The sequence below is a fragment of the Cnephaeus nilssonii genome, assembly GCF_951640355.1.
Source record: "Cnephaeus nilssonii genome assembly, chromosome: 20".
Classification (NCBI taxonomy): Eukaryota; Metazoa; Chordata; class Mammalia; order Chiroptera; family Vespertilionidae; genus Cnephaeus; species Cnephaeus nilssonii.
The window spans coordinates 48096605-48358630 of record NC_137091.1 but is presented as its reverse complement, the minus strand read 5'-3'; the positions used below and the strand labels follow the sequence as shown (position 1 = coordinate 48358630).

Here is a 262026-nt window from a genome sequence, read left to right as displayed (position 1 = left end):
CCCCCAAACCCAACACAACACCATTACCTCCCCTGAAAAAGCCTGCCCTGGGGCCCATGTCCTGGCATCTTTAACCAGTTCCCTCCTGGGGCCTGTGAGGCTCCCCCAGAGCTGCTCTCAGCAGCACTGGGTACAGACACCAGACCCAGCTCACCTGAGACCTGTGGGTAGTGGGATGATTTGAAGCAGGAACTTGTACACGTGCAGGTTTCCCAGGCGGATTTCCTTCCTCTTGTCCCAGGAAATTACGGAGAATAGACCTTCATGGTAAAGCCTTTGGGGAAAGTTAGCTACTGAAATATGCTCATCAAATGACCTCACCATGAATAGAGGGGCTCTGTGGGAACCACGTTCCAGGTCAATCCCGTCCATCCTTCAATATGTTCAGAGAATGGACCAGAGGGACTTAGGAAAACGGCTCCTTTGTGTGGCTCACAGACACTAAATCAACAAATCACATGAAGGGAAGGAAAGAGGAGCTGAACACTGGACCAACTCACACAACTGGCTCCCGACTGTGAAGATCATTGCCATCCTTACCAAGTGCACGCTGAGATCACCTCATATTATTGCTAAGAGCCAGTGAAAGTCTCGATGTCTGATAGACAGTAGAAAGGATGCAGGGCTCAGAATCTGAACTACACACAATACGTTTAAACCCAAAAACAATCAGGGTTGTGTCGTTTTAATGTAATGATTTCTAGGTATAAAGCTTTAAAAAGGTGGAGACTATGTTATATTAAGAAAAGAATTATAAGAGGTGAGTGTCAGACATCACCACTGCTGATTTCAGAAGTTAATGGTCATTTACATGAATTAAATGTCAGAGATTCAAAAAGAAAATCCATGGAGAGAAAAAAAAAGATCCAGTGCTTCTAATAATCCCTGATAAAGCATCACTCAATCATCTCTTGTCCCAGGTCACCTCCTTCTTGCCATCCCAGGAAATGACATGGGGCCCAGGATCACCATACCAGTCTCTCCCTCTGTGAATAAGGTTGCAAATGGAAGCAAATCATTACACAATTTGCAAGCCTTATGAACTGGAGATCTGTAATTCTCATTCAAATCTGTTTAAACCAGTGGATCTCAACCTTCCTAATGCCGTGACCCTTTAATACAGTTCCTCATGTAGTGGTGACCCCCAAACATAAAATTATTTTCGTTGCTACTTCATAACTGTAATTTTGCTACTATTATGAGTCGTAATGTAAATATCTGATATGCAGGATGTCTTAGGCGACCCCTGTGAAAGGGTCGTTCGACCCCCAAAGGGGTCGCGACCCACAGGTTGAGAACCGCTGGAAACAATTTCATTGTTAAATTAAACATATATAGTCGAAACCGGTTTGGCTCAGTGGATAGAGCGTTGGCCTGCGGACTGAAAGGTCCCAGGTTCGATTCCGGTCAAGGGCATGTACCTTGCTTGCTGGCACTTTCCCAGTAGGGGGTGTGCAAGAGGCAGCTGATCCATGTTTCTCCCTCTCTATCCTTCTCTCTTCCTCTTTGTAAAAATCAATAAAACATGTTTTTAAAAAAATTAAACATATATAGCCACAAGCCAATATATCAAACGTAACCATCCACACCCCATCAGCTCACCCCTCACACAGATCAGGGTCCCCTCCTCCCACTACCATGTATTTCTGTCCATGGGTCTGTCTCTGTCTCCCTGTTCCCTTTCTCTCCTCTGTGGTCCTTTCCTGTGTCCCCCCCTCCCCTGCTCTTTCCCCCCTTTTCTCTCTGTCTGTCCCTACACCTGGACCATGAACCTCCTGAAACCTATTTCCCTTCCGGTGCTCTTTCTCCTGGTCTCTGATCGCTCCATCCCCACACACGTCCGCGTCTGTCCCTCCCCACGCCCGTGTCCCCGCTGCTGCCCGGTACAGTCTGTCCTGCTCCCCACAGCTGGGGACTCCGCGCTGCTCCCCTCTGCTCCCTCCTCCCTAAGCCCCCCTTTCCGTCCCTGCACTCGCTCCCCAACTCTTCTCCTCTGAACCAGTGTCTCCGTCTGAGGTGCCTCCTCCTGTGCGGCCCCCACTTCTGCTCACCAGGACCCTCTCCCTCTCAGCTCCCCTCCTCTCTCTGGGCTCCCCTCCCCCTATTTCCCCACTTCCCTCCTCCTCAGGCTGCTTTCCCGAGTTCCCCCCTCACTCCCACCATCGCCGTCCAGTCCTCCCACACCCCTATGGGCCCCCCTCTGTGGACCCCTCACCGCCCTTCCTCCTCCCACGTGTCTGTCTCTCTCTCTCCCCCTCCTGACCCCCCAGCCCGGGTCCCCGCCCCCCGCAGTCACCGCCCCCACAAAGCCCTCCCTGCGGGCAGGTCACCTCTTCTGGGGACACCGCGTTCTTCCCCTGAGCCCCTCCCCATGGACACTGTGCTCCCCGGGCACTCAGACCCCTTATTAATGGGGGGGCCTAGGAAGGCGGGGTGCAGACCCCCAGGCCGGGAGCCATCCGGGCTCTGTGGGCGGAAAGCGCCGGGCGGGGGAGGGGCGCAAAGGGCGGGAACCCCCTGACCCAGACTTCCAGCCCCGCGGGGGGACCGGCGGCCCCGGGGATGGTTTTCAGCAGGAAAACCACGCGGCAGGCGGGGCCCACAGCCACAGGCGGAGAGACCGCGGGCCGGGCCTCAGTTTCCCCCAAAGGAACGCGGCGCCTCCACTGCGCAGCCGCCCGGGACCGGACTCACCGCTGTGAGGGGGTCCGGGGCGGGGACCTCACCACGGACTTCAGCGCCCGCAGCGCCCTCAGCCTTCCCTGCGGGGAGGGGGCGGGGAGGGGGCGGGGAGGGGACGGAGAGCAGCGGCTTTAAAGCACAGACACCTCCTCAGGGAACCGCCACATTCCCCTCCACAGCCGCTTTGTGTCTGCCAGGAACTGCGCATGCGCCTCCCTGCGGGATGGGCGGGGCCAGCGCCTGAGCTAAGCGACTCCGCGGTGGGGGCGGGGCCTGTGCGGGGACAGAGGGAGGGAGGGCGGGGCAGGAGCGAGGGGGCAGCCCCGGTTCCCTCACCTCCTCCCACGGGCGACAGTTTCCCACGTCATTGTTAGGGGTTTGGGGAGGACCCATCTGGAATTCACAGAAGTTTCCAGATCCCAGAGGCGGTGCTGAGAGCTACTGGCTGGCCTGCCCTTCAGCTGCACATGTCCCAGGAGGTGTCTTTCCAGGATCTTCACAGCCGGTAACACATTCTCACAGGGAAGTTACAGAGAATTCAAAAGGCGGGCAGACTGGGTTTGAAACCAGAAACTTTCTGCCCCTGATTTGCCTGGATCCTTAAACCCTCAGTGAGGAGGGGGGAGGGGAAGGGCAGCCTGCTCTCTCAGCCCCTCCCTGTCCCCCCATCTGAATGGAGAGGCAGCTTGAGTTAGGGAAGCAGGTGGATGGGGTGTCAGAGACAGAACCAGATATCCATTCATGGTTAGGCACCTGATGAGATAAGGTTCCATCCAACACAGTGGGAAACATTTTATTTGATTTCAAGTGATAAAAAAAAATCTAATTGTTAGTTGTGGTCTTTGAAGTCTTTGTGTTCTGGGAAGGCATTTTTATTTTTATTTATTTATTTATTTGCACAACAGAAATTTATTTTCTCACGGTTCTGGAAGCTGGGAAGTCCAATATTAAGGTGTCAACAGCGTGGGTTTCTCCCTCGGCCTCTCTCCTCACCTCGTAAACGGCTGTCTCTGGGGAGGCATTTTTAAATGAATATTTTAAATTTAGTAGTCCCTATAACCTAGTTAATGGGACATTGATATTAATGTAGAATGTCTCCTGTTAGTTTTCCTTATATTTTGGAAACAAAACAATTTTAAAATCAACAATATTTAAAAGAGTTATAAGAATAACTATTGTCAGTTTACTCACTTCCATCACCCTTTATTTTCCAGTATTTTCATGAATATAAGTATTCATTGGAGTTTTATGAATCTTTATTTACTTTAAAGATATGACCTGTTTAGAAATCTGTAATTTAAGTAAGTCAGACCAGAGGATTATGTTTAACTTATACTATTTAATAAAAGCCTGATATTCAAATTGACCAAACAGCAGAACAAGCAGTCACTATGACCAGCAATGACCACCAGGAGGCAGACACTCAATGCAGGAGCTTCCCCCTGGTGGTCAGTGTGCTCCCACAGGAGTTCTGCTCAGCCAGAAGCCAGGCTCAGGGCTGACAAGCGCAGTGGCCAGAGCCACTCCCATCTCCACAGCAGCAGTAAGGAACAGGGAGCTAAGCAGTAAGGAGCAGTGAGCCGGCAGGCAGAAAGGAGTGAGGAGTCCCAGCCTGTGAGAGGGCACAGGCTGCGCTGAGGGACCCCCCTCCCCCGAGTGCACACATTTCAAGCACTGGGGACTCTAGTCCTATCTAATAAAAGCAATATGCAAATTGTCCATGCCTCCATTGCATCCAGAAGCCACGCCCACCAGCCAATCAGGAGCGAGTATGCAAATTAATCCAACCAAGATGGCTGCGGCCACAGAGCGAGCAGGAGGCTTGGATTTCACCAGCAATGGAGGAAGCCAAACTTCCTGGCCTGCCCTGGCTTCCTCTCAAGGATACAAAGTTTCAATTATAAGAAATAAATAAATCCCAGATACCAGGGCCTCCGCTTGGGTCACTGGGGGGCGTGGCAGGCCTGCAATCCACCACAGGCCCTTCGCCCAGGCTGCCCCACAACCCAAGGGAACCCCCACCCTGATCCAGGACACCCTTCAGGGCAAACCAGCTGGCCCCCACCCGTGCACCAGGCTTCTATCTAATAAAAGAGTAATATACAAATTGACCATCACTCCAACACACAAGATGGCTGCCCCATGTGGTCAAAGATCCTGCCCCCATGTGGACACAAGATGGCCAGCAAGGTAGGGCAGTTGGGAGGGACCAGGCCTGCAAGGGAGGGCAGTTGTGGGCGATCAGGCCTGCAGGGGAGAGCAGTTGGGGGAGACCAGGCCTGCAGGGGAAGGCAGTTAGGGGTGACCAGGCCTGCAGGGGAGGGCAGTTAGGAGCAATCAAGCTGGCAGGGGAGCAGTTAGGCATCAATCAGGCTGGCAGGGGAGTGGTTAGGGGGTGATCAGGCTGGCAGGCAGAAGTAGTCAGGGGCAATCAGGAAGGCAAGCAGGTGAGCAGTTGGGAGCCAGCATTCCTGAATTGTGAGAGTGACGTCCCAGATTGGAGAGGCTGCAGGTTGGGCTGAGGGAAACACACAACCCCCCGTGCACGAATTTCGTGCACTGGGCCTCTAGTATACATATAATCAACCTACTGCAGCCCTTCCCTACTTCCCCCTTCAGCCCAGCCAGCCAGCCAACTTCCCACAGTCCTTCCTTTGACCAGCCCGACCTTGGATAGGACGGCCAGTCCAAGGGACCCCCCCATGCACGAATTCGTGCACTGGGCTTCTAGTTATTAATAACGAACTACAATGTTAGCTAATGACTGATTACTATGATTGTGTTGCATTCATTTCCCTTACACGTTTTACGCACAAGCGCACACTTTTTCCCCTGCAAGTGAACAACTTTTCCTTTATAGGATTTCCAAATTTTAGAAACAGAATGTAAAGTCATCAATTAAGTGGTTCACGCAAAAGAGAGGCATCTTTACCTGAGATTTCCAGCAGCCCTGCTCCAGCACCACAGGTTTTTGGATATTGAAAAACTGTTTACATGCTGACTTAGGGGTCAGCGCTTCCACATGGGTCAGCTAACTCTGAGTACAGTTATTCTCAGACCTATTAAATGTTCACAGTCCACGATTAGAGCTCTCACTATAGCAAAATTCTCTGTAGAAAAGGATATTTCAGACCCAAAGGCAGAGATTTTCCCAACCCTTTACTTTCATGCTGTGTCTTTTGATCTGAAGTGGGTCTCATTTAGACAGCTATATGTATGGGTTTTATTTTCCTATCCATTCAGCTACCCTGTGTCTTCTTGTTGAAGCATTATTCCATTAATATTTTGATTATTGAGAGGTATATAGATTTTGACATTTTTAAATTAATACATTCATAGTAAGGAACTTTAGTTTCCCATTGACATCAATGGATAGCTCTTCCAAAAGGAAAAAGTGGTCTTAAATAACACATTAGATAAGATGGATTGGATATGATTACACCAGAGATTTTCAACTGTAGTGTCACACAGGCAAACTGGTGTGCTGCAAGAAATTTTAGAACAAGCAACATCTAAGTATTTAGTAAGTAGCACAGACTACATTATCCATAGAATGTCTAATAATATACAGAGTGGCCAGATTATTATGATCTCTGAACACATATTATGATCTCTGGCCACTCAGTGTATTTGTATCTCAAATGGGTACCAAAAGTATTCTAGACTTTTGTGGAGATCAACCACCTATTTGCTCTGAGTTTTATATTAGCCAGTGCGCAAAGAGGAAAAATGATCAGGTGCACAATGTATAGTATCTTTGATATCAAATAAATGACGTACTCAAGAGAAGTAAACTGAGTGGCCAGATTATTATGCGTTCAGAAATCATAATAATCTGGCCACTCAGTGTATATGACAAACGGCAACACAGTAATAGCTGTGTTGTGTGCATGAATCAAAATCATGTTTGTTTTTTTTAAAAATATATTTTATTGATTTTTTACAGAGAGGGAGAGGGATAGAGAGTTAGAAACATCGATGAGAGAGAATCACCGACCAGCTGCCTCCTGCACACCCCCTACTGGGGATGTGCCTGCAACCAAGGTACATGCCCCCGACCGGAATCAAACCTGGGACCTTTCAGTCCGCAGGCCGAGGCTCTATCCACTGAGCCAAACCGGTTTTGGCTCAAAATCATGTTTTTTTTTTTTTTTTTTTTTTTGCAAACTGGCAAAATATGTATCTTGGTGGACCACTGAATTTCAGTAGTTAGATCATATGTGCCATGAGATAAACAATGCTGAAATCTCTAACTTAGAGCTTTTAACCTCACAGCAGAAGAATATGCATTCTGGACAAAATGAAGACAGCATACCCTCTAACCCAAGGGACAATGTCTGCTTCATCTATTTTCCTAATGACCGTGTGAAAAAAAAATTTATGTATATTTTACATCAATGCACGTCCTCCATATTACTCACTACAGTACCAAAAAATGGAACTAATATCTAGCTGATATTGAATTCCTATGAATGATCCAGATCCAATAGTTTGTCCGTAACAGAACTATAAAACCCCTGGTCCAGATAATGAGACCTAGAGACAAAATATCAGGAGATTCTTAAATGTATGAATGCTCCATGGGAATGTCAGGAAGTAGAGTAGGAGAGTATCCAATATCTAGTTTCATTAATCATTGTGATTCTTTGGGTTGGCCCATACAAAGGAACTGGTATTTACCAGCTTGTACACATTTACAACAGTCCACTGGAGAAGGAATGAATGTGGGGCTTTCATTTCAATCTCTGCTTACCTGCTGTCCCTGGAACTTATAGTGATGGCTCAGAGTTTCCTCCGATTGAACGCGGACCCTCCATCTGGGCGGGAAGCAGGCTGGGTGTGGGGCGTCCCCCATGGATGTGGACTCATGGCTGTCGCTGTCGGAAGCACAGCAGCAAGTATTTCAAGGCCAACAGTGACCCTCATGCTTCCCACATGCAAATGAACTGCTTTACACCAGAACCAGGACACCCATGTGACCACTACTCCTCGCTAGATGCTTCCTGGTCTCCAAGAATCTGTGCTGCCTTGTGTCTTTGCTATTTTTCTCCTAAATGCTAAGGGACAGGAGTTTTGCAACCAGGTAAGCAGCGGGCAGCTGCAGCTTGACCCAGGCTAATCCCCTGAAATGGGCTCTAAGGCCCCCATTTTCTTGACTCTGTCCTCTTGCTTCTCCTACCTTAGGCCCTCTGTTTCACAGCTTTAGTAAACATACTCTCAAAAGCCACCTGGACTGGTGTTGTGAAATCTTTCCAACACAATCAAGAACCCACACGCTAAGGGGAGGGGCGCTAAGGAAGACCTGTCCTGGGCCCAGACCCCATCTGGTAACATTCTGAATCCAATCAGAAGGAAGGAGTCCACTGTCTCTAAAAATAAATAATGGCATTTTATAAAATTAAAAAGAACATCAGGACTACGTCCTGCGTTTAGACTTTGCCTGACTTGTGACTATTAACTTCAAATGGATCCTCACATAATTTCCTAATGGTAAGTTGTAGGAGTCAGGGATGAATCACATGTAAACGCTATGAGTAATGCCTGCAAATCAATTCACTCATTTTTGAAGTCTGGACCATTGTATTCTGGTTATCCTAAGTAGCTGCCAAAATTAAGATCACTTATGAACAAAACAGACATTTAGAAAACTCTGGAGACTTCCCGACGCCTGGGCTCGGACTCTCCTCCCCTGGCGGCTCTAAACTGCAGAACCAAGGCCACTTAGTGCTCAAGGCGGTGCCTGGGTACCCTCCCCCAGCGACCCTCCCTTTGGGCTCCCCAGAGCAGTACCTGCCGCCAACCCCTGCATGAGCTTCTCTGGTGCCCGACTGCGGGCACAGAGGACCTGAGGTGGTGCATGCAACTGTGGAAGAGGGGGCGTCACTTTAAGGCTCCTTGCTGAAGAACATAAAGGCCATGGCAGCAACATCAGAACGTAGTTTAGCTCAACTCTCAAAAACATTTGTCATATTTATTGTGACTATCATAATGTCCCCGTAGATACAAGAACAAGAAAAATATATCAACAAGGGAGGAATCTCTTCACATTATTTAAAGTTCCAGGCCACTGAGAAAAGGGTTTGCTACTGACATAACTACACTGCATTGCCAACTCCAATACTATTACCTACAACCTTGAAGATTAAACACATGAACACATCCACACTCACTCAGCTTTATTAATGAAAACAGCCCGGTCAGCATGGCTCAGTGGTTAAGCATCGACCTCGCAATTCCATTCCCCCACAGGGCAACCAGCCCGGGTTGTGGGCACAATCCCAAATGTGGGGCATGCAGGAGGCAGCCAATCAATAAATCTCTCTCCTTATTGATTTTTTTTTGTATTTTATTGATTTTTTTACAGAGAGGAAGGGAGAGGGATAGAGAGTTAGAAACATTGATGAGAGTTAGAAACATCGATCAGCTGTCTCTTGCACACCCCCTACTGGGGATGTGCCCACAACCAAGGTACATGCCCTTGACCAGAATTGAACCTGGGACCTTTCAGTCTGCAGGCTGACGCTCTATCCACTGACCCAAACTGGTTTCGGCTCCTTATTGATGTTTTGATCTCTTGGTCCCTCTCCCTTTCTCTCTGAAATCAATAAAAATATACTTTTAAAAAAGAAAATAGGAAGTTCACCCATACTCCAAATAAAGTATGAAAACCAACACTGTGAGTGCAACCATTTGTCAAAGTGCACATTACAAACATTTAAGATGCATTACTAATCTTCTGAAGCTGGAGGCTAAAGCAAACAGCACTTAGCATAATAGTACAAAAGAGACATTGGAAGGCCAATGGACTTTGATATTCAGCAGAGCTGAATATCAGCACAAGTTTGACCTGCTGTGATTGCAATCGCCCCAGGCTATTTCCTGACCTGATAATCTTTTTAAAAATATATATTTTATTGATTTTTTTACAGATAGGAAGGGAGAGGAATAGTTAGACACATCGATGAGAGAGAAACATCGATCAGCTGCCTCCTGCACTCTTCCTACTGGGGATGTGCCCACAACCAAGGTACATGCCCTTGACCAGAATCAAACCTGGGATCTTTCAGTCCATAGGCCGATGCTCTATCCACTTAGTCAAACAGATTAGGGCTGACCAGATAATCATTACATTGTATAACAAACTTTACCTTTGATCTACCTGTATGCATTACTATACAGAAAATGTGTATTCAAACTGAATTAAAAGCCTGCAGGACTCTGTCTCAGTGTTCTTCACAAAAGAGGTTCCACCTGGCCCCCCAAATGCCTTTTAAATTCATATATATATATTTTTATAAGTTGAATAATGCCATACAAACTGTCACTTTTATTACAGAATAGACATTAAATTACAGACTTTACAGAGGTGTTTATAATTACATGGGCAGCCAGTATCATAATTTCCTTCTTCATATTGAAGGCCAATATCTCTTTTAAGACAAGGAGCAAGTACTAATTTTTTCAAATAAAACAAGAAATCAGTATTTTTATGAAGGAATCTGATTCAGAGACAGATTTTCATTTTCCCCTCCTTCCTTTAATAACGGAACACCTGATTTTTGGCTGGACGCATTACCTCTTAGCAGAAGACTACATTTCCCAAACTCCTTTGCAGCCAGGTATGCCAAAGTTCTAGCAAATGGGATGTCAGTGAAAATGTTATGTGCCTCTTCTGGGTCATGCCTATAAAAAGAATGGGTGTGTTGCCCTGTTGTATCACATTCCCACTGGCTGAGGGTTGTGGATAAATTCATGTATTTGTATAGTGTATGTATTGTGTCATCAGCCCTCCTTCAAGTCATACTAAACTCGCTGGGAAGGTCATGCATGGCATTGTGATATAATAATGTAATAACTGTGCTTCATTTGGTCTTTTGAATGGAGGCTAATCAATTAGAAAACATGAATATATAATAATTTTATGCACTTAGGGATGAGTTGTCTATATGCGTTCTCAGATAAGCCTCATATCTTCTTTATTTCACAACATCAACTAATGTTCATCACTTCTATCTATGCCTACTTTGAAGATACATCAGGATTTTAATGAATTGCCACCATATTTCCCTGAAAGTGTAATTGGCAAATTTAGTCAAAATTTATAATGCCCTTTGTGATGACATAAAACAACATTCTAAGTCAACCACAATCTCCATTTAGATGGTCTTCAAGCAGTGTGCCTTACAATATGCAAAATATTCCACGGATAAGTATACGTCAGTGAAACCCACGCAATATACAAGAGCTCACAGGTCTTTAAGGCAGTAACAACCCCATGATTTCACACAAACACCAGGAATAAAACAGGGTAGCATCAGTGATATGGGAACAGAATCACATTAATATTTCCTTTTCAATATACTCAAATAATGTCAATAAAAAATAGACAATACTGTAAATAATTATACTTATGGAAACATTGCTTCTTTTAATATATTCAAGCATATTAAAAATTACTTATGTTCATTTAAACATTGGATTCTTCTCTATAAATACTCTGATTTAGAGTAATACCTGAAAAGTATTGACTATTCATCTAGTGTGAATTCTGTGAAACTTAAAAATTTAATTTCAAATACATACCTTGGAAATGTTTATAGGCTTTTGAGAAGTGTTTTTTTGTTTGTTTGTTTTTTTAAACAAAAGTCTTTCCTCCTATATCATGAACACAGAATTAAGTCCAAATTGTAATCCCTGATATTGACCAAGACTGCAGGTCCAGCTACAGGATTTCCCACATTCTTTGGTTTTATGGTTTCTCTCTGCTATGAATTTCAATGTGAGGAATAAATTATGAATGTGGAATAAAGACTTTTGAACATTGTTTACATTTATTGTTTCTCCTGAGTATGAATTCTGATCTCAAATATGGTTCTCGTATGGAGTGAAACTTTGCCACATTCTTTATATTTGCTGGGCTTCACTCCAGCAATAATTATCAAAGTTGAATAATATATAAATGAGAATATACACTTTGGCACGTGTATATTAAGCTTTACAATTTATAAAGCTTAATTTGATCATACTCAATGAAATTAGAACATTCGTTAAATCTTTGGGCAAATTCTTTATATTTTAACTGTTTCTATTTAGAATGATTCCCTCCAATTACTAGTAAGTTTGAGTACAGGTTAAAAGCTTTCCCACATTCTCCTTTGGTAATGTTTCACTCCATTATTTTGTGTTGAGTGAGACACCAGTCCTAATTAAAGGCTTTGACAAACTCACTATATTTATAGGTCTTCTCTCCTGTATGAATTGTTTTGTGTTGAGAAAGACACCAATGGTCATTTAAAAATGTCCCTAATTCTTCACATTTGTAAGGCTTCTCTTCACAATGAATTATCTGATGTTCAATAAGATCACACTGACGAATAAGAAACCAAGATGGCAGCATAGGTAAGCACCTAAACTGCTACCTCGCACAACAATTTCAAAACTACAACTAAAAGACAAAACGAACATCATCCAGAACCACAGGAAAGCTGGTTGAGTGGAAATTCTACAATTAGAAGTAAAGAGGAAAGCACACGGAGAATCAGAGGAGCTGCAAAAGGCTGAGGTACGGAGACACGCATGCAGGTGGCTAAGTACCTGGCTGGCTTTCTCTAGCGGGAAGGACACAAAAGCTCCCGACTGCGCTGAACCACAGTTCCGACTGCACTGAACCCCAGTTCCGGGCGAGATACTGGGGACTCAGGCTTATACGGGGGGAATCTGGACTGTCATGCGGAAACTCAGGAGAGCCGCGAAAGGCAGAGGTCTGGAGGCGCGTGTGAGAGTGCACGAAGAGAGGACTGCCTGCTGAGTGCGCTGCTGGGTTACTCTAGCGGTTGGGAAACGGAAGCTCCCCACTGTGCTGAACTCCAGTTCTGGGCGAGAATCTGGGAATCCAGATTCATTGGGGGAGAAACTGGACTGTCTGGCAGTGGGCAAAACTTGAGCACGGCTTACTCTTGAGGTGCTTGCAGTGATTACCGAGGGACACTAAGACCCAGGGGCCTCACAGGGCAGGGCTGATGGGAAGCCAAGTCTGTCTGTTCAGCCCTGAGACTCCGCCCCATCCAAGCTGAGCACAGAGGCTTTTGCAATTTTGCAAGTCTTGTCTCATAAGGCTGTCTCCAGCACAGTTCCCCCGGCGTAGACACAGCTGATCCTCACAGCCAATTGGCCCGGAGGTCAATTCCTCCCAGTGATACCAACAACAATCAAGACTTAACTACAACAAGGCTGTAAATGCAGTCCACAAAGGGGTGGTGCACCAAGACTGTCCACCTCAGGTAACTGGGGAGGTCGAGCCACCAGGCCATATCGGAAACCTAGCACACAAAGCTATCCTACCAACTCAGGGAAGCAGTGAAAATGCGGAGACAAAGAAACAGATCACAAATGAAAGAAATGGAGGAAAACAAATGACTGGATATAGAGTTCAAAACCATGGTTGAAAGGTTTTTGAAGAATTTTCTAGAAAAGGCTGATAAATTTAGCGAGACCCTCAAGGATATGAAAAAGTACCAACTAGAAATTAAATATATACTGACTGAAATAAAAATATTATATAGCCGAAACCGGTTTGGCTCAGTAGATAGAGCATTGGCCTACGGACTGAAGGGTCCCAGGTTCGATTCCGGTCTGGGGCATGTACCTTGGTTGTGGGAACATCCCCTGTGGGGGGTGTGCAAGAGGCGGCTGATCGATGTTTCTCTCTCATCAATGTTTCTAGCTCTCTATCCCTCTCCCTTCCTCTCTGTAAAATATCAATAGAAATATATTTATTTTAAAATATTATACAGAGACCCAAGAGCAGACTAGAGGAACGCAAGAATCAAGTCAAAGATTTGAAATACAAAGAAGCAAAAAACACTCAACCAGAAAAGCAAAAAGAAAAAATAATCCAAAAATTTGAAGATAGTGTAAGGGGCCTCTGGGACAACTTCAAGCATACCAACATCAGAATAATGGCGGTGCTAGAAGAAGAGAGCAAGATACTGAAAACCTATTTTAAGAAATAATGACTGAAAACTTCTCCCACCTGGCGAAAGAAATAGAATGACAAGTCCAGGAAACACACAGAACCCCAAACAAAAGGAATCCAAAGAGGACCACACCAAGACACATCATAATTAAAATGCCAAGAGCATAAAACAAAGAGAGAATATTAAAAGCAGCAAGAGAAAAACAGTCAATTACCTACAAGGGAGCACCCATAAGATTGTCAGCTGATTTCTCAACAGAAACTATGCAGGCAAGACGGGAGTGGCAAGAAATATTCAAAGTGATGAACAGCAATAACCTACAGCCAAGATTAGCCTACCCAGCAAAGCTATCATTCAGAACTGAAGGTCAGATAAAGAGCTTCACAGATAAGAAAAAGTTAAACAAGTTCATCCACACCAAACCAGTATATTATATGAAATGCTGAAAGGTGTTCTTTAAGAAGAAAAGAAGAAAAGCTGTAAAGATAAAAATTATGAACAACAAATACATATCTATCAACAAGTGAATCTAAAGATCAAGTGAATAAAAAATCTGATCAACAGAATAAACTGGTGAATATAATAGAATCAGGGGCATAGAAAGGGAGTGGACTAAAAATTCTCAGGGGGAAAAGGGTGTGAGGGGTGCGGGAAGAGACTGGACAAGAATCGTACACCTGCCCTGACCAGTGTGGCTCAGTGGATAGAGCGTCAGCCTGCGGACTCAAGGGTCCCGGGTTCGATTCCGGTCAAGGGCATGTACCTTGGTTGCGGGCACATCCCCAGTGGGGGGTGTGCAGGAGGCAGCTGATCGATGTTTCTAACTCTCTATCCCTCTTCCTTCCTCTCTGTAAAAAAACAATAAAATATATTAAAAAAAAAAAAAAGAATCGTACACCTATGGATGAGGATAGTGGGGGGGAGGTAAGGGCAGTGGGTGGGGTGGGAACCGGTTGGAGGGGAGGTATGGCAGGAAAAAAGAGGAATAATTATAATAATATGAACAATAAAGATTAAATTTAAAAAAAGATCACACTGACAAGAAAAGGATTTCCACACTCCTTACATCTGTAAGATTTCTCTCCACTATGAAGTCTCTCATGTACAATAAATCACGAAAATCTTTAAAGGCCTTTCCACTTTTCTCAAATTCATAAGGCTTCATCCCAATATGAATTCTATGGCGCTGAGTAAGTCCTCACTGCTGGTAAAGTACTAATGGCATTCCTTGTAACTCTAAGGCTTATCTCATGTATGTACACTTTGCTGTACAATAGGACAAGTACACTGGTTAAAGGCTTTGCCACATTCTCTACATTTATAAGGCTTCTCTCCAGTATGAACTCTCTGATGATAACTGAGACTCGAGGACCTACTAAAAGCTTTGCCACATTCACTACATTTATAGGGTTTCTCTCCAGTATGAACTCTCTGATGATAAGTAAGATTAGTTGTCCCACTGAAGGCTTTGCCACATTCTCTACATTTATAAGGCTTCTCTCCAGTATGAACTCTCTGATGCTTAGTAAGGTTTGAGCACTTACTAAAGGCTTTGCCACACTGTCTACATTCATAGGGCTTCTCTCCAGTATGAACTCTCTGATGTACAGTAAGGGTTGAGGACCTGTTGAAGGCTTTGCCACATTCTCTACATTTATAGGGCTTTTCTCCAGTATGAACTCTCTGATGATAAGTAAGGTTTGTTGCCACAACAAAGGCTTTGCCACATTCTCTACATTTATAAGGCTTCTCTCCAGTATGAAGTTTCTGATGTCGATTAAGGTTTGAGGAATTACTGAAGGCTTTGCCACATTCACTACATTTATAAGGATTCTCTCCACTGTGACTACTCTGATGAAGACTACACCTTGAGAACCTCCTGAAGGCTTTGCCACATTCTCCACATTTATAAGGCTTCTCTCCAGTATGAACTCTCTGATGATAAGTAAGGGATGAGGATCTGGTAAAGGCTTTGCTACATTCTCTACATTTATAAGGCTTCTCTCCAGTATGAACTCTCTGATGAAAAGTAAGTGTTGATGCCGCACTGAAGTCTTTGCCACATTCTCCACATTTATAGGGCTTCTCTCCAGTATGCACTCTCTGATGATAAGCTAAGTATGATGCCCCACTGAAGGCTTTGCCACATTCTCCACATTTATAGGGCTTCTCTCCAGTATGCACTCTCTTATGATAAGCAAGGCTTGAGGCCGCAGTGAAGGCTTTGCCACATTCTTTACATTTATAAGGCCTCTCTCCAGTATGAACTCTCTGATGTTGATTAAGGATTGAGGACTCAGTGAAGGCTTTACCACATTCTCTACATTTATAAGGCTTCTCTCCGGTATGAACACTCTGATGACGACGACACTTCGAGGACCTCCTGAAGGCTTTGCCACACTCTCCACATTTATATGGTTTCTGTCCAGTATGAGTTATCTGATGGCCAGAAAGGGTTGTGGAGCTCCTGAAGGCTTTGCCACATTCTCTACATTTATATGGCTTCTCTCCGGTATGAATTCTCTTATGATAAATAAAGGCTGAGGACCGGCTGAAGGATTTGCCACATTCTCTACATTTATAAGGCTTCTCTCCAGTATGAATTCTCTCATGTTCACGAATATTTGAAAGGAAATTAAATGTTTTACCACATTCTTTACATTTATAATGTTTTTCTCCAGTATGCATTTTCTTAAGTTTATTTAGATTGAGTATTTGACTGAAAAGTCTTGCACACAAATTAAATTTGTAAGCTTTCTCTCTGGTATGAATATTATCTCGTTCAGTATGATTTGAAGATAGTTTCAAAGGTTTGTCACATTTACTTTGTTTGTTTGTTTCTGCAACAGTATGAATAAACTGAAGTATACTTTGATTTGACATTTGGTCAAAGACTTTTCCACCTTTATAATGGTTCTCTGGAAGCTGAATTTTCTGATGTATATCACAATTTGACCCTTGGTTAAAATTTTTCAAATGTTCCTTGCATTGATAAATTCTGTCTTCATTGCATGTATTCTGGTAATCATTGAAGATGGAAAGGCCTTTAGTGACAGCTATAATTTCATTAAACATGTACTCTTTTTTTCAAATAACTATTCTGTGATAACTAGTAATCCATGATGGTGTATTAAAAAAACACAACACTCCTTCCAGGCTGGTGTGACTCAGGGGTTGAGTAACAAACCGTGAACCATGAGGTCACAGTTTGACTCTTGGTCAGGGCACATGCCTGAGCTGTGGCCTTGTTCCCCAGTGAGGGATGTGCAACAGGCAACCAGCCAGTCAATGATTCTCTCTCATCACTGATATTTCTCTCTCTCTCCTTCTCCTTCCTCTCTCTTAAGTTGATAAAGACATATTTAAAAAAAGATTCCTAAGTGTCTAAAAATTATAGACATTTGTAACAAAAACATTATTTCTCAATAGAAGTATATGATACCTTAATACAGAAGTCAACAAATTAATTGCAGTTAAATTTTGTATGCGCATTATAAATCACTATATTCTAGGAAAGACTGAAAATTTTATCCCACACTACACTGTATTAATTCTTATATTTAAAGCATACATTATGTAAATTCATAGATTTTCAGTATTTTCATTCCAAGAATGTATAATATTAAAAACATTATATTTGGTCTTCACATTTAGAAACACATTAATTTAAAAATATAACTAATTTAAATTGGGAGTATTACCAAATGTGTAATACCTTTGACCTCATTAAGTGACAATGATTTATTATGAATAACTGTACCACGTTACTTCTGTCCATGTTAAAATACTTTTTCTCATTTACACTCCTCAAATTCTAAGGTTTTCACTAAATGTACATTATCAAAGCCATACATTCCATATCTTACCAGTATTATTTTAGGGAATAAATCTCTTATTTTTGGCTTTTGCAGAATGGCCTGGTTGTCTTCAGGTAAGATAGCTGAAAGATATGAAATAAAGTTTCACAGTTATGACACCCAGGGGAATGCACACTGAACTTACCAGCAATTACTGACCAAATAACATTTTAAAAAATATATATATTTCAGCCAAAACAGGTTTGGCTCAGGGGAGAGAGCGTCGGCCTGTGGACTGAAAGGTCCCAGGTTTGATTCCGGTCAAGGGCATGTACCTTGGTTGCAGGCACATCCCCAGTAGGGGGTGTGCAGGAGGCAGCTGATCGATGTTTCTAACTAACTCTTTATCCCTCTCCCTTTCTCTCTGTAAAAAAATCAATAAAATAAATATATATATATATATATATATATATATATATATATATATATATATATATATATTTCTTTATTGATTTCAGAGAGGAAGGGAGAAGGAGAGAGAGATAGAAACATCAATTATGAGAGAGAATCATGGATTGGCTGCCTCCCGCACAGCCCCTACTGGGGATTGAGCCCACAACCCAGGCATGTGCCCCTGGCCGGAAGTGAACCCGGGACCCTTCAGTCCGCAGACGACGCTCTATCCACTGAGCCAAGCCAGCCAGGGCCAAATGACATATTTAAGTACTCCAAAATTAAGTTAAATGTTGACAGCAAAACCAAGAAAGGTACATTAAAGAAAAGTCACATCAAAGAGGGTTTAAAAGTTGCTTCCATTTGCCACCAATACTTCAAAACACCCTAGCGAACAGTGGCAGAATTATAAGAAAACTCCCACTTCTTAGTTTCTTCTCTGAGGAGATAGAGATGAAGGTACTGTGTGTGTTCAATGATCATGTGGTTTTGTAGCATCTTGAAGAACATGTTTCTGTTTTATATGATACAGATTGCTAAACTAATGGCATTACTGGTACATGGTGAATACATTGTAATGGCTGCTAAAGAGAAAAAGTGGGTGCCTGGAACACATGGTTCAGTGGCTGTGCATCAACTTATGAACCAGGCCGTCACAGTTCGATTCCTGGTCAGGGCACATGCGTGGGTTGTGGGCTCAAATCCCAGGGTTGGGGGGCAGGAGGCAGCCGATCAATAATTCTCTCTCTGGGGGACATATGTCATAACTTTAACAATAAAGAATTATTTAAAATAAATAATTCTCACTCATCATTAATGTTTCTCTCTCTCTCTCTCCCTTCCTCCCTGAAATCAATTAAAAAGTATTTAAGAAAGAAAAAACAACAGGTGGGTAATTGTTCAAACACTACAGAGACTGCAATACTGAAGACACTTATAGAGAACAAAAAGATATTTCGGGTTCTGGGGAAGAAATAGAAAATTATTTAAACTTGGAACTTACACTCTGCTCCCAAACAATTTTGACAGAAATTAGAATTTCTACCACAGGTGATTGTTATTTATTTTCTCTTACAAAAAAGCAAGTTCATAAGGCCTGGTTGTTTAAATTCCTGAACCCCAACAAGAGATATTAAGATATTGAGAAAAACTAAAAAACATGGTCCAAACATAAAAGTATCTATGAAATAAACCAGACATAAAAGGGAAGCTAAAAAAAATGGACCACTATAAAAATATAACAGAATTATCAATGAGAGATATGACCAAGCTGAAAAATCAAAACACTTGCATAGTACATTGAAGATTTTGATAGAGGGAAGCCCACATGGGACACTAACATATCGACCACTTTGCATAGCAAGTCGAGTGACATAAATACCGAATAGTGAAAAGGGGTGATAACAGATAAGAAATTAAGAGTTGGCCCTGGTCGGTTTGGCTCAGTGGATAGAGTGTCGGCCTTTGGACTCAAGGGTCCCAGGTTCGATTCCGGTCAAGGGCATGTACCTTGGTTGCGGGCACATCCCCAGTGGGGGTGTGCAGGAGGCAACTCATTGATGTTTCTCTCTCATCAATGTTTCTCTCTATTCCTCTCCCTTCCTCTCTGTAAAAAATCAATAAAATATATTTTTTTTAAAAAAGAAATTAAGAGTTGAAGACATGGGGAGCAATGTCAGAAAAATGGAGGTTAGAGAGATCACTCAGACTTGTCCTCCTGCAACTAGAATAAGTTGATCAACTATATCTCAACAAGGAATTCCCTGCTCAATATAGAATCTGACTGAGAGACCACCACATTGAAACATGTAGAGGTGGGCAACCAGGAATAGAAGGGGAAGAAGGGAGGAGAGGCCAGATGGCCATGGACACAGCCCTGCAGCAGGAGCTGACCACAGCTCCATCCAGAGAGGGGAGGAAGCTGGTGGTATTAGTTATATCCATGGGGTAGAACAGAGAGTCCCAGTGGGCTCTCCAGCAGGGTTTGCAGTGAGAATAGCAGCTGAGCCAAGAGAGATGCCTGGGCAAGGACATAACATAGGGGTTCTGCCATGACTGTCTGCTGTCGGGGAATGGTGTTTCAGACAAAGCAATGTAGCCACAGAGCGCTACCTTCCCTTAGATTCCCAAAACTCACTTCCAGTTGCCCTGGGTCAAAGACCACAGTATCAGCACACAGAGACCTAGTGCAATAGAATCGCTGTTGACTTCTGTGATGGATAACCAGGTGAGGCCTGTGGGGGGACCCTCAGAGGTCAGGGGTCACCATTACAATAAGGGCAACATAAACACCCACCGAAGCAGCATGACTGTAGTCAGCTCTACGAATTCACAGTTAATAATCTTGTTATTTAGCGTCACCTGCTGTAAAATAATAGAAAGTCCTCTTCAGAGAAAGCTGCTACAGAAAGGTCAACAATAAATGCCTAGACAGAGGAGACTAACAAATTGCATTAGTAACCACGGTGATGAGAAAGCTCAAAAAGAAAATAAAAAAATCTGCAGAGAGCAAGCTGCAGCACATGGAAATATGTGATAGAAATAACACAGAATTCAAGATTACAGTTCTGAAAATACTCAATAAAATGCAATAAAATACCAGTTATTCAATGCACTCAGAAAACAAATTAATGAGGAAAACTAGTACTTTACCAAATAGATTAAAACTTTCAAAAAGAACTAATCAGAACCCTTGGAAACAAAGTATGCAATTTAGGAGATTAGCGGTGAATTACTGAGACTAGGAAACAGAGCTGAACAGATGGAGCAAAGAAAGAAGAGACCTGAGCATGAAAAGGAAGAAAGGAACTGACTCCATCAGAAAAGCCTCATATATAAGAACTAGAGGCCCGGTACACAAAATTCGTGCACGGAGGGGGTGTCTCCTCAGCCCAGCCTGCACCCTCTCCAATCTGGGACCCCTCAGGGGATGTCCAACTCCTGGTTTAGGCCCGATCCTGGTTGTTTAAATTCTTGAACCCCAACAAGAGGTATTAAGATATTGATTTAGGTCCAATGCTGGGGATCAGGCCTAAACCGGCAGTCAGACATCCGTCTCACAATCTGGGACCACCGGCTCCTAACTGCTCACCTGCCTGCCAGCCTGATTGCCCCTAACTGCCTCCCCTGCTGGCCTGGTCACCCCAAGTGCTCCCCCTGCCAGCCTTATCACCCCCAACAGCCCCCACTGCCGGCTTGGTCGCCCTTAACTGCCCCCCATGCCGACCTGGTCGCCCCCAACTGCTCCCTGCTGGCCGGGTCACCCCACACTAACCCCCTCTGCCAGGCTGAACGCCCCTCACTGCCCCCCCCCCGCCCTCCGCCCATGCTGGCCTGGTCACCCCAAACAGTCCGCTGCTTGGTCATTTGGTTACCCCTCCCTGAGCCCCCTGCCGGCCTGGTAACCTCACACAACCTGCTGCTTAGTCGTTTGGTCGCGCCTCAATGGCCTCCCTGCTGGCCTGCTCACCCATGCAGCCTGCTGCTCGGTCCTTTGGTCGCCTCTCATTGACCCCCCTGCCGGCATGGTCGCTCCACGCAGTCTGTTCGGTCGTCCGTTCAGTTGCGATGGTCGCTTATGCTTTTATATATATAGATTACAGGCATACTAAGAGGAAGAAGGGAACTAAAAGCCTATTCAAACAAATAGTGGATGAAAACTTCGCAAACCTATGTAAAGAACTAGATCTTCAAACTCAAGAAGGACATAGAACACCTACTCAACTCAATCCATTGAGGCCCTCTCCAAGGTACATTGTATTAAAACTATCAAAAAAGAATGACAGCCAAAACCGGTTTGGCTCAGTGGATAGAGCGTCGGTCTGCGGACTGAAAGGTCCCAGGTTCGATTCCGGTCAAGGGCATGTACCTTGGTTGCGGGCACATCCCCAGTAGGGGGTGTGCAGGAGGCAGCTGGTCGATGTTTCTCTCTCATCGATGTTTCTAGCTCTCTATCCCTCTCCCTTCCTCTCTGTAAAAAATCAATAAAATATATTTTAGAAAAAAAAAAAAAAAAGAATGACATAAAAAAGAATTCTCAAAGCAGTCAGGGAAAAGAAGTAAGTAACCTACAAAGGAAAACCCATCAGAATATCATCCAACTTCTCAGCAGAAACTCTACAAGCCAGAAGAGAGTGGAACCAAGTATTCAAATGACTAAAAAAAAATAAATTACCGGGCAAGAATAAAATACCCAGCAATAATTTCTTTTAAATATGACTGAGAAAGACTTTCCCATACATACACAAGCTAAGGGATTTAATTGCCAGAAAACCTCCATTGCAAAAAATACTCAAGGGAGTTGATCTAACCAAGACAAACAGTATAATGTCACAACAATACGATCTAATGGTGCTGTACAATTTAAACCAAAATAATAAACTTCCTTTTGGTTATGAAATTTTGTAACATATAACATTACAAAATTTATATCTCATCACATCCAAGACATGACTCATTAAGAGTTTATTGCAGGGATGACACATAGCTATAAACATAACATCTATATTATTAAATACAAAAGGAACTTAATGTTATACTAGTATACTTCAAATTTTTAAAAGCCAAATTCTTAAGTTTGTTTTTTAATTAATTCTACTATAATTGAAACTCCCAATCTACCAACTGAAACATTAAGGAGAAAAAAAGTTATGTTCAACATGAGAAAAAAAAAAGAAGCCATAGGTGGAGAAAAAATTTTTGTAAAAGAGAACGTATACAAATCTATTATGCAAAACATATAAAGAAGTCTTCCAACTCTCCCTGGCCAAGTATGGCTCACTTGGTTCAGCATCTGTCATTCACCAAACATTACTGATTTGATTCCCAACCAGGGCATGGGCCCGGGTTGTGATCTTGATCTCCTTAGGGGTTGTACTGCAGGTAGCCAGTTGATGGCTCTCTCTCGTGAATGTTTCTATCTCTCTCTCCCTCTAGCTTCCTGTCTCTGAAATCAATAAAAAACATATTAAAATGATCCTTCACATCTTATGTCACTAAGTAGATGCACATTAACACAATGAGAAGTAACAAACAGCACAGTCAAGCAACACTAAACCACCACCGAACAGGTCAGAATCCAGAAGACTGACCCCACCAAAGGCCTTTGTGGATGTGGAGCAACCAGAATGTTCATTTACTGCTGGTGAAAATGCCAAATGCTATAGTCACTTGGGAAGATAGTTTGGAGTTTTTTACAAAACTAAACATACACATAGCATATGAAGCATTAATTGTGCTCCTTGGTATTTATCCACACAGGTAAACATATTATCTACACAAAAGCCTACAAGGTGCTCTTTATAGCATCTTTGTTCATAATTTCAAAAAAAAAAATGGAAGCAACAAAGGTGTGTGTCAACAAGTGAATGGATAATTAAACAGAGGTATATACAATAAAAAATTATTCAGCACTATAAAGAAATAATATATCAAAACATGAAGAGAGAAGATAGAAACTTAGATACATAGAATTAAGTGAAAGAATCCAATATGGCTGGCCAGGTAGCTGAATTGGTTACAGCACCGCCCAGATATGCCATGGATGGGGATTCGATCCTGGATCAGAGTACATACAAGAATCAATCATAAATAAATGCAAACATTAGTGGGACAACAAATTGATGTTTCTCTCTCAAAAAATCAATACAAAAAAATAAAAAGAATCCAGTTTGAAAAGGCAACATATTACATAATAACTATGTGACACTTCAGAAAAGGAAATGACGAACTCAGTAGACAAATCAATGATTGCTAGAGTGTAGGGGAAACAGGGAAGAATAGGCAGAGGAGAAAGAACCAGATCTAATCTGTACACTATCATTTTGGAAATGTGCCATCATAAATTTTTCCTAATCCTTGTGTACAAACGTGTACAAACCAGCAGTGAGCCCTAAGGTAAACTACAACTTTGAGTGATAATCATGTGCCAATGTAGCTTCCTATATATAATCAATGTACCACTGATAGAAAACATAGAGAAGGGGCAGGTTATGCAGGGAGCATGTGAAAACTGTCATTAACTCTACACCATTTTGCTGTGCATCTAAAAGTGGTCATTATTTTGTTTTGAAAATGTATTTTTAATGATTCCAGAGATGAAAGGACAGAAACATCAATGATGAGAGAAAATCGTCTATTGGCTGCCTCCTGTATGCCCCACACTGAGGATCTAGCCCACAACACTGCATGTGCCCCGACCAGGAATGGAACTGTAACCTCCTGATCCATAAGGTCGACACTCAACCACAGGGGCCTGGCTAAAAGTGCTCTTGGAAAAACTCCATCACAGACTCTTTCTTTGAAGAATCTGATCTCAGGTCCAGGAAGCTTTCTTATTGTTGTTTGCTGTTGTTGTTGTTATCCTTACCCAGGGATGTTTTTTCATTGACTTTCTTTTATTTTTTTGGTTAATACTCGCCAAGGATATTTTTTCCATTAATTTTTATTTTTACATATCTTTAATTATAGTTTTATTGATTTGAAAGAGGAAGTAGGAGAAAGAGAGGGATAGAAACATCAATGATTACAGTAGTCATTGATTGGCTGTCTCCTACAAGCCCCACTCTGGGGATCGAGCCCACAACCTAGGCCTGTGCCCCAACCGGGAATCGAACCATGACCTCCTGGTTCATGGGTTGACACTCAACCACTGAGCCATGCCAGCCAGGCTCCACTGATTTTTAAAGAAAGTAGAAGAGAGGGGGAGAGACAGAGAGAGAGAAGCATCGATCTGAGAGAGATACATTGATTGTTTGTCTCTGGCTTGCACCCTGACCAAGCCAGAGATCAAGCCTGCAACCCAGGTATGTGCCCTTAACCAGAATCGAACCGGGATCCTTCAGTCTGCTGGATGATTTTCTATCCATGGAGCCAACCGGGCTCCATTACTTTTTAAAGAGAGTGGGATGCAGGGAGGGAGAGGGGAGAGTGAGAGAGAAAGAAACATTGATTACTAGCCCACCACACATGCCCCGATGGGCCAGGGAACAAACCCATAGCCCTGCAGGGCATGTACCTTGGGCGGATGTCCCAGACACTGAACCACGCCAGCCAGCATTTTCCTATCGTTTTTTCACGCACATATGATAAATAAACATTCGTAACCTACATAAAAAGCAACAAAACAAGTTGTCACTTCAGAAGAATAAGTACAACCAGGATCAAAGAAATAAAGTATAGAGGGATGGGGGTGGCTGGGGAGAGGTCAATGGGGGGGAAAGGAGACATATGGAATACTATATGTAATACTTTAAACAATAAAAAAATTTAAAAAAAAGAAAAAGTGTATCAAGTGGTTTATAAACTGTTGAGAAAATGGACCCTATACATGGCTGAATGAAACATTAATTGGTGTCAACAGTATGAAAAACACAGGAGTATTTGTCAAAAAATTACAAACAGAATAATCCCCAGATGCAGACATCCCGATTCTAGGTATTTATAAAAAAAAATTTGCAGGAGCCGAAACCGGTTTGGCTCAGTGGATAGAGCGTCGGCCTGCGGACTGAAAGGCCCCAGGTTCGATTCCGGTCAAGGGCATGTACCTTGGTTGCGGGCACATCCCCAGTAGGGGTTGTGCAAGAGGCACCTGATCGATGTTTCTCTATCATCGATGTTTCTAACTCTCTATCCTTCTCTCTTCCTCTCTGTGAAAAATCAATAAAATATATTAAAAAAAATTTGCATGAGAAACTACAAGAGACATTTGCACATCTGTGTCCATTACGATGTTATTAAAAAAGCCTGAGGTAGGTGGAAATAACCCAAAGGTCCATGCATAGTTGAATGAAGAGAGTGTACTATATACGTACAATGGGAGACTATTCTGCATGAAACAGAAGAAGAGATCATCAACTGATAAACAGAGAGAAACCTTGAGGACATTTTTTTAAGTGAAGTACACAAGTGACAAAGAGACTGAAACTGTAGGGTTTCCCTCAGGTGAGTAATCTAATGTCATTCACCTCAGGAAAAAAATGGGAGTTATGGGCCTTGCTTTTAAAACAAATGAGGAAGTAGTTTTCTAATGCATATTGAGACACTTCTGCAAGATGGACATTTTGAGAGATCAAATACACAACAAGGTGAGTACACTGAAATACCACTGGACTGTACAGTTACAGATGGTAAAGATGGTAGATTTTTAATCACGTTGTTGTGTTTTTAAAAATCTTTATTGGTTTTTATAGAGAGGAAGGGAGAGAGAGCATGAAACATCAATGTGAAAGAGAAGCAATGATCCTCTGCCTGGTACAAGCACAGCAACCCCAGACTGAGCCTGCAACTTAGGTACGTGCCCTGAACGGGAATTGAACCGGTGACCTTCCAGTGTATGAGACGATGATATAACCAACTGAACCACACAGGCCAGCTCTAGTCACATGTTGTTGTTTTTTACCAAAATTGAAAATAAAAAAAATAAGATCTAAAGAGACAGAATTATAAAACTTTTTTTCAAAAACTACCTTCGATGGTAACAAATTTTTTATAATATATTTTATTGATTTTTTATAGAGAGGAAGGAAGAGGGATAGAGAGCTAGAATATCGATGAGAGAGAAACATCGATCAGCTGCCTCCAGCACACCCCCGACTGGGAATGTGCCCACAACCAAGGCACATACCCTTGCCCAGAATTGAACCTGGGACCCTTCAGTCCGCAGGCCGATGCTCTACTGGTCAGGGCGATGGTAACAAATTTTTATCTCACATAATGAGAATATAAATTCATCCATAAAAACAAATATTACGTGTATGTCCGTAACTACACAGGACAAAGCAACCATTCTCCAAAGCCTGAGCAGAGGTAGAAACAAGGTGAGTCATGAACAAGGCCGGTGTAAGGGATACAGTCCAACATGCACATGACTTTAATGGAGACAGACATATGGCTGACTCATACTTGAATGTCCTATCATGCACTTCCCTCAGATATAAACAAAAACTACAAAGGCCATGAACTAAATGTGGGGAACTATCACAACAAAGGAAACACTCAAAAACCTGTGTGCACTGGGGCTACGTGAGACTGCGGGATGCTGGAGTCACAGGATTTCCTCCTTTTTTTAATGTTTATTTTATTACTAGAGGCCCGGTGCACGAAATTCATGCACTCGAAGTGGGGGTCCCTCAGCCCGGACTGCACCCTCTCGCAGTCTGGGAGCCCTCAGGGGATGTCCATCTGTTGGCCATCAGTCAGACATCCTTCGTGCTGCTGCGTGGAGGCAGGAGAGGTTCCCACCACCGCTGCTGCGCTAGCCAGCCATGAGCCCAGCTTCTGGCTGAGTGGTGCTCCCCCTGTGGGAGCACACTGACCACCAGGGGACAGCTCCTGCATTGAGCATCTGCCCCCTGGTGGTCAGTGCATGTCATAGCGACCGGCCATTCTGTTGTTCGGCTGATTTGCATATTAGCCTTTTATTATATAGGATTTTTTATTATATTTTTATTGATTTCAGAGAGGAAGGGAGAGGGGGAGAGAGAGATAGAAACATCAATGATGAGAGAGAATCATGGATCGGCTCCTTTCTGCATGCCCTTCACTGGGGAATCGAGCCTGCAACCTGGGCATGTGCCCTTGACCGGAATAGAACTGGGGAACTTTCAGTCCACAGACTGACACTCTATCCACTGAACCAAACCTGCTAGGCCAGGATTTCCTCTTAAAGAGCCTGCACATGGACTTCTCTTGGACTCAGTGACACTGAGCTCTAGCACCAGGGCATCAGCTGCACAGACAGGGAGAAACTGAGCTGTCCGTCTGTCATCAGAGCCAGAGCTGGAAGGGCAGCTTTCTGTCAGAGAAAAGTGCCGAGAGCACATTGTTCATTTCTGAGACCTTCCCACAAAGCCAGCAAGCGCCCACCATGTGCGTCTCCATCAGCCTGGTTAACACTGTAGCTTTGACCTACTGACTCCTGGAGAACTTGTCCCACCTGACTTGGGGGTCCGCTACAGCTGTTTTGCTATGTTTAGTGGCTTTTCCATAAAAATGGCCTATCCATTTGCACGGACACGGGTCCTGTTGGAGACGGTCTGTCCTCTACGACAGCAACCGACAAACCTAAGCTTCTCAAAATCCTTCCCACGGAAACACAGCTTCCCAACGAAACTGGAAGGTCTGGCTTCCTCCGTGACCTTTGGGTCTCTCACCTATGTCATCTGCTTCCTCATTCCCACCCACCTGGGAACAGATATTATCACTTTTCTGTTCGTCTTCAGTGCTTTCTTATTCTTTTTTAATATTGTTTTTCTATGTTTTATTTATTGTTGAAGGGGAGAGAAAGAGTGATAGAGAAACATTGTTACACATTCCACTCATCTATGCAATCATTGGTTATTTCTTTTGTTTGTTGTTGTAAATACTCACTGGGATTTTTCCATGGATTTTTTTTTAGAGAGAGTGGAACGAAAGAAGGGAGGAGATGAGGAGGAAGGAAAAGAGAAAGAGAGAGAGAGAGAGAGAGAGAGAGACAGAGACAGAGACAGAGAGTGCACACGCGCAATGTGAAAGAGACAGTTCAATTGATTGCCTTCCCCAAATCCCAACCCGGGCTGGGGATCGAACCTGCAACCTAGTTACATGTCCTGACTAGGAAAAGAACCCTCCACCCTTGGGTGGGCAGACTGAAGCTCTAACCTGAAGCACAGGGCAACATTGTTTGCTTCTTGAATTCATCCTGACTGCATCAAATCCACAACCTTGCAGACAGGGATAAAGCTCTAACCAACTTACTACCCCAGCCACAGCCCACGTGCTCTTTTATTTGCTCAGAAAACATGACAAGGACTTGCTTACAGACTGCAAAAACTATTTATTATTATATTAGAGGCCCTCACAGCCCACGTGCCGCCACAGCATGGTTCAGCACCAATCAGGGTCTGTCGACTGGGGGAAGGAGAGGATGAGGGACCCAGGAGGTTGGCCCTGAGGAGGGAGCCGGGCCGCAGCCTCCCTGGGAAAGCGGCTGCATCCAACAACACCTATCCCTGGTCCCCATCCCAGCCCAGGGGCCCGGCTCCAATCAAGAGATCTGGGTCTGCTGGCCGGGGGAGGGACGGGGAGGTTGGCCAGCAGGCCCCATCTGCGATCTGGACCTGTAGGCTGAAGGCAGCTTCTGTGTTGAGTGCCTGCCCCCTGGTGGTCAGTGCATGTCATAGCGACTGGTTGTTCTGATAGTTCTGCAATAAAGGTCGCGTAGGCTCTTATATGTATAAATGGAACATGAGTTTTGATAGAGATTCTCCTATTTCCAATCCAGTTTGTCCACTGGCAAGAAGACATGGTAGAATATTTGAATACTGTAGAAAATTATTTTCCAAAATACTGTTTTCTGACAGAACCTTAATTAGTCTAGACCAGTGGTCGGCAAACTGCACCCTGCGAGCAACATGCGGCTCTTTGGCCCCTTGAGTGTGGCTCTTCCACAAAATACCACGGCCTGGATGAGTCTATGTTGAAGAAGTGGCGTTAGAAGAAGTTTAAGTTTAAAAAATGTGGCTCTCAAAAGAAATTTCAATCGTTGTACTGTTGATATTTGGCTCTTTTGACTAATGAGTTTGCTGACCACTGGTCAAGACAACAAGTAATGGGGGGGGGGGGGCAATGGTAAGATATGTACACATATAATACCTTAATAAAAAAAATTGAAAAAAATAAAATAAAATAAAAAAAAATCGCATGGTCAAAAAAAAAAAAAACAAGTAAAATTTTCAAACACTGAGTTCCTGATTCACATATATAACAAAGCCTTTCTTTTCTAAATCAGAAAACCCCCATTTGTTCCCTAAGAGCAAGAATCACAAAGTCTACCCTAGAAAGCAGAAGCCCATAGAGATGTTCAAATAATAAAGGAAACAAAACCCATGGGTGGAGGAGGAACTCGCGAAGGAAGTCATCCTCACCCAGGGAGGCCAGGTTGCTGTAGTTCTCCAACATCACATCCAGGTACAACTTCCGCTGAGCTGGGTCCAGGCACTCCCACTCCTCCTGAGAGAAATCTATGGCCACATCCCTGAAGGTCAACGGTCCCTGAAAGAAAAGACACATTTACGAAGAGGTCACCAGAAGAGGTCATAATGTCACCCAACATGAAAACAGTGTTAGGGGATAAGAGAGAAAAAAATGAATGGGGTAAAAAAAAAAAAAAAAGAAACAACACACACACAAAAGAGAAACAAACAGAAAAGAAAACCATGTTAGGAGGAGAAGTTTTGATCAAGGGGAATATCCTGAATCACCCAATAAGATCACTTTGCCCAGTAACATTCTCTGATGTGTTTTCTAACACTGACAAATGAGGATGACACATGTCCCAAAATCCACAGTACAGGCTTTACTTTTCAGGAAAATAAACTTTAACATTAGGGCATCCACACGGGCATATGGGTTTCCGCGGGCTGTGTTTGCATCGTTCAGGGTCCGTGGTGTGTATGTCTCAGCTGGAGACGTCCTGCTGAGTTGGAAGCATAGTTACTGCCTGAAGCTAACACAGTCAACCACGACTGCACATTCCTAAAAATACAGACTCTGGTCCAGGTTCTGAGATAGGGCCTGTGTTTCCACATGTGTAACAAGCTCACTTTTCACTTGTGATGCCAACGTTTCTGGTCCATTTGTCATACTTCTGAATACACAGCAAAGAAAACACAGGAAAAAATTCATATATAGCATTTAAGTGAAAGTATTTTTCAATGGAATTTATAGTTCTCATGGAACAGGACACATAGGAACCACAATCCTATTTGAAATTTTACTATGAGTATTCTTAGAAAAGAGATTATTCTGCCTTGGATAGGAGAATATTTTGTGAAACATATAATAAATGTTAAACCGTCAATTTTATTCCAAACTCGATCTACAATTAAAAAACAAACAAACACAGGTCAATAACCAATGAAGAAAACTCATGAATATTCACAGCAGTTTCTATAACTGAGAAGAAGAATAAAGACAGGTTAAGCCAGTAAGAAAATGTAGCTCAAACAATGTTAACATTTTATGTAGAGACAAGACACACTGATGAGAACTTACCTATAATATAAAATGGATAGAAAAAAGAATTGTCATGTCAATGAAATCAAGGTTATTTTGTGATTCCATACATTGTATGAACCGCCTTCTGAATAATACCCTTTGTGTATTATAAACACAATAAGGAGATGAACTCACATAATGATAGAAAATATTTTGGACCTATTGTTTCTTAGTTGCTAATTTATTTGGAAATTTTTGAGTGTCATTAGTGGAGAGCTACAATCAGAAATTTACCTGAATTAAACATACATTAATAATATGATTCTTGCCCTGACCGGTTTGGCTCAGTGAATAGAGCATCGGCCTGTGGACTCAAGGGTCCCAGGTTCAATTCTGGTCAAGGTCATGTACCTTGGTTGTGGGCACATACCCAGTGGGGAGTGTGCAGGAGGCAGCTGATCAATGTTTCTCTCTCATCAATGTTTCTAACTCTCTATCCATCTTCCTTCCGTTTTGTAAAAAAAAATCAATAAAATATATTTTAAAAAATGATTCTTGTAAACGTTCTAGAAAATATAAAAAGTGATTATGTCAAGTATGTCCATGACATAAGTGTAGAATATAATCAGAATTCAAAGCAAGAAGGCCTGATTGGTTGAACTCCCATATCAAAACACTGTGATCTATAAATAAGAATCACAAAAAAACACACACCAAAAACAACACTGTGATCTGTAGGAAATAAAAGAGCTTTTATTTTTCAAAGCAAATGGAAGCTAAGACGAAGAGGGGGCTTCTGGATGGTCTGTGCCATCTCTCAATAAATTCTACGATTAGGGGAGCATCTCAGCCAAGGGAGTATCACGTGAACTGGAACAATGGATACCAAGGGACTGAGGCACAGGAAAGGACACGTCATGGCAAAAATTCATAAATAAGCAAGTCATTTTGTGAAAATGGTCACAAATAAACATTACTTTTTGCAAGTGTCAATCCATGTGTACCTCTCATCTTCTGTAAGCTAAAGGTACGTTTAAATAGCAAGTCTTTCTTACTAATCTAGTGAGCAATCTCTTCTATTTACTCTTCTTTTCAGAACTCGCTGAGCTATTCTGAGCAGTAAGACGTGGATTTTCTTACCCCTATTCTAGAGCTGATGCTGCAGCCACCTGAACCTAAAACTGCATTTCCCTTCTTCACCGATACCCAGGCCTCTGGCCCCATCCCAGTAGGGATGTTAGACATGGCTGCCTTCCAAGGTTGATCTGTCAGAGAGGGATGTTTTCAGTAGTTGAAAGTCATTAATTAAAGGTGGGAAATCTTCTTGACCTGGTGGAGCCTGCATAACATGAATGCAGAGAAGGCTCTGGGCCAAAGGACAAAAGTATATAAACTGCTGACCTTGACTTTCACAAGAAAAACAGTAATTAAATAAGAAAAGGAAAGAACATGAATAGCACCAACATGAGAAGTGGCAGGTTCTAAATCCACAGATGCCAGAGGGAAAGGAAGCACAGCCTCTGACCCAGGACACATCTTTTACCTGAGAAGCAGCCATGTGGTCCTGGTCCTGATGGGGTCTGGGTTGTTTTCTCAGGTGACAATATGCTGAGGAGTCACAGAATGTGCCTTCAAAGTCATCAGCACAGCGTCTCATCAGCTCACCTCACACCCACCGTCAGAAGGACCTGAAAATGCAGAAAAGGCCACCCTCTCCTGACCTTGGTCACAGGAGAGAGTCAGGAACAATGAGCTCCCACATGGAGACCACACTGGGAGTTGTTGAGTGTATGTCTTCATGTGTCTCTCCTCCCAAAGACATCCACAAACTCCTACAGAAATGAGAATGTGAGCTGCTGTCCTGACCCCCCAAACCAAACAGAGCACCCCCTTACCTCCCCTGAACAAAGCCTACTCCCCACTCTCACAAAGGCGTCCTGCAACCCTCCTGCTAATCCTGTCTTCACCGTCCAATCACCTGGAGCCCCTCAGTAACCAATGATGCCCCACCCAGAGCAATTGTCCGCCTCCCTGGGGGGAAAGTGCACCTGAGGGCATTTCTTAAAGCTCCGCAGGGGATCTGAGAAGACCCAGAGGATTTATCTCAGGATGTTTTTAAATGATAAATTAAGTGTCAGACATAGAAAAAGTAAATCAATTGAAGTAACACACACACTCACAAAACACCGCAGCAACAAAGCTTAGGCTTCTAATATTCCTTGAAAAAGCATCAGGTGGTGACAGACACAGGTCACCTCCTCGTTGCCATCCCAGGAAATGACAAGGGACCCATGACCAACAGACAAGTCTCCCCCCTCTGAGTGAATAAGGGTTACAATTGGAAGCAAATTATTGTAAAATTCCCAAGCCTTCTAAACTCTAGATTTATAATTGTCACTCAATCTGTATAACTAAGACAATTCAGCTGTTAAATTAACTATATGAAGCCATGCTTAGGTGGCATGCTCGCTAGTTGACATTGGACCTAAGACCCAGGAGGTCACAGTTAGATTCCCAGTCAGGGCATATGGCCAGGTTACAGGTTTGATGCCCAGTGAGGGGCGAGCAGGAGGCAGCTGATCAATGACTGTTTCTCCTCATTGATGTTTCTCTCTCTCCCTCTCCTTGCCTGAGGGAGATCAATAGAAATGTATTTAATACACACACACACACACACACACACACACACACACACACACATAAAGCCACAAGCCAATAAATCACAACTTAACCATCCACACCCCATCAGCTCACCCCTCACCCAGATCAGGGGTCCCCTCCTCCCACTACCATGTATTTCTGTCCATGGATCTGTCTCTGTCTCCCTGTTCCCTTTCTCTCCTCTGTGGTCCTTTCCTGTGTCCCCCTCCCCTGCTCTTTCCCCCCTTTTCTCTGTCTGTCCCTACACCTGGACCATGAACCTCCTGAAACCTATTTCCCTTCCGGTGCTCTTTCTCCTGGTCTCTGATCGCTCCATCTCCACACACGTCCGCGTCTGTCCCTCCCCACGCCCGTGTCCCCGCTGCTGCCCGGTACAGTCTGTCCTGCTCCCCACAGCTGGGGACTCCGCGCTGCTCCCCCTCTGCTCCCTCCTCCCTAAGCCCCCCTTTCCGTCCCTGCACTCGCTCCCCAACTCTTCTCCTCTGAACCAGTGTCTCCGTCTGAGGTGCCTCCTCCTGTGCGGCCCCCACTTCTGCTCCCCAGGACCCTCTCCCTCTCAGCTCCCTCCTCTCTCTGGGCTCCCCTCCCCCTATTTCCCCACTTCCCTCCTCCTCAGGCTGCTTTCCCGAGTTCCCCCCTCACTCCCACCATCGCCGTCCAGTCCCTCCCACACCCCCTGAAGCACCCATCTTATATAAAAACTGCTGTGGGACATTTTAACCCTGCTATTTTGGCTTATGTAAATCCTTGCTTGCTTAAAATAAGGCTACTACCCTTTCAGAGAGGCCGCGGTCTGTGCCCCAGACAGAGCTGTCAGTGCGGCCTCCAGGCCCCTCCCAGCCCGCAGGTGAGTCCCGTCCCGGGCGGGGGAGGGGCGCAAAGAGCGGGAACCCCTGACCCAGACTCCCAGCCCCGCGGGGGGACCGGCGGCCCCGGGGATGGTTTTCAGCAGGAAAACCACGCGGCAGGCGGGGGCCACAGCCACAGGCGGAGAGACCGCGGGCCGGGCCTCAGTTTCCCCCAAAGGAACGCGGCGCCTCCACTGCGCAGCCGCCCGGGACCGGACTCACCGCTGTGAGGGGCTCCGGGGCGGGGACCTCACCACGGACTTCAGCGCCCGCAGCGCCCTCAGCCTTCCCTGCGGGGAGGGGACGGAGAGCAGCGGCTTTAAAGCACAGACACCTCCTCAGGGAACCGCCACCTTCCCCTCCACAGCCGCTTCCGCGTCTGCCAGGAACTGCGCATGCGCCTCCCTGCGGGATGGGCGGGGCCAGCGCCTGAGCTGAGCGGCTCCGCGGTGGGGGCGGGGCCTGTGCGGGGACAGAGGGAGGGAGGGCGGGGCAGGAGCGAGGGGGCAGCCCTGGGTCCCTCACCTCCTCCCACAGGGACAGCCCCTCCTGGGGGAGTTCCCCCGTCATTGTTGGGGTTTGGCTGGTGACGCGGCTGTGACAGGATTCACCAGGGAGAGAAGAGACAGGAGCAGAGAGAGGGCGGGTATTTTGCTTCTTTAAAGGGAGGAAAGGGCCAGGTGCCCTCTGATGGCACAAGGCTCCCCAGGTAGAGGGGCTGGTCTTTTATTGGGGTGCTAGCGAGTAAATGGCAGCTGTGGCAAAGCATAAAGAGGGGAGAAGGAATCTGGAATTCACACAGAAGTTTCCAGATCCCAGAGGCGGTGCTGAGAGCTACTGGCGGGCCTGCCCTTCAGCTGCACGTGTCCCAGGAGGTGTCTTTCCAGGATCTTCACAGCCGGTAACACATTCTCACAGGGAAGTTACAGAGAATTCAAAAGGCGGGCAGACTGGGTTTGAAACCAGAAACTTTCTGCCTGTGATTTGCCTGGATCCTTAAACCCTCAGTGAGGAGGGGGGAGGGGAAGGGCAGCCTGCTCTCTCAGCCCCTCCCTGTCCCCCCATCTGAATGGAGAGGCAGCTGAGTTAGGGAAGCAGGTGGATGGGGTGTCAGAGACAGACCCAGATATCCATTCATGGTTAGGCACCTGATGAGATAAGGTCCCATCCATCACAGTGGGGAAAAGATTTTAATTTACGTATTTTTCAAGGAATAAAAATTTTCTGGTTGTAATTTGTGGTCTTTGAAGTCTTTGTGATCTGGGAATGCATTTTTAAATGAATATTTTGACTTTAGTAGTCCCTATAACCCAGTTAATGGGACATTTACACTGAGTCGCAAGATTATTATGATCTCTGAATGCATAATAATCTGGCCACTCAGGGTATATCCTATATAATAAAAGGATAATATGCAAATTGTCCCCTGGACCAGGAGTTCTACCGGCAGGCAGACCAGCCAACCGTCCAGGTCCCCGCCCCCTGGCCAGGATGGCCAGACCCCACCCATGCACGAATAATATAAAAAAATTATATATATTTACTGAGTGGCCAGATTACTATGCGTTCAGAGATCATAATAATCTGGCCACTCAGTGTATATTAATGGAGAATGTCTCCTGTTAGTTTTCCTTATATTTGGGAAACAATACAATTTTTTAAAGTTTTTTTAATTGATTTTTTTACAGAGAGGAAGAGAGAGGGATAGAGAGCTAGACACATCAATGAGTGAGAAACATCAATCAGCTGCCTCCTGCACACCTCCTACCGGGGATGTGCCTGAAACCAAGGTATATGCCCTTGACCGGAATTGAACCTGGGACCTTTCACTCTGAAAGAGGACACTCTAGCCACTGAGCAAAACCGATTAGGGCAAAATAATGCAATTTTAAAATCAACAATATTTAAAAGAGTTATAAGAATAACTATTGCCAAAACCGGTTTGGCTCAGTGGATAGAGCGTCAGCCTGCGGACTGAAGGGTCCCGGGTTCAATTCCGGTCAAGGGCATGTACCTTGGTTGCAGGCACATCCCCAGTGGGGGTTGTGCAGGAGGCAGCTGATTGATGTTTCTAACTCTCCATCCCTCTCCCTTCCTCTCTGTAAAAAATCAATAAAATATGTTTTTTTTTTTTTAAAAGAATAGCCGAAACCTGTTTGGCTCAGTCGATAGAGTGTCGGCTTGCGGACTGAAAGGTCCCAGGTTCGATTCCGGTCAAGGGCATGTACCTTGGTTGCGGGCACATTCCCAGTAGGGGATGTGCAGGAGGCAGCTGATCGATGTTTTTCTCTCATCTATGTTTCTTTTCTTTTTTTTTTTCTCATCTATGTTTCTGACTCTCTATCCCTCTTCCTTCCTCTCTGTAAAAAAAAAAAAAAGAATAACTATTGTCAATTTACTTATTCCCATTACCATTTTTTGTTTATTTTGATTATTTTCCAGTATTTTCATGAATATAGGAATTCATTCGAGTTTTATACATTTTTATTTACTTTAAAGATATTACTTGTTTAGAAACCTCTAAGGTAGAGTACATCAGACCAGAGGATTATGTTTAACCTATATAAGTATTTAATTGCTTTAGTCCAAAAAATATATATCACCTCTTAGTATTGCCCGCCAAAGCCAGAAAACACACCACATATAATAAACAGATAAACACATAAAGACAATCCATTCTACAAAGATGTGAAAGACTTACACACTGAAAACGACACAACAATGATAAAGAAGGCAGATACAGATAAACTGAAAGACATTCCTTAATATGTCCAAGTGTCTACATAATAAATAGATTAGCTATAGAAATTCCAAGACAGTTTTGGCTGTAATTTAAGCAAGAGAGATTCGGGAGAGGCAAAATACTTCAAATATAGGAAAAGTGGCATATTCACTTTTTACACTGAAAAACATTTTACAAAACAAGAATAAGCAAGTGGGTGTGATCCTGGATTAACAGAGATCCATACACCAATGGAACGGAGGAGAATGCCCTGACAGAGACCCTGATGAAGCCTCACCTGCATCAAACAGGAGCCTTCTCTGTGGGAGAGGATACAACCCACAGGGGCAAATGCAACCTCCAGAAATGATGTGGTAAAAGTGATCACCAACTTTCAGACATTCCTGTGGATTTCCTCCTTAAAATTGATAATGGAATGAAACGCCCTCCGATAGTGATGTCTGCCTGTCTACATTCCTCTCTATTCCCATGGTAACCTTTGGAAGTCAGTGACTCTCACAGTTAGCTTCAAATATATTAGGAAAGCACTCAGAAAGATTCCCACGTGTGATGGAAACGAACAGTTGAAAAGGGTTATGCCAGCAGCTAATTTGCCCCCCACCGAGCCATGCAGGCAGATGTTGGTAGTAAAGCTGACGCAACTCTGTGGGAACTGGGATCTCAGTGAGGGGCTGGAGGTGGGGAGGGGCTTGAGCCCAGGAACATGACTGCAATTGGAATTCATGTAAGCACTTTCATTAAACAAAAAAAAATTGCAATGGTCTGTGTGAGGATGAAGAACTAGAGGGTCAAAACATCCCTGGGTAGATGGGCAATTTCATCCTCACACCAGCAGCCTTATTGGGGACCAGGAAGCTAATCTGTCCTCCTGGTTCATAGGTCAATGCTCATCCACTAAGCAACACAGGCCGGGCCAGAATGTTTAGTTCTTATATTATCACTAGAGTCCTGGTACACTGGTGGGGTCCCTCTGCCTGGCCTGGGGGCATCTGGCCCAAACTGGACCTCCTACATCCCCCGAGGGGTCCTGAATTGTGAGAGGGTGCAGGCCAGACCAAGGGACCCCACCGGTGCACAATCGGGGCCTGGGAGAGACAGTGGGAGGGCTAAAGGGCATGTCCGGCCAGTCTTGCCCATTCCCTTACCAGCCAGACCACAGCACCAAGCTCTCCTACTGGTCAGAGCCGTCAGCGCGTCTGCCCAATGGTGGTCAGTGCAGGTCATACCGACCGGTGGAATGAAAGGTCAGACTCTTAGCGTATAAAGGATTATAACCTATTTGACCACACCCTGAATCCCGAATCCATTTCATGTTTTGTTTTCTATTTTCGAGTGTTCTGTCATGTATGGATAACAAACCTGTCAAACATAGACACTGAAGGAGACAACGGGACATATTTTTAGCTCAAGAATCGTTAATTCTGGCCCTAGTCGGTGTCACTCAGTGGCTACAGCATTGGTTCTTGCACTGAGAGTCCTGGCTTTGATTTCCGTAAAGGGGCCATATCTACCTTGCAGGGTGCATCTCTGACCCTTGCAGGAGGTTCCAATCTACGTGTCTCTGCCACAGAGACATTTCTGTCTCTCGGTCCCCCTTCCTTGCACTCTCTCTAAAAATCAATTGAAAAATAGCCTCAGGTGAAGATTCACAACAACAAAAAGATTCATTAGTATTGTCCTGGCCAAGGAGTAACTCTGTGGGTTGGAGCATCATCCCAATGAGCCAGGATTGCGGGTTCAAGCCCAGTTTGGGGCACATCCAGGAGTCAAAAATGAACAATAAGGAATCATTAATTGTGCAACATTTTGTATGGCAGCACATTCTCTGTAATGTAAGCCTAAAAAGAAGTAAAACCATTGATCAATATCTAATAATATCTCCCTTTGTACCCACAACAATTTTTATCACAATATGTTAGTGAGCATCTAATACAAAGTATGTTTCATTGAAAAAGGTTCCATCTATAGACAAACAGCAGGACCTTCTCTGCATAGTGAGTAGACACGAGCATAAGCTGAGTCCTGGGAGCTTTTCTTTTTTCCCCCAAAAGCAATGTACCTTCCAAACTTTCAATCTGTCTCACCTCAAGCATTAAATTATTAAAAATAATAAAACATGCCCAGATGGTGTGCCTCAGTGGTTGGGCATAGGACTGTGAAACAGAAGTCGGGGTTACATTCATGGTGAGGGCACATGCTCTGGTTGAGGGCTCCATCCCAGGGTGGGGTGTGCAGGAGGCAGGGGATCCATGATTCCCTCTCACCATTGATGTTTCCCTCTAGCTCACCCTTTCCCTTCCTCGCTGCAATGAAAAAAAAAAATTTTTTTTAATTAAAAAAAAATCTTATTAAATTGTTAGGATAAAAATACTTTAAAATTGCCAAAACCGGTTTGGCTCAGTGGATAGAGCGTCGGCCTGCGGACTGAAAGGTCCCAGGTTCGATTCCGGTCAAGGGCATGTACCTTGGTTGCGGGCACATCCCCAGTAGGGGGTGTGCAGGAGGCAGCTGATCGATGATTCTCTCTCATCGATGTTTCTAACTCTCTATCCCTCTCTCTTCCTCTCTGTGAAAAATCAATAAAATATATTTAAAGAACTTACTCTAAAAAAAAAATACTTTAAAATTTTCAAAATTCATATTATTTCTGAGAAAACCAGGAAGCCCGGTCTTAGAAATAAGACTTTAGAAATGTCTGTGGAACACAGAGATGTGGTCAGGTTGATGCAAACTCCACCAGCACAATCTCCAGAATTTCCATAGAAAAAAAGAACTAAGAATATTAGGTTATTTCAGGTTTAAAATGATTCTGGGTTTAAATGATGTCACTAAAAACCTGAAAGCTAGGTTTCCTGTTTCCTTTTATGTTCACATAAGGAAATGAACATCCTTCCTATGTGTCTCTACAAGAGGCAGTAACAAGGAACCCAGCCACAGGCTTTGGTGAGGTGATCACGTTGAGAAGGGCCGTCTATTCACACATGGACTAGAGCCTGCAAGTAGCTCTGGACTATGAGCCAGGTTGGTCAGTAAGGATTGCTTAGGGGCCCCATCTGGATGGATGCCCTGGCAGCTTTACACAAACCAGGAAATAAGAGACTACATATGAAGTGATGTATTAATTTACACAAATGCGCAGGAACCTATGGAAAAAAACCCAACACTGATAGAAGAAACACTTTTGCCTGATTTTATGAATGCATCTGAGGTTACAGAATAGAATTAGGGTGTTTCTGACTCAGAAGTATTAATAACTGATAAGAAAATGGAAAATTCAAAGATAGAACTAAGGTTAAAAGAGGGGTTTTAAATGACATAATTAGTGTTGGAATGTAACATGAATGTAATTTCTGAACAGTAACCATTTGTTATACTCTGCACATCCTTCTCACAAAAATCCTTGGTGTTGAGCTGGGGACTCTCATTGAGCAGGTGACTGCAATAAAAAAAGGTTACAATTTATCCAAGACATAGAAACCATATGTGAGCTAAATGTAAGAAGTCTGAGATAAAAACATAGGGTTAATTCTTCCTGACCTCGGATTTTACAATAGTTTGAGATATGACATTAACACAAAAACAGAGAAAGGTTAAGTAAATTAGTCATCAAAATGTATGCTGTGTACATTCAAAGACTCTAGCACATCAGGGAAAATACAGTCTATGAGATGGGAAAGTGATTTTAAGTCATAATCTTGAAGCATCTAGTATCCCTGTTTCCCCAAGTGCTACAAATCACCAACCAAAATACAAAGATCCCAGGGGGAAAGATCAATCTCCGCCTTCACGTCCACCAATATTTGCTTTATAGACTCAGGTCCCCCTACTTTGCATCCATAAGTGTTTACAAGGGTTTTATATTCGTGATAAGTTGATCCCTATATCATTAGAAAATATCCCTCCATTATTATGGCCTCTCTTTCAACGTGTATATTTTTTTCTGACATTAGTATTGCAACCACAGCATTTTAAAAATTTCTTTTTTTTAAATATATATTTTTATTGATTTCAGAGAGGAAGGGAGAGGGAGAGATAGAAACATCAATGATGCAAGAGAATCATTGACCGGCTGCCTCCTGCTTGCCCCCTACTGGGGATTGAGCCCGCAACTCCGGGCATGTGCCCTTTACTGGAATGGAACCTGAGACTCTTCAGTCCACAGGCCTAAGCTCTATCCATTGAGCCAAACCAGCTAGGGCAGCATTATAAAAATTTCATTTCCATGAAATGACTTGTTTTACCCACAAGAGCAGTTTTCCCCTTTATTGGATTTCCAAATTTTAGAAAGAGAATGTAAAGCCATCAATTAAGTGGTTCACATAAAAGAGAGGCATCTTTACCTGAGGTTCCCAGCAGGCCTGCTCTGACCTGCTCCAGCTCCTTCCACAACTTTCTGGGCATTGAAACACTGTATGTGCTGCCTTCACTCAAAGTCAGCGCTCCCACAGGGGTCAGCTAACTCTGAGCACGGTTATCCTCATGCCTATTACATGTCCACCGTCCAGGATTAGAGCTCTCACTAGAGCAACATTCTCTGCAGAGTAGTTTCTTTGGGGCCCAAAGGTAGAGATGAAATAACTTTTTCCAACCCTTTACTTTCATGCTGTGTCTTTTGATCTGAAGTGGGTGTCATGTAGACAGCATATGTAAAGGTCTTCTTTCTCTATCCATTCAGCTACCCTGTGTCTTCTGGTTGAAGCAGTGAAACCATTTATATTGTGAGTGAATACTGATAGGTATATAGTTATTGGCATTTTCAAGTTATTTAATACAATCATAGGAGGGAACTTTAACTTCCCATTGACATCAATGAATAGATCTCCCAGAGAAATAAATCAATAAGGAAAAAGTGGTCTTAAATGACACATTAGACAAGATGGATTTTGTATGCTTACAGCTGTGATTTTCAACCGGGGTGTCACACAAGCTAACTGGTGTGCTGCAAGAGTTATTAAAACAAGCAACAGTGACTGTTTAGTCAATAGCAAAGACTACATTACCCATAGATTGTCGATAAAATAAGTGACAACAGCCAATTCAGTAAAAAGCTGTGTGGTGTGCATGGATAAAACCAGACATTTACTTTAGCAGATTGTCAAGTTATATACCTTGGTAGACCACTGAATTTCAGTAATTAGTTCACGTGTGCCATGAAAAAAAATGTTGAAATCTGATTTAAAATTTTCCACACCAGCCGAAACCGGTTTGGCTCAGTGGATAGAGCGTCGGCCTGCGGACTGAAGGGTCCCAGGTTTGATTTCGGTCAGGGGCATGTATGTTGGTTGTGGCCACATCCCCGGTGTGGGGTGTGCAGGAGGCATCTGATCGATGTTTCTAACTCTCTATCCCTCTCCCTTCCTCTCTGTAAAAAATCAATAAAATATATTAAAAAAAATTTTTTTTCACACCAAAGCAGAAGAATATGCATTCTGGACAAAATGAAGAAAGAACCCCCTCCAACCCAAGAGACAGTGTCTGGTTCATCTACTTTCTTAATGGCCACGTTAAAAAAAAAAAATCTTAGGTGAATTTTGTATCAATACACTTCCTCAACATTCCTCACTTCAGTACCAGAAAATGGAACTATTGTCTAGATGGCACGGAATTCTTTGAATGATCTGAATCCCATAGGATGTCCTGTAACAGAACAAATTCATAAAGCCCCTGGTCCGGATGAGTCCTGGTCACAAAATATCAGGAGATACATATACAAATGAATGCCCCATGGGGATGTCAGAAAGCAGAGAAGAATTTTGAACATCTTGTCTCTGCAATGATTTTGTCAGTCCTTTGGGTGGCACGTGCATAGGAACTGATGTTTACCACCTTGTACAAACTCAGCACTGGACACTGGAAAAGTAAAAAATGTGGGGCTTTCATTTCAGTCTCTGCTATCCTGCTGTCCCTGGAACTTACAGTGATGGCTTGGAAAACACTGCAGGGACAGCTAATGCCAAAGAACATACCTCTGGTCAGGCCGTAAATATACAAAATAACTTTGCATCCAAAATAATAGAAGGTTTTAACTGCAAAGCTGCCATGGTCTCTGGGGTTCCTCTACAAAGAATGACCAACATGTATGCATGCATATAAGCATAAACAATGGACGCAAAACTCTGGGGGGTGAGTGCCCCGACCCGCGGGGCAACAACACGGACACCAGAGACGAACCTAAGAGAAATGAGACAAGGGACGCGGAGAATGGAGGCAAGACAAATGGGTTTCTGATCAAGCCTCAAATTTTTATTCTTACAGCGATGCCTTATATCCAAGTCAGGGAGTGGGAGGTGGGGCGCGGGGAGTGAACTGTGGACCTATCAGTGCTTGCCAGCAGGGGCTGCAGGCAGGGGAGGGGGTATGAGGAAGTTCTAGAAGGGGAGATGTCTAGGAGGGATAGGGGCTGAGAGGATCATGTGGACTTAGATAATTTGGCTAAGGTCGTAAAGGGTGTTGACTAAAGATAAAGGATGGGGCGGTTGAAGGGCAGCTATGCGAAGAATGCTTTGTCCTCAGGCATGAGGAAGTAAGCCAATGGTGAGGACCAAGTTTCCATGAGGTTCTGTTTCATTAGCTTACTAAAATAATGTTAGAATTAATTTGTCATTGACTCTTGGCTCCTGACATCTCCTCCCTTTCTGTTTAAGAGAAGGGAGTGGGCCTTAACCAACCGGGGAGACATTGACCTGGTTCCTCCCGTGGGCTTTGTATGCCCACCATGTGTGGCTCTTGACATCTTTTGGGGAGGAGAGGCAGAGCCATTATTTTTATTGATGTCAACCTCTATGCAAACCAGGTGTACTCTCAGGGAAATCCAGAGGAGGTTGAAAATGTTTGAACCTTCCCTTGCAATGCTTTGCTCTGCACCCGGTTTGATACCCATACCTCTGGCTCTGGCCAGAGCGTAGGTAAGCATCCCTCTGGTTAAGATGCTGTCCCCGTAGGGAAGGAGCGAGTCTGGGTCTGGAGGTTTTCGCGCTCTTGGTAAACCGAGTCCCACCTATCGGCCATTTCCAGGCGTTGATAGTGAACCTGGATGGGTTTTACTAAAGCTGAATCTATTTGCTATTTTACAAGGTCGGTTATTTTTCTAAATGCCCAAGGGCCAAATGTCTTCATGGCTGGAGCATTCCTGTTAATTCTTCTCTGTTGCAGGAATCCACATGGTCTAGGAGTTGTTTTCTGAAAATATACAAACACATTCTCGACCAAGGTTAATAGAGAACTCTTTTCTATAAATTTTACTTGGGATCCTTTATTTTTTGCCCAAACAATTTTCCTTTGGCTTATTTTGACACCATATATGTTTTTCATGGGTGTCCTGCTGTATGAAAATTAATTTTCAAAGTAAAAATTTTTTTCTAGATGTAATTTACTTACAGGATATTTTTTCTTACATGGTATTTTTCCACTATCCCCCTTTTTTATTTAATTTTTAGGAGGCTTTGGAAGATTTTTATAATGCAGTCTTGATAACTTTAAATTTTAATTTTTGCACAAAATATGACTGCTTTAGGTTCATTGCATGTTAAGTAATTTTACCATGAAATGAACTATCAATAGAAATTTTGGTTAATACTTTAGGAACAGCTTTTGTACAATTACATTTTCTTGAATATTTACTTATTTTTAATTAGCCAATTTAAATTAATCTGAAAACTTGACTATTTTACTGTCAAATTTAATACTCATTAAATAACAACAATCTTAGTTTACTCAGTAAATATTAATGGAAAGGATTATTTTGCATCCTTAAGAAAGCCCTGAGCATTTCTGGATTTAGGTATAGGGCAGCTGCCATCAGCCAACTCTGTGTTGCCTGGATCCCAATTTGAGCTGGCATGGGAAGCGCGAAGCAGCCATGGGGCAGGAGAACTCCCTCAGAAGGGGCGAGTGTTCAAGCCCCTGCAATGTTGGGGGGGTGAGGTTCTGTGCCCCACCTCTGTTGACCCCCAAGTTCTCTCCTGATGGCCCCTCTGCGACTGTGCCTGTCTTAGGTTGTTCCTCCCTTGAGGAATCTTACCCGTCTCTGGCTAACCAGCCATCCTCCGGGGCCAAGCAGGGTGATGTGAGGTTCAGTTCTGTCTCCTTGGTAGCCTACGCCCCTATGGCCTCCATGCCCAGCACCTGCCTTGGGATCCCCTCGCCTGCTGGTGGGGCCCTGGCATTGATCACAGATCTTGGGGTACCCAGGTTTCTTCTCCAGGGAGGGCCCATCTCACGCCATTGGGCGAGAGACAGATCCATGGTGCCAGTCATTATGAGGCTTTAACCTCAGCATGAACAGAAAACTCAGGCAACAGCTGTGGGCAATTGGATTGTGAGAAGAGGGTCCCTCTTGGCAAAAAGAGCAAGAAGGGTCAATATAGAATGCTCAAATGCTTTCCCAAGGGGCCTTCCACACAGTGGAAGGGATTAAATTCTTTCATGTCCTTTTTAAATTGCTGCCAAACATTCAAAGAATTAATTTGTAAGTTTGGGATAATTGTACAATGTGCTGTTGTAAAATATCAAAAATTATAATGAAATTTTAAAGTATCATGTAAGAATATTCTTTGTTCTAGGCCATGGCAATTCAATCTCAAACTGGCTATCAATTTCTTTTGTACACAAAAGGTTTTAACCAGTTAAAGTCTCCTAATAATTTCTAAAAGTCATTTAATCTTTTCTTATCTACACCTTCTGAGGTCTGATGCGTTGATTATCAATTACAATCTCTGATGTTTGAAGGAAAACTCTATTTTCTCTCAAAATAATCTGCAGGCTATAGAGAGTTTCATTTAAGGATCTTTGTCTTTCTTTTTACAACAAGCAACCTGTATGGTTACAGCTTGAAAGGCAAGCCTCAGGCGACTAGCTAGCTATATTACAAGTATTCTTACAGTAAGGCTGACTACTAATTTACTTTCAGATTTAACATTTTAATAACAATTTTCAGTTTATACTGTAAATGTTAGTGAAATAGAATTTAAAATCTTAAAATTTCTTTTTTATAAATTTATAATTATATTTTTAAAGTATCCTCTTAGGCTTATTTGAATATACAGAGGAATCATGGGAAGCCTTCAGTAACCCTTTTTAGAAAACTTATTTAAATTGCTTACAAAGACATTGGCTTATTTAAAGGAAGGGGACTGGCCTTTGTTATTACAAGATGGTGGGCAGTAACCACGTGGCCAGAGAGGCAGGCAAGATGGCGGCTGCCTCACAAGCGGCAAATGTTGCCCCGCCTCTAGCTTAATTAAGAATGCTGGCGGCTACGAGCCAGGATTCAATTACTTATAAAAACATTGGCTTCTCATGTAACTTAATTTATATGAGACATTGATTATATTTTAAAAATCCAATTTATAAAGTAACTTAAGTAGATATCTTTAATTTAAAAAGCAAAGAAACCTATTCAGTAAAACTTATAGGTTTGATATTTTATTGGTCTGATCCAAAAGTATGAACACTGTCCCACCTCCAGCCGATCCAAAAATGCAGGCTGCTTGAGGCTTTTGTCTTTTTAGAAATTCTACTGCTGTTGAAAATGTTGGCTATATTTAAATATATTGTTTTTGCCCTTCTTACAGGCAAAAACTTTCATTATTTTATAAAGCTTTCCATGAAGAGAGAATAGACTTTTGAAATACATTTAAGGGCCTGTGAAATGTCTTAAAAGCTATTCTCAAAACCTTGAAATACCTTGGAAAGGCCAAACATATAATATATATATATATATGTATATATATGATTTAAAGATTATATACTTAAATTATCTTAAAGAATATCAATTAAATTTAAACTGTATCGCAGAATTAATTCTCTTTTTTAAATCAGACCAAGAAGTAACATGTTTTGAATTCCTAATTATTTAAGAGAAAACACATTTTATTTTCTCAAAAATTAAGTTGCTATACTCTAGGCATTTAGTTACCACAATTCTATAATTTCTCACAATTCAATCTGAACCTTAAAATTCCAGAGTTTGTAAGTCAAATATTTAGCAGTTCTTTATTAATAACCCTTTATATTTTTAAGAATAAATTTTAAAATCTAATAGTTAACTTTAAATCATGTTTTTTCTGGCTGGGGTTGGCCTAGCCACTTGACCTTTTCTGGGAAGGTCAGCTAGCAAAAGGTGTAGCCATTGAAATGCAAATGAACATTCTTTAAAAATGGCCGCTGGCGGGAACCAGCCCACCTACACGCTAGGGGAAGGGCGCGTCCATCCCTCCCTCCATAAAAAAGGGTGTAGCTTTAAAACCTTTTAATGGAGAGTAAAGAGACCTTAAACTTTCAGAGCTTTAAATCTTAGATAGCAAAATTAAATACTTAGCATTTCTCAAATCAATAATACTTTTACATTTTTAAGGATACATTTCAAACAAAATATAAGGCATAGTCAATTAATAGATTAATTAATTATAACATCTAGACTTCATACTAGGCATACTCAGATCAACATTTCAGTATTATCTACTTCCTGGGGGTTACTTGCCTCGGGGTGGGTAATTTCAAAAGAGTCACCCCAAATCACCTTGGGAAACCAGCCTCTATCTCTCTCCCCGGTTCATCTCCACCATCTTTAAGGCCAAAATAGTCTCAGGTTTTTATTCTGTACACAGAAAAAGGTCAAGTCCAGCTCAAAACTATGCGCACTCGTTTTTAAACTGGCCTTTTCCCTTGCATGTGCACAGAAATCCCGGATGCATTTATAAATTTGTAAAAGCTTTAAGTCATTAGCTGGAAAATAAATAAAGATGGTGAAGATGAGGCCTTTCAAATTGGCTGTCTTGGGGAGTGGCGTCCATATTGGATCACCTCGTGTCTCCCTTCCCCCACCTCCTTCTTTCTTAGGGGGAAGATTCAGTAATGGTCTGGCATCTACTGTTTTTATTTTATTTACTTTTTTCAATTTTTATTTATTTTTATTTTTAAGGAAAGAAAAGATTTTTAAGATAAAGAATTATTGGCCGTTGCTGAGAAGTTCCTTTTATAAGAGGTGCAGATGGTATTATTAGAGACTTGCACCCTTCCATTGCAGGCTGTAAGGCCGTGGCTGCACCCCACTTAGACATTCTTAAACTCTCCTGTGCTGAATCAAGGCCATCACCAATTAAAATAGGAATTTTCTCTGGACCAAAAGTCTCATAATAATCCTGAAGGGCGTGTGGAAGGGGGATGGGAGTTTTCTTTAAGAATTTCCTCCCCCGTTTTAATAACTTCTTGAACGTCAGGGTCATGTGAGTGGATTTTTAGCATGTACAGGAATTTTTTCAGGGCCAAAGGCTTGATAAAAATCCTGTAAAGCATCTCCTACTCTAACCCATCGTCTATGATTGATGGTTCCTCCTAGGGGGAACCAGGGAATGCCCCATATCTGGTCGGCTGGATGGCTTTTTAGGTAATTATCCTCTCCCACGTAAGCCTCCGGGCTGTATAAACCCCACGCCAGGTCAGCCTGACTTTTCTCGCCAACTGTGAAATCAAAGCGGAACTTTCACCTTTCAATATTGCTCTTTACTCCCTTGCTTGCGTGAAACAGTCGGTAGGTATAACCCGCCTACTCGGACCCTCATAGACGAGGAAGATCCCTGATGTCCCCGTCCCGTAGGGATCGGGGAGGTGAACTCCTCGTGGTTGAGTCTATGAGGTGGACGACCTTACGTTCATAGCAAGCTCAAGGTTTGGAGGGCAATTTTACTCAGTGAGAAGCTTCCGACAGAGAAATCAAGCAGGGATACTAGGTCAAGTGATTCAGAGTCGTCACTACCGAGACTGGGTACCCTTAACTCTTCCCCAGTACGGTGAGGTGACTGCTTATTAGTGGGCTAGAGGAATTGACCCGAAAAGCCAATAATAACAGCCGAGCAGAGAGGGGTGAAAATGCTCCACTTACCTTACTCCGATCTGACTCGCGGCGGGTGCGCGGTGATCTAGGGCGGAATTTAATCCGAGGGTCGCGGAATTTAATCCGAAGGTCGCGGAATTTAATCCGAAGGTCGCGGAATTTAATCCGAAGGTCGCGGAATTTAATCCGAAGGTCGCGGAATTTAATCCGAAGGTCGCGGAATTTAATCCGAGGGTCGCGGAATTTAATCCGAGGGTCGCGGAATTTAATCCGAAGGTCGCGGAATTTAATCCAAGGGTCGCGGAATTCAATCCGAGGGTCGCCTGGCCAGGCCTTTCCAGTGGATGTTCTCGTCGGAGGGTCTCTAGACCACGTTGGGCGCCATTTTGCCCCGACCCGCGGGGCAACAACACGGACACCAGAGACGAACCTAAGAGAAATGAGACAAGGGACGCGGAGAATGGAGGCAAGACAAATGGGTTTCTGATCAAGCCTCAAATTTTTATTCTTACAGCGATGCCTTATATCCAAGTCAGGGAGTGGGAGGTGGGGCGCGGGGAGTGAACTGTGGACCTATCAGTGCTTGCCAGCAGGGGCTGCAGGCAGGGGAGGGGGTATGAGGAAGTTCTAGAAGGGGAGATGTCTAGGAGGGATAGGGGCTGAGAGGATCATGTGGACTTAGATAATTTGGCTAAGGTCGTAAAGGGTGTTGACTAAAGATAAAGGATGGGGCGGTTGAAGGGCAGCTATGCGAAGAATGCTTTGTCCTCAGGCATGAGGAAGTAAGCCAATGGTGAGGACCAAGTTTCCATGAGGTTCTGTTTCATTAGCTTACTAAAATAATGTTAGAATTAATTTGTCATTGACTCTTGGCTCCTGACAGGTGAGGGCATGTGTGGGTGTGGGGTGGGGGGGTAATGGTAAGATATGTACACATATAATACCTCAATAAAAAAAAAAAAAAAAAAGAATGACCAACATGAGGCTACATTCAGGAAAGTGAGAATAAAACCTGTTTAACATGGGCTAATCCCACCCCAATAAAGCAATTACTGATGTAACATTGAGAAATTGTTAGGTTTTCCAATGATAATCAGGACAAGAAAAATCATTCCAATTAAAAGTACATAGATGCCAATTTGTGGTATTCCAAAAGTTCATTTTCATGTTAAAAACTATAGGTGTCAGCATGAGAACCCGAGTGGTGGGCTTCCTACTCCATGAAAATAAAGCAAAATATTCACAAATTCTAATGTCAGTCATTGTATTAGTGAATTCCAAACAACTGAGCAGAAGCTACACAGGTTTGAGGGGCTGATGTGGGACAGGAAGAGCTTTACATGCTGTGGTCGTAGCACTGCAAAAAGAATGACAGCCTAGAAGATAAAGTGATAAACCAGAGAGAAACAGAAAATAGAAAATGAAAGAAATAGAATAAATTTTTCTGAGTTCAGCCAGCAGTGCAGCCTGGGAAAGGTGTCCTCACTCCACATGCAGAGTTCATGCCGATTCTGCATCCTGGGTACAACAATGTCACTGGTATTGCAATACTCCTCTTCATTACAGAAAACCTGTTACACAGACAGCACTGTCCTGAGTGTACTTCCATTCACCTAAACATCATAACCACAAATGGACATGCCCTCATAAACTTTTCTTCTGACCACATTGGCACAGAAAAGTAACTTTGATGACATCATTAATAAAGAAACACTCAAGAACTATTTTAAGAGATTCTTTCAATAGTGTAATTCTCTAATAGAAAAAATGTGCACCTTACACTGTATCCAATATTCCATGGAAGTCCATATAATATACAACAGATCACAGATCTTTAAGGCAGAAACAATCAACCTCATGACTTCACACATACACCAGGAATAACACATAGCAGCATCAAGTGATATGGGAGAAGAATCACATTAATATTTCCTTCTCAAAATACTTCAAGGGATTTCAATATAAATAACACTCTAAGTAATTGTACATATGGAAACAACAATTCTTTTGATATATTCAAGCATACAAAATATTACCTAACTACATTTAAAGTTTGGGGTACACTGTGTAAGAAACATTGATTAAGAGCAATACCTGAAAGTCATTTTGGCTACCTATCTAGTATGAAATCAATAATACTTGAAAATTCATAATCCATTATATACTTGGGTCAAGTGTTTACATTTTAAAGTCACTTTAAATAATCGATTTCTTAGAATTTTGTAAACTGAGTATTTTGAACAAGTGCTCCCTCCTATATCATGAATGTAGAATTTCTACCCAATTACAATTCCTAATATTGACTGAGGCTGTAGATCCAACTATATGATTTCCCACATTCTTCAGTTTTAAGGTTTCCCTCTAGGATGAATTCCAATGTGAGGAGTAAGGTACGGGTATTGATTAAAGACTTTCGGACAATGTTTACATTTGTATTGTTTCTCTTCAGTATGAATTCTGATTTCAACTAACTTTTGTATACTGAATAAGCTTTCATACATTCTTTGTATCTGCCAGGCTTCTATCCAGTAATAATAATCAGATGTTGTATAAGATATAAATTAGGATATACACTTTGACATATGCCTCATAATTGATAAGGCCTAATTTTATCATTCTCAATGAAGATTAGACCTATGGTTAAATCTTTGGCCAAATACTTTTATTATTTGTTTCTCCTTAGAATGATTCTTAAAATGTGGACTAAGTTTGACCACACATTAAAGGCTTCCTCAAATTTTCTACAACATAGGCTTTCCTCAACTATAAAATCTCTGATGTTCAGTAAACTTTGATCTGAGGGTAAATGCTCTAGCCCAGTGGTCGGCAAACTCATTAGTCAACAGAGCCAAACATCAACAGTACAACGATTGAAATTTCTTTTGAGAGCCAAATTTTTTAAACTTAAACTTCTTCTAATGCCACTTCTTTAAAATAGACTCACCCAGGCTGTGTTATTTTGTGGAAGAGCCACACTCAAGGGGCCAAAGAGCCGCATGTGGCTCATGAGCCGCAGTTTGCCGACCATGGCTCTAGCCCATTCCCTAGTTTTGTAAGGTCTCTCTTTAGTATGAAGACTCTCAGGTACAGCAATACATAATAGCATGGAAAGGCCTTTTTATATTTTGCACATTAATTTGGCTTCTGCCCAGTGTGAATTCTGTGATATTCACTAAGTTTTCCCTGGTAACACTTCCAACACTCCTCACATCTATAAGACTTCTCTCAACTATGAACTCTCTGATGATAAGTAAGAGATGAAGAATGGCTAAAGGCTTTGCCACATTCCCTACATTTATAAGGCTTCTCTCCAGAATGAATTCTCTGATGTTCATTAAGGGAGGAGGAACGGCTAAAGACGTTGCCACATTCTCTACATTTATAAGGCTTCTCTCCAGTGTGAACTCTCCGATGTCGATTAAGCTTTGTGGACTCACTGAACGCTTTGCCACATTCCCTACATTGATAAGGTTTCTCTCCAGTGTGAACACTCTGATGCTTCTTAAGGGATGAGGACTGGCTAAAGGCTTTGCCACATTCTCTACATTTATAAGGCTTCTCTCCAGTATGAACTCTCTGATGCTTAGTAAGGACTGAAGAGCTGCCAAAAGCTTTGCCACATTCTCTACATTTATAAGACTTCTCTCCCGTATGAACTGTCTGATGCTTAGTAAGGTCTGAGGACCTGCTAAAGGCTTTGCCACATTTTCCACATTTATAAGGCTTCTCTCCGGTGTGAATTCGCTGATGACAAGTAAGGTGTGAGGACTCTGTAAAGGCTTTGCCACATTCTCTACATTTATAAGGCTTCTCTCCAGTGTGAACTTTCTGATGTCGATTAAGCTTTGTGGACTCACTGAACGCTTTGCCACATTCTGTACATTGATAAGGCTTCTCTCCAGAATGAACTCTCTGATGCGTAATAAGGTGTGAGGAGCTACCAAAGGCTTTGCCACATTCTCTACATTTATAAGGCTTCTCTCCAGTGTGAACTCTCTGATGATAATTAAGGGATGATGTTTTACTGAATGCTTTGCCACATTCCCTACATTTATAAGGCTTCTCTCCAATGTGAATTTTCTGATGAGAAGTAAGGAATGAGGAATTCCTAAAGGCTTTGCCACACTGTTCACATTTATAAGGCTTCTCTCCAGTATGAACTCCCAGATGATAAATAAGGTGTGAAGACTGGCTAAAGGCTTTGCCACATTCTCTACATTTGTAAGGCTTCTCTCCAGTATGAATTCTCTGATGACAATTAAGGGATGGTGCCGAAATGAATCCTTTGCCACATTCACTACATTTATAAGGCTTCTCTCCGGTGTGAGTTCTCTGATGATAAGTAAGGTTTGCGGACCATCTAAAGGCTTTGCCACATTCTTTACATTTATAAGGCCTATCTCCAGTATGAACTCTCTGATGCTTAGTAAGGACTGAAGAGCTGCCAAAGGCTTTGCCACATTCTGTACATTTATAAGGCTTCTCTCCAGTATAAATTCTATGATTTACAGTGCAACCAGACAGCCAATTACATGTTTTACCAGAATCTTTACATGTATAAGGTTTTTCACCACTATGGATTTTTTTCATTTTATTTAGATTGAATACTTGACTGAAGATTCTACCACAAGGATCCCATTTGCAAGCCTCCTCCCCAGTATGAATATTCTCTTGTTCATTATAATTTGAAGATTGCTGAAAAGACTGGATACATTTACTTCCTTTGTGTGTCTTCTCCACAACAGGAATAACCTGATGTATACTGTGATTGGACATTTGGTCAAAGACTTTGCCACCTTTATAATGGTCCTCTGCAAGCTCACTTGTCCAATGATTAAGATATGACTCTTGCTTAAAATGTTTCCAATGTTTAATCCATTGATAACTGCTATCTTCTTTATGCGTACTCTGGTAATAATGGGAGATAGAAAGACCTGTAGTGAGATTTATAATTTCATTAAATATGTACACTCATTCCATATGTACCATTTTGTGATACTCATTAAACCAAGATGGTTGTATAAAATAGCTTTCCTAATTTATTGAAATTATAGATAAAAAATAAATACAAAACATTTATTGTCAGAGGAAGAAGAATGAATCCTTGTATAAAAGATTGCCAAATTGCCCAGCCAGCATGGTTAAGTGGTTGAGCTTTGACAGATAAACAAGGTCATGGTTCCATTATCAGTAAGGGTTCATGGCCTGACTGCGGAATCAGTCCCCAGTGGGAGGCATGCAGGAGGCAGCCAATGAATGATTCTCTCTCATCATTGATGTTTTCCTCTCCCTCTTTCTCTCTCTTACTCTCTGAAATCAATAAAAATATATATTTTAATTTAAGGAATCATAAAAGATTGCCCAATTGAGCATATTTTAACTTTATAGGTACGTTATAAATCCATACATTTTAGATATCATTGCATGAAAGTTTAATTCCACCCTACATTTTAAATAATTCAAATAAATATTTACACTAGAGAATATGTGAATTCCTAGCTTTTGCAGATTTTCTTTCCAAGAATGCTAAACAATAAAAAGTTGTTGTCAATCTTCACGTACAGAAACACAATGATCTGCCAATGTAACTGACTTTAAATTGGAAGATTTCCCAAATGCATAATACACCTGACTTCTTTAGGTAACAAGCATTTCATTGTAAGTGTTCCAGATTAGTTCTGTTTATATTAATATCCTCCCTTCTCATCACATTCTTCCTCAAATTCCAAGGCTTTCATTAAGTGTACATTATCAAAGTGACACCTTTTACATCTTACCAGTATTATTTCAGGGAATAAATCTTGTATTTCAGGCTTTGGCATAAGGACCTGGTTATCTTTAGATGACATAGCTGAAAAAAAGAACACACAAATTTTTAAGTTTTGACAATCAGGTCAGTGAACTTTGAAGTTAACAGCACGTATTCACCAAATGACATTTTTGAGTACTCCAAGAGCATGAAAAGAATTCAATCAAAGCTCAAGATAGGTACAATGAGGAAAACTCACATCAAAGAGGGACAAAGAGTTCCTTATATTTTCCAATGATACCTGCTCAAAACCCCTGGCACACAATGGCAATATTATAAAAACACTCCCAATGCCCAGTTACTTCGCTGGAGAGAGAGCGATGAGGGAAGTGCATGTTCAATGTCCTCCCTATTTTGAAGCTTCTTGAACAACAAGTGTCTGTTGTGCATGACACAGAGTGCGAACGGAATGGTAGTACACGATGAGTGCTCTGTAGTGGCTGCTACAAAGAAACAATGAGAAATTGTCCGAGAACCACAAAGACTGTGGTTCTAAAGATGTATATCAAGACTGAAAAGATATCATGGGCCTGAGAAAGAAACAGAGACCATCTCAACTGGGAAATTAAACAGAGAACCGAACCAAGAACACAATACTGAAAACAGTATTGACAGAAAGTAGAATTGGTTCCACAGATGGTTATTATTTGTTTCCTAGTATAGAAAGTATGTTCAAAAGCCTGCTTGTTTACAATTCCGAAATCTCTACAAAGTATATTAAGTCATGCATAGAAACAGAAAAAGTGTACCATCAGAAACACAAAATAAAAGTAATCAAATGGGACCACATTAATTAAAATATATTAATTACCTGAAAAAGAATGGAACTAAATATCTTAAAGCCAAAAAGATGGGGGGGAAAAAGACAACTCCATTATATAACCAAAGTAAAAATACGATTAAAAAAGTACTTTATAAAGAACACACCGAAAGGTGAAATTGAAAAACATAATACCCGAATTAAAAAACACAGTAGAATCAATAACAAAAGACATTTTCAACTTAGAACATCAAAGAATTTTCCATAAAGTGGTGGCTCAGTGGTTGAGCTCCGATCTATGAACCAGGTGGTCACACTTTGGTTCCATGGCAGGGCACAGGCCTGAGTTGAAGGCTAGATCCCCAATCATGCAGGAGGGAGCCGATCAATGATTCTCTCTATTCATTGATATTTCTATCTCTCCTCTCTCTCTCTTCATCTCTGAAAATAAAATAATCAAAGAACTTGTACATATTTAATCAAAATTTAAATAAATTTAAAATAAAAAAATCAAAGAACTTATACATATTTCATCAAAATTTTAATTCATTAAAATTTTGATTAAGAAAAGCCAATAAACATGTGGAAATATGAAGAGAATTTAAGGAATTCCTAAGACACTAACAAGTCGACATCCAAGAGGACACCAAAAAGGATTAGATAGCTTATATAAAAAAAATTAATCATTTAAGATCCTGATAATTGGAGAATGCGACATACAAATGCAAGCAGTTCAATGAACTCTAAGTAGAATCAATATAAACGTGAGAACAGATAAAAAAGAATGAAAATATCATGAATCTCACAATACAATCCAAAAAGCATATTAAAACATAACTTTTCATGGAAAAAACAGCTCCTCTATGATCATTAGGGGGTTTCTAAGCAGAATACTATTGGAGGCTAAAAAGGACACGAAATAGAACACTGAAGTGATAAATGAACAAAAACCATCCAACAAGAATACTGACAAAACAGATCAACAATAGAGAGGAAAAAACTTTTCCAGCTCCAAAACTCTTTCATTATTAGACCTTCTCATTACTAGACCTGCCCTATAAATAATCCTTAAGAAATATACTCCTGAAAAAAAATACTCCTGGAGGTAATTTAAAAATTCTACAAAACACTAATAGATGAAAATATAAAAATTACTTGTACAAGGAAAAATATAGAGAAATATAAAAATCTGTGGTGTTCTAATAAAGAATCACTATCACTTTGATTTCTCTTGTGGAACTTTAAAAAATAAAAGGAATAGTTGGAGCGGCATGGCTCAGTGATTAAGAGTCTATCTATGAACCAGGAGGTCACAGTTTAATTCCTGGTCAGGGCACATGCCTGTGTTGCGGGCTTGTTCCCCAGTGAGGGGTGTGCAAGAGGCGGCCAATTAATGATTCTCGCTCATCATGGATGTTTCTATCTCTCTCCCCATCTCCTTCTCTGAGATAAAAAACGTGTCCTTTAAAAAAATAAAAAATGAATAAATTAAATCTTAAATCTCTGCTATGACACAAGGCAAAAGATAATGTGATATCAACTTATGTGGGTGCATGAGTAGAAATGGCAATCAGCAGAGATTTGTATGCAATTGACACTATGAGTTTAAGGTACGTTGTTATAACCTTAAGATATTTTAAGTAGTTCTCATGGTCACAATCAAAATAGAAAATAAATAGCCTGAATTGGTTTGGCTCAGTGGATGGAGCGTCGGCCTGCGGACTCAAGGGTCCCGGGTTCGATTCCGGTCAGGGTCATGTGCCTTGGTTTCGGGCACATCCCCAGTGGGGGGTGTGCAGGAGGCAGCTGATTGATGTTTCTCTCTCAACGATGTTTCTAGCTCTCTCTCCGTCTCTCTTCCTCTCTGTGGAAGGTCAATAAAATATATTTTTTAAAAAAGAAAATAAATAAAATGATCTCTGCTAACAGGTGACAGAATTCTGTATTGTACAACACAGACTCCAAATTTCTATAAATACAGATGTTTAAAATAATTTTTTTAAATGATATATAGAACCACCCAATGAAGTTAGCAGTGTTCCTGTAAGGTAACAGAAATACAAAATAACAAATTAAGTATGTGTTTACATGAATAACAGCATAATTGAACTACACATGCAATAATCTTAAACTGCAATGCTAACAGTATAAGCTGTCACAAGTACCCAAGGTTGTGACATTCAAAGAAGTCACTATCACGTCCCAATGACACTTTTTACAAAATTAGCAAACCTCATCCTAAATGTGATATGAAATGACACAGGAAACCAGGGAACCAAAACAAAGTTGGGAGAGACAATATAAGCTTAAAGGCATCATGCTTCCTGATTTAAAAAAATATTTTAAAACTGATGTTATCAAGAAGTATAATCTAGCCCTAATCAGTCTGGCTCAGTGGACAGTGCGTCAGCCTGCGGACTGGAGGGTCCCGGGTTTGATTCCGGTCAAGGGCATGTGCCTTGGTTGCGGGTGTATCCCCAATGAGGGGTGTGCAGGAGGCAGCTGATCGATGTTTCTCTCTCATTGATGTTTCTAGTTCTCTATCCCTCTCCCTTCCTCTCTGTGAAAAATCAATAAAATATACTTTAAAAAAAGAGTAGAATCCACACATTAAGACACAGGTAAATAAAGGAGCACGGTAGGCCCTGGCCAGTGTGGCTCAGGGTTAGAGCATCATCCTGTGCACTTCAGGGTGGTGAGTTGAAAGCCCGTTAAAGGACACATCCCTCGGTTGCAAATTCCCACCCCACCTGGGTTGAAATGGGAACAGAAGGGGGCCAGTCAATGTGTGTCTCTCACATCGATGCTTCCTTCTCTCTCCCAGTCTTTGCTCCCACCCTTCCACTCTCTCTGAAAAGCAATGAAAAAAATGTTCTCATGTGAGGATTAACAAAACCTACAAAAAAGCACTGTAGAATAAAGGGCCTACTTACAACTTCACACGCATGAGGTAAAATAATATTCTACAATGGTGCTTATATCACAAAAGAAGGGATATACTCACATATACAAATAGTGTTGAGATAGTTAGATGTCTACATGTAAAAAGAATGAGGGGAGTTTGAAACATAAAGCTAATAATAACTCAATCTATTAAAATAAAAGTTATAGAAAAGTTTTTGTTTTTTTAAATACATTTTTATTGATTTCAGAGAAGAAGGGAGAGGGAGAGAGAGATAGAAACATTAAGAGAGAGTCATTGAGCCCTAGCTGGTTTGGCTCAATGGATAGAGCATTGGCCGGCAGACTGAAGGGTCCCGGATTCGATTCCAGCCAAGGGCACATGCCTGGATTGTAGGCTCAGTCCCCAGTGGAGGGAGTGCAAGAGGCAGCCAATCAATGATTCTCTCTCATCACTGATGTTTCTATCTCTCTCTCTCCCTCTCCCTTCCTCTCTAAAATCAATAAAATATATTAAAAAAAGAGAGAGAGAGAGAGAGTCATTGATTGGCTGCCTCCTGCATAGCCCCTATTGAGGATCAAGCCTGCATCCTGGTCATGTGCCCTTGATTGGAATTGAACCCAGGACCCTTCAGTACATAGGCCGACACTCTATCCACTAAGCCAATCTGGCTAAGGCATATAGAAAAGTTTTTATGACATTTTATTTTATACTAGAGGCCCAGTGCACAAAATTCGTGCATTGGGGGGGGTGTCCCTCAGCCCAGCCTGCACCCTCTCCAATCTGGGACCCCTTGAGGGATGTCCGACTGCCCGTTCAGGCCCGATCCTGGTAGGCTTTTGGGCAGGAGCGGAGCCTACCAGGATCGTGCCTGAACAGGCAGTCAGACATCCCTCTCACAATCCAGGACTGCTGGCTCCCAACTGCTCGCCTGCCTGCCTTCCTGAATGTCCCTAACCACTTCTGCCTGCCAGCCTGATCACCCCCTAATCACTCCCGTGTCAGCCTGACTGATGCCTAACTGCTCCCCGGCCTGCCTGTTTGCCCCTAACTGCCTTCCCCTGCAGGCCTGGTCACCCCTAACTGCCCTCCCCTGCAGGCCTGGTCCCCTAAAACTGCTCTTCCCTGCAGGCCTGGTCCCCTGCCCCCCCCCCAACTACTCTCCCCTTGTAGGCCTGGGTACCCCCGCCAACTGCCCTTCCCTGAAGGCCCGGTTGCCTCCAACTTCCCTCCTCTGCCGGCCTGGTCACCCCTAACTGCCCTCCCCTGCAGGCTTGATTGCCCCCAACTGCCCTCCCTTGCAGGCCTGGTCCCTCCCAATTGCCCTCCCCTGCTGGCCTGATCGCCCACAACTGCCCGTCCTTGCAGGCCTGATCCCGCCCAACTGCCCTCCCCTGCTGGCCATCTTGTGGTGGCCATCTTGTGTCCACATGGGGGCAGAAATCTTGTGTGTTGGATGGTCAATTTGCATATTACTCTTTTATTAGATAGGATTGTAGCACTGAATGGAAAGGTAAATAAATAGTCAAAAGGCATTACACACCATATTAAAATAACTTCACATTAAAGCAAATTGTTAGTGCAATAAAAATACAAGCTGTGAAATGTGAAAAAATTTTCTACAAAGCAGATTACCTGATAAGTAGTTAATATTCAGAATATACATGAAAAAGGAAGTAACACAACTTTAAAAATGTCCAAAGCTATATGGTTAACTAATTTACAAGATAGAAGGCAAGAACACACAATAGGTAAAGACAGATTCTTCATCAAGTAGGGAGACAAAAATGGAACAGATACATGCAAAAATAATAAAACTAGATCCCGTTTATAGGCCATGAACCAAAATGAACTCAGCATGGATTAACAACTAAAATATAAAACCTGAAACCATAAAAACACTGTCAGCATTGTCAATGAACTTCACCATCACTCTTAAAAATACTGGTTTGAATGTATATTCCTAGGCATAACAAAGAAGTTAAAAAATAAAGAAATGAGACTACAAAAGAATAAGTTTGCCATACCAAAAGAAACCACAAAATAACAAAAACAACAACAGCCCAGCAATGTTACATCCTCAAAAAAATAAAGATCCAAAATATGTGAGGAACTCACCCAACTTAATACCAACAAGACAAACAACATTATTGAAAAATGGGCAGAGGACCTGAATAGACATTTCCCAAACAGGATATAAAGATGCGCAATAGACATATTAAGTAATGTTCAACTCATTCATCACCAGAGAAATGCAATGGACACCTCCATGAAATACCACCAAACACTTAACAGGATGCCAATCATCCATAAAAAAAAAAGTATTAACAATGAAGTGGAGAAATGACAACATTCATACACTCTCAGCAAGATTATAAACACACTATATGCCCAGTGCACAAAATTCGTGCACTGGGGGCGTGTGTCCCTCAGCCCAGTCTGCACCCTATCTAATCTGGGACCCCTCGGGGGATGTCTGACTGCCGGTTTAGGCCCGATCCCTATAAGACATCCCCCTCTCAATCCAGGCCTGCTGGCTCCCAAACGCTCACCTGCCTGCCAGCCTGATTAACGCCTAACTGCTGCCCTGCAGGCCCGATCGCCCCCAACTTCCCTCCACTGCCTGCCCAGTCGCCCCTAACTACCATCCCCTGCCGGCCTGGTCACCCCCAACTGCCCTTCCCTGCAGGCCTGATAACCCCCAAATGCGCTCCCATCATGGCCCAGTAACCCCCAACTGCCCTCCCCTGCTGACCTAGTGGTCCCTAACTGCCCTCCGCTGCTGGCCTTACAGATGTTAAAATAATATAAGAAACCAAACCCTGCGGGTGGAGTAGGAACTCAGGAAGGAAGTCAACCTCACCCAGGAAGGCCATGTTGCTGTAGTTCTCCAACATCACATCCAGGTACAACTTCTGCTGACCTGGGTCCAGGCATTTCCACTCCTCCTGAGAGAAATCTATGGCTACATCCCTGAAGGTCAACAGTTCCTGAAAGAAAAGACACATTTACCAAGAGGTCACCAGAAGAGTTCATAATGTCACCCAACATGAAAACAGAGTCAAGACAAGAGGTTTGGACCTAGGGGGTATCCTGAATTATTCAATAGATCACTTTGTCCCAGTAACATTCTCTGATGTGTTTTCTGACACTGACACATGAGGATGACACATGCCCACAAATCCACGGTACAGATTATGTTTCAGGAAAATAAACTTTAAAATTAAGGCATGCTAGCCTGGGACCTGAAGGGTCCCAGATTTGATTCCGGTCAAGGGCACATGCCTGGGTTGCGGGCTGCGTCCTTCTGGGGCATGCAGGAGGCAGCTGATCTATGACTCTCATCATTGATGTTTCTCTCTCTCTCTCATCCCCTCTCTCTTCCTCTCTGAAAGCAGTAAAAAAAAAATTTTTTTGATATTTCATTGATTTTTTTACAGAGAGGAAGGGAGAGGGATAGAGAGCTAGAAACATCAATGAGAAACATCGATCAGCTGCCTCCTGCACACTCCCTACTGGGGATGTGCCCGCAACCAAGGTACATGCCCTTGAGCAGAATCGAACCTGGGACCCTTCAGTCCGCAGGCTGACGCTCTATCCACTGAGCCAAACCAGTTAGGGCAATAAAAATATATTTTAAAAAAAATTAAATCATGTACACAGGCACCTGGATTTCTGAGTGCTGTATTTCCATCACTCCGGGTCAGTGGTGTATATTTCTCAGCAGGAAATACCATGCTGGTGGGAAGTATATGGACTTCTTCTCAAGTGTAAAACAGACCACAAGGAAATGAACATCTATCTAATAATAGAGTAGTATGCAAATCATCACTCCGCTACACTCACAAGCCACGCCCACCAGCCACGCCCACCATTCAATCTGAGTGAGTATGCAATTAGACTGAAAACATGGCGGCAGCCCCGCCCCCCAGCCTCTCCAGGTCTCTGGGAGTTGGAGAAGTCAGGCGCCAGCGCCTGAGGCTGGCTGCAGCCACAGAGACCAAGAAGCCGCCTGCCCCATGATACCAAGCTGCAGCCAGCCTCAGAAGCCTCAGGTCCGCCTGCCCAATGTCCTGGGGAGACGGAGAAACTGGGCCCCAGCACCTGAGGCTGGCTGCAGCCACGGAGACCAAGAAGCTGCCTGCCCCGTGATCTCAGGCCTCAGCCAGCTGGAGAAGCGGTTCACCCCACGTCCTGGGGGAGACAAGAAACCAGGTGCCAGTGCCTGAGGCTGGCTGCAGCCCGGGAGATGAAGAAGCCGCCTGCCCTGTGATCCCAGGCTGCAGCCAGCAGCAGAAACCTCAGGTCCGCCTGCCCCACCTCCTGGGGGAGACTGAGAAACCCGGCCTCAGCGCCTGAGGCTGGCTGCGACCTGGGAGATGAAGAAGCCGCCTGCCCCGTGATCCCAAGCCGCAGCCAGCTGGAGAAGCCGCCCTCCCCACGTCCTGGGGGAGACAAGAAACCAGGTGCCAGTACCTGAGGGTGGATGCGATCTGGGAGATGAAGAAGCCACTTGCCCTATGATCCCAGGCTACAGCCAGCTGGAGAAGCTGCCCACCCCATGTCCACCCGCCCCACGTCCTGGGAGAGATGGAGAAACCGGCACCAGTACCTGAGGCTGGCTGCAGCCCGGGAGATGGAGAAGCCGCCCACCCTGCGGTCCTGGGCACCAGTACCTGTGGCTGGCTGTGGCCTGGGAGACAGAGAAGCCACCCACCCTGCGGTCCTGGGCATCAATAACTGCGGCTGGCTGTGGCCTGGGAGACAGAGAAGCCGCCCACCCTGCAGTCCCAGGCACCAGCACCTGCGGCTGGCTGTGGCCTGGGAGACAGAGAAGCCACCCACCCTGCAGTCCTGGGCGCCAGCACCTGTGGCTGGCTGTGGCCTGGGAGAAAGAGAAGCCACCCACCCTGCAGACCTGGGCACCAGTAACTGTGGCTGGCTGTGGCCTGGGAGACAGAGAAGCCGCTCACCCTGTGGTCCAGGTGCCAGCACCTGCAGCTGACTACAGCATGGTAGATGGAGAATCCGCCCACCCTGCAGTCCCGGGCCCAGCACCTGTGGCTGGCTGTGGCCTGGGAGACAAAGAAGCCGCCCACCCTGCAGTCCTGGGCGCCAGCACTTGCAGCTGCAGCACAGGCGAAGCCCCCTGTCCACCATCCCCTAAGGGTGCAGCCAGCCTGGGCGCCTATGGCTGACCAGAGGGAGAGAAGCCCGGATCCTGGGTGCCTGTGGTCAGCTGGAGGAGGGAATCCTGGGTACCAGGTGTGGGCCGAGGCAGAGGTAGTTAGGGGCAATCAAGCCAGCAGGGGAGCAGTTAGGGACAATCAGGCTGGTAGGCAGAAGCAGTTAGGGGCAATCAGGCAGGCAGGTGAGCGGTTAGGAGCCAGCAGTTCTGAATTGTGAGAGGGATGTCCAACTGCTGGTTATCCCATGAGGGGTCCCAGATTGGACAGGGTGCAGGCCAGGCTGAGGGACACACTCCCCGCTGCCCCCCCCCGTGCACGAATTTCGTGCACCGGGCCTCTAGTCTGTATAAATATAGATTGTGATCCAGGTTCTAACATGTGCCTTGTGTTTCCACATGTGTAACAAGCTTACTTTTTACTTGTGATTTCAATGTTTCTGATCCATGTTCTAGATTCTGAATACAGAGAAAGTGTAAACACAGAAAAAAATTCATACAGAACTTTGAACTAAAAGGTTTTATTAATGTAATTCAATTCTCATGGAATAGCACATATAGGAACCATAATCCTAGTGGGAAAGTTACTATGAGTAATCTTAAAATAAGATTATTCTGCCTGGTCCAGCTGGTGTGGCTCAGTGTTGCCTGCTAACCCAGGCACGAAGAGGTCACTGGTTTGACTCCTGATCTGGACATACAACCAGCATGTGGGCTCAATCCCCAGTGTGCGGTGTGTAGGAGGCAGCTTATCAATGATTCCCTCTCATCATTGATGTTTCTCTCTCTCTCTCTCTACCTCTTTTCCTCTCCGAAATTCATAAAAATGTACTTGAGGGGGAAAAAAAGAAAAAATAGCTGAAATAAAGTTAACAGTTTAGGCTCAGAGACACACATTTTACAACTATGAAATCAAGATGGTTTAGTGATTTTGTAAATCTCTTGAATGTATTTGTGTATGATCCACTTTGTGTTTTATGAACATAATGAGAGAAACATAAGGATAGAAAACAAGTTAGATCTTTAGTTTTGTTTTGTGGTTGTAAATCCTCTCCTGGGGAGATTTATTCCCATGGATTTTTAGGGAGGGGAAGGCAGGAAGGTTGAGGCACAAAAGGGAAAGGAGACAAAGGGAGAGAGAGAGAGAGAGAGAGAGAGAGAGAGAGAGAGAGAGAGAGAGAGAGAGAGAGAGAGAGAGATATCAATGTGAAAGAGAGACAGAGACACATGGATTGGTTACCTACCACAGGTACCTATGACCTACTTGCCCTGGACCAGGAATCAAACCCTCCACCACTGATCCACAACAGCTTGGTAAACTAATTTTTCTTACTAGTACATTTCTTTCAAAAATTTTATGCAACATTTATACTATGTTGTAAAAATTCAATGGAACTGAATATACATTAATACCATTCTTGAAAACTTTCTAGAAAATACAAAAAAGTGATGGCATTTGCACAACTTTATTAAATCTCTATTACACCCTTATTCCTGAGAAAGGCAGATACTAACCCTACAGTGAGGGGAGCAGCTCTGCCACGTGAACACCAGGTGGGCTGAACAATGGGCATCAGGTGACTGAGGTACATGGAAGGTCAGGTCACCACTGCTGTGACATTACTGGCAAAAATACATCAATAAAGAAATAATTTTGTGGAAATTATCACAAATAAACTTTAATTTTTGCAAGTGCCAAACCACATGTACCTCTCATGTTCTGTAAGCTAATAATAGTACATTTATCTACCAAGTATTCGTACTTATCCAGTGAGCAAGTCTCTTCTATTTGCCCTTCTATTCAGAATTTTATGAATTATTCTGAGATGTGCATCCTCTTACCCCTGATCTAGAGCTGATGCGGCAGCCACTTGAACCTAAGACCTACATTTGCCTTCTTCAGTGATATGTGAGCCTCTGACCCATCCCAGTAGGGTTGTTAGACATGGCTGCCTTCCAAGCTTTATCTGTCACAAAAGGAATGTTCTGATTAGTTGAAAGTCACTAAATAAATATGGGAATGCTTCCTGCTTTCAAAATGAATACAGACAAGGCTCTGGGACAAAGGAGGAAATTGTAGCCCGGCCCAGTGTGGGTGAGAGGTAGAGGGCTGACTTATGAACCAAGAGGTTAGGGTTGAATTCCTGGTCAGGGCACCTGGTTGGATTCCTGGTCAGGTTTCAGACTTGATACCCAGTGCAGGGTGGGGTGCAAGAGGCAGGTGATCAATGATTCTCCATCCTGATTGATGTTTCTGTCTCTATCTCCCTCTCCTTTCCATTCTGAAATCAATCCTATCTAATAAAAGAGTAATATACAGATTGATCATCACTGCAACACACAATATAGCTGCCCCCATGTGGACACAAGATGGCCACTACAAGATGGCCAGCAGGGGAGGGCAGTTGGGAGGCACCCGGCCTGCAAGGGAGGGCAGTTGAGAGGGACCAGGCTTGCAAGGGAGGGCAGTTGGAGGTGATCAACCCTGCAGGAGAGGGCAGTTAGGGGTGACCAGGCTGGCAGAGGAGGGAAGTTGGAGGCAAACAGGCTGGCAGGGGAGCAGTTAAGCATCAACCAGGCTGGCAACGGAGTGGTTAGGGGGTGATCAGGCTGGCAGGCAGAAGCAGTTAGGAGCAATCAGGAAGGCAGGCAGGCAAGCAGTTGGGAGCCAGCAGTCCTGGATTGTGAGAGGGATGTCTGACTGCCCGTTTAGGCCCGATCCCACTGGGCCTAAACGGGCAGTCGGACATCCATCAAGGGGTCCCATATTGGAGAGGGTACAGGCTGGGCTGAGGGACAACCCCCTGCCGTGCACGAATTTCGTGCACCGGGTTTCTAGTAAAGATATATTTTTAAAAAGAGAGGTAAAAAAAAAAAAAAGAAGAAGAAAAGAGATAAATATAGAAACTGCTGACATTGACTATCCTTCATAATAAAAAGGCAATATGCAAATAACCATCACTCCGCTACGCCCACGATTAGGCGGTGGGAGGCTGGGGGGCGGGACTCGGGGTGGCATATCCGGCCATTGAGAGGTGCGGGACTCCCGCCCCCCCCCCTGCCTCTCAACGGCTGGATTGGCGGCCGCTGAGGGGGGCTGCCTCGGACACCCTGGACACCCAGCTCCGCTGCCATCGGAGGCGGGGAGCCGGTTGTCCGCACCCGGATCCCCTGCGCAGCTCCGCTGCCATCGGAGGCGGGGAGCCGGTTGTCTGCACCCGGATCCCCTGCCGTGCTCCCCTTCATCAGCGCCTCAAGCCCCAGCAGCAGCGGCAGCGGCTGGGGATGAGCTGGTGATCCCAACAGCCTGGCCGCTCAGTGGCGGCGGCGGAGGCAGCATTGGGCCTGGGGACTGGCGAACAGGCAGAAGATGGCCCTGATCGCAGGAGGCTAGGCCTAGGGACCCTACCCGCACGATTGAATCGTGCGCTGGGCCTCTAGTCCTATATAAAACTCTAATAGGCAAATTGATCAACCTGGGGAACAACTAGTTGTTATGACGCGCACTGACAACCAGGGGGCAGTTGCTCAACACAGGAGCATCTGTCTCACGAGTGTTCTGAGTTGAGCATCTGCCCCTTGAGAGAGAGGCGACCGGTTGCTGTGGTGGCGGGGGGGTGCGGCCAGCAGACGGTCCCAGGCCACCAAACAAGGCGGGTGGTAGCAGGGACTCGCCAATTGCCCCATCAGTCACCCACAGATCGGCCCTCATTGCCGGCCAAGCTTAGGGAAATGCCTGGACTCTAGCTTATGGATTTTGTGGTCAATCCTGATTCTCATAACTTATAACTGTGTGACAAAGCCAATTACGTAATTTCTCTCTGCTTCAGTTTTTTGACTCATAAGATGAGGAAAATAGTACTACTGCCTCAGAAGGATCATGATATGTACTACCTTTTATAATCAGGGCAAAAAAATGTAGCTGCCCATATAACGGCAAGATGCCTTTCACCTGTATGAAAAGTATGGTCACTGGGGCATGCAGTGTCCTGGATTGCAAGAGGGTTGTCCAACTGCCAGTTGTTGGACATCCCCCAAGGGGTCCCAGAGTGCAGGTGGGCGCAGGACAGGCTGAGGGACCCTCTACCCCTTGCATGAATTTTGTGCACCAGGCCTCTAGTAATGAATAAAGTAAGGAAATAAGGAAAGAAAAACAACCTGCAAAGGCAAGAACATCCGAAATAGAGATATTAATCACCAGATGTTAGAGAAAAGCAAACATAGCTTCAGACCCAGGACACATCCTTTACCTGAGAAGCAGCCATGTGGTCCTGGTCCTGATGGGGTCTGAGTTGCCTTCTCAGGTGACACTATGTTGAGGAGTCACAGAATGTGCCTTCAAAGACATCAGCACAGCCTCTTAATCAGCTCATCTCACACATACAGTCTGAAGGACCTTCTAACCGTTGTCAAAGGAGAGAGTCAGGAACAATGGAGACGACACTGTGAGGTGTTTTAGTCCATCTTCATGTCTCTCCACTCAAAGGCATCCACAAACTCCTACAGAAATGAAAACATTAGCTGCTATCCTGACCCCCAAACCAAACAGAGCACCCCTTTTACTCCCCTGAACAAACCCTGCTCCTCACTCTCACGAAGGAGTCCTGCAACCCTCCTGCTAATCCCTGTCCTCACCTTCCATCACCTGGTGCACCTGAGTAACCAATGATGCCCCACCCAGAGCAGCTGTCCACCTCTACGGGAAAGTACACCTGAGGGCATTTCCTAAAGCTCCTCAGGGGATCTGAGAAGACCCAGAGAATTTATCTCAGGATGTTTGTAAATAATAAATTAAACGTCAGACATTCAAAAAGTAAATCCATCGATAAAACACACACACACAGAAAACACCACAGCAACAAAGCTAAGGCTTCTAAGATTCCTTGAAAAAGCATCACATGGTGACAGACACAGGTCACCTAGTCGTTGCCATCCCAGGAAATGACAAGGGACCCAAGAGACAAGTCTCTCCCCTCTGAGTGAATAAGGGAAGCAAATTATTATAAAACTAGAGGCCCGGTGCACGAAATTCATGCACTGGAGGGTGGTGTCTCTCAGCCCAGCCTGCACCCTCTCCAATCTGAGATCCCTCAGGGGATGTCCAACTGCCGCTTTAGGCCCGATCCCAGGCAGTCGGACATCCCTCTCACAATCCGGAACTGCTGGTTCCCAACCACTCGCCTGTCTGCCTGCCTGATTGCCACTAACCGCTTTTGCCTGCCAGCCTGATCACCCCCTAACCACTCCCCTGCCAGTCTGATCGATGCCCAATTGCTCTCCTGCCAGCCCGATGGCCCCCAAATGACCTCCTCTGCCAGCCCAGTTGCCCCCAACTGCACTTCCCTTCTGGCCTAGTCGCCCCTAACTGCGTTTCCCTGGAAGCCTGGTCGCCCCTAACTGCTCTCCCCTGCAGACCTGGTCATGCCCAACTGCCCTCCCCTGCTGGCCTGGTCGCCCCCAACTGCCCTCCCCTGCCGGCCATCTTGTGGTGGCCATATTGTGATGACATGGCCATGGCCATCTTGTCACCACATAGGGGTGGGCCTCTTGTGAGGGTGTGACAGTCAATTTGCATATTACCTCTTTATTATATAGGACTCCCAAGTTTTATAAACTGGAGATTTGTCACTGTCATTCAAATCTGCATAACTAAAACAATTCAGTTGTTAAATTAAGTATATAGGCACACCTAGGTGGCATGACTCAGTGCTGGAGGTTGGACCTATGAACCAGGAGGTCATAGTTAGATTCCTAGTCAGGGCATTTAGCCAGGTTGCATGTTAGATCCCCAGTTAGGGGCATGCAAGAGGCAGCTGATCAATGATTATCTCTAGTCATTGATTTTTTCTCTCTTCCTCCTTGCCTCTAGGGCAGTGGTCGGCAAACTCCTTAGTAAACATAGCCAAATATCAACAGTACAACGATTGAAATTTCTTTTGAGAGCCAAATTTTTCAAACTTAAACTATATAGGTAGGTACATTGTTATTAACTTAGTTAGGGTCCTCCTCAGCTCGCCTTTGCTAAACACTCAAGGGGCCAAAGAGTTGCATGTGACTCTCGAGCAGCAGTTTGCTGACCACTGCTCTAGGGAATCAATAAAAATATCTTTCAAAAATATATATTTTAAGCCGAAACCGGTTTGCCTCAGTGGATAGAGCGTCAGCCTGTGGAATGAAAGGTCCCGGGTTCGATTCCGGTCAAGGGCATGGACCTTGGTTGCGGGCACATCCCCAGTGGGCGGTGTGCAGGAGGCAGCTGATCGATGTTTCTCTCTCATCGATGTTTCTAGCTCTCTATCCCTCTCCCTTCCTCTCTGTAAAAAATCAATAAAATATATTTTAAAAAAATATATATATATATGTATATATATATATATACATATATATATATTTTAAAAATACACACACACACACACACACACACACATTTCCACAAACCAATACAAAACTAAATCATCCACACCCCATCAGCTCACCCCTCACCCAGATCAGGGTCCCCTCCTCCCACTACCATGTATTTCTGTCCATGGGTCTGTCTCTGTCTCCCTGTTCCCTTTCTCTCCTCTGTGGTCTTTTCCTGTGTCCCCCCCTCCCCTACTCTTTCGCCCCTTTTCTCTCTGTCCCTACACCCAGACCATGAACCTCCTGAAACCTATTTCCCTTCCGGTGCTCTTTCTCCTGGTCTCTGATCGCTCCATCTCCACACACGTCCGCGTCTGTCCCTCCCCACGCCCGTGTCCCCGCTGCTGCCCGGTACAGTCTGTCCTGCTCCCCACAGCTGGGGACTCCGCGCTGCTCCCCCTCTGCTCCCTCCTCCCTAAGCCCCCCTTTCCGTCCCTGCACTCGCTCCCCAACTCTTCTCCTCTGAACCAGTGTCTCCCTCTGACCTGCCTCCTCCTGTGCGGCCCCCACTTCTCACCAGGACCCTCTCCCTCTCAGCTCCCCTCCTCTCTCTGGGCTCCCCTCCCCCTATTTCCCCACTTCCCTCCTCCTCAGGCTGCTTTCCCGAGTTCCCCCCTCACTCCCACCATCGCCGTCCAGTCCTCCCACACCCCTATGGGCCCCTCTGTGGACCCCTCACCGCCCTTCCTCCTCCCACGTGTCTGTCTCTCTCACTCCCCCTCCTGACCCCCCAGCCCGGGTCCCCGCCCCCCGCAGTCACCGCCCCCACAAAGCCCTCCCTGCGGGCAGGTCACCTCTTCTGGGGACACCGCGTTCTTCCCCTGAGCCCCTCCCCATGGACACTGTGCTCCCCGGGCACTCAGACCCCTTATTAATGGGGGGGCCTAGGAAGGCGGGGTGCAGACCCCCAGGCCGGAGCCATCCGGGCTCTGTGGGCGGAAAGCGCCGGGCGGGGGAGGGGCGCAAAGGGCGGGAACCCCCTGACCCAGACTCCCAGCCCCGCGGGGGGACCGGCGGCCCCGGGGATGGTTTTCAGCAGGAAAACCACGCGGCAGGCGGGGGGCCACAGCCACAGGCGGAGAGACCGCGGGCCGGGCCTCAGTTTCCCCCAAAGGAACGCGGCGCCTCCACTGCGCAGCCGCCCGGGACCGGACTCACCGCTGTGAGGGGCTCCGGGGCGGGGACCTCACCACGGACTTCAGCGCCCGCAGCGCCCTCAGCCTTCCCTGCGGGGAGGGGGCGGAGAGCAGCGGCTTTAAAGCACAGACACCTCCTCAGGGAACCGCCACCTTCCCCTCCACAGCCGCTTCCGCGTCTGCCAGGAACTGCGCATGCGCCTCCCTGCGGGATGGGCGGGGCCAGCGCCTGAGCTGAGCGGCTCCGCGGTGGGGGCGGGGCCTGTGCGGGGACAGAGGGCGGGAGGGCGGGGCAGGAGCGAGGGGGCAGCCCTGGGTCCCTCACCTCCTCCCACAGGGACAGCCCCTCCTGGGGGAGTTCCCCCGTCATTGTTGGGGTTTGGCTGGTGACGCGGCTGTGACAGGATTCACCAGGGAGAGAAGAGACAGGAGCAGAGAGGGCGGGTATTTTACTCCTTTAAAGGGAGGAAAGGGCCAGGTGCCCTCTGATGGCACAAGGCTCCCCAGATAGAGGGGCTGTTCTTTTATTGGGGTGCTAGCGAGTAGATGGCAGCTGTGGCAAACACATAAAAAAAGGAGGAAGAGCTCTAACAGGTTTTGCTCAGTGGACAGAGCATCAGCCTTCGGACTCAAGCATCCCAGGTTCGATTCCAGTCAAGGGCATGTACCTTGGTTGCAGGCACACCCCCAGGAGGGAGTGTGCAGGAGGCAGCTAATCGATGTTTCTAACTCTCTCTCCCTCTCCCTTCCTCTCTGTAAAAAATCAGTGAAATATATATTTTAAAAAAATGGAGGAAGAATCTGGAATTCACACATAAGTTTTCCAGATCCCAGAGGCTGTGCTTAGAGCTACTGGCTGGTTTGCCCTTCAGCTGCACATGTCCCGGGGAGGTGTCTTTCGCAGGTAACACATTCTTACAGTGAAGTTATAGAGAAATGAAAAGGCGGACAGATTGGGTTTGAAACCAGACACTTTCTGCCTCCAATTTCCCTGGATCCTTAAACCCTCAGTGAGCAGAGGGGAGGGGAAGGGCAGCCTGCTCTCAGCCTCTCCCTGTCCCCCCATCTGAATAGAGAGGCAGCTTGAGTTAGGGAAGCAGGTGGATGGGGTGTCAGAGACAGACCCATTGGGAAACAGATTTTAATTTATATACTTTCCAAGGGATAAAAACTGTCCAGTTGGAAGTTGTGGTCTTTGAAGTCTTTGTATTTGGAAAGGCATTTCTACATGAATATTTTGACTTTAGTAGTCCCTATAACATAGTTAATGATACACTGATATTAATGCAGAATGTCTCCTGTTAGTTTTCCTTATATTTGGGAAACAAGACAATTTTAAAATCTACAATATTTAAAACAGAGTAATAAGAATAATAACTATGATCAGTATACATAGTCCCATCACCATTTTTAAATTTTGATTATTTTCCAGTATTTTCATGAATATAGGTATTCATTCAAGCTTTATAAATCTTTATTTACTTTAAAGATATGACCTGGTTAGAAATCTGTAATTTAGAGTAAGTCAGACCAGAGGATTATGTTTAACCTATATAAATATTTTATTGCTTTAGTCCAAAAAAATATCACCTCTTCGTATTGCCATTGGATGCCAAAAAAACACACCACATATAATAAACAGATAAACACATTAAGACAATCTATTCTACAAAGACAGTATAAGACTTGAACACTGAAAATGACACAACAATGCTAAAGAAAGCAGATACAAATAAACTGAAAGACATTCCTTAATATGTCCAAGTGTCTACACATAAATAGATTACCTAGTCAAGGCAATTTTGACTGTAATTTAAGCAAATGATATTCAGAAGAGGCGAATTACTTCAAATATAGGAAAGTTGGAAAATTTACTTCTTGACACTGAAAAACATTTTACACAGCAACAGTAACCAAGTGGGTGTGATCCTGGATTAATACAGACACATACACCAATGGAATGGAGGAGTATGCCCTGACAGAAACCCTGATGAAGCCTCACCTGCATCAAACAGGAGCCTTCTTTGTGGGAGAGGATCATCTAATATGAAGTATGTTTCGTTGAAAAATATTCTATCTATACATAAAAAGCAGGACATTCTCTGCAGAGTGAGTAGACATGATTGAGAATAAGCCGAGTTCTGAGAGCTTCAGTTTTCTTGGGTGTTTCTTTTTTCTTTTTGTCCAATAGCAATGACTCTTTCAAACTTTCCATCTATATCAGCATAAGCATTTATCCTATACTAGAAGCCTGGTGCACGAAATTCGTGCACGGCGGGGGGTTGTCCCTCAGCCCAGCCTGTACCCTCTCCAATCTGGGACTCCTCAAGGGATGTCTGACTGCCCGTTTAGGCCCGATCCCGGTGGGATCGGGCCTAACCGGGCAGTCGGATATCCCTCTCACAATCCAGGACTGCTGGCTCCCAATTGCTTGCCTGCCTGCCTTCCTGATTGCCCCTAACCCCTTCTGCCTGCCAGCCTGATCACCCCCTAACCACTCCGCTGCCAGCCTGGTTGATGCTTAACTGCTCCCCTGCCAGCCTGTTTGCCCCCAACTTCCCTCCTCTGCCAGCCTAACTGCCCTCTCCTGCAGGGTTGATCACCTCCAACTGCCCTCCCTTGCAAGCCTGGTCCCTCTCAACTGCCCTCCCTTGCAGGCCTGGTCCCTCACAACTGCCCTCCCTTGCAGGCCTGGTCCCTCACAACTGCCCTCCCTTGCAGGCAGGGTGCCTCCCAACTGCCCTCTCCTGCTGGCCATCTTGTGGTGGCCATCTTGTGTCCACATGGGGGCAGGATCTTTGACCACATGGGGACAGCTATATTGTGTGTTGCAGTGATGATCAATCTGCATATTACTCTTTAAGTCACACATCTTGAAGCATCTAGTATCCCTATTTTCCCAAGTGCTACAAATTACCAACCAAAATACAAAGATCCCAGGGGGAAAACATCAATCTCTGCCTTCATGTCCAAGGATATTTGCTTTGTATACTGTACTCAGATCCTCCTACTTTGCATCAATAAACGTTTACAAGGGTTTTATCCTTTTGATAATTTGACCCCTTTATCATTAGGAAATATCCCTACATTATTATGGTCTCTCTTTCAAAGTCTGTTTTGCCTGAAATTAGTATTGCACCCGGCATTTTAAAATTTTCATTTCCATGAAATCACTTTTTATCCCCCAAGGTAGACTTTTTTCCTTTATTGGATTTCCAAATTTTAGAAAAAGGCTGTAAAGCCATCAATTAAGTGGTTCACATAAAAGAGAGGCATCTTTACCTGAGGTTCCCAGCAGGCCTGCTCTGACCTGCTCCAGCTCCTTCCACAACTTTCTGGGCATTGAAACACTGTATGTGCTGACTTCACTCAAAGTCAGTGCTCCCACAGGGATCAGGTAACTCTGAGCACGGTTATCCTCATGCCTATTACATGTCCACCGTCCAGGATTAGACCTCTCACTAGAGCAACCTTCTCTGCAGAATAGTTTCTTTGGGGCCCAAAGGTAGACATGAAATAACTTTTTTCCAACACTTTACTTTCATGCTGTGTTTTTTATCTGAAGTGGGTGTCATGTAGACAGCATATGTAAAAGTTTTCTTTTCCTATCCATTCAGACACCCTGTGTCTTCTGGTTGAAGCAGTGAAACCATTTATATTGTGAGTGAATACTGATAGGTATATAGTTATTGGCATTTTTAAAATTAATTAGTACAGACATTGTAGGGAACTTTAACTTCCCACTCACATCAATGGATAGGTATCCCAAACAAATAAATAAGGAAAAAGTGGTCTTAAATGACACAGTGGAAAAGATGAATTTTATATGTTTATAGCTGTGACTATCAATTGCAGTGTCACACAGGCAAACTGGTGTGCTGCAATAATTTTTTTTAAAAAGCAACATCTGACTATTTAGTCAATAGCACAGACTACATAACTCATAGATTTTTTAAGAAAGTAAGTGACAACAGCCAACACAGTAATAACTGTGGGGTGAGCATGAACCAAAACCAAACTTTTTTGGCAGAATGGCAAAATATGTATTTTGATGGACCACTGAATTACAGTAATTAGTTCATGTGTGCCATGAGAAAAAAAAATTAAAATCTCTGATTTGGAGATTTTCACCCCAATGTGGAAAAATAGGCATTCTGGACAAAATGAAAACAGAATGCCCTCTAATCCAAGGGACAGTGTCTGCTTCATCTCTTTTCCTAATGGCCAGGAAGAAAATATCTTATGTGTATTTTTTATCAACACACCTCCTCAACATTCCTCACAACAAGACCAAAAAAAAAAAAATGGAATTATTGTCTAGATGGGATTGAATTCATTGAATGATCTGGATCCCATAGGATGTCCTGTCAGAACAAATTCATAAAGCCCCTGGTCCAGATGAGTCTCAGTCATGAAATATCAGGAGATACATACACATACGAATGCCCCATGGGTAGGTCAGAAAGTAGAGTAAAAGAATATTGAACATCTTGCCTCTGCAATCGTTTTGTCAGTCCTTTTGGTGGCACATGCATAGGAACTGATGTTTACCACCTTGTACAAACTCAGCACTGGACACTGGAGAAGTAATAAACGTGGAGCTTTCATTTCAATATGTGCTATCCTGCTGTCCCTGGAACTTGCAGTGATGGCTTGGCAAACACCCCAGGGACAGCTAATGCCAAAGGACATACCTCTTCTCAGGCCGTAAATATACAAAATAACTTTGCATCCAAAAGAAGAAAAGGTTTCAGCTGCAAAGCTGCCATGGTCTCTGGGGTTCCTCTAGAAACAATGACCATCATCAGGCTACATTCAGGAAAGTGAGAATAAAACTTGTTTAACATGGGCTAAGCCCACCCTAACAAAGATGTTACTGACATAACACTGAGAAATTCTCAAGGTTTCCCATGAAACTCAGGACAAAAAAAGTCATTCCAGTTACAAATTACACAGAGGCCAATTTGTGGTAGTCCAAAACTTCATATTCATATTAAAAACTATAGGTGTCAGCATGAGAACCTGAATGATGGGCTATCTACTTCATGAAAATAAAGCAAAATATTCACCAAATTATTATTTTTTAAATAAATCTTTATTGTTCAGATTATTACAATTGTTCCTCTTTACCTCCCCCCCAATAGCTCCCCTCTACCCAGTTCCCACCCCAACCTCTGCACTCACCCCCCGCTTTCCTCATCCATGGGTGTACAATTTTTGTCCAGTCTCTTCCCACACCCCCACTGCCCCTTCTCCCAGAGAAGTGTCAGTCCACTCCCTTTCTATGCCTCTGATTCTATTATATTCACCAGTTTATTCTGTTCATCAGATTTTTAATTCACTTGATTTTTAGATTCACTTGTTGATAGATATGTATTTGTTGTTCATAATTTTTATCTTTACCTTTTTCTTCTTCTTTTTAAAGAATACCTTTCAGCATTTCATATAATATTCATTTGGTGTTGATGAACTCCTTTGGCTTTTTCTTATCTGTGAAGCTCTTTATCAGACCTTCAATTCTGAATGACAGCTTTGTTGGGTAGAGCAATCTTGGCTGTAGGTTCTTACAATTCATCACTTTGAATATTTCTTGCCACTCCCATCAAGAGTGTCCACCTCTGCCGAAACCGGTTTGGCTCACTGGATAGAGCGTCGGCCTGTGGACTGAAGGGTCCCAGTTTTGATTCCGGTCAAGGGCATGTACCTTGGTTGCGGGCACATCCCCAGTGGGTGTGCAGGAGGCAGCTGAATGATGTTTCTCAGTGATGTTTCTAGCTCTCTATGTCTCTCCCTTCCTCTCTGTAAAAAAAAAAAATCAATATATTTTTTTAAAAAAGACTAATAGCAGAAATTTAATTGTCATTTACAGTCCATAACCTAGGATAAGTAAAGTTAAAAAAGAAATCTTACTTCAGATTGATTTAAATTGGATAATTAAAATAAATGTATATTCATAAAAACTTTGTTGTTCAGGCAAGAAACAGTTCCTGAAGTATTAACTAATTTTTCACGAATATTTCATCTTATAGTAAACTTGCTTGACATGTGATGAATCCAAAGCAGTTATATTTCTGTGCATAAAAATGAAAATTATAAAGTTATCAAGACTGCATTGCAAAATTTCCAAAAGCCTCTTAATATTATTTAAATCAAAAAAAAGAAGGGGGATAGTGGAATAACCCCCTATGAGTAAATCACATCAAGAAAATTTTTTACTTTAAAAATTATTTTTTGCTTGTAATGCTAAAGACAAGACACACCCATGAAAACACACATGGTGTCAAAATAAGCCAAAGGAAAATGATTTGGGCACAATGAAAAGAAAGGATCCCAAGTTTAGTTTATAGAAAAGATTCCTTTGGTCGAGAATATGTTTGCATATTTCCAGAAAACTCTTCCAAACCTCTGTGCGGATTCCTGTAACAACGGATCCCACAGAGAAACTGATGAGATTGCTCCAGCTATGAAGAGGAGAAACAGTCCAGAGATGAAGATGGTGAAGACACCTTGCCATGCTAGCAGTCAGTAGCTGTGCATCGCTGCAGGTTGCCCAGGACCATGCCAGAGAAGGTTGGACCTGCATTGCCACGTTTGCCCACCATCTAGACTAGCATATCATTGCTGGCATGTACACATAAGGAACTGTTGGACATTGAAATTGGGACTCAAAAAACTGTTGGAAAAAAAACAAAAAACAAAAACTGTTGGCCCAGAAACTTACTACAGACTGATTCTTTTGCCTCTCAGCATAACCACTATTGCTTGTCTCATTTTTGTTCTCATATTTTTAAGGAATGAAACGGGGAAGATGCAGAAAGCCGCCCATTGTCTTCACTAGCCGAGTGGTATAGACAAGGAACCCAGAAGGCTGGTGACCCTTGAGCTCTGTCAAATGTCAGAGCTATGCACCCATTGTTTAGTTGAGACAATGGTAGTTGAAGCAACTTCCCTATCAGACATTCATGTACATTGAGAGGCCAGAATATTATGACCAGCTCATCAGTACAATGAATTAGTTATGCAAATAATAATAATAACAACAACAACAACAATAGTAATAAAACCTTGAGAGTATTTGCTTAGGAAGTTTTCAATATTTAGTATTTTTGCAAGTGTCAATTAATTACTGATGGGGTGGTCATAATAATCTTGCCACTCAGTCTAAATACTTACTGATAAGATAGTCTGTCTGTTACTAGAAATTGCCTAAGGACTATAGGTGTATCCCAAAATTGAATACAGGGATGGTAAGGCTGGAGCCCAAGCAGAGTCCTTCTTGTTGAGCTGAGCTCCTCCCTGGTCCCTCAATATTTCCAAATTATTTCTTGTTTCTTTAATTTGTGTGCGGCTCCTCTTCCGGAGTGTGAACCCTGAACCACATGGGACGTGGGGGGATCATTCACAAAATACCTCATAATTTGTAAGACCTTATTTTGTCATTCTGAATGATAAATCATGGTTAAATCTTTGGATGAAAACTCTGTATTATTGCTCTTTTTCTTTAGAAGGATTCCTAAAATGTTGAGTAGGATAGACCTCAGGTTAAAGGCTTTCTCACATTTTTTACAGTGTAAGGCTTCCCTCCACTAAAGAAATCTCTCTTATTCAGTAAATTTTGAGTTGTGTGTACAGGATCTATCACATGCTCTACATTTTTAAGGACTCTCTTTAGTATGACGTCTCTCAGGTACAGTAAGACATGAATGGCTTTTAAAGGCTTTTCTACATTTTTCACATTCATAAGGCTTCTTTCCATTCAGAATTCTGTGATGTTAAGTTCTCACAGCTATTAAAGGACTTACGACACTCCCCACATCTGTAAGTCTTAAGTACGAACTCTGCATGAGAAACTGCCAAAGGATTTGCGACATTTTCTACTATTACCTGGTATAAGGTTTCTTTCCAGTGTGAACTCTCTGATGATATCCAAGGCTTGAGGACTGGCTAAAGGCTTTGCCACATTCTCTGCATTTATAAGGCTTCTCTCCAGTGTGAACTCTCTGATGATTAGTAAGAGATGTGGAATAGTTAAAGGCTTTGCCACATTCTGTACATTTATAAGGCTTCTCTCCAGTATGAACTCTCTGATGATTAGTAAGAGATGAGGAATAGTTAAAGGCTTTGCCACATTCTGTACATTTATAAGGCTTCTGTCTAATATGAACTCTCTGATGATTAGCAAAGGATAAAGAATTGCTGAAAGCTTTGCCACATTCTCTACATTTATAAGGCTTCTCTCCAGTGTGAACTCTCTGATGATTAATAAGGGATGGGGAGTGGCTAAACGCTTTACCACATTCTCTACATTTATAAGGCTTCTCTCCAGTATGAACTCTCTGATGATTAGTAAGAGATGAGGAATAGTTAAAAGCTTTGCCACATTCTGTACATTTATGAGGCTTCTCTGCAATATGAACTTTCTGATGATAAGTAAAGGATGAGGAATGGCTGAAAGCTTTGCCACATTCTCCACATTTGTATGGTTTCTCTCCAGTATGAATACGGTTATGTTTAATAAGACATGTATGGCTGATAAAGGCTTTGCCACATTCTGTACATTTATAAGGCTTCTCTCCTGTGTGAATTCTCTGGTGTATAATTAGTTTTGAGGAGCTACTAAAGCGTTTGCCACATTCTCTACATTTGTACGGTTTCTCTCCAGTGTGAATTCTCTGATGAATCCTAAGGTCTGAAGACTGGATGAAGGCTTTGTCACATTCTATACATTTATAAGGCTTCTCTCCGGTGTGAACTCTCTGATGATATCCAAGGTTTGAGGACCTAATAAAGGCTTTGCCACATTCTCTACATTTGTAAGGTTTCTCTCCAGTGTGAATTCTCTGATGAACAATAAGGTTTGAGGGTTGGCTAAAGGCTTTGCCACATTCTGAACACTTATAAGGCTTTTGTTCTGTATGATTTCTATGAAGTTGAGTATGTTTTGAGGACTGACTAAAGCCTTTTCCATTTTCCCCACGTTTGTCAAGTTTTGCCCTAGTGTGAAGTCTTCCCTCATGTTCAGTAAGAGTTAAATGACATTTAAAGGCTTTGCCACATGCTTTACATTTGTAAGACTTGTCTCCAGTCTGAATTCTTTCAATTAGAGTACAACCTGAAGACCAATTGGATGTTTTACTAGAATTTTTACATTTATAATGTTTTTCTCCACTATGGATTTCTTTCAGTCTATTTAGATTGATTATTTGACTGACGATTCTACCACATGCATTAGCTGTGTAAGCTTGCTCTCCACCATGAATATTCTCTTGTTCAGTGTAATTTGAAGATTCCTGAAAAGATATGACACGTCTACTTCCTTTGTGTGACTTTTCCACAATATGAAATAATTGACCTATATGGTGATTGGACATTTGGTTCAAGACTTTTCCACTTTTATAATGGTCCTCTGCAAGCTCAATTCTCCACTGTTTATTAAGATATGACTCTTGTTCAAAGTTTTTCCAATGTTTGTTCCATTGATAACTTGCGTCTTCGTTATATTTATTCTGCTGGTAATTGGAGATAGAAAGGCCTTTAGTGACAGTAATAAGTTCAAGGAAACATGTACACTTGTTGCATAAGAACCATTTTGTGATACTCATTAAACCATGAAAGTTGTTTAAAAAAGCATTCCCAATTTATTGAAATTATAGACAAAACATAAAACTGTTTGAGGAAGAATAATGAACCCTTGTTTAAAACATTGCCAAATTGCTCAGCCAGCAGGGCTCATTGCTTGAGCATTGATATATGAAACAGGAGATCATGGTTCAATTTCCCGTTAGGGCACATGCCCAGGTTTCAGGCTAGGTTCAAAAAGAGGCATGCAGAAAGCAGCCAATCAATGATTTTCTCTCAGTATTTTTAAAAATATATATTTTTATTGATTTCAGAGAGGAAGGGAGACAGAAACATCAATGAGGAAAGAGAAACATTGATTAGCTGCCTCCTGCACTTCCCCTACTGGGGATTGAGCCCGCAATATGCCCTGGACTTGAATCGATCTTGAGACTCTTCAGTTCACAGGCTGAACCAAACCAGCTAGGGCTGTCTATACATCTCATAATTGATGTTTCTCTCACTCCCTCTCCCTTTCTTTCTGAAATCAATAAAAAATTATATATATATATATATATATATATATATATATATATATATATATATATATATTTAAAAGTAATAACATTGGTAAATTAAGATTTTAATTTATAGGAACATTATAAATATCTAAATTTTAGAAATAAATTAGTGAAAGTTAAATCCCACCCTACATTTTAAACAATTCTAATCATTATACACACCACAGACTGTGTTAGCTCCTAGTTTTCCAGATTTCCTTCCTAAGGATATATAACAGCAAAAAGTTGTTTTCAACTATCACGTGCAGAAACAGACTGATCTGCCAATGTCACTGAGTTTAAAGTGGGAGGTTTCCCAAATGCATAGTACACTTGACTGCTTTAGTTAACAAGAATTGTATTATGAATGACCGTTTCCGGTTAGTTCAGTTTATATTAACATCTCCTCTTCTCATCACATTCTTCATCAAATTCCTGGGCTTTCATTAAGGGTACATTGTCAAAACCACACCTTTTATATCTTACCAGAATAATTTCAGAGAATAAATCTTGAATTCCGGGTTTTAGAAAAAAGGCCTGGTCATCTTCAGATGATATAGCTGGAAGAAAACAAATATTTAGTTTTGACAATCTGATGAGTGCACTTTGAAATTACCAGCAAGTATAGACCAAATGACATTTTTTAGTCCTTCAAATGCAAGTGAAGAATTCAAAGAAAGCTCAAGATAGGTATAATGAGGAAAAGTCCCATCAAAGAGGAACAATGAGTTGCTTACATTTGCCAATGATACTTGCTCAAACAGCCTGCTGCACAATGGCAATATTATCAAAACACTCCCACTTCCCAGTTTCTTCACTGGAGGAAGGGAGTGAGAGAGAAAAAAAGAGAGAGAGAGAGATATGAAGAAAGTGCATGTTCAATGATCTCCTTGTTTTGAAGCATCTTGCATAACAAGTGTCTGTTGTGAATGACATGGAGTGCGAACAGAATGGCAGTTCACAGTGAGTGCCCTGTAGCGGCTGCTACAAATAAGGGATCTCTAGATACAGAAGGGATCTCTAGAAAGCAGCCCATTTTGATCTGACGCAGAAGGACAGCCTAAAAATTTTGGGAGTGTGCGGGCTGCTTGGACACAAGAGGGAAGGAAGGACTGCGCAGACTTGTGCGTGGCCCCTGAGTTTGCACACTTGCGCATTTTCCTCTTTGAACCCTTGATCCTGATCGCTGAGCCCAGTGCATGGGATCGCCCAGTTGGGGATACCCTAGGAGACTGCAGGAGAAGGCTGTTTTTCTGGAGCCTAAGGATCAGAGCGGGGAGCGACCGTCGAAGAACCAGCTCAGGGGGAGCCCGCTCCCACAAATCGGTATTGAGTGCCATGGGGAAAGCTGGATCTAAGCACAGGCTAGAGAGGACTTATATAGACCCAGAAGTTAATCTAGAAACACTGCCACCCAGGGGTGGAATCACAAATTTACTCTTGTGTAATTACAAATTAAGGAATACAAGAAATTAAGACACAATGCCTGTTTAAAAATGAGGACTGGCTTACAACACTGAGGAGCAGTGGAATGCAGGGAACTGCAATACTGTCCTGACTGGGAAACAGGCGAGCCAGACAGAACAATAGAGGAAGTGAATGACCTTCACTACTTGCACATTTTATTTTTATTTTTTATTTTTTTAATCTTTTACATAAGAAACTATTTTTTCTATTTTCCTCACTTGATTTTCTTTTTAATTATTACATTTTTATTTTCAATCAGTATTATTACTACTATTTTACTTTTTTTAAAAAAAGTGTCATTTTACTTTGAGATTAGTGCTCTACAATCTATTTTCATCTTTCCTTTAACATCATTCTACTCTATCTCAACTCTACCTTTATACTATCACTCTCTTCCTAACTTTTCCCCTTTTGTTGTCCTGTTTCTCTTACCCTTTTCCTGCTTTAGATTTTCCCTATTCTTTCTTTTTACCCTGTTAAAACTTCACCCTACATATATATCTAATTTCCAATCCCCTGCCCGAGTCCATACACACCTCTCTCTTCTCTGTCTTCACTATCCAAAAATTGTTTCTCTCTGTCCTTTTGCTGTTGTTTGCTTGAATGTTGATTATATCGATTTTTTTATGCTTGTTTGTGAGATTGTTTTGCTTATTCTTTTTTGTTTTTTTTTGCTTTTTTGTTTGTTTTGTTTTTGTTTCTTGCTTCTGTTTTCCCTCGCCTCGCTTGATATTAGTTGCTGTTTGTAGTTTGTATTCATCTCCAGGTACTTGTTGCTGGCATTTGCTGGGATTAGTGGATGTTCTATTGGAGTTTTCTCCCCTTATATATAGTTTCTTCCCCTTTTCTTTCTTATTCTTGTTCTTTTATATCTTACATTTTTCCTTTTCCCAATTTCATTTTTGCACTCCTTTCTTTTTTCTTCTTTTTTTTTAATCTTCTTTCTCTCCTATCCCCTAATTTGCCTTTCTCTGGTGGTCACCTTCATTGGAGGTTATTAATATCGTGAATACATTTCTGTTCAGTGCCTTGTGTGTGGTACCTGGTTGTGTTGTATTTTGTACCTTTAAATCAACGCAGGAGAGAGAGAACTACATAACCAGACACCCGAAGAAGAGAGACCATGGGGAGACAAAGAAACAGCTCGCATATGAAAGAAAAGCAGGCATCACCAGAAAAGGAAGTAAACAAAATGGAGGCAAGCAACCTGTCAGAGAAATAATTCAGAGAAATGGTCATAAGGTGGCTGAAAAGAATGGAAGACAAATTCGACAACATGAGTAAGAACCAAGAAGAAATGAAAAATGACATTGCTGCTGTAAAGAACTCAATAGAATGCATCAAGAGTAGACTAGAAGAAGCAGAGGACCGCATCAGTGAACTAGAAGACAAGGTAGTAAAAAATACCCAAGTAGAGCAGCTTCTAGAAAAAAAATTAAAAAGCAGGAGGAGAGCCTAAGGGAACTGTGGGACAACACAAAACAAAACAACATCCACAAAATAAGGGTTCCAGAAGGAGAAACATCAATCCTAAATGACTCACTAGACCAGATGGAATTAATGGACATCTTCAGAACAGTTCATCCCAAATCCACAGAATATACATTCTTCTCAAGTGGACATTGGTCATTTTCAAAGATAGACCATATGTTGGGTCACAGGCAAAGTCTCTTCAAATTCAATAAAATAGTAATCAATCAAGCATCTTCTCCGATCACAGTGGCATAAAACTGGAAATCAACTACAATAAAAACAATCCCAAAAAATCAAACATATGAAGACTAAACAGCATGCTATTAAACAATGACTGGGTTACCAGAGAGATCAAGGAAGAAATAAAAAACATCATGGCAACAAATAACAATGAAAACACAACAATCCAAAATCTATGGGACACAGCGAAAACAGTCTTGGGAGGGAAGTTCATAGCTCTACAAGCCTACTGCAAAAAAACAAGAAACAATGGAAATAAATTACCTAACCCTACAACTTAATGAGTTAGAAAGAGAGCAACAAGAAAAGCCCAGTGTAAGCAGCAAGAAGGAAATAATAAAGATCAGAGCGGAGATAAATGACATAGAGACCAAAAAACCACTACAAAAGATCAACAAAACCAAGAGCTGGTTCTTTGAAAGGATAAACAAGATTGATGAACCTCTAGCCAGGCTCACAAAGAAGCAAAGCAATAGGACCCAAATAAACAAAATCAGAAATGAAAGAGGTGAAATAACAACAGACCCCATCAAAATACAAAGGATTGTTAATAATACTATGAACAACTCTACTCCAACAAATTGGACAACCTGGAGGAAATGGACATATTCCTAGAAAAATATAACCTTCCAAAACTCAATCAGGAAGAATCTATTTTTAAAAATATATATTTTATTGATTTTTTACAGAGAGGAAGGGAGAGGGAGAGAGAGCTAGAAACATCGATGAGAGAGAAACATCATTCAGCTGCTTCCTGCACACCCCCTACTGGGGATGTGCCCGCAACCGAGGTACATGCCCTTGACCGGAATCGAACCTGGGACCTTTCAGTCTGCAGGCCAATGCTCTATTCACTGAGCCAAACCGGTTTTGGCTCAGGAAGAATCTATACATCTCAATAGACCAATAATTATGGAAGAAATCGAAGTAGTCATCAAAAAGCTTCCAGAAAACAAAAGCCCAGGGCCAGACGGCTTCACAGGGGAGTTTTACCAAACATTCAAGGAAGAATTAAAACATATCCTCCTCAGATTTTTTCAAAAAATTCAAGAGGAAGGAAAACTTACTTCCAAGCTCCTTTTATGAAGCCAGTATCACCCTAATACCAAAACCAGATAAAGACAACACAATGAAAGAGAATTACAGGCCAATATCCCTCATGAACATAGATGCTAAAATCCTCAACAAAATACTACCAAATGGGATCCAGCACGACATCAGAAAGATCATACACCATGACCAAGTAGGATTTATCCCAGGAATGCAAGGATGGTACAATATCGCAAATAAACATGATAAAAAAAATATGATACATCACATAAACAAATTGAGATAAAAATCACATAGTCATATCAATTGATGCAGAAAAAACATTTGACAAAATCCTACATCCTTTCTTGATAAAAACTCTCAACAAAGTGGGAATAGAAGGATCATACCTCAACATATTATACTTAAAAAAACCCAAAAGTCTCCATCAAAAAACTAACAGACTTAATAAATGAATTTGGCAACGTTAGCATGATACAAAATTAACGCCAAGAAATCTATGGTATTTCTATACACCAATAGTGAACTTACAGAAAGAGACCAAAAAAGCAACCCCATTTACCATCGTAACAAAAAAATTAAGATACCTAGGAATAAACTTAACCAAGGAGGTAAAAGACCAATACGTGGAAAGCTACAGGACACTGAAAAAAGATATAGAGGAAGACGTAAACAGATGGAAGAACATACCATGTTCATGGTTTGGGAGAGTCAACATCATTAAAATGTTCATACTACCCAAAGCAATCTATAGATTCAATGCACTACCCATTAAAATACCAACGGCATATTTCATAGACCTAAAAAGTACTCTCCAAATATTCATCTGGAATAAAAAAAGACCCCGAATAGCCTCAACAATCCTAAGAAGAACAAAGTAGGTGGGATCTCAATACCAGATTTCAAGTTGTATTACAAAGCCACTGTTCTCAAAACTGCATGGTACTGGCACAAGAACAGACATATAGATCAATGGAATAGAATAGAGAACGCAGAAATTGACCCAAATCACTATGCTCAATTAATATTTGACAAAGGAGGCATGAACATACAATGGAATCCAGAAAGTCTCTTCAATAAATGGTGTTGGGATACATGCAAAAAAATGAAACTAGACCACCAACTTATACCATATACAAAAATAAACTCAAAATGGATTAAGGACTTAAACATAAGATGGGAAACTATAAAAATAATAGAGGAATCCACAGTCAGAAAAATCTCAGACATATGCCAAAGCAATTTCTTCACTGATAATGCTCCTAGGGCAATGGAAACTAAAGAGAAAATAAACGAATGGTACTAAATCAAAATAAAAAGCTTTCGTACAGCAAAGGAGACCATCAATAAAACAACAAGAAAGCCTACTGTATGGGAGAACATATTTGCCAATGATATCAACGATAAGGGTTTAATCTCCAACATTTACAGGGAACTCATGCAGCTTAACAAAAAGAAGATAAACAACCCAATCAAAAAATGGGCAACTGATCTAAATAGACACTTTTTGAAAGAAGACAGAAGGAAGGACAAGAGACATATGAAAACATGCTCAAAGTCACTAATCATCAGAGAGATACAAATCAAAACAACAATGCGGTACCATCTCACACCTGTCAGAATGGCTATTATCAACAAATCAACAAATGACAAGTGCTGCTGAGGATGCGGAGAAAAAGGAACCCTTGTGCACTGCTGGTGGGAATGCAGACTGGTGCAGCCACTGTGGAGAACAGTATGGAGTTTCCTCAAAAAACTAAAAATGGAAGTCCCATTTGATCCAATGATCCCACTTCTAGGAATATATCCCAAGAAACTAGAAACACGAATTAGGAAGGACATATGCACTCCTATGTTCATAGCAGCACAATTCACCATAGCTAAGATTTGGAAACAGCCTAAGTGCCTATCAGCAGATGAGTAGATTTAAAAACTGTTGTACATCTACACAATGGAATACTACGCTGTGGTAAAAAAGGAGTTCTTACCATTTGCAACATGGATGGAGTTGGAGAGCATCATGCTAAGTGAAATAAGCCAGGCAGAGAAAGATAAATATCACATGATCTCACTAATTTGTGGAATATAATGAACACCATAAACTGATGAACAAAAATATATCCAGAGACAAAGAAACATCAATCAGAACGTCAAACCTCAGGGAAGGTAGAGGGGTAAGGGGGAGAGATCAACCAAAGTACTTATATGCATGCATATAAGCCTAAGCAATGGACACAGACAACAGGGGGGTGGGGGCATGAATGGGAGGTGGGGGGTAATGGGGGAATAGGGACATATATGTAATACCTTAACCAATAATATAAAAAAAAGAAACAATGAGAAATTGTTTGAGCACCACAAAGACTGCAGTACTGAAGATGTATATGAAGCCTGAAAAGATACCGTGGTCCTGAGACAGAAACAGAGAACATTTCCAACTGGGAAATTAAACAGACAACTGAACCAAGAATACAGATCCTGAAAAGAGTGTTGACCATGTGGAAGTCACCTATTTGTCTTCATTAGCAGAGAGTTGTGGACAAGGAGCCCAAAATGCTGGTGACCCTTGAGCCCTGGAAAAGGTCATAGTTATCCACTGACAGTTTAGGTGAGACAAAGGTAGCTGAAGCAACCTCCTGACCACATAGTCATGTAAATCCTTACTGATTAGATAGTTTGTCTATTACTGGAAATTGCCTGCCTAAGGGCTATAGGTGTATCCCAAACTGAATAAAAGGATGGCAAGGCCTGAGCACAAGTGGAGTACTCCCACTAGAGTTGGGCTCCTGCCTGGCCCCCCAATTTCCAAATTATTATTTCTTATCTCATCTCATTTGCATGCTGCCCTTCTCCAGAGCCCGAATCCTGAACCACGCAGGATGTGGGTCATTCACAGACGGAAAGTACACTTTGTTCCACAGATGGTTGTTTCCTTCTATAGAAAACACATTAAAAGCCTGCTTGTTTACAATTCCTGAATCTCAACAAAAGATATAAAATCATGCAAAGAAACAGAAAAAGTGTCCCATCAGATACACAAAATAAATGTAATCAAACGGGCAATATATCAATGTAAATATATTAATTCCCTGAAGAAAAATTAAAAATAAATATCTTAAAAACAAAACGTAGAAAAAAAGACAATTATATAAAATCACCAAAATATTATATAACCAAAATAAAAATACAATGAGAAAGTATTTTATAAAAACCACATGGAAATGGGAAATTAAAAAACATAATACCCAAATCAAAAACTATGGTAGAACCCTAACCGGTTTGTTTCAGTGGATAGAGGGCCAGTCTGCGGATTGAAAGGTCCCAGGTTTGATTTGGTCTAGGGCATGTACCTTGGATGCGGGCAAATCCTCAGTAGCCGGTGTGCTAACTCTCTATCCCTCTCCCTTCCTCTCTGTAAAAGATTAAAAAAAAAAAAAAAAGTACAGCAGAATCATCAATGAAAGATGTTATCAACTTGAAAAATCAAAGAATCTGCCTGGCAGCAGTGGCTCAGTGATTGAGCTTCCACCTATGAACCAAGAGGTTTGGTTCCAGGTCTGGGCCCAGGGCTGACTGAAGGCTCAATCCCCAATCGCACAGAAGGCAGCCGATCGAGGATTCTCTTTCTTTGTTAATGTTTCTCTCTCTCCCTGTACTTTCCTCTCTAAAATCAATAAAGACTATTTAAAAATAAAGTCAAAGAATTTGTACATAATTCATTAAAAATTGTGATTCAGGGAAGCTAACATGTGGAAATATGAAGAGAACCCAAGGGACTCCTAAGACACTAACAAATCAAACTACAAGGGGACTCCACAAAGACAGAATAGTGAGAAGGATTAGGCAGCTTATGTAAAAAATTAATAGTTGAAGATCATGACAATTGGAGAGAGAGACATTCAAATACAAGCAGCTCACTGAATTTTAAATAGAATACAATTCAAATATGAGAACAGGTAAAAAAACAAGAACAAAAACAATGAAAATATCATGAATCCCAGAATATAATCCTAAAAGCCATATGAAAAAGTAACTTCTAGAAAAATATTTTAAAAATAAATAAATAGAAGGAATAAAATCTTAATCTCTGCTAGAAGACACAGAGTAAAGGATAATGTGATATCAATAACTTTAGTGGGTACAGGGGAAGAGATGGCAAGTAGCTCAGTTTTGTATGCAATTGACATACTGAGTTTAAAGTATACTGTTATAGCCTTAAAATATTTTAAGTAGCTCCCATGTTCACAACAAAAATAGAATACAATGAACGCTGTTAAGAGGTGACAGAATTGTGTATTGCAAATAAAGACTACACATTTCTAAAAATATATACATAAATCCAATGAATTTCTCAAAACATGATATATAAAACCAACCCTCAACATTATCTGTGTTCCTGTACTATACCAGATATTAGTACAAAATAACAAATTAAGTGTGTAATTACATGAATAACAGCATAAAGAGAAATGAAATAATTAATAGTTTGCTTCATGCAGAAGGTGCATTATTTGTATGCTACAAAGTATAAAATGCTGCTGGCCGCCATTCTAGGTATATATATTGAAAAATATTCACGGAGGATCTGCAAGAGTCATTTACACATTTGTGTCCATTACAATGCTATTCAGAAGAGCCTGCACTAGATGGAAGCAACTCAAATGTCCATGGATAGTCAAATGAATGAATAAAAGATACTGTACACATGTAATGCAATATTATCCTGCTAAAAAATAAAAAGAGGTATTATCACCTGATACCACAAAGAGAAACATTGATGACACTTTTTCACTGAAGTACACAAGTCACAACAAGCCAGATACTACAGGATTTCCCTAAGGCGTGTAATCTAATGTAGTCCATGTTATTTAAAAAAAAAAAAAAGGTAGTTACAAGCAAGCCTTCCTTTTAAAGCAAATGAGGAAGTAGTGCTTTAATACATGAGATTTCTGAAAGATGGAAGTTTTGAGAGATCCGATACACAACACAGAGAATAAGAATCTACCCTAGAAAGCAGAAGCCCCCTAAAGATATCCTATATAATAAAAGCCTAACATACTAAGTGTCTGGTCGACCAATCGGCCATTCAACCAATCAAAGCATGCTATGCTAATGACATGCTAAGACAGTTCAACTGCTCGCTATCACATGCACTGACCACCAGGAGCAGACAGTTGGCCAATTGCTATGGTGTGCACTGACCACCAGGAGGCAGACGCTCTGAGCAGTAGGTTACCTTGCTGATAGGATCCAGCCAATCGGGACTGAGCAAGAGTGGCAGACACACCTTAGAGCACCCCTCAGTCCCTCCTGGCTAGTCAACCTCCCGCGTCTTTCCCTGGCCCCATTTGTGCACCGTCTTTCCCTGGCCCCATTTGTGCACCGGTGGAGTCCCTTGGAGGCCTGTGCCCTCTTGCAATCCAGAACCTTTTAGGGGATGTCAGAGAGCCAGTTTCAGCCTGTTCAGGCAGGGCAGGCTAAGGGACCCCACTGGTGCACAAATTTGTGCACTGGGCCTCTGGTTAAAGTAATAAAAGGAACAAAACCCTTGCATAGGAATTCAGGAAGGAAGTCATCCTCACCCACGGAGGCCAAGTTGCTGTAGTTCTCCAACATCACATCCAGGTACAACTTCCGCTGAGCTGGGTTCAGGAATTCCCACTCCTCCTGAGAGAAATCTATGGCCACATCCCTGAAGGTCAGTGGTCCCTGAAAGAAAAGACACATTTACCAAGAGGTCACCAGAAGAGTTCATAATGTCACCCAACATGAAAACAGTTTTAGGAGAAGAGGTTTGGACCTATGGGTGCATCTTGAATCAGCCAATAAGATCACTTTGCCCCAGTAACGTTCTCTGATGGCTTTTTCAACATGGACAAATGAGGATGACACATGTCCAACAATCCATGGTACACATTTTCCTTTTCAGGAAAAGAAGTTTAAAATTAGTGCGTGGACACAGGCATGTGGATCTCTGAGTGCTGTGTTTGCATCATTAAGGGTCAGTGGTGTATATTTCTCAGCGGGAAATGTCAAGATGAGTCCGAAATATAAGCACTTCAAGTGTAACACAGAAAACGACTGCACTTTTCTGAAAAGACAGATGCTGATCCGTGTCCTGAGACGGGGCCTCTGTTTCCACTTGTGTTACAAGCTCCCTTGTTACTTGTGATACCAATGTAACCGGATCACGTGCCATATGTCTGCATACACAGAAAATGAACACACAGGAAAAATTAATATATATACCTTTGATCTCCAAGGGTCTGTTAATGGAATTTACAGTTCTCATGGAATAGGACATATAGGAGCCACAATCCTATTTGAAAACTTACTATGTGTAATCTTAGAACAAGATCATCTGCCTGGTCCAGCGGGTGTGCCTCAGTGTTGGAGCACTGACCCATTAACTAGAGGTCACTGACCCATTAACCAAGAGGTCACTCGTCAGGACACTTGCACAGGTTGCCAGATTGATGCCAGTGTGGGGCGTGCAGAATGCAGCCAGTCAATGATTCTCTCTCATCATTCATGTAACTATCTCTCACTCTCTCTCTCTTCCTTTTTGCAATCAATAAAAATATACTTCAAGAACAAGAGAGGGAAATGATAGCAACTGCTAACATTGACTATCACAAGATAATAGGAAAGGAAAACAAACTAGCAAGGCAAACCATCAACAGTAGAGAAATAAATTCGAAGATATTAGTGTAAAAGCAAATTCAGCCTCTGACCCAGGACACTTATTTTACCTGAGAAGGAGCCATCTGGTCCCGGCTGCTGATTCTGGCCCTGGGATGTTTCCTCAGGTGACAATATGTTGAGGAGTCACAGAATGTATCTTCAAAGGCGTCTGCACAGCCTGTTAATCAGCTCACCTCACACCCAGTCAGAAGAACCTGGAAATGAGGAAAAGGCCACCCCATCCTGTTGTTTATCACAGGAACAATGAGCTCCTACATGTGAGGTGTTTTATTGTCTTCATGTGTCTGTGCGTCCAAAGACTTCCACAAACTCCTACAGCAATGAGAGCATGTGCTCATTTCCTGAAACACCAAACGCAACAGAACACCCCTTACTTCCCCCCAAAAAGCCTGCGCTGGGGCCCAGGCTATGCCATCTTTAACCAGTCCACTCCTGAGGCTGGAGAGGCTCCCCCAGAGCTGATTTCAGTAGCGCTGGGTAACAGACATCAGACCCAGCACACCTGAGAACTCTGGGTAATGTGACGGTGTCACAGCACAGCTGCTCTGAGATCATATATTCTCCTCAATTCTCCACTTACTCCTAAATCCTGCCCATAGTGCTAACTGTGAGAGCAAGTTCCACCTTGAACCCTGCTCACTGCACCAACTGTTGGGAACTTAGTCTAAGTTCCTCCTTTACTCTCAGCTCAACTACACCAACTGTGGGATTCGAGCTTCTCTTCCAGGGGCTGGACCTTCTTAAACGCCAAACAGCAGACGGAGAGGCCATGAGAAGTTGTGGGTATATAAGAGAGTCTTTATTATAGAAGCTAATCTGGGGATGTGCCCGCAACCAAGGCACATGCCCTTCACCAGAATCCAACCTGGGACCCTTCAGTCCGCAGGCCGAGCTCTAGGCACGCATCAAGGCGGTATTGCAGTACCTCTGGAACGGTGCAAAAAGAAGAACAAAGGAACAAAAAAAAAGCCCTACAAAAAACAATTCGGGTGGTTATTTTTTTTAATGTAATGATATCTAGGTTTAAAGATGTGAAAACATGGAGACTACCTTATATTAATAAAAGAATGGTAAGCGTTGCTTGTGAGATGTCACCAATGCTTATTTCAGCAGCTAAAGACTATTTACATCAGTGATGGGCAACCTTTTGAGCTTGGTGTGTCAAACTTCGCCAAAAAACTGAGCATAACTCGGGTAGTGTGTCACTTTGAGGAAAAAACATTATTTCGCAAATGTTTCATCCTCAGGAGCAGCAAATGTTTCATCCTCGGCATGTGGCCGCCTTAGCGGCCGCGTGTCATCAGAAATGGCCACGCGTGCCATAGGTTCGCCATCACTGATTTACATGAAGGAAAAGTCAGAGATATAAAATGCAAATCCATGGGAGAGAAAAAAAGATTGATCCTTCTAATAATCCTTGATAAAGCATCCTGTGGGGGCAGACTCAGTCATTTCTTGTCCCAGGTCACCTCCTTCTTGCCATCCCAGCAGATGACAAGGGGCCCATCAGGAACATACCAGTCTCTCCCTGAGTGAATAAGGTTTGCAAATGGAAGCAAATAAGTATACATTTGGCAAACATTATAAACTGGAGATTTATAATTGTCAGTCAAATCTGGTTCAATAATTTAGTTGTTAAATTAAACATATCAACACACAAGCCAATATATCACAACTTAATCATCCATATCCCATTAGCTCAACTCTAATTCAAATTAGGGTTCCCCTCCTTCCCACTGCCATGTATTTAAGTCTATGGATCTGTTTCTGTCTCACTGTTCCCGTTCTCCACTGTGGTCCTTTCTTATATTTCACTCCCTGAACCTCACTTTTTCTCCCCTTTTCCAATATCTGTCCCTACACCTGGCCCATTAAACTCCTAAACCTATTTCCCTTAAGGTGCTCTTTTAAAGAAAAAAAAATTATTGATTTTATACAGAGAGGAAGGGAGAGGGTGTTAGAAAAATCCATGAGAGAGAAACATGGATCAACTGCCTCCTGCACCCCCTACTGGGGATGTGCCTGCAAAAAAAGGTACATGCTCTTGACCAGAATCCAACCTGGGACCCTTCAGTCCGCAGGCCGAGCTCTAGCCACTGAGCCAAATGGTCAGGGCCCTTCCGGTGCTCTTTCTCCTGGTCTCTGATCGCTCCATCTCCACACACGTCCGCGTCTGTCCCTCCCCACGCCCGGTCCCCGCTGCTGCCCGGTACAGTCTGTCCTGCTCCCCACAGCTGGGGACTCCGCGCTGCTCCCCCTCTGCTCCCTCCTCCCTAAGCCCCCCTTTCCGTCCCTGCACTCGCACCCCAACCCTTCTCCTCTGAACCAGTGTCTCCGTCTGACCTGCCTCCTCCTGTGCGGCCCCCACTTCTGCTCCCCAGGACCCTCTCCCTCTCAGCTCCCCTCCTCTCTCTGGGCTCCCCTCCCCCTATTTCCCCACTTCCCTCCTCCTCAGGCTGCTTTCCCGAGTTCCCCCCTCACTCCCACCATCGCCGTCCAGTCCTCCCACACCCCTATGGGCCCCTCTGTGGACCCCTCACCGCCCTTCCTCCTCCCACGTGTCTGTCTCTCTCCCCCTCCTGACCCCCCAGCCCGGGTCCCCGCCCCCCGCAGTCACCGCCCCCACAAAGCCCTCCCTGCGGGCAGGTCACCTCTTCTGGGGACACCGCGTTCTTCCCCTGAGCCCCACCCCATGGACACTGCGCTCCCCGGGCACTCAGACCCCTTATTAATGGGGGGGCCTAGGAAGGCGGGGTGCAGACCCCCAGGCCGGGAGCCATCCGGGCTCTGTGGGCGGAAAGCGCCGGGCGGGGGAGGAGCGCAAAGGGCGGGAACCCCCTGACCCAGACTTCCAGCCCCGCGGGGGGACCGGCGGCCCCGGGGATGGTTTTCAGCAGGAAAACCACGCGGCAGGCGGGGCCCACAGCCACAGGCGGAGAGACCGCGGGCCGGGCCTCAGTTTCCCCCAAAGGAACGCGGCGCCTCCACTGCGCAGCCGCCCGGGACCGGACTCACCGCTGTGAGGGGCTCCGGGGCGGGGACCTCACCACGGACTCCAGCGCCCGCAGCGCCCTCAGCCTTCCCTGCGGGGAGGGGGGCGGAGAGCAGAACAAACACCCTCCTCAGGAAAAACCGCCACCTTCCCCGCTACAGCCTCTTCCGTTGGCAAAAAACTGCGCATGCGCCTCCCCGCGGGATGGGCGGGGCCAGCGCCTGAGCTGAGCGGCTCCGCGGTGGGGGCGGGGCCTGTGCGGGGACAGAGGGAGGGAGGGCGGGGCAGGAGCGAGGGGGCGGCCCTGGGTCCCTCACCTCCTCCCACAGGGACAGCCCCTCCTGGGGGAGTTCCCCCGTCATTGTTGGGGTTCGGCTGGTGACGCGGCTGTGACAGGATTCACCAGGGAGAGAAGAGACAGGAGCAGAGAGGGCGGGTATTTTGCTTCTTTAAAGGGAGGAAAGGGCCAGGTGCCCTCTGATGGCACAAGGCTCCCCAGATAGAGGGGCTGGTCTTTTATTGGGGTGCTAGCGAGTAAATGGCAGCTGTGGCAAAGCATAAAGAGGGGAGGAGGAATCTGGAATTCACACAGAAGTTTCCAGATCCCAGAGGCGGTGCTGAGAGCTACTGGCGGGCCTGCCCTTCAGCTGCACATGTCCCAGGAGGTGTCTTTCCAGGATCTTCACAGCCGGTGACACATTCTCACAGGGAAGTTACAGAGAATTCAAAAGGCGGGCAGACTGGCTTTGAAACCAGAAACTTTCTGCCCCTGATTTGCCTGGATCCTTAAACCCTCAGTGAGGAGGGGGGAGGGGAAGGGCAGCCTGCTCTCTCAGCCCCTCCCTGTCCCCCCATCTGAATGGAGAGGCAGCTGAGTTAGGGAAGCAGGTGGATGGGGTGTCAGAGACAGACCCAGATGTCCATTCATGGTTAGGCACCTGATGAGATAAGGTCCCAAACAACACAGTGGGAAACAGATTTTAATTTATGTATTTTTCAAGGGATAAAAATGTTCTGGTTGTAAGTTGTGGTCTTTGAAGCCTTTGTGTTCATTTTGAAATGAATGTTATTAATTTAGGAGTCCTTATAACTAGTTAATGGGCCATTGATAATAATGTATAATGTCTTTTTAGTTTTCTTTATATTAGGGAAACAACACAATGTAAAAACCAACAGTGTTTAAAAGTTATAATTATCAGTTTACTCAGTACCGCAAATTTTTTATTTTTACTATTTTACAGTATTTTCTTTCTTTCTTTTTTGAAAATATATTTTAACAGATTTTTTACAGAGAAGAAGGGAGAGGGATAGAGAGCTAGAAAGATCAATGAGAGAGAAACATCGATCAGCTGCCTCCTGCACACCCCCTACCGGGGATGTGCCCGCAACCAAGGTACATGCCCTTTGACCAGAATCGAACCCGGGACCTCTCAGTCCGCAGGCCGATGCTCTATCCACTGAGCCAAACCGGTTTCAGCTATTTTACATTATTTTCATGAATATAATTATTCCCAACAGTTTTATAAATCTTTATTTACTTCAAAGATATGGCCCTAGCTGGTTTGGCTCAGTGGATAGAGCATCAGCCTTTGGACTGAAGGGTTCCAGGTTCGATTCCTGTCAAGGTCATGTACCTTGGTTGCAGGTTCCAGACCCTGGTCCGAGTTCCTGCAGGAGGCAAGCAATCCATGTGTCTCTCCCACATCAATGTTTCTCTCCATCTCTGCCTCCCTTCCATTCTCTCTATAAAATCAATGGAAAATTTCCTCAGGTGAGGATTAACGAAACATAAATAAAGAAATATATGACCTGTTTAGAAACCCGTGATTTAGAGTAAGTCAGACCAGAGGATTATGTTTCACCTGTATAAATAAGTAATTGCTTTAGACCAATAAAATATCTCCCCTCAGTATTGCCATCCGAAAACACCACATATAATAAGCAGACAAACACATAAAGACAATCCATTCTACAAAGACGCTGAAAGACTTACACACTGAAAATGACACAGCAATGCTAAAGAAAGCACATAAAAATGAACTGAAAGACATTCCTTAATATGTCCGAGTGTGTACACAATAGATTCCCTATCAAAATTTCAAGGCAATTTTGGCTGTAATTTATAAAACAACACCTCTACAATTCATATGGAATAAGAAAAAGAGATTCGGGAGAGCCAGAACACTTTAATATAGGAACGTTGGAAGACTCACTTTTTTAGACAAAAACATTTTACAAAGCAAGAGTAATCCAGTCAGTGTGATACTGGATTAACACAGACACAGCATCTTCAGAATTTCCACAGTAAACAGAATAATGAATATTAGCTTGTATATTTCCATTTAAAATTATTTTGGGTATAAATGGTTCTAGTAAATATTTGAAAGCCAAGTTTACTGTTTGCTTGTGTTCACATAAGGAAATTAACCTCCTTACCACACGTCTCTGCATGAGGCAGTAACACGGAACCCGGCCACAGGCTTTGGTGAGGTGATCACGTTGAGGAGTGACTATTCACACATGGACTAGAGCCTGCAAGTAGGCTCTGGACTATCAGCCAGCTTGGTCAGTAAGGATTGCTTAGGAGCCCCATCTGGATGGATGCCCTGGAAGCTCTACACAAACCAGGAAATAAGAGACTACAAGTGCACTGATGTATTAATATGCAAAAATGCACAGGAAGCTATGGTGGAAAAAAATACACTGACAGGAGAAACACCCTTTGCCTCATTTTATAAGTGCATTTGAGATTCCAGAATAGAATTAGGGTGTTTCTGACTCAAAACTATTACTAACTGGTAACAAAATGGGAAGTTCAGAGATAGAACTGAGGTAAAATGAGGGTTTAAAATGATTTAATTAGTGTTGGAATGTATCATGAGTGTGATTTTTGAACAATAAGTATTTGTTGTTCACTGCACGCCCTTCTCACAAAAAACCTTGGTGTTGAGCTGGGGACTCTCATTGGGAGGGTGACTGAAATAAAAATGATTATAATTTAGCGAAAACAAAGACGCCACGTGTGAGCTAAATGTAAGAACACTTAGATAAAAACATAGGGTTAAATCTTCATGACCTCGGGTTTTACAGTAGTTTGAGATATGATACCAAGACAAAAAAAGAGAAAGGTTAAATGCCGGAAGCCAGTTCCAGCATTTCATAATTGCAAGAGTTTCATCAAAAGGTTGATGGAATTTGGGGACTCAAGGCCTGAGTCACATACGTAATCACCTGTTGGAATGGCTGACAGGCATTTCCACCAAACCTGAATAGGATGATTGTTTGCTGCCAGACAGCTCAGGGCATCTTAATGTACATGTTATTGCCTCCTACTGGCCAAACACCTGAACAGCCATAACCTATTTACAATCTGACACAAGATGGATTTATATGTTTACCGCAGAGATTATCACCAAAGTGTCACACAGGAAAACTGGTGTGCTGCAAGAATTTTTAAAACAGCCAACACCTGGGTGTTTAGTCAATAGTACAGTCTACATTACAGATAGATTGTCCAAAAAGTGAGAACAGCCCACTCAGTAATAGGTGTATGATGTGCATCCATCAAAATCAGTTTTTGCAGATTGGCAAAATATGTATTTTGCTGAACCACTGAATTTCAGTCAGTAGTTCATGTGTGCCATGAGGAGAAAAAAATGTTAAAATCTCTGATTTAGAGCTTTTCACCCAAAGTGGAAGAATATGCATTCTGGACAAAAATGAACACAGAATGCCCTCTAACCCAAGGGACAGTGTCTGCTCCATCTATTTTCCTAATGGCCAAATGAAAAAAAAAGATCTTACGTGTATTTTATATCAATACACCTCCTTAATATTCCTCACTACAGGACCAGAAAATGGAACTATTGTCTCCATGGGATTGAATTCTTTGAATGATCTGGAACCCACAGTATGTCCTGTAACAGAACAAGTTCATAAAGCCCCTGGTCCACATGAGTCCCAGTTCAAAATATGAGGAGATACATATACATATGAATGCCCCATGGGTATGTCAGAAAGAATATTGAACATCTTGCTTCTGTAATGATGTTGTCAGTCCTTTGGGTGACCACATGCATAGGAACTGATGTTTACCCCCTCGTACAAATTCAGCACTGGACACTGGAGAATAAATGCGCAGCTTTCATTTTAATCTCTGCTATCCTGCTGTCCCTGGAACTTACAGTGATGGCTTGGCAAACACTGCAGGAACAAATAATGCCAATGGATACATTTCTGCTCATGTCGTGAGTATACAAAATAACTTTGCATCCAAAGTAATAAAAGGTCTCAACTGAAAAACTGCCATGGTTCTGGGGTTCCTCTAGAACAGTGATGGCGAACCTCTGACATGCGTGTCAGTGCCATTTCTGATGACACGTGGCCGCTGAGGCAGCCGCATGCCGAGGATGAAACATTTATGTTATTTAAACTATAAATATCGCGAAATAATGTTTTTTCCTCAAAGGGACACACTACCCGAGTTATGCTCAGTTTTTTGGCGAAGTTTGAAACACCAAGCTCAAAAGGTTGCCCATCACTGCTCTAGAAAGAATGACCAACATGAGGCTACATTCAAGAAAGTGAGAATAGATTCTCTCTCATCATTGATGTTTCCATCTCTCTCCCTCTCCCCTCCCCTCTGAAATCAATGGGAAAAAAATCCTACCTAATAATAGACAAATATGCAAATTGACCGCACCTTCGCTTCGCCCAAGCCACGCCCACCAGCCAAGCCACGCCCACCAGCCAATCAGGATGAGTATGCAAATCACCCCAACAAAGATGACAGCTAATTTGCATATCAAGACAGCATAGAAAGAAGCCAAGAGCTGCAGAAGGGAGCAAAGCTGTGGAGAAGCAAGCAAGCCGGGTGGAGGAGAAGGGAGGAGCGGAGGCGGGGCTGGGGGAGAAGGAAGGAGAGCAGGCAGGGCCAGGGGAGAAGGGAGGAGCGGAGGCGGGGCCGGGGGAGAAGGGAGGAGAGCGGGCGGGCTGGCGGAGAAGGTGGGGCGGGGGAGAAGGGAGGAGAGCAGGCGGGGCGGGGTAGAGTGCAGCAGGAAACCCTATTGCAGGATTTTTCCTGCAATGGGAACACTAGTATATATATAAAAGCCAGTGAGAATAAAACTGGTATAACATGGGTTAATTCCATCCCAATAAAGAAGTTAAAAGGATAACACTGAGAAATTATTAAGGTTTACAATGAAAATCAGGATCATTCCAATTACAAAGTACACAGATGCCAATTTGTGGTATTCCAAAACTTCATATTCATATTAAAAACCATAGGTGTCAGCATGAGAACCCAAACAGTAGGCTACCTACTTCATGAAAATAAAGCAAAATATTCCCCAAATTCTGATGTCAGTCATTGCATTATAAATTCCAAACTACTGAGTGGAAGTTACAGGGGCTTGAAAGGCTGATGTGGGACAGGAAGCTTCACATGCTGTGGTCATAGCACTGCAAAAGGAATGGCAGCTTAGGAGACAAAGTGAAAAACCAGAGAGAAACAGGAAACAGGAAATGAAAGGAACAATTAATTTTTCTGAGTTCAGCCAGCAGTGTAGCCTGGGAAGTGTCCTCTCCCACATGCATAGTTCATGGCAATCCTGCACCTTGGGTACAACAATGTCACTGGTGTGGCAATACTCCTCTTAATTAATGAAAACCTATTACACAGACAACACTGACCTGAGTGTAGTTCCTGTCCCCTAAATGTTGCAAACTCACATGCCATTGAAAAGTTTTCAGCTGAACACACTGGCACAGAAAATGAAGTAACTTTGATGATATCATTTACAAAGGTAGTTAAGTATTTCAAAAGGTTTTCTCAATAGTGTTGTCCTATATAATAAAAGGCAAATATGCAAACTGCTCCCTCGGGGGTTCAATCACTCACTATGTGCGCTGACCACCAGGGGGTGGCATGGAACATGGCAGGCTAACAGGGGAGGTGGTGCGTGGGTGGCCAGGGAAGGAGGTGGGGAGGTAGATCAGGAGCCAGGCCTAAAGACCCTACCTGTGCACGTGCACTGGGCCTCCAGTTCTCTAAGAAGACAGTGTGCCTTACAATGTATCCAATATTCCATGGGAAAGTGTACACAGTGAGGTCCTCTCTGAATTCAATAAAAATATTTGAAAGTGATAATAATAACCCTAACCGGTTTGGTTCGGTGGATAGAGCATCAGCCTGCGGACTGAAGGGTCCCAGGTTCGATTCTGGTCAAGGGCACGTACCTTAGTTATGGGCACACCCCCAGTAGGGAGTGTACAGGAGGCAGCTGAATCAGTGTTTCTCTCTCATCGATGTTTCTAACTCTCTATCCCTCTCCCTTCCTCTCTGTAAAAAATCAATAAAATATATTTTAAAAAAAGAAAAAAGAAAGTGATAATTATAATGATTGCCCCACTCTTTTCCCAGCTGCAGGAAGGTGCTGGGTTCTTCCAAGGCAGCTAAGGCCAGTTGGGGTGAGGCCCTCACTTCATCTGGCATCTAGCACCGCTCCCGGCAGCACTCGCCCAGCACTCACCGTCACCGTGGCCTGAGTCTCGGAGCTCGCCTGCATCTACTCGGCCCTTCTCCTGCAGGACGATGAAGTGACAGTGACGGAGGGTAAGATCAACGCCCTCAGTAAAGCAGCTGGTGTGTATGCTGAACCTTTCTGGCCAGGCTTGTTTGCAAAGGCGCCGGCCAATGTCAACATTGGGAGTCTCGCCTGCAGTGTAGGGACTGGTGGACCTGCCCCTGCAGCGAGTGCTGCCCCAGCAGGAGGTCCTGCCCCTCCACCGCTGCTGCCCCAGCTGAGGAGAAGACAGTGGAGGCAAAGAAAGAAGAATCTGAGGAGTCTGATGATGAGCATGGGCTTTGGTCTTTTTGACTCAACTAGCTCTTTTCTAACAGTTAATAAAAGCTGACCTGTTGCAACTCCTCCCCCCCAAAAAATAAACAAAAAATGATTGCCCAATTTAGCCCATTTAAATTTTATAGGTATATTGCAAATCTCTACACTTTAGAAATTATTGCATGAAACTTTAATGCCACCCTACATTTTACAAAATGCAAATCATTATTTACACTACAGACTATGTGAATTCCTACTATATCCAGATTTCCTTTCCAAGAATGCATAATATTAAAAGTTTTCAACCTTCATGTGCCGAAACACAATGATCTGCCAATGGAACTGACTTTAAAGTAGAAGGTTTCACGAATGCATAATACACTTGACCTCTTTAGGTAACAACAATTGTATGATAACTGCTCCAGATTAGTTCTGTTTACATTAATAACCTTTGTTCTCATCACATTCTTCCTCAAATACCAAGACTTTCATTAAGTGTACATTATCAAAGCAACACGTTTTGTATCTTACCAGTATCATTTCAGAGAATAAATCTGGTATTCTGGTATTTGGCATAAAGACCTGGTCATTTTCAGTTTTGACAATCAGGTGAGTGCATGTTGAAGTTACCATCCACTATAGGCCAAATGACAGTTTTGAGTACTCCAAGAGCCAATGAAGGATTCAAGGAAAGCTCAAAATAGGTACCATGAGGAAAATTCCCATCAAAGAGTGACAAAGAGTTGCTTACATTGGCCAATGATACCTGCTCAAACCCACTGTCACACAATGGCAATATTATAAAAACACTCCCAATTCCCAGTTTCTTCGCTGGAGAGAGAGAGATGAGGGAAGTGCATGTTCAATGATCTCCTTGTATTGAAGCATCTTGAATAACAATGTCTGTTGTGCGTGACACAGAGTGTGAACAGAATGGCAGTACACGATGAATGCCCTGTAGTGGCTGCTAGAAAGACACAATGAGAAACTGTTCGAGCAACACACAGACTGCGGTACTGAAGATGTATATGGAGCCTGAAAAGATACAGCGGGTCTGAGAAAGAAACGGAGAACATTTCACCGCTCTACAGCAGCAGTTCTCAACCTGTGGGCCACAGATTGAGAACTGCTAGCAGGGTCACCCAAGACCATCGGAAAACACAGATATTTACATTACGATTCATAACAGTAGCAAAATTACAGTTATGAAGTAGCAACGAAAATAATTTTATGGTTGGGGGTCACCACAACATGAGGAACTATATTAAAGGGTCGCGGCATTAGAAAGGTTGAGAACCACTGCTCTAGAAAGAATGACCAACATTCAGCTACATTCAAGTAATTGAGAATAAAATCGGTTTTACACCGGTTGATTGTACCCCAAGAAAAAAGTTAATGAGGTAACACTGAGAAATTCTTCAGGATTCCAATGAAAATCAGGACAAGAAAAATCATTCCAGTTATAAAGTACATAGAAGCCAATTTATTATATTTCAAAAATTAATAATTCAAAACTTTAGAATCCAAAATAAAAATTCAATGGTGGGCTACCTACTTCATGAATATAAAGCAATATATTTGTCGAATTCTGATGTCAGTTACAGCATTAGTAAAATTCCAAACTACTGGAGAAGTTATAGGGACCTCAAGGGCTGATGTGGGTGAGGAAGAGGTTTAGATGTCACTTTTATAGCACAGTGATGAGAGGGAGTCACTGATCGGCTGGCTCCTGCAAGACCCACAACTGGAATTGAGCCAACTGAGGCCTGTGCCCTGACCAGGAATTGCACCCTGGCCTCCTGGTTCATACATCCAAGCTAAACCACTGAGGCAAGCCAGCCAGGCTTTCTAGCATTTTCTACAGTGTAAGGCTTTCCTCTACTACAAAAGTCTCTGACATCCAGTAAATTTTGAGCTATAGGTACAGGATCTTGCACATGGCTCTACATTTGAAAGGTTTCCCCTTCAGCATGAAGTCTCTCATGTACAGTAATACATGAATGGCTTTTAAAGGCTTCACTACATTTTTCACATTCATTAGGCTTGTTCCCAGCCAGAATTCTGTGATGTTAAGAAAGTTCTCACTGTAAGTCAAGGACTTATGAGGCTACACATATCTGTAATACTTCTCTCAAGTATGAACTCTGCTGTACAATAAGGCAGGAACACTGATTAAAGGCTTTGTTACATTTTTACATTTATAAGGCTCCTCTCCGGTATGACCTCTCTGATGTACAATAAGGTTTGAGGAGCTGCCAATGGATGTGCCACATTCTCTTCATTCATGTGGCCTCTCTCCAGAATGAAGTTTTTTATGCATATTAAGTTGTGAGGACCATCTATAGGCTTTGCCACATTCTCTACATTTATAAGACTTTTCTCCAGTATGAACTCTCTGATGCTTAGTAAGAGCTGAGGAACTTATAAAAGGTTGGCCACATTCTCTACATTCATGAGGCATCTTTCCAGTATGAATTCTCTGATGAACACTAAGGGATATGGGTCTGTTAAAGACTTTGCCACATTCTGAACACTTATAACACTTTACTTCCCTATGATTTCTATGATGTTGAGTATGTCTTGAGGACTGACTAAAGCCTTGTCCATTTTCCCTGAGTTGGTTAAGTTCTGCAATAGTATGAATTATTCGCTTATGTACAACAAGAGATGAATGACATTTAAAGGCTTTGCCACATTCTTTACATTTGTAAGGCTTCTCTCCAGGATGAATTATCTGATTTAGAGTGCAACCTAAAGGCCAAATAGATGTCTTACCAGAATCTTTACATATATAAGGTTTTTCTCCACTATGGATTTTTTTGTGTCTATTTTGATTGATTATTTGACTGCAGACTCTCCCACACGGATTCCATTTGTAAGCCTCCTCCCCAGTATGAATATTCTCTTGTTCATTGCAATTTGAAGACTGCTGAAAAGACTTGAAACATTGACTTCCTTTGTGTGTCTTCTCCACAATAGGAATAACCTGATGTATACTGTGACTGGACATTGGGTCAAACACTTTTCCACTTTTATAATAGTCCTTTGCAAGTTCACTTGTCCGATGATTAAGATGTGACTCTTGCTTAAAGTTTTTCAAATGTTCAATCCATTGATAACTGCTACCTCCATTATGTGTACTCTGTTGATAATAGGAGACAGAAAGATCTTTAGTGACCGTTATAATTTCATTAAACATGTACATTTGTTCCATAAGAACCATTTTGTGATACTCATTAAACCAAGAGGGTTTTATAGAAAAAGCTTTCCTAATTTATTAAAATTGTAGACAAGATCCCTAACCAGTTTGGCTCAGTGGATAGAGCGTGGGTCTGCGGACTGAAGGGTCCCAGGTTCGATTCCAGTCAAGGGCATGTGCCTTGGTTGCGGGCACATCCCCAGTGGGGAGTGTGCAGGAGGCGGCTGATCGATGTTTCTCTCTCATCGATGTTTCTAACTCTCTATCCCTCTCCCTTCCTCTCTGTAAAAAAATCAATAAAATATATTTTAAAAAATAAAATAAAATTGTAGAAAATAAATAAATACAAAACATTAATTATCAGAGGAAGAATGAATTAAATCTTTTTTAAAAGACTACCAAATTGTCCTAGGTGGTTTGGCTCCGTGCATAGAGTGCCAGGTTGTGGACTGAAGGGTCCCTGGGTTCGATTCCAGTGAAGGACACAAGCCTGGGTTGTGGGCTTGATCCCCAGTAGGGGACATGCAGGAGGCAGCCTATCAATGATTATCTCTCATAATTGATGTGTCTTCCTCTCCCTCTCCCTTCCTCTCTGAAATCAATAAAAACATATTTCATAATAACAATAATAAAAATGAATAAATAAAAGATCACCAAATTGGCCTGCCTACATGGCTCAGTTGTTGAGCTTCAACATATGAAGATGATGATCATGGTTTGATTCCCCATAAGAACACATGGCCCGGCTGCAGGATCAATCCCCAATGGGAGGCATGCAAGAGGCAGCCAATGAATGATTCTCTCTCATCATTGATGTTTTCCTCTCCCTCTTTCTTTCCCTTACTCTCTGAAATCAATAAAAATATATTTTTAATTTAAAAAATCATAAAAATTGCCAAATTGAGCACATTTTAATTTTATAGATACATTATAAATCTATATATTTTAGAAATGATTGACCACAGTTTAATCCCACCCTACATTTTAAACAATTCAAATGATTATTTACACCACAGACTATGTATGCGCATTCCTAGTTTTTCCAGATTTCCTTTCCAAGAATGCATAACAGTATAAACTTGTTTTTAGCCTTCAGGTGCACAATCACACTGATCTGCCAATGTAACTGACTTTAAATTGGGAGGTTTCACAAATGCATAATACACCTGACATCTTTAGGTAAAAAGAAATTTATTATGATAACTGTCCCAGATTAGTTCTGTTTATATTAATATCCTCCCTTCTCATCACACTCTTCCTCAAATCCCACGGCTTTTATTAAGTGTACATTATCAAAGTGACACCTTTTATATCTTACCAGTATTATTTCAGGGAATAAAACTTCTATTCCGGGGTTTGGCATAAAGGCCTGGTTATCAGTAGATGACATAGCTGAAAGAAAATAAATTCTCAGTTTTGACAATGAGGTGAGTGCACTTTGAATTTACCAGCAGGTATTGACCAAATGACATTTTGAAGTACTCCATGAGGAAGTGAAGAATTCAACAAAAGCTCAAGATAGGTACAATGAGGAAAACTCACATCCAAGGGGGAGAAAGAGTTGCTTGCATTTGCCAATGATACCTTCTCAAACCCCCTGGCACAAAACAGCAATATTATAAAAACACTCCCAAACCCCGTTTCTTCTCTGGAGAGAGAGATGACGGAAATGCATTTGTGCATGTTCTATTTGTGGTGTTCCATTAGAGAAACACGTATCACTTTGATTTCTCCTGTGGAACTTTAGAAAATAAAAGGAATAATCTGAGTGGTGTGGCTCAGAGGTTAAGAGCCTATCTATGAACCAGGAGGTCACAGATTGATTACTGGACAGGGCATATGCCTGTGTTGTAGGCTCATTCCCCAGTATGGGGGAGCCAATCAATGATTTTCTCTCATCATGGATGTGCCTGCAGCCAATGTACATGCCCTTGAGCAGAATCGAACCCGGGACCCTTCAGTCCGCAGACCGATGCTCTATCCATTGAGCCAAACCGGTTTCGGCTCATTTCACATTTTTGAAAGGCAAATAAATAACCAGGTTTGTATTTCAATCCATTGTATTAAAATGGAAATTCACAATGTATCAAATCAAACATTAAAGAAAAAACAACAACAAAAACAGCATCCTCGACAGAAAAAACAAACTAGAAGCCACTGACTGAGAAAATATATATGTAAAATTGCACACAGCCCAGCTACCACAGCTCAGCAGCTGAGCGTCGACCTATGAACCAAGATGTTATGGTTCGATACCAAGTCGGGACACATGGAAGCTGATGAATGATACTCTCTGATCATTGATGTTTCTATGTCTCACTCCCTCTCACCTTTTCTCTGAAATCAATAAAAAAATCTTTATATTGTCTCTTCAGGAGTTCAACCTGAAGACGGGGAGATGGATTGCTCGCTATGACGTGCACTAACCATCAGGGGGCAACGAGAAAAGGTGGCGGGACTCTCAGAGAGCAAGGGAAGGAGGAGGCCAGGAGGCCAGGCCTAGAGACCCTATCCAGTAAGCATTTCGTGCCCCAGGCCTCCAGGATAGATATATTAATAAAAAAGTCAAGAGGAAAAAAACAAAAAAACAAAAAAAAAAAATAAAAAATAATAAAAAAAAATAAAAAAGTCAACATGCACAGGACAATTATGCAAAACAGACAAAGAAGTCTTCAAACTCAACATTGACAAAACAACCTGAAAAGGGCCAAACACCTTAACACACAGCACTACAAAATATCTATATATATATAAAAGCCCAGCGACCAGAACGACCAGAATGACCGGTGGCTATGACACGCACTGCGGCAGCCAACCGGCCTGATCTGGGCCCCGATTGCCCCCCGCCCAGGCCAGCCCAGGCTGGCCCAGCCCCGCCCCCAATCGGCCCCCAACACTACTATCAGGGGCAGGGCCGGCTGGCCAACTGCCCACAGCCCCTCCCCCTGGCCGGCCCCGACCCCAATTGCCCCCTTGCGACCCCGATCAGGGTAGGCCAGCCGGATCCCACCCGTGCACAAATTTGTGCACCGGGCCTCTAGTGTACTCATAGAAAATCAGTGTAACAAGATCTTGCATGTCATATGTCATTAAGGAAATGCACATTATAACAATGAGAAGTAACAAACAGCACAGGCAAGAATCACTAAATCGCCATTGAACAGGTCAGAATCCAGAACACTGACCCCACGAAATGCCTTTGTGATGTGGAGCAAATGGAACTCCCAATCACTGCTGTTGAAAAGCCAAATGCTATAGCCCCTTGGGGAGATGCTCTGGTGGTTTTTATAAAACTAAATATACACTCAGTAATTGGGCTCCTTACTCTTAAAGCAGAAAGTTAAGCCTTTTGCCCTAACCAGTTTGGCTCAGTGGATAGAGCATCGGCCTTTGGACTGAAAGGTCCCAGGTTCGATCCTGGTCAAGGGCATGTACCTTGGTTGCGGGCACATCCCCAGTAGGGGGCATGCAGGAGGCAGCTGATCGATGTCTCTCTCTCATCGATGTTTCTAACTCTCTCTCCCTCTCCCTTCCTCTCTGTAAAAAATTAATAAAATATTTTTTTTTTAAAAAAAGAAAGTTAAGCCTTTTATCTACACAAAAGCCTACAAGAGGGCTGTTTATTCATAATTTACAAAAATTGGAAGCAATGAAGAGGTCTGTCAACAAGTGAATGGATACACTGAAGTACAAACAATAAAGTATTACTCACTACTATATAGAAATAATACAGCAAGGAATGAAAAAACATGATAGAAGCCTAGATACATAGAAGTCAGTGAAAGAATCCAATCTGCCTGCCCAGGTAGCCCACTTGCTTAGATGATTGTACAGATATAACAAAGGTGTAGGTTTGATCTCTGGTCAGGGCACATATAAAAATATCAACTAATGCCCAGCTGAAGTTTCTATCTCTCTCTAATTCTCCCTTCCTTTCTGAATTCAATAAAATCTTAAAATATATAAAAATAGCCCTGATTGGTTTGGCTTAGTGGATAGAAAGACGGCCTGCGGACTGAAGGGTCCCAGGTTTGATTCCAATAAAGGGCATGTACTTGGATGTGAGCACATCCCCAGTAGGGGGTGTGCAGGAGGCAGCTGATCCATGTTTCTCTCATTAATGTTTCTAACTCTCTATACCTCTCCCTTCCTCTCTGTAAAAAAATCAATAAAAATGTATTTTAAAAATAAAAATAAAAGTAAATGGAATGTGAATTTTGATAGAGCATTTCCCAATGCCAATCCAGGTTGTCCAGAAGACATGGTAGAATATTAGAATATTCTAGAAAATGGCTTTCTAAAATATTATTTTCTGATAGTACCTTAGTGTAGACAACATGTAAAATGTGCAAACACTGAGTTCCTAATTCACATACATCACAAAGACTTTCTTTTCTACCCCCAATTTGTTCCTCTTTTTAAAAATGTGTCTTTTCATTACTTTCAGACAAGAAGGGAGAGGGAGAGAGAGAAAAATCAATGATGAGAATCATTGATTAGTTGGTTGCCTCCTGCACACACCATACTGGGGAGGGAGTCCGCAACCCGGGCATTGGCCCTTGACCACAATCAAACCTGGGACCTTTCAGTCTGCAGACCGGTGCTCTCTCCACTGAGCCCAACCAGCTAGGGCCCAATTTGCTCCTTGAGAGCAAGAATCTACCATAGAAAGCAGAAGGCCCTGAGAGATGTTAAAATAATAAAGGAAAGAAAACCCTGCGGGTGGAGGAGGAACTCGGGAAGGAAGTCATCCTCACCCACAGAGACCAGGTTGCTGTAGTTCTCCGACATCACATCCAGGTACAATTTCCGCTGAGCTGGGTCCAGGCATTCCCACTCCTCCTGAGAGAAATCAATGGCCACATCCCTGAAGGTCAACGGTCCCTGAAAGAAAAGACACAGTTACCAAGAGGTCACCAGAGGAGTTCATGATGTCACCCAACATGAAAACAGTGTTAGGAGAAGAGATTTAGACCTAGGGGAGTATCCTGAATCACCCAATAAGATCACTTTGCCCTAGTAACATTCTCTGATGTGTTTTCTGACACATGAGGATGACACATGTCCACAGATCCACAGTACAGATTTTACTTTACAGGAAAATAAACTTTAAAACGAAGGAGTGGCCCTAGCTGGTTTGGCTCAGTGGACAGAGTGGCGGACTGCAGACTGAGGAGTCACGGGTTCGATTCTGGTCAAGGATACATGCCTGGTTTGCGGGCTGGAACTCCAGTAGGGGTTGTGAAGGAGGCAGTCGATCAATGATTCTCTCTCATCATTGATGTTTCTCTCTCTCTCTCTCGCTCCCTTTCTCTCTGAAATCAATAAAAATATATTTTAAAAAATAAATACATTAAATAAAATTAAGGCATGGAAACAGGCATATGGACTTCTGAGTGCTGCATTTGCCTTGTTCAGAGTCAGTGGTATATATTTCTCAGCTGGCAATGTCATGCTGCATTGGAAGTATATGGACTTCGTCTCATGTGTAAAGCAGACCATAACAAAATGAATTTCTGTGAACATACAGATTCTGATCCAGGTTCTGAGATGGGGCCTGTGTTTCCACATGTGTCACAAGCTCACGTTTTACTTGTGATGCCAATGTTTCCGCATCAGGTGCCACACTTCTGAACACACAGATAAAGAAAACACCAGGAAAAATTCATACAGAACTTTGAATTAAAAGGGTTTGCTAATGGCCGAAACCGGTTTGGCTCAGTGGATAGAGCGTCGGCCTGCGGACTGAAAGGTCCCAGGTTCGATTCCGGTCAAGGGCATGTACATTGGTTGCGGGCACATCCCCGGTAGGGGGTGTGCAGGAGGCAGCTGGTCGATGTTTCTCTCTCATCGATGTTTCTAGCTCTCTATCCCTCTCCCTTCCTCTCTGTAAAAAATCAATAAAATAAATTATAAAAAAAAAAAAGGGTTTGCTAATGGAATCCAGTTCCCATGGAATAGGACACATAGTAACCACAATCCTAGTTGGAAAGTTACTATGAGTAATCTTAGAACAAGATTCTTTTGCCTGGTCCACCTGGTGTGGCTCAGTGGTTGAGCACTGGCCCACGCATCAAGAGGTCACTGATTCAATTCCTGGTTTGGGCACACGACCAGGTTGTGGGCTCAATCCCCAGTGTGGGGTGTGCAAGAGGCAGCCGATCAATGATTCGCTCTCATTAATGATGTATCTGTCTCTCTCTACCTCTCCCTTCCTCTCTGAAATCCATAAAAATATACTTGGAAAAAATAGCTGAAATAATGTGAACAGTTTAAGCAGAGACACACATTTTACAACTATGAAATCAAGATGGTTTAGTGATTTTCTAAATCTCATGAATCTATTTGTGTATATTCCCCTTTGTGTTTTATAAACACAAGAAGCAGAGAAACATAAGGATAGAAAACAAGTTAAACCTACTGTTTCCTTTTTGTGGTTGTAAATCCTCACCTGGATTGACTTTTTACATAGACTTTTCAAGAGCGGAAGGCAGGGAGGTAGAGGCACAAAGGGAGAAAGGAAGGGAGGGAGGAAGGGAGGGAGAGAGAGAGAAATGGAGAGAGAGGTGTGAAAGAGACACGGAGACACATGGATTGGCTGTCTACCGCAGGTTCCCAGGAGGTACTTACCCTGGACCAGCAATCAAACCCTCCACCACTGATCCACACTGGCCTGGGGAAACTAATTTTTCTTACTAGTACATTTCTTTCTAAATTTTTATGTATCATTAGTAGAGAGCTATGACATAGAAATTTAACGAATTTGAACATACATTAATAACATCATTCTTGGAAATTTTCTAGAAAATACAAAATGTGATCATATAGGTTTTCTCCATGATGGGAGTATAGAATATAATGAAAATTTAAAGATTCAAGGGCTGGCCCTACCCGGTTTAGCTCAGTGGATAGAACATTGGCCTGCGGACTGAAGGGTCTCGGGTTCGATTCCGTTCAAGGGCATATACCTTGGTTGTGGGCACATCCCCAGTAGAGGGTGTGCAGGAGGCAGCTGATTGATGTTTCTCTCTCATCAATGTTTCTAACTCTCTATCCTTCTCCCTTCCTCTCTGTAAAAAATCAATAAAATATATATTTTTTAAAAAAGAATCAAGGGCTGATTATGTAAAGCTCCCATGAAAAAGCCAACCATCTGTAGGAAATAAGTCGTTCTTTTTCATAAGCAAACAGAAACTAACAAGAGGGACATTTCCAGAAGTGAAGTGAAGGTCTTTGCACAACTTTCATTAACTCCCTACTACACCCTTGTTCCTGAGAGAGACTTTAACTCTACAGTGAGGGGAGCGCCTCTGCCACGTGAACATCAGGTGGGCTGAACAATGGGTATCACCTGACTGAGGCACACACTCAGGTCAGGTCACCACTGCTGACATTCCTGGCAAATGAAAACCTCAATAAAGAAATAATTATGTGGAAATGATCACAAGTAAACATTAACTTTGCAATTGTCAATCCACGCGTCCCTCTCATGTTCTGTAAGCTAACAGAATATTTACCTAGCAACTCTTTAGTACTCATCTAGTGAGCGAGTCTCTTTTCTTTCAGAAATTTCTGAGCTACTCTAGCAGTCAAATGTGCATTTTCTCACCCTTGATCAAGAGCTGATGCTGCAGCCACTTGAACCTAAAACCGACATTTCCCTTCTTCAAGACACAAGAGCCCCTGTCCCCATCCCAATAGGGATGTTAGACATGCCTGCCTTCCCAGGTGGATCTGTCACAAAAGGGATGTTCGGAGAAGTTGAAAGTCATTAATTCAAGGTGGTAATGCTTCCTCACATTGGGGAGGCTGCACAAAATGAAGGCAGAGAAGGCTGTGGGACAAAGGAGAGAAATATACAGACCGGCCTGTGTGGCTCAGAGGTAGAGCATTGACCTATCAACCAGGAGGGCAGGTTTCCATTCCTGGTCAGGGCACATGCCAGGTTTTAGACTCCAGCCCCAGTGGCGGTGTGCAGGAGGCAGCTGATCAATTATTCTCTCTGCTCACTGATGTTTCTACCTCTTTCTCCCTGTTCTTTCCATTCTGAAATCAATAAGATATATTTTTAAAAGGAGAGAGAGGGAAATATAAAAACTGGTGATACTGACTATCCTAAGAAAAAAGGAAAGAAAAAAGGAAAGAAAAACAACATGGAAAGGCAAGAACATCAGAAGTAGAGAAATATGGAGAGGAAGGAGCCCAGAGACATGAAGGGGAGCTGAGAGGAAGAGGGTTCCTGGTGAACCCAAGTGAAGGCAACAAAGGGGTAGGCACTTCAGATACACTGGTTCAGAGGAGAATTGGGGCAGGGGGATCGGCTCCTTACGCAGCATGGAATCAGAACCGGAAAGCGGGGCTTCTACTGACACCACCACCCCCACTGAAGACCCTAAGCTTCCATGGTGATGAAGAGATTATCGAGGTGGTAGAACTGGATCCCGGTCCGCCGGACCCGGATGATCTAGCCCAGGAGATGGAAGATGTGGACTTTGAGGAAGAGGAAGAGGGCAACAAGAGGGCTGGGTTTTGGAACCCCAGGAAGGGGTGGTTGGCAGCATGGAGGGCCCAGACGACAGCGAGGTCACCTTTGCACTGCACGCAGCATCTGTGTTTTGTGTGAGCCTGGACCCCAAGGCCAACACATTGGCGGTGACAGGGGGTGAAGATGACAAAGCCTTCGTGTGGAGGCTCAGTGTGCAGGCCATAAGGACTCTGTGACGTGTGCGGGTTTCAGCCATGACTCTACCCTAGTGGCTACAGGGGGCATGAGTGGCCTCTTGAAAGTGTGGCAGGTGGACACCAAGGAGGAGGTCTGGTCCTTTGAAGCAGGAGACCTGGAGTGGATGGAGTGGCACCCTCGGGCACTTATCCTACTGGCGGGCACTGCTGATGGCAACACATGGATGCGGAAGGTCCCCAATGGTGACTGCAAGACCTTCCAGGGTCCCAACTGCCCAGCCACCTGTGGCCGAGTCCTCCCTGAGGGATAGAGAGCTGTGGTCGGCTATGCAGATGGCACCATCAGGATTTGGGACCTGAAGCACGGAAACCCTATCCATGCACTAAAAGGGACTGAAGGTTACCAGGGCCCTCTGACCTGGGTCCCCACCAACCAGGATGGCAGCTTGATCCTAACTGGCTCTGTGGATTGCCAGGCCAAGTTGGTCAGTGCCACCACCGGCAAGATGGTGGGTGTTTTCAGGCCTCAGTCTGTGGCCTCCCAGCCCAACCTGGGAGAAGGGGAGGAGAGCGAGTCCAACTCAGTGGAACCCTTGGGCTCCTGCAGTGCGACGTCCCTGGCAGCTGTTGGCGACCTGGATGGGACCTTGGCCATCTATGACCTGTCTACGCAGACCCTCAGGCACCAGCGTCAGCACCAGTCAGGCATCGTGCGCCTCTGGGACGCTCAGACTGGCTGCCTGCTGACTTGACTACCGGGGCCACACGGCTGAGATCCTGGACTTTGCCCTCAGCAAACATGCCTCCCTGGTGGTGACCGCATCAGGAGATCACAAAGCAAAAGTATTTTGTGTCCAGAGAGCTGACCGCTAGTGGCTGCAGCCTCTGCTTTGTGTCTCGTGTTGAGGGGCAGAAGGGAGACCCCTCACCAGCAGAGGCAGGAGGGTATGAAGGAAGAGGATGCAGTGAGCCTTGGACTACGTTCCAACCCCTGCACACTGACTTGCCCTCTCTGTCCCTTTCTTCTCTAAAGAGACCCACCCTTCACCCCTCAGGCCCCTCCCCCTCCCCCAGACCTCAGGGATCTCTCAGAGGGAGGTTCAGACCTCTTTCTCTTTCATTTGTGGGTGTGAGTCATGGGGTGCCTATTTGTATGTGGGGAGTAGGTGTCTGAGGTGCCTGTTATTTCCCTTCCTCAGTCTCTGGGGGTGGAAAGGAGGAAGAGAGAGATTAGTTACAGATTTTTAAAATGTAAATAAAATATACTTCCCAGAAAAGAAAAAAGGAATTGGGGGAGGGAGTGCAGGGACAGAAAGGGGGATTGAGGGGTGATGGAGCAGAGGGAGAAGCAGCAGTGAGTCAGCCAGCTGTGGCTAACAGGACAGACTGTAACAGGAACAGCAGAGGGGACACAGGCGTGGGAAGGGAAAAGAGAAATATATCAACAGATGTTCAAGGAAAAGCAAATACAGCCCCTGCCATAGGACACATCTTTTACCTGAGAAGCTGCCATGTGGTCCTGGTCCTGATGGGGTCTGGGCTGTTTCCTCAGGTGACAGTATGTTGAGGAGTCACAGAATTTGTCTTCAAAAGCGTCTGCACAGCCTGTTAGCTCACCTCACACTCACCGTCAGAAGGACCTGGAAATGGGGAAAAGCCACACCTTCGTGTCCATGGTCACAGGAGAGTCAGGAACAATGAGCTCCCACATGGAGACCACACTGTGAGGGGTTTTATTCTGTCTTCATGTGTCTGTCCTTCCAAAGACTTCCACAGACTCCTAGAGCAGTGAGAACATGGGCTGCTCGACTGTGTCCCCAAACCCAACACAACACCATTACCTCCCCTGAAAAAGCCTGCCCTGGGGCCCATGTCCTGGCATCTTTAACTAGTTCCCTCCTGGGGCCTGTGAGGCTCCCCCAGAGCTGCTCTCAGTAGCGCTGGGCACAGACATCAGACCCAGCTCACCTGAGACCTCTGGGGAGTGGGAGGGGGTGAAGCAGGAACTTGTACACGTGCAGGTTTCCCAGGCAGATTTGTTTCCTCCTTTCCCAGGAAATTAGAGAGAGAATTTGCTAAAGCCCTTGGGGAAAGTTAGCTACTGAAATATGCTGATCAAACGACTTCAGCATGAATAGATGGGCTCTGGGAACCAAGATCCAGTTCAATCCAGTCCATCCTTCAAGAGTTTCAGAGAATGGACAAGAGGGACTTACCCCCTCCCTCCCACCATCGCCGTCCAGTCCTCCCACACCCCTATGGCCCCTCTGTGGACCCCTCACCACCCTTCCTCCTCCCACGTGTCTGTCTCTCTCCCTCCCCCTCCTGACCCCCCAGCCCGGTTCCCCGCCCCCCGCAGTCACCGCCCCCACAAAGCCCTCCCTGCGGGCAGGTCACCTCTTCTGGGGACACCGCGTTCTTCCCCCTGAGCCCCTCCCCATGGACACTGTGCTCCCCTGGCACTCAGACCCCTTATTAATGGGGGGGCCTAGGAAGGCGGGGTGCAGACCCCCAGGCCGGGAGCCATCCGGGCTCTGTGGGCGGAAAGCGCCGGGCGGGGGAGGGGCGCAAAGGGCGGGAACCCCTGACCCAGACTTCCAGCCCCGCGGGGGGACCGGCGGCCCCGGGGATGGTTTTCGGCAGGAAAACCACGCGGCAGGCGGGGCCCACAGCCACAGGCGGAGAGACCGCGGGCCGGGCCTCAGTTTCCCCCAAAGGAACGCGGCGCCTCCACTGCGCAGCCGCCCGGGACCGGACTCACCGCTGTGAGGGGCTCCGGGGCGGGGACCTCACCACGGACTTCAGCGCCCGCAGCGCCCTCAGCCTTCCCTGCGGGGAGGGGGCGGAGAGCAGCGGCTTTAAAGCACAGACACCTCCTCAGGGAACCGCCACCTTCCCCTCCACAGCCGCTTCCGCGTCTGCCAGGAACTGCGCATGCGCCTCCCTGCGGGATGGGCGGGGCCAGCGCCTGAGCTGAGCGACTCCGCGGTGGGGGCGGGGCCTGTGCGGGGACAGAGGGAGGGAGGGCGGGGCAGGAGCGAGGGGGCAGCCCTGGGTCCCTCACCTCCTCCCACAGGGACAGCCCCTCCTGGGGGAGTTCCCCCGTCATTGTTGGGGTTTGGCTGGTGACGCGGCTGTGACAGGATTCACCAGGGAGAGAAGAGACAGGAGCAGAGAGAGGGCGGGTATTTTACTCCTTTAAAGGGAGGAAAGGGCCAGGTGCCCTCTGATGGCACAAGGCTCCCCAGATAGAGGGGCTGGTCTTTTATTGGGGTGCTAGCGAGTAAATGGCAGCTGTGGCAAAGCATAAAGAGGGGAGGAGGCATCTGGAATTCACACAGAAGTTTCCAGATCCCAGAGGCGGTGCTGAGAGCTACTGGCGGGCCTGCCCTTCAGCTGCACATGTCCCAGGAGGTGTCTTTCCAGGATCTTCACAGCCGGTAACACATTCTCACAGGGAAGTTACAGAGAATTCCAAAGGCGGGCAGACTGGGTTTGAAACCAGAAACTTTCTGCCCCTGACTCTCCTGGATCCTTAAACCCTCAGTGAGGAGGGGATTGTAGGAGGGCAGCCTGCTCTCTCAGCCCCTCCCTGTCCCCCCATCTGAATGGAGAGACAGCTTGAGTTAGGGAAGCAGATGGATGGGGGTGTCAGAGACAGACCCAGATATCCATTCATGGTTAGGCACCTGATGAGATAAGGTCCCATCCAACATAGAGGGAAACATTTTAATTTATGTATTTTTCAATGGATAAAACTTTCTAGTTGTAAGTTGTGGTCTTTGAAGTCTTTGTGTTCTGGGAATGCATTTTTAAATGAATTTTTTTTACTTTAGTAGTCCATATAACCCATTTAATGGGATGTTGATATCAATGAAGAATATCTCCTGTTAAGTTTTCCTCATATTTGGGAAGCAAAACAATTTTAAAATCAACAATATTTAAAACAGTTATAAGATAATAACTATTATCAGTTTACTTAATCCCATCACAACTTTCTCTTTATTTTGATTATTTTCCAGTATTTTTATGAATATAGTAATGCATTACAGTTTTATAAATATTTATTTACTTTAAAGATATGACCTATTTAAAAAACCTCTAATTTAGAGTAAGTCAGACTAAAGTATTAGGTTTAACCTATGTAAATATTTAATTGCTTTTAGCCAATAAAATGTCACCCCTTAGTATTGCCATCAGAAGCCAGAAAAGACACCACATATAATATGCAGATAAACACATAAAGACAATCAATTCTACAAATACAGTGAAAATGACCGTATTTACACACTGAAAATGACACAATGCTAAGGAAAACAGATACAAATAAACTGAGACATTCCTTAATATTCCAAGTGTTTACACAATAAATAGATTACCTATGGAAATTCCAAGACAGTTTTGGCTGTAATTTAAGCAAAAGAGATTCAGGAGACAGAAAACACTTCAAATATAGGAAAGCTGGAAGATTCACTTTTTAAAAATTTATATATATACATACATACATATATATATATTTTTTTTTATTGATTTTTTACAGAGAGGAAGGGAGAGGGATAGAGAGTTAGAAACATCAATGATGAGAAACAACGTTGTCACGGACAACAGGGGGGTGGGGGCATGCGTGGGGAGGGGTTTGGGATGGGAGTGGAGGGATGAGGATAAATATGTGATACCTTAATCAATAAAGAAGTTTTTAAAAAAGAGAGAGAAACATTGATCAGCTGCTTCCTGCACATCCCCTACTGGGGATAGAGCCCACAACCAAGGTACATGCCCTTGCTTGGAATGGAACCTGGGAACCTTCAGTCCACCTGCCAATGCTCTACCAACTGAGTCAAACCGGTTAGGGCAAGATTCACTTTTTTACACTGTGAAACAATTCACAAAGCAACAGGAAGCAAGTGGTATGATTCCGGATTGACACAGATCCACACACCAATGGAACGGAGGGGAATGCCCTGACAGAGACCCTGATGAAACTTCACCTGCATCAAATAGGAGCCTTCTCTGTGCCAGAGGATACAATCCACAGGGGCAAATGCAACCTCCAGAAATGATGTGTTAACAGTGATCTATGACTTTTAGACATTCCTGTTTATTTCCTCCTTAAAATTTAAACTGGAATGAAACACCCTCTGGCAGTGATGTCTGCTGGTCAACAATCGTTTCCCTTCCCAATGGTGAAGTTTGGAAGTCAGTGACTCACACATTTAGAATCAAATGTATTATGAAAGCACTCAGAAAGATTTCCACGTGTGTTGGAAACTACAGTTGAAAAGGGTTATGTCAGTGCCCCTGAGTCCGGGTGAAGCCGTGCCCCTGGGTCCGGCCGAGACCAAACCAGAGGGAGTCGGACCTGCATTACCACCATTTGTCCACCATCCAGAGCTGAGGGGTCAGTGCCGACATGTACACATAAGGAACTGGTGGACATTGATATTGGGTCTCAAGAGAACTGTTGGTCCAGAAAGAAACTCACTACAGACTGATTCATTTGCCTGTCAGCATAACCATTATTGCTCGTCTCACATTCAGTTTTTATAAGTATATCTCTAGTGACACATGATCTCGCTCATCTAGGGGAAAGGATGAACAACACAGACTGATGAACAAGAACAGAACCAGAAACAAGGAGGCATCGATCGGACTATCGGGCCTCAGAGGGAGGATAGGGGAGGGTGGGGGGAGGGGGGAGAGATCAACCAAAGGTCTTGTGTGCATGCCTATGAGCCTAACCAATGGTTAAGTTCAACAGGGGGTTGGGGCATCCGTGGGGAGGGGTGTGGGATGGGAATGGGGGGATGAGGACAAATTTGTGACACCTTAATCAATAAAGGAATTTAAAAAATAAAATAAAATAAAAAAAGAAAAGGGTTATGTCAGGAGCTAATTTGCCCCCCACCACCCCCTGCCCCCGGCCAAGCAGGCAGATGTTGGTAGTGAGGCTGAAGCAAGTCTTCGGGAACTGGGATCTCAGTGAGGGGCAGGAGGTCGGGACGGGTTTGGACCCTGGTACATGACTGCAATTGGAATTCATGTAAGCACTTTTATTAAACAGAGTTGCACTGGTCTGTGTGAGAAGAACCAAAAGGTGAAACCACAACTCTCCCTGGGTAGATGGGCAATTTCATACTCACACCAGCAGCCTTTCCTGCTCCCTTCCTCAATCCCCAGGGAGACCAAGTCTCAACATGGCTGAGTTCCAGAGACTTTCAGAGGGACACCACCTGGGATATGAGCCTTGGGTGACTAAGATATGTGATCATTTAGGACAATAGCATTGCTTAAAAAGAAACCTTTTAAAGAACATTGTGATAAACTGCATTACTAAAACAAATGTTGTGTCCAACACTTGAATTAAATTTCCTTAAATACTGTTTATTCACTACACACTTATTATTTCATGTAATACCTGTTCCAAAATGAAACATATCAAAAATAAACACTTCTGACTTAGCTAAGAAGCAGACATTGAAGTATTCTTTCTTTATATTATCCAAATAAAACTTCAAGAATATGTATAGACAGGTGATTCTATCTTCTTTTTTCCCCCTATCTTCTTTTATAAGGACCCCACTTCTATCAGATTAGAACCCCGCTCTTGTGACCTCATGAAAAGTTAATGACCTCTGTAAACCCCTTATGTCCAAATAGAGACATATTGGGTATTAAGCCTTCAAAATATCCATTTGGAGGGGACACAATTCAGTTCTTAAAAGCATCTCAAGTTCATTATCTGTTATGTAAAACCACCCAAAAGGGATTCTCTTAATGCAGCAATATTCGATATTTCTTATGAGTCTATGGGTTGCTCAGGTGGTTTTTCTGCTTCATGTGCTATTGGCAAAAGATTTGTCAACTTTTCACTAGATCAAAACATGATTTTCAAAAAAACCACCACGATTTCCCCTCCCTTCCAGAGTTCCATTCTAGTTCCTTCGCTTGCAGCGTCCACTAATAGTCTCCTTCCAGCCTCTATCCACTAGCCAGTCCCAAGGCCAAGTCACATGCATTAGGTTTTTATTACTGAGCACCTCAACCTCAGGAACTACTTTTATTTTTAGAATATTTTGTTGATTTCAGAGAGTTAGAGAGAGAGAGAGAGAGAGAGAGAGAGAGAGAGAGAGAAACATCAACGATGAGAGAGAATCAATGTTCCACTAACTCCTGCATGCCCCATATTGAAAATTGAAGAAAAACCCGGGCATGTGCCCTGACCAGGAATCTAACCTGACCTCCTGGTTCATAGGTCAATGCTCATTCACTAAGCAACACAAGCTGCGCCAGAACATTTAGTTCTTATATTACTAGATTCCTGGTGCATGGATTAGTGCACTGGTGGGGGTCCCTCTGCCTAGCCAGCATTTCATAAGTTATTTGAGCATTCAGCCCATGATTTGGGTGGGCTTGCTCCCGACATTTCTCCAAAAATCCTCCTTCCCATAGTAAATAATCTCCTCCATCCAGAGTTGCATGAGTCAAAGAATACCACTCATAAGGAGCTAAGTATGCTTCAGAAATGTTAGTCATAATTTCTCCTTTAATCCATCTCAGATAGCTCTTTGCACAGGTGATTCCATTAGTGGCAAATTAAACATTTCAGGATTAGGACATGGAGGTGGAGGGGGCCATAAAGGCCATTTCTCCAATTTTTCTTTTTGCTCCTCTTTAGGAGCAGAAGGTGCAAGGTGAGGAGGTTCATCCTCCTTAGCCTCTCTAACAGGCTCTCGCAAATGCAATACCTTGTTCCACAAGGAGAAACAATTTGGAGGCAAGTTTTTCCCCTGCTGCTGAGTTTTTTTCAAGTTTTGACCAACTCTTTCCCAACATTCAACATCTAATGCACCTCCTTCAGGAAACCAGGGATTATGTTCCATAATAACATGCAAAAACTGTAAGAGAATACCTTCTAACACTTGAATTCCTTTATCTTTAAGCATGCAAGCCAAAAGTCTACAATAAAGCTTCTTACTTTTTAACCAAATTCTCCTCCATTACCCTAGCTTAAAAAAACACATTCCCACCCTGCTTACAGAATGCGACTTCTGCAGCTGGCCGTGGGCTTTGCATGCAGCGAATTTCCCCACCTTTTGGATGAATTCTTTTTACCCACCTATCTGGTGAATTTCCCCCACCTATCTGGTGAACTTCGTTTTTTGCAATAGGCAATTCTTCTTCTCCAGATGTCCCTAGTCGAGGAGCCAGATGTCTGAGCAACGTCCCGCGTGGTTCAGTGTTCACGATCTGGAAAAGGGCTGCACGCAAATGACAGAGACAACAAATAATAATTTGGAAATACTGGGAGCCAGGCGGAAAGTCCAACACCAGGGGAAGGGCTTCCACTGGTGCCCAGGCCTTGCCAACATTTTATTCAATTTTGGATACACATATAGCCCTTGGTCAGTCAGGCAATTCCGGTAGCAGACAGATTATCTTAAAGGTCAGTAAGTATTAGTAAAGATTTACTCTGAGACTATTTGGTCAGGAAATGGCTTGAGCTACCATTGTCTCCACTAAACAATTGGTGCATAGCTATGGCCCTTGCCAGGGCTCAAGGTTCACCGGCGTTCTCGGCTCCTTGTTTACACTTCTCTGATAGTGAAGAAAATGGGGACATCCAACAGTATAGGATCTTGCACATGCTCTACATTTGAAAGGTTTCCCCTTCAGTATGAAGTCTCTCATGTACAGTAATACATGAATGGCTTTTAAAGCCTTCACTACATTTTTCATATTCATAAGGCTTGTTCACAGTCAGAATTCTGTGATGTTGAGTAACTTGTCACTGCAGGTCAAGGACTTTTGACACTTCTCAGATCTGTAATACTTCTCTCAAGTATGAACTCTGCTGTACAATAAGGCAGGAACATTGATTAAAGGCTTTGCTACATTTTTACATTTATAAGGCTCCTCTCCCGTATGAGCCCTCTGATGTACAGTAAGGTTGGAGGAGCTGCCAATGGATGTGGCCAACATTCTCTTCATTCATGTGACTTCACTCCAGGATGAACTTTCTTATGCTTAGTAAGTTGTGAGGACCATCTAAAGACTTTGCCACATTCTCTACATTTATAAGGCTTTTCTCCAGTATGGACTCTCTGATGTAAATTAAGGGAGGAGGAACATGTAAAGGCTTTGCCACATTCTCTACATTTATAAGGCTTCTCTCCAGTGTGAACTCTCTGATGTATATTAAGTCTTTCGGACTCATTGAAGGCTTTGCCACATTCTCTACATTTATAAGGCTTCTCTCCAGTATGAACTCTTTCATGATAAGTAAGGTGTGAGGACCGGATAAAGGCTTTGCCACATTCTCTACATTTATAAGCCTTATCTCCAGTATGAATTTTATGATGGCGAGTAAGTTTTGAGGAATCACTGAAGGCTTTACCACATTCTCTACATTTATAAGGCTTCTCTCCACTATGAACTCTCTGATGTATATTAAGGGAATACGAACATCTAAAGGCTTTGCCACATTCTCTACATTTATAAGGCTTCTCTCCAGTATGAACTCTCTGATGACGATTAAGGGAGAAGGACTGGCTAAAGACTTTGTGACATTCTCTACATTTATAAGCCTTCTCTCCAGTATGAACTTTCTGATGATAACTAAGGGATTCGGACTGCCTAAAGGATTTGCCACATTCTCTATATTTATAAGGCTTCTCTCCAGTATGAACTCTGTGATGTTTATTAAAGGAGGAGGAATCGCTAAAGGCTTTGCCACATACACTACATTTATAAGGCTTCTCTCCAGTATGAACTCTGTGATGTTTATTAAGGGAGGAGGAATCGCTAAAGGCTTTGCCACATTCTCTACATTTGTATGGTTTCTCTCCAGTATGAACTTTCTGATGTCGAATCATGTTCGAGGCATGGAGGAATGCTTTACCACATTCTCTACATTTATAAGGTTTATCTTCAGTATGAACACCTTGATGTTTAGTAAGTCCTGCATGGCTGGTAAAGGATTTGCCACATTCTCTACATTTGTAAGGTTTCTCTCCAGTGTGAATTCTGTGATGAATAGTAAGGGTTGCGGGCCGGCTAAAGGCTTTGTCACATTCTCTACATTGATATGGCTTCTCTCCAGTATGAACTCTCTGATGTCGATTAAGATTTGCGGACTCACTGAATGCTTTCCCACATTCTGTACATTTATAAGGCTTCTCTCCAGTATGAACTCTCTGATGTCGATTAAGGTTTGTGGACGCACTGAACGCTTTGCCACATTTTGTACATTTATAAGGCTTCTCTCCAGTATGAACTTTCCGATGTCGAAACATGTTTGAGGCGTGGAGGAATGCTTTACCACATTCTCTACATTTATAAGACTTACCTTCAGTATGAACACTGTGATGATTAATAAGAACTGAATGGCTGTTAAAGGATTTGCCACATTCTCTATATTTATAAGGTTTCTCTCCAGTGTGAATTCCCTGATGAAGAATAAGGTTTGAGGGCCGACTAAAGGTTTTGCCACATTCTGAACATTTATAAGAATTTTCATCCATATGATTTGTACGATTTTGAGTATGTCTTGAGAACTGACTAAAGTCTTTTCCATTTTCCCTGAGTTTGTAAAATTTTGCAATAGTGTGAAATCTTCCCTTATGTATAAGAAGAGATGAATGATATTTAAAAGTTTTGCCACATGATTTACATTTGTAAGGCTTGTCTCCAGTACCAATTGTCTGATTTACAGTACAACCTAAAGGCCAAATAGATGTTTTACCAGAATCTTTACATGTATAAGGTTTTTCTCCACTATGTACTTTTTTGCGTTTATTTAGATTGAATATTTGACTGAAGCCTCTCCCACACTGATTCCATTTGTAAGCCTCATCCCCAGCATGAATATTTTCTTGTTCAGGGTAATTTGAAGACTGCTGAAAAGACTGGATACATTTACTTCCATTGTGTGTCTTCTCCACAATAGGAAAAACCTGACGTATATTGTGATTGGACATTTGGTCAAAGACTTTTCCACTTTTATAATGGTCCTCTGCAAGTTCAGTTGTCCGATGATTAAGACATGACTCTTGCTTAGAATTGTTCCAATGTTCATTCCATTGATAACTGCTATCTCCATTATATGTACTCTGGTGATAATGGGAGATAGAAAGGCCTTTACTGACAGTTATAATTTCATGAAAAATGTATACTTGTTCCATAAGAACCATTCTGTGATACTCATTAAACGTAGACAGTTGTATAGGAAAAGCTTTCCCAATTTATTAAAATTATAGACAAAAAATAAATACAAAACATTAATTGTCAGAGGAAGAATAATGAATCCTTGTTTAAAAGAGTGCCTAACTGCCCAGCCAGCATGCCTCACTGGTTGAGCTTCATCATATGAACAAGATCATATTCCAGTCCCAATAAGGGGATACGGCTTGCCTGTGGAATCGGTCCCCAGTGGGAGGTATAGAGAAGGCAGCCACTGAAGGATTCTCTCTCATCATTGATGTTTTCTTCTCCTCTTTCTCTCCCTTACTTTCTGAAGTCAATAAATATATTTTTAATAAAAAATATTATTAAAAAGTTGCAAAATTCAGCACATTTTAATTATATGGATACATTATAAATCTATACATTTTAGAAATGACTGAAAGTTTAATCTGACCCTAGATTTTAAACAATTCAAATATTATTTATTCTAGAGATTATGTGACTTCTTAGTTTTTCCAGATTCTCTGTCCAAGAATGCATAACAGTAAAAAGTTGTTTTTGACCTTCAAGTGCAGAAACACACTGATCTGCCAATGTAACTGACTTTAAATTGGGAGGTTTCCCAAATGCATAATACACCTGACTTCTTTAGGTAACAAGAATTTTATTATGAAAACTGTTCCAGATTTGTTCTGTTTATATTAATTTTTTCTCTTCTCAGCACACTCTTCCTCCAATTCAAAGGCTTTCATTAAGTGAGCATTATCAAAGCAACACCTTTTATATCTTACCAGTATTATTTCAGAGAATAAATCTTGTATTCCGGGTTTTATAAAGGCCTGGAAATCCTCAGATGACATAGCTGAAAGAAAACAAATATTCAGTTTTTACAATCAGGTGAGTGCACTTTGAACTTACCAGCAAGTATTGACCAAATGACATTTTGAATTATTCTAAGAGCAAGTGATGATTTTATTTTATTTATTTTCTTTCTTTCTTTCTTTCTTTCTTTTATATTTCATTGACTTTTTTTACAGAGAGGAAGGGAGATAGAGAGTTATAAACATCGATCAGCTGCCTCCTGCACACCCCCTACTGGGGATGTGCCCACAACCAAGGTACATGCCCTTGACCGGAATCGAACCTGGGACCTTTCAGTCTGCAGGCTGACGCTCTATCCACTGAGCCAAACCGGTTTCGGCAAGTGATGATTTTAAACAAAGCTCAAGATAGGTACAATGAAAAAAACTCACATCAAAGAGTTGCTTATATTTTCCAATGATACCTGCTTAAACCCCCTGGCACCCAATGGCAATATTATAAAAACATTCCCAGTTTATTCACTGGAGAGAGAGAGAGAGAGAGAAATGAGAAATGAAGAAAGTGTATGATCAATGATCTCCCTGTTTTGCGGGCTCTTGAAGAACATGTATCTCTTGTGCATGACTCAAGAGTGTGAACAGAATTGCAGTACAGGTGAGTGCCCTGTAGTGGCTGCTACAAAGAAACAATGACAACTAGTTCGAACACCACAGACTGTGGTAATGAAGATATATGTCAAGCCTGAAAAGATACCGTGGGTCTGAGAAAGAAACAGAGAACATTTCCAACTGGGAAATTAAAAACACAACCGAACCAAGAATACAGATCCTGAAAACAGTGTTGACCGAAAGTAGAATTTGTGCCACATATGGTTATTATTTATTTCCTCCTATAGAAAGCATGTTCAAAATCCTGCTTGTTTACAATTCCAGAATCTCAGCAACAGATATGAAGTCATCCAAAGAAACAGAAAAAGTGTACCATCAGGAAAACAGAAAAAATGTAATCAAACTGACACTATATTAATGGAAGTATATTAATTATCTAAAAAAAAGGCAAATAAGTACCTTAAAGCCAAAAAGGGGGGGAAAATACAACTATATAATATCACCAAAACATTATATATCCAAAATAAAAATACAATGAGAGAGTATTTTATAAACACCACTGAAAGGGGATATTGCAAAACATAATACCAGAATTAACAAATACAGTAGAATCATTAATGAAAGACACTTTCAACTTAAAACATCAAAGAATTTGCCTGGAAGTGGTGGCTCAGTGGTTGAGTGTCAATCTATGAACCATGAGGTCACGGTTTGGTTCCATGTCAGGGCACAGGCCTGGGGTGAAGGCTCAATCACCGATCATGCAGGAGGCAGCCAATCGATGATTCTCTTCACTGATGTTTCTATCTCCCTCTCCCACTCCCTATATCTCTGAAATCAATAAGGACAATTTAAAAAATAATAATTAAATGATGAAATAATTTGTACATAAATCATTAAAATGTTAATTCATTAAAATCTTGATGAAGAAAAGCCAACAAACATGTGGGAATATGAAGAGAATTTAAAGATTTCCTAAGACACTAACAAACCGACCTCCAAGAGGACCCATAAAGACAGGAATGTGAAAAGGAGTAGGTAGCTTATATAAAAAATTAATCATGTAACATCCTGACAATTGGAGAAAGAGACATACAAACACAAGCAGCTAACTGAATTCTAAGTAATATTAATATAAACATGAGAACAGATAAAAAACAATGAAAATATCGTAAGTACTAGAATACTATCCTAAAAGCATATAAAAATATAACTTCTCATGGAAAAGACAGCTATTCTAAGATCATTAGGGGATTTCTAAGTAGAATACTATTGGGGGCAAGAAAAGGGCATGAAATAAAACAGGGAACTGATAAATGAACAAAAACCATCCAACAAAAATACTGACAAAACAGATGATCAACAATGGAGAGTAAAAACTTTTCCAGCTCCAAAACTCTCTCATCATTAGACCTGCACTATAAATAATCCTTCAGAAATACACTTCTGGCGATAAATATGAACATATGAAGATTCCTTGTATGTGAAAAAATATATAGAAATATAAAAATTTGCCGAAACCGGTTTGGCTCAGTGGATAGAGCATCGGTCTGCGGACTGAAGGGTCCCAGGTTCGATTCCGGTCAAGGGCATGTACCTTGGTTGCAGGCACATCCCCAGTAGGGGGTGTGCAGGAGACAGCTGGTCGATGTTTCTCTCTCATCGATGTTTCTAGCTATCTATCCCTCTCCCTTCCTCTCAGTAAAAAATAAGTAAAATATATATTTTTTAAAAATAAAAATAAATAAATAAATAAAAATAGAGTATAAAGTAGTGCTGGGTGTAATTGAAGAAGAACTCAATAAATGAACTATACATGCAATGACCTGTATAAGCTGTCACAGGTACCCAAGGTTGACACAAACATTCAAAGCAGTTATTATCCATGTCCCAATGACACTTTTCACAAAATTAACAAACCTCATCCTGAAACTGATATGAAATGACACAAGACACCAGGGAACCAAAATAAACATAGGAGACACAGTGTAAGTTTAAAGGTATCATGCTTCTTGATTTAAAAAAAATTTTCAAAACTGGTATTATCCAAAAGCATCATCTACATATTAAGACAGAAGTAAATAAAGGAACACGATAGGCCCTGGCCAGTGTGGCTCAGGGTTAGGGCATCATCCTGTGCACTTACTTAAGGGTAACGGGTTCAAATCCCCCTAAAAGGCACAGACCTGGTTGCAAATTCCCACCCCACCTGGGTTGAAGTGCGAGAAAGAGGGAGCCAGTCGATGTGTCTCTCTGACATCGATGTTTCCCTCTCTCTTCCCCCTCATTCTTCCCTTCCTTCCATTCTCTCTGAAAAGCAATGGAAAAAATGTTCTCATGTGAGGATTAACAACTACAAAAAAGAAGCACTGTAGAATAAAGAGCCTACTTACAACTTCTCAGGCATGAGGTAAATAAACTTCTACAAGGGTGCTTCTACCATAAAAGAAGTAAAAGATAGTCTCACATATACAAATCGCGTTGAGATACTCAGATGTCTACGTGTAAATTGCACGGGCTAAGAAAATATATTTGTAAAAGTGCACATACCCTGACTGGCATGACTCAGCAGTTGAGCATTGACCTAAGAATCAGTAGGACACGGTTCAAATCCTTGTCAGGGCACGTGCCCGGGTTGCGGACTCAATCTCAAGTAGGGGGTGTGCAGGAGGCAGCCAATCAATGACTCGCTTTGATCATTGACGTTTCTCTCTCTCCCTCTCCCTTTCTCTCTGAAATAAATATATACATTAATATATTAATAAAAATTAATATATATTAATATATAAAATTAATATATATGTTCATTAAAAAAAGTCAGCATGTATAGGACAATTATGTAACAGAGAAAGATGTCTTCAAACTCAACATTGACAAAATAACCAACATGACTGAAAAGGGCCAAACACCTTAACACACAGCACTACAAAATACATACACATAGAAGATCAGTGTGACAAGATCCAGCACGTCTTATGTCACTAAGGAAATGCACATTATAACAATGAAAAGTAGCAGACAAGCAACACTCAACCAGCATTGAAAGGGTCAGAATCCAGAACACGGACCCCACCATATGTCATGGTGATGTGAAGCAATTGGAACTCCCAATCACTGCTGCTGAAAATGCCAATGCTACAGCCCCTTGGGAAGATGGTCTGGGGGTTTTTATGAAACTAAACATAAACTTGCCATAGGATCCAATAACTGGGCTCCTCACTATTAAACCAAAGAATTAAGACTTTAATCTACACAAAAGCCTACATGGGGCTGTTCATAATTTACAAAAACTAGAAGCAATGAAGAGGTCTGTCAACAAGTGAATGGACAAATACACTGAAGTACATACAATGAAGTCTTATTCACTACTATAAAGAAATAATACATCAAGCCATGAAAAGAGATGATAGAAACCTAAATATATAGAACTACATGGAAGAATCCAATCTGCCTGTACAGGTAGCCCAGTTGCTTAGAGGATTGTACCGATATACGATAGTCGTAGGTTTCCTCTCTAGTTAGGGCACATACAAATAAATCAATTAATGCCCAGCTGAAGTTTCTATCTCTCTCTAACTCTCCCTTCCTCTCTGAAATCAAGAAAATCTTAAAAAAATACAAAAATAAAAGAAAATAAAGTGTGAATTTTCATAGAGGCTTTCTCACTTCCAATCCAGGTTGTTCTCTGGCCAGAAGACAAGATAGAATCTAAAATATTCCAGAAAATTATTTTCTAAAATACTATTTTTTGATAGTACCCTAATTACTGTAGACAACAAGTAAAGTGTACAAACACTGAGTTCCTAATTCACATACATCACAAAGCCTTTCTTGTCTACACCAAAGAACCCCCAATATATTCCTTTTTTAAAATACATATATATGTTTATTGCTTTTCAAGAGGAAGGGAGAAGCAAGGAGGGATAGAAACATTAATGATGCAAGAGAATCATTGATTGGAGAAACCAAGATGGCGGCATAGGTAAACACCTGAACTTCCTGCCTCGCACAGCCACTTCAAAACTATAACTAAAAGACAAAACGGACATCATCCAGAACCACAGGAAGGCTGGCTAAGTGGAAATTCTACAACTAGAAGGAAAGAGAAAAGCACACTGAGACTCAGAGGAGCTGTGGAAGTAACAGCAGAGGTACAGAGGCACGCGCACGAGGAAAGGACTGGCAACTGAATACACGGCAGTCTTTCTCAATCAGGAGGCAGACACAAGCTCCCAACTGCTCTGAACTCCAGATCCGGGCGAGACTCTAGGGACCCAGACTCATATGGAGAGAAACTGGACTGTCTGGCAGCAGGGGCAACTCGAGGGCGGCTTTCTCTCAGAGGTGCTTGCAGGGATTACCGAGGGACACTGAGACCCAGGGGCCTCTTAGGGCAGGGCTGACAGAAAGCCATTGCTGTTTGCTCTGCACTAAGACCCGCCCCACCAAGCTGTGCATAGTGGCTTTTGCATATGAATGGCCTGGTCCTTTGAAATCGAAAATTACCTAACAAACTGTAGCTGAGTCAGAGAGACCCAGAACATCCAAAAGAAGGCCCAAGGCCCCACAGCAGCTTGCATTGCTTCACAGCTGAGCCTCATATGAGCACCTCCAAAACACGAACATAGAAGAGGAATCTGCAGATCTCTCCTTAGCTCCTGCTGGGTGGCCTCAGGCAGAAGCTAAATTATCACCTCCTTGGAGATCCAAGAGCCAGTGTACCCAGGGGTCAGAGTAGGAACATCCAGATTACAACTCCTCAGATCCATAAGGGACACAGTCAGCGGGCAGACTCATTGACCACCAAAGCCCCACTGAAGCAAGTCTTGCCTCATAAGGGTGTCTCCATCACAGAAGTTCTCCCATCATAGACACAGCTGATCCTCACAGCCAATTGGCCTTGAGATCAATTCCTCCCAGTGATACCAACAACAATCAAGGCTTAACTACAACAAGATTGTGCACACAGCCCACAAAGGGGTGCACCAAGAGTGTCCACCTCAGGTAAATGGGGAGGCTGAGCCACTGGACCCTATAGGGCACCTAGCACACAAAGCCACTCTATCAACACAGGGAAGCAGCCAAAATACAGAGACAAAGAAACAGGTCACAAATGGAAGAAATGGAGGATAAAGAGTTCAAAACCACAGTTATAACATTTTTCAAGAATTTTCTAGAAGCCACCGATAAATTTAGTGAGACCCTCGAGGATATGAAAAAGGACCAACTAGAAATTAAGCATACACTGACTGAAATAAAGAATAATATACAGAGATCCAACAGCAGACTCGAGGATTGCAAGAATCAAGTCAAAGATTTGAAATACAAAGAAGCAAAAAAACCCCAGCTGGAAAAAAAAAAAGAAAAAAGAATCCAAAAATATGAAGATAGTGTAAGGAGCCTCTGGGACAACTTCAAGCATACCAACATCCGAATTATGGGGGTGCCAGAAGAAGAGAGAGAGCAAGATATTGAAAACCTATTTGAAGAAATAATGACAGAAAACTTCCCCCACCTGGTGAAAGAAATAGACTTACAAGTCCAGGAAGCACACAGAACCCCAAACAAAAGGAATCCAAACAGGGCCACACCAAGACACATCATAATTGAAATGCCAAAGCAAAACACAAAGAGAAAATATTCAAAGCAGCAAGAGAAAAGCAGTTAGTTACCTACAAGGGAGTACCCATACGACTGTCAGCTGACTTCTCAACAGAAACTATGCAGGCCAGAAGGGAGTGGCAAGAAATATTCAAAGTGATGAATAGCAAGAACCTACAACCAAGATTACTCTATCCAGCAAAGTTATCATTCAGAATTGAAGGGTGGATAAAGAGCTTCACAGATAAGAAAAAGCTAAAGGAGTTCATCAACACCAAACCAGTATTATATGAAATGCTAAAAGGTGAAGAAGGAAGAAGAAGGAAGAAGAAGGGAGAAGAAGGAAGAAGGAAGAAAGAAGAAGAAAGAAGAAGGAAGAAGAAGGAGGAGGAGGAGGAGAAGATAAAAATTATGAACAACAAATACCTATCTATCAACAAGTGAATCTAAAAATCAAGTGAATAAAAAATCTGATGAACAGAATAAATTGGTGAATATAAAGAATCAGGGGCATAGAAAGGGAGTGGACTGACAATCCTCAGGAGAAAAAGGGCGTGGGGGGTGCGGGAAGAGACTGGACAAAAATCATACACCTATGGATGAGAACAGTGGGGGGGGTGCGGTAAGGGCAGAGGGTTGGTGGGAACTGGGTGGAGGGGAGCTATGGGGGGAAAAAAGAGGAACAACTGTAATAATCTGAACAATAAAGATTTATTAAAAGTCAAAAGAAAAAAAAAAGAGAGTCATTGATTAGTTGCCTCCTGTATACCCACAACCCTGGCTTTGGCCCTTGACCAGAAATGAACCCGAGACCTTTCAGTGTGCAGGCCAGTGCTCTATCCACTGAGCCAAACAAGCTAGAGCCCAATTTGTTCCTCGAGAGCAAGAATCTACCATAGAAAGCAGAAAGTCCCTAGACATCTATCTATATATAGAAAGGCTAATAGGCAAATTGTCCGCTCCTGAGTTCAACTGGGAGAGTGGGAACTCAGTCACTCATTAGGACCTGCGCTGACCACCAAGGGGCGTCGCGGAATACGGTAGGTGACCAGCAAAGGCAGCAAGGTGCTGAGGGAGCAAAAGGAGGAGGAGCCCAGGAGGGGGGGAGGCCAGACCTAGGGACCTACCACTGCAAGAATTTCATGCACCAGGCCTATCGTGTTAAAATAATAAGGGAAACAAAATCCCGGAGATGGAGTAGAAACTCAGGAAGGAAGTCATCCTCACACAGAGAAGCCAGATTGCTGTAGTTCTCCAACATCACATCCAGGTACAATTTCCGTTGAGCTGGGTCCAGGCATTCCCACTCCGCCTGAGAGAAATGTATGGCCACATCCCTGAAGGTCAGCGGTCCCTGAAAGAAGACTCATTTACCAACAGGTCACCAGAGGAGTTCACAATGTCACCCAACATGTAAACAGTGTTTAGGGAGAAGAGGTTTGGACCTAAGGGAGTATCCTGAATCACCCAATAAGATCACTTTGCCCCAGTAACATTCTCTGATGTGTTTTCTTTTTTTAAATATATTTCTTTATTGATTTCAGAGAGGAAGGGAGAAGGAGAGAGCGATAGAAACATCAATGATGAGAGAGAATCATTGATGGGCTGCCTCCTGCACACCCGCCACTGGAGATCAAGCCCACAACCCAGGCATGTGCCCTTGACTGGAATCGAACCTGGGTCCCTTCGGTCCACAGGCTGACGCTCTATCCACTGAGCCAAGCCGGCTAGGGCGTCTCTGATGTGTTTTCTAACACTGGCAAATGAGGATGACACATGTCCACAAACCCATGGTACAGATTTTACTTTAGAGGAAAATAAACTTCAAAATGAAGGCATGGCCCTAGCCGGTTGGGCTCAGTGGATAGAGTGTCAGCCTGCTCACTAAGACCTGCACGGAGTGGATAGAGTGACTGAAGAGTTGCAGGTTCGATTCCAGTCAAGGACACATGCCTGGGTTGCAGGCTCCATCCCAAGAAGGGGGTGTGCAGGAGGCAGGCGAGCAATGATTCTCTCTCATCATTGATGTTTCTCTCTCTCCTTCTCCCTTCCTCTCTGGAAAAAAAAAAAAAAGGTGAATCTAAAAATCAAGTGAATAAAAAATCTGATGAACAGAATAAACTGGTGAATATAATAGAATCAGGGGCATAGAAAGGGAGTGAACTGACAATTCTCAGGAGGAAATGAATATGGGGGTGCGGGAAGATACTGGACAAAGATGGTACACCTATGGATGAGGACAGTGGGGGGGGGGATAAGGGCAGAGGGTGGGGTGGGAACCAGATGGAGGGGAGCTATGGGGGGAAAATGAGGAACAATTGTAATAATCTGAACAATAAAGATTTATTGAAATGAAAATTTAAAAAGAAAAAACGATTAAAAAAATAGCCTGGTTCAGAGAAGATCTGGGGGAGCGAATGGAGCGACAGAAAGGGGGATTTAGGGGTGATGGAGCAGAGGGAGAAGCAGCAGTGAGTCAGCCAGCTGTGGGTAACAGGACAGACTGTACCAGGGGCAGCAGAGGGGACACAGGTATGGGAAGAAAAAGAGAAATATATCACCAGCTGTTCAAGGAAAAGCAAATATAGCCTCTTACCCAGGACACATCTTTTACCTGAGAAGCAGCCATGTGGTCCTGGTCCTGATGGGGTCTGGGCTGTTTCCTCAGGTGACACTATGTTGAGGAGTCACAGAATGTGCCTTCCAAGGTGACCACGCAGCCTGTTCATCAGCTCACCTCACACTCACAGTCAGAAGGACCTGGAAATGGGGAAAAGCCACCCCCTCCTGTCCGTGGTCACAGGAGAGTCAGGAACAATGAGCTCCCACATGGAGACCACACTGTGAGGGGGTTTATTCTGTCTTCATGTGTCTGTCCTTCCAAAGACTTCCACAGACTCCTAGAGCAGTGAGAGCATGTACTCTCGGCTGTGTCCCCAAACCCAACACAACACCATTACCTCCCCTGAAAAAGCCTGCCCTGGGGCCCATGTCCTGGCATCTTTAACCAGTTCCCTCCTGGGGCCTGTGAGGCTGCCCCAGAGCGGTTTCAGTAGCCCTGGGCACAGACATCAGACCCAGCTCACCTGAGACCTCTGGGGAGTGGGAGGAGTTGAAGGAGGAACTTGTACACGTGCAGGATTCCCAGGTAGTTTTCCATTCTCTTTTTCCAGGAAATTATAGAAAGTAGATATTCATGCTTAAGCCTTTGGGAGAAGTTACCTATTGAATTATACTGACCAAGTGACTTCACCATGAACAGATGGGCTCTGTGGGGATAAAGTTCCAGGTCAATCCAGTCTACCCTTCAGTATTTTCAGAGAATGGACCAGAGGGACTTGAGGGGAACAGCTCATTTCAGGCTCACAGTAATTGAACAGATCACATGAAGGGAAGGAAGAGGTGCTGAACATTAGACCAACTCCCAGAACTAGCTTCCGACTGTGAGGATCAATGACATCCTTACCAAGTGCCCGCTGAGCTCACCTCCTATTACTGACTAAGTGCCAATGAATGTTTCCACATATGATAAACAGTAGAAAAATGCAGGGCTCAGAATCTGAGCTACAAACAATATATTTAAAACTAAAAACAACTAGGTCTTTTTCTTTTTACTTTTAATGTAGTGGCTTCTCAGTTTAAATAATTCAGATGTTAAATTGAACATATAAAGCCACAAACCAATATATCACAACTTAATCCTGCACATCCCATCAACTTACCACTCACAGATCAGCGTTCCCCTCCTTCCCATTATTATGTACTTCTGTCTATGGATCTGTTTCTGTCTGTCCGTTCCAATTCTCTCCAGTGTTGTCTTTTCCTGTTTTTTGTTTTTGTTTTAATATATACTTTTATTGATTTCAGAGTGGGAGAGGGAGAGATAGACACATCAATGAGAGAGAATCATTGATTGGCTGCCTCCTGCAAGCCTCCCAGTGGGGACTAAGCCGAAAAACAAGACCAGGAATGGAACTGTTACCTCCTGGTTCATAGGTCCACCTTCAACCACTGAACCAAGCTGATTGGAGTTTTCCTGTGTCCCCCCATCTCCCCAACTCTTTCCCCCCTTTTCTCTGTCTGTCCCTACACCTGGACCATGAACCTCCTGGAACCTATTTCCCTTCCGGTGCTCTTTCTCCTGGTCTCTGATCGCTCCATCCCCACACACGTCCGCGTCTGTCCCTCCCCACGCCCGTGTCCCCGCTGCTGCCCGGTACAGTCTGTCCTGCTCCCCACAGCTGGAGACTCCGCGCTGCTCCCCCTCTGCTCCCTCCTCCCTAAGCCCCCCTTTCCATCCCTGCACTCGCTCCCCAACTCTTCTCCTCTGAACCAGTGTCTCCCTCTGACCTGCCTCCTCCTGTGCGGCCCCCACTTCTGCTCCCCAGGACCCTCTCCCTCTCAGCTCCCCTCCTCTCTCTGGGCTCCCCTCCCCCTATTTCCCCACTTCCCTCCTCCTCAGGCTGCTTTCCCGAGTTCCCCCCTCACTCCCCCCATCGCCGTCCAGTCCTCCCACACCCCTATGGCCCCTCTCTGTGGACCCCTCACCGCCCTTCCTCCTCCCACGTGTCTGTCTCTCTCACTCCCCCTCCTGACCCCCCAGCCCGGGTCCCCGCCCCCCGCAGTCACCGCCCCCACAAAGCCCTCCCTGCGGGCAGGTCACCTCTTCTGGGGACACCGCGTTCTTCCCCCTGAGCCCCTCCCCATGGACACTGTGCTCCCCGGGCACTCGGACCCCTTATTAATGGGGGGGGCCTAGGAAGGCGGGGTGCAGACCCCCAGGCTGGGAGCCATCCGGGCTCTGTGGGCGGAAAGCGCCGGGCGGGGGAGGGGCGCAAAGGGCGGGAACCCCCTGACCCAGACTTCCAGCCCCCGCGGGGGGACCGGCGGCCCCGGGGATGGTTTTCAGCAGGAAAACCACGCGGCAGGCGGGGCCCACAGCCACAGGCGGAGAGACCGCGGGCCGGGCCTCAGTTTCCCCCAAAGGAACGCGGCGCCTCCACTGCGCAGCCGCCCGGGACCGGACTCACCGCTGTGAGGGGCTCCGGGGCGGGGACCTCACCACGGACTTCAGCGCCCGCAGCGCCCTCAGCCTTCCCTGCGGGGAGGGGGGCGGAGAGCAGCGGCTTTAAAGCACAGACACCTCCTCAGGGAACCGCCACCTTCCCCTCCACAGCCGCTTCCGCGTCTGCCAGGAACTGCGCATGCGCCTCCCTGCGGGATGGGCGGGGCCAGCGCCTGAGCGGAGCGACTCCGCGGTGGGGGCGGGGCCTGTGCGGGGACAGAGGGAGGGAGGGCGGGGCAGGAGCGAGGGGGCAGCCCTGGGTCCCTCACCTCCTCCCACAGGGACAGCCCCTCCTGGGGGAGTTCCCCCGTCATTGTTGGGGTTTGGCTGGTGACGCGGCTGTGACAGGATTCACCAGGGAGAGAAGAGACAGGAGCAGAGAGGGCGGGTATTTTACTCCTTTAAAGGGAGGAAAGGGCCAGGTGCCCTCTGATGGCACAAGGCTCCCAAGATAGAGGAGCTGGTCTTTTATTGGGGTGCTAGCGAGTAAATGGCAGCTGTGGCAAAGCATAAAGAGGGGAGGAGGAATCTGGAATTCACACAGAAGTTTCCAGATCCCAGAGGCGGTGCTGAGAGCTACTGGTGGGCCTGCCCTTCAGCTGCACATGTCCCAGGAGGTGTCTTTCCAGGATCTTCACAGCCGGTAACACACTCTCACAGGGAAGTTACAGAGAATTCAAAAGGCGGGCAGACTGGGTTTGAAACCAGAAACTTTCTGCCTGTGATTTGCCTGGATCCTTAAACCCTCAGTGAGGAGGGGGAGGGGAAGGGCAGCCTGCTCTCTCAGCCCCTCCCTGTCCCCCCATCTGAATGGAGAGGCAGCTTGAGTTAGGGAAGCAGGTGGATGGGGTGTCAGAGACAGACCCAGATATCCATTCATGGTTAGTCACCTGATGAGATAAGGTCCCATCCAACACAGTGGGAAAGAGATTTTAATTTATGTATTTTTCAATGGATAAAACTTTCTAGTTGTAAGTTGTGGTCTTTGAAGTCTTTGTGTTCTGGGAATGCATTTTTATATTAATTTTTTTTACTTTAGTAGTCCCTATAACCCACTTAATGGGATGTTGATATTAATGTACAATATCTCCTGTTAAGTTTTCTTTATATTTGGGAAGCAAAAAAATTTTTAAATCAATAATATTTAGCCTAACCGGTTTGGCTCGGTGGATAGAGCATCTGCCTGTGGACTGAGGGGTCCCGGGTTCGATTCCGATCAAGGGCATGTGCCTTGGTTGCGGGCACATCCAGTGGGAGGTGTGCAGGAGGCAGCTGATCGATGTTTCTCTCCAATTGATGTTTCTAACTCTCTATCCCTTCCCCTTCCTCTCTGTAAAAAAAAATCAATAAAATATATTTTTTAAAAACAACCAAAAAATAAATAAAAAATAATATTTAAAACAGTTATAACTATTATCAGTTTACTTAATCCCATCACTATTTTCTCTTTATTTTGATTATTTTCCAGTATTTTTATGAATATAGTAATTCATTACAGTTTTATAAATCTTTATTTACTTTAAAGATATGACCTGTTTATAAAACCTCTAACTTAACCCGGGTTCCCCAAGATATGTGATCAGTGTGGGGCCCTGCCAGCAGGCGAGGGGATCCCAAGGCAGGTGCTGGGCGTGGAGGCCACGGGGGCATAGGCTACCAAGGAGACAGAACTGAACCTCACGTCACCCTGCTTGGCCCCGGGGGATGGCTGGTTAGCCAGAGACGGGTAAGATTCCTCAGGGAAGGAACAACCTAAGACAGGCACAGTCGCAGAGGGGCCATCAGAAGAGAACTTGGGGGTCAACAGAGGTGGAGCACAGACCCTCACCCCCCAACTTTTCAGGGGCCTGAACCCTCACCCTTCTGAGGGAAGTCTCCTGCCCCCAAGGCTGCTTCGTACTTCCCATGCCCAGCTCAGATCGGGACCCGGGTAACAGACAGAGACTTGGCCGACAGCAGCTGCCCTCTCACTGCAACAAGACTTGTTTGAGTTGTCTTGTACCCATGGTGTGGGGAAGTGAGTTTTTGATATCTAAATCCAGCCTACCACCAGGAATGCTCAGGGCCTACTCAAGAAGGCAAATAATCCTTTCCACTAATATTTACAGGGTAAAATAAGATTGTTGTTAGAGTAATAAATTTGACAGTAAAATAGTAGTCAAGTTTTCAGGCTAATTTAACTTGGCTAATTTGAAATAAGCGAATATTCTAGAAAAATTAATTGTATTGGACAAAAAGCAGTTCCTAAAGTGTTAACTAAAATTTTTATTGGTAGTTCATCTCATGATAAAACTGCGTAACATGTAATGAACCTAAAGCAGTCATATTATAGTGCAAAAAATTAAAATTTAAAAGCTATCAAGACTACATTATAAAATTTTCAAAAGCCTCCTAATACTTAAATCAAAAAAGGGTGAAAAAAAGAAGAAAGAAAAAATAAAAGGGTGGATAGTAGAAGAATATCATGTAAGGAAAAATAACCTGTAAGTAAATTACATCTAGAAAATTTGTACTTTAGAAAATTAATTGTAATGCTAACAGGATTGTGGGTCGAGCCCAGATTGGGGCACATCCAAAGGTTAAAAATAAACAAGAAAGGAATATAATTAATTCTGCAACAGATTGTAAGGTGGTACATTCTCTGTGATGTAAGCCTAAAAAGAAGTAAAACCACTGATCAATACCCAATAATTACATCTCCCTCTATACCTACAATAATTTATACCATAATATGTGTTAGTGAGCATCTAATGTGAAGTATGTTTCATTGAAAAAGATTCCATGTCTACACAAACAGCAGGATATTCTCTGCGTAGTGAGTAGACATGAGTGGGAGTAAGCCGCGTCCTGGGAGCTTTTGTTTTTTTTATTCTCCAAAAGCAAAGTATCTTCCAAACTTTCCATCTTTCTCAAATAAGAATTAATTATTAAAAATAATAAAACCTACCCAAACGGCGTGGCTCAGTGGCTGAGCATAGGACTATGAACCAGAATTCGGGGTTCCGTTCCAGCTCAGGTCATATGCCCTGGTTGAGGGATCCATCCTCGGTGTTGGGTATGCAGGAGACAGGGGATCCATGATTCTCTCTCTCCCTTTCCCTTTGTCTCTGCAATGAAAAGAAATTTTTAAAAAATTAACAAAAAGATAATAAAATTGTATTAAAATATTAGGATAAAAATACTTTAAAAATTTTTCGAAACTCATATTTGAAAAAACCAGGAGGCCCTGTATTGGAAATAAGCTTTAAGAAATGTCTGTGGAACATACAGATGTGATCAGGTTGATGCAAACTCCACCAGCATAATCTTCAGAATTTCCACAGGAAGCAGAATAATGAGTATTAGGGCATTTATTCCAACATTTAAATTATTTTGGGTTTAACTGATGCCACTAAAAACTTGAAAGCTATGTTTGCTGTTTCCTTTTATGTTCACATAAGGAAATGAACATCCTTCCTATGCGTCTCTACAGGAGGCAGGAACAAGGAACGCAGCCACAGGTTTTGCTGAGGTGATCACTTTGAGAAGGGGTGTCATTCACACATGGACTAGAGCAGTGGTCGGCAAGCTCATTAGTCCACAGGGCCAAATATCAACAGTACAACAATGGAAATTTCTTTTGAGAGCCAAATTTTTTAAACTTAAAACTTCTAAAGCCACTTCTTCAAAATAGACTCGCCCAGGCCGTATTTTGTGGAAGAGCCACACTCAAGGGGCCAAAAGCCGCATGTGACTCGCGAGACACAGTTTGCCGACCACTGGACTAGAGCCTGCAAGTAGGCTCTGGACTATCAGCCAGCTTGGTCAGTAAGGATTGCTCGGGGGCCCCATCTGGATGGATGCCCTGGCAGCTGTGCACAAACCAGGAAATAAGAGGCTACATATGAAGTGATGTAGGAATGTGCACAAATGCGCAGGAATCAATGGGAAAAAACACTGATAGAAGAAAACACCTTTGCCTGATTATATTAATGCATCTGAGGTTATAGAATAAAATTAGGGTTTTTCTGTCTGAAAAGTCTGAATAACTGGTAACATAATAAAATTCAGAGTTAGAACGAAGGTTAAAAGGGGGGGGGGTTAAATGACATAAGTGTTTAAATGTATCATGAATGTGATTTTTGAATAGTAAGCATCTGTTATTTTCTGCACCTCCTTCTCACAAAAAACCTTGGTATTCAGCTGGGGACTCTCATTGAGCAGGTGAATGCAATAAAAATGGTTATAATTTATCCAGGACAGAGAAGCTATATGTGAGCTCAATTGAAGAACTCTGAGATTAAAACATAGGGTTAAATCTTCATGACCTGGGATTTTACAATAGTTTTGAGATATGACAACACAACACAGACAAAGTTTAAATAAATTAGTCATCATCAAAATGTATGCTCTGTGCAAAGACAGTAGCACATCAGGGAAAATACAGTCTATGAGATGGGAAAAAGTGATTTTTTAAAACACATTTTATTGATTTTTTACAGAGAGGAAGGGAGAGGGATAGAATCATCGATGAGAAACATCGACCAGCTGCCTCCCGCACACCCCCACTGGGGATGTGCCGGCAAACAAGGCACATGCCCCCGACCGGAATGGAACCTGGGACCCCTCAGTCCGCAAGCCGACACTCTATCCACTGAGCCAAACCGGTTTCGGCCCATAAATGTTTAAAAGGATTTTATCCTCTTGATAAGTTGATCCCTTTGTTATTAGGAATAACCCCTACATTACTATGGCCTTTCTTATAAAGCCTATATTTTGTCTGACATTAGTATTGCTTCCAGAGCATTTTAAAAATTTCATTTCCATGAAATCACTTGTTTTACCCCAAGGGCAGTTTTTTTCTTTATTTGAATTCCCAATTTTCTAAAGACACTGTAAAGCCATCAATTAAGTTGTTCACATAAAAGAAAGGCATCTTGCCCTAGCCAGTTTCGCTGAGTGGATAGAGCCTCGGCTTGAAGGATCCCAGGTTAGATTCCGGTCAAGGGCATATGCCGGGATTTCAGGCTCTATCCCCAGTTGGGGGGTATGCAGGAGGCAGCTGATCAGTGATTTTCTTTCACCATTGATGTTTCTATCTCCCTCTCCCTCTCTGAAATAAATTAAAAAATATATAAAAATAAATAAAAGGGCCGAAACCAGTTTGGCTCAATGGATAGAGCGTCGGCCTGTGGACTGAAGGGTCCCAGGTTCGATTCCGGTCACGGGCATGTACCTTGGTTGCGGGCACATCCCCGGTAGGGGGTGTGCAGGAGGCGGCTGGTAGATTTTTCTCTCTCATCGATGTTTCTAGCTCTCTATCCCTCTCCCTTCCTCTCTGTAAAAAATCAATAAAAATATATTTAAAATAAATAAATAAACAAACAAACAAACAAACAAAGGGGAGTCATCTTGCCCTAGCCAATTTGGCTCAGTGGATAGAGTGTCGGCCTGTGGACTGAAGGGTCCCAGGTTCGATTTCAGTTAAGGGCATGTACCTGGGTTATGGGCACATCCCCAGTAGGAGGTGTACAGGAGACAGCTGATCGCTGTTTATAATTATCTATCCCTCTCCCTTCCTCTCTGTAAAAAATAAATTAAAAAAAGAAAAGAAAAAAAAGAGGTGCCCTAACCGGTTTGGCTCAGTGGATAGAGCATTGGCCTAAGGACTCAAGGGTCCCAGGTTTAATTCTGGTCAAGGGCATGTACCTTGGTTGCGGGCACATCCCCAGTAGGGGGTGTGCGGGAGGCGGCTGATTGATGTTTTTCTCTCATTGATGTTTCTAACTCTCTCTCCCTCTCCCTTCCTCTCTGTAAAAATTCAATAAAATATATATTTTTTAAAAAAGAGGCATCTTTACCTGAGATTCCCAGCAGGCCTGCTCTGACCTGTTCCAGCTCCTTCCACAACTCTGGGAATTGAAACACTGTGTATGTGCTGACTTCACTGAAAGTCAGCGCTCCCACATGGGTCAGCTAACTCTGAGCACGGTTATCCCATACCTATTACATGTACACCGTCCAGGATTAGAGCTCTCACTAGAGCAACATTCTCTGCAGAGTAGTTTCTTTGGGGCCCAAAGGTAGACATGAAATAACTTTTTTCTAACACTTTACTTTCATGCTGTGTCTTTTGATCTGAAGTGGTTCTCCTGTAGAAAGCATAAGTATGGGTCTTGTTCTCCTATCCATTCAGCTACCCTGTGTCTTCTGGTTGAAGCAGTTAACTCATTTATATTGTGAGTGAATACTGACAGGTAAATAGTTATTGGCATTTTAAAAATTAATTAGTACAGTCAATATAGGGAAATTTAACTTGCCATTCACATCAATGGATAGGTATCCTAGACAAATCAATAAGGAAAAAGTGGTCTTAAATGACACAGTAGAAAAGATGAATTTTGTATGTTTACAGCTGTGATTATCAACTGGAATGTCACACAGGCAAACTGGTGTGCTACAAGAATTTTTTGAAAAAGCAACAACTGACTAGTCAATATCACAGACTACACTACCCATAGATGTGGAGTAAAATTAAGTTACAACAGACAACAGTCATAGCTGTGTGGTTTGCCTGGATCAAAATCAGACTTTTTTGCAAGATTGGTAAAATATATTATTTTGAGGACCACTGAATTTCAATAGTTAGTTCATGTGTGCCAAGAGATTAAAAAAAAATTGAAATCTCTGATTTAAAGTTTTTCACCCCAATGCGGAAGAGTATGCATTCTGAAGAAACTGATGACAGAATGCTCTCTAACCCAAGGGACGGTGTCTGCTTCATCTATTTTCCTAAGGGCCACGTGAAAAAAAAAAAAAAGATCTTACGTGTATTTTGTATCAATACACCTCCTCTACTTTCCTCACTACAGGACCAGAAAATGGAATTATTGTCTAGATGGGATTGAATTCTATGAATGCTCTGGATCCCATAGGATGTCCTGTAACAAAACAAATTCATAAAGCCCCTGGTCCAGATGAGTCCCAGTCACAAAATATCAGGAGATACATATACATATGAATGGCACATGGGTATGTCAGAAAGTAGAGTAGAAGAAAAAATCATTGTCTCTGCAATGATTTTGTCAGTCATTTGGGTGGCACATGCATAGGAACTAATTTTTACCACCTTATACAAATTCAGCACTGGCCACTGTAAAAGTAATAAATATGGAGCTTCATTTCAACACTGCTATGCTGCTGTCCCTGGAACTTGCAGTGATGGCTTGGCAAACACCCCAGGGACAGCTAATGCCAAAGGACATACCTCTTCTCAGGCTGTGAATATACAAAATAACTCTGCATCCAAAATAATAAAAGGTTTCAACTGCAAAGCTGCCATGATCTCTGGGGTTCCTCAAGAATAAATGACCAATATTAGGCTACATTCAAGAAAGTGAGAACAACACCTGTTTAACATGAGCGAATCCCACCCCAATAAAAAGGTTACTGACATAACACTGAGAATCAGTTAGTTTCCAATGAAAATCAGGACACGAAAACTCATTCCAATTAAAAGTACTCAGATGGCCCTGACCGGTTTGGCTCAGTGGATAGAGCATCAGCCTGCAGACTGAAGGGTCCCGGGTTCGATTCCAGTCAAGGGCATGTACCTTGGTTGCGGGCACATCCCCAGTGGGGGGTGTGCAAGAGGCAGCTGATTGATGTTTCTCTCTCATCGATGTTTCTAACTCTATCCCTCTCCCTTCCTCTCTGTAAAAAATTAATAAAATATATTTTTAAAAAGTACTCAGAAGTCAATTTGTGGTATTCCAAAAATTCAAAAATTTGTATTAAAAACTACAGGTGTCTGCATGAGCACATGAGTGGCAGGGCTACCTACCTCATCAAAATAAAGCAAAATATTCACCAAATTCTACTGTCAGTCATTGCATTAGTGAATACCAAAAAACTGAGCAGAGCCGAAACCGGTTTGGCTCAGTGGATAGAGCGTCGGTCTGCGGACTGAAAGGTTCCAGGTTCAATTCCGGCCAAAGGCATGTACATTGGTTGCGGGCACATCCCCGGTAGGGGGTGTGCAGGAGGCAGCTGGTCCATATTTCTTTCATCGATGTTTCTAGCTCTCTGTCCCTCTCCCTTCCTCTCTGTAAAAAATCAATAAAATATATATATTTAAAAAAAAAACTGAGCAGAAGCTACACAGGCTTCAGGGGCTGATGTGGGACAGGAAGAGATTTACATGCTGTGGTCATAGCACTGCAAAAAGAATGGCAGCCTAGAAGACAAAGTGAAAAACCAGAGGGAAACAGGAAACAGGAAATGAAAGAAATAGAATTTTTCTGAGTTCAGCTAGAAGTACAGCCTGGGAAAGGTGTCCTCACTCCACATGCAGAGTTCATGCCAAATCTGCATCCTGGGTACAACAATATCACTGATATTGCAATATTCCTCTTAATTATGGAAAACCTATTACACAGACAGCCCTGTCCTGAGTGTACTTCCTTTCACCTAAACATCAAAACCACAAATGGACATGCCCTCATAAAGTTTTCAACCAAACACATTATCACAGAAAAGGAAATAACTTTGATGACATCATTTATGAAACTCAAGAACTATTTTAAAAGATTCATTCTATAGTGTAATTCTATAATATGGGAGTAAAATCACATTAATATTTCCTTCTCAAAATATTTCAAGTGATTTCAATACGAGATAACACTATAAGAAATTGTACATATGGAAACATCAATTCTTTTGATATATTCAAGCATACAAAATATTACCTAACTACATTTAAAATTTGGAGTACACTGTGTAATAAACTTTCTGATTTAGAGCAATACCTGAAAGGCGTTGTGGCTATCTATCTAGTGTGAATTCAGTGACACTTTTAAATTCATAATCAATTACATACTTGGGTCAAGTTTTTACATTTAATCACTTTAAAGCATAAATTTCTTGGAAGTTTGTGAACTGTTTTGAACAAAAGTCCTCCCTCCTATATCATGAATGTAGAATTTCTACCCAATTACAATCCCTAAAATTGACTGAGGCTGTAAGTCCAACTATATGATTTCCCACAATCTTCAGATTTAAGGTTTCCCTCTAGAATGAATTCCAATGTGAGCAATAAGCTACAGATGCTGATTAAAGACTTTAGGACATTGCTTACATTTGTATTGTTTCTCCCCAGTATGAATTCTGATGTCAGGTAAGGTTTGCATACTGAATAAGCTTTGTCACATTCTTTATATTTGCTGGGCTTTTATCCAGTAATAATTATCAGATGTTGTATGACATATTAATGAAGATATACACTTTGACATATGCCTCATAATTTGTAAGACCTTATTTTATCATTCTCAATGCTAAACTATAGTTAAATCTTTGGATGATAATGTTATATTACTGTACTTTCTCTTTAGAATGATTCCTAAAATGTTGAATAGGTTAGGCCTCAGGTTAAAGGCTTTCTCACATTTTTTAGTGTAAGGCTTTCCTCTACTATAAACGTCTGTTATTCAGTAAATTTTGAGCTGTAGGTACAGGCTCTCCCTTTAGTATGACGTCCCTCAGGTACAGTTAAAAGCTTCTCTACTTTTTCACATTCATAAGGCTTCTTGCCAGTATCAGTTCTGCGATATTCAGTAAGTCCTCAGAGCTGGTAAAGGACTTACGACACTCCTCACATCTGTAAGCCTTCTCTGTAGTATGAACTGTGTTGTACAGTACGGCAACACTGTTGAAAGGCTGTGTTATCTTTTCTACATCTACAAGGCTTATCTCCAGAATAACCTCTGATGCTTAGTAAGGCCTGAGAAGCTGCAAAAGGATTTGACACATCCTCTACATTTACCTGGTATAAGGTTTCTCTCCAGTGTGAACTCTCTGATGATTAATAAGGGATGAGGACTGGCTAAAGGCTTTGCCACATTCTCTACATTTATAAGGCTTCTCTCCAGTGTGAACTCTCTGATGTTTAGTAAGGTCTGAGGAGCTGCAAAAAGTTTTGCCACATTCTCTACATATATAAGGTTTCTCTCCAGTGTGAACTCTCTGATGAGAAGTAAGGGATGAGGACTGGCTAAATGCTTTGCCACATTCTCTACATTGATAAGGCTTCTCTCCGGTATGAACTCTCTGATGATTAGTGAGGGATGAGGACTGGCTGAAAGCTTTGCCACATTCTCCACATTTGTATGGCTTCTCTCCAGTATGAATACGGTTATGTTTAGTAAGATATCCATGGCTGATAAAGGCTTTTCCACATTCTCCACATTTATAAGGCTTCTCTCCAGTGTGAATTCTCTGATGTGCAGTAAGGTTTGAGGACCTGCTAAAGTTCTTGCCACAGTCTCTACATTTGTAAGGTTTCTCTCCAGTGTGAATTCTATGATGTATACTAAGTTTTGAGGGTCGGCTAAAGGCTTTGTCACATTCTCTACATTTATGTGGCTTCTCTCCAGTATGAACTCTCTGATGTTCATTAAGGGTTGCAGACTCCCTAAACGCTTTGCCACATTCTGTACATTTATAAGGCTTCTCTCCAGTATGAATACTCTGATGATGACTAAGGGAGGAGGGCTGGCAAAAAGCTTTGCCACATTCTCTACATTTGTAAGGTTTCTCTCCAGTGTGAATTCTCTGATGAAGAGTAAGGGTTGAGTGTCGACTAAAGGCTTTGCCACATTCTCTACATTTATACGGCTTCTCTCCAGTATGAACTCTCTGATGATGACTAAGGGTTGCTGAGTCACTGAACGCTTTGCCACATTCTGTACATTTATAAGGCTTCTCTCCAGTATGAATAATCTGATGACGATTAAGGTAAGAGGACTGGCTAAAGGCTTTGCCACATTCTCTACATTTGTAAGGTTTCTCTCCAGTGTGAATTCTCTGATGGAGAATAAGGTATGAGGGCCAGCTAAAGGCTTTGCCACATTCTGAACATTTATAAGGCTTTTGTTCTGAATTATTTCTATGATGTTGAGTATCTTTTGAGGACTGACTTAAGCCTTTTCTATTTTCCCTGAGTTTTTCAATTTTTGCCCTAGTGTGAAATCTTCCCTCATGTACAGGAAGAGTTAAATGACATTTAAAGGCTTTGCCACATGCTTTACATTTGTAAGGCTTGTCTCCAGTCTGAATTCTTTCCTTTAGAGTACAACCTGAAGGCCAACTGGATGTTTTACTAGAATTTTTACATTTATAATGGTTTTCTCTACTATGGATTTCTTTCACTTTCTTTAGATTGATTATTTGACTGACGATTCTACCACATGGATTACCTGTGTAAGCTTGTTCCCCAGCATGAATATTCTCTTGTTCACTGTAATTTGAAAATTCCTGAAAAGATTTGACACGTCTACTTCCTTTGTGTATCTTTTCCACAATATGAAATAATTGACCTATATGGTGATTGGACATTTGCTCAAAGACTTTTCCACTTTTATAATGGTCCTCTGCAAGCTCAATTCTCCGTTGATTATTAAGATATGACTCTAGTTTAAAGTTTTTCCAATGTTCGTTCCATTGATAACTTGCATCTTTATTACATTTACCCTGCTGGTAATGGGAGATATAAAGGCGTTTAGTGACAGTTATAAGTTCAAGAAACACATACACTTGTTGCATAAGAACTAGTTTGTGATACACATTAAACCATGATAGTTGTGTAAAAAAGCATTCCCAATTTATTGAAATTATAGACAAAACATAAAAATAAAATTGTATGCCAAAACCGGTTTGGCTCAATGGATGGAGCATCGGCCTGCGGACTGAAAGGTCCCAGGTTCGATTCCGGTCAAGGACATGTACCTTGGTTGCCAGCACATCCCCAGTAGGGGGTGTGCAGGAGGCAGCTGATCGATGATTCTCTCTCATCGATGTTTCTAACTCTCTATCCCTCTCTCTTCCTCTCTGTAAAAAAATAAATAAATAAAATAAAATTGTATGAGGAAGAATAATGAATCCTTGTTTAAAAGATTGCTAAATTGCCCAGCCAGCAGGGCTTAGTGGTTGAGCATTGACTTATGAAAGGAGATCATGGTTCAATTCCCCGTTAGGGCACATGCCTGGGTTTCAGGATAGGTCCCAATAAGGGGCATACAGGAGGCAGCCAATCAATGATTGTCTCTCATTATTGATGTTAATCTCTCTCGCTCTCCCTTCCTCTCTAAAATCAATAAAATATATATATTTTTTAAATTGTAAGATTGCCAAATTGAGCAGATTTTAACTTTATATGAACATTATGAATATCTAAATTTGAGAAATTAATGACTGAAAATTTAATAACACCCTACATTTTAAACAATTATAATCATTAATCATACCATAGATTCCCTTTCTAAGGATAGATAACAGTAAAAAGTGCTGAAACACACTGATCTGCCAATGTAACTGACTTTAAAGTGGGAGGTTACCCAAATGTATAGTACACTTGATCTCTTTAGTTAACAAGAATTGATTATGAATAATGGTTCCAGGTTAGTTCGGTTTATATTAACATCCCCTCTTCTCATCACATTCTTCCTCAAATTCCAGACGTTCATTAAGTTTATATTATCAAAACCACACTTTTTATATCTTACCAGTATAATTTCAGAGAATAAATCTTGAATTCCGGGCTTTAGCAAAAAGGCCTGGTTATCTTCAGATGACATAGCTGAAACAAAACAAATTTTTAATTTGGCAATTAGATGAGTGCACTTTGAAATTACCAGCAAGTATTGACCAAATGGCATTTTTGAGTACTCCAAATGCAAGTGAAGGATTCAAAGAAAGCTCAAGATATGTAGGTACAATGAATAAAAGTCCTACCAAAGAGGAACAAAGAGTTGCTTACATTTGCCAATGATACCTGCTCAACCACCCTGGCACACAATGGCAATATTATCAACACTCCAACCTCCCAGTTTCTTCACTGGAGTGAGAGAGTTGATCGAAGTGCGTGTTCAATGATCTCCCTGTTTTGAAGCATCTTGAATAAGAAGTGTCTGTTGTGCATGACACAGAGTGCAAACAGAATGGCGGTACAATGTGAGTGCCCTGTAGTGGCTGCTACAAAGAAACAATGAGAAATTGTTTGAGCAAAACAAAGACTGTGGTACTGAAGATGTTTAGGAAGCTTGAAAAGATACCATCGGTCTGAGAAAGCCTCAGCGAACATTTCAAGTGGGAAATTAAACAGACAACCAGATCAAGAATACAGATCCTGAAAACAGTGTTGACCAAAGTAGAATTTATGCCACAGATGGTTAAAAGTTGTTTCCTCCAATAGAAAGCATGTTCAAAAGCCTGTTTATAATTCCTGAATCTCAACAAAAGATATCGAATCATGCAAAGAAACAAAAAAAGTGAACAAAAACACAAAATATATGTAATCAAACGGGCAATGCATTAATGGAAATACATTAATTACATGAAGAAAAATGAAAAATATCTTAAAACAAAAGGTAGAAAAAAAAGAGAACTACATAATATCAACTAAATATTATATAACCAAAATAAAAATACAATGAGAAAGAAAATGTTATACTAACACCACACAGAAATGGGAAACTGAAAAACATAATACGACTTAAAAAGTATAGTAGAATCATTGATAGATCCTCCCTTCCCCCAACTGATGGACGGAGTATGACGTAAACTCCACCTGCAGCCGGACATTCCTGAACACCTTATATGGACTGTACATTGAACCACCAATCAGCACCTGCCATATACCCTAAGCCCCCAATTCCTAAATCCCTAGGTCCCTAATCATGTGCCTTACATGAAACCACCAATCAGCGTGTGCTGAGTGCCCTAAGCCCCGTCCCCTCTTTTCCTCCCCTTAAAAGGCACTCTCACCCGGCAAGCTCTCTCTCTCTCTCTCTCTCTCTCTCTCTCTCCCCCCTCTGGAAGGCGGCCGGCAGGGTGATCGCCAATAAAGCCTGTGTCCTGGTATCCCATGGTCTCCGGCCCTCTGTTTCATCTTTCATCATGGTGCTGAACCTGGGTGAGCATGGACTATCCTCGAACCTAGCCCCGAGCTTCTGACTCCTGCTCTGGCTCTGCTCGGCGGCATGGTTCTGAGTCGATTGGCCTGCTCAGAACACTCCTCAAACCCTGACGTACCAGGACACGTGGGAATCTCGTCGCTTCCTTCTAACCGGTAGGCTTCAGGGATTTTCCCAAACCCCCCCCCCCACCACCACCCCTGGTTCCCTTGACCTGGAAGGGCCTCAGAGTTTCCCGACTACTCGGCTACACGTTCTACGTTACACGTTCTACTTTCTACGAAAGCCCAGGTACCTGGCCGGGAAAACTCTGCTCTACTCCACGGGAAAGGTTCAGGGTGACGACCTTGCAACCTTCTCCTGTCCTTTTTTCTACAGGTTGGCAGAGGGAAAAGAAGGACGCTTCTTATTCCTTCCCCAACTTCTCGGTGGCCCTTTCCCTCTGGTCAAGGGAACCCCTCAATCCAAACCCTCTCGTAACCTCAAAGAAGCTCTACCTGGCCACAATATAAACTCGACAATGTCTCTCTGTGGCCTGAAAATTCCAATATCCTCTGAGATCTAGATAATTTTTGCCACCGGATTGGGAAGCATTCGAGATTCCTACGAAACACGCTTTCCCTTCCCTTCCGCACTCCTGCTCTCCCCCCTTGTTTTATTCCTCATGTTCCACCCATCAGATCCTCCTCTGGAAGTCCTCTCTGCCCTCTCAAACCCCTTTCTCTGTCTTCTGACTCTTTCAACCCAGCGGATCGTTTCTCTCCACGTGTCTCAATCTCGCCACCTCCTTACAATCCTAAACCTGTCCCTCTCTGACTAAGCACTCTTTTTCCCAGGTCAATGCCGCCAGAGTGGAGTGCAGGAGTCCTTGGAGGACTCCTGGAGTACGTTTAACTTTTTTTTCCTTTACACACACTGGTCCCGCCCACTGACCAGCGGCCACGGAGGTGGCGGCGGCATTTACAGGCCCTTTCTCTCCCTCAGGGTGTTCGATTCCTGAGTCTCCATGCAAAGCCCCTCCTGGTCCCGCCCTCATTATGGGAGGTAGGATGGGGCATTTCTACCTCTGAGAATTCTAACACCCCCCTCCCACCCCCGCCTTCCCCTGTGCTCTCCACCTTATCTCCGCTCCTGTGGCCTCCAGCAAACAAATTCACAGGTGGCTGGCCATTTCCCTTCTCACTCTCTGACCTTTCTCAAATTTTAAAACGTCTAGACTCTTTCTCTTCAGACCCTCTTAACCAGCAGCCGCCTTCTCCCCAGTCCCTGAGCCCAAATCCTGAGAACCTGAGCTCCAAAACAGCCTTTCCATCTAACACTCATTCTCAGGCCCAAAGACTGCCTTCCTCAACAGCTTCTTCTACTCTCGCGTCCACTCTACCCCTGAGGGAGGCAGCAGGAACTGAGGGCGTAGTCTGAGTCCATGTCCCATTCTATATGTCCAGCCTCACAGATTGAGAGGCATCTCAGGTTTCTTTTCCCACTGACCTGACCACCTTTACTCCCCGACATATGCCGCAACTGCAGGTCCACAAACCCCTCAAAAAGACCTCGTTAACCTGACCTTTAAGGTCTTTAATAATAGAGACAAGGAGACCCAAATCCAAAATCAAAGACGAGATCAGGCCAAGGCTGAGGCCCAGTAGGGGGCCTTCCAGCTCCTAGCCACCACTCTCACGAACCCCAAACGGAGTGCTGGTCCTCCAACTGTGGGTAAGTCAGGGGCTAAGCCTCCTCCGGGCCCATGCTTCAAATGCAGCAAGGAAGGACACTGAGCCAAGTCCTGCTCAAACCCGAGACCCCCGCCTGGGCCCCGCCCAAGGTGCGGAGGGAAGGCCACTGAAACTCAGACTGTAGTCTGGCTCCTCGGGTCTGGCCTCAGCCAGTCCAGCATGGCCGCCCTCTGGATCCAGTTTGGAGCTCCCAGACCTCCTGGGACTGGCCACCAAAGAAGCTGCCCAGGCCCTGACAGGGCCCCACAGACTTACATCACCAGGACAGAGCCTCGGGGAACACTGTGGTGGCAGGTAAGCCAATCTCCTTCTTACTTGACACTGGGGGCACTTATTCTGCCCTCTCTGAACTCGCTGGGACCCTTGTCCCCTCCTCAGTCTCTATTATGGGGGTTGACGGATTAGTCTCACAGCCATTAGCCACCTCACGTCTACACAGCATCTTACTAAATTCCCCCATTCACTCTTTTCTCATTCTACCTTGGTGCCCATCCAGGGCTACCATGCATCCCCTCTTAAAACCCAGTTGTCCCAAACCACAGTCACCTACCTCAGTTTCATTCTCTTACCCCAAAAGGCCAAGCCATTCCTTGGACTGTAAATGCCTTATCTCCTTATCTCCTCTATGATCATTATCTGTAGGAAGAATGTGGCCATTTGGGACTCAAGCGGCTAGAGGCCTGGCTAGCCTGGGAACTGGCTGCGGAGCCAGCTCCCTCCCTCGCCCCCTGCCTTTTAGAAGAGAAAGAAAGATAAAAAGAAAGAAAGAAGTTACTCTCAGCAAGAAAGTGAGGCCTCAGTCTCCAAGCCTGGCAGGACAAGGTTGCTGGATACTTCTTAAGCTAAACCAGAATATTCAGTGTCTAACCTCTTATCCAACCATCCAGGTCCCTGGCTTCCACTACTCCTTTCCTTCCCTTTCCCTCCCACTTTCACTGCAATACAATCTCAACCACTCATCTGTCACCCCTTATTGGTAGCGCCATGGTGACTACCCTCTCAGCTTGGAGTGCGGAACTAGAAACTTCTTACACCTTTCAGCTTGTCTCCATGATCAGGGATTTTTCTTCCTCTGTGGGAAAAACACATACATCTGTCTCCCCATCAGCTGGACAGGAACCTGTACTCTCATCTATCTCTCACCCAATGTAGATGTAGCCCCCAATAATCAGTGTTTACCTGTCCCCGTAACCCATCATATCTGACACAAAAGAGGAGTCCAGATCATCCCTCTCCTCCTAACCCTCAGCATCACAGCAGAAGTTGGAACTGCCAAAGGGAGCTTAACCACTGCTCTACTCATACTTTGAAACCCTGTCTCAGGACCTACAAGAAACATGTGGATGCCCAGCAAGGGGCAAAACTGGGAAAGCAAGAACCTCACCCCCAGGGTAACCTATTCTCCCCTTTCATATCACTAGTGAGGCAACTGAAACCCTACTCTTTTCCCCCCCTAAAAATAACATCTAGGTCTCAGTTGTCTTTCAGGCCCAGAAAAGCAGCAAAACCAGACAAGTGACGCTGTGGCAGCCTCAGGACCAGCTTCTACCTCCCAAGTGACTCAACAGGATCGCTCTGGAGACTTCACCAACCAGTCTCTTGGGGAAATTATGCTGCTGCACTCCTCATCCAGCCACCCATCATTAGGCCAACTGATGTCTATTCCTTTAATTTTGCTCTTTGGCCCCTGTCTCATGCGTTGTTTCACTAGTTTCTCTTGCAGAACAGAATGCAGGCGTTCGCCAACCAGAAGGTAGGAGAGATCTATCTGGCACTGAATTCAGAACCTAACACCAGAATCCTTGAGACCCTGGGTAGATGCCCCTAACGACGCCCCCTCTCAGCAGGAAGTAGCTATGGAAGACGGACCTTCATCCCCTGACCCTGCCCGGACTCTCAATTTTTTTTTAATATTAGCAAAAGCCTGGAATGATAGATCCTCCCTTCCCCCAACTGATGGACGGAGTATGACGTAAACTCCACCTGCAGCCGGACATTCCTGAACACCATATATGGACTGTACATTGAACCACCAATCAGCACCTGCCATATACCCTAAGCCCCCAATTCCTAAATCCCTAGGCCGCTAACCATGTGCCTTACATGAAACCACCAATCAGCGTGGGCTGAGTGCCCTAAGCCCCGTCCCCTCTTTTCCTCCCCTTAAAAGGCACTCTCACCCCGGCAAGCTCTCTCAAGCTTGCTCGCTCTCTCTCTCTCTCTCTCTCTCTCTCTCTCTCTCTGGAAGGCGGCCGGCAGGGTGATCGCCAATAAAGCCTGTGTCCTGGTATCCCATGGTCTCCGGCCCTCTGTTTCATCTTTCAATCATCAATGAAAGACGTTATCAACTTGAGAAATCAAAGAATTGGCCTGGCAGCAGTGGCTCAGTGATTGAGCTTCGACCTATGAACCAAGAGGTTACAGTTTGGTTCCAGGTCGGGGCACAGACCTGGTTGAAGGGTCAATCCCCAATCGTGCAGGAGGCAGCTGATCAAGGGTTATCTCTCTTCATTGATGTCTCTCTCTCTCTCCCTTTCCTTTCATATCTGAAATCAATAAAGACTATTTAAAAAATAAAAACAAAAACCGAAGAATTTGTACATAATTCATTAAAAATTTTGATTCAGGGAAGCTAACAAACATGTGGAAATATGAAGAGAACCGAAGGGACTCTTAAGACACTTACAAATCAACCTCCAATGGGACTCTATAAAGACAGAATAATGAAAAGAATCCATTAGACAGCTTATATAAAAAACTAACAGTTGAAGGTCACGACAACTGGAGAAAGACACAAATACAAGCAGCTCACTGAATTCTAAGTAGAATAGAATATAAACATGAGGTAAAGAAAAAAAAAAAGAAAATATCATGAATCCCAGAATACAATCCTGAAAGCATATGAAAAAATAACTTCTTGAAAAATATTTTTAAAATAACTAAATAAAAAGAATAAAATCTTAAATCTCTGCTAGAAGACACACAACGTAGTCATTCTTACCCAGGGAGGCCAGGTTGCTGTAGTTCTCCAACATCACATCCATGCACAACTTCCGCTGAGCTGGGTCCAGGAATTCCCACTCCTCCTGAGAGAAATCTATGACCACATCCCTGAAGGTCAGCGGTCCCTGAAGGAAAACACACATTTACCTACAGGTCACCAGAAGAGTTTAAAATGTCACCCAACTTGGAAACAGTGTTAGGAGAAGAGGTTTTGACCTAGCGGGTATTCTGAATTATCCAGTAAGATCATTTTGCCCCAGTAATATTCTCTGATGTTTTCCAACACTGACACATGAGGATGACACTTGTCCACAAATCCATAGTTCAGATTTTACTTTACAGGAAAATAAACTTTAAAATTAAGGCATGGACAGAGGCATATGGATTTCTGAAGGCTACATTTGCATTGTCCAGGGTCAGTGATGCATATTTCTCAGTGGGAAATGTCAGGGTGGTTGGAAATATACGGACTTCTTTTCTTTTTTTTATAGCAAAGGTGGAAATTTATTGAAGAACAAATACAGACTCGCACGTGGGGAGAGGGAAAAAATCTCACAGCACAGACTTCCACATTGAGAGGGAGAAAGAGTCCCCCGGACTTCTTTTCAAGTGTGAAGCAGACCACAAGTAAATGAACTTCTGTAAAGACACAGATTCTGATCCAGGGTCTGAGATGGGGCCTGCGTTTCCACATGTGTAACAAACTCACTTTTTACTTGTGATGCCAATGTTTCCACATCATGTGCCATACTTCTGAATACAGAGAAAATGAAAACACAGAAAAAAAATCACACAGAACTTTAAACTAAAGGGTTAATGGAACTCAGTTCTCATGGAATAGGACACATAGGAACCACAGTCCTAGTTGGAAATTTATGATGAGCAATCTCAGAATAAGATTATTCTGCCTGGTCCAACTGGTGTGACTTAGTGTTGTGTGCTGACCCATGCACCAAGAGGTCACTCACTCAATTCCGGTCTGGACACATGACCAGGTTACAGGCTCAGTCCCCAGTGTGGGGTGTACAGGAGGCAGCCGGTCAATGATTCTCTCACATCATTGATGTTTCTATCTGTCTCTACCTCTCTCTTCCTAAAAAAGTTTATCCAGATTTCCTTTCCAAAAATGCATGTAATAAAAAGTTGTTTTCAATCTTCACGTGCAGAAACACACTGATCTGCCAATGTAACTGACTTTAAACTGGGAGGTTGCCCAAATACATAATACATTTGACATCTTTAGGAAACAACTATTTTATTCTGATAACTGTTCCAGACTTGTTCTGTTTATATTAATATCCTCTCTTCTCATCACACTCTTCCTAAAATACCAAGGCATTCATTAAGTGTACATTATCAAAGCGATATACCTTACCAATATAACTTCAGAGAATAAATCTGGTATTCTGGTATTTGGCATAAAGGCCTGGTCATCTTCAAATGACATAGCTGAAACAAAACAAATTTTCACTTTTTTTAAAAAAATATATTTTATTGATTTTTTACAGAGAGCAAGGGAGAGGGATAGAGAGCTAGAAACATCGATAAGAGAGAAACATCGACCAGCTGCCTCCACAAGCCTTCCTTTTAAAGCAAATGAGGAAGTAGTGGTTTAATACATAATGAGAGATTTCTGCAAGATGGAAATTTTGAGAGATCACATACACAACAGAGACAATAAGAATCTACCCTAGAATGCAGAAGGCCCTGAGAGATGTTAAAATAATAAAGGGACCAAAGCCTTGCAGATGGAGTAGGAACTCGGGAAGGAAGTCATCCTCACCCAGGGAGGCCAGGTTGCTGTAGTTCTCCAACATCACATCCAGGTACAAGTTCCGCTGAGCTGGGTTCAGGCATTCCCACTCCTCCTGAGAGAAATTTATGGCCACATCCCTGAAGGTCAACGGTCCCTGAAACAAGACAAGTTTACCAAGAGGTCACCAGAAGAATTCACAATGTCACCCAGGATGAAAACAGTGTTAGAAAAGATTTTGACCGAAAAGAGTATTGTGAATCATCCAATAAGATCACTTTGCCCCAGTAACAGTCTATGATGTGTTTTCTAACACTGACACACGAGGATGACACATGTCCCAAAATTAACAGTACAGATTTTACTTTTCAGGAAAATAAACTTTAAAATTAAGGCATCGATGAGGGCATATGGGTTTCACATACCCAGTAGGGAGTGTGCAGGAGGCAGCTGATCGATATTTCTCTCTCATCTATGTTTCTAACTCTATCCCTCTCCCTTCCTCTCTGTAAAAAATCAGTAAAATATATTTTAAAAAAAAAAGAGTAATCAAGGCGGTGTAATACTGACTTAACACAGATACATAAAGCAATGGAACAGAAGAGAATGCCCTTAAATAAACCTTGATGAAGCCTTACTTCATCAAACATAAAGACTTCTTTGTTAAAGAATAGCCGAAACCAGTTTGGCTCAGTGGATAGAGCGTCAGCCTGCGGACTCAAGGGTCCCAGGTTCCATTCCGGTCAAGGGCATGTACCTTGGTTGCGGGCACATCCCCAGTAGGGGGTGTGCAGGAGGCAGCTGATCGATGTTTCTCTCTCATTGATGTTTCTAACTCTCTATCCCTCTCTCTTCCTCTCTGTAGGAAATCAATAAAATATATTAAAAAAAAAAAGAATACAATCTGCAAGGGGAACAAGCAACCTCGAAGAAATGGATGTGATAATAACCATCTAAGTAATATCCAACAGTCAGACATTTTGGTTTACTTCGGATTTTAAAACTGAAAATGAAATAAAACACCCTCTGTCACATAGGTCTGTTTGATGACTTTCCTCTTAATTCTGGATCATAAAAAATTTGAAGACAGTGATTCACTCATTTAGCTTCAAATGTATTATAAAAACAGTCAGAAAGATTTCTGGGTACTGGTCCCTTTTCCGAAACTTAACAGGTAAATGTAAACATTATCTCGTGACATCTACATGCATGTTCTTTTATCCTGGGTGATAAAAGTATCCATGTCACTGGATCATGGTGAGGTGGAATCTAACTAGAGGTGAGAGAGACTGAGAGAAGGCCCAGATTGAGTGTGATAAAACAAATGTCAGGTGGGACAATTCAGAATCAGAGAAGATCAGCAAGTCAAAGGGCATGTTGAGAAGGACAGACCAACTGAAAATAGGACTTTACCTGAGAAAGAGCCATTGCTGAGCCCTCTTTCTTTCCTCTTCCTCTTCTTCTGGGCTTCTTCCTTAGAAATAAGAATATTTAGCAGTGGCCCTAGCTGGTTTGGCTCAGTGGATAGAGCGTCAGCCTGCGGACTGAATGGTCCCGGGTTCGATTCCAGTCAAGGGCATGTACCTTGGTTGCGGGCACATCCCCAGTGGCGGGTGTGCAGAAGGCAACTGGTCGATGTTTCTCTCTCATCGATGTTTCTAGCCCTCTGTACCTCTCCTTTCCTCTCTGTAAAAAATAAATAAAATATATTAAAAAAAAAAAAAAAGAATATTTAGCAGTGGCCCTAGCTTGTTTGGCTCAGTGGATAGAGCATCAGCCTGAGATCTGACGGGGTCCGGCTTCCATTACAGTCAAGGTCACATACCTGGGTTGCAGGCTGATTCCCTGTAGGGGGCGTCCAGCCAGCAGCCAATCAATGATTCCCTCTCATCATAGATGATTCTCTCTCTCTCCCTTTCTCTCTGAAATCAATAAAAATATATATTGATTCGCCGAAACCGGTTTGGCTCAGTGGATAGAGTGCCGGCCTGCGGACTGAAGGGTCCCAGGTTCGATTCCAGTCAAGGGCATGTACCTTGGTTGCGGGCACACTCCCAGTGGGGGCTGTGCAAGAGGCAGCTGATCAATGTTTCTCTCTCATCGATGTTTCTAACTCTCTATCCCTCTCACTTCCTCTCTGTAAAAAAATCAATAAAATATATTTAAATATATATATATATATTTAGCAGTGAATATGGAAAGGGGAACATATGTGTTTAGCAGTGAATATGGAAAGGGGAACATATGTGTTTAGCAGTGAATATGGAAAGGGGAACATATGTGTTTAGCAGTGAATATGGGGAACATATGTGTTTAGCAGTGAATATGGAAAGGGGAACATATGTGTTTAGCAGTGAATATGGAAAGGGGAACATATACTGTTTATCAACATACTGTGCCAAACCACACACACACACACACTCACCCTCACCACTTAGCGCATAGAAAGCGCATGTCGGCTGCCCACTGCCACAGGAGGCGATCAGAGGCAAACAAGTGAGTTTTTCCCACCTTTCCAGATCATACTGCCCTACTGGTGACACCTTCTCCCTCTCACCCCCCCCCCTCACATATAAGGCTAGACCCCCAAATCAGGGGTCCTGGTAGAACACAAAGCAGACCCGGGAGCCAGGCAGCAAGGCCAATGTCTTTACTCCCACAAGAGGGCGCACACGCTCAGGAGCTGGGAGCCCTGGCACACTGAGCCGGTGGCCCCTCGGCTTTTTATTACTGACGCACGTGATCTGTTCCTCACACCGGATTGGAGCGTAGGCTCCCAATCTCACCCAATTGGGCTAGTTTAAAGGAGGGAGTAGACCTTGGCCATTTCAAAATGGCAGTTCCCAGGGGAGCTGCCAGTCACTTGAGTCAAGACAGCGCCTGCCACTTCCTGTAGGCCAAAATGGCAGCTACTTAAGCTCTGTTCTTTGACAGAAAAATTACTTATTTACACACACACACACACACACACACAGCCGCAGGGCTGGGCCTGAACCCACACTCACCTCCAGGTCACAGGCCAGCCCAGATCAGCAGCGACGACAAAAATAAGGCCTGAGGCGCCTCCGGACGCGATGGGGCCGCGGGAAGGTGTCTGTGGACTGGGGTGGGGTCGCCAGGACCCCAGAACAGGGAGTGGGTATGGACTCCCCGGTGCCGGTGGGGACACTGCCCCCAGGAGCTTAGGAAGCGAGGGGGCGGCACAAACCCAGTTCCCGGGAGAACTTCAATGGCGCTGGACAGGACGAGAGTTCAGGAAAAGGTAAAAAAAAAAAAACAAACAGAAACGACTCGAAAGTAGCCACTGGTAGAACAAAGGCAAAAGAGCCAGGGCAGGGAGCAGCCTGGCCGCCATTTAAAACACCAAGGGAGGAGCCCGGGTCCCGGAGAGCCGGCTGAGGGGGCTGGAAGGCACGTTGGGACCAGCAAACCCAGCTCGACGGACGCAGGCGGGATGGTGACTGAGCGCAGGTGACACCAGGGAGACGGCAAGTCCCGCCCCGCAGCGAGGCCTTTCCTCCCTCTGCCGCCCTCTCCGCCCAGCTTCAGGCTGCAGACAAAATGGCGCCGGGCTGCACTGGGGGGGGCGGGGAGGGGGCGTACTGAGGGCGGAGCGTACGGCCCAGGGGGCGGGGCCTGGGAATGGCCGGCCGCCGCTGGTTGGAGGAAAAGCCCGGATAGGAGCGAGGCCAGAACGGAGGTGAGCTGTGGGGCGTGGCCTAAGGGACCAGGCATGCGCAGTTACAAGGAGGCAGGAAGCCTGAGGAACCCGGCGGTGGAAGGGACTGGGGGCGGGCCCTGAGCTTCTCTGGGATTTGTTAGCAGAAATTCTGTTCCCGCCCTGGCCGGTTTGGCTTAATGGATAGAGCGTTGGCCTGCGGACTGAAGGGTCCTGAAGGGTCCTGAGTTCAATTCCAGTCAAGGGCACATGCCTGGGTTGTGGACTTGATCCCCAGTGGAGGACGTGCAGGAGGCAGCTGATTTATGATTCTCTCATCATTGATGTTTCTATCTCTCTCTCCTTCTCCCTTCCTCTCTGAAATCAATAAAAATATATATTTTTTAAAAATCTGTTCCCTGGGCCACTGGAGGAGGCAGCCCTAGGAGGTGCATGCTTGGGATCTGGTTGCGAGGAGGAGGATGTGTTGCGCGCAGGGAAACTGGCTGCAGAGAACAAGCCGGAAGAGCGTTACCCAAAGTTTATTCTGCGAAACTAGCTCTTACTGTGTTCTCAACACCGTGCCACCTCTGGAAGGTGACCATGGGAACAGCAGTAGCAGTCATGCAAACATCTTTTTACCGAAAGAGCTGCTTGAACGTCTGCCGAAATGTTCAAGTTTTGGCCTAACAGGTTTGCCTCAGTGGATAGAGCATTGGCCTGCGGACTGAAGGGTCCTGGGTTTGATTCTGGTCAAGGGCACTTGCTGGGTTGCGGGCTTGGTCCCCAGTAGGGGGCTTGCAGGAGGCAGTCAATCAGTAATTCTCTCTCAACATTGATCTTTCTATCTGTCTCCCTTCCTCTCTGAAATCAATAAAAATATATTGAAAAATAAATAAATGTTCAAGTATACCCAAAGAGAGGCACCGTTGGAACAATAATTAGTGATCATGATGCAGCAGTCCTTTAGAATTTCGTTTTAATGTGTGACCCTTCACCTTTGATCCCCTGACCTGTATTACCTTGGTAACCATTTTATTTTTTAATTTCATTTCATTTTTTAATTTTGGTGTGCAAGCTGTAACATTTCATCTCTCAAAGTGTAACATCCTGATTTTCTCAAATAGAGATCCCTTTGAGCAATGGGAGAAAAAAAAAATTATTTTCTAGCCCAGCCTACATGGTTCAGTGATTGAGTGATTGAGCGCAGACCTATGAACCAGGAGGTCACTGCTTGATTCCTGGTCAGGGCACTTTCCCAGGTTGCAGTCTGGATCTCCAATGGGAGTTGCAGCCAATTGATGATTCTCCCTTATCACTGATGTCTCTCTCTCTCTCTCTCTCTATCCCTATCCCTTCCTCTCTGAAACCAATAAAAAATATATTTTAAAAAATTAAAATGCACATTACAAACATTTAAGATGTATTACTAATCTTCTGAAGCTGGAGGCTAAAGCAAACAGCACTTAGCATAAAAGTGCAAAAGAGACATTGGAAGGCCAATGGACTTTGCCCTGCTGTGACTGCAATGGCTCCAGGCTATTTCCTGACCTGATAATCTTTACATTGTATACCAAACTTTACCTTAGTATTCATTGCTAAAGGGGAAATGCGTATTCAAACTGAATTAGAAGTGGGCAGGACCAGGTCTCCATGTTCTTCTTCACAAAACAGGTTCCATCTGGCCCCTCAAATGCCTTTTAAATTCATATATATATATACATATTTAAGTTGAATAATGCCATACAAACTGTCACTTTTATTACAGAGCAGACTTTAAATTACAGACTTTACAGAGGTGTTTATAATTACATGTGCAGCAAGTATCATCATTTCCTTCTTTATATTGAAGGCTAATAACTGTCTTAAGACAAGGAGCAAGTACCAATTTTTTAAAATAAAAGAAGAAATCAGTATTTTTATGAAGGAAACCTGATTCAGATACAGATTTTCATTTTCCCCTCCTTCCTTTAATAACGGAACACCTGATTTTTGGCTGGACGCGTGTCCAGCCAAAACACTACATTTCCCGGCCTCCCTTGCAGACAGGTATGCCAAAGTTCTGGCAAATGGGATGTCAGTGAAAATGTTATGTGCCTCTTCTGGGTCATGCCTATAGAAAGTATGGGTGGCCCTTACTGGTTTGGCTCAGTGGATAGAGCGCTGGCCTGTGGACTGAAAGGTCCCAGGTTCGATTCCGGTCAAGGGCATGTACCTTGGTTGCAGGCACATCCCCAGTGGGAGGTGTGCGGGAGGCAGCTGATCAATGTTTCTCTCTCATCAATGTTTCTAAATCTCTATCCCTCTCCCTTCCTATCTGTAAAAAAGCAATTATATGTATATATATAAAAGAATGGGTGTGTTACCCTGTTGTACCACATTCACACTGGCTGATGGTTGTGGATAAATTCACGTATTTGTATAGTGTATTTATTGTGTCGTCGGCCCTCCTTCAAATCATCTTGACCTAGCCAGGAAGGTCGTGGCATTCTGATATAATAATGTAATAACGGTGCTTCCTTTGACCTTTTGAACGTAGGCTATTCATTTAGAAAACATGGACTTACAATAATTTTATGCACTTAGGGATGAGTTGTCTATATACGTTCTCAGATATGCCTCATATTTTATTTCACCAAATCAACCAATGTTCATCACTTCTACCTATGGTTACTATGAAGATACATCACAATTTTATTGAACTGCTACCATATTTTCCTGAAAGAGTAATTGGCAAATTTAGTCAAAATTTATAATGCCCTTTGTGATGACATAAAACAACATTCTAGCCCTAGATTGTCTGGCTCAGTGGATAGAGCGTTGGCCTGCGAACTGAAGGGTCACAGGTTTGATTCCAGCCAAGGGCACATGCCCAGGTTGTGGGCTCAATCCCCGGTAGGGAGCATGCAGGAGGCAGCCGATCAATGATTCTCTCTCATCATTAATTTTTCTCTCTATCCCTCTCCCTTCCTCTCTGAAATCAATAAATAAATGTATTTTAAAAAAACAACATTCTAAGTCAACCACAATCTCCATTTAGATGGTTTTCAAGCAGTATGCCTTACCATATATGCAATATTCCATGGAAAAGTATATGTCAGTGAAACCCACGTAATATACAAGAGTTCACAAGTCTTTAAGGCAGTAACAGCCCCATGATTTCACATAAACACCAGGAATAAAGCATGGTAGCATCAGTGATATGGGAGCAGATTCACATTAATATTTCCTTTTCAATATGTCACAAATAATGTCAATAAGAAATAGACAATACTGTAAGTAATCATACTTATGGAAACATTGCTTCTTTTAATATATTCAAGCATACTAACAATTACTTATGTTCATTTAAACATTGGATTATTCTCTATAAGTATTCTGATTTAGAGTAATACCTGAAAAGTATTGACTATTCATCTAGTGTGAATTCTGTGAAACTTGAATGTGGAATAAAGACTTTTGGACATTGTTTACATTTTCATTGTTTCTCCCAAGTATAAATTCTGATCTCAAATATGGTTCACATATCAAGTGAAACTTTGCCACATTCTTTATATTTGCTAGGCTCCACTTCAGCAATAATTATTAGATATTGAATAACACATAAATGAGAATATACACTTTGGCACATGTGTTATACAATTTATAAAGCTTAATTTGATCATGCTCAATGAAATAAGAACATTGGTTAAATCTTTGGGCAAATTATTTATATTTTTACCATTTCTCTTTAGAATGATTCCCTCCAATTATTAGTAAGTTTGAATACAGGTTAGAAGCTTTGCCACAGTCTCCTTTGGTAATGTTTCACTCCATCATATTTTTTTGTTGAGTGAGACAACACTCCTAATTAAAGGCTTTGATAAACTCACTATATTTATAGATCTTCTTTCCAGTATGAATTGTATTGTTGAGAAAGACACCAATGATCATTTTAAAATGTGCCTAATTCTTCAAATTTGTAAGGTTTCTCTTTACAATAAAATATCTGATGTTCAATGCGATCACAAAGACAAGGAAAGGATTTGCCACACTCCTTACATCTGTAAGATTTCTCTCCACTATGAAGTCTCTCATGTACAGTAAATCACAAATAGCTTTAAATGCTTTTCCACATTTTTCAACTTCATAAGGCTTCATCCCAGTATGAATCCTATGGCGCTGAGTAAGTTCTCACTGCTGGTAAAGAACTAATGGTATTCCTTGTAACTGTAAGGCTTGTCTCAAGTATGTACACTTTCCTGTACAATAGGGCAAGAACACTGGTTAAACGCTTTGCCAAATTTTCTACATTTATAAGGCTTCTCTATATTATCAACTCTATGATGATATGAGTTGGAGACCTACCAAAAGCTTTGCCTCATTCTCTACATTTAAAGGGTTTCTCTCCAGTACGAATTCTCTGATGATAAGATTTGTTACCCCACTGAAGGCTTTGTCACATTCTCTACATTTATAAGGCTTCTATCTAGTATGAACTCTCTGATGCTTACTAAGGATCGAGGACCGACTAAAGGCTTTGCCACACTCTCTACATTCAAAAGGCTTCTCTCCAGTATGAACTCTCTGATGCTGACTAAGGCTTGAGGACCGACTAAAGGCTTTGCCACACTCTGTACATTCATAAGGCTTCTCTCCAGTATGAACTCTCTGATGACAAGTAAGGGCTTTTTCCACTATGAAGGCTTTGCCGCATTCTCTGCATTTATAAGGCTTCTCTCCAGTATGAACTCTCTGATGATAAGTAAGGCCTGAGGAACTGGTAAAGCCTTTGCCACATTCTCTACAATTATAGGGCTTCACTCCGGTATGAACTTGCTGATGATAAGTAAGGTCTATTGCCACAATGAAGGCTTTGCCACATTCTCTACATTTATAAGGCTTCTCTCCAGTATGAACTTTCTGATGCCGCTTAAGATTTGAGGAGTTACAGAAGGCTTTGCCACATTCACTACATCTATAAGGATTCTTTCCAGTGTGAATACTCTGATGAACTCTACACCTTGAGGACATCCTGAAGGCTTTGCCACATTCTCCACATTTATAAGGCTTCTCTCCAGTATGAATTCTCTGATGATAAGTAAGGCCTGAGGATCTGGTAAAGACTTTGCCACATTCTCCACATTTATAAGGCTGCTCTCCAGTATGCACTCTCTGATGATAAGCAAAGCTTGATGCCACCCTGAAGGCTTTGCCACATTCTCCACATTTATAGGGCTTCTCTCCAATATGTACTCTCTTATGATGAGCAAAGCTTGATGCCAGCCTGAAGGCTTTGCCACATTCTCCACATTTATAGGGTTTCTCCCCAGTGTGAATTCTCTGATGAATTGTAAGGGTTGAGGTCCGGGTAAAGGCTTTGCCACATTCTCTACATTTATAAGGCTTCTCTCCAGTATGAAGTTTCTGATGTTGATAAAGGTTTGAGGAGACACTGAAGGCTTTGCCACATTCACCACATTTATAGGGCTTCTCTCCAGTATGCACTCTCTGATGATGAGCAAAGCTTGATGCCCCACTGAAGGCTTTGCCACATTCTCTACATTTATAAGGCTTCTCTCCAGTATGAAGTTTCTGATGTTGATAAAGGTTTGAGGAGACACTAAAGGCTTTGCCACATTCACCACATTTATAGGGCTTCTCTCCAGTATGCACTCTCTGATGATAAGCAAAGCTTGATGCCGCACTGAAGGCTTTGCCACATTCTCCACATTTATAGGGCTTCTCTCCCGAATGCACTCTCTGATGATAAGCAAAGGTTGATGCAAAACTGAAGGCTTTGCCACATTCTCTACATTTATAGGACTTCTCTCCAGTATGAGTTCGCTCATGTTCACAGATATTTGAAAGGGAATTAAATGTTTTGCCACATTCTTTACACTTGTAATGTTTTTCTCTAGTACGGATTTTCTTAAGTTTATTTAGATTGTGTATTTGACTGAAGAGTCTCGCACAGGAATTAAATTTGTAAGCTTTCTCTCTGGTACAACGATTATCTTGTTCAGTATGATTTGAAGATTGTTTCAAAGGTTTGTCACATTTTCTTCGTTTGTTTGTTTTTGCCACAGTATGAATAAACTGAAGTATACTTTCATTTGAAATTTGGTCAAAGACTTTTCCAACCTTATAATGGTTCTCTGGAAGCTGAATTTTCCGATGTATATTAGAATTTGTCCCTTGCTTAAAATTTTTCCAATGTTCCTTGAATTGATAACTTCTGTCTTCATTGCATGTATTCTGGTAATCATTGAAGATGGAAAGGCCTTTAGTGACAGCTATAATTTCATTAAACATGTACTCTTTTTTTCAAATAACTATTCTTTGATAACTATTAAACCATGATATGTATAAAAACAACAACACTACTTCCAGGCTGGTGTGACTCGGGGGTTGTGCAACAAAACATGAACCAGGAGGTTACATGTGCCTGAGCCGTTGCCTTGATCCCCAGTGGGGGTTGTGCAACAAGCAACCAGCCAATCAATGATTCACTCTCATCATTGATATTTCTCTCTCTTTCTCTTCTCCAGTCTTCTCTCTTAAATCGATAAGGACATATTTTAAAAAAAAGATTCCTAAGTTTATAAAAATTATAAACATTTATATCAAAAACATTATTTCTCAAAAATAGTATGATACCTTAATACAGAAGTCAACAAACTAATTGCATTTAAATTTTGTATGTGCATTATAAATCACTATATTCTAGAAAAGATTGAAAATTTAATCACACACGGCAGTGTAATAATTCTTATATTTACAGCATAGATTATGTCAATTCATAGACTTTCATTATATTCATTGCAAGAATGTATAATATTTAAAAAATTATATTTGGTCTTCACATATAGAAACACATTAATTTACAAATAGACTAATTTAAGTTGGGAGTATTACCAAATGTGTTATATCTTTGACCTCATTAAGTGACAATGATTTTATTATGAATAACTGTACCAGAACAATTCTATCCATGTTAAAATACTTTTTTCTCATCTTACACTCTTTCTCAAATTCCAAGGCTTTCACTAAATGTACATTATCAAAGCCATACCTTCCATATCTTACCAGTATAATTTTAGGGAATAAATCTATTTTTTTTAGCTTTTGCAGAATGGCCTGGTCATCTTCCGATAAGATAGCTGAAAGATATGAAATAAAGTTTCACAGTTATGGCACTCAGGGGAATGTACACTGACTTTACCAGCAATTACTGACCAAATGACATTATTGAGATTCCAAAATTAAGTTAAATGTTCACAGCAAGACCAAGAAAGGTACAATAAAGAAAAGTCAGATAAAAGAGGGTTAAAAAGTTGCTTACATTTGCCACCAATACTTCAAAACACCCTAGCAAATAGTGGTAGTATGATAAGAAAACTCCCACTTCCCAGTTTCTTCTCTGAGGAGATAGACATGAGGGTACTATGTGTATTCAAGGATCTCGTGGTTTTGAAGCATCTTGAAGAACATGTTTCTGTTTTGTATGATACAGATTGCTAACTAATGGCATTACTGTTACATGGTGAATGCATTGTAATGGCTGCTAAAAAAAAAAAAAGTGGATGCCTGCCCACATGGACGTCACAGTTCAATTCCTGGTTTAGGGCACATGCCCAGGTTGTGTGAGCTTGATCCCCAGTGTGGGGCGTGCAGGAGGCAGACAATCAATAATTCTCTCTCTGAGTGATATTGTAATGATTTCAACAATGAAAAATTATTAAAAATAAATAATAATTCTCTCTCATCATAGATGTTTCTATCTCTCTCTTTCTCTCCCTTCCTCTCTGAAATCAATTAAAAATATTTAAGAAAGTAAAAAAGAAAAGGTGGGTAATTGTTCAAACACTACAGAGACTGCAATACTGAAGACACTTATCAAGAACAAAAAGATACTTGAGGTTCTGGGGAAGAAATAGAAAATTATTTAAACTTGGAACTTACACACACTCTGCCCCCAAAGAATTTTGACAGAAATTAGAATTTCTGCCACAGGTGACTGTTATTTATTTTCTCGTACAAAAAGCAAGTTTATAAGGTCTGGTTGTTTAAATTCCTGAACCTCAACAAGAGATATTAAGACATTGAGAAAAATTAAAAAACATGGTCCAAACATAAAAATATCTATGGCCGAAAACCGGTTTGGCTCAGTGGATAGAGCGTCGGTCTGTGGACTGAAAGGTCCCAGGTTCGATTCCGGTCAAGGGCATGTACATTGGTTGCGGGCACATCCCCGGTGGAGGGTGTGCAGGAGCCAGCTGGTCGATGTTTCTCTCTCATTGATGTTTCTAGCTCTCTATCCCTCTCCCTTCCTCTCTGTGGAAAATCAATAAAATACATTAAAATAAATAAATAAATAAATAAATAAATAAATAAAAATATCTATGAAGGAACCAAACATAAAAGGGAAGCTAAAAAAAAAAAATGCACCAATATAAAAATATAGCCCTAGCTGGTTTGGCTCAGTGGATAGAGCATCAGCCTGCGGACTGAAGGGTCCCGGGTTCGATTCCAGCCAAGGGCACATGCCTGGGTTGCAGGCTCAATCCCCAGTAGGGGATGTGCAGGAGGCAGCCGGTCAATGATTCTCTCTCATCATTGATGTTTCTATCTCTCTCTCCCTCTCCCTTCCTCTCCGAAATCAATAAAGAAATATATATATTTTTAAAAATATAAAAATAAAAATAAATAAAAATATAACAGAATTATCAAGGATATGACCAAGCTGAAAAATAAAAAAACTTGCATAGTACACTGAAGATTTTGATATCGAGGGAAACCCACATGGGACACTAACAAATCGACCACTTTGCACACCAAGTGGAGTGACATAAATACAGAATAGTGAAAAGGGGTGACAACATATAAAAAATTAAGAGTTGACATGGGGAGCAATGTCAGAAAAATGTAGGTTAGAGAGATCACCCAGGACTCTCACCCTACAACTTGAACAAGTTATCTACACTAGTGATAATAATGTGCCAATGTAGCTTCCTATATATAATCAATGTACCACTGACAGAAAACATAGAGAAGGGGCAGGATATGCAGGGAGCATGTGAAACTGTCATTAACTCTACACCATTTTGCTGTGCATCTAAAAGTGGTCATTATTTTGTTTTGAAAATATATTTTTAATGATTCCAGAGATGAAAGGTTAGAAACATCAATGATGAGAGAGAATCGTCTATTGGCTGCCTCCTGTATGCCCCACACTGAGGATCTAGCACACAACACTGTATGTGCCCCGACCAGGAATCAAATTGTAACCTCCTGATTCATAAGGTCGACACTCAACCACAGGGGCCTGGCTAAAAGTGCTCTTTGAAAAACTCCATTACAGACTTTCTTTGAAGTATCTGATCTCAGGTCCAGGAAGCTTTCTTATTGTTTTTTGCTGTTGTTGTTGTTGTTATCCTTACCCAGGGATGTTTTTCCATTGATTTTCTTTTATTTTGTTGGTTAATATTCACCAAGGATATTTTTGCACTGATTTTTATTTTTACATATTTTTAAATATAATTTTATTGATTTCAGAGAGGAAGGCAGAGGGATAGAAACATCAATGATTACAGTGGTCATTGATGAGCTGCCTCCTATACTCCCCACTCGGGATCAATCCCACAACCTGGGCATATGCCCAGACCGGGAATCGAACCATGATCTTCTGGTTCCTGGGCTTACACTCAACCACTGAGTCAGGCCAGCTAGGCTTCACTGATTTTTAAAGAAAGTGGAAGGGAGGGGGAGAGACACAGAGAGCAAAACATAGAAGTGAGAGAGATACATCGATTTTGCCTCTGGCTTGCACCCTGACCAGAGCCATGGATCCAGCCTGCATCCCAGGTATGTGTTCTTAACCGGAATTGGACCGAGATGCTTCAGTCTGCTGGATGATTTTCTATCTATTGAGCCAGTCGGGCTCCATTAATTTTTAAAGAGAGTGGGATGGAGGGAGGGAGGGGGAAGAGTGAGAGAGAAAGAAACATTGATTATTAGCCCCCCCACAAACGCTCCAATGGGATCAGGGATTGAACCCAGGATGCTTTGGTGCTCGGGCGGATATCCTACCCACTAAATCACATCAGCCAGCATTTTCCTATCATTTTTTCATGCATGTATGATAAATAAAACATTTGTAACCGCCCTGACTGGTTTGGCTCAGTAGATAGAGCATCGGCCTTCGGACTGAAGGGTCCCAGGTTCGATTCCAGTCAAGGGCATGTACCTTGGTTGCGGGCACATCCCCAGTAGGAGGTGAGCAGGAGGCAGCTGATGGATGTTTTTCTCTCATCGATGTTTCTAACTCTCTATCCCTCTCCCTTCCTCTCTGTAAAAAGTCAATAAAATATATTAAAAAACAAAAACAGAGAAATACAGAGAAGATGGCGGCGGAGGTGAACGGCTGATCTGCTGACTCGCATGGCAGTTTTGGAAAAACAACTAAAAGATGGACTGGTGAGCGCGGCGACTCCTGCTCGCGTATCCCCAGACCGGGCGGCGGCTCCTCTCAGCCAGCACCGCAGCCGGGGCCATGAGCTCGTGGGCGCCGCGGCAGCTGCTGTGGCGGCGACCGCGGACTCGGCGCAGCGGCTCTCGGTGAAGGAAGAGACCATCTTTCTGCGAGACGGGCCCACCCGCGTCACCGACCTGGCCCAGCTCCCCACTGAGATCCTCGGGGCCCCGGAGACCGCCAACACCGACTTAGAGGATTCTTAAGACTTCCTGTCTTACACTCAAGTCCTCTAGCCATTTTGAGAGAGGAGAACTAAGAAGGCAGCGAAGTCAAACAAAGGAACTTCGCGCACAGCAATTTCAAAGTTAAACAAAGGAACTTCGCCGCGCACAGAGCGTCTGCCACCCAGAACCACAGGAGAGCTGGCTGAATGGTGGATTTACAGCTAAGAGAGAAGAGGAAAGAGCGAACTCTGGAGAAGCTGAGGTGCGGAGGCGCGTGGGTCGGGGGAAGGGACTTGTGGCTTTTGTTCCAACCCTAGGGGAGATTAGCTCCCCAGACGCCTGCGGGAAGAGGCTGGACTCTCGGCCTTCCTGTCGGAGAGTGGGAGTGACTTCCTTGTGGAGGTGCGCCCAGCAATCAGTGTTTGCTGCGCTGGAGTGCGGAATGAGGGGGCTTGGAAACGTGGAAAACAGAAAAAGCAGACTTGCAGCCAGTGCGGTTCGCCTCGCCATGGCCTGGTGGCGCCCTGAGGCCCCGCCCCGCCCTGAGACCCGCCCCGCCCTGGGACCCGCCCCGCTCGTTTTGCAGACCCGCCCCGCACGTCTTGCAGGCACACCTGGGCTCCAAGCAACGGCTTTTGCATGTGGGTGGCCTGCCCTATGGCAGCTTGACCAGATAAACTGCGGTTCTAGTCGGACTGCTCTAGGGACGCTCAGACAGGAGGAGGAAACTGCAGTTTTTGCCGTAAGTCCTGCTGAGTGGTCTCAGGTAGTAGCTGACCTACACACCATTGGAGACCCAGAAACGAGGGCATCTAGTGGTCGGTGTGAGATGACACCAGATTTCAACCACTCGCATAAAGGACACATTCCAGAGGCAGAATCAATGAGCGCCAAAGCCTTGCTGCACCAAGACCCGGCCCATAAATCTGTCTCCTACACAGCAACTCTTCCTTTATAGACACAGAGGATCTGCACGGCCAATTGGCCTGGAGGACAATTCCTCCCAGCGACACCAACAATAATCAAGACTTAACTATACAAAGGAAGACCAAGATGGAGGCATAGGGCGGAAGCCTGATTGCTGCCCACCACAACAATTTTGAGTCTACGACGGGAGAGCGGAGCAGACACCATCCAGAACCACCGGAGGGCTGACTGAGCAGACGCTCTACAACTAGAATAAAAGAGAGGGGTACTCGGGATGATGCTGATGCCGGCGACCCAAAGATCACACTTTAAGAACTACGGCTCAGATGACACAGTGGCGGCCTGGAACGTGCTCGGCGCAGTTCCCCCAGCGGTCTCCGGCTGAGGGGAAGGCCCCACTCGCTGCCGAGCACGGACAGACGAGCCCCTGGGAGTCATGGGGTGGGAGACTCCGCGCTTGCTGACCTCCGAGTCCTTCAAGAATCTCAACGCCCCGGAAGCGGCCAGGTGCGCACGCTCGGTGACTGGCCACCGCTGCAGACCCAAGGGCCGACGCAGCCACCCCGGACCAGCCCGCTGCCGCGCACCGGGCACACCGGAGCTTCGCCGAGCCCGCCGCCCAACAAGTTCTGCGGCGGCTGCCCTGGAGCTCTGAGAAAATGGCCGAAGGAATTACTGAGATGGAATTGACCAACAGGAAATGGGATCAAGAAGACGAAACCCCGCTGGGTCCTGGATCCGGGTGAAGCCGCGTGCCCCTGGGTCTGGGTGAGGCTGGGAACTGGGTCAGGGTGAGGCTGGGCCCCGGGTCCGGGTGAGGCCACGTGCCCCTGGGTCCGGGCGAGGCCATGCGCCCCTGGGTCCGGGTGAGGCTGAATCCTGGGTCTGGGCGAGGCCGTGCGCCCCTGGGTCCGGGTGAGGCTGAATCCTGGGTCTGGGCGAGGCCGTGCGCCCCTGGATCCGGGTGAGCCCTGGGCCCCGGGTCCGGGCGAGGCCGCGGGCCCCTGGAGCCGGGTGAGCCCTGGGCCCCGGGTCCGGGCGAGGCCGCGGGCCCCTGGAGCCGGGTGAGCCCTGGGCCCCGGGTCCGGGCGAGGCCGCGGGCCCCTGGAGCCGGGTGAGCCCTGGGCCCCGGGTCCGGGCGAGGCCGCGGGCCCCTGGAGCCGGGTGAGCCCTGGGCCCCGGGTCCGGGCGAGGCCGCGGGCCCCTGGAGCCGGGTGAGCCCTGGGCCCCGGGTCCGGGCGAGGCCGCGGGCCCCTGGAGCCGGGTGAGCCCTGGGCCCCGGGTCCGGGCGAGGCCGCGGGCCCCTGGAGCCGGGTGAGCCCTGGGCCCCGGGTCCGGGCGAGCCCTGGGCCCCGGGTACAGGTGAGGCCGTGGGCCCCTGGATCCGGGTGAAGCCGTGCCCCTGGGTCCAGCCGAGACCAAACCAGAGGGAGTCGGACCTGCATTACCACCATTTGTCCACCATCCAGAGCTGAGGGGTCAGTGCCGACATGTACTCATAGGGAACCGGTGGACATTGATATTGGGTCTCAAAAGAACTGTTGGTCCAGAAAGAAACTCACTACAGACTGATTCATTTGCCTGTCAGCATAACTATTATTGCTCGTCGCACATTCAATTCTTATAAGTATATCTATAGTGACACATGATTTCGCTCATCTAGGGGAAATGATGAACAACATAGACTGATGAACAAGAACAGAACCAGAAACAAGGAGGCATCGATCGGACTATCGGGCCTCAGAGGGAGGATAGGGGAGGGTGGGGGGAGGGGGGAGAGATCAACCAAAGGTCTTGTGTGCATGCATATGAGCCTAACCAATGCTTAAGTTCAACAGAGGGTTGGGGCATCCAAGGGGAGGGGTGTGGGATGGGAATGGGGGGGATGAGGACAAATATGTGACACCTTAATCAATAAAGAAATTAAAAAAAAAAAAAAAAACATTTGTAACCTACATAAAAAAACACACACAACAACACAAGATTTCACTTCAGAAGAATAAGGATGACCAGGATCAAAGAAACAAAGTATAGTGGGGTGGGGTTGGCTGGGGAGAGGTCAATGGGGGGAAAAATAGAGACATATAGAATACTATATGTAATACTTTAATCAATAAAAAATTTAAAAAAAGAAACAAAGTATATCAAGTGTTTTATAAACTGTTGAGAAAATGGACCCTATACTTGGTTGAATGAAATATTATTAATTGATGCCAACAGTATGAAAAACACAGGAGCATTTGTCAAAAAATTACACAGAATAATCCCATGATGCAGCCATCCCGTTTCTAGGTATTTATCAAAAAAACATTTGCAGGAGAAACTACAAAAGACATTTGCACATCTGTGTCCATTACAATGTTATTCACGAAAGCCTGAGATAGGTGGAAACAACCCAAAGGTCCATGCATAGTTGAATGAAGAGAGTGTACTATATACGTACAATGGGAGACTATTCTGCATGAAACAGAAGTAGAGATAATCAACTGATAAACAGAGAGAAATCTTGAGGACATTTTTTTTAAGTGAAGCGCACAAGTGACAGAGAGACAGAAACTGTAGGGTTTCTGTTAGGTGAGTAATCTAATGTCCCTCACCTCAAAAACAAACAAAAAAAGTTATGGGCCTTGCTTTTAAAACAAATGAGGAAGTAGTTTTTTAATGCATATTGAGACATTTCTGCAAGAAGGACGTTTTGAGAGATCAAATGCACAAGGTGAGTATACTGAACACAACTGGGCTGTACAGTTACAGATGGTATAAAGATGGTAGATTTTTAATCACGTTGTTGTTTTTAAAAACCTTCATTAATTTTTATAGAAATAAAGGGAGAGAGAGCAAGAAACATCAATGTGAAAGAGAAGCATTGATCCTCTGCCTCCTACATCCACAGTAACCACAACTGAGCCCGCATCTAGGTACGTGCCCCGAACAGGAAATGAACTGGTGACCTTTCAGTGTACAAGAGGACGATATAACCAAATGAACCACACAGGCCAGCTCTAGTCACGTTTTTTACCAAAATTGAAAATAAAAAACAACATCTAAAGAAACAGAATTATATAACTTTTCAAAACCTACCTTCAGTGGTAACAAGTTTTTATCTCACATAAAAAGAAAATAAATTTATCCATAAGAACAAATATTAAATATATGTCCGTAACTACACAGGACAAAGAAACCATTCTCCAAAGCCTGAGCAGAGGAAGAAACAAGGTGAGTCATGAACAAAGCCAGGGTAGGGATACAGACAAACATGCACATGACTTTAATGGAGATAGACATATGGCTGACTCATACTTGAATGTCCTATCATGCACTTCCCTCAGATATAAACAAAAACCACAAAGGCCATGAACTAAATGTGGGGAACTATCACAACAAAGGAAACACTCAAAAACCTGTGTGCACTGGGACTGTGTGAGACTGCGAGATGCTGGAGTCACAGGATTTCCTCCTTTTTAAAAAATGTTTATTTTATTATTTTTTAATATATTTTAATTGATTTTAGAGAAGAAGGGAAAGGGGGAGAGAGAGATAGAAACATCAATGATGAGAGAGAATCATTGATAGGCTACTTTCTGCACGCCCCTCACTGTGGAATCCAGCCTGCAACCCGGGCAAGTGCCCTTGACCGGAATCAATATGGGGACCTTTCAGTCCACTGCCTGACACTCTATCAATTGAACCAAATTGGCTAGGGCAGGATTTCCTCTTAAAGAGCCTGCACATGGACTTCTCTTGGACTCACTCACCCTGAGCTCTAGCACCAGGGCATCAGCTGCACAGACAGGGAGAAACTGAGCTGTCTGTCTGTCATCAGAGCCAGAGCTGGAAGGGCAGCTTTCTGTCAGAGAAAAGTGCTGAGAGCACATTGTTCATTTCTGAGACCTCCCCACAAAGCCAGCGAGCGCCCACCATGTGCGTCTCCATCAGCCTGGTTAACACTGTAGCTTTGACCTACTGACTACTGGAGAACTTCTCACCCAACTTGGGGGCCCGCCCCAGCTGTTTTGCTGTTTAGTGGCTTTTCCATAAAAATGGCCTCTTTTCCTCATGCTTCAGACTTTCCCCAAATCCCTCAAAGCAGCACTTGGCTTTCATGTGCCCCGTATGTCACTCTTAAGTGGCTTGAGGCTTGGCTTTGGTGGCAACTAGTTTTGGATGACAGCTGGACCTCTCCTGGGCAACTCCAAGCTAAACACAAGCAGCAGCCATTGCCCAGCTGGTGTGGCTCAGTGGTGGAGCACTGACCGATGAACCAAGAGGTCGCTGGTCCAATTCCCAGTCAGGGCACGTGCCTGGACTGCACGTTCCATGCACAGTAGGGGGTGTGCAGGAGGCAGCTGATCAATGATTTTTCTATCTCTCTTTCTCCCTTCCTCTCTGTCTAAAATCAATAAAAACATAGTTAAAAAGAAAAAAGAAATATAAATTTTCAGGTCGCTCTATAGCTGGTATCAAGTGGCCCCAGGAAGACACAGGTGGTAACTATCCTTGGCCCACACCTCCTGAAGGCCCCAGAGCCAGTCCATTCGTTAGACAGCTTCATACCCCCCTGGATTACAACCAGACAACCTCCAGGGGAGACACACTCACGGGGCAACTGGTGGACACAAGCACCACATCAGCAAGTTCAGTTACAGAGGCTTGGCCCCAGCACTGCTGCTTGTCTTCTCAAGTTGCAGGAGGTCCTCACAGTCAATCTGCCTGGGGGTCGATCCCTTCAGTAATGTGCCAACAGCAATCAAGGCTCAACAACAGCAGGACAGAAAACACAACCCACACACAGCACAGGCCTGGAGCACCCAGCTGGAGTGACTCGGAGGGCGCACACTGGGCCCTAGAGAACGCCTACTTGAGCCACGCTCCCACGTCCAGCCGATGGCGCAGCTCTACCTAATACACAGAGACAAACACAAAGATGCAGCCAAGCCGGAAGACAAAAAAACGGGTCCGAAAAGCAAGAAAAGGAGAAATCTCCAGAAGAAATGGAGGCAAGCAAACTACCAGACACAGAGTTCAAAGCAATGGTTATAATGATGCTCAAGAAACATCATGAAAACTTTAATAGCATAAAAAAGAACACGGAAACCATTAAACATATGTGTCAGAAATGAAGGATCCACTAACTTAAATACATTTATTTTATTTTTAAAAAATATATATTTTATTGATTTTTTACAGAGAGGAAGGGAGAGGGATAGAGAGCCAGTAACATCGATGAGAGAGAGACATCGACCAGCTGCCTCCTGCACACCTCCCACCGGGGATGTGCCCGCAACCAATGCACAGGCCCTTGACCGGAATCAAACCCGGGACCTCCCAGTCCGCAGATCGATGCTCTATCCACTGAGCCAAGCTGGTTTCGGCAATTTAAATACATTTAAGTATTTCAGGGAATCTAAAGGAGCGTAGATGAATGCCCAAATCCGTTTGTCTCAGGGGATAGAGTATCTACCCGAGGAATGAATGATCTTGGGTTCAATTCCGGTCAAGGGCATGTACCTCCCTTGCAGGCTTGAACCCCGGCCCTGGTCAGCTCATATGGGAGGCAACCAATTGATGTGTCTCTCTCACATGAGTGTTTCTCTTTCTGTCTCCCCGCTACCCTTGCACTCCCTCTAAAAATCAATGGAACAATATCCTTGGGTAAGGATTAACAAAAAATAAAAATAAACAAATAAAGTAGAATAGATGACACAGAGAATCAAATCAGAGATTTGGAATATAAGGAAGCATGTAAACATCAAATCAGAACATCAAAAAGATAAAAGAATAATTTAAAAAATGAGGCAAGGGTCTGCGTCCACTGCCACATATTCCCCCTCACCCCGGTTCCCTGTTCCAGCCCAGGGGCCAGCTGGCCGGCGGGGAGGGACCGGGATCTGGACTTGCAGGCTGGGGGCAGCTCCTGTGTTGAGTGCCTGCCCCCTGGTGGTCAGTGCGTGTCATAGAGACTGGTTGTTCTGGTTCAAAGGTAGCTTAGAGTTTTATATGTATAGATGTAACGTAAGTTTTGATAGAGATTCTCCTATTTCCAATCCAGTTTGTCCACTGGCAAGAAGACATGGTAGAATATTTGATAATTCTAGAAAACTATTTTCCAAAATACTGTTTACTGACAGAAACCTAATTAGTCTAGACAACAAGTAAAATTTTCAAAACACTGAGTTCCTGATTCACATATATAACAAAGCCTTTCTTTTCTAAACCACAAAACCCCCATTTGTTCCCTAAGAGCAAGAATCACAAAGTCTACCCTAGAAAGCAGAAGCCCATAGAGATGTTCAAATAATAAAGGAAACAAAACCCATGGGTGGAGGAGGAACTCGCGAAGGAAGTCATCCTCACCCAGGGAGGCCAGGTTGCTGTAGTTCTCCAACATCACATCCAGGTACAAGTTCCGCTGAGCTGGGTCCAGGCATTCCCACTCCTCCTGAGAGAAATCTATGGCCACATCCCTGAAGGTCAACGGTCCCTGAAAGAAAAGACACATTTACGAAGCCACCAGAAGAATTCATAATGTCACACAACATGAAAACAGTGTTAGGAGATAAGAAAAATATGAAGGAAAACAAAACAAAAAAGAAAACCGTGTTAGGAGAAGAGGTTTTGACCAAGGGGAATATCCTGAAACCCCCAATAAGATCACTTTGCCCAGTAACACTCTCTGATATGTTTTCTAACACTAACAAATCAGGATGACACGTGTCGCAAAATTCAAGGTTCAGATTTTACTTTTCAGGAAAATAAACTTTAACATTAGGGCATCCACACGGGCATATGGGTTTCCGCGGGCTGTGTTTGCATCGTTCAGGGTCCGTGGTGTGTATGTCTCAGCTGGAGACGTCCTGCTGAGTTGGAAGCATAGTTACTGCCTGAAGCTAACACAGTCAACCACGACTGCACGTTCCTAAAAATACAGACTCTGGTCCAGGTTCTGAGATAGGGCCTGTGTTTCCACATGTGTAACAAGCTCACTTTTGGCTTCTGATGCCAAGGTTTCTGGACAATTTGTCATACTTCTGAATACACAGCAAAGAAAACACAGGAAAAAATTCATACATAACTTTTTTTTTCCATTCTGAGTATTTATTTTTACGGGAAAAAAATTTTAAATAACCATTGACAATCAATATTATAGTAATTTCAGATGTATAGCATAGTGGTTAGACTATTTATATAACTTACAAGGTGATCCCCCTGACAGTCTGAGTATTTTATTTATTTATTCATTTATTTATTTATTTTTGTTTACATTTCTTTCATACATAACTTTTAAGTGGAAGTATTTTTCAATGAAATTTACAGTTCTCATGGAACAGAACACATAGGAACCACAATACTATTTGAAATTTTACTATGAGTATCCTTAGAACAAGATTACCATATTTTCTGGCGTATAAGACGACTTTTTAACCCAGGAAAATCTTCTATACGCCCAGTAGTCTTATACGCCAGAAAATACGGTATTCTGCCTTTGATAGGAGAATATTTTGTGAAACATATAATTAAAGCTACTAGTAAACCTTCAATTTTATTCCAAACTCGATCTACAATTTAAAAACCAACACAGGTCGCCCTGGCTGGTTTGGCTCAGTGGATGGAGCGTCAGCCTGCGGACTGAAGGGTCCCAGGTTCGATTCCGGTCAAGGGCATGTACCTTGGTTGCGGGCACATCCCCAGTAGGGGGTGTGCAGGAGGCAGCTGATCAATGTTTCTCTCTCATCTATGTTTCTAAATCTCTATCCCTCTCCCTTCCTCTCTGTGAAAAATCAATAAAATATATTAAATAAATAAATAAAAATAAAATAAAATAAAAACCAACACAGGTCAATACCCATAAAGAAAACTTATAAATATTCACAACAGTTTCTGTAACTGAGAAGAATAAAGACAGGTTAAACATGCAAGAAAATATAGCTCAAACAATGTTAATAATGTAGAGACAGACACAATGATGAGAACTTACCTACAATATAAAATGAATAGAAAAAAGAATTGTCCTGTCAATGAAATCAAGGTTATTATGGGATTCCATAAATTTCATGAACCTCCTTTAAATGATACCCTTTGATTATTATAAACACAACTACTAGAGGCCGGTGCATCAAATCCAGCACTGGGAGGGGGGCTGTCCCTCAATCTGGCCTCAGACCTCTGGCAGTCCAGGAGCCCGCCGGGGGATGTCTGATTGATGGCTTAGGCCTGCTCCCCAGGGAGTGGGCCTAAGCCATCAATTGGACATCCTTAGTGCTGCTGCAGAGGGAGGAAAGGCTCCCGCCACAGTCATGGCACTTGCTAGCCACGAGCCAGGCTCTCTGACCACCAGGGGAGCATTCTTGCATTGATTTGTCTGCCGCCTAGTGGTCAGTGCATGTCATAGCGACCAGTCATTCTGCTGTTCTGTCGATTTGCATATTAGCCTTTTATTATATAAGATAAGGAGATGAACTCACATAATGATAGAAAATATGTTGGACTTATTGTTTCTTAGTCGCTAATCTATTTGGAAATTTTGGAGTGTCATTAGTGGAGAGCTACTATCATAGAAATTTACCTGAATTGGAGATACTTGTAAACTTTCTAGAAAACATAAAAAGTGATTATGTTGAGTATGTCCATGAATGAGTGTAGAATATAATGAAAATTTACAGCAAGAAGGCCTCATGGTTGAAGCTCCCATGTCAAAAGAAAGTGATCTGTAGGAAATAAAAGTAAGGCTTTTATTTTTCAAAGCAAATAGAAGCTAAGACGAAGAAGGGGGATTCTGGATGGTCTGTGCACATCTCTCAATAAATTCTACGATTAGGGGAGCAGTTCAGCCAAAGGAATATCAGGTGAACTGGAACAATGGATACCAAGTGACTGAGGCACAGGAAAGGACACATCATAGCAAAAATCTATAATAATAAAAGCATAATATCCTAATTAGACTGGACAGCTGAACATCCTTTCGGACATCCTTCTGGACAAAGCCACAGCGGCTACGAGGGCTGAGGGCAGGCAGCTGCGGTGGCCAGCAGCAGTGGTGGGTGATGGGGGTGGCGCCTTCCTACAGAGGGAGGCCAGACTGCAGCTTAGGCCGACTTCCCAGTGGGGAGAGGGCCTAAGCCAGTGGTCGGCAAACTGCGGCTCGCAAGCCACATGCGGATCTTTGGCCCTCTGAGTCTTCAGCAAAGGCCACCTTATGAGTACCCTAATTACGTTATAATAACAATGTACCTACCTATATAGTTTAAGTTTAAAAAATTTGGCTCTCTTGCCGAAACCGGTTTGGCTCAGTGGATAGAGCGTCGGCCTGCAGACTCAAGGGTCCCAGGTTCGATTCCAGTCAAGGGCATGTACCTTGGTTGCGGGCACATCCCCAGTAGGGGGTGTGCAAGAGGCAGCTGATAGATGTTTCTCTCTCATTGATGTTTCTAACTCTCTATCCCTCTCTCTTCCTCTCTGTAAAAAATCAAATATATTAAAAAAAAATTTGGCTCTCAAAAGAAATTTCAATCATTGTACTGTTGATAGTGGGCTCTGTTGACTAATGAGTTTGCCAACCACTGGCCTACGCCATCAGTAGGACATCCCCTGAGGGCTCCCAGACTGTGAGAGAGGACAGGCTGGGCTGAGGAATACCACCCCCATGCACAAATTTTTGTGTACCGGGCCTCTAGTACATAAATAAGCAAGTCATTATGTGAACATGGTCAGAAATAAACATTAATTTTTTGCAAGTGTCTATCCACGTGTATCTCTCATGTTCTGTAAGCTAAAGGTACATTAGCAAGTCGTTCTTACTAATCTAGTGAGCAAGTCTCTTCTATTTACTCTTCTTTTCAGAACTCGCTGAGCTATTCTGAGCAGTAAGATGTGCATTTTCTTACCCCTATTCTAGAGCTGATGCTGCAGCCACCTGAACCTAAAAGCTGCATCTCCCTTCTTCACCGATACCCAGGCCTCCGGCCCCATCCCAGTAGGGATGTTAGACATGGCTGCCTTCCAAGGTTGATCTGTCATAGAGGGATGTTTTCAATATTTGAAAGTCATCAATTAAAGGTGGGAAATCTTCTTGACCTGGTGAAGCCTGCATAACATGAATGCAGAGAAGGCTCTGGGCCAAAGGACAAACCTATATAAACTGCTGATTTTCACTATCACAAGAAAAACAGTAATTAAATAAGTAAAGGAAAGAACATGAATAGCACCAACATGAGAAGTGGCAGGTTCTAAATCCACAGATGCCAGAGGGAAAGGAAGCACAGCCTGTGACCCAGGACACATCCTTTACCTGAGAAGCAGCCATGTGGTCCTGGTCCTAATGGGGTCTGGGTTGTCTTCTCAGGTGACAATATGTTGAGGAGTCACAGAATGTGCCTTCAAAGACGTCAGCACAGCGTCTCATCAGCTCACCTCACACATACAGTCAGAAGGACCTGAAAATGCAGAAAAGGCCACCCCCTCCTGACCTTGCTCACAGGAGAGAGTCAGGAACAATGAGCTCCCACATGGAGACCACACTGTGAGTTGTTGAGTGTATGTCTTCATGTGTCTCTCCTCCCAAGGACATCCACAAACTCCTACAGAAAGGAGAACATGAGCTGCTGTCCTGACCCCCCAAACCAAACAGAGCACCCCCTTATCTCCCCTGAACCCTGCTCCCCAATCGCACAAAGGCATCCGGCAAGCCTCCTGCTAATCCTGTCCTCACCTTCCAATCACCTGGGACACCTTAGTAACCAATGATGCCCCACCAGACCAGCTGTCTAACTATGGAGAAAGTGCACCTGAGGGCATTTTTAAAAATATATATTTTATTGATTTTTTACAGAGAGGAAGGGAGAGGGATAGAGAGCTAGAAACATCCATGAGAGAGAAACATAGACCAGCTGCCTCCTGCACACCCCCTACCAGGGATGTGCCTGCAACCAATGTACATGCCCTTGACCGGAATCAAACCTGGGACTCTTGAGTCCGCAGGCCAATGCTCTATCCACTGAGCCAAACTGGTTTCAGCCCGGGGGGGGGGGGGGGGTGAGGGTGGGGGCCGGTTCTTGATTAAAACTTTGGTCTATATTGTAATCGCTTTTGGTTTTTTAATAAAAGGAAAGTCACTTCTTAGATCATCGTTGAATTTGCATCCTCTTTTCTTACTCATTATGTTAAAAATCTAAAAAAATAATTTTAAATTATATTATAAATTATTATATACATATTACTTAAAAACACAGTAAGGTACATAATTACATGAACATATTTTATTGTTAGTTTATAAATTAAATTAAATTGATTGTTACAAAGTAACAATTATTTTAATCCTATATTTCTTTCTAAATAATAACAATACTAACTTGTATTATTTTTCCTCTGAATTTGCCGTAACGTAAGTCGTGTCACTTTCAAGGCCGGCGCTAGACTTTTTGCCGCCACTACAAAATATAAATAATACGAGTACTGTCTGCTAAATTCAAGGAAATTTATGTATGTATGAAATAAATAAATTACTTACCTAAATTATCTGAATAGCTGATTTGTAATGACATCACTTGTTTAACTAGCTTACTAGCACACAGTACGATGTGTATCATCTGAGAGACAGTTACAAAATGTTTTCCTCGTTGCCAATCCCAAAAAATGCCATTGGTCATTAAGTCCAAACAATGGTGGTCGAATTCTAACAACTGATCAACAATGCGAACTTTGATAAGCAGTTCTCGATAATCAGTTCTCAACAATTGTTATTATTGAAGTTTAACATTATAAAATTAACAAAAATAATATAAAACTCATATACTGGCTAAATAGCCACATGGCCGCCGAAAACCGTATATTCCCTTCCCGTTCTCCCGCCGTTCCCTAGCTTCTCGTGCATTCTTTCCAAAAATCGGGACTTTTTTAAAACGCCGTGGGACGCAGGACAAATTGTAAAAGAGCGGGATGTCTGGTCACATTAGTCCATGGATCTGTCTCTGTCTCCCTGTTCCCTTTCTCTCCTCTGTGGTCCTTTCCTGTGTCCCCCCCTCCCCTGCTCTTTCCCCCCTTTTCTCTGTCTGTCCCTACACCTGGACCATGAACCTCCTGAAACCTATTTCCCTTCCGGTGCTCTTTCCCCTGGTCTCTGATCGCTCCATCTCCACACACGTCCGCGTCTGTCCCTCCCCACGCCCGTGTCCCCGCTGCTGCCCGGTACAGGCTGTCCTGCTCCCCACAGCTGGGGACTCCGCGCTGCTCCCCTCTGCTCCCTCCTCCCTAAGCCCCCCTTTCCGTCCCTGCACTCGCTCCCCAACTCTTCTCCTCTGAACCAGTGTCTCCGTCTGACCTTCCTCCTGTGCGGCCCCCACTTCTGCTCACCAGGACCCTCTCCCTCTCAGCTCCCCTCCTCTCTCTGGGCTCCCCTCCCCCTATTTCCCCACTTCCCTCCTCCTCAGGCTGCTTTCCCGAGTTCCCCCCTCACTCCCACCATCGCCGTCCAGTCCTCCCACACCCCTATGGGCCCTCTGTGGACCCCTCACCGCCCTTCCTCCTCCCACGTGTCTGTCTCTCTCCCTCCCCCTCCTGACCCCCCAGCCCGGGTCCCCGCCCCCCGCAGTCCCCGCCCCCACAAAGCCCTCCCTGCGGGCAGGTCACCTCTTCTGGGGACACCGCGTTCTTCCCCCTGAGCCCCTCCCCATGGACACTGTGCGCCCCGGGCACTCAGACCCCTTATTAATGGGGGGGCCTAGGAAGGCGGGGTGCAGACCCCCAGGCCGGGAGCCATCCGGGCTCTGTGGGCGGAAAGCGCCGGGCGGGGGAGGGGCGCAAAGGGCGGGAACCCCCTGACCCAGACTTCCAGCCCCGCGGGGGGACCGGCGGCCCCGGGGATGGTTTTCGGCAGGAAAACCACGCGGCAGGCGGGGCCCACAGCCACAGGCGGAGAGACCGCGGGCCGGGCCTCAGTTTCCCCCAAAGGAACGCGGCGCCTCCACTGCGCAGCCGCCCGGGACCGGACTCACCGCTGTGAGGGGCTCCGGGGCGGGGACCTCACCACGGACTTCAGCGCCCGCAGCGCCCTCAGCCTTCCCTGCGGGGAGGGGACGGAGAGCAGCGGCTTTAAAGCACAGACACCTCCTCAGGGAACCGCCACCTTCCCCTCCACAGCCGCTTCCGCGTCTGCCAGGAACTGCGCATGCGCCTCCCCGCGGGATGGGCGGGGCCAGCGCCTGAGCTGAGCGGCTCCGCGGTGGGGGCGGGGCCTGTGCGGGGACAGAGGGAGGGAGGGCGGGGCAGGAGCGAGGGGGCAGCCCTGGGTCCCTCACCTCCTCCCACAGGGACAGCCCTTCCTGGGGGAGTTCCCCCGTCATTGTTGGGGTTTGGCTGGTGACGCGGCTGTGACAGGATTCACCAGGGAGAGAAGAGACAGGAGCAGAGAGAGGGCGGGTATTTTACTTCTTTAAAGGGAGGAAAGGGCCAGGTGCCCTCTGATGGCACAAGGCTCCCCAGATGGAGGGGCTGGTCTTTTATTGGGGTGCTAGCGAGTAAATGGCAGCTGTGGCAAAGCATGAAGAGGGGAGGAGGCATCTGGAATTCACACAGAAGTTTCCAGATCCCAGAGGCGGTGCTGAGAGCTACTGGCGGGCCTGCCCTTCAGCTGCACATGTCCCAGGAGGTGTCTTTCCAGGATCTTCACAGCCGGTAACACATTCTCACAGGGAAGTTACAGAGAATTCAAAAGGCGGGCAGACTGGGTTTGAAACCAGAAACTTTCTGCCTCTGACTTGCCTGGATCCTTAAACCCTCAGTGAGGGGGGGGGAGGGGAAGGGCAGCCTGCTCTCTCAGCCCCTCCCTGTCCCCCCATCTGAATGGAGAGGCAGCTTGAGTTAGGGAAGCAGGTGGATGGGGTGTCAGAGACAGACCCAGATATCCATTCATGGTTAGGCACATGAAGAGATAAGGTTCCATTCAACACAGTGGGAAACAGATTTTAATTTATTTATTTTTCAAGGGATAAAAATGTTCTGGTTGTAAGTTGTGGTCTTTGAAGCCTTTGTGTTCTAAGAGTGTATTTTGAAATTAATGTTATTTATTTAGGAGTCCCTGTAACTAAATAATGTTAACAAACTTGCAAGTTCAGAGATAGAACTGAGGTTCAATGAAGGTTTTAAATGACATAATGGATGCAAAGTAGGTGGACCTGAGGATATAAAGCAAATAGTGGTGGACATGAAGGCGGAGATTGATCTTTCCCCCTGGGATCTTTGTATGAAATGTCGAAGTTCTACAACTAGAAGGAAAGTTAATGGGCCATTGATGATAATGTAGAATGTCTTTTTATAGTTTTCTTTCTATTTGGGAACCAATACAATGTAAAAATCAACACAGCTTAAAAGTTATAATAATTATCAGTTGACTCAGTACCGCAAATTTTTTATTTTTACTATGTTGCAGTATTTTCATGAGCATAGTTATTCTCTACAGTTTTATAAATCTTTATTTAGGTTAAAAATATGGCCCTCGCTGGTTTGGATCAGCGGATAGAGTGTCTGCCTGCCAACTGGATGGTCCTGGGTTCGATTCCAGTCAAGGGCATGTACCTTGGTTGCAGGTTCCCTATCCTGGTCAGAGTTCCTGCAGGGGGCAAGCAATCCATGTGTCTCTCCCACATCATGTTTTTTTCTCAATCTCTGCCTCCCTTCCATTCTCTCTATAAAATCAATGGAAAATTTCCTCAGGTGAGGATTAACTAAACATAAAGAAAGAAAGATATGACCTGTTTAGAAACGTGTAATTTAGAGTAAGTCAGCCTAGAGGATTATGTTTAACCTATATAAATAAATAACTGCTTTAGAGCAATAAAATATCTCCCCTCAGTATTGCCATCCGAAAACACCGCATATAATAAGCAAACACATAAAGACAATCCATTCTACAAAGACGCTGAAAGACTTACACACTGAAAATGACACAACAATGCTAAAGAAAGCACATACAAATAAACTGAAAGGCATTCCTTAATATGTCCGAGTGTCTACACAATAGATTCCGTATCAAAATTTCAAGGCAAGTTTGGCTGTAATTTATAAAATAACACCTCTACAATTCATATGGAATAAGGAAACAAGATTCTGGAGAGCCAGAACACTTCAATATAGGAACGTTGGAAGACTCACTTTTTTAGACTGAAAAACATTTTACAAAGAAAGAGTAATCCAGTCAGAATTTCCACAGTAAACAGAATAATGAATATTAGCTTGTATATTTCCATTTTAAAATTATTTTGGGTATAAATGGTTCTAGTAAACATATAAAAGCCAAGTTTACTGTTTGCTTGTGTTCAAATAAGGAAATTAACATCCTTACCACACGTCTCTGCATGAGGCAGTAACATGGAACCCAGCCACAGGCTTTGGTGAGGTGATCACATTGAGGAGTGTCTATTCACACATGGACTAGAGCCTGCAAGTAGGCTCTGGACTATCAGCCAGGTTGGTCAGTAAGGATTGCTTAGGAGCCCCATCTGGATGGATGCCCTGGAATCTCTACACAAACCAGGAAATAAGAGACTACATGTGCAGTGATGTATTAATATGCAAAAATGCACAGGAAGCTATGGTGGAAAAAAATACACTGATAGGAGAAACACCCTTTGCCTCATTTTATAAGTGCATTTGAGATTCCAGAATACAATTAGGGTGTTTCTGACTCAAAACTATTACTAACTGGTAACAAACTGGCAAGTTCAGAGATAGAACTGAGGTTCAATGAGGGTTTTAAATGACATAATTAATGTTGAAATATATCATGAATGTGATTTTTGAACAATAAGTATTTGTTGTTCACTGCACGCCCTTCTCACAAAAACCTTGGTTTGAGCTGGGGACTCTCATTGGGAAGGTGACTGAAATACAAATGATTATAATTCAGTGAAAACAAAGAAGCCACGTGTGAGCTAAATGTAAGAACGCTTAGATAAAAACATAGGGTTAAATCTTCATGGCCTCGGATTTTACAGTAAAGTTTGAGATATGACACCAAGACAAAAACTGAGAAAGTTTAAATAAATTACTCATCATCAAAATGTATGCTCTGTGAATTCAAGGACTCTATCACATCAGGGAAAATACAGCCTATAAGATGGGAAAAAGATTTCAAGTCACACATCTTGAAGCATCTTGTATCCCTATTTCCCCAAGTCCTACAAATCACCAACCAAAATACAAAGATCCCAGGGGGAAAGCTCAATCTCCGCCTTCAAGAACACCACTATTTGCTTTATATCCTCAGGTCCACCTACTTTGCATCCATATATGTTTACAAGGGTTTTATCTTGTTGGTAAGTTGATCCCTTTATGATTAGGAATTATCCCTCTTTATGATTAGGAATTATCCCTGTACGTGCAGCCTCTCACAACCACACAAAAACTACAACTAAAAGACAAAACGTCTATCACCCAGAACCACAGGAAAGGAGGCTGAGTAGAAGTTCTACAACTAGAAGGAAAGAGAAAAGAGCATTGAGACTGGGTAGGACGTGCCCAAGCACGAAAAAGCTGAGGTATGGAGGTGCGCGAATCAGGCTGGCATCTGGCGACTGGGTGTGTTGTTTTTTTCAACCCCAAGGGAGACACATGCTCCCAATTACTCTGAACTCCAGTTTCTGGCAAACCTCTGGGGACCCAGACTCCTACTAGGAGAAGCAGGACTGCCTGTTATCAGGTCGGAAAGTGAGGGTGGCTTTCTTACAAAGATACGCGCAGGAATAATTATTTACTTCACTGGGGCGCGGGACACAGGGATGTGGAAACGCGGGGACTTGGAAACGCGGAGAAGCAGAGACTGCTGACTGGAATCCATCGCTGTTTGTCATGCCCTAGTGATTCCCTGAGACCCCGCCCTGCCCAATTTACAAAGCCATCCAAACTGTGCGCAGCGGCTTTTGCATGTAAATGGTCTGCCCTATCGCAGCTTAACCTAACAAACTGCAGCCCTGGTCAGACAGCTCCAAAACTTCCAAACCCCAAGCAAAGAGAAATCTGCAGATCTCGTTGTACCTCCTGCAGGGTGGCCTCAGACAGTAGCTCACCTGCACCCCATTGGAGATCCAGAAGCCAGTGTACCTAGGTCAGTGTGAGACGACACCAGATTTCAACTCCTCACATCCATAAGTGACACACTCAAGAGGCAGAGTCTAAGCGTGCCAAAGCCCCACTGAAACAAGTCCTGCCCCATAAGGGTGTCTTCAGCACAGCAGTTCTTCCATTATAGACACAGCGGATCCTCACAGCCAATTGGCCTGGAGGTCAATTCCTCCCAGTGTACCAACAGCAATCAAGGCTTAACTACAAGACTGTGCACACAAACCACAAAGTGGTGCACCAATAGTGTCCACCTCAAGTGATTGGGGAGGTGAACCACTGGGCCCTATAGGTCACCTATCACAGAAAACCACTCCATCGACACAGGGAAGTAGCCAAAATGTAGAGATTAAGAAACAGGTCACGAATTAAAGAAATGGAGGAAAGCAAACTACTGGATATAGAGTTCAAAACCACAGTTAAAAGGTTACTCAAGAATCTTCTAAAAACCTCTGAGGAACTTAGTGAGACCTTTAAGAATCTTAATGAGAATGCCAAAAAAAAAAAAAAGGAAAAGGACCAGTCAGAAATTAAGCATACACTGTCTAAAATAAAGAATATACAGAAATTCAACAGACCAAAGGACCCCAAGAATCAAACCAAATATCTGAAATATGAGGAAACAAAAAACACCCAACTAGAAAAACAAAAGGAAAAAAGAATAAAAAAATATGAAGATAGTGTAAGCAGCCTCTAGGACAATTTTAAGTGTACCAACATCCGAATTATGGGGGTGCCAGGAGAAGAGAGAGAGCAAAATATTGAAAACCTATTAGAAGAAATAAGGACAGAAAACTTACCCTACCTGGTGAAAGAAATAGACTGACAAGTCTAGGAAGCGCAGAGAACCCCAAACAAGAGGAATCCAAAGAGGACCACACCAAGACAAATCATAATTAAAATGCCAAGGGCAAAAGACAAAGAGAGAATCTTGAAAGCAGCAAGAGAAAAACAGTTAGTTACCTACAAGGGAGTACCTATACGACTGTCAGCTGATTTATCATACAGAAACTATGCAGGCCAGAGGGAGTGGCAAGAAATATTCAAAGTGATGAACAGCAAGAACCTACAACCAAGATTATTCTACCCAGCAAAGCTATAATTTAGAATTGAAGGTCAGATAAAGAGCTTCACAGACAAGAAAAAGCTAAAGAAGTTCATCACCACAAAACCAGGATTATATGAAATGCTGAAGGGTATTCTTTAACAAGAGGAAGAACAAAAAGGTAAAGATAAAAATTATGAACAACAAAATGACAACAAATACATACCTATCAACTATTGAATCTAAAAATCAAGTGAATAAAAAATCTGATGAACAGAATAAACTGGTGAATATAATAGAATCCGTGGTATAGAAAGGGAGTGGACTGACAGTTCTCGGGGGCAGGGGGTGTGAGGGGTGCAGGAAGCGATTGGATAAAAATCTTACACCTATGGCCCTAGCCGGTTTGGCTCAGTGGATAGAGCGTCGGCCTGCGGACTGAAGGGTCCCAGGTTCGATTCCGGTCAAGGGCATGTACCTTGGTTGCGGGCAGATCCCCAGTGGGGAGTGTGCAGGAGGCAGCTGATCGATGTTTCTCTCTCATCGATGTTTCTAACTCTCTATCACTCTCCCTTCCTCTCTGTAAAAAAATCAATAAAATGTATTAAAAAAAAATCTTACACCTATGGATGAAAACAGTGTTGGGGGATAAGGGCATGGTGGGGGGAAATCAGGTGGAGGGGATCTATGGGGGAAAAAGAGAGGAACATCTGTAATAACCTGAACAATAAAGAATTATTTTAATAAATAAATAAAATAATAAAACCTGCCTAGATGGCATGGCTCAGTGGTTGAGCATAGCACTATGAACCAGGAGGTCAGAGTTCCATTCCTGTTCAGGGCACATGCCCTGGTTGAGGGCTCCATCCCCAGTGTGAGGTATGCATAAGGAGATCCATGATTCTCTCTCATCATTGATATTTCTATCTCTGTCCCCCACTCCCTTTCTGTATCAAATCAATAAAAATATATATTAAAAAGTGAGAAATAAACTGATATAACATGGGTTAATTCCATCCCAATAAAGAAGTAAACAGCATGACAATGAGAAACTATTAAGAATTGCAATGAAAATCAGGACAAGAATAATCATTCCAGCCCTGACTGGTTTGGCTCATTGGATAGAGCATCAGCCTGCAGATTGAAAGATGCCAGGTTCGATTCCAGTCAACAGCATGTACCTTGGTTTCGGGCACATCCCCAGTGGGCGGTGTGCAGGAGGCAGCTGATCGATGTTTCTCTCTCATCGATGTTTCTAACTCTCTATCTCTCTTCCTTCCTCTCTAAAAAAAAAAAATCAATAAAATATATTAAAAAAAAAAGAATAATCATTCCAATTACAAGTACACAAATGCCAATTTGTGGTATTCCAAAACTTCATATTCATATTAAAAACTATAGATGGCAGCATGAGTAGCCCACCATCTTCATGAAAATAAAGAACAATATTCGCTAAATTCTGATGCCAGTCATTGCATTAGTCAATTCCAATATACTCAGTGGAAGCTACAAGGGCTTGAAAGGCTGATGTGGGGCAGGAAGAGCTTTACATGCTGTGGTCATTGCACTGCAAAAAGAATGGCAGCCTAGAAGACAAAGTGAAAAACCAGAGGAACAGGAAGTAGGATATGAAAGAAATAGAATTAATTTTTCCGAGTTCAGCCAGCAATATAGCCTGGGAAAAGTGTCCTCTCCCACACACAGAGTTCATGCCAGTTCTGCATCATGGGTACAACAATATCACTGGTATTGCAATGTTCCTCGTAATTATAGAAAATCTATTACACAGACAGCACCGTCCTGAGTGTAGTTCCAGTCACCTATATATGACAACCACATAGTGACATGCCCTCAAAAAGTTTTCAGCTGAACACAGGGGCACAGAAAAGGAAGTAACTTTGATCACATCATTTACAAAAGTAGAGAACTATTTTAAAAGATTTATTCAATAGTATTATCCACTAACAGAAGAAAATACTGCGCCTTAGAATGTATCCAATATTCCATGGGAAAGTATACACAAGTGAAGTCCATATAATATACAACAGCTCACAGATCTTTAAGGCAGAAACAATCAACCCCATGATTTCACTCGCACATATACCAGAAATAAAACATAGCAGCATCAAGTGATATGGGATTACAATTACATTAATATTTCCTTTTCAAGACTTCAAATGATTTCAATGTAAATTAGATAACACTCTATGTAACTGGACATATGGAAACATTAATTCTTTTGATATATTCAAGTACATAAATATTCCCTAACTACATTTTAAGTTTGGAGGACACTGTTTAATAAACATTCTGACTTAGAACAATACCTGAAAGGCATTTTGGCTACCTATTAGTGTGAATTCAGTGATACTTTGAAATTCATAATCAATTGCATACTTGGATAAAGTTTTTACATCTTTAAAATCTGTTTAAGGCATAAATTCTTTGGAGTTTTGTATGTACATTCTGAACAAAAATCCTTCCTCCTATATCATGAATGTGGAATTTCTACAAAATTACAATAGCTGATACTGACTGAGGCTGTAGGTCGAAGTATATGATTTCCAACATTCTTTAGATTTAAGGTTTCCCTCTAGAATGAATTCCAATGTGAGGAATAAGCTACGGATGCTTACTAAAGACTTCAGGACATTGTTTACATTTGTAGTTTCTCCCCAGTGTGAATACTGATGTCGGGTCAGGGTTGCACACTGAGTAAGCTTTGTCACATTCTTTATGTTGATGGGACATCAATCCAGTAATAATTATCAGATATAGTATGACATGTAAATGAGGACATACACTTTGACAATATGCCTCATAATTTGTAATACCTCATTTTATCATTCTCAATGAAGTTTCAACCTTGGAGAAATCTTTGGATGAAAACTTTATATTGCTGCCGTTTCTTTAGAATGATTCCTGAAATGCTGAGTTGAGTTTGACCGAAAGTTAAGGCTTTCTCACATTTTCTACAGTGTAAGGCGTCCCTCCACTATTAAAGTCCCTGATGTGCAGTGAATTGTGAGCTGTGGGTAAAAGGCTCCATCCCATTCTCTACATTTGTTTGGTCTCTCTCTCTTATGAATATCTCAAGTACAATAATACCTGAGTGACTTTCAAAGGCTTTTTTAGATTTTTCTTTCCAGTATGAATTCTGTGATGTTCAGTAAGTACTCACTGCAGATCAAGGACTGACGACACAAAGCACATCTGTAAGACTTCTCTCAAGTATGCACTCTCTGCTGTATAGTGCAGCAGGTACACTGAATTAAAGCTTTGTTACACTTTCTACATGTATAAGGCTTCTCTCCAGTATGAACTATCTCATGTTTAATAAGGTAGGAGGAATTGACAAAGGATTTGCCACATTCTCTACATGTATAAGGCTTCTCTCCAGTATGAACTCTCTGATGCTTAATAAGTTTTGAGGGGTAGCTAAAGGCTTTGCCACATTCTCTGCATTTATGAGGCTTCTCTACAGTGTGAACTGTCTGATGCATACTAAGTTGTGAGTTTCCACCAAAGGCTTTCCCACATTCTCTACATTTATAAGGTTTCTCCTTGTGAAGTCTCTGATGCTTAGTAAGGTTTGAGGGGCACCTAAATTCTTTGCCACATTCTCTGCATTTATAAGGCTTCTCTCCAGTGTGAACTCTCTGATGCTTAATAAGGTCTGAGGACCATCTATAGGCTTTACCACATTCTATACATTTAAAAGGCTTCTCTCCAGTGTGAACTCTCTGATGATAAACAAGGCTTGAAGATGCACCAAAGGATTTGTCACATTCTTTACATTTAAAAGGCTTCTCTCCAGTATGAACTCTCTGATGATTAGTAAGTTCTGAGGACCATCTATAGGCTTTGCCACATTCTCTGCATTTATGCGGCTTCTCTCCAGTGTGAACTGTCTGATGCTTACTAAGTTGTGAGTTTCCACCAAAGGCTTTGCCACATTCTCTAAATTTATAAGGCTTTTCTCTAGTGTGAACTCTCTGATGCTTAGTAAGGTATGAGGAACTTCTAAAGGTTTTGCCACATTCTCCACATTGATAAGGCTTCTCTCCAGTATGAACTCTCTGATGATTAGTAAGGTATGAGGAACGTGTAAAGGTTTTGCCACATTCTCCACATTGATAAGGCTTCTCTCCAGTATGAACTCTCTGATGACTAGTAAGGTATGAGGAACGTGTGAAGGCTTTGCCACATTCTCCACATTGATAAGGCTTCTCTCCAGTATGAACTCTCTGATGATTAGTAAGGTATGAGGAACTTCTAAAGGCTTTGCCACATTCTCCACATTTATAAGGCTTCTCTCCAGTATGAACTTTCTGATGATTAGCAAGGTATGAGGAACTTTTAAAGACTTTACCACATTCTCTACATTGATAAGGCTTCTCTCCAGTATGAACGCTCTGATGGGTAATAAGATGTGAGGAACATCTAAAGGCTTTGCCACATTCTCTACATTGATAAGGCTTCTCTCCAGTGTGAACTCTTTGATGATAAGCAAGGTGTGAGGTTCTACCAAAGGATTTGCCACATTCTCCACATTTATAAGGCTTCTTGCCAGTGTGAATTCTCTGGTGGATAGTAAGGGTTGATAATGCAGTGAAGGCTTTGCCACATTCTCTACATTTATAAGGCTTTTCTCCAGTATGAAATAACTGATGGGTAATTAAATGTGAGGAAAATCTAAAGGCTTTGCCACATTCTCTACATTTATAAGGCTTCTCTCCAGTATGAACTCTCTGATGATAAATAAGGTTTGATGACTGGTTAAAGGCTTTGCCACATTCTCTACATTTATAAGGCTTCTCTCCAGTATGAAATAACTGATGGGTAATAAAATGTGAGGAACATCTAAAGGCTTTGCCACATTCTCTACATTTATAAGGCTTCTCTCCAGTATGAACTCTCTGATGATAAGTAAATGAGGACTGGTTAAAGGCTTTGCCACATTCATTACATTTATAAGGTTTCTCTCCAGTGTGAATTCTCAGATGAATACTAAGGGTTGAGGGCCAGGTAAAGGCTTTGTCACATTCTGAACATTTATAAGACTTTTCTCCCGTATCATTTCTATGATGCTGAGTATGTCTTGAGGACTCACTAAAGCCTTTTCCATTTTCCCTGAGTTTGGAAAATTTTGCAATAGTATGAATTCTTCCCTTATGTACAATAAGAGATGAATGACATTTAAAGGCTTTGCCACATGCTTTACATTTGTAAGGCTTCTCTCCAGCATGAATTTTCTGATTTAGAGTACAACCTGAAGGCCAATTAGATGTTTTACCAGAATCTTTACATTTATAAGGTTTTGCTCCATTATGGATTTTTTTCATTTTGTTTAGATTGAATATTTGACTGGGTATTTTACCACAAGGATTACATTTGTAAGTCTCCTCCCCAGGATGAATATTCTCTTGCTCAGTGTAATTTGAAGACTGCTGAAAAGACTGGACACTTTTATTTCCTTTGTGTGTCTTCTCCACAATAGGAATAACCTGACATATATTGTGATTGGACCTTGGGTCAAAGACTTTTCCATTTTCATGTTTGTCTGTAAGTTCACTTCTCCAATGATGATTAATATATAACTCTTGCTTAAAGTTTTTCCAATGTTCATTGCATTGATAACATCTGTCTCCATTATGAGTACTCTGGTAGTAATGGGAGATAGAAAGTCCTTTAGTGACAGTTATAATTTCATTAAACATGTACACGTGTTCCATAAGAATCATTCTATAATACTCATTAAATGAAGATAGTTGTATAAAAAAAGCTTTCTTAATTTTTAAAAATTATACACAAAACATAAATACAAAACATTGTCAGAGGAAGAATAATGAATCCTTATTTAAAAGATTGCCAAATTTCCCAGCCACCGTGGCTCAGTGGTTGAGCTTCAATGTATGGACAAGTTGGTTGAGGTTCCATTCCAGGTCAGGGCACAAGCCCAGGGTTCCCCAGTATGAGGAAAGCAGGAGGCAGCCAAGGAATGACTGTCTCTCATCATTGATGTTTTCTTCTCTCTTCCTCTACCTTCCTATTTAAAATCAGTAAAAATATATTTCTGAATAAAATATAAAGAGCCCTAGCTGGAATGGCTCAGTGGATAGAGCATTTCCCTGAGGACTGAAGGGTCCCGGGTTCAATTCCAATCCAGGGCACATGCTTAGGTTGCAGGTTTAATCCTCATGGGGGGTATGTAGGAGGCAGCCAATCAATGATTCTCTCTTATCACTGATGTTTCTCTATCTCTCTCACTACCTCTCTGAATTTAATAAAAATATATTTAGCAGTAATAATAATAATATTAATGTTATAATAATGTAACCCCTCTAATGTATGAAATAATTATTGTGTGAAATGTTTGCTGTATGGAAACCCCCAATACTCTGTAACTTCCAAAATTAATGAACACCCCAATATCTTGATGTAAAAGCTCTGCGTCCTTAAAATGTAAATGCCCTGCTCCCAGCATAAGGCATACCGTCTGGCCCACACTGATAAGGACACAAGTTGTTTACCATGGTCTATATAACCCCGAGACCATCTTCAGTTGTGGTCTCCTGCCCAATAAGAGGAGGACTCCACGTCGCTCTGAGAGACAAGCCCCTGATTGCTCTGCTGTGAGAGCCTGAACCAACTGCGGCCGCCTGCCTGTCTCTGTTTTCGTCGTGTCCTTCCGTGTGCATCACCAGCTGGCCTTTGCTGGAGCCTAGGACCCACTAGGAATAGTAAATAAACCCTGTGTGATTGCAGACTCATTCTATCTTGTGTGTCATGTGTTCTGGTTCGGTTCAGCTGTCTAGACATTGAAGTACCAGGCAATAGGCCGTTATTGCTGACTCCTGGTCACCTGCGTTTGTCCCACTAAGTCTAGATAGATAATCAATTAATTGGGGCATAATTGGGACAATTAATAAGATTCCCAAATTGAGTACATTTAAATTTTATAAGTATATTATAAATCTCTACATTTTAGAAATGATTGCATGAAAATATAATCCCACCCTACATTTTAAACAATTCAAAGGATTATTTACACTACAGACTATGCAAATTCCTAGGTTTTCCATATTTCCTTTCCAAGAATGCATAACATTAAAAGTTGTTTTCGCCCTAGCTGGTTTGGCTCAGTGGATATAGCATCGGCCTGCGGACTGAGGGGTCCCAGGTTCGAATCCGGTCGGGGGCATATGCCCGGGTTGTGGGCTTGGTCCCCGCTGTGGACATGCAGGAGGCAGCCAATCAATGATTCTCTCTCACCATTGCTGTTTCTCTCTCCCTTCCTCTCTGAAATCAATAAAAATATATTTTAAAAAATAAAAAAATAAAAGTTGTTTTCAACATTCACATGCAGAAACACACTGATCTGCCAATGGAACTGACTTTAATATCGGAGGTTTCGCAAATGCATACTACACTTGATCTCTATAGGTAACAACAATTTTATTATGATAACCTTTCCAGATTAATTTTGTTTATATTAATTCCCTCTTCTCATCACACTCTTCTGAAATACCAAGGCTTTCATTAAGTGTACATTATCAACGTGACAACTTTTATATCTTACCAGTATTTTTTCAGAGAATAAATCTTGTATTCCAGACTTTGGCATAAAGACCTGGTTACCTTCAGAGGAAATAGCTGAAAGAAAACAAATTTTCAGTTTTGACATTCAAGTGAGTGTACATTGAAGTTACCAGCAACTATAGGCCAAATGACAGTTTTGAGTACTCCAAGAACCAGTGAAGGATTCATCGAAAGCTCAATATAGGTACCATGAGGAAAATTCACATCAAGGAGGAACAAAGAGTAGCTTACATTTGCCAATGATACCTGCTCAAACCCCCTGGCCCACAATGGCCATATTATAAAAATACTTCCAATTCCCAGTTTCTTCACTGGAGAGAGAGAGAGAGACAGAGAGAGAAAGAGAGAGATGAGAGAAGTGCACGTTCAATGATCTCCCTGTGCCAAAACCGATCATTGTCACTAATAGGGAAATGTGAACAGGGAATCCAGAAGGCTGGTCAATCTTAATTGCTCTGAATGGTCGGAGCTAATCACTCATTGTTTAGTTGAGACACTGGTAGTTAAAGCAGCCTCCACCTGTTAGTCATATGTAAATTCTTACTGATTGGCTATTATTGGAGTTTCCTGCCTAAAGAATATGGGCGTATCTCATAACCTTAATAAATGGGATAGCAAGGCCAGAGCAGCGTGTAGTCCTCCCCCTAGAGGTGGACTCACACCTGGCCCCCCATTTCCCAAATTAATTCTTTTCTAGTCTCTTTCATTTTGTGTGCGGCCTTCTGCAGAACCAGAACCCTGAACAGGAACCCTGAACCACACGGGACGTGAAAGGGGCTCCCACATCCCTGTTTGGCAGCATCTTGAATAACAAGTGTCTATTGTGCATGACACAGTTCGACCAGAATGGCAGTACACAGTGAGTGCCCTGGGTGAGTGCCCTGTAGTGGCTGCTACAAAGAAACAATGAGATATTGTTCGAGCACCCCAGAGACTGCGGTACTTGAGACGTGTATCAACCCTGAAAGATATCATGTGCCTGAGAAGAAAACAGAACATTTCACACTGGTAAATTAAACAGACAACGGAACCAATATTAGAGATACTGAAAACAGTGTTGACCGAAAATAGAATTTGTTCCACAGATGGTTATTATTTGTTTCTTCCTATAGAAATCATGTTCAAAAGCCTGCTACTTTACAATTCAGGAATCTCAACAAAAGATATAAAGTCATGAAAAAATGAAAGAAAAGTGTACCATCGGGAAAACAAAATAATCAAACTGGCACTACATTAATGGAAATATATTAATTATCTCAAAAAGAATGGCAAATAAATATGTTAATGCCAGAAAGAAGGAAAAGTCAACTATATAATATCATCAAAATAAAAAATACAATGAGAAAGTATTTTACAAACATCATACTGAAAGGAGAAATTGAAATACATAATATCCAAATTTAAAAAAGCAGTAGAATCATGAGTAAAATACGTGATCAACTCAAAACATCAAACAATTTGCCTGGAAGCAGTGGTTCAGTGTTAGAGCTTCAACCTATGAACTAGGAAGTCACGGTTTGGTTCTAAGTCAGGGCATAGGTCTGGGTTGAAGGCTCCATCCCCGAACGTACAGGAGGCAGCCGATCCATGATTCTCTCTCTTCACTGATGTTTCTATTTCTCTCTCCTTCTCCATTCCTCTCGGAAATCAATAAAGGGACATTTAAAATATAGTAATTAAATAATCGAAGAATTTGTATATAAATCATTAAAATTTTAATTCACCAACATTTTGATTCAGAGAAGCCAATAAACATGTGGAAATGTGAAGAGAATTTAAGGAACTCCTAAGACACTAACAAATTGACCACCAAGGCAGCCCCATAGAGACAGAACAGTGAAAAGGAGTAGGTCGCTTATATAAAAAATTAATAGTTTAAGATCCTGACAATTGGAGAAAGAGACATACAAATGCAAGCAGCTCACTGATTCTAAGTAGACTAAATATAAATATGAGAACAGATAAAAAACAATGAAAACATCATGAGTCCCAGAATACTATCTAAAAACATATAAAAAATTAATTCCTCATGGAAAAGACAGCTCCTCTAAGATCATTAGGGGGTTTCTAAGTAGAAAAAAATTATGGGGGAAAAGGGCACGAAATAAAAGACTGAACTGATAAGTGAAAAAAACCATCCAACAAGAATAGTGACAGAATAGATGATAAACAATGGAGAGGAAACAACTTTTCCAGCTCCAAAACATTCTCATTATTAGATCTGTCCTATAAAAAATCCTTAAGAAATATACTTCCGGAGGTAATTTAAAAATTCTACACAACACTAACATAGGAACATATAAAGATGCCTTGTATGTTGAAAATATACAGAAATATGAAAATGTGCGATGTTCTATTAAAGAAACACATATCACTTTGATTTCTCTTGTGGAACTTTACAAAATAAAAGGAATCATCTGACCTGAGTGGCTCAGTAGTTACGCATCAATCTATGAACCAGGAGGTCACAGTTTGATTCCTGGTCAGGGCACATGCCTATGTTTTGGGCTCGTTCCCCAGCGTGGGGAGTGCAGGAGGCGGCCAACAATGATTCTCTCTCAGCTTGAATGTTTCTATCTCACTCCCTATCTCCTTATTCTCTAAAATAACATAAAAAATGTATATTATAAAATAAGTAAAATCCTAAATCTTTGCTATAAGACAAACAACATTAAAGATAATGTGATATCAACTCATGTGGGTACATGGGTAGAAATGGCAATCAGCAGAAATTTGTATGCAAATGACACTATTATATGACAACATAAAATGATGAACAAAAACAGATCCAGAGACAGAAAAGCATCAATCAGACCATCAAACCTCAGAAGGAAGGTAGGGGAGGGTGGGGGTAAGGAGGAGATATCAAACAAAGAACTTTTATGCATGCATATAAGCCTAACCAATTGTCACAGACAAAAGGGGGGTGAGGGCATCAGTGCACGGGGAGGGGTTGGTGGGTAATTAGGGGATAAGGACACATAGTAATACCTTAATCAATAAAGAAAATTTTAAAAATAATCCTATCTAATAAAAGAGTAATATGCAAATTGACCATACCTCCGCCACACCCACAAGCCATACCCACCAGCCAATCAGGAGCAAATATGCAAATAAACCCAACCAAGATGGCTGCAGCCACAGAGAGCAGGAGGGAGGCTTGGGTTTCCCCGGCAATGGAAGAAGCCAAGCTTTCCCCCTGCCCTTGCTGGCCTCCACTTAACGCTACAAAGTTTCAATGACAGAAGATACATAAACCCAAATAGAAATGACGGCAGCCATGGAGCTGGAAGAGCAGGAAGCTTGGGTTGCCCCTGGCGATGGAGGAAGCCAAGATTCTGCAGCCCTGGCCAGCCTAGGCCTCCACTCCAGGCTACAAAGTTTCAATTATAGAAGATACATAAATCACAATAGAAATGGCTGCTGCCTCGGAGAGAGCAGAAGGCTTGGCTCCACTCCAGGGTACAAAGTTTCAATTGTAGAAGATAAATAAACCCCAGATACCAGGGCCTCCGCTTGGGTTGCCGGGGGGTGTGGCTGGCCTGCAAACCCCCACAGGCCCCTCACCCAGGCCACCCCATGCCCCAAGGGAACCCCCACCCTGATCTAGGACACCCTTCAGGGCAAACAAGCTGGCCCCCACCTGTGCACCAGGCCTCTATCCTACCTAATAAAAGAGTAATATGCAGATTGACCATCACTCCAGCACACAATATGGCTGCCCCCATGTGGTCAAAGATCCTGCCCCCATGTGGACACAAGATGGCCACCACAAGATGGCCAGCAGAGGAGGGCACTTGGGAGGGACCAGACCCGCAAGGGAGGGCAGTTGAGGGTGATCAAACCTGCAGGGGAGGACAGATAGGGGTGACCAGGCTGGCAGAGGAGGGAAGTTGGGGGTGACCGGGCCTGCAGGGGAGAGCAGTTGTGGGGAAACTAGGCCTGCAGGGGAGGGCAGTTAGGGGTTACCAGGCCTGCAGGGGAGGGCAGTTAGGGGTGATTAGGCCTGAATGGGAGGGCATTTAGGGGCAAACAGGCTGGCAGGGGAATGGTTAGGGGGTGATCAGGCTGGCAGGCAGAAGTGGTTAGGGGCAATCAGGAAGGCAGGCAGGTGAGCAGTTGGGAGCCAGCAGTCCTGGATTGTGAGAGGGATGTCCAACTGCCTGGTGGGATCGGGCCTAAACGGGCAGTCAGACATCCCTCAAGGGGTCCCAGATTGGAGAGGGTGCAGGCTGGGCTGAGGGACATACCCCTGCCCCCATGCACGAATTTCGTGCACCGGGCCTCTAGTAATAATAATAAAATGGAGTGTGAATTTTGATAGAGGCTTTGCCACTTCCAATCCAGGTTGTCCTCTGGTCATAAGACATGGTAGAATATTAGAATATTCTAGAAAATGACTTTCTAAAATATTAGTTTCTGATAGTACCTTAATCAGTGTAGACAACATATAATTTGTGCAAACACTGACTTCCTAATTCACATACATCATAAGCCTTTCTTTTCTATTCCAAGGACCCCAATTTGTTCCTATTTTTAAAAAATATATATTTTTATTGCTTTCAGAGAGGAAGTGAGAGGGAGAGAAAGAGAGAAACATCAATGATGAGAATCACTGATAGGATATCTCCTGCACGCCCCCTCCTGGGGAGTGAGCCAGCAACCCTGGCATTGGCCTTTCACCAGAATCAAACCTGGGTCCTTTCAGGCTGCAGACCGGTGCTCTCTCCACTGAGCCCAACCAGCTAGGGCCCAATTTGTTCCTCGAGAACAAGAATCTAACACAGAAAGCAGAGGCCCATAGAGATGTTAAAATAATAAAGGAAACAAAACCCTGCGGGTGGAGGAGGAACTTGGGAAGGAAATCATCCTCACCCACGGAGGCCAGGTTGCTGTAGTTCTCCAACATTACATCCAGGTACAACTTCCGCTGAGCTGGGTCCAGGCATTCCCACTCCTCCTGAGAGAAATCTATGGCCACATCCCTGAAGGTCAACGGTCCCTGAAAGAAAAGACACAGTTACAAAGAGGTCACCAGAAGAGTTCATAACGTCACCAAACATGAAAAGTGTTAGCAGAAGAGGTTTTGACGGAGGGGGTATTCTGAATTATCCAGAAAGAACACTTTGTCCCAGTCACATTCTCTGATGTGTTTTCTAACGCTGACACATGAGGATGACACATGTCCACAAATCCATAGTACAGATTTTACTTTACAGGAAACTAAACTTTGAAATTAAAGCGTGGACACAGGCATATGGATTTCTGAGTGCTGTGTTTGCATCGTTCAGGGTAAGTGGTGTAAATTTCTCAGCAGGAAATGCCATGCTGAGTTGGAAGTATATGTACTTCTTCTCAAGTATAAAGCAGAACACAAGGAAATGAACTTCTGTAAAAATACAGATTCTGATCTAGGTTTGGAGATGTGGCCTGTATTTCTACAAGTGTAACAAGCTCACTTTTACCTGTAATGTCAATGTTTCCAATCCATGTGCCATACTTCTGAATATAGAGAAAGTGAAAACACATAAAATATTCATACAGAACTCTGAACTAAAGGGTTTGTTAATGGAATCCGTGCTCCTGAAATAGGACACATAGGAACCATAATCCTAGTTGGAAATTCACTATGAGTAATATTAGAACAAGATTTTTCTCCCTGGTCCAGCTGGTGTGGCTCAGTGTTCCGTGCTAACCCATGCACCAAGAGGTCACGGATTCGATTCCCAGTCTGGACACACAACCAGGTTGCAGGCTCAATAGCCAGTGTGAGGTGTGCAGGAGGCAGTTGGTCAATGATTCTCTCTCGTCATTTACGTTTTTATCTCTCTCTACCTCTCTCTTCCTCTCTGAAATCTATAGAAATATACTTGAAAAAAAAAACACAAAGAAAAAATAGCTGAAATAATGTTAACAGTTTAGGCACAGAGAAACATTTTACAACTATGAAATCAAGATGGTTTAGTGACTGCGTAAATCTCATGAATCTATTTGTGTATGATCCCCTTTGTGTTTTACAAACACAATACAGAGAGAAACTTAATGATATAAAACAAGTTAGACCTACTGTTTCCTTTTTGTGGTTGTAAATCCTCCCCTGGAGAGATATATTCCATTGACTTTTCAAGAGTGGAAGGCAGGGAGATAGAGAGACAAAAAGGAGAGAGAGAGAGAGAGAATGAGTGAGAGAGAGAGAAAGAGACATCAATGTAAAAGAGAGACAGACACACATGGATTGGCTGCCAGATACCCAGGACCTACTTGCCCTGGATCAGGAATCAAACCCTCCACCACTGAACCACACCAGCCTGGGGTAACTACGTTTTCTTACTGGTACATTTCCTTCAAAAATTTTATGTATCATTAGTGGAGAGCTATGTTGTAGAGATGTTAGTGATGGCTGCCTTCCAAGTTTGATCTGTCACAAAAGGGACATTTTGAGTAGTTGAAAGTCACTAATTAAAGATGGGAATGCTTCCTGACCTGGGGAGGGTGACAAAATGAATGCAGACAAGGCTCTTACACAAAGGAGGGAATTATAACCCAGCCAGTGTGGCTGAGAGGAAGAGGGTTGACCTAGGAACCAAAGGGCAGGCTTAGGTTCCTGGTCAGGGCACACACCATGTATCAAACTCCATACCCAGTGAGGGTGCGGGGCAGGAGGCAGCTGATCCATGATTCTCCAATCTAATTGATGTTTCTACCTCTCTATTCCTCTCCTTTCCATGCTGAAATCAATAAAAATATATTTTAAAAAAGAGACAGAAAAAAAGAAGAAAAACACACAGAAAAGGAGAGAAATACAGAAACTGCTGACATTGACTATGATAAAGTAATGAAATAAGGAAAGAAAAACAACCTGCAAAGGCAAGGACATCAGAAATAGAGAAATAAATCACCAGAATTTAGAGGAAAATCAAACATAACCTCTGACCCAGGACACATCTTTTACCTGAGGAGCAGCCATGTGGTCCTGGTCCTGATGGGGTCTGGGTTGTTTGCTCAGGTGACACTATGTTGAGGAGCTTCACAATGTGCCTTCAAAGAAGGTAGCACAGACTTAATCAGCTCACCTCACACTCACAGTCAGAAGGACCTGGAAATGGAGAAAAGGCCACGACCTCTTGTCCTTTGTTGTAGGAGAGTCAGGAACAACAAGCTCCCACATGGAGACCACACTGGGAGGTTTTATTTCATTTTTGTGTCTCTCCTCCCAAAGACACCCACAAACTCCTACAGAAATGAGAACGTGAGCTGCTGTCCTGACCCCCCAAACCAAACAGAGCACCCCCTTACCTCTCCTGAACAAACCCTGCTCCCCACTCTCACAAAAGCATCCTGCTAATCCTGTCCTCACCTTCCAATCACCTGGGACACCTCAGTAACCAATGATGCCCCACCCAGAGCAGCTGTCCACCTCCATGGGGGGAAAGTGCACCTGAGGGCATTTCTTAATGCTCCGGAGGGGATCTGAGAAGACCCAGAGGATTTACCTCAGGATGTTTTTAAATAATAAATTAAGTGTCACACATAGAAAAAGTAAATCCATGGAAGTAACACACACACACACACACACACACACACACACACACACACACTAACAAAACACCACAGCAACAAAGGTAATATTCCTTGAAAAAGCATCAGGTGGTGACAGACACAGGTCACCTCCTCGTTGCCATCCCAGGAAAGGACAAGGGACCCATGACCAACAGACAAGTCTCCCCCCTCTGAGTGAATACGGGTTACAATTGGAAGCAAATTATTGTAAAATTCCCAAGCCTTCTAAACTCTAGATTTATAATTGTCACTCAATCTGTATAACTAAGACAATTCAGCTGTTAAATTAACTATATAAAGGCACACCTAGGCGGCATGACTCAGTGGTTTAGATTGGACCTAAGAATCAGGAGGTCATGGTTAGATTCCTAGTCAGTGCATATGACCAGGTAGCAGGTTTGATCCCCAGTGAGGGACGGGCAGAAAGAAGCTGATCAATGATTGTCTCTCCTCAATGATATTTCTGATTCTCTCTCTCTCTCTCTCTCTCTCCTTGCCTCTGGGAGAGCAATAGTAATATCTTTAAAAAATACACTGAGTGGACAGATTATTATGATCTCTGAAGGCATAATAATCTGGCACTAAGTGTATATCCTATATAATAAAAGTTGTATATGAAAATTGTCCCCTCGACCAGGAGTCTGACCAGCAGGCAGGTCGGCCAACTGCTCATGTCCCCTTCCCCTGGCCAGGCTGGACAAACTCCACTCATGCAAAAATTCATACACTGGGCCTCTAATATATATATTATTTATATATACATATATATATACACACACACACACACACACACATACACACATACATATATATACATACACATGTATATATATGTATATGTGTGTGTGTATATATATGTGTGTATATATATATATACATATATATATATTCTACACTAATAAAAGAGAAACATGCAAATTGACCATCACTCCAGTACGCCCACCAGCCAATCAGGAGGGAATATGCAAATTAGAAGGACAAAGATGCCTGCCATCCAGCTGCTCCAGGTGCGTGGGGAGTGGCCAGGCGGGGCAGGAACTCTGCTATGAGAGGGAGGGTGAGGGGTGAAGTGGCACTCCAGCCACAGCGAAGAGGAAGACTGCAGACTCCTGAGTCTGCAGCAAAGACGAAGATGGTAGTCTCTGGCCGGAGTCTGCTGTGAATGGCACACACTGGCTAGAGTCTTCAGCAAAGATGAAAAAGGCAGACTCCGGCCAAAGCGTAGGCCTGGGTCCAGGGTGCCGGAGGAAAACCGGTGCTGGAAGCCAAGGGAAGGAAGGCCTATTGCATGAATCTCTTTGTGCAATGGGCCTCTAGTATATATTATAAAATTCGTGAGGGGGGGGGGGGGTGTCCCTCAGCTCAGCCTGCACCCACTCCAAACTGGGACCCCTCGAGGGATGTCCAACTGCCCATTTAGGGCCGGACACAGGATCGGACCTAAATGGACAGTTGGACATCCCTCTCACAATCCAGGATTGCTGGCTCCCAACTGCTCGCCTGCCTGCCTTCAAGATAAGACGCACATTGGTCTTCAGACATTTTTCTGTCCATAACAACGGCTTCTTTAGGCTGCAGAGCGACCTTGTATCAACAGTAGATGTTTAGACATAGTCCCACCTCCCTGCTGTCAGGTGAATGAGAGTCCTGGCTGTCAGGTGGCAAGAGCTGTCTGACCAACTGCTGATTCTCTAGGGGTGGGACTTCCTCCTCCCTGCGGTCAGATGGCTGTCAGGCCACTGAGAGCTGTCTGACCAATGGCTGATTCTGGCTGATTCTGTGGGGGTGGGACTTCCTCCTCCCTGCTGTCAGAGTCTGGGCCAGCACACACTGGGACACAGCATCAAGTCCCCCTGCGCCAAAAGATCCAGACTCAACTCCCTGCCCACGTGTGTGTGCCCCCTGGACACAGCATGCACCCTCATGGAGGGGATGACAGGCCCAGACACTTCCATAGGCTGGGAGCAGTGAGGCAGGATCCGCCGCTGGAGTGGGTGGATCAGGCCTCTCCCCTTGGTCCCGTGACCCCTGGCCGGGCCAACAGGCCCAAACACTCCAGCCTCGCTGCTCAGCCCCAGACACTCCAGAGGTGGTACAGCAGCGAGGCCTGATCTGCTACCAGAGTGGGAGGATCCCACCTCTCTGCTAGGTCTCTGTGACCCCAAACACTACAGTGGCGGGGCTGAGGGGACTGGGCTCCGCTATCTTGTGGCTATGGGGGTTGCCATTTTGTCACAGAGTGATGGGTAATTTGCATATTACTCTTTTATTAGACAGAATACACACACACACACACACACACACACACACACACACGAGTGGCCAGATTATTATGCATTCAGAAATCATAATAATCTGGCCACTCAGTGTGTGTCTGTGTATATATATATATATATATATATATATATACACACACACACACACACATGCACACACACATGCACACACACAAGTCCCAAGCCGATAAATCACAATTTAACCATCCACACCCCATCAGCTCACCCCTCACCCAGATCAGGGTCCCCTCCTCCCACTACCATGTATTTCTGTCCATGGATCTGTCTTTGTCTCCCTGTTCCCTTTCTCTCCTCTGTGGTCCTTTCCTGTGTCCCCCTCCCCTGCTCTTTCCCCCCTTTTCTCTGTCTGTCCCTACACCTGGACCATGAACCTCCTGAAACCTATTTCCCTTCCGGTGCTCTTTCTCCTGGTCTCTGATCGCTCCATCTCCACACACGTCCGCGTCTGTCCCTCCCCACGCCTGTGTCCCCGCTGCTGGGGAAACTTACAGGAGACATTCTACATTAATATCAATGTCCCATTAACTAGGTTGTAGGGACTACTAAATATTCTACACTAATAAAAGAGAAACATGCAAATTGACCATCACTCTCTCAGCCCGATGCACAAAGAGATTCATGCAATAGGCCTTCCTTCCCTTGGCTTCCAGCACTGGTTTTCCTCCGGCACCCGGGACGCAGGCCTACCCTTTGGCCGGAGTCTGCCTTTTTCATCTTTGCTGAAGTCTGTCCTGCTCCCCACAGCTGGGGACTCCGCACTGCTCCCCCTCTGCTCCCTCCTCCCTAAGCCCCCCTTTCTGTCCCTGCACTCGCTTCCCAACTCTTCTCCTCTGAACCAGTGTCTCCCTCTGAGGTGCCTCCTCCTGTGTGGCCCCCACTTCTGCTCCCCAGGACCCTCTCCCTCTCAGCTCCCCTCCTCTCTCTGGGCTCCCCTCCCCCTATTTCCCCACTTCCCTCCTCCTCAGGCTGCTTTCCCGAGTTCCCCCTCACTCCCACCATCGCCGTCCAGTCCTCCCACACCCCTATAGGCCCCCCTCTGTGGACCCCTCACCGCCCTTCCTCCTCCCACGTGTCTGTCTCTCTCTCTCCCCCTCCTGACCCCCTGGCCCGGGTCCCCCCCCCCCGCAGTCACCGCCCCCACAAAGCCCTCCCTGCGGGCAGGTCACCTCTTCTGGGGACACCGCGTTCTTCCCCTGAGCCCCTCCCCATGGACACTGTGCTCCCCGGGCACTCAGACCCCTTATTAATGGGGGGGCCTAGGAAGGCGGGGAGCAGACCCCCAGGCCGGGAGCCATCCGGGCTCTGTGGGCGGAAAGCGCCGGGCGGGGGAGGGGCGCAAAGGGCGGGAACCCCTGACCCAGACTCCCAGCCCCGCGGGGGGACCGGCGGCCCCGGGGATGGTTTTCAGCAGGAAAACCACGCGGCAGGCGGGGGCCACAGCCACAGGCGGAGAGACCGCGGGCCGGGCCTCAGTTTCCCCCAAAGGAACGCGGCGCCTCCACTGCGCAGCCGCCCGGGACCGGACTCACCGCTGTGAGGGGCTCCGGGGCGGGGACCTCACCGCGGACTTCAGCGCCCGCAGCGCCCTCAGCCTTCCCTGCGGGGAGGGGACGGAGAGCAGCGGCTTTAAAGCACAGACACCTCCTCAGGGAACCGCCACCTTCCCCTCCACAGCCGCTTCCGCGTCTGCCAGGAACTGCGCATGCGCCTCCCTGCGGGATGGGCGGGGCCAGCGCCTGAGCTGAGCGGCTCCGCGGTGGGGGCGGGGCCTGTGCGGGGACAGAGGGAGGGAGGGCGGGGCAGGAGCGAGGGGGCAGCCCTGGGTCCCTCACCTCCCCCCACAGGGACAGCCCTTCCTGGGGGAGTTCCCCGTCATTGTTGGGGTTTGGCTGGTGACGCGGCTGTGACAGGATTCACCAGGGAGAGAAGAGACAGGAGCAGAGAGAGGGCGGGTATTTTACTTCTTTAAAGGGAGGAAAGGGCCAGGTGCCCTCTGATGGCACAAGGCTCCCCAGATAGAGGGGCTGGTCTTTTATTGGGGTGCTAGCGAGTAAATGGCAGCTGTGGCAAAGCATAAAGAGGGGAGGAGGCATCTGGAATCCACACAGAAGTTTCCAGATCCCAGAGGCGGTGCTTAGAGCTACTGGCTGGCCTGCCCTTCAGCTGCACATGTCCCAGGAGGTGTCTTTCCAGGATCTTCACAGCCGGTAACACATTCTCACAGGGAAGTTACAGAGAATTCCAAAGGCGGGCAGACTGGGTTTGAAACCAGAAACTTTCTGCCTCCGATTTGTCTGGATCCTTAAACCCTCAGTGAGGAGGGGGAGGGGAAGGGCAGCCTGCTCTCTCAGCCCCTCCCTGTCCCCCCATCTGAATGGAGAGGCAGCTTGAGTTAGGGAAGCAGGTGGATGGGGTGTCAGAGACAGACCCAGATATCCATTCATGGTTAGGCACCTGATGAGATAAGGTCCCATCCAGCAAATGGGAAATAAATTTTAATTTACCTATTTTTCAAGGGATAAAATTTTCTAGTTGTAAGTTGTGGTCTGTGAAGTCTGTGTTCTGGGAATGCATTTTTAAGTGAATATTTTGACTTTAGTAGTCCCTATAACCTAGTTAATGGGACATTGATATTAATTTAGAATGTCTCCTGTAAGTTTTCCTTAAATTTAGGAAACAAAATAATTTTAAACCAACAATATTTAAAACAGAGTTATAAGAATAATAACTATTATCAGTTTACTTAAACCCAGCACCATTTTTGTTTATTTTTATTATTTTCCAGTGTTTTCAGGAATATAGGTATTCATTTCAGTGTTATAAATCTTTCTTTACTTTAAAGATATGACCTGTTTAGAAACCTATAATGTAGAGTAAGCCAGACAAAAGGATTAAGTTTAAGCTATGTAAGTATTTAATTGCTTTAGGCCAATAAAATATCACCCCTTAGTTATTGCCACATGAAGCCATAAAACACACTACATATAATAAACAGATGAACACATAAAGATAATCTATTCTACAAAGACGGTGAAAGAGTTGTAGAGTGAAAGTGACACAACAATGCTAAAGAAAGCAGATACAGCCGAAACCGGTTTGGCTCAGTGGATAGAGCGTCGATCTGCAGACTGAAAGGTCCCAGGTTCGATTCCCATCAAGGGCATGTACATTGGTTGCGGGCACATCCCCAGTAGGGGGTGTGCAGGAGGCAGCTGTTCAATGTTTTGCTCTCATCGATGTTTAAGGAAAGCAGATACAAATAAACTGAAAGACATTCCTTATTATATCCAAGTGTTCTACACAATAAATTGATTACCTAGTCAATGCAATTCTGACTGTAATTTAAACAAAAGATATTCAGGAGGGGCAAAATACTTCAAATATAGGAAATTTGGAAGATTCATTTTTTGACACGGAAAAACATTTTATTTTATTTAAGTAAGAATTCTTTTTTTCTTTTTAAATATATTTTATTGATTTTTTACAGAGAGGAAGGGAGTGGGATAGAGAGCTAGAAACATCGACCAGCTGCCTCCTGCACACCCCCTATCGGGGATGTGCCCGGAATTGAACCTGGGACCTTTCAGTCCGAAGGCCGATGCTCTATCCACTGAGCTAATCCGGTTTCGGCTGAAAACATTTTACAAAGCAAGACCAAGTGTTGGAAGCTACCCATTCTCATTACTATCAGAGAAATGTAAACAAGAATTGTGGAACGCTGGTGAACCTTGAGCCCTGGCAAGGGCCAGAGCTATGCACCAATTGTTTAGTGGAGACAATTGTAGCTCAAGCAATTTCCTGACCAAATAGTCTCAGAGTAAATCTTTACTAATACTTACTTTAAGATAATCTGCCTGTTACCGGAATTGCCTGACTGACCAAGGGCTGTATGTGTATCCAAAACTGAATAGAAGGTTGGCAAGGCTTGGGCACCAGTGGAAGTCCTTCCCCTTGAGTTGGACTTTCTCCCCTGGCTCCCAATATTTCCAAATTATTATTTCTTGTCTCTGTCATTTGTGCATGGCCCTTCTCCAGATCACAAACCCTGAATCACACGGGACGTGGCTCACACAAGTAAGCAAGTGGGTGTGATCCTGGATTAATACAGACACATACACCAATGGAATGGAGGAGAATGCCCCAACATAAAACCTGATGAAGCCTTACCTGCATTAAACAGGAGCCTTTTCTGTGCCAGAGGATACAATCCACAGGGGCAAATGCAACCTCCAGAAATGATGTGGTAAAAGTGATCTCCGGCCTAGCCGATTTGTCTCAGTGGATCGAGTGTCAGCCTACGAACTGAAAATTCCCAGATTCGATTCCGGTCAAGGGCACATGCCCAGGTTGTGGGCTTGATCCCCAGTGGGGGACTTGCAGGAGGCAGACGATCCATGATTCTCTTTCATCATGGATGTTTCTATCTCTTTCTCCCTCTTCCTTTCTCTCTGAAATCAATTAAAAAAAAAAAAAGTGATCTCCAACTTTCACACATTCCTGTGGATTTCCTCCTTAAAATTGATAATGGAATGAAACACCCTCCAGGAGTGATGTCTGCTTGTGAATATTCCTCTCCATTCCCAATGGTGAAGTTTGGAAGTCAGTGACTCACACTGATAGCTTCAAATATATTATGAAAGCACTCAGAAAGATTTCCACGTGTGTTGGGAAATAACAGTTGAAAAGGGTTATGTCAGGAGCTAATTTGCCCCCACCTCCTGCCCCAGGCTATGCAGGCAGATGTTGGTAGTGAGGCTGTAAGCAACTCTGTAGGAACTGGGATCTCAGGGAGGGGCAGGAGGTGGGGAGGGGCTTGAACCCTGGTACATGACTGAATTGGAATTCATGTAAGCACTTTTATTAAACAAAAAGATGCACTGGTCTGTGTGAGGATGAAGAACTAGAACGTGAAACCACAACTCTCCCTGGGTAGATGGGCAATTTCATACTCACACCAGCAGCCTTTCCTGCTCCCTTCCTCATTCCCCAGGGAGACCAAGACTCAACATGGCTGAGTTCCAGAGCCTCTCAGAGGGACACGACCTGGGAAATGAGACTTGGAGGACTAAGACATGTGATCATTTAGGACAACAGCATTGCTTAAAAAGAAACCTTTTAAAGTTATAAACTGCATGACTAAAAAAAAAGTTGTCTCCAACACTTGAATTAAATTACCTTGAATACTGTTTTTTCACTATACACTTTTTATTATTTCATCAAGCATTTGAATATAACCCTTATTCCAAAATAAACATATCTAAAATAAACATTGCTGATTTACCTCAGAAAAAGACATTGAACTATCCTTCCTTGATAATATTATCCAAATCAAATTTCAAGAATATGTACAGCCCTAACCGGTTTGGCTCAGTGGATAGAGCGTGGGCCTACGGACTAAAAGGTCCCAGGTTCGATTCCGGTCAAGGGCATGTACCTTGGTTGCGGGCGCATCCCCAGTAGGGGGTGTGCAGGAGGCAGCTTATTGATGTTTCTCTCTCATCGATGTTTCTGACTATCTCTCTCCCTTCCTCTCTGTAAAAAATCAATAAAAATATATTTTAAAAAAAATCAATGGAAAAATGGCCTCAGGTGAGGATTCACAACAATAAAAAGATTAATTTTGTTCTGGCCAAGGAGTAACTTTGCTGGTGGAAATTCATCCCAATGAGCCAGGATTGCAGGTTCAAGCCCAGACTGGGGCACATCCAGGGGTCAAAAATAAACAAGAAAGGAATATCATTAATTCTGCAACAGTTTGTACGGTGGCACATTCTCTGTAATGTAAGCCTAAAAAGAAGTAAAACCACTGATCAATATCCAATGATTACATCTCCCTCTATACCCACAGTAATTTTTACCACAATATGTGTTAGTGAGCATCTAATGTGAAGTATGTTTCATTGAAAAAGGTTCCATCTATAGCAGCGGTTCTCAACCAGTGGGTCGCGACCCCTTCGGGGGTTGAACGACCCTTTCACAGGGGTCGCCCAAGACCATGGGAAAACACAGATATTTACATTACGATTCATAACAGTAGCAAAATGACAGTTATGAAGTAGCAAGGAAAATAATTTTATGGTTGGGGGTCACCACCACATGAGGAACGGTAGGTATTAAAGGGTCGTGGCTTTAGGAAGGTTGAGAACCACTGCTCTATAGACAAACAGCAGGACATTCTCTGCGCAGTGAGGAGATATGAGTGGGAGTAAGCTGAGAACTGGGAGCTTGTTACTTTTTTATTTTACTTTTTTTCCAAAAGCAATGTATCTTCCAGACTTTCAATCTATCTCAGCATAAGCATTTGATTATTAAAAATAATAAAACCTGCACAGATGGCATGGCTCAGTGGTTGAGCATAGGACTATGAACCAGAAGTCGGGGTTCCGTTCCTAGTCAGGGTACATGCCCCGGCTGAGGGCTCCATCCCAGTATGGGATATGCAGGAGGCAGGGGATCCATGATTCTCTCTCACCATTGATGTTTAGATCTCTCTCACCCTCTCCCTTCTTCTCTGCATTCAATAAAATTTTCTTTAAATTTAAAAAAAGATAAAATAATAAAATCTTATTAAAATATTAGGATAAAAATACTTTAAGTTTTTAAAAAGTCATATTATTTCTCAGAAAACCAGGAGTCCCTCCTTGGAAATAAGCTTTTAGAAATGTCTGTGGAACATATGCACAGATGTGATCAGCTTGATGCAAACTCCACCACTACAATCTTCAGAATTTCCACAGAAAACAGAATAATGAATATTAGGTTGCTTATTTCAAGTTTTAAAATTATTTGGGGTTTAAATGATGCCAGTAAAAATTTGAAAGCTAGATTTCCTGTTCCCTTTTATGTTCACATAAGGAAATTAACCTCCTTACCACCCGTCTCTGCATGAGGCAGTAACATGGGACTCGGCCACAGGCTTTGGTGAGGTGATCACGTTGAGGAGTGACTATTCACACATGGACTAGATCCTGCAAGTAGGCTCTGGACTACGAGCCAGGTTGGTCAGTAAGGATTGCTTAGGGGCCCCATCTGGATGGATGCCCTGGCAGCTCTACACAAACCAGGAAATAAGAGACTACATGTGCAGTGATGTATGAATGTACACAAATGTGCAGGAACCTAAGGAAAAAAACACACACACACACACAAAACTGATAGAAGAAACACCTTTGCCTGATTTTGTTAATGCATCTGAGGTTACACAATAGAATTAGGGTGTTTCTGACTCAAAAGTATTACTAACTGGTAACAAAATGGGAAGTTCAGAGATAGAACTGAGGTTAAATGAGGGTTTTAAATGACATAATTAGTGTTGAAATGTATCATGAATGTGATTTTTGAACAGTAACCATTTGTTATTCTCTGCACCTCCTTCTTACAAAAAACCTTGGTGTTCAGCTAGGGCCTCTCACTGAGCAGGTTACTGTAATAAAAATGGTTATAATTTATCCAAGACATAGAAGCCAAATGTGAGCTAAATGTAAGGAGTCTCAGATAAAAACATAGGGTTAAAATCTTCATGACTTGGGATTTTACAATAGTTTGATATGACACCAACACAAAACAGAGCACGGTTAAAGAAATTACTCATCATCAAAATGTATGCTCTCGCCCTAGCTGGTTTGGTTCGGTGGATAGAGCGTTAGCCTGTGGACTGAAGGGTCCCAGGTTCGATTCTGGTTAAGGGCACATGCCCGGGTTGTGGGCTTGATCCCCAGGAGGGGGACATGCAGGAGGCAGCTGATCAATGATTCTCTCATCATTGATGTTTCTATCTCTCTCTCCCTCTCTGAAATCTATTTGTGTGTGTGTGTGTGTGTGTGTGTGTGTGTGTGTAATGTATGCTCTGTGCATTCAAAGATTCTAGCACATCAGGGAAAATACAGTATATCCGATGAGAAAAAGTGATTTTAAGTCACACATCTTGAAGCGTCTAGTTTCCCTATTTCCCCAAGTGCTACAAATCACCAACCAAAATACAAAGATCCCAGGGGGAAAACATCAATCTCTGCCTTCATGTCCACCAATAATTGCTTTATATACTGTACTCAGGTCCTCCTACTTTGCATCCATAAATGTTTACAAGGGTTTTATCCTTTTGATAAGTTGACCCCTTTATCATTAGGAAGTATCTCTCTATTATTATGGCCTCTCTTTCAAAGTCTATGTTTTGCCTGACATTAGTATTGCATCCCAGCATCTTAAAATTTTCATTTCTATGAAATCACTTTTTATCCACCAAGGGTAGATTTTTTTCCCCCTTTATTGGATTTCTAAATTTTAGAAAGAGAATGTAAAGCCATCAATTAAGTGGTTCACATAAAAGAGAGGCATCTTTACCTGAGATTCCCAGCAGGCCTGCTCTGACCTCCTCCAGCTCCTTCCACAACTTTCTGGGCATTGAAACACTGTATGTGCTGCCTTCACTCAAAGTCAGCGCTCCCACAGGGGTCAGCTAACTCTGAGCACGGTTACCCTCATACCTATTAAATGTACACTATCCAGGATTAGAGCTCTCACTAGAGCAACATTCTCTGCAGAGTAGTTCCTTTGGGGCCCAAAGGTAGACATGAAATAACTTTTTTCCAACCCTTTACTTTCATGCTGTGTCTTTTAATCTGAAGTGTGTCTTATGTAGACAGCATATGTTAAGGGTCTTGTTCTCCTATCCATTCAGCTACCCTGTGTCTTCTGGTTGAAGCAGTTAACCCATTTATATTGTGAGTGAATACTGATAGGTATATAGTTATTGGCATTTTAAAAATTAATTAGTACAGACATTGTAGGGAACTTTAACTTCCAAATCACATCAATGGATAGATCTCCCAGACAAATAAATAAGGAAAAAGTGGTCTTAAATGACACAGTAGGAAAGATGAATTTTATATGTTTAAAGCTGTGATTATGAACCAGAGTGTCACACGGGAAAACTGGTGTAGTGCAAGATTTTTTTGAAAAAGCAACACTTGACTATTTAGTCAATAGCAAAGACTACATAGCCCGTAGATTGTCGAAGAAAATAAGTGAAAATAGCCAACACAGTAATAGATGTCTGGTGTGTATGAATAAAAAATACTTTTTTGTAAGATTGGCAAAATATATATTTTGGTGAACCACTGAATTTCAGTAATTAGTTCATGTGTGCCATGAAATTAAAAAAAAAAAAAAGGAAATCTCTGATTTAGAGCTTTTCACCCCAAAGCAGAATATGAATTCTGGAGAAACTGAAGAGAGAATGCCCTCTAACCCAAAGGGCAGTGTCTGCTTCTTGTCTTTTCCAAATGGCCATGGGAAAGAAAAATAAAAAAATCTTATGTGCATTTTGTCCAATACAACTCCTCAACATTCCTCACTACAGTACCAGAAAATGGAACTATTGTCTAGATGCGACTGAATTCTATGAATGATCCAGATCCCATAGTATGTCCTGTAACTGAACAAATTCATAAAGCCCATGTTCCAGATCAGTCACAGTTACAAAATATCAGCACATACATATACATATGAATGCTCCAGGGGTATGTCAGAAAGTAGAATATTGAACATCTTGATTCTGTAATGATTTTGTCATTTCTTTGGGTGGCACGTGCATAGGAACTGATGTTTACCACCTCGTACAAATTCAGCACTGGACACTACAGAATACATGTGAGGCTTCCTCATTTTAATTTCTGGGTTCCTGCTGTCCCTGGAATTTGCAGTGATGGCTTGGAAAACACTCCAGGGACAACTAATGCCACTGGACATACCTATGCTCAGGCCATGAATATACAAAAGAACTTTGCATTCAAAATAATTAAAGGTTTCAGCTGCAAAGCTGCCATGGTTCTGGGGTTCCTCTAGAAAGAATGACCAACATTAGGCTACATTCAAGAAAATGAGAATAGATTCTCTCTCATCATTGATGTTTCTATCTCTCTCCCTCTCTGGGGCAGGGCTAACTGATGTTTCTCTCTCCTTCTCCTTTCCTCTACAAAATCAATAAAATATATATTAAAAAAGTGAGAATAAAACCTATTTAACATGGGTTAATTCCATCCCAATAAAGAAGTTAATGAGATAACAATGAGAAATTATTAAGGTTTCTAATGAAAATCAGGACAAGAAAAATCACTCCAATTACAAAATACACAGATGCCAATTTGTGTTATTCCAAAACTTCATATTCATATTAAAAACTATAGGTGTCAGCATGAACCCACATGGTGGTCTATCTACTTCATGAAAATAAACAAAAATATTCGCCAAATTCCAAACTACTGAGTGGAAGTTACAAGAACTTGAAAGGATGATGTGGGACAGGAAGATCTTTACATGCTGTAGTCATAGCACTGCACAAAGAATGGCAGAGAAACATCAGTTTCTGGTCAGTTTGGCTCAGTGCATGGAGCATAGGCCTGTGGACTGAAGGGTCTCAGGTTCAATTCTGGTCAAGGACACATGCCTTGGTTGCAGGCACCATCCCCAGTAGGGGGCGTGCAGGAAGCAGCCAATCAGTGATGCCCTGTCATCATGGATGTTTCTATTTCTCCTCCTCTCTGAAATCAACATATATATATATATATATATATATATATATATATATATATATATATATATATATATATAGAATGGAAGTCTGGAAGATAAAGTGAAAACCCAAAGAGGAACAGGAAATGGGAAATGAAAGAAATAGAATTAATTTTTCTGAGTTCAGTCAGCAATATAACCTAGGAACGGTGTCCTCTCTCCACATGCAGAGTTCATGCCAATTCTGCATCCTGGGTATTACAATGTCACTGGTATTGCAATATTCCTCTTAACTATGGAAAATCTATTACACAGACAGCACTGTTCTGAGTGTAGTTCTGGTCACCTAAATGTGACAACCACAAATTGACATATTCTCAAAAAGTTTTCAGCTCAACACATTGGCACAGAAAAGGAAGTAACTTTGATGACATCATTTACAAAAGTTGAGAACTATTTTAAAAGATTAATTCAATAGGATTATTCCCTAATAGGAGAAAATAATGTGCCTTACAATATATACCATATTCCATGGGAAACTGTACACAAGTCCATATTATATACAACAGCTCACAAATCTCTAAGGCAGAAACAACCATCCCCATGAGTTCACTCACACATACACCAGGAATAAAACATAGCAGCATAAAGTGATATGAGATTACAATCACATTAATATTTACTTTTCAAAAGACTTCAAGTGATTTCAATATAAATGAGAGAACACTCTAAGTAATTGTACATATGGAAACATCAATTCTTTTGATATATTCAAGTATACAAATATTACCTAACAACATTTAAAGTTTGGAGTACACTGTGTAATAAACTTTTTGACTTAGAGAGCAATACCTGAAAGAAATTTTGGCTACCTATCTAGTATGAATTCAGTGATACTTTGAAATTCATAATCAATTACATACTTGGATCAAATTTTTACATCTTTAAAGTCATTTTAAGGCATAAATTCCTTGGAGTTTTGTAAACTGTATATTTTGAACAAAAGTCCCTCTTCCTATATCATGAATGTAGAATTTCAACCCAATTATAATCCCTCATAAGATTGGGGCTGTAGGTCCAATTATACGATTTCCCACATTCTTCAGATTTAAGGTTTCCCTCTAGAATAAATTCCAACGTGAGGAATAAGATACAGATGCTGATTATAGACTTTAGGATAACGTTTATATTTCTACTAGAGGCCTGATGCATGAAGATTTGTGCAAGAATGGGCCCTCCTTCCTCTGGCTGCTGGTACCCGCCTTTCCACGCTGCCCAGAGGCCCGGAGCTACTGTGTATGCAAATTAACCAGCCATCTTTGTTGCATTAATTTGCATACTCACCCCTCATTGGCTGGTGGGGGTCACGAAGGTATGGTCAATTAGCATCTTATTCTTTTATTAGTGTAGATTGTTTCTCCCCAGTATGAATTCTGATGTCAAGTAAGGTTTGCATAATGAGTAACTTTGTCACACTCTTTATATCTGCGGGACTTCGATCCAGTAATAATTATCACTTGTGATATGAGATATAAATGAGGATATACACTTTGATATATGCCTCATAATTGTAAGACCTCATTTTATCATTTTCAATGAAGTTTCAACCATGGACAAATCTGTGGATGAAAACTTTATATTATTGCGGTTTCTTTAGAATGATTCCTAAAATGTTGAGTAAGTTTGACTGCAGGTTAACGGCTTTCTCACATTTTCTACAGTGTAAGGTTTCCCTGCACTTTTAAAATCTCTGATGTACAGTAAATTTTGAGTTGTGGGTAACAGCTCCAACACATTCTCTACATTTCTACCATCTCTTCTGTTATGAAGTCTCTCAAGTACAGTCCTATGTGAATGGCTTTTAAAGGCTGTTTTACATTTATGAGGCTTCTTTCAAGTATGAATTCTGTGATGTTCAGTAAGTTCTCACGGCTGGTCAAGGACTTATGACACTACGCAAATCTGTAAGACTTCTTTCAAATATGAACTCTCTGCTATATAGTGCAGCAGGCACACTGAATAAAATCTTTGTTACACTTTGCACATGTTATAAGGCTTCTCTCCAGTATGAACTCTCTGATGCGTAATAAGGTCTGAGGATCTAACAAAGGATTTGCCACATTCTCTACATTGATAAGGCTTTTCTCTGGTGTGAACTCTCTGATGATAAGTAAGGGATGAGGAGGTAGCAAGGGCTTTGCCACATTCTCTACATATATAAGGCTTCTCTCCTGTATGAAATATCTGATGTGCAATGAAGTGTGAGGACCTGCTAAAGGCTTTCCCACATTCTCTACATTTATATGGTTTCTCTCCAGTGTGAATTTTCTGATGATCAGTAAGAGATGAGAAGTGGCTAAAGGTTTTGCCACATTCTCTACATGTATAAGGCTTCTCTCCAGTATGAACTCTCTGATGTCGCCTAAGCTTTGTGGACTCACTGAACGCTTTGCCACATTCTCTACATTTATAAGGCTTCTCGCCTGTGTGAACTCTGAGATGACTAGTAAGGGATGAGGAGGTAGCAAAAGATTTGCCACATTCTCTACATTTATAAGGCTTCTCTCCTGTGTGAATTCTCTGGTGATAAGTAAGGGATGAAGAGGTAGCAAGGGCTTTCCCACATTCTCTACATTTATAAGGCTTCTCTCCTGTATGAATTCTCTGATGTGTAATAAAGTTTGAGGACCTGCTAAAGGCTTTTCCACATTCTCTACATTTATAAGGCTTCTCTCCTGTGTGAACTCTCTGATGATAAGAAAGTGATGAGGAATGCCTGAAGGCTTTGCCACATTCTCTACATGTATAAGGCTTCTCTCCAGAATGAACTCTCTGATGTGTAATAAGGTTAGAGAGCTGGCTAAATACTTTGCCACATTCTCTACACTTAAAAGGCTTCTCTCCAGTATGAACTCTCAGATGTTGATTAAGCGTTGAGGAATCACTGAATGTTTTGCCACATTCTCTACATGTATAAGGCTTCTCTCCAGTATGAATTCTCTGATGAATACTAAGGGTTGAGGGCCAGGTAAAGGCTTTGTCACATTCTGAACATTTATAAGACTTTTCTCCCGTATGATTTCTATGTTTTTGAGTATGTCTTGGGGATTGACTGAAGCATATTTCATTTTCCCTGAGTTTGAAAAATTTTCCAATAGTATGAATTCTTCCCTTATGTACAATAAGAGATGAATGACATTTAAAGGCTTTGCCACATGCTTTACATTTGTAAGGCTTCTCTCCAGGATGAAATCTCTGGTTTAAAGTGCAACCTGAAGTCCAAATAGAATCTTTACATTGATAAGGTTTTTTTCCCCTATCGATTCTTTTGCATCTATTTAGATTGAATATTTTACTGAAGACTCTCCCACAAGGATTCCATTTGTAAGCCTCCTCCCCAGTATGAATATTCTCTTTTTCATTGTAATTTGATGATTGCTGAAAAGACTGGACACATTGATTTCCTTTGTGTGTCTTCTCCACAATAGGAATAACCTGATATATGCTGTGATTGGACATTTGATTAAAGACTTTTCCGTTTTTATAATGGTCCTCTGCATGCTCACTTGTCCAATGATTAAGATATGTCTCTTGATTAAAGTTTTTCCAATGTTCAATCCATTGATAACTGCTATCTCCATTATGTGTACTCTGGTGATAATAGGAGATAGAAAGACCTTTAGTGACAGTTATAATTTCATTAACTTGTTCCATTAGAACCATTTTGTGATACTCATTAAACCAAGAGAGTTGTATAGAAAAAGCTTTCCTAATTTATTAAAATTGTAGACAATAAATAAATAGAAAACATTAATTGTCAGAGGGAGAATAAAGTAATCCTTGTTTAAAAGATTACCAAATTGCCCTAGCTGGTTGTGGCTCAGTGTATAAGAGCGTCAGACTCTGGAATGAAGGGTCCTGGGTTCGATTCCAGTCAAGGGCACAAGCATGGGTTGTGGGCTCGATTCCTAGTAGGGGGCATGCAGGAAGCAGCCTATCAATGATTCTCTCTCATGACTGATGGTTCTCTCTATCCCTTTTCCTCTCCCTTCCTCTCTGAAATTAATAAAATATATTTTAAAATAATATTAATAAAAAAGAATAATTAAAAGATTAACAAATTGCCCTGCATGCATGGTTCAGTGGTTGATCTTCAACATATGAACAAGGAGATCACGATTCCATTCCCAGTAAGGGTATATAGCCCGGCTGCTGGATCAGTTCCCAATGGGAGGCATGCAGGAGGCCACCAATGAATGATTTTCTCTCATCAATGATGTTCTCCTCTCTCTCTTCAACTCCCTTACTCTCTGAAATCTATAAAAATATATTTTTAGTTAAAAAAAATCATAACAGATTGACAAATTAACCACATTTTAATTTTATAGGTACATTATAAATCTATATTTTTAGAATAATTGACCAAAGTTAAATCCCACCCTATGTTTTAAACAATTCAAATGATTATTTACACTACAGACTATGCAAATTTCTAGTTTTTCCAGATTTCCTTTCCAAGAATGCATAACAGAAAAATTTGTTTTCAACCTTTATGTGCACAAACACGCTGATCTGCCAATGGAACTGACTTTAAATTGGGAGATTTCCCAAATGCATAATACACCTGACATCTTTAGTTAAAAAGAAATTTATTATAACTATCCCAGAATAGGTCTGTTTATATTCATATCCTCCTTTCTCATCACACTCTTCCTCAAATTCCAAGGCTTTCATTAAGTGTACATTATCAAAGTGACACCTTTTATATCTTACCAGTATTATTTCAGGGAATAAATCTTGTATTCCGGGCGTTGGCATAAAGGCCTGGTTATCTTTAGATGGTTTAGCTGAAAGAAAATAAAGTTTCAGTTTTGACAATCAGGTGAGTATATTCTGAACTTACCAGCAACTATTAACCAAATGACATTTTAGAGTACTCCATGAGTAAGTGAAGAATTCAGAGAAAGCTCAAGATAGATACAATGAGAAAAACTGACATCGAAGAAGGAGAAAGAGATGCTTACATTTGCCAATAACTGCTCAAATGCCCTGGCACACAATGGCAATATTATAAAAACACTCCATATTTCCAGTTTCTTCTCTGGAGAGAGAGAGAGGGAGAGGGAGAAGAAGAGGGAGAGGGAGAGAGGGAGAGAGAGGTGAGGGAAGTGCATTTGTGCATCTTCTATTTGTGGTGTTCTATTAAAGAAACACGTATCACTTTGATTTCTCTTGTGGAACTTTAGAAAATAAAAGAATAGTCCGAGCGGCATGGCTCAGTGGATAAGGATTTACCTATGAACCAGGAGGTCACAGTTTGATTACTGGTCAGGGCTCAATCCTGTGTTGTGGGTCCTTTCCCCAGTGTGTGTGTTTTTTTTTGGGGGGGGGGGAGATCAATGATTCTCTCTCATTATGGATGTTTCTATCTCTCTCCCCATCACCTTCTCTGAAATAAAAATGTATTTAGAAAAAAATAAAGATATATATATAAAAGAAATAAAATCTTAAATCTCTGCTGGCACACAACATTAAAGATAATGTGATATCCACTTATGTGGGTACATGGGTAAAAATGGCAATCCATAGATTTTTTTTTATATATATATATTTTATTGATTTTTTACAGAGAGGAAGAGAGAGGGATAGAGAGTTAGAAACATGGATGAGAGAGAAACATCGATCAGCTGCCTCCTGCACACCCTCTACCGGGGATGTGCCCGCAACCAAGGTACATGCCCTTGACCAGAATCGAACCTGGGACCCTTGAGTCCGCAGGCCGACGCTCTATCCACTGAGCCAAACCGGTTTCGGCCAATCCATAGATTTTTTTGTATGCAACTGACACTATGAGTTTAAGGTACATTGTTATAACCTTAAGATATTTTAGGTAGTTCCCATGGTCACAAGAAAAATAGAAAATAAATAAAATGATATCTACTAAGAGGTGACAAAATTCTGTATTGCAAATCACAACCTCTACATTTCTAAAAATATACATATAGATATATAATTAATTTCTCAAAATATGCTATGTAAAACCACCCAATGAAGTTAGCTATTTTCCTATAAGGTAACAAATATTAATACAAAATAACAAATTAAGTGTGTATTTACATGAAAATCAGCATAATTGAAAATGAAATATTAACAGTTTACATCCTAAGAAGGTGCATGACTTGCATGCTGTAAAGCATAAAATATTACTGGCTGCCCTCTGCAGTGTGTCTCAGTGTGGGGCCACCCAAGAAATGGTTGCAGGTTGGATCTGAACCCCATTTGGGATGTGTGAGCAAGCCAAGCATACAACATCTCTCTCTCACATCCATATTTCTCTCTCTCTCTCTTTCAACCCCTCCCTCCCTTCCTTCTACTCTCTAAAACTCAATGGGAAAAATATCATCCGATGAGCAGTGACAACACACAAACACACACACACACACACACACACACACACACACACACACACACACTCTCTCTGCAGGCTCTAATTAAAGAAGAAATCAGTAAGTTGGAAAACACATTCCATGATCCTACTGTGAAATGCTAACAGTATCAGCTGTCATTAGTACCCAAAGTGACCTAAACATTCAAAGCAATACCTATAAAAGTCCCAGTGACACTCTTGCTGGAAATAGAAAAGCTCCTTATAAAGTTAATGTGAATGTCACAGGACTCCATGTAACCAAGTGAATCGTGAAAAGAATGTATGAAATTAAAGGCTTCAGGCTTCCTGATATTAAAACATATTTCAAAGCTCATGTTACCAAAAAACTATAATACATCTCCAGCCGTTTTGGCTAGGTGGATAGAGCACCAGCTTGTGAACTGAGGGTTCGATTACTTTCAAGGGCACATGTCAGGGTTGCCAACTTGTTCCCCAGTAGGGGACATGTAGGAGGTAGCCTAGCAATGATTCTCTCTCATCATTGATGTTTCTAACTATCTTTCCCTCTCCCTTCCTCTCTGAAATAAAAAAAAAATAATAATAATAAATAAACTAACTAAAACCTGTAATGCAGACATTAAGGCAGAGGGAAATAATAAAGCAAGGTAGAAAAAAAAAGATCTACATAGAAATTATCCTGGATAGTGTCTAAAGATCTTCAACAAGGGTACCTAAAACACAGATAAGAAAAGGACATTGTCGCCTTGCCCAAGTAGCTCAGTCATTTAGAGTGTGGTCCTGATACCAAAACATTACAGCGTTGATCTTTGCTCAGGGCACATTAAAAAGTCCCCAATGAATGCATAACTAAGTGGGGAAATAAATGACTGACTCTCCCTCTCTCTGTCTCCCCCTCAGTTGCTCTCTTCTATAAAATCAATACAAAGAAAGTATAAAGTAGCGTTGACTGTCATTAAATAAGAACTCAATAAATGAACTCTAAATGCAATGACCTTAAATTGGAATGCTAACAATATAAGTTGTCACGAGTACCCAGGGTTGGCATAAACATTCAAAGCAGTCACTATCCTTGTCCCAATGACACTTTTAACAAAATTAGCAATCCTCATCTTAAAATTGATATGAAATGACACAGGACACCACGGAACCAAAACAAACATGGGAGAGACAGTATAACCTTAAAGGCATCATGCTTTGTGATTGAAAAAAATATTTCAAAACTGAAATTATCCAAAAGTATCATCTACACATTAAGACACAGGTTAATAAAGGAGCATGGTAGGCCCTGGCCAGTGTGGCTCAGGATCAGAGCATCATCCTATGCACTTAAGGGTGGTGGTTCAATTCCCCTTAAAGGGCACAGACCTCAGTTGCAAATTCCTACCCCACCTGGGTTTAGGCACTAGCAGAATGGGGCCGGTTGATGTGTCTCTCTCACATCGATGTTTCCATCTCTCTCCCCCTTCCTTGCTCCCACCCTTCCACTTTCTCTGAAAACAATGGAAAAATTGTCCTTGTGTGAGGATTAACAACTACAAAAAAGAAGCACTTTAGACTAAAGAGGCTGTTTACAACTTCTCCTGCATGAGGTAAAATAATCTTCTATAAGGGCGCCTATACCACAAAGAAGTAAAGCATATTCTCACATATATGAATAGTGTTGAGATACTTAGATGTCTACGTGGAAAAGAATGAGTGAAATTGGACTGTAATTAAAACACCATATACAAATATTAAACCAAAATGGATAAAGATTGAAACATAAAGCTAATAATAACTGAATCTACTAAAAGAAGTTATTGAAAACTTTTTATTTTTCTTTTAAATATCAGTACTTTTTATTGCTCTCAGAGAGGAAGAGAGAGGGAGAGAGAGAGATAGAAACATAAGGAGAGATTCATTGATTGACTTCTCCTGCAAGGCCCGTACTAGGGATCGAGCCTGCACCTTGGTCATGTGCCCTTAACCAGAATTGAACCCAGGATCCTTCAGTCCACAGGTTGATACCATATCCCCTGAGCCAATCCGGCTAGGTCATATAGAACAGTTTCTATGACATTTGATTTTTTTATTATAGCACTAAATGGAAGACAACAAAATAAAAGTCAAAAGGCATTATACCCCATATAAATATAACTTCCATTAAAGCAAATTGTCACTGTGTTCAAAATACAAGCTGTAGCATGGGAAAATATTTCTATAAAGCATATTATCTGATAAGTAGTTAATATCCAGAATATATAATGACCTTTTAAAATCAACATGAAAAAAGAAGTAACACAACTGTAAAAAATGTCCAAAGCTATATCGTTAACTAATCTATAAGATAGAAGGCAAGAATACATGATAGGTAAAGACAGATTCTTCACCAAGTAGTGTGAAAAAATGGAACCAATACATGCAAAGATACTAAAACTAGACCGTGTTCATAGGCAATGAACCAAAATGTACTCAGCATGAACTAACAACTAAAATATAAGACCTGAAACCATGAAAACACTGAAAGAAAGCGTAGTAAATGAACTTTACCATCACCGTTAAAATATTCTGGTTTGCATATATCTTCCTAGGCATAACAAAGAAGCTAAAAAATAAAGAAATGAGACTACACAAGAATAAGTTTGGTATACCAAAGAAACCACAAAATAATAAACACCAAAAAAGCCCAGCATTGTTACATCCTCAAAAAATAAAGATCCAAAATATGTGAGGAACTCACACAACTTAACACCAAAAAGACAAACAATATGATTGAAGAATGAGCAGAGGACCTGAATACACATTTCCCAAACAAGACATAAAGATGTGCAGTAGACATATTAAATGATGTTCAACTCATTCATCATCAGAGAAATTCAAATGGACACCACCATGAAATATCACCAAACAACTGACAGGATGCCCATCATCCATAAATCAAAAAACGACAAGTATCACCAATGAAATGGAGAAATGAGAACATTCGTACACTGTCAGCAAGATTATAAACACACTAGAGGCCCAGTGCATGAATTAGTGCATGGGTGGGGTCCCTCGACCTGGCTGGCAATCGGGGCCGATTGGGGCTGGCTGGCCAGGGGGACGGACCGCATGAGGATGGATGACCAAGGGCAGGTGGCTGTGGAAGCACATCGACCACCAGGGGGCAGATCCTGTGTTAAGTGCCTGCCCCCTGGTGGTCAGTGCATCATCATAGCAACTGGTCAAGCTGTCACTTAGGCTTTTATATATAGAGATTCATGCAGCCACTTATAAAACACGACGGGTTTTCCAATATGTACAAACAAGTACCAGTTAACAAAGCGATTCCATTTCTGGCGATTTTTACAGAGAACGTGAATTAAAAAAGATACACCCAGCCATATATCCATTGCAGAACTATTTGCAATAGTGAAGATATTGGACTGAAAAAAACACACAACTATTTTTATAATGATGCTCTACCATTTGAAATAAAAGATTTCATTTGATTTGACATATAAGATGACAACATTTATATCTCAACTCACATCCTTCTAGATGTGACTCAGTATGTGTTTATTTCAGAAATGACACAAAAACTGCAAATATAACTTCCACATTGTTAATATAAAACTACATTAATTTTATACATTTCACATTTTTGAAAGTCAAATACATAACCAGGTTTGTATTTCAATCCATTGTATTAAAATGGAAACTCCCAAAGTATCAACTCAAACATTAAAGAAAAAAACAAAAACAGAATCCGCAACAGAAAAAAAAAAAAGAAGCCACTGGCTGAGAAAATATATTTGTAAAATTCAACATAGCCCAGCTGCCAGGGCTCAGCAGCTGAGCCGTTGCCCTATGAACCAAGATGTCGCGGTTCGCTTCCTAGTCGGGGCACATGGCAGTTGATCAATGATTCTCTCTGATCATTGATGTATCTATATCTCTCTCCCTCTCACCTTTTCTTTGAAATCAATAAAAATCTATCTATGGTCCCTTCAGGAGTTCAACCAGGAGATCGGAAGATCAATCGCTCATTATGACATGCATTGACCACCAGGGGGCGACCAGTAAATGTGGCGGGGCTCTGAAGGAGCAAGGGAAGAGGAGGCCAGGAGGCCAGGCCTAGGGACCCCACCCAGAATTCATTTTGTGCAAAAGGCCTCCAGGACATCTATACTAATAAAAAAGTCAACAGGCACAGGACAATCATGCAAAACAGATAAAGAAGTCTTCAAACTCCACATTGACAAAAGAACCTGGCAAACACCTTAACGCACAGCACTACAAAATATATACACATAGAAAATCAGTGTAACAAGATCTGGCACCTCTTATGTCACTAAGGAAATGCACATTATAACAATGAGAAGTAACAAACAGCACAGGCAAGAAATACTAAATAGCCATTGAACAGGTCAGAATCCAGAACACTGACCCCATGAAATGCCTTTGTGATGTGGAGCCACTGGAACTCCCAATCACTGCTGTTGAAAAGCCAAATGCTACAGCCCCTTGGGGAGATGCTCTGGAGGTTTTTATAAAACTAAATATACACTCAGTAATTGGGCTCCTTACTCTTAAAGCAGAAAGTTAAGCCTTTTATCTACACAAAAGCCTATAAGGGGGCTGTTTATTCATAATTTACAAAAATTGGAAGCAATGAAGAGGTCTGTCAACAAGTGAATGAATAAATAAACTGAAGTACAAAAAATAAAGTATTACTCACTACTATATAGAAATAATACAGCAAGCGATGAAAACTCATTATAGAAGCTTACATACATAGAAGAAAGTGAAAGAGCCCTAACCGGTTTGGCTCAGTGGATAGAGCATTGGCCTGCGGACTCAAGGGTCCCACGTTCGATTCTGGCCGAGGGCATGTACCTTGGTTGCAGGTACATACCCAGTAGGGAGTGTGCAGGAGGCAGCTGATTGATGTTTCTCTCTCTCTCTTCTTCTTCTTCATCTTTTTTTAAAATATATTTTTATTGATTTTTTTACAGAGAGGAAGGGAGAGGGATAGAGAGTTAGAAACGTCAATGACAGAGAAACATCGATCAGCTGCCTCCTGCACACCTCCTACTGGGGATGTGCCCGCAACCAAGGTACATGCCCTTGACCTGAATTAAACCGGTTTCGGCGATGTTTCTCTCTCATTGATGTTTCTCTCTATCCCTCTACCCTTCCTGTCTTTAAAAAAATCAATAAAATATATATTTTTTTTTTTAAAAAGAAGAAGTCAGTGAAAGAATCCAATCTGCCGGCCCAGGTAGCCCACTTGCTTAGAGGTTTGTACAGATATAACAAAGTTCTAGGTTTGATCTCTGTTCAGGGCACATACAAAAATTCAACTAATGCCCAGATGAAGTTTCTATCTCTCTCTAATTTTCTCTTCCTCCCTGAATGCAATAAAATCTTAAAAAATATAAAAATAAAAGTAAATGGAGTGTGAATTTTGATAGGAGGATTTCCCAATTCCAATCCAGGTTGTCCTCTGGCCAGAACTCATGGTAGAATATTAGAATATTCTAGAAAATGACTTTCTAAAATATTATTTTCTGATAGTACCTTAATTAGTGTAGACAACATGGAAAGTATGCAAACACTGAGTTCCTAATTCACATACATCACAAAGCCTTTCTTTTCTACCCCCAATTTGTTCCTCTTTTCAAAATGTATATTTTCATTGCTTTCAGACAAGAAGGGAGAGAGAGAGATAGAAACATCAATCATGAGAATCATTGATTAGTTGGTTGCCTACTGCACACACCCTATTGGAGAGGGAGTCAGCAACCCGGGCATTGGCCCTTGATTGGAATTGACCTGGGATCTTTCAGTCTGCAGGCTGGCGCTAGATCCACTGAGCCCAACCAGCTAGGCCCAAGAAGTCATCCTTACCCAGGGAGACCAGGTTGCTGTAGTTCTCCGACATCACATCCAGGTACAACTTCCGCTGAGCTGGGTCCAGGCATTCCCACTCCTCCTGAGAGAAATCTATGGCCACATCCCTGAAGGTCAACGGTCCCTGAAAGAAAAGACACATTTACCAAGAGGTCACCAGAGGAGTTCATACTGTCACCCAACATGGAAACAGTGTTAGCAGAAGAGGTTTGGACCTAGCAGAGTATCCTGAATTACCCAATAAGATCACTTTGTCCCAGTAACATTCTCTGATGTGTTTTTGTTTTTTTTTTTTAATTTTATTGATTTTTTACAGAGAGGAAGAGAGAGGGATAGAGAGCTAGAAACATCGACCAGCTGCCTCCTGCACACCCCCCACCGGGGATGTGCTCGCAACCAAGGTACATGCCCTTGACCGGAATCGAACCTGAGACCCTTCAGTCCGCAGGCCGACGCTCTATCCACTGAGCCAAAACGGTTTTGGCTCTGATGTGTTTTTTGACATATGAGGTTGACACATGTCCACAAATCCACAGTACAGATTTTACTTTACAGGAAAATAAACTTTAAAATTAAGGCATGGCCCTTGTTGGTCCAGCTCAGCAGAGTGGCGGACTGCAGACTGAAGAGTCACGGGTTCGATTCTGATCAAGGGCACATGCCAAGGGTTGCGGGCTGGATGCCCAGTAGGGGTTGTGAAGGAGGCAGCCGATCAAGGATTCTCTCTCATCATTTTTTTTTCTTTCTCTCCCTCCCTCCCTCTCCGAAATCAATAAAAATATGTTAAAAAAATAAATACATTAAATAAAATTTAAGGCATGGAAACAGGCATATGGATTTCTGAGTGCTGCATTTGCCTTCTTCAGAGTCAGTGGTATATATTTCTCAGCTGCCAATGTCATGCTGCATTGGAAGTATATGGACTTCGTCTCACGTGTGAAGCAGACCACAACAAAATGAATTTCTGTGAACATACAGATTCTGATCCAGGTTCTGAGATGGGGCCTGTGTTTCCACATGTGTAACAAGTTCACGTTTTACTTGTGATGCCAATGTTTCCGCATCAGGCGCCACACTTCTGAACACAGAGAAAAAGAAAACACCAGGAAAAATTCATACATAACTTTGAATTAAAAGGGTTTGCTAATGGAATCCAGTTCTCATGGAATAGGACACATAGTAACCACAATTCTGGTTGGAAATTTACCATGAGTAATCTTAGAACAAGATTCTTCTGCCTGGTCCACCTGGTGTGGCTCAGTGGTTGAGCACTGGCCCATGCATCAAGAGGTCACTGATTCAATGCTTGGTCCAGGAACACGACCAAGTTGTGGGCTCAATCCCCAGTGCGGGGTGTGCAAGAGGCAGCCGATCAATGATTCGCTCTCATTAATGACGTTTCTGTCTCTCTCTACCTCTCCCTTCCTCTCTGAAATCCATAAAAATATACTTGGAAAAAATAGCTGAAATAATGTTAACAGTTTAAGCAGAGACACACATTTTACAACTATGAAATCAAGATGGTTTAGTGATTTTCTAAATCTCATGAACCTATTTGTGTATATTCCCCTTTGTGTTTTATAAACACAATAAGCAGAGAAACATAAGGTTAGAAAACCTTATGTTTTCCCTTTGTGCCTCTACCTCCCTGCTTCCTTTTTGTGGTTGTAAATCCTCACCTGGAGAGATTTTTTGCATAGACTTTTCAAGAGCGGAAGGCAGGGAGGTAGAGGCACAAAGGGAGAACGGGGGAGGGAGAGAGGGAGAGAGGGAGAGAGGGAGAGAGGGAGAGAGGGAGAGAGGGAGAGAGGGAGAGATGGAGAGATGGAGAGAGGGAGAGAGGGAGAGAGGGAGGAAGGGGGAGAGGGAGAGAGAGAGAGAGAGAGAGAGAGAGAGAGAGAGAGAGAGAGAGGTAGGGAGAAAGAATACAGACAGAGATAGGTGAAAGAGACACATGGATTGGCTGCCTACCGCAGGTTCCCAGGAGCTACTTGCCTTGGACCAGGAATCAAACCCTACACCACTGATCCACACCGGTCTGAGGGAACTAATTTGTCTTACTAGTACATTTCTTTCAAAATTTTTATGTATCATTAGAGGAGAACTATGTCATTCTTGGAAACTTCCTAGAGAATACAAAAAGTGATCATGCAGGCTATGTCCATAATGGGAGTATAGAATATAAGTAAAGTTTAAAGAATCAAGGCTTAATTAGTTAAAGCTCCCATGCAAAAACCAATGATCTGTAGGAAATAAAAGTAAGTCCTTCATTTTCCAAAGGAAACGCAAAATAAGAAGGATATTTCCAGATGTGAAGTGATGGTCTTTGCAAAATTTTCATTAAATCGCTACTACACCCGTATTCCTGAGAAAGGGAGACTATGAACTCCACAGTGACGGGAGCACCTCGGCCACGTGAACACCAGGTGGGCTGAGACAATGGGCATCAGGTGACCGAGGCACACAGAAGGTCAGGTCATCACCGCTGTGACATTACTGCCAAAAATACATCAATAAATAATTATGTGGAAATGATCACGAATAAACATTAATTTTTGCAAGTGTTAATCCACCTGTACCTCTCATGTTCCGTAAGCTAATAGTACAGTTACCTACCAAGTCTTTTGTACTAATCTAATGAGCAAGTTTCTTCTATTTGCCCTTTTTTTCAGAGCTTTCTGAGCTATTCTGAGCAGTAAGATGTGATCTAGAGCTGATGGATGCTGTAGCCACTAAAAATTAAAACCTTCATTTGGTTTCTTCAGTGATACCTGAGCCTCTGACCCCATCCCAGTAGTGATGTTGGACATTGCTGCCTTCCAAGTTTGATCTGTCACAAAAGGGATGTTTTGAGTAGTTGAAAGTCACTAATTAAAGGTAGGAATGCTTCCTGACCTGGGGAGGGTGGCAAAATGAATGCAGACAAGGCTCTGGCACAAAGGAGGGAATTATAGCTTGGCCTGTGTAGCTGAGAGGTAGAGGGCTGACCTATGAACCAGGAGGGAAGGCTTAGATTCCTGGTCAGGGCACACGCCAGGTATCAGACTCCATACGCAGTGCACGGTGGGGTACAGGAGACAGCTGACCCATGATTCTCTAACCTAATTGATGTCTCTTTCTCTCTCTCTCTCCTTTCCATGCTGAAATCAATAAAAATATATTTTAAAAAAGAGGGAAAAAAAGAAAAAAAAACACTCACACAGAGAACTAGAGAGAAATATAGAAACAGCTGACATTGACTATGATGAATAAAGTAATGAAATACAGAAGAAGAAAAAACCTGCAAAGGAAAGAACATCGGAACTAGAGAAATATATCACCAGATGTTAGAGGAAAAGCAAACATAACCTCTGACCCAGGACACATCTTTTACCTGAGAAGCAGCCATGTGGTCCTGGTCCTGATGGGGTCTGGGTTGTTTCCTCAGGTGACACTATGTTGAGGAGTCACAGAATGTGCCTTCAAAGATGTCCACGCAGCCTGTTAGTCAGCTCACCCCACACTCACAGTCAGAAGGACCTGGAAATGGGGAAAAGGCCACGACCTCTTGTCCTTTGTCACAGGAGAGGAACAATGAGCTCCCACATGGAGACCACACTGTGAGGGGTTTTATTTTGTTTTTAAATGTCTCTCCTCCTAAAGACATCCACAAACTCCTACAGAAAAGAGAAGGTGAGTTGGTGTCCTGATGCCCCAAACCAAACAGAGCACCCCCTTGAACAAACCCTGGAAAAAAACCCTGCTCCCCACTCTCACAAAGACATCCTGCAACCCTCCTGCTAATTCCTGTCCTCACCGTCCAATCACCTGGGGCACCTCAGTAACCAAGGATGCCCCACCCAGAGCAGCTGTCCACCTCCATGGGGGAAAGCACACCTGAGGACATTTCTTAATTTATCTCAGGATGTTTTTAAATAATAAATTGTCAGAGACAGAAAAAGTAAATCCATGGAAGTAACACACACAACCCACAAAACACCACACACACCACAGCAACAAAGCTAAGGCTTCTAAAATTCCTTGAAAAAGCATCAGGTGGTGACAGACACAGGTCACCTCCTCGTTGCCATCCCAGGAAAGGACAAGGGGCCCATGACCAACAGACAAGTCTCCCCCCTCTGAGTGAATAAGGGTTACAATTGGAAGGAAATTATTGTAAAATTCCCAAGCCTTCTAAACTCTAGATTTATAATTGTCACTCAATCTGTATAACTAAGACAATTCAGCTGTTAAATTAAATATATAAAGGCACACCTAGGAGGCATGACTCAGTGGTTGAGCTTGGACCTATGAAGCACGAGGTCATGGATTCCAAGTCAGGGCATATGGCCAGGTTGCAGGTTTGATCCCTAGTGACCAGAGTGCAGGAGGCAGCTGATCAATGATTGACGCTACTCATTGATGTTTCCATCTCTCTCCCCCTCCGTGCCTCCCGGAGATAAATAGTGTCATCTTTATACAAATACACACACAGAGACATAAACACACAATATATCACAACTAAATCATCCACACCCCATCAGCTCCTCACTCACACAGATCAGGGGTCCCCTCCTCCCACTACCATGTATTTCTGTCCATGGATCTGTCTCTGTCTCCCTGTTCCCTTTCTCTCCTCTGCGGTCCTTTCCTGTGTCCCCCCCTCCCCTGCTCTTTCCCCCCTTTTCTCTGTCTGTCCCTACACCTGGACCATGAACCTCCTGAAACCTATTTCCCTTCCGGTGCTCTTTCTCCTGGTCTCTGATCGCTCCATCTCCACACACGTCCGCGTCTGTCCCTCCCCACGCCCGTGTCCCCGCTGCTGCCCGGTACAGTCTGTCCTGCCCCCCACAGCTGGGGACTCCGCGCTGCTCCCCTCTGCTCCCTCCTCCCTAAGCCCCCCTTTCCGTCCCTGCACTCGCTCCCCAACTCTTCTCCTCTGAACCAGTGTCTCCGTCTGACCTGCCTCCTCCTGTGCGGCCCCCACTTCTGCTCACCAGGACCCTCTCCCTCTCAGCTCCCCTCCTCTCTCTGGGCTCCCCTCCCCCTATTTCCCCACTTCCCTCCTCCTCAGGCTGCTTTCCCGAGTTCCCCCCTCACTCCCACCATCGCCGTCCAGTCCTCCCACATCCCTATGGCCCCTCTGTGGACCCCTCACCGCCCTTCCTCCTCCCACGTGTCTGTCTCTCTCCCTCCCCCTCCTGACCCCCCAGCCCGGGTCCCCGCCCCCCGCAGTCACCGCCCCCACAAAGCCCTCCCTGCGGGCAGGTCACCTCTTCTGGGGACACCGCGTTCTTCCCCCTGAGCCCCTCCCCATGGACACTGTGCTCCCCGGGCACTCAGACCCCTTATTAATGGGGGGGCCTAGGAAGGCGGGGTGCAGACCCCCAGGCCGGGAGCCATCCGGGCTCTGTGGGCGGAAAGCGCCGGGCGGGGGAGGGGCGCAAAGGGCGGAACCCCCTGACCCAGACTCCCAGCCCCGCGGGGGGACCGGCGGCCCCGGGGATGGTTTTCAGCAGGAAAACCACGCGGCAGGCGGGGGTCACAGCCACAGGCGGAGAGACCGCGGGCCGGGCCTCAGTTTCCCCCAAAGGAACGCGGCGCCTCCACTGCGCAGCCGCCCGGGACCGGACTCACCGCTGTGAGGGGCTCCGGGGCGGGGACCTCACCACGGACTTCAGCGCCCGCAGCGCCCTCAGCCTTCCCTGCGGGGAGGGGGCGGAGAGCAGCGGCTTTAAAGCACAGACACCTCCTCAGGGAACCGCCACCTTCCCCTCCACAGCCGCTTCCGCGTCTGCCAGGAACTGCGCATGCGCCTCCCTGCGGGATGGGCGGGGCCAGCGCCTGAGCTGAGCGACTCCGCGGTGGGGGCGGGGCCTGTGCGGGGACAGAGGGAGGGAGGGCGGGGCAGGAGCGAGGGGGCAGCCCTGGGTCCCTCACCTCCTCCCACAGGGACCGCCCCTCCTGGGGGAGTTCCCCCGTCATTGTTGGGGTTTGGCTGGTGACGCGGCTGTGACAGGATTCACCAGGGAGAGAAGAGACAGGAGCAGAGAGAGGGCGGGTATTTTACTTCTTTAAAGGGAGGAAAGGGCCAGGTGCCCTCTGATGGCACAAGGCTCCCCAGATAGAGGGGCTGTTCTTTTATTGGGGTGCTAGCGAGTAAATGGCAGCTGCGGCAAAGCATAAAGAGGGGAGGAGGCATCTGGAATTCACACAGAAGTTTCCAGATCCCAGAGGCGGTGCTGAGAGCTACTGGCGGGCCTGCCCTTCAGCTGCACATGTCCCAGGAGGTGTCTTTCCCAGGATCTTCACAGCCGGTAACACATTCTCACAGGGAAGTTACAGAGAATTCAAAAGGCGGGCAGACTGGGTTTGAAACCAGAAACTTTCTGCCCCTGATTTGCCTGGATCCTTAAACCCTCAGTGAGGAGGGGGAGGGGAAGGGCAGCCTGCTCTCTCAGCCCCTCCCTGTCCCCCCATCTGAATGGAGAGGCAGCTTGAGTTAGGGAAGCAGGTGGATGGGTTGTCAGAGACAGACCCAGATGTCCATTCATGGTTAGGCACCTGATGAGATAAGGTCCCATCCAACACAGCGGGAAACAGATTTTAATTTATGTATTTTTCAAGGGATAAAATTTTTCTAGTTGTTAGTTGTAGTCTTTGTATTCTGGGAAGGCGTTTTTGAATAAATATTTTGACTTTAGTAGTCCCTATAACCTAGTTAATGGGACATTGATATTAATGTAGAATGTCTGCTGTTAATTTTCCTTATATTTGGGAAACAAGACAATTTTAAAATAAACAATATTTAAAAGTTATAAGAATGATTGTCAGTTTACTTAGTCCCATCACATTTTGTTCCTTTTGATTATTTTCCAGTATTTTCATGAATATAGGTATTTGTTGGAGTTTATCCAATAAATTTTTATTTACTTTAAGATATGACCTCTTTAGCCGAAACCGGTTTGGCTCAGTGGATAGAGCGTCGGCCTGCGGACTCAAGAGTCCCAGGTTCGATTCCGGTCAAGGGCATGTACCTTGGTTGCGGGCACATCCCCAGTAGGGGGTGTGCAAGAGGCAGCTGATCGATGTTTCTCTCTCATCGATGTTTCTGGCTCTCTGTCCCTCTCTCTTCCTCTCTGTAAAAAATCAATAAAATATATTTTAAAAAAAAGAAGTAAATAATAATAATAAAAAAAGATATGACCTCTTTAGAAACCTCTAATTTACAATAAGTCAGAGCAGAGTATTATGGTTAACCTATATAATCAACCTCCTGCGGTCCCTTCCTCCTCTCACCTCCCCCCTGCAGGAGGGCCCACCTCCCGCAACCACCACCCTGGTGCTTGCCAGCCAAGCTCACATGGCCCCTCCCCGCTGGCTACCCAATCTCCCCTGGTCTGTCCCCCCAGCCACTCAAATTCCAGAGGCTTCTCTGCCCAGCCAGCTGCTCCTCCTGACCCCCCCGCATAGGCCTCAATCACGAGGCAGGGGGACCCCACCAATGCACAAATTTGTGTACCACGCCTCTAGTTATGAATAACAAACTACAACATTCGCTAAGGACTGATTACTATAATCGTGTTGCCTTCATTTCTTTTAGGTGCCTTAGGTGCAGGCACACCATTTCTCTCCACTAATACTAGCAGCGAATATTTTAGCAGTCAATTGCCAGGTCATTAGTCTTGGACTGACTTGTTTGGTGTGAGCAACAGGAAATATTTTCTTTTGGAGAACAAGAAAAATAGGTGTATTTGCGTTACACTTATTAATTTGTGCAGTTATTCAATGTCTGGTAAGTTAATGTTCAAGACAAATATTAATTTTATTAAAATATTATTTTGTTAATGATTATTCATTTATCTCAGCCCTTTGTATTCAGCATGTCTCTATCGAAATAAACCTACATTTCTATGAAAATTGAAACTTTTGTTTTTTTGCAGAGCACATAAACTTAAACCTTGTTTATTTGGCCTATGATCACTTTTGAGTTTGACATGCTTGGTGTACATTCTCATTGAACAGGTTACTGAAATTAAAATGGTTATAATTTAGTCAAGACATAGAAACCATATGTGAGCTAAGTCCATGAACTCTTACATAAAAACAGTGTTAAATCATATCACCTCAAATTTTACAGTAGAGTTTGCGATTTGACACCCACACAAAAAACAAAGTTGAAATAAAATACTCGCCATTAAAATTAATGCTCCGTGCATATGAGGAACCTATCTTTTCAGTGAAAACCCCATATAATAACAAGGTAATATGCAAATTGACCAAATGGCAAAATGATGGCTTGACACTATGAAGTGCACTGACCACCAGGGGGCAGATGCTCAATGCTGGAGCTGCCCCTGGTGGTCAGTGTGCTCCCACAGGGGGAGCACTGCTCAGCCAGAAACTGGACTGGCAGCTGGAGGGAGCCTCTCTGGCCTCCATGGCAGTCGGACATCCCCCGAGGGCTCCTAGCCTGGGAAAGGCTGGGAGCCCCGACTGAGGGGCCTCTCCCTACCCCCTCCTCCCCTGTGTGCACAAATGTCATGCACTGGGCCTCTAGTAGTCTGTCTATGAGAGGGGAAAAGGTGGTTTCAAGTCACACATCTTAAAGCATCTAGTATACATCACAAATCCTACAAATCAACATCCAAAACAAACAGAAAGTGAAACAGATCAGTCTCTGCCCCCATGTCCAACAATATTTGCTTTATATACACAAGTACTTTGCATGAAGAAATTGATCCTTTATGATGATGAAGTATACCTCTATTATGGCCTCTCTTTTAAAGTCTATGTTTTATCTGACATTAGTATTGCAATCCTGACATTTAAAGTTTTTCATTTCCATGAAATCACTTTTTCCAATCCAATAAAGGGAAAAATAAAAGTTTTTCCCTTTATTGGATTTCCAAATTTTAGAAATGGAATGTAAAGCCATCAATTAAGTGGTTCCAGAAAAGAGAGGCATCTTTACCTGAGATTCCCAGCAGGCCTGCTCTGACCTGCTCCACTCCTTGCACCATAGGTTTCTTGGTATTGAAAAACTGTTTATTTGCTGACTTAAGAGTCAGCGCTTCCACATGGGTCAGCTAACTCTGAGCACGGTTATTCTCATATCTATTACATGTACACAGTCCATGATTACATTTCTCAGTACAGCAAAATTCTCTGCAGAAAAGGATATTTAGGACCGAATGGTACAGATTAAATAACTCTTTCCCAACCCTTTAATTTCATGCTGTGTCTTTTGATCTGAAGAGGGTCTCATTTAGACAGCTATATGTATGGGTTTTATTTCCCTATCCATTCAGCTACCCTGTGTCTTCTGGTTGAAGCATTTATTCCATTTATATTTTAATTGATTGAGAGGAATATAGCTTTTGACATCTTAAAATTAATACATTCATAGTAAGAGACTTTAGCTTCCCATAGACATCAATGGATAGCTCTTTCAGACAGAAATCAATAAGGAAAAAAGTGGTCTTAACTGACACATTAGACAAGACGGATTGGATACGTTTACACCAGAGATTTTCTTTTTTATATAGAACGCTTCATGAATTTGCATGCCATCCTTGCACAGGGGCTATACTAATGTTCTCTGTATCGTTCCAATTTTAATATATGTGCTGCCAAAGCGAGCACCAGAGATTTTCAAGTAGTGTCACACGGGCAAACTGGTGTGCTGCAAGAATTTTTAGAACAAACATCTGACTATTTAGTAAGTAGCACAGACTACATTATCCATAGAATGTCTAATACAAATAACAAGCAGCACAGTAATAGCTGTGTGGTGCGCATGAATCAAAATCATACCTTTGTTTTGGCACACTGGCAAAATGTATCTTGGTGGACCACTGAATTTCAGTAGTTAGTTCATATGTGCCATGAGATAAACGATGCTGAAATCTCTGACTTAGAGCTTTTAACCTCACGGCAGAATATGCATTCTGGACAAAATGAAGACAAGAATACCCTCTATCCCAAAGGACAATGTCTGCTTCAACTATTTTCCTAATGACCGTGTGAAAAAATATCTTACGTATATTTTACATCAATACACCTACTCCATATTCCTCAATATAGTACCAAAAATGGAACTAATGTCTAGCTGTTATCGAATTCCTATGAACTGGATCCAATAGTTTGTCCAGAACAGAACAAAACCATAAAGACCATGGTCCAGATTCAAGTAACTGAGAATAAAATCTGTTTTACACCGGTTGATTGTACCCCAAGAAAAAAGTTAATGAGGTAACACTGAGTAATATTCTTCAGGATTCCAATGAAAATCAGGAAAAGAAAAATCATTCCAGTTATAAAGTACACAGAAGCCAATTTATATTTCAAAAATAATATTCAAAACCTTAGAATCCAGTATAAAATTAAATGGTGGGCTACCTACTTCATGAACATAAAGCAATATATTTGCCGAAGTTTTTTAAAAATATATCTTTTATTGATTTTTTACAGAGAGGAAGGGAGAGGGATAGAGAGTTAGGAACATCGATGAGAGAGAAACATCGATGAGCTGCCTCCTGAATACCTCCTATTGGGGATGTGCCCGTATATTTGCCAAATTCTGATGTCAGTTACAGCATTAGTAAAATTCCAAACTACTGAAGAGAAGTTATATGAACCTGAAAGGCTGATGTGGATGAGGAAGAGGTTTAGATGCCACTGCTATAGCACAGAGAGAAAAAGTGACGGGGCTATAGAAACATCAATGCTGAGAGGGAGTCACTAATCCGCTGGCTCCTGCAAGACCCACAACTGGAAGTAAGCCCCCAACTGAGGCCTGTGCCCTGACCAGGAATTGCACCCTGGCCTCCTGGTTCATTCATCCAAGCTAAACCACTGAGGCAAGCCAGCCAGTGCTTTCTCACATTTTCTACAGTGTAAGGCTTTCCTCCACTATAAAAGTCTCTGATATCCAGTATATTTTGAGCTATAGGTACAGGATCTTGCACATGCTCTACATTTCAAGGGTTTTCCTTCAGTATGAAGTCTCTCATGTACAGTAATACATGAATGGCTTTTAAAGGCTTCACTACATTTTTCACATTCATTAGGCTTGTTCCCAGTCAGAATGCTATGATGTTAAATAAGTTCTCACTGCAGGTCAAGGAATTATGAGGCTACTCATATCTGTAATACTTCTCTCAAGTATGAACTCTGCTGTACAATAAGGCAGGAACACTGATTAAAGGCTTTGTTGCATTTTTATATTTATAAAGCTCCTCTGTAGTATGACCCCTCTGCTGTGCTGTAAGGTTTGAGTAGGTGCCAATGGATGTGCCACATTCTCTTCATTCATGTGGCTTCTCTCCAGGATGAACTTTCTTATCCGTAGTAAGTTGTGAGGACCATCTATGGGCTTTGCCACATTCTCTACATTTATAAGGCTTTTCTCCAGTATGAACAATCCTATGTTGTTTGAGGGATGAGGAGTGGACAAAAGCTTTGCCACATTCTCCACATTTATAAGGCTTCTTTCTAGTATGAACTCTCTGATGATAGATAAGGTTTGAGAACTGGCTAAAGGCTTTGCCACATTCTCCATTTATAAGGCTTCTCTCCACTATGTACTCTCTGATGATAAGTAAAGGATGAGGTGGTGCCAAATGCTTTGCCACATTCTCTACATTTATAAGGCTTTGCTCTATTATGAACTCTCCTATGTTTATTGAGGGATGAGGAGTAGATGAAGGCTTTGCCACATGCTCTACATTTATAAGGCTTCTCTCCAGTATGAACTCGATGATGATAAATAAGGTGTGAGAACTGGCTAAAGGCTTTGCCACATTCTCCACATTTATAAGGTTTCTCTACTTTATGAACTCTCTGATGGCTACTAAGGTTTGAGGACATGCCAAAGGCTTGCCACATTCTCCACATTTATAGGGCTTCTCTCCAGGATGAACACTTATGTTTATTGAGGGATGAGGAGTAAAAGAAGGCTTTGCCACATTCTCTACATTTATAAGGCTTCTCTCCAGTGTGAATTCTCTGATGTTTTTTGAGATATGAGGAGTGGATGAAGGCTTTGCCACATTCTCTACATTCATGAGGCTTCTCTCCAGTATGGACCATCTTATGTAAATTAAGGGATGAGGAACAGGTAAAGGCTTTGCCACATTCTATACATTCATTCGGCTTCTCTCCAGTATGGACTCTTTTATGTCGATTAAGGGATGAGGAACATGTAAAGGCTTTGCTACATTCTCTACATTTATAAGGATTCTCTTCAGTATGAACTCTGTGATGTAGATTAAGCCTTTTGTACTTATAGAACCCTTTGCCACATTCTCTACATTTATAAGGCTTTTCTCCAATATGAACTATCTGATGCTTACTAAGAGCAGAGGAACTTCTACAGGCTTTGCCACATTCTCTACATTTATAAGGCTTTTCTCCAGTATGAACTTTCTGATGCTTACTAAGACCTGAGGAACTTCTAAAGGCTTGGCCACATTCTCTACATTCATGAGGGATCTCTCCGGTATGAATTCTCTGATGAATACTAAGGGTTGAGGGTCTGTTAAAGACTTTGCCACATTCTGAACACTTATAACACTTTACTTCCCTATGATTTCTATGATGTTGAATATGTCCTGAGGACTGACTAAAGCCTTGTTCATTTTCCCTAAGTTTGTTAAGTTCTGCAATAGTATGAATTATTCCCTTATGTACAACAAGAGATGAATGACATTTAAAGGCTTTGCCACATGCTTTACATTTGTAAGGCTTCTCTCCAGGATGAATTTTCTGATTTAGAGTGCAACCTAAAGGCCAAATAGATGTCTTACCAGAATCTTTATATAGATAAGGTTTTTCTCCACTATGGATTTTTTTGTGTCTATTTTGATTGATTATTTGACTGCAGACTCTCCCACACGTATGGGAGTCTGTAAGTCTCCATTTGTAAGTCTCCTCCTCAGTATGAATATTCTCTTGTTCATTGCAATTTGTAGACTGTTGAAAAGACTTGAAACGTTGACTTCCTTTGTGTATCGTCTCCACAATAGGAATATCCTGATGTATGTTGGGAATGGACATTAGGTCAAACACTTTTCCACTTTTATAATGGTCCTCTGCATGCTCACTTGTGTGATGAATAAGATATGACTCTTGCTTAAAGTTTTTCAAATGTTCAATCCATTGATAACTGCTACCTCCATTATGTATACTCTGGTGATAATAGGAGATAGAAAGACCTTTAGTGACCGTTATAATTTCATTAAACATGTACATTTGTTCCATAAGAACCATTTTGTGATACTCATTAAACCAAGAGGGTTTTATAGAAAAAGCTTTCCTAATTTATTAAAATCATAGATAAGAAATAAATACAAAACATTCATTGTCAGAGGAAGAATGAATTATTTCTTGTTTAAAAGACTACCAAATTGTCCTAGATGGTTTGGCTCTGTGTATAGAGCATCAGGTTGTGGACTGAAGGGTCTCTGGGTTCGATTCCAGTCAAGGGCACAAGCCTGGGTTGTGGGCTCGATCCCCAGTAGGGGGCATGCAGGAGGCAGCCTATAATGATTCTCTCTCATCATTGATGTTTCTTGCTCTCCCAGTCCTTTCCTCTCTGAAATCAATAAAAACATATTTAATAATAACAATAATAAAAATGAATAAATAAAAGATCACCCAATTGACCTGCCTGCATGGCTGAGTTGTTGAGATTCAACATATGAACAGGAAGATCACGTGGTTTGATTCCCAATAAGAGCACATGGCACGGCTGCAGGACAAATCCCCAATGGGAGGCATTCAAGAGGCAGCCAATGAATGATTCTTTCTCATCATTGATGTTTTCCTCTCCCTCTTTCTCTCCCTTACTCTCTGAAATCAACAAAAATATATTTTTAATTTAAAAAATCATAAAAATTGCCAAATTTAACACATTTTAATTTCATAGGTACATTATAAATCTATATATTTTAGAAATGATTGATCAAAGTTTAATCCCACCCTACATTTTAAACAATTCAAATGATTATTTACACCACAGACTTCGAATTCCTAGTTTTTCCAGATTTCCTTTCCAAGTTTGTATAACAGCCGAAACCGGTTTGGCTCAGTGGATAGAGCGTCGGCCTGCGGACTCAAGGGTCCCAGGTTCGATTCCGGTCAAGGGCATGTACCTTGGTTGCGGGCACATCCCTAGTGGGGGGTGTGCAGGAGGCAGCTGATCGATGTTTCTCTCTCATCGATGTTTCTAACTCTCTATACCTCTCTCTTCCTCTCTGTAAAAAATCAATAAAATATATTTAAAAAAAAAAAAGATTGCATAACAGTATAAACTTGTTTTCAGCCTTCAGGTGCAGAAACACACTGATCTGCCAATGTGACTTACTTTAAACTTTTTTTTATAAAAAAAGCTTTCCTAATTTATTAAAATTGTAGATAAGAAATAAATACAAAACATTAATTGTCAGAGGAAGAATGAATTATTTCTTGTTTAAAAGACTACCAAATTGTCCTAGATGGTTTGGCTCCGTGCATAGAGCTGACATCTTTAGGTAAAAAGAAATATATGCATAATACAGCTGACATCTTTAGGTAAAAAGAAATGTATTATAATAACTGTCCCAGATTAGTTCTGTTTATGTTAATATCCTCCCTTCTCATCACACTCTTACTCAAATTCCAAGGCTTTTATTAAGTGTACATTATCGCCCTAACCAGCTTGGCCCAGTGGATAGAGCGTCGGCCTGCGGACTGAAGGGTCCCAGGTTCGATTCCGGTCAAGGGCATGTGCCTTGGTTGAGGGCACATCCCCAGTAGGAGGTGTGCAGGAGGCAGCTGATCGATGTCTCTCTCTCATCGATGTTTCTAACTCTCTATCCCTCTCCCTTCCTCCCTGTGAAAAATCAATAAAATATATATATATTTTTTTTAATTAAAAAAAAGTGTACATTATCAAAACAACACCTTTTATATCTTACCAGTATTATTTCAGAGAATAAAACTTCTATTCCGGAATTTGGCATAAAGGCCTGGTTATCTGCAGATGGCATAGCTGAAAGAAAATAAAATCTCAGTTTTGACAATCAAGTGCGTGCACTTTGAATTTACCAGCAGGTATTGACCAAATGACATTTTGGAATACTTCACAAGGAAGTGAAGAATTCAAAGAAAGCTCAAGATAGCACAATGAGGAAAACTCACATCGAAGCGGGAGAAAGAGTTGCTTGTATTTGCCAATGATACCTTCTCAAACCCCCTGGCACACAATAGCAATATTATAAAAACATTCCCAAACCCCGTTTCTTCTCTGGAGAGAGAAAAAGATGAGGGAAGTGCATTTGTACATGTTCTATTTGTCGTGTTCCATTAGAGAAACACGTATCACTTTGATTTCTCCTGTGGAACTTTAGAAAATAAAAGGAATAGTTTGCATGGCATGGCTCAGTGGTTAAGGGTCTAACTATGACCCAGGAGGTCATAGTTTGATTACCGGTCAGGGAACATGCCTGGGTTGTGGTCTCATTCTCCAGTGGGGGGCGGGGGGGGCAATCAATGATTCCCTCTCATCATGGATGTTTCTCTCTCTCTTCCCCCATCTCCTTCTCTGAAATAAAAATGTAATTTGAAAATATAAAAAATATATAAAAGAAATAAAATGTTAAATCTCTGCTGTCACACATTAAAGATAATGTGATATCAACTTATGTGGGTACACGGGTAAAAATGAAATTGCGCTGTTTTTAATGCAATTGACACTAAGAGTTTAAGATACTTAAGATATTTTAAATATTTCTCATGGTCACAAAAAAATTGAAAATAAATAAAATGATCTCTGCTAACAGATGACAGAATTCTATATTGCAAATCACAGAGTGCACATTTCTAAAAATATAGATATAGAGATATAATTAATTTCTCAAAACTTGCTATGTAAAAGCACCCAACAAAGTTAGCTGTGTTCCTATAAGGTAACAAATATTAATATAAAATAACAAATTAAAGAATGTATTTACATGAATAACGGCATAATTGAAAAAATATTAACAGTTTACTTCTTAAGAAGGTGCATGACTTGTATGTTGTGAAGCATAATATATTGCTGGCTGCCCTCTGCAGTGTTTCTCAATGGTAAGAGCATGGGCCACCCAGGAAATGGTTGCAGCTTGGATCCGAACCCCATTTGGGACTAGTGAGGAAGCCAAACAAACAATGTATCTATCTCACGTCGATATGATATTTCTCTCTCTTTCATTCAATTCCGCCCTCCCTCCATTTCACTCTCTCTAAAACTCAATGGGAAAAATATCATTGGGTGAGGAGTAACAAAACACAAACACACACACATTGCTGACTATAATTAAAGAAGAAATCAGTAAGTTGAAAAACACATTCCATGATCCTACTTTGAAATGCTAACAGTATCAGCTGTCATTAGTACCCAAAGTGACCTAAACCTTCGAAGCAATCCCAGGACTCTCAGCTAGCAAGGGAAGGTGGAGGCCAAGGAGGCCAGGCCTAGGGACCCTCTCCAGTATGCATTTCGTGCACCAGGCCTCCAGGATAGATATATTAATAAAAAAGTCAACATGCACAGGACAATTATGCAAAACAGACAAAGAAGTCTTCAAACTCCACATTGACAAAACAACCAGAAAAGGGCCAAACACCTTAACACACAGCACGACAAAACATATACTCATAGAAAAGCAGTGTAACAAGATCTTGCACGTCTTATGTCATTAAGGAAATGCACATTATAACAATGAGAAGTAACAAACAGCACAGGCAAGAAACACTAAACTGCAATTGAACAGGTCAGAATCCAGAACACTGACCCCAACAAATGCCTTTGTGATGTGGAGCAATTGGAACTCCCAATCACTGCTGCTGAAAATGCCAAGTGCTACAGCCCCTTGGGGAGATGCTATGGAGGTTTTTATAAAACTAAATATACACTCAGTAATTGGGCTCCTGACTCTTAAAGCAGAAAGCTAAGCCTTTTATCTACACAAAGCCTACAAGGGGGCTGTTTATTCATAATTTACAAAAATTGGAAGCAATGAAGAGGTCTGTCAACAAGTGAATGAATAAATAAACTGAAGTACAAACAATAAAGTATTACTCACTACTATACAGAAATAATACAACAAGGAATGAAAAGACATGCTAGAGGCCTAGATACATAGAAGTCAGTGAAAGAATCCAATCTGCCTGCCCAGGTAGCCCACTTGCTTAAGAGGATTGTACAGATATAACAAAGTTGTAGGTTTGATCTCTGGTCAGGGCACATATAAAAATATCAACTAATGCCCAGCTGAAGTTTCTATCTCTCTCTAATACTCCCTTCCTCTCTGAATTCAATAAAATCTTTTTAAAAAATGTATAAATAGCCCTGATTGGTTTGACTTAGTTAGTGGATAGAACGTCAGCCTGCAAACTGAAGGGTCCCAGGTTTGATTCCAGTAAAGGGCATGTACCTTGGATGCGGGCACATCCCCAGTGGGGAGTGTGCAGGAGGCAGCTGATCCATGTTTCTCTCATTAATGTTTCTAACTCTCTATACCTCTTCCTTCCTCTCTGTAAGAAAATCAATAAAAATATATTTAAAAATAAAAGTAAATGGAGTGTGAATTTTGATAGGAGGATTTCCCAATTCCAATCCAGGTTGTCCTCTGCCCAGAAGATATGGTAGAATATTGGAATATTCTAGAAATGACTTTCTAAAATATTATTTTCTGATAGTACCTTAATTAGTGTAGACAATATGTAAAGTGTGCAAACACTGAGTTCCTAATTCACATACATCACAAAGCCTTTCTTTTCTACCCCCAATTTGTTCCTCTTTTTAAAAATGTATATTTTCATTGCTATCAGACACGAAGGGAAAGGGAGAGAGAGATAGAAACATCAATGATGAGAATCATTGATTAGTTGGTTGCCTCCTGCACACACCATCCTGGGGAGGGAGTCCGCAACCCGGGCATTGGCCCTTGACCACAATCAAACCTGGGACCTTTCAGTCTGCAGATCGGTGCTCTCTCCACTGAGCCCAACCAGCTAGGGCCCAATTTGTTCCTTGAGAGCAATAATCTACCATAGAAAGCAGAATCCCCTATAGATGTTAAAATAATAAAGGAAAGAAAACCCTGCGGATGGAGGAGGAACTCGGGAAGGAAGTCATCCTCACCCAGTGAGGCCAGGTTGCTGTAGTTCTCCAACATCACATCCAGGTACAACTTCCGCTGAGCTGGGTCCAGGCATTCCCACTCCTCCTGAGAGAAATCTATAGCCACATCCCTGAAGGTCAACGGTCCCTGAAAGAAAAGACATAGCTACTAAGAGGTCACCAGCAGAGTTCATACTGTCACCCAACATGGAAACAGTGTTAGGAGAAGAGGTTTGGACCTAGGGGAGTATCCTGAATCCCCCAATAAGATCACTTTGCCCCAGTCACATTCTCTGATGTGTTTTCTGACGCATGAGGATGACACATGTCCACAAACCCACAGAACAGATTTTCCTTTACAGGAAAATAATCTTTAAAATTAAGGCAGGCCCTAGCTGGTTTGGCTCAGCGAACAAAGTGGGGCCACACGGCTGAGGTCCTGGACTTTGCCCTCAGCAAACATGCCTCCCTGGTGGTGACCACATCAGGAGATCACAAAGCAAAAGTATTTTGTGTCCAGAGAGCTGACCGCTAGTGGCTGCAGCCTCTGCTTTGTGTCTCGTGTTGAGGAGCTGAAGGGAGACCCCTCACCAGCAGAGGCAGGAGGGTATGAAGAAAGAGGATGCAGTGAGCCTTGGACTACTTTCCAACCCCTGCACACTGACTTGCCCGCTCTGTCCCTTTCTTCTCTAAAGAGACCCACCCTTCATCCCTCAGGCCCCTCCTCCTCCCCCCAGACCTGGGGGATCTCTCAGAGGGAGGTTCAGACCTCTTTCTCTTTCATTTGTGGGTGTGAGTCATGGGGTGCCTATTTGTATGTGGGGAGTAGGTGTCTGAGGTGCCTGTTCTTTCCATTCCCAAGTCTCTGGGGGTGGAAAGGAGGAAGAGATAGATTAGTTACAGATTTTTAAAATGTAAATAAAGGATGAGGACAAATATGTGATACCTTAATCAATAAAGAAATTTAAAAAAATAAAAATAGAAAAAAATAAAAATAAATAAATAAAACCTTAGAGTTCATTACAACCACAAAAAAATAAAAAATAAAAAAATAAAATGTAAGTAAAATATACTTCCCAGAAAAGAAAAAAAGGAATTGGGGGAGGGAGTGCAGGGACAGAAAGGGGGATTTAGGGAGCAGAGGGAGAAGCAGCAGTGAGTCAGCCAGCTGTGGCTAACAGGACAGACTGTACCAGGGGAAGCAGAGGGGACAGAGGCGTGGGAAGGGAAAAGAGAAATATATCATCAGATGTTCAAGGAAAAGCAAATATAGCCCCTGCCATAGGATACATCTTTTACCTGAGAAGCTGCCATGTGGTCCTGATCCTGATGGGGTCTGGGCTGTTTCCTCAGGTGACAGTATGTTAGAGTCACAGAATTTGTCTTCAAAAGCGTCTGCACAGCCTGTTAGTTCACCTCATACTCACAGTAGAAGGTTCTGGAAATGAAGAAAAGGCACCCCCCCTCCTGTCCTTGGTCACAGGAGAGAGTCAGGAACAATGAGCTCCCACATGGAGACCACACTGGGAGGGGTTTTATTCTGTCTTCATGTGTCTGTCCTTCCAAAGACATCCACAGACTCCTAGAGCAGTGAGCGCTGAACCCCAAACCCAACACAACACCATTACCTCCCCTGAAAGAGCCTGCCCTGGGGCCCATGTCCTGGCATCTTTAACCAGTTCCCTCCTGGGGCCTGGGAGGCTCCCCCAGAGCTGCTCTCAGCAGCACTGGGTACAGACATCAGACCCAGCTCACCTGAGACCTCTGGGGAGAGGGAGGGGGTGAAGCAGGAACTTGTACACGTGCAGGTTTCCCAGGCAGATTTCCTTCCTCCTTTCCCAGGAAATTAGAGAGAGAATTTGATAAAGCCCTTGGGGAAAGTTAGCTACTGAAATATGCTGATCAAACGACTTCAGCATGAATAGATGGGCTCTGGGAACCAAGATCCAGTTCAATCCAGTCCATCCTTCAAGAGTTTCAGAGAATGGACAAGAGGGACTTACCTCCTCACTCCCACCATCGCCGTCCAGTCCTCCCACACCCCTATGGCCCCTCTCTGTGGACCCCTCACCGCCCTTCCTCCTCCCACGTGTCTGTCTCTCTCCCTCCCCCTCCTGACCCCCCAGCCCGGGTCCCCGCCCCCCGCAGTCACCGCCCCCACAAAGCCCTCCCTGCGGGCAGGTCACCTCTTCTGGGGACACCGCGTTCTTCCCCTGAGCCCCACCCCATGGACACTGTGCTCCCCGGGCACTCAGACCCCTTATTAATGGGGGGGCCTAGGAAGGCGGGGTGCAGACCCCCAGGCCGGGAGCCATCCGGGCTCTGTGGGCGGAAAGCGCCGGGCGGGGAGGGGCGCAAAGGGCGGGAACCCCCTGACCCAGACTCCCAGCCCCGCGGGGGGACCGGCGGCCCCGGGGATGGTTTTCAGCAGGAAAACCACGCGGCAGGCGGGGGCCACAGCCACAGGCGGAGAGACCGCGGGCCGGGCCTCAGTTTCCCCCAAAGGAACGCGGCGCCTCCACTGCGCAGCCGCCCGGGACCGGACTCACCGCTGTGAGGGGCTCCGGGGCGGGGACCTCACCACGGACTTCAGCGCCCGCAGCGCCCTCAGCCTTCCCTGCGGGGAGGGGACGGAGAGCAGCGGCTTTAAAGCACAGACACCTCCTCAGGGAACCGCCACCTTCCCCCCCACAGCCGCTTCCGCGTCTGCCAGGAACTGCGCATGCGCCTCCCTGCGGGATGGGCGGGGCCAGCGCCTGAGCGGAGCGACTCCGCGGTGGGGGCGGGGCCTGTGCGGGGACAGAGGGAGGGAGGGCGGGGCAGGAGCGAGGGGGCAGCCCTGGGTCCCTCACCTCCTCCCACAGGGACAGCCCCTCCTGGGGGAGTTCCCCCGTCATTGTTGGGGTTTGGCTGGTGACGCGGCTGTGACAGGATTCACCAGGGAGAGAAGAGACAGGAGCAGAGAGGGCGGGTATTTTACTCCTTTAAAGGGAGGAAAGGGCCAGGTGCCCTCTGATGGCACAAGGCTCCCCAGATAGAGGGGCTGGTCTTTTATTGGGGTGCTAGCGAGTAAATGGCAGCTGTGGCAAAGCATAAAGAGGGGAGGAGGAATCTGGAATCCACACAGAAGTTTCCAGATCCCAGAGGCGGTGCTGAGAGCTACTGGCTGGCCTGCCCTTCAGCTGCACATGTCCCAGGAGGTGTCTTTCCAGGATCTTCACAGCCGGTAACACATTCTCACAGGGAAGTTACAGAGAATTCAAAAGGCGGGCAGACTGGGTTTGAAACCAGAAACTTTCTGCCTGCGATTTGCCTGGATCGTTAAACCCTCAGTGAGGAGGGGGGAGGGGAAGGGCAGCCTGCTCTCTCAGCCCCTCCCTGTCCCCCCATCTGAAAGGAGAGGCAGATTGAGTTAGGGAAGCAGGTGGATGGGGGTGTCAGAGACAGAACAAGATACCCATTAATGGTTAGGCACCTGATGAGATAAGGTCTCCTCCAACACTGTTGGGGAGATATTTTAATTCAGGTATTTTTCAAGGGATAAAAATTTTGTTTGTAAGTTGTGGTCTTTGAAGTATTTTTGTTCTGCGAATGCATTTTTAAATGAATGTCATTAATTTAATAGTCCCTATAATCTAGATAATGGACCATTGACAATAATGTAGAATGTCTCCTGTTAGTATTCCTTATATTTGGGAAACAAAATAATTTTAAAATCAACAATATTTCAAACAGTTATAAGAATAATAACTATTATCAGTTGATTTAGTCTGATGAGTTTTAATTTTGATTATTTTCCAGTATTTTCATGAATATAGATATTCCCTAGAGTTTCATCAAACTTTATTTACTTTAAAGATATGACCTGTTTAGAAACCTGAAATTTAGAGTAAGTCAGACCAGAGGATTATGTTTAACCTATATAAGTATTTAATCACTTTAGGCCAATAAAATATCAACCCTCAGTATTGCCACCCAAAGCTGGAAAACATAACACATATAACTAACAGACAAATACATAAAGACCAACCCATTCTACAAAGACGGTGAAAGACTTCTACACTGAAAATGACACAACAATGCTAAAGAAAGCAGATAGAAACAAATTGAGACATTCCTTAATATTCCCTGTTCTACAGAATAAATAGATTACCTATCAAAATTCCAAGGCAATTTTGCTATGGACAGACAAAGAGATGTGGGACAGCCAGAACACTTCAAATATAGAAAAGTTGAAAGATTTACTATTTTTACACTGAGAAACATGTTACAAAGCAAGAGTAAGCAAGTGGGTGTGATCCTGGATTAGCACAGATACAGACACCAATGGAACAGAGGGGAATGCCCTGACAGAGACCCTGATGAAGCCTCACCTGCATCAAACAGGAGCCTTCTCTGTGGGAGAGGATACAATCCACAGGGGCAAATGCAACCTCCAGAAATGATGTGTTAAAAGTGATCTCCAAATTTCAGACATCCCTGTGGATTTCCTCCTTAAAATTGATAATAAATGAAACATCCTCCAGCAGTGATGTCTGCATGCCAACATCCCTCTCCATTCTCAATGGTGAAGTTTGGAAGTCAGTGACTCACACATCTATATATACAAAAGCCTAAGCGACCATTATGACCTGTGGATGGAATGACCAGTCACCATGATGCGCACTGAACACCAGGGGGCAGACACTCAATGCAGAAGCTGCCCCCTGGTGGTCAGTGTGCTCCCACAGCCAAACCTCCCACAGTCCTCCCCCAGACTAGGCAAGATGGCCCTGATCAGCCCTGATCACTGGCCAGACCAAGAGACCCCACCTGTGTAAGAACTTGTGCACCGAGCCTCTAGTATATTATAAAAGCACTCAGAAAAATTTCCAGATGTGTTGACAAATAAAAGTTGCAAAGGGTTATGTCAGGAGCTAATTTCTCCCCCACCCCGCCAGCCATGCAGGCAGATGTTGGTATTGAGCCTGAAGCAACTCCATAGGAACTGGGATCTCAGGGAGGGGCTGGCGATGGGGAGGAGCTTGAACCCAGGAACATGACTGCAATTGGAATTCATGTAAGCAGTTTCATTAAAGAGTTGCAATGGTCTGTGTGAGGATGAAAAACTAGAAGGTGAAACCACAACTCTCCCTGGGTAGATGGGCAATTTCATACTCACACCAGCAGCCTTTCCTGCTCCCTTCCTCAATCCCCAGGGAGAGCAAGACTCAACATGGCTGAGTTCCAGAGCCTTTCAGAGGGACACAACCTGGGATATGAGACTTGGATGACTAAGATGTGATCATTTAGGACAGGGGTCCTCAAACTTTTTAAACAGGGAGCCAGTTCACTGTCCCTCAGACCATTGGAGGGCCAGACTATAGTTTAAAAAAAACTATGAATAAATTCCTATGCACACTGCACATATCTTATTTTGAAGTAAAAAAACAAAACGGCAAAAACACCCGCTTGTGGCCTGCAGGCCGTAGTTTGAGGATGCCTGATTTAGGACAAGATCATTGCTTAAATATAAAACTTTTTTTTAAAATTTATATTTTATTGATTTTTTTTACAGAGAGGAAGAGAGAGGGATAGAGAGCTAGAAACATCGATGAGAGAGAAACATCGATCAGCTGCATCTTGCACACCCTCTACTGGGGATGTGCCCACAACCAAGGTACATGCCCTTGACCGGAATCGAACCTGGGACCTTTCAGTCCGCAGGCCGACGCTCTATCCATTGAGCCAAACCGGTTTCGGCTAAATATAAAACTTTTAAAGAAAATTGTGATAACGGCGTTACTAAAACCAATGATGTGACTGACACTTGAATTAAAATTCCTCAAGTACTGTTCTTTCACTATACACCTTTTATTATTTCAGGAAGCATTTGAATGTAACACCTATTCCAAAATTAAATAAACACACCAGAAATAAACATTGCCAACTTATCTCAAAAAAAGATATTGAGCCCTAACCAGTTTGGCTCAGTGGATAGAGCGTCAGCCTGGGGATTCAAGGGTCCCAGGTTCGATTCCAGTCAAGAGCATGTACCTAGGTTGCGGGCACATCCCCAGTAGGGGGTGTGCAGGAGGCAGCTGATTGATGTTTCTCTCTCATCGATGTTTCTAACTCTCTCCCCCTTTCCCTTTCTCTCTGTAAAAAAAATCAATAAAATAGCCTACCTAATAAAAGAGTATTATGCAAATTGACCGCACCTTTGCTACGCCCAAGCCACGCCCACCAGTCAATCAGGGTGATTATGCAAATTAACCCAACCAAGATGGCGTTTAATTTGCATACATACCTGGGTCCGCGGAACCTCCTGGGCACTCAGGTCACTCCCAGCCAGCCATCAGGCACAGGCTTTAGGCTTGGGAAGGGGCTGAGCCTGCCATCGGAGGGGCGGGGGTCCCCTTTCCAAGTCTAAAGCCTGGGGCGGAGGCTTTGAGCGTGGGAAGGGGCCGAGCCTGTGATCGGAGGTGGGGTTGGGGGACCCCTTCCCAAGCCTAAAACCTGGGGCTGAGCCTGCAATCGGAGGTGAGGGGGAACTCCTTCCCAAGCCTAAACCTGAGGCGGAGGCTTTAGGCTTAGGAAGGGGCCGAGCCTGTGATCCGAGGTGGGGGAGGGACCCCTTCCCAAGCCTAAACCTGGGGAGGAGGCTTTTGGCTTGGGAAGGGCTGAGCTTGGGATCAGAGGGAAGGGGGAAAAAAATCAATGGAAACATATCCTCAGGTGAGGATAAAAAGAAAAATAAAGAAATGTCATATTCTATGAAAGACACATCTTGAAAATGCTTAAAGAAAGTTGTCATTTTTTCATGGTGAAGGGACTGGGGTCTATGTGTTGATGAAAATACCTGGGCGGCTGCGGTGACTGGCAGTGACTGCAGCAGAGGGGTGATGGGGTGGGCGCCTTCCCCTGATCAGCCTGGTCACCTCAAGCAAAGGGAAGCCAGACTTCGGCTTAGGTCCGCTCCCAATGTGGAGTGGGCTTAAGCCATCCATAGGACATGCCCTGATGGCTCCCAGTAAGTGACAGGGGGCAGGCTGGGCTTAGGAACCCCTCCCCAGTGCACGAATTTCATGCACCGGGCCCCTAGTATTTTAATAAATATTGAACTATCCTTTCGTGAGAATATTATCTGTATAAAAATCCAAGAATATGTACAGGTTATTCTTTCTCCTTTTATGACGACCCCACTTCTATCAGATTAGGACCCCACTCTTGTTACCTCATATAACCTTAATGATCTCCCCAAACTCCCTATCTCCAAATACCGACATATTGGGGATTAAATCTTCAAAATATCAATTTTGAGGGGACACAATTCAGTCCTTAACATTCAGCATCTCAATTTCATTATCTGTTACTAGAGTCCCGATGCACGAAGATTCGTGCAAGAATGGGCCTTCCTTCCCCTGGCTGCTGGAGCCACCTTTCCGCCTTCACAAGCTGCCCAGAGTCCTGGAGCGGCTGGGGCAGTGTGGAAGGCCTGCATTGTAGCCATGGCAACGATAGAAGCATCCCGCCTCACTCCCGCTCAGTGCCTGTGTATGCAAATTAACCTTCCCCCCAAATCCCGTATTTTATGTTTTCTATTATAAAAAGCTTGAAATCTCTGATTTAGAACTTTTCACCCCAAAGCAGAAGAATATGCATTCTAAACAAAATGAACACTCATCTAGGGGAAATAATGAACAACATAGACGGATGAACAAGAACAGACCCAGAAACAAGGAGGCATGGGTCAGACGGTTGGGCCTCAGAGGGAGGGTAGGAGAGGGTGGGGGTAAAGGGGAGAGATCAACCAAAGGACTTGTGTGCAAGCATATGAGCCTAACCAGCAGTTAAGGACAACAGGGGGGTGGGGGCATGTGTGGGGAGGGGTGTGGGATGGAAATGGGGGGATGAGGACAAATATGTGATACCTTAATCAATAAAGAAATTTTTAAAAAAAGAAGACAGAATGCCCTCTAACCCAAGGGACAGTGTCTGTTTCATTTATTTTCCTAATAGACACCTGAAAAAAAGATCTTATGTGTATTTTGTATCAATACACCTCCTTAACATTCTTCACTAAAGAATCAGAGTATGGAACTATTGTCTAGATGGGATTGAATTCTTTGAATGGTCTGGATCCCATAGTACTAGGTGTAGCTAGTACTTTTTTCAATAGATGGAGTTACACATATGTTGATATACAAGTGATTTGATATGTATGCTATTTTGTTGTACTGACAAATGTCAAAACTTCATGTCATATTTTCTGATGTCGATGAACTGGGAACAACAGGGCAAGAGTCTTACAGGAAGCATTTCCCCAGGCGGTTTCCTCCTGGTACAAGTCAAGCACACCTTCCATCCCATTACTGTTTTTGGTCCATGGGAATGGGAATGGGACCACTTGGGACTCTAGCATTTTGGAAATTTTACCTCTGCTGGAAGTTGAGGTATCTGCCATGGTAGGAAGATCTTGAGGCATTCGAGGGCCTATTAGAATTACCTACAGCCAACTCTAGGTAGAAAAAAAAAAAAAAACACAACTTTTCCTAAAATTCAAACCCTAAGGAGATTGTCAAACTTGATTTTATCAAAAGATTATATATATTAAAGTGTATTATACAGGAACATAGGCCACCAAACTTCACTTCCTAAGATTAAAAGATAATCTTTTTATTAAATACTGGATTAATATAATTATTTTACTAGAAAAGATCTGACCAAATTAAGGCTTATTTTCTAACTTCATTTGTCCTTGGGTGTGGACAGCATATGACACTAACTAGATTTCTCCCATCAGTCTTCCTGAGAATTTTGGCATAAACTATTTACCTTCCGTTTAGGGAGGCAAAATATATATCACTGACTTTTAAGTGTCCTTGGTTTAGGGAAAACAGAGTTTTCTAGATGGTTGCAAACTGCTATTTAAATATCTGTTTCCCTGTTCTGCTTATCCTGGCTCACTGCCCTGTATGATTTAATCCATTTCCTTTTAACATTTCACTTTTCCTTCTTATCACAAACCTTCTCAAACTTCACACTTTCAGATTAGCTTTCAAAGCTCCTTTCTATGTCCTTCAAAAATGCATAACCATGCCTCAGTCTTTCCATTAAATATTTCCACTCCAATATTGTTTCTTTCTGTCACACCATCAGCAATTTGTACAGACCTTTTCTTTCCTTTTTTAATATATTAGAATTTTTCAATCTTAGAAACCTTAATTTTTTAATAATTTACCAAAAAGTGAACAGCCAGCGTTTCCTAGATTAACATTTACCAACACTTTTTTTGTAATTATTCTAAAAGACATTAAATTTAAACCGGTTTTAATATTAAAAATATGGTTCTGACCAATTCTTTTTTTATCAGGCCAATAAAATATTATATCCTAGGTCAATTTTTACCACACATATTATACATAAAGGCTACAATATATTTTGAACTACTAATTGTTCCAGAGAAAATACAAGAATTATTTTTCTCAAAATGAATTTCTATACGTTATGTATTTTTTTACAACCATATAATTTCAACAACTTAAATTTGAACTTTAACTCTTAGAAGCCTCAAATTGTAGGTGGCAAGTTAAATACTTAGCATTTCTCAGATTAGTAATACATTTATATTTTAAGGATATATTTCAAATAATATACAAGACATATTTAATTAATGGATTCAAATCTATCCTCTAGATTTATCATACGAAGCAAACTCAGATTAATATTTCATTTTAAAATACCTAGATATTTAATAATTTTCATTATTTAATTAAGCAAATTCTGAAGTTTTAAGTTACCAAAGACTTGGGAAAATTATGTATAAATTGCTACATTCTTCCTTAGAGATACATCACGGAAGGTTAGTGCTGCCGCTTCTGTTTCTGGCCCTCTGGGCCAGCCCTTCCCTAGGCCACTTTCTTGAGATGTCAGGCCAACTATTGGTGACAAAATATAATTTATAATATTTCTTGGCCCAACAGGTCCTCAGGGTGTGGCCCAGAGTACATTCTCATTTTATCTTTTAGTTTTGGTAAATTCGGAAGACCCTTCTTTGCCTTGTTGCATATTAAAAGGCTTTATTTAGGTTCTGAGACCAGGGAACTGCTTTCCTAATTCTTTTAACGATTAGCTCCCTAAGGTTTCTCATTTGCCCTCTATGGTCCATGTTGCTATGGTCCCACTGGGGCTCCTGGTTTGGAAACTTTACCTCTGCTGGAAGTGCCCCAGGGCCAGTTGGGTGCTCTCACTCCCAGACCACCATAACTGACCTTTGAATCATTGGTCTCTCTTCTCCCGACAATAGAATTTCTAAAATAAACATTACTTCGGTTCACATATACTTGTGGCCCTAGAAATTGATCTAATTGGCCAGCTACACCATGTGGATCCTTCAGCAGAGGCTTTACCTCTTTCTTAAGCTCCCTCACTTCTGAACTGGTGAGTGGGGCATTTACAAAGCCTATTCCCTCTCCTCCCAAGGGCACCTCTCTCAAAGAGTACAGTCCATTGGGAGGAGTTGGAGATGTTGGGAAAGGTAGGCTTTGAATAACCTTTTTGCATTGCTCCAATTATTTTCATAATCTAGAAAAGGAGCTTTCTGGTGCATAAGCCGCCAGGCCCCTGGTTGGAGCCTTATCAGGTCAGCTCTCTGCCTGAGGGGGAGGTTGGGATTGTAAATCGGCCATCTGCATGTTTCCTCAGATTGTCTCCCTTTGGCATAGGGAGAGGGGGAGGCAATTCAAGGGATCCCATTTGTCTGTCCGCCCTTGTTCGTTTTTAGGCTTCTCTGCCTTTACTAACAGGGATAACTCAATGTGAAAGTACCATTTTAATTATGCCGATAACTATGATTGCCCTTTCTGTTCAAAGAAAGGACAGGGTAACCTGGCTGGAAGTCTTATGCCTCCAGGACCACCCTTGGAATGCAGTCCAAACTTATTCAAGTACCACCCATTCTCTTGTTGCCATGCCCACAAGGTCAGCTTTAGTTCTGCCTCCGGCCACCTGCTTCCTGTCCCGGTTAATACCAAGGCCGACAACTGGATGTTGAATGGATGTTATACTGGTTGGGGTTTTGCCAATTTCCCGCCTTGCCAAGTTCCATAAGCACTGCATCCCATTCTGCTGCTTTGGAAACGTCTCGCTTCTTTTCTTTTCTTTTTTTCTTTCCCTCCGGTTTTGCCTCAGGTGAAGATAACGGTTTGTTAACCACAGACAGTCTTGGAACTGGCTGGCCTTTGTTTTTAAACTCCCCTGGATTGCAACCTTTACAAATTTTACACTTTTAAATTAATCTTAGAATCTTAAAATTTTAACCCAGCACAGCAAAATCATAAATCAGGGAAGAGCAAATTAAAGACCCTAAAAGATAGCCAAAATTGAATCACAGACATACACACAGAAATTTCACTAGCTAAGTAATCAAACACAACAAAAAAAGACAGTCATAAAACATCAACACACACTCTCATACAGGTGCGCGCAACACTAAAAATTTAAACCAAGATCAATATCTGTGTCCCTGGTACGGGAACTTGCCTCCCCAGAACTTCAGCATTCTCCAAATGGACTTTCATAGGGGAATGTATTCCTTAAGCCTAGATTTTCTGTTTCCCATCCTCGGCAGGTCCCTTGTGACTATGTACCTAACTTGCCATGTTGGAGGTTTCTCGTATTCCCGGAGATCTACTTCATCTCTCTCTGGCAACTTTCCGTGCAGAAGAACAGAACCACAGATCAGAACTCCGCACTTGCTTTTTGTCCAAGACACATCCCAGTCATATACGCCTGACCTCTGAGACACCCAATCACCAAAGTAGTACTCAGTCCATTTCCCACCTTTACTCATTCATGATGTTACCTAATTTCTGTGGGTCTTGCTTGGGCCCTTCCTAGATTGCTGGCTGACTCTTGACCCCAAGCTCATAGTTGAAACAGGGGTAATGGCTGTCCCTCCTCACAAAGTCGGCTGCAACTTGGCAACAGGGTGCACCTCCTCAGGAGAGGGGGTCCATTTTCCCAGTGGCAACAGACGATATCCCGGACGCATCCCGAAATAGTTAGAAATAAGGTGAGCCCCCAAATTCAGGGGTCCTGGTAGAACACAAAACATACTCAGGAACCAGGCAGCAAGGCAAACATCTTTACTTCCATGTGGAAGGGTGCACACACATGGTCTGGAAGCCAGCACACACCAAGCCAGTAGTCGGCTCGGGTTTATAATCCGCCACATGAGACATGTCCTTTGCTCTTTTTTTTTATTATTTTTTTTTATTGAGGTATTATATGTGTACATATCTTACCATTCCGTCCTTTGCTCTTGATTGGAGCTCAAGAGCAGTCTTTCATTATTGGCTAATTCAAAGGGAGGGGATGGCCTTTGCTGTTTCAAGATGACGGCCCCCATGGGAGCTGCAAGCCATGCTGCCAAGTCACGCAGTCCAAAATGGTGGCTGTCTAAACTGTTCTTTGACAGAAAAGATGACTTGTTTATTCTCAAAATTGGAACTGATGTTTACCACCTTGTACAAATTCAGTACTGGACACTGGAGAATAAATGTGGGGCTTGCATTTCAATCTCTGCTTACCTGCTGTCACTGGAA

General features: G+C 43.2%; 8 protein-coding genes and 2 pseudogenes across 29 annotated transcripts in view; 3 read left to right on the top strand and 7 right to left on the bottom strand.

Moving 5' to 3' along the window:
- The window catches only part of LOC307116464 (uncharacterized protein), a 204750-nt gene extending 131318 nt beyond the window's left edge, over positions 1–73432 (top strand). For all 3 annotated transcript variants that reach the window (XM_079800482.1, XM_079800481.1, XM_079800480.1), the window contains exon 5: positions 73393–73432. The gene's annotated coding sequence lies outside the window, so the exon portion shown is untranslated. The remainder of the gene's footprint in view (positions 1–73392) is intronic.
- On the bottom strand, positions 3577–34747 carry LOC307116025 (uncharacterized protein). Of its 7 annotated transcripts, XR_013815167.1 has the most exons (8): positions 34615–34747; positions 32427–32604; positions 29812–29938; positions 17525–17598; positions 14557–16676; positions 10259–14335; positions 7436–7559; positions 3577–3692 (listed from the first exon to the last, which is right to left on the bottom strand). XR_013815167.1 is itself a non-coding variant. In XM_079799642.1 (5 exons), the coding sequence occupies exons 2-5, from the start codon at positions 32538–32540 to the stop codon at positions 14907–14909; spliced, it is 2085 nt and encodes a 694-aa protein (XP_079655768.1). In that variant the 5' UTR covers positions 32541–32604; positions 34615–34747; the 3' UTR covers positions 14517–14906. The 7 variants fall into 7 exon arrangements, 1 of the variants encoding a protein (XP_079655768.1); XR_013815168.1 differs by lacking the exon at positions 3577–3692 and having other exon boundaries at positions 6689–7559; XR_013815169.1 differs by lacking the exons at positions 3577–3692; positions 7436–7559 and having other exon boundaries at positions 9308–14335.
- LOC307116023 (uncharacterized protein) lies at positions 48137–71322 on the bottom strand. The gene is made up of 5 exons (XM_079799640.1): positions 71185–71322; positions 67875–68124; positions 61303–61429; positions 54746–54819; positions 48137–53876 (listed from the first exon to the last, which is right to left on the bottom strand). The coding sequence occupies exons 2-5, from the start codon at positions 67887–67889 to the stop codon at positions 52194–52196; spliced, it is 1899 nt and encodes a 632-aa protein (XP_079655766.1). The 5' UTR covers positions 67890–68124; positions 71185–71322; the 3' UTR covers positions 48137–52193.
- Positions 73433–76432: 3000 nt separating the features above from the next.
- Positions 76433–95369, bottom strand: LOC307092391 (uncharacterized protein). Of its 3 annotated transcripts, none has more exons than XM_079759698.1 (6): positions 95231–95369; positions 92263–92409; positions 91093–91219; positions 81767–81840; positions 79047–80671; positions 76433–77835 (listed from the first exon to the last, which is right to left on the bottom strand). In XM_079759698.1, exons 2-6 carry the CDS (start codon positions 92275–92277, stop codon positions 77778–77780), a joined length of 1899 nt encoding a protein of 632 aa, XP_079615824.1. In that variant the 5' UTR covers positions 92278–92409; positions 95231–95369; the 3' UTR covers positions 76433–77777. The 3 variants fall into 3 exon arrangements, with proteins under 3 accessions (XP_079615824.1, XP_079615825.1, XP_079615826.1); XM_079759699.1 differs by having other exon boundaries at positions 76433–76961; XM_079759700.1 differs by lacking the exons at positions 92263–92409; positions 95231–95369 and adding an exon at positions 84291–84488 and having other exon boundaries at positions 91093–91223.
- Positions 95370–99210: 3841 nt separating this feature from the next.
- Positions 99211–102125, top strand: LOC307116143 (large ribosomal subunit protein P1-like; annotated as a pseudogene). The gene is made up of 2 exons: positions 99211–99214; positions 101758–102125. The product of its transcript is annotated as a large ribosomal subunit protein P1-like (transcript).
- Positions 102126–102488: 363 nt separating this feature from the next.
- Positions 102489–116831, bottom strand: LOC307092398 (uncharacterized protein). 2 transcript variants are annotated; one of them, XM_079759715.1, is made up of 5 exons: positions 116695–116831; positions 115432–115573; positions 110009–110135; positions 106570–106643; positions 102489–105194 (listed from the first exon to the last, which is right to left on the bottom strand). In XM_079759715.1, exons 2-5 carry the CDS (start codon positions 115444–115446, stop codon positions 104331–104333), a joined length of 1080 nt encoding a protein of 359 aa, XP_079615841.1. In that variant the 5' UTR covers positions 115447–115573; positions 116695–116831; the 3' UTR covers positions 102489–104330. The 2 variants fall into 2 exon arrangements, with proteins under 2 accessions (XP_079615841.1, XP_079615842.1); XM_079759716.1 differs by lacking the exon at positions 116695–116831 and having other exon boundaries at positions 115432–115686.
- On the top strand, positions 113011–114884 carry LOC307092673 (angio-associated migratory cell protein-like; annotated as a pseudogene). The gene has a single exon. The product of its transcript is annotated as an angio-associated migratory cell protein-like (transcript).
- Positions 116832–122202: 5371 nt separating the features above from the next.
- On the bottom strand, positions 122203–237061 carry LOC307092389 (uncharacterized protein). Of its 8 annotated transcripts, none has more exons than XM_079759685.1 (6): positions 137176–137313; positions 135232–135414; positions 134760–134905; positions 133373–133499; positions 125906–125976; positions 122203–125041 (listed from the first exon to the last, which is right to left on the bottom strand). In XM_079759685.1, the coding sequence occupies exons 3-6, from the start codon at positions 134772–134774 to the stop codon at positions 122918–122920; spliced, it is 2337 nt and encodes a 778-aa protein (XP_079615811.1). In that variant the 5' UTR covers positions 134775–134905; positions 135232–135414; positions 137176–137313; the 3' UTR covers positions 122203–122917. The 8 variants fall into 8 exon arrangements, with proteins under 8 accessions (XP_079615811.1, XP_079615812.1, XP_079615813.1 ...); XM_079759686.1 differs by having other exon boundaries at positions 135232–135308; XM_079759687.1 differs by lacking the exon at positions 135232–135414.
- Positions 192996–210169, bottom strand: LOC307092386 (uncharacterized protein). Of its 2 annotated transcripts, XM_079759681.1 has the most exons (5): positions 210050–210169; positions 205616–205759; positions 203539–203665; positions 198644–198717; positions 192996–196724 (listed from the first exon to the last, which is right to left on the bottom strand). In XM_079759681.1, the coding sequence occupies exons 2-5, from the start codon at positions 205628–205630 to the stop codon at positions 194289–194291; spliced, it is 2652 nt and encodes an 883-aa protein (XP_079615807.1). In that variant the 5' UTR covers positions 205631–205759; positions 210050–210169; the 3' UTR covers positions 192996–194288. The 2 variants fall into 2 exon arrangements, with proteins under 2 accessions (XP_079615807.1, XP_079615808.1); XM_079759682.1 differs by lacking the exon at positions 210050–210169 and having other exon boundaries at positions 205616–205917.
- A 4710-nt stretch (positions 237062–241771) lies between the features above and the next one.
- Positions 241772–252125, bottom strand: LOC307092396 (uncharacterized protein). Its single transcript, XM_079759712.1, has 5 exons — positions 251989–252125; positions 250739–251272; positions 249461–249605; positions 246252–246325; positions 241772–244482 (listed from the first exon to the last, which is right to left on the bottom strand). Exons 2-5 carry the CDS (start codon positions 250751–250753, stop codon positions 243190–243192), a joined length of 1527 nt encoding a protein of 508 aa, XP_079615838.1. The 5' UTR covers positions 250754–251272; positions 251989–252125; the 3' UTR covers positions 241772–243189.
- Positions 252126–262026: the final 9901 nt, after the last annotated feature.

Bases quoted from the DNA above. Each gene is read 5' to 3' on its own strand.
- LOC307116025 (XM_079799642.1), bottom strand. From the start codon at position 32,540: ATGAGACGCTGTGCTGATGACTTTGAAGGCACATTCTGTGACTCCTCA. The intron at 29,939-32,426 runs GTAAAAGATGTG...CTTTTCTTTCAG, and splicing joins ACCACATGGCTGCTTCTCAG to GGACCGTTGACCTTCAGGGA. The intron at 17,599-29,811 runs GTGAGGATGACT...CATATCTTTCAG, and splicing joins CAGCAACCTGGCCTCCCTGG to CTATCTTACCTGAAGACAAC.
- LOC307116023 (XM_079799640.1), bottom strand. The intron at 54,820-61,302 runs GTGAGGTTGACT...TCTTTTTTTCAG, and splicing joins CAGCAACATGGCCTTCCTGG to CTATGTCATCTAAAGATAAC. The intron at 53,877-54,745 runs GTAAGATGTAAA...CATTATTACCAG, and splicing joins TATTCCCTGAAATAATACTG to AGTACGCATAAAGAAGATAG.
- LOC307092391 (XM_079759698.1), bottom strand. The intron at 81,841-91,092 runs GTGAGGATGACT...GTTTTCTTCCAG, and splicing joins CAGCAACTTGGCCTCCGTGG to CTATATCATCTGAAGATGAC. The intron at 77,836-79,046 runs GTAATAGTAGAA...TTTTTCCAACAG, and splicing joins GGAAAGAAACCTTATACCAG to TTTTTTGAGTCCCAATTTCA.
- LOC307092398 (XM_079759715.1), bottom strand. The intron at 106,644-110,008 runs GTGAGGATGACT...ATTTTCTTTCAG, and splicing joins CAGCAACCTGGTCTCTGTGG to CTATGTCATCTACTGATAAC. The intron at 105,195-106,569 runs GTAAGATATAAA...TATTATCAACAG, and splicing joins TATTCCCTGAAATAATACTG to AGTACACATAATGGAGGTAG.
- LOC307092389 (XM_079759688.1), bottom strand. The intron at 125,977-133,372 runs GTGAGGATGACT...GTTTTCTTTCAG, and splicing joins CAGCAATCTGGCTTCTCTGT to CTATGTCATCTGAGGATTTC. The intron at 125,042-125,905 runs GTAAGATATAAA...CATTATCACCAG, and splicing joins TATTCTCTGAAATAATACTG to AGTACATATAATGGAGATAG.
- LOC307092386 (XM_079759681.1), bottom strand. The intron at 198,718-203,538 runs GTGAGGATGATT...GTTTTCTTTCAG, and splicing joins CAGCAACCTGGCCTCCGTGG to CTATTTCCTCTGAAGGTAAC. The intron at 196,725-198,643 runs GTAAGATATAAA...CATTACTACCAG, and splicing joins TATTCTCTGAAAAAATACTG to AGTACTCATAATGGAGACAG.
- LOC307092396 (XM_079759712.1), bottom strand. The intron at 246,326-249,460 runs GTGAGGATGACT...ATTTTCTTTCAG, and splicing joins CAGCAACCTGGCCTCACTGG to CTATGCCATCTGCAGATAAC. The intron at 244,483-246,251 runs GTAAGATATAAA...TATTATCACCAG, and splicing joins TATTCTCTGAAATAATACTG to AGTATACATAATGGAGGTAG.